A 257,953-nucleotide genomic window follows, 5' to 3' on the forward strand; every position below is an offset into this window, starting at 1 on the left:
ATATAATTACCATTTTATTTACTTAATAAATTATAATTATATATTTTTTAAATACTTTATTTAATTATAATTATTTACTATATTTAATATTAATTACTTTAAAAATTCTAATATAAAATAATATTTATTATATTTAATCCCATTATAACTTTTATACCGCAAATTAAAAAAATACTTTTTTAAAAATACAACAATTTTAAAAACATTATTTTATTTATTTATTTATTTTAATAAAATAAATTCGTAATAAGACAATTATAAATTAAAATATTAAAAAATACATTTATAATAAAATAATAATTAATCAAATATATTAAAAAATAAATTTAATTTAAAAAAGTTAAAATATACCAATCAATTTAATTAATAATGTAAAAGAATCAAAATTTAATTTTATAATTTAAAAGATTATAAAATTAAATTATTAACAACTTAATTATCGTTAACAAAATTTTAAATATAAAAATAATTTTATTAATAAATAAATTAAATTTAAAATCTTTAAAATTTAAAATATTATAAAATAATTAATAAAAGATTTATTATCTTAACTATTTAAAATAAATGAATAAAAGAAAAAACTATAAAATAAATTAATTATAATTTTTAAAATAAAAGATATAATATAATATTATATTAAAAATCCTTAAACCGTTAATAAAATAAAAGTATTAAATATTAAAAATTATTATAAACAAAAAAAATAAAATTATATTATAATTTTTTTTAATTTATAAAAATAAAAGGAATAAATTAAGTTAAATTATTTTATTTACGTTATTATTATTATGATATTATCATCACATAATCTCATCATTATTAATAATCTTTTTAATGAACAAATAATTTCTTATTTATTTTATTATTATTATTAACTATTAAATTAAAATAAAAAAAGATTGATAAAGTTAAAGTAATTTTATAAATTTATTAAGTTTTAATATTATAAATTTCTTTTGTTTTTTTATAATTATTATAATAATATAATATTAATTATTAATTATTTTCTTTACAATTTTATTTTTTATAATATATTTATGTAATAAAAATGAATTAATATATATAATAATTAAAATAAGTAAAATTTTTAATTTATTAAAAATTAACGTTATTATAAATTTAATTATTATTATAATCTTTTTTTAAATTTAATAAATTCTTATTTAATTTTTTTTTAATTTTTTTGTTTTAATTTTCTTATTATAAATAATTATTATTTTCTTAAAGTTTTTAACATTATATATTTAATAAACATCAATCTTTTATATATATAAAGTATATGTTAAACTTTATTATTAATTTTACTTTTTAAAATTTCTTATGTTTAAATTTATTAAATATTTTTAAAATACTTTTAAAATATTATTCGTTTATATTATAATGCATTTAAATAATTTTATTATATTTAACATTATTAAATTATATATAAATGTAATTATAAAATCCTTTTCATTATAATATTTAAAAATTAAAATTTATTATATAATTTATTTATCATTTCCCTTTAATTTTATACACTTCTTTTTAAATTAAATAAATTCATATTATTATATCTTTTTTTATTTTATTATTTAACAAATATACGTTATTTAACATATTTTTTAATGTTTTACTTATTATTTAATGATCTTTTTATAATTCCTTAACTATTTATTCATTAATTTTTAATATAAAATTATTAATTAAATTATTTATAATTTCATTATAATAATATAATTTTATAATAATAATATGAAATTTTATTTACTTTTTTTATTATATTTTAAATTTAAATTTATATATTTATTATAAAATCTTATAATTTTTTTCTTTTTTTAATAAATTAACGTATTTTAATTAATGTGTTTTTTATTATAATAAATAATTTTTTATATTAATTATAAATTAATTTATCATAAAATTTATATTAACATTAAACATTAAATTATTAAACAATTTAAATAATATTATTTTATTAATAATATAAAATAATAATACTTTTTCAATAAATATTATATTAATGTATATAATGTAATTAAACTTAATTTTTATTTTTATTATAAATTTAAGTTATTTTATGAAATTATTTATTTTTATTATTAAGCAATATTAATATGTTCATTTATATAATATAAAGTTTAATAATTTTAAATAAATTTAATATAATAATCATTTATATTTAATAAATTAAATATTAAAAAAGTTTATTATATATTATAAAACGTTAAAAATAATAAGAAATAAATTTATTAAAATTAAAAAAAGCTTTATATATTTACGTAATAATTTAAACGAAAAAAATATAATTAATTTAAAAACGTAATTTAAACTTTAAATTTAATAAAATGAAATAAAATTTTTATTATAAACTTAATTAACTTATTAAGAAATTTTATAACTTTATTTAAAAAAATTATAATTATATTATAATTAATAAAAAATTAATAATAAAAGCTTAATTAAAAATTTAAATAAAATAAATAATATTATTAATATTAACTTTAAAAAAAGTTAAAATATAAATACGTAAATTTAAAAAAAAACTTAAACTTTTAATTATAATATAACTTTAACTTTTCATTTATAATGATTTTTAATAAGTAAAAAAAATTTAATTATAAAAATAAAATTATAATTAAACTTATAAAATTAATTTAACTTTTAAAATATATTAAAATAATTTATTTATATTAAATAATAATAAAATAATATTAATATTAATTAAATAATCATTTATTAATTAAAAAAACTTATTTTTCTTTTATAATATAATTTTAAGTTTTCATTCATTATAACTTTTCATAATATATATTTATTTTTATTATAAACTTAACAATCGTTAGCGTTATAAAAGGTATAAAGGCAAAGATTTGCTGATGTAGTGTTAAGGACAACATCGAAAGTATTATCTGGGCCGTAGAGCCTTTGGAGCTTAGGTAGTTTGTATCCGGGTAGTTCAGCTCTAAATGAAGTTGGGCAAGCTAGATAACGCTCGAAATCCTCGACCTCTCCCTCCATATCCTCGCTGTCAATGATGCTGCTCAAAATCATCTCGTCTGTGGGATGGTCGAACTCGTGTCGAAAGTAGCGAAGAAGCATACTTTTCGGCGATGCCACTACAAGATCGGGTTTTACCAAACACATCTTATCTTTTTCCCCTTTCGTACCCTCGCGTGTGAAGTCTAAAGTCATTTATTGCCCATATCTCATTTGGCAAGATCAATCCGCCTTTGCTCCGAAGACTAATACCAGTGTTATAACGAGTAAGGAGATATGTCGTGTAGCAGAGGCCCAACGTGCTGGTTTTGAGAAAGAGGAGCCTGTCCCTTGCGCGGTTTCCTTGGGGGAAACCAACCATTTTTACAGGCTTCATTTTTGTCCAGCGAGATTTACGATTAGCTAATAGAGTTACGTGCGAAGTGTGTTAATTCATCACCATCGGGTTCTGATCGAAGCTCCTGGCGTCTTCTTCCCCTCATCTGATTAAAGAGCACAATGAGTTAAGTTGTCTAGGCTAGCTTTGTGACAACTTTCGTATGTGAATCTCGTTTAAACCCCTTTTACTCTGCTTTGAAGTAAACGACCTTTAGGTGTCTGTGCTGCACTATCCCGTGCCTCACGAGTTGGAGTATCGCATGTGTGTTCCCGATGTAAAAGTAGAAATATTCTCCTGGTGGCTGAAAAACGTTCAACGAGCTCTTCCAAGTACGACTCGTTGGTGGCGTTAGTAGCCGACCATGTGGTCTCTATTTCGTCTACAGGGACCATACTTATCAAAAACCTTCCGTGGACTATGGGCTCGCTGCTACTCCACTCACTCCTGGCTTCTGCCAGCTATCCCCCCCTGGTCCCTATATCCAGCCCAAAGTCTCGTCAGTTCCTATGCTATAGAATAAATGCCAACTATACAATTACAAAATTTATGCAGACCCGAGGCTTAATTATTATTAAAAACGCCGTCTTAGGAAAGGCCGCAGTGCTATCTATTGGGATGGCTGTCGTTTCAGCGGTCAAGCGGTTAGTTCGCAAAACCAACAACTACAGAAGGGGGACGATATTTCGACCTTTTTATTTGGGGGTTCTGATACTATTTGCGTGTTTCAGAGGAAGACGGGTTTGGCAGTTGAGAGCTTTGTGCCTCCAGCGCCGGGGAAGTACTCGTATTTTAGTAGTGCCTTGGCAATGGCATCGTGACTGGTCGCAAGAATCTCGTAGTTATTGTAGTAATTGGGTATTATATTTAACTCTGTATACTTACCATATTATGACTGTGAAAATGATCGAGAAATTATATCAAAGCCAACCGACTTTTTGGTATATTATTACCGGATTCAAAAAATGCAAAAATGAAGTAGACCATCACTAAGAGGATCTATCAGGTATAGCTGATTAAAAATGCAAAAAGTCGACACCTGTGTGATTCGAACACACGCCCCCGAAGGGAATGCCTAGTCTATCGGTCAATAGCAGGGCATCGCGTTAACCACTCCGCCAAAGTGCCTCTAGCGTCGTTTGAACTGTGCTTGAAAGTGTGCTTATTTTATCTTATATATAGTTAGCTGTATCAGCGTTAGTGCATCACACACCACGTGTAGATTAGATAAAGACCTTGCGCAAAGCATTGAGGCTTGCCTTAATATTCCGAATCCGACTTTTATACTAGTTACGTATCAGGCTACCGAGAGTTTATATTCATCTAATAGGTACACTTGTTTAACGTAGTCTATTTTGCACATCTCCAAACCAACAAAAGCCGACATATCGAATCTACCTAATCTATGATAATATATATATGACTCTAACCTTGTGCATCGCCCCAATCGCCTAGTACCGCCGGATTAGAGGGCTCATTCACTTAACCCTTGTTATCTCCCACTAAAAATAACCAGGAGATCGTAATTGCGGCCTTAATAGCTGCGACAAACCAGAGACTTGATTGTACAGCACCTGTAGCTTTAGAGATCCAGCCTCCACATATCGCGCCTAGTAGCGTGAGTACAAAAGCTATAGCCCTTCTGTTGCGCTTCACGTTCTTCCTGAGCGGCTGTAAAATATTCTCATCGCTCACCAAATCGCATAACAGACTTGTGATCACCACCGTAGGAACTTCGCTGACCCCCAACCCACGGCTGTTCACAATCTGACCTGCGGCCTGGAAACTAAGCAATCCAATGGGGGCAAGCTCAAGGAAGTCCACGTCTGTTGGATCTCTTCGTGAGGGATATGTACCGTCGACTATGCCGGTCTGGATGATAGTTGCAGCTACAACAACGAAGACTGTCTGTAACAGGAACGAGAAGAAGAGAGTTCTTCGACGACGCCCGCCACCGATAAGTTTATGGTATCGGGAAAAGAATAGACATCCTAAAGTGAAACAGCCTATGGAGAAGAGAGAACGAGCCCATCCAAAAGGCTTATTGTTTTGTCCAGAGGTACCGAGTGCAACGAAGACAGTATTCCCTAACGAACGGTTTAGAAGCAAATATACCGACGAGGGTTAGAATATCATAGACATACCAGTTTGCATTGATACGAAAGTACCATAAGCTAGAGACCATATAATATTAGCTTTGGGATCTCAACGTGCTGGTATAACTCGAGATAGGTCTGTTGTGACTCACCATTATACAGAGTACCATCAGTGAGGCCCGTTGCGAAGCAGCATGCCAGTAGGGGTATGGACCCTACGCCCGCATTGATGTCTTCGGACAGCTGCTGCGAGAAACCCCGGACGAAATCTCGTCGTGCTAGTAGCTCAGGGCTCAGGGTTGGGGCAGACTCAAGTTTCTCTTCGTCGGGCATGATGATATTAATGTGGCAGTGCAGTGAGTATAGAGGTCTGGTGATCGTATATGGGAACTATGCCTGGTAGTTGGCGATATAAGGAACCGGGGGAGATTAAGATGAGCGCCTAGGCTAAGTTCGTGATAGTCTGGACCGGGTAGATTAGTAGATCTGGAACGAGTTATCTCCTCGCTAGTCCTTGCGTCAACAGGGCGTCTCCTTCTTTAATACTGCTTGGCTATCCACCAAGGCGCATATAGAATAGCTTCGAGTACTCAAAATCCCTCAACCCCTGTGCTATCCTCCGATAATCTCCTGGTATCATGTAAGACGTGGAGGAATTATTCTAATCAATGTTGATACGACGGTAAACGGGGAGACGGAAAATTGCTGAATTGGTGCTACTCCAGATGGGCCGATGAACTTGGCTGTTAACTAGAACGTATCCACTTGTGTCTTGAAAAATAACTGTATGCAAATTATATTGTAGGGATAGCCCGGAGGGTGTCCGGCCTCAGCTCGACAGAATTCCGCCATCGTCGTATTCCGTCGACGCCATCTGACGTGGTAATCTAGGCACGCCGGTGTGACCAATGGACCAATGTAATGTGTCAGACCAGCGCCGAGAACTCTGAGTCTGCGATCTAACCATGGGGATCCTCCCGGGGGCTCTTTCTGCGGCCTGTGCTTGGCAGCCGTAGCCCAAGCCTGTTAAATTCGTTTCTATACGGCTATTAGCGCCTGTCCAATAGTAATCTCGATTTCAAATCCTATAGACATCTTCTATCAACTTCGCTATCGATTGACAGAACTAGATAGAAAGGAAACTCGGTGCGATATAACTGTATAACCTAGTCATTACTATTAGCCAGAGTAAAAAAGATAATTCGAACTATAGAGCAACAAACTGTCCCACAAGCTCCTTTTCTGCTGCTATATTAGACGCTCAAAGTTAAACCACCAGCCTCTAACCCCTCGATGAGACCTCATCTCATGGCTTAAGGTCTATCCAATATGCTGTAAAGACGGACCGATGGGAAATGCGATACATCGAGTTTACTAAAGGCTCCTCTGCTCGGACTTCAAATCTGGGTAGGTTGTTGAACTTGGCGCCAAGGTAATAGATACGAGGACTACTTCAGCAACGAGCTATTCGAAGATCGCACGGAAGCATCGTGAGACTGACCGGGATGTAGATAGACACGAGTGTCTCTATACGATTTTAAAGCATGTTACATACATATGCCAACGCTGATCGGCTTGGCTTGTCGTGACATCCCGCTATGCCAACCCCAAGACTCCCGATCCAGCAGTATACAGAAACATCTAGCTTGCCAAGGAGGCCAAGTCGGCTGGTAATATTCCTCGCGTCTAAAGGTAATATGCAGGCAGCAACATACGCGCGAAATGAGCTTCCTTTAAAGTATCACGACAACTTATTTCCTATATACCCAGCTATCATGGCTGGCATAGCCACAATGATGGCATTAAGACGTGACCCAAGAAGTGTAATAATCACGAAAACAGTCACTTGGCCCGAGCAAGTTTTCGGGACGTATAGTAGGGTTTTCTGGGCATTTTCACTAAGCTTTCTCTAGACACGGCAACAGGAATAGAAGCGGCAGTTAGAGATCTAGCACAGATAATACAGATCGAGGTGGATGTAAGATCCCAAGCCTTTACGTAGGTCAGCGAAGAAGAAGAAGAAGAAGAAGCGCAAGTGGAAGTCATAGTTAACTACTATTGGTCTGTCCTACCTGAAGACATAACTGGAGTCGATCCCTTGATTGGCAACGGATGGCACTCGCTAAATAACATACAGAGCTTGGCAAGTCTTGGGCTCCAAGAACTAATCACGGGGGAAATAGTAATAAAGTGGTTAGCGGACGGCGGAAATGTGGACGTCGGGGTGGATCATCGTAGGAAGATAGGAGTAGGGGTCGTATGCATACAGGATGTTGGATAAGTCGTTATCTAGTACGACTTGGCGGCTGACGTTACGTTTTCCCGGCTCGGTCCGCTGCGAACCCGGCTCGCCTTAGTACCAAACCTCTATAAGTGCCTAGAATTCAGAAAACATTCCACATGGAAATGACTAAGACTGCTTAATTCTAGCTCTGGTCAGATTTGAGCGAGTATAAAGTCAGCTACTATTGCTTTTTCAGAGACACTCTTCTACAAGAAAAAAACAAAAGAAAAAAGAAAACAGTTGGCCTGAAACTTAGGGGTGCGTATGTTAACGAATCTATTGGAGGAAGACAGTCACATAATCTAGGCTATTAAGGTAGCGTCGTCGTCTTACTGGCTGGCGTTGGCGTAGAGGTCGAGCCACACCTATGATACTCGCTACGCTTCTGTTGATGTAAGCGTGAGACAACAGCTGGAAAATCATCAATTCTTACTAAAAGGTAAATAAAGCCGGTGGCGATTATCTGTTAAGCCAGGCTGAAACATTATGAGGCCTGGCCAATGTCAGTAGCGCCTCAAAGATACTGTAAAGGGGTGCAACCATTCTTATATCCTATCATTGACACTGAATAAATATTTGTAGGTGTAACCAGATTGAATTGCCTATTATAAAATGCTTCATCTAGTATTTTTAAAGCTGAAGAAACCCTATTTAGGGAGGTTTTTTTTTTTAGAGACGACAATAGTTTTCTCGTCTAGGTCCGGATGTGACACTTTCTGAACATTCCAGCTGTCACAAAGAGGGTGTAAGTTGGTGGCCTGTATAGCGGCAACAAGGGGATCGCCATCGTTGAGAGTGCCATGACACCGTGGTATACTGGTTTAGTATGCTCTTACCAGAGCGGGAGGCCTCAGGGGACCCAGGGGCCTTAGGTCCTCGAGATAATACAGCGGTTCGTTGAACCAACTCTAGTGACGTATTATCCAAAAACATCCCGGTGATGGTCTACCGATCGCAGGTGACCTTCTTGGAGAACTGAAGCCACACAATGGCAGTCCTGCAGTATTGATTGGCCTGTTCTAGTAGGTGTGGAATGCCTAGGTTTCCATTTATATCGTTAGCATGGCTATCACTGGGTCTGGATTCGTGATGGTTGATCATCATCCATAAAGTCTATGAATTATCATAATATATTATACTGATATTAAAGATCCTCTACGTGTACAGTCACTGGGTCGATTTGAGAGTAAACGAAACGGTTGTATATTTTCATGTGCGGTTACAAGGATACCTCGAGACCCTGTCACCGGCAGCCCAAAGTAAGACCCGGGAGGTATGATCAGGTAACGTCGAGTGCAGTTGAGGAGCTGAGCACAACTTGAGATTCCGCAAATTAACTCCGAGGAAGCTAACGATACGGTATCGGGGATCTTTCGACAGGGGAAAGGGATGAAAGTCACATATGCGCCAAGTGGTGTATCTCGGCCAGTGCTTACTGCAACAAAGGAGTTCTAGGCCTCGGTACATCGAGGGAGGAAACCTGGCGTAGAGGCGGATGAATATGATGGTATGATATTCTGAAAGTGTGAGACTTCTGGGCCGATATAGGGGAGAGTAGGGTGCGATAAAAGTATAAATATCACGCCTGGGATCGGCTGGCCAACTCATCTAGGTTTCATATTCAGCACCTCTTAATCTATACAACAGATCGACACCTTGCAGTTCAGTGCTACCATTTTATTGTTGAAACTCATATATACCCACCTAAACCATGTCTCCCTCCGCAATCACACCCACAGATTATACGTCTGGGCTCGAAAACGAGTCGACTATAATTCTTCAAGCGGCAACGGAGATCAGTTCTAGCCAGTTCTATGACTCCATCAAGCCACTTCCCTTAGTTAACACAGTCGAAATTTTCGAGGATGATACCATCGCAGTCCCCAATGTTGAAGAGGTTACTGTCGTGGCACCCTCTGAAGATGATACTGTCGACAAGGTCGACGGACCGCTACGGCTTAGTGATATTGTCACTAGTGTTCGTGAACCGGCATCTGGCGCTAAGAAGCTCCGCAAGATGATATTCGAGACTGAGGAGCTTATCGTCTGCCCTGGGGTATACGATGGCCTCTCTGCTCGTACGGCAATGGAACTAGGCTTCAACGCCATGTACATGGTACGTGATGTAGACTTAGTATAACGTCGTCAATATATGCAAAGCTAACAGTCCATCGGAAGACTGGTGCAGGTACTACGGCGTCACGCATCGGTCAGCCGGACCTGGCCATTGCTCAGCTACACGAAATGAGAGAGAACGCCGAGATGATCGCCAACCTTGATCCATTTGGTCCGCCCTTGATCGCTGACATGGACACTGGATATGGAGGTAGGTCTTTGAAAACCCTCACCCCCAACCCCTATCGTCCGTCCCCATATGACATGTAATCTAACTTGGACATCAGGACCAATCATGGTTGCTCGTACCGTGGAGCAGTATATCCGTGCCGGAGTAGCTGGTGCCCATCTCGAAGATCAAGTATGTTCTCTAACTACTTACTCATATCTCCCCAAGCCTGAGCTCAAAGCGTATTGGTCTCTTGCCTCCAACACTGCTTGACTTGTATAGAATTATACAAGCCTCGTGTATCCTATTATTACGAAATTCTAACCCCTATTCGCGAACTAGATCCTCACCAAGCGTTGCGGTCATCTGAGTGGCAAGAAGGTCGTGCCGCAAGAAGAATACATCTCACGCATCAGAGCCGCCCATGCCGCTCGCGTGCGGTTGCAATCAGACTTCGTACTCATTGCGCGGACTGATGCTCTCCAATCACTCGGGTATGACGCGTGTATATCGCGACTACGCGCAGCTCGAGACGAAGGTGCGGATGTTGGTCTGCTCGAGGGCTTCACATCCAAGGAACAAGCAGCCCAGGCTGTCAGAGACCTAGCACCATGGCCACTCCTGCTGAACTCAGTTGAGAACGGAAAGAGTCCCGTTATCACCGTCGAGGAGGCTCACAAGATGGGCTTCCGCATCATGATTTTCAGCTTTGCGACGCTGGCACCCGCGTATGTCGCCATCCGCGAGACCCTTCTCCGTCTAAAGGGTGAGGGCGTGGTCGGCACGCCAAAGCACATCACGCCTGTGAAGCTTTTCGAGGTCTGCGGGTTACAGCATAGTATGGAAGTGGACATGAATGCTGGAGGAGCATCCTTTGTGGGAGGACTATAAGCACTGTATGCTTAGATGGTGTTTAGGTACCTAGGTAGTTATCGGAATGGCTGTCTCGTTATTGGATATATGTGGCGTGCAGATGTATTTGTTTTTCAGAAATTGATTAGGATTTCTTTGATAGTTTCAATGCGATATTGACTGGTTCATGCGCCAATAAACAGACATGATGTGATACCTTTGCTTTTAAGCCCTATACTCTGGGGAGTTGTGTTTAGATAAAGTTGTTCATTTCAAAATGAAGCTATTTTCAGATGTCCCCCTCCCCATTTTCTTCTTGAAGAAGGAGGGTTAAATAGGGGTGTATATGAAGTAGCTTAAGTGTAACGACTCAACCGATTCATTTCTATATTCATGAATCCTATCGCGTAAATGAACACCAGTATCCATTACAGAACCAAGTATTAGAACAAGGCGTTGAAAATAACATACGTCTGCCATGAGTTCCGGCAACAGCTGCGACCGGGAATCAAGCAGAGGGAACTTCAATATCAGGACATGCTAGGAATTCGAACGTGGGTTTCTTCGGTATGCGCATGGACCTCACAGGGTAGTCGCGAGTAAACTGCCCGCTAGATAAGTTAGTTGTAGACAAACGCAAGAAAATATACTACGTCGAGTAGACCGGTGGGGGGGTTTCAATTATATATTGTACAGATAGTGTAACATAATATAATTTCTATAATAGCCGCAGGGGTTGTCTGTAACGTGACTTGATATGTTTGTCGCGAAAATACCAGTGCATGGTAAACCCGGGAAGCGGGTTCGGATCCAAAGTCGAAGCTGTTGTGACGTTTCACGGCAGCGGAAGGGAATCCATACATAGGCACACCTAGGTGTGTGAATCCTTTCCCCTCCGAATATGCAGTATTGCTTAATTCCTCGTGCTATGGTGACTGTGGCTCGGGTTTCAATATTGATATTGTGTCCTGCCCTCTCGGGTTACGAAACCCGGCTGGTCGTGGGCCGCATTGGGTATGCCGTAGGGAATACCGTCAGACTCGGTAAAAGGGGATTCCCTTCTTATTTCCTGCTAAATTAGATAGACGGCAGGTCATTCGGCTCCGCCGCTGATTTATAATTTAGCAGTGATATTTGTAAGTTATGTTTTAATATGTACTCGTGAGGCGTTCGATGTTCGGTAAATAAGTTCGTCGGGAGGCTTAGGTGCTGCGTCGGATTTAAAACATATTCTCTTTCGCTAACCGGAGAAAACATAAAGAGACAAGTCGCAACAGAGAGGCTCCGGAATAATGCCGTGCGTTTAGAGATTCGGCCTGCCGTAGTGGGTAAGCGAACCCTTGGAATACTGCCTACTTTCCGCATATAGTTGGGATTTGCAAGTCGGCCGAGGCAAAGAAAAACATTGTTAAGCCAGTCTGGTCAGTTCAACTTGAGGCCCAGCACCGAGTCTCGGTCACCTTAGGCTGGCTTCCTAGGCTGGAAGCTGATCGACAATCATACAACCCATCCGTCTATGCATAACATATAACATATATATAGATTATATATTAAATAGCAACCTAAGTAGAAGAGCTGGTCGTGGGAGTCGTGGGAGTCGTGGGAGTCGTGGGAGTCGTGGGAGTCGTGGGAGTCGTGGGAGTCGTGGGAGTCGTGAGTAACAGGTTGCGCAGCGGAAATGCCAAGACCTTATATAGTGGGTGTGCTGACCACTGCCGGCACCTGGTATCTGAAATACAGGGGGTTTGTTTGCAGATCATGGCCAGGGGTAATGCTAAGCGTGCCTGTCGTGATGGTTGTATGGCGGTTAGGGGCAGGGGTAGTGGAGGGGTTAAGATGCTGAGGATGTGGGGGGACTACGACAAAACTGAACTTCTCTCGTGAGAAAAGACTTTGAAACAGGACTTTGAAATTTGAACCCAACTACAATACGAGGACATTTCCGTGGCTGCATGGTTATAGACACCTGACAATACGCCGCAAGTAGCACCGATACGAATACATAGCTTGCGGTAGATGCACCTGGGATTTTCTCGGGGAAAGTGATGGAATAGTCACATTCCGCTTTCTGCTCACATCATGTGGGGAAACCGGTGTCGCAATCTGGGGCATATTTCCGTCTGACGGCATTGCTATGTACTCCAAGTTGAACCAAGGACCCAGGTGTGGTGGATATAATAGGGTTGTTAGGCATATTACTTGCATATCATACTGGCATTATGCCAACTCGTAATATTGTTTGTGGTAAAAGTACTTGATGCATGTATTACGTAGTTTTAATGGATGATTTCTTCAACCGAGTAAGGGGACGAAGATAAATTGGTCTTTAAAATGGGACTATATGGCTTCTGTTACGTTTGATATTTTAAAGCTATTTCGAATGAAACAAACTATTAATACCGGGTATTATAGGTAGCTGTCCTGCATTTCGGAGATAATCGACCAGTCACTTACCCCTATCGTCAAAGTTTGGTTGGACAGCAATGCTCATAGCCCCCGTAGGTCTGAAGGTCAACTTGGAGGGAAAGGATTCCTGATAGGGAAGGCCGTTACAACGTCTCCTGAGCAAGCTATCACTCCATGGTGCTTTACGCGCGGCTCAGCGCTTCTTGGCAACAGTCTAGGTACCGTATGTAGTGTATGCGCGCGTAGCTAACTGTTTGGCAAGAAGCTTGGCCTTCTGTACTATCTCATCGCCATTGGCTATTCTAGTATTACAAGTAGTCTATAGCTAATTTCACGGCACATCACCAAGAAAACCCGAATGCCTGGGTTTAAAACACTGTAACTTGACGACATTCAGAGCTTGGAGTAACATTACTGGATCGTAGCACGTCTATATTTTTATTGAAGGGACGAAAACTCTCCGACAAATAACGGGACTTCAGCTCAACCAAGCCCTTTCTAGGAGGTGCTGCTGTGATCGGCACTCGTTATGCATGTCGGATTGGCCGGTTAGGGTAGGGAGTACTTTGAATCCTTACCTTATCCATGATTCTCTTTCTACCTCACATGAGGCGTTCACATGTAAGTAGTCACCAGCAAGTTTGTCCGACTACGAAATGCTGTCCTTGGTAAAGATCTGCTATCATGAAGGCTCTCATAGTATTGCATTCAACATCTAACAACATCACGCTTCTTGCCAAAAGATTGCGATGAGTATTATAAAAGGAAGATGCTTCTCCCTTCAATCGGCTATCTTTACTCTCACCATCCCACACTTAGAGCTTCACCATCAAGCACTACTCGCTTCAGATAACGCCGCAAGATCAACCCTAGACCCATCACATCTATCTATCCTTCAAAATGCGTACTGCCACCGCTCTAGCCTTACTGCCTCTGGCACTTGCTGCGCCTTCGAAGCGAGATACCCCCGCGCTGGTTATCAAGCCCCGAGGCGCCCAGCTTGTCGATGGCAAGTACATTGTCAAGATGAAGGCTGGCACGAAGGCCGAGTCTATCCAGAGCTCTATCCAGTCTGTCGCCAGCGACGCCGACTTCGTTTACAACACCGACAAGTTCAAGGGTTTCGCTTCTAGCCTTTCCGAGGAAGAGCTCGAGGCTCTCAGGAACAACGCCGATGTAAGTACAAAGACAACACAGATAAGACTCTAGGATTTATGAAGACTCTAAAACTTTCTGCCAGGTTGACTACATCGAGCAGGATGCCATTGTCACTATCAAGGCCACCCAGGAGAACGCCGACTGGGGTCTAGCACGTCTCTCAAGCTCCGAGCCTGGCAGCACTACCTACACCTACGACGATAGTGCTGGTGAGGGTACCTGCGCCTATATCATCGACACTGGTATCGAAGTCGACCACGAGGTATGTGATTAGTGGTTATCTTCCTATTAACAATTACTAACTCTATACAGGAATTTGAGGGCCGCGCTAAGTTCCTCAACAACTTCGCTGACGACGATGACACTGACGGCAACGGCCATGGTACTCACGTTGCAGGCACCATCGGCTCAAAAACCTATGGAGTTGCTAAGAAGACATCTCTCTTCGCCGTCAAGGTCCTTGACGCCAGTGGTTCGGGCACCAAGTATGCGATAACCCTTAACTCGTCCAAGTATAAAGTTACGGTTAGCTGACTAGAAACCATAGCTCCGGTGTCATCGCCGGTATGGACTTCGTTACAAAGGACGCCGCTGGCCAGACCTGCCCCAAGGGTGTCGTCGTCAACATGTCCCTCGGAGGTTCCTCCTCCAGCGCCGTGAACGAGGCGGCCGCCAGCATCGTCGATGCCGGTCTGTTCCTTGCCGTTGCCGCTGGTAACGAGGCCACCGACGCTTCTTCTTCTTCCCCTGCCTCGGAGAAAACCGCCTGCACCGTCGGTGCCACCACCAAGGACGACGAGCTTGCCGAGTACTCCAACTTCGGCAGCCTTGTTGACATCCTTGCCCCTGGAACTGACATCGAGTCTACCTGGATTGGTGGAACCACCGTAAGCCAACCCCTAAGTACAAGTTTGGTATTTTTGCTCGTACTAACGATATCCTAGAACGTCATCTCCGGAACCTCGATGGCCTCTCCCCACATTGCTGGCCTCGGTGCCTACTACTTGGGACTCGACGCTTCCCCCGTCGACTCTCTCTGCGACTACATCGCCAAGAGCGCTCTCTCTGACGCTATCTCCGGTGTTCCTAGCGACACTGCCAACCTTCTGGCTCACAACGGCGAGTCTTAAATGATAGAAGTCGAGGATGGGATTGATTGTATCTTAGCTATACCCGGTGGAGATTTTGTATATCATTAACCATCTAGTGAGACTTGTAGGGTGAATGCCTTCTTATATATGTATATAGTTGGGACTGTCAAGGGATCGGGGATCAGGAATCGGGAACTGGGGGATTCTTCAGTTAAGTCGAACCACCCTTACTGGGGCCACCCATTTCCCATACAAAATCAACGATTTTGCATATCTATATTTAATTCAAGAAAGTAGATAAAAATATACAATCTTTGATTTTAAATAGGATATTATATTCTTATTATATATAAAAATTAAAAGAAATGTTAAGGTTAATATTTATAATAAAATAAATATAAGAATATATATTAATAATTGCTGGGAATCATCATCAGTAGTGAAGTTGAAGTTGTATTAATAAAGAAGACAAGGTCTTCTCAATTTATAGAAATAAGAAATAAGCTAAGCTATCTTATCTACGTTATCGTTATCGTGATCTTATCAATAATTATACATATAAACTTATAAACTTATAAATAAAACTATTAAAAGTTATTAATATTTATAACTTTACCAATTAATATATTATAAATATAAAATATATAATTTATTTATTTAAAAAGTTTAATATTTAATTTTATATAAAAATGTTATTAAATTATTATAAAACTTTATAAACGTTTATGATTTTTTAAATAAATAAGTTATATATTTAGTTTTAAATTTAAAAGTTACATTAAAACGTCTTTTATTTAACGATATAAATTTTATATTTATACCATATTAATTGGTAAAGTTATAAGCAATAATATCCCTTAATAACTTTATATATAAATTTATATGTGTAATTGTTAATGTATATTTTTGTATTTATTTTATCACAGATATTAGCCCTGCCATTTTTCAAAACTTTATACCTGGTGAGAATCTAATATCGTATTTAAAATCGAAGACCGTATATTTTTATCTACTTTTTTGAATTAAATATAGATATGTAAAATCGTTGATTTTGTATGGGAAATGGGTGGCCCCCACTAGGGTGGCCCCAGTAAGGGTGGTTTGACTTAATTGATGATAATTACCATATCTATGTCGTACCTGTCTTTCTGAAGTTTTCGGTGTCCGTAAAGTTCGGAATTGCCCACAAAGGAGTTACTAGAATTTCTGCTGCTTTTTTTCTTCAGTTATAACCAAACCTTCCTGGTATTATTAACTAATAGGAAAAACAAATAATTCAGACTACTAATAGGTGAGCCAATACTAACCCTACACTTTAAAACAAAGGAGGCGCACTTCTTAGGGTAGCTAACACATAATAATAAAGTTAATATAGTATTATTCAACTTTTATAACCAAAAATATTCACTCCCATAGTAAGTTATAACACTTTAAGTAATCACACAACAATATAGATGTAGCACGGCTGGTTATTGTCGTAATGAGTGCGCATCGCTTAGAGTTAGAGAATTAAATGTACCTCATGAGCATGACCACGCGAACCAGCGGAACTCACAAATATCAAACTCAAGTTTAGTATCGGGCAAGTTAAGATATATATTGTTCTATATGTGGATATAGCTGTGTTTAAAGCGGGATTCTCGCTGACTTCTACAAGTCCTAGTTATTCGATTAAAAGACAATAAATGTAGTATAAAACCAAAGCGTGAGGCTCATATATACGAAAGGTTACATTTGGTCAACTTTAGGAAACTGTCAATAGATATGGGGGATGCAAGGCATATCATATTAACTAATATAGTAGAATGTATTACAGCTGATAGAGTTGTTAAGTAAAACCCCACCAATGGTATAATACAAGAATGGAATAGCTCGCTTAGCAGACATTATAATGTTATACAGACATTTAATCATCATCACCATGCCCTGAACCTTGTGATATTTATTACTGCGAAGAACTCTTCCCGGTTAAATCCCACTGTAACCATTCTTCACCTTCACCACATCTACGGACGCATCTCTGTAGTTTCTTTCTGGCTAGCGAGAGGGCTAGAATGTGCCAAGGCTATTATAAGCTATTAATGGCAACCTTGGCATGGTACCTTTCCGATATTGACCTACTCATAGGGCGCATTTCTAACGGGTAGATTAGCGGCCCTCATGGCACTGCTCCGCCCCCGCTGATGCGATCGAATGAACGACGTGCTGTTGATTAAGTTACTTCGGCAGCTTGCTGAATATCCTTATGGGTATTATTTGGTCTCTACAAAAGTGTGTTCTCGACGGAACTTAATATAATTAACCTACCTGTTATATAAAATTGCCTCGGCTATATAAAGTTTACGATGATCCCCTGATCATGAGTCCCCGTCGAGCGCATTTCTTATTGTGTTCAAGCAAGACCATTTTTTATAGTACTTGAAGTCTTTATATCGAGACTTCTAAGTACAATGGCTTCTCTCGTCACCCTGGCGGCGCTCGCCGCTAGCATAGGGCAAACCTATGCCCAGTCGGCTTTAACTATCAATACTGCGTCTACGTTGCAACAAATAGACGGCTTTGGTGTTTCCCAGGCATTCGGCCGCGCAGCTGAGTTTAGGGACATGCTATCTGGAGATCCTCAGAAGCAGGGTCTAGACTACTTGTTCAATACGACCACTGGTGCTGGTCTCACAATCATCCGCAATCGCATTGGCTCGGGCACGACCAATAGCGACAGCATTCTCCCAAAGAGCCCAGGCGGGCCAAGCGCGGCTGCGAACTACAGCTTCGACGACGACGACCGAGGACAAGTCTGGTTTAGCCAGCAAGCCATGAAATATGGAGTCAAATCTATTTATGCGGATGCATGGAGTGCGCCGGGGTTCATGAAGGTAATTCTTGTTCTAAGCTCCGAAAAAATCTTTCGGTCGAGGACTATTAAGCTAAATTCCACATTAGACTAACAACAATGAAAACAACGGCGGCTACCTTTGCGGTACGCCAGGTCACTCATGCTCGTCTGGGGACTGGCGTCAACCCTATGCCGACTTCTTGGTCCAGTACGTGAAGTATTATAGCGAGCGCGGTATTCCCATTACGCAGCTAGGCTTTTTGAATGAACCTGACTACGTGTGAGTGTTGGTTGGGTGAAAATCGATGTTGTGCCGTATTGACTTCTATAGAACGAGTTACTCGTCAATGCAATCCGGTGCTAACGAAGCCGCATCATTTATTCCCATATTGCACGATACACTCGAGGCTAATAACCTCAGCAATGTGTCCATAACTTGTTGCGACGCGAGTAAGTGAATGCTCTAACTAGGCTACCTAGTTTCTGATTATTTCAAGAAATGCCTCTCGTTTTTGGCCTCGGCAGATAATTAATAACAGTACAATACAGTGGGCTGGAACTCTCAGCGAAGCATCACGCAAGGTCTCGTCTCGGCAGGCATGGAGAAATACCTTGGGTATATTACCAGCCACATGTACACGGGTGACCCAAACTCGGTTATTTCTACCAAGCTAAAGACATGGCAAACCGAGGCAGCCGACCTCCAATCACGCTGGTGTGCGACATGGTATAGCGGCGGCGGCCAATGCGAAGGCTTTACTTGGGCGCAAAAGATCCATAATGGTCTTGCAGACGCTAACCTATCTGCTTACATCTACTGGCAAGGTGTGGAAGTGAACCAGTTTCAAGCGTCTTCCTACCTCGTTGCAAGCGACGGGAAAACACTCACACCCTCCGGCCGTCTCTGGGCCTTCGCAATGTGGTCGCGGTTTGTACGCCCCGGCGCATACCGCGTTAGCACGTCCGGCAGTGTTTCCAGCACCGGTATCACGGCATTTAAGAACACGGATGGTTCGGTGGTTGTGGTTTTCCTTAACTCCGGCGGCTCGCAGCAGAGTGTTAAGGTTTCATTCAAAGACTTTACCCCAGCAGCTGTTGAAGCTTTCGTGACGGATAACACCCGATCTGTGGCCTCGGTCGAGTCGAAACTTATCGACGGTGCGGTTACGGTTTCTGTCCCTTCACGAGGAATGCTCACGGTTAAACTGACTGCTGCATCGTGATGTATGAGGTTTTGATATTAAGCCTATACGGTTGTTTACTAGGATAGTAAAAAAAAGATAACTATGTGTTATATAAATACCTAGTTAAGTCAATCTATGAAATGATAAAGCTTTCATATCGATGGCGCTTTAAAATGCAGTATATTTACTTACCTGCGTTATTATTTCGTGATCTTCTACGTTAGTAGCAAGATTTTGGGGATGATGTGTACGAGGACGTCGTGTGTTTCGACCTTCCTATATAGGTAGTTAATTCTTCTACGGAATAGTTAACTATAGAGTTTCATGAACCATTGTGTTAGTTGAGCGGGCCTCGCTGCTATCTCTTTAACTACCTTAGGTATCGCTAAATCGTCTACTTAATACTCTAGCTTGACAAACATTACTATTAGAATGAAAGATATCTACGGTCTGATAATCTAAGCCGTTCGTCAACTATCAGATAAGCAATCATGTAAGGGCTTTAACCTTCTCATGATGTGGGCATTGGCCAATAAGAAAAGACTTAGCAGCCCTTGCGTGGATAGGTAGACAATTCGCTTGGTAATTCTCTCTTTTTAAAAGAGTAGTCTATATTATATGGTCTTCACGCGTAATTGGCTTACCTATATTGTTTACTCGACGAGTCTCTCGTTACTACCTCGTATTGGTAGCTAAGGCAGGATTTCACTAAATCAGGGGTACGATCTAGGCCCACGGACCTGGGTACAGATAAGTAGCCGACCTTCCGGATGCGTCAAGGTGAGATATGGCGTGACTCTGAAAAAGAGGTGAATAATGCTTAGTAGGATCATAGTAGGAAATGACCGACAGCATCAGCTATACTACCTCACCTACGTAATATATCACAACGCAATTAATGTAATTTCCGGTTTGTAGATCCAATTGGATATTTGCATGCGGGTTAGACCAGGGCCGTGGTTCATTGGGCTGTCTATCCTTGCTCTCTATCAGCTTGCATTATGTGCGTATGAGATAGCGTGCTGTTATTGTAAACAATATAAAAGTGTTATGAGCGCCGCTCTGGGGGCTTTGTTCTCCTTAGGATCTGGTCTTAGCTGTTCCGGCCCTACTCTCGCTTGCTCCACTCGTCCCTGTCTATTATTAATAGGTTGATAGGTTGATAGGTTGAAGTGTGCACAATGGTTGGCATTGGTCTTGCTTTTTCGGCGATTCTCGCTGCCCAGGTCTCCCTTGCGAGTCCCGTGGGGTCACGAACGCCATATCGTGTTAAGGATACGCACCATGTTCCAAGAGATTGGAAGCGAGTTCGTCGCGCGCCTGCTGACCATGTAATTGACCTTCAAATTGGCGTAAAGCAAAGCAATTTCCCAGAGCTCGAGAGGCATCTATACGAAGGTATGATATGTGATGTTCTTTAAGCTAGATGAAATGAAAAGCCCAAGTCTTACCTTCGTTGTTTAGTTTCTGACCCGGACCACCCACGCTACGGTCAGCATCTTTCCGCCGATGAGGTGAAAGAGCTGGTCAAGCCTACTGATGAGACGCTCGACCTCGTCCACGAGTGGCTAGCGGACAACGGGGTCACTCCGTCAGGATATAGCTCAGCTAAGGATTGGATCACGGTGTCTTTGCCAGTCAAGGCTATCGAGCGTCTCCTTGACACGGAGTACCACGTTTATGAGCACAAGGATGGGGGTGTAGTCGCTCGGGCTCCCAAATGGTCTCTTCCGCTTCATCTGCATGATAAGATCGATACGATTCAGCCTACCAATTCGTTCTTCCGTGCTCGCGCCGAGAAGTTTGACCATGTCGAAGCGCCGGTGTACCTTGACCCCCAATATACACCACCTACGAATGAGAACATAAGCGCAGTTTGCAACGTTAGCTCCGTCACGCCTGAGTGCTTCCAGACTCTTTACTCGACCAAGGGCTACAAAACTCGCGCTTGCGGCAAGAACAAGATTGGGTTCAACAACTTCCTTGGTGAGCATCCTATTCGGTCGGACGGGGAACTCTTCCTCGCCAAGTACCGGCCGGAGGCGGTCTCAAGCGCAAAGGATTTCCCACAAATCACGATTGCAAACGGGCCTGGTGACTACGCTTTGACACCAGAGGAAATCGAGTCGAGCACTTCTAAGGAGGCTAACCTGGACCTCCAGGCCATTGCCGGCATAAGCTGGAAGAGTACGTATTTAGAGAGGCCATTCCGCAAATAACTCTTCGGCTAATATGTGTTGGTTGTAGCTCCAATCATCAGTTACTCGACGGGGGGCAGCCCGCCTTTTATCCCGTCGGTTTCCACTCCCGACAACACGAACGAACCCTACCTTGTATGGGTGAACTACCTGCTTGATCAAAAGTCTTTCCCGCAAGTTATTAGGTATGTGTAAAATTACCTTTGTATACGTGTATACGCCCCTTTGTTGTTAATAGACGCTAATATGTTTATAGTATGTCATCGTGTACTTTACCTAGCTCTTTGGATAGATTACTAACTTGATGTAGCGACCTCGTATGCCGATGATGAGCAGACTGTTCCAGAGTCGTACGCCCGACGTGTCTGCCAGCAGTTCGCTCAGGTGGGTGCTCGTGGTACTTCATTATTGTTTTCTAGCGGCGACAGCGGCGTCGGATCGTACGGCGAGTGTATAAGCAACGACGGCAAGAACACGACCAAGTTTCTCCCCGAGTTCCCACCCAGCTGCCCCTATGTAACGGCAGTTGGTGCTACGAAGAACTTCGAACCCGAAGTCGTGGCGTACCGCCCCGCGTTTGTTGGCCCTGATGGGGTTGCGCATGGTAACTACACCAGTGGCGGTGGATTTAGCAACTACTTCGACGTACCTGCGTACCAAGCGAAGCAGGCTACCAACTACGTAAATAACCTTAAAGGCCTGTACGATGGTCTATATAACAAGAAAGGCCGTGGTTACCCGGATATATCTGCGCAGGGACTTTACTTCGCATATTTCTGGAACGGAACTGAGGGAACTATTAGCGGTACTAGCGCTAGCTGCCCTCTGACGGGTGGAATTATCTCGTTGGTAAATGACGCGCTCATTTCGTCGGGCAAACGGCCGCTGGGCTTCTTGAACCCGTGGCTGTACTCGAAGGGATACAAAGGGTTGACTGATATCGTAAGTGGTAGTGCTGTCGGATGTGGTGTTGACGGTTTCCCAGCGGTTGAAGGATGGGATCCTGTTACTGGCCTTGGGACACCAATCTTCCCAGAGCTTGTCGCATTAGCAGGTGGGAAACTGACCCGTTAATGAGATATTCTCCGATCTGCAACTCGCTCCATTAGTATATCTTGCCCCAGAAAAAACAACCAATATAACACCTTTATCTGTGACTGGCGAATTAACAGCTTTGTCTAAGCCTAATTTGAATGAATTGTTTTCCAAGCTGTATGTGTATATGTATGCGTATGATTAAAAGTATCGAACTAATTGAGTTACGTTTACCAATATACTACAGTTAAGTACTGTATAAATAGGTTACTAACACACGGGCTGCTTATGTGATTTAGCCGTAAATCCCCCGGATTACAATGTACTGCCCCACCACCACATAAGATTTCCACCGTGCTTACCATGAGGTAGGTTAGAATATCCACGCAGCCGCGGCTTGATGTCATTATTTAACTTTTAACTTCAATACTCTAGTTACCAGAGCGTATGGGTTAAATTCCGAAAACAAAAAAACACCAACTATTTATTCATCATCACCAACGTTTCTAGAGTCCAATCATGGGTTCGATTGTTCTACCACATTTGAACACCGGCTGGCATGTCGACCAAGCCATCCTCTCGGAAACCGAGCGCGTTGTTGGTAAGCGAAACAAACGTTCAAGAGATACTATAACTAATTGATAGAGAAAAGTGCTAATGCTAATTATTCATATAGCGATTCGTTTCGGCCGCGATCATGACCCCGAATGCATGCGACAAGATGAAGTCCTATACCGCATCGCAGATAGAGTAAAGAACTTTTGCGTCATCTACGTCTGCGACATCGACCAAGTACCCGACTTCAACCAGATGTATGGTAAGTATATTTCCCCTTCTCTCTCTAAGATGTTTTTGAAGACCAGCTTCTAATGAGTCAAATACGTACAGAATTATACGACCCTTGTACTATCATGTTCTTTTACCGAAACAAGCACATGCTATGCGATTACGGTACGGGAAATAACAATAAGCTCAACTTTGTCCTCGAAGACAAGCAAGAGTTAATTGATATCATCGAGACGGTCTATAAGGGCGCCAAGAAAGGTCGCGGTCTGGTCGTCAGTCCAAAAGATTATTCTACACGCTACCGATACTAGTAGCGATAGGAGACATTACTATGCTCCAGCATGGGTTTTCATTAAGCACCTTACTCGTGAGGAATCTACCAGCCAATCTCGGGCTTGGCAGATATAGGAGTTACTAGGAAACATCATATGGTATGTAATATAGCTGGGGACACTTTAAGCAATGACAGAGCTAATAGCGTTTCCCTCTATATTCAGAGCTAGTTGATTTGCATTCTCTAAATTCTACTGTAAGTTGACATGGAATTCTATGAAGCTAATTTAGGGAACATAAGGACGTTGTAGAATGATTTGAACCGGACCTGGATATACACTACCTAACAACCTGGAGCTTTGCAGTTATTGCCTAAACGTGTATATGAATACGTACCTAGCTGCCTACATTTTGTAGAGGCTCAGAAGTTGAGAATGCCAATACGGTGTGTGGCTTAACAAGAACTGTTAGCCCATACAGTATTATTCAGCCTTATTCGTTCGGCCATTCAGATGAATATATCATCAATGAAGGCGTACGTGCGTAAGCTGCGTGGCATTGGGGGTTCCATAATTAGAATAGTAAAGAAGCACAAGCCCAGTCAAGAATCCTTGAAGAGTCCCTGGAATGTACGTACCACGGGTACCTTAGTCCGCTGAACTTTAGCACAGCCTCTTGTTAGTACATGGGCTGTAGTTCCTACAACACTACCCAGTGACACACAATCTTTGTAGAGGGCTAAGTACTGTACAAATATATTTTGGTAACCCCGCGAAATATACAACCTATTTCCTACTTCACCCTGTATCAGTACATTATATGCAATAGGTACAATTCATCGCGCCTAGTGAGGTACCAATGTTAGGTTTTTTGCTGTGTGTGTCCTGCCTCATTACATAATAATTTAAACAAATACGAAGGCTTTGCCAAACAAATCCCCAAAAAGAAGCAACACCTTTTTCATTCCCCGTTTCGTTTATTCTTGTTTTTCGTTTCTTTATTTTAACAGAGAGGTATCATCATCAAATCAACCAAGGCGGAAATCTATATTAAGCAACGTTCATTACGCTAATTGGTTGTTGTTCTTATTCATTCGAGCGACTAGCAACCGCCGAGCCATCCATCCGATTTTACGTCGGCTCACCTCGAGACATATTATTCTAACTCGTCTATCTGCGCAGCCTGGTTGTTTTCGGGTCTCAACCGGGCCTAGAACTGGGAAATCAAAAATCAAAACAAAAACAATTTGTGCAAAATTAGTGCTGGCCACGTATTTTCTATTTTGCAAAGCAACCCCCATAGAAGAGCGACCATGGCGGCCAACGACTACTACAACGATTCGTCACGACATTATAATCAATACGAGCCATCTTTGGCATCTACAACCCCACCTTCTTACACCTCGCATACGCATAATCAAGAACGTCCGGGTGCTTCTACCGTATCTCCCTTCGAGACCGTCTTTGATGACCATGTCTACCCGACTAACTCACAATCCCACCAGAATTCCGATTCCTTAAACGACAGCCAACAGACCTTCGCTTACGACACAAGATATCATGGCTCCGGACCGGGTGATGTGTCGCCCGTAGGAACCGACGATATCCCCATGCGCAATCAGAGTAACAAGTCACCAGGTTATGCGGCCGATTCGACTGACCATGTCTACGACGCCCCAGATCAAGAGGCGGGTAGTCGTCGAGGCCTACCCAAGCGTGGTCGCATCCGGTTTGGTGAATTAGGCATGCTTGGGTCGGAGAAGAGGAGAATACCCATCATGGTTTATCTATTCTCCATCATTCAAATCGCCGTGTTCATTGCCGAGCTCGTCAAGGCCGCTCAGCTCACAGGTAGCCCGATTCAGATTCAGCCTTCCTTTAACCCCATGATAGGTCCTTCGCAACAGGTTCTTATCAACATGGGTTCGAGGTTCGTCCCCTGTATGAAGAACGTCAATGGAGTACAAAATTATAGTCCACCGGCCGGCGTCACGCAACAGGGGTTTGGGTGGCCTTGCCCCAACACCACCTCGAATGACCCTAACGACGACTCGAATAAGTGTTCTCTTTCGGAACTCTGCGGGTTTGACGGAGTTCCAAATCCTGAGTGGGACCCCGTCAACGGTTTGAATCAGGACCCGGCACCTAACCAGTGGTTCCGCTTCATAATCCCCATCTTTATGCATGCGGGTATAATCCACATTGGCTTTAATTTACTGCTGCAGCTTACCATGGGAAAGGAGATCGAAAGGGCCATCGGATCCACCCGATTTTTCCTCGTTTATATGAGTGCCGGCATCTTTGGCTTTGTTATGGGAGGCAACTATGCCGCTCCGGGAATCTCATCTACCGGGGCATCGGGGTCTTTGTTCGGAATTATCGCTCTGACCTTGCTTGATCTTCTATACTCGTGGAGTGAGAGGCGTAACCCCGGCAGGGAGCTGATATTTATCATCATCGAGATCCTCATATCCTTCGCCCTCGGCCTGCTCCCCGGTCTGGACAACTTCTCTCATATCGGCGGGTTTATTGTCGGGTTATGCCTGGGAATTAGCGTCCTCCATTCGCCAAATGCCCTCCGCCGTAAGATCGGCGAGGATCACTTTGGAGGACCTTCGTATTCCACCGTAGGCGGCGGTGGTATCACTAGCGTCGCCTTCCCTTCGTTCTACAGAAACCCTGTAGGCTTCTTCAAGGGTCGGAAGCCCCTCTGGTGGGTGTGGTGGCTCGTTCGTGCTGGATTTCTCATACTTGTTATCGTTGTTTTCATCGTGTTGCTCAAGAACTTCTATTCCAATCAGAACAACTGCAGTTGGTGCAAGTATCTTAGCTGCCTGGTTAGTTTACCCCTTATTCCCCTTTCATCTAGCGATCCTGCTAACGTCTCCACAGCCCGTTAACCACTGGTGTGATATCGGAAATATCACTATCACGACATCAGAACCGTCTAAATCTTCGCGGCGGGGTGTCGATTTGGCTCTGCTTGAACAGGTTGCTAACTTCTACTCATGAAACACGTTCCTTCTCAATCTAAGTGATAGTCATCGCATAATGGTGGGCGGCCGGTAGGCTCATGATACCCGAAGACAGGCCTAGTAATGCGTGAGGATGTATAAAATCCAACAATGGTGGACAGCCTGGGGATTGGAAGCGGGGCCATGAAGGCCACGTTGGATGGTGGGCATCGGACATTCGGGGCTCTGATATCTGGCGGCATCGCTATAGTTGAATATACTGGCGCGGTATGAACTCGACGAATATTTATTATATACAACAAGACCACGGGTGTTACCTGCTGGGTTGCTAATCAATGGCTGTCGTAGTTTTGTGCACCAAAACTTACGGCTGGTGTGTTGTTGTGATACTTTGCTCAACCCAGTAGACCTTTCGTGGCGTGAGAAATAAATTTACTCTTATTGGGACCAATCTTAGATAATTGCTAGAGGTAGTCTAACTAAAGCACATTTGTAGGCCGAATAAGAAGTGATATATCTTATACTATCCAGACCGCCTGTTCTAAATGTGAGACCATCTATTGAAACGACTTCAAATATATCGGTTTTGGGAACAGGCTAACCTAGCGATTTACAACCCATTTCACATATTGCAGATCCCTTGCCACTACGCGATTTTGCTTTGATTTAGTTTCTATTTTACCCCTACTATCTCTTAAGTTTTCAAACTCGTTGCTGTAAACTCAATTCCGAGACACAAATATACCCCCCTATGCGTTTTCATATTCAATTAGCTAACTGGCGAGTATGGTCGTAGTGAGCTGGTCCGTATAGTAATGTAATGAGGTCCCTGGGCCCATCTAGCAACCCGGTCTATGGGCTATCCATGAGCTCAATCGGCAACGCTAGGGTTGATACAACGTGTAATACGATAGATCGGGTGAGTGTTTCAATTAAAACGGGGTATTCATTCGTTTACACGTTAATATGAGACATAACACCTACGTATCCAAGTCATAACTATCATGTCTCTCCGTCCGTCAAAAGGTCTTCCACCAGAGAATCAGCTTCACTTCGGCCAGCCGTACCAGAAATATCAGCCTCCTCTTCTTCTACATCATCCTTTTCTTCTTCTTCGTCCTCCTCCTTAATTCTCGACACCCGGATGACAGTAGCATCTTCTGCGATGGCCTTCTCATCAGGAGCAAGAGACACGCTCCTACTGGCGCTTCGCCTGGACATCTTGTCTTGCTCGTTAAGTTGGTTCACGATCTTGCCCAAGCTCACGTGGATTTTGTAGATAGCATTCTTACTCGTGGCATCCGATACGAGGTTCTCTTCGACAGCTGTCGAAATGTCTTCATACAAGGCACGAATCTTATCCTCCGAGGAGGCTGGGGAGATATATAGCTTTCCTAGCAAAGATGCGATGGCCTTCTTCTCTTCCTCTGTGTTGTTGTTAGTATAAATAGCGGTATCACAAGGTAACGGAAACTTACTGCTCAGATTACTATTCAACTTGTCGAGAATATCCCTTGCTAAGCTCAGATGGACATCTCCGTTCACATTCTTCTTGTCAGCATCCATAGGAATACCAGGGGCGTAGCACTTTCGAGGGTCTGTCCAGTCAACCAGACAAGCGCCGATAGTATTTAGGCTGGCCATTTCGTCATCGACATCAATGTCATCGTCATCGAGGCCCTCCCTGACATTGTATAGAGCATGCAGCGCATCGAGAGCCACAGCTCCCATAAGCTCCTGGTTCTCGGCCCTCGAATAACAAAATACAGGTAGGAAATAGTTGAGGGCTTGCCTGACACTCTGATTCCCTGCGGTTGAAGGGTCGAAATAAGCTACTATTAGTATCTTGAGAAGCTCTGCTGACGTATCGTGATCTGTGACTACACGGCCAAGTAATAGCTTCGAGACTGCGAGGGTAGCCGCGCCTTGTACCCCTGGATTTTTAGAGCCAGATCGGAGGGCCCGAACGTATACTTTCAATAATGTTGGGTTTGCCGTGAGAAGCTGTGCTCCATGGACATTTAGAATATCGGTCAAGATCTGTAGCGCGGTAATCTGAAGTGCTGAGTGGCCCTTGCTAAAGAAATGCATGAAAAGGGTTAGATTCTCTTCGGCAAGTGGTCGATCAAGGAGTGAGCAGAGTCCCAAGCAGACTAATCCACGTTCTCGAACGGGCGCTTCGTGACTACGAACGGCAGGAACAACTAGATTGTTAAGCATCGATACAAGGTGGTCGTTCTGTTGCAAGGTTCCTTCGACGTTTGAGAGCATGCATTGAACGATGTGCAAGCATTTCAAGTTGATCATGATCTCCTTGATCGCCTTCTTTCCTTCTTCCTCTTCGTTTGGACTAGCATCTGCGCGTTGCTTCCCTTTCTTGGTAGGAGTACTGTCGCCACTAACTTCGGACCTAGCCGAGTGGAAACTCTCCTCGCCATCTCCAACCACGGATTCGTCAACAATGGTATCGTGAACATCTGCAACAGCTTCGAGTACGACACTACAGAACTCCTTCTCACCAGCTGCATCAGGTGCACATATGTCCCGCAGCACCTCGATGGTCAGCTTGGTAATCTCATCGGGCAGTTCCGGTATGGATAGGGTTTGACGTAGTAGGGCGAACATCTCGCGTCGCCCAGCTTCATCCGAGTAGTCGAGGGTGAGGATAATATGTAGCAATTGCTCCACAATGAACTCCCGATCGGCTGTATATTCCTCTTCATCTCCCTCTACGTCATCCCGATTGTTGACTCTCTTTATAGCATCAATGAGGACGTCTCTATACTCTTTAAGAAAGAAGGCTAAATCAGTAACCACAGGTAATTTCTCCTCAACTAGGAATTCATATTTTCCATTCCCTTCTGTTCGGCAAAAGTCGTTAAAAGTTCGTACTATAAAGCTGGTCTCGGCACTGAGCCGCTTCCAGAAACTGTGGTCGAATTCCATAGCCTCTCGATAATCTGGTCTTCCTTCCCAGAAGCCTTTCATGGCCTCGAGTGCGACACCATTCTCGACGCCAGAATTGACGATATCTATACGCTCAAGTAACTCACGAAGTCCTTCTATAGTTGGAGGAGCTGTCGTAGCTGGTTGCTCGCCATCTTCAGGTTGATTGCTACCTGCGCAATCCTCAATCCAGCGTTCGCGGAATAATCTTGCGGCAGCCTTTCGAACATTATCATCTCTATCCCGTAATCCCCAGCGAAGCAGCTTCTCTCGCATCGAGAGGGAGAGATGCCGAAAGTCGCCCAGTGCGGGCAACAACCTAGAGTAGACCGCGCGACGAGTAGCAGGATCCTGGTCTCTTGCCCTTTCTAAGAGGTACGGGAGAGTGTTTGGTAGAATAGGTAGGTTGACGAGAAGAGAGCGTCTCACCTCAGCGCTGGGATCATTCTGCAGAACTTCGAGGAGCTTCTCAAGCAGACCAGTTTCGGCGTCATCATCACTATCATCCGAGTTGACCATACCCTCAACCTGATTTCCAGCCAACCTACCGAGGCCAAGTACGGCTTGCGAGCGGACCATAGCCTCCTTATCGCGAATCCTCTTAAGGAGGCCGTGACGTAACTTCTGGAACAGGTCGTCATCGATGGCATCTAAGGAGTTGATAACGTGAGAGATCATCTGGGTTGATCTATATCTGACGAACTTGTCCTTGGAGGTAAGTAAGGGCAGGATGATCTCCATAACTTGAGTAGTGAGCCGAGTACTCGGGGTTTCGGGCATGGTGCTAGCATCGACATCTTCCTCCCCTAGTAGTTCGTTGTCCTTGTCATTCGCGTGACGTAGGAATAGGCCAATAAAGCGGATGATTTTCTCGCCAACACCCTCACTCTTTTTTACGGGCATAACTCTGAGGACGCATCGTGTAAACTCGGTATTGAAATCGGTCTCGTCAAATTCGGTTGTAGAAGTCTTATCGGGGCGCGTGGGCTCATAACAGCAAGCCTCGTGGATCTTACGGAGATTGATAACCAATTTTCTATGAGCGGCGGTTGTCTTCTGCGCGTCACGGAATATTGCACATATTTGGGTTCGCAACTGGCTGTCGGGCGTTTCTTCGGGAATATCGATACTTGACGATGATACTCGTCGGGACGCCTTGCTGGATACGGCGCCAGTAGTCCGCGTGGACCTGGCGGATGACCGAGCTGGCATGCTGAATATGATAGTTCCGTTACATATATTAGTTTAGCTGTTGCTATTGACCCCTCGGAACATATGCTTTAGGCGGTAAATATATGCGCCCAAGGGTAGGTATATATAGTAGATTTGATTTCGAGTCGGAAAGGGGTGGACAGCGAAGTGTCTATAGGAATTGAGAACATAACAAATCTATTTATTGGCCTTAAGTAAAATAATAAGGGCAAAAGTAGACGCGCAAAAGGTATCGCGATATCGTTGGCATCCCCCGCTATGTATGGACATTTAATGAATGGGGGACATCTACATTAATATTAGGGTAAGGTAATGTTTTTTGTGTTGGCGCGACTTTCCTATATTTGGTAAGTAAATCAATAAACCGAAACGGCTGCTAGGACAACTGCCAAAGCATTTCCGTTTTCTACCCCGCGCCGTATTACACGGTCTTACGGTTCAACGCACTTAATATGCTCCGTAATTATCTTTTAAAAGGTACCGAACTCATTTAGCGTACGTTTAGGTACTTCTCTAGATGTGCACATCCACTTCTACGCTAATACTATCCTTATCGATAATTTTACTTATCGGACTTTTTTCCTCTTCCCAGACTATAATTTTTATTCCCTCCAAGCTACGTTCATATGCGCCATCGTTATCTCACCAGTGTCAATTGTAACAGAAGTCGTATGTGGAAGTGAAAATGGGTAGTAGCAGCGATCTTAAAAGATCCAGAGCGTCTGGAACAGACTCAAACTCAGATGCGCCTTCGAAAGATGTCGATTCCACTGTCGAGCCGCCTACCAAGAAAGCTCGAGTTGAGCAGAGCAGATCTCTCTTTGTGCGATCACTTCCGCCTACAGCTACCGCCGAGACCTTGACCGAATTCTTCTCTCAACATTTTCCCATAAAGCATGCTACTGTCATTCTTGACCCCCAGACCAAAGCTTCGCGCGGTTATGGTTTCGTTACTTTCACTGACGCCGACGATGCTAAAGAGGCTAAAGAAAAACTCCACAAACAGAAGCTAGACGGCCGTCCACTAGTATTAGAAATTGCAGAACCCCGACACCGTCAACCAGGTACCGAGTCGGTAGATGCCGCTACTAAGAAGGCCGAGAGGCAAGCAACCCTGGCTGAGGCTCGTAAAGCACCCAAGTTGATCGTACGAAATTTGCCCTGGAGCATCAAGAAGTCAGATCAACTCGCGGCATTATTCCAGGGGTTTGGAAAAGTAAAATATGCCGACCTTCCAAATGCCAAAGGAAAACTCTCGGGGTTTGGTTTCATCACCATGCGTGGTCGGAAGAATGCGGAAAAGGCTATAGAAGCCATTAATGGGAAGACCATCGACGGCAGGACTCTAGCTGTCGACTGGGCTGTTGATAAGCAGACGTGGGAGCAACAGCAACAACAGCCAGATAAAGATGACAGCATGAGTAAAAATGCTAAGCCTACGAACCAGGACGAAGCATTGGAAGATGATGGCGCTAAGTCAGGCGAAGACCAAAGCGAGAAAGATGACGAATATGACGAAGAAGATGAGGATATAAAAAATTTCATGAAAAACCATATGGAAAATCTGGAGGATGAAGACAGCGATGATAACCCAGACGATGACAAATCTGAAGACGCTGATAATGAAGGTGGTGCTACATTAAGAAGCGAGCCTACCCCTAAGAAACCCTTTATGACAGATAATAAGTCGACTGTTTTCATTCGCAATCTACCCTTTACAGCTACAGACGCAGAACTGAAATCCCACTTCGAGCAATTTGGACGCGTCAGGTACGCTCGTATCGTAGTTGATCGAGCGACTGATCGGCCGGCCGGCACAGGTTTCGTCTGTTTTGTCAGCGAAAATGATTCGAAGGCATGTCTCAAGAGTGCACCACGCGCTCAGCAATCTACGATACCCAATAAAAAGTCGATCCTGCAGAACGAACTAGCGGATGAGCAGGGCAAGTACACTATGGACAGTCGAATTCTTCAAGTGTCACAGGCTGTAAGCAAAGACGAAGCGAGTAATCTCGCAGAGAAGGGTATTGCCGTTCGGCTTGGCAAGGAAAAGGACAGGCGCCGACTATACTTATTATCTGAAGGTGCTCTCATGACAGACTCGCCCCTATATGCGACGCTCGCTCCTACGGAGGTCAAGATTCGCGAAGATAGCGCTGCCCAACGCAAAAAGCTTATTGAAAGCAACCCAAGTCTCCATCTAAGTCTTACTCGTTTAGCGATTCGCAATATCCCCCGCGATTTGGATTCAAAGAAGCTTAAGGCTTTAGCTCGTGAAGCTGTTGTTGGTTTCGCTAAGGATGTCAAGGAAGGTCGAAGAGAGCCGCTTTCTAAGGAGGAGAATGCCCGAGGCGGAGGGGAAGATAAGGAGGCCGAACGCCGGCGGAAAGAGAAGGGTAAGGGTATTGTCAAGCAGGCGAAGATAGTATTCGAGAACAAAGAAGGATCAAAGGTGCCTGAAGTGGATGGTGCCAGTAAAAGTCGAGGCTATGGCTTCATCGAATACTCCTCGCATCGATGGGCACTCATGGGCTTACGGTGGCTGAACGGGCACGCATTGAAGACCCCGACTGGGAAAACGCAGCGGTTGATTGTCGAGTTTGCTATTGAAAACGCCCAGGTAGTAGCAAGGAGGAAGGACAACCAAGAAAGACAACGGACATTCCGAAGCAACCAGCGCCCTGATGGTCAAAGCGAAGATAGAAATGCGAATGCGAATGCGAATGGATCAAGGTATCCACCAAAAGGCAAGGACTTTTCTGTGTCAAATGGGAAATGGAGGGGGCAGAAAAAGGTTGAAGCGGCAGGTGATAATTCTGGCGCCAAGGCAGGCGAGGAAGTCTCGGAGAAGGATGCTCTACAACAGAAGATTATCGCGAGGAAACGGATGACGAGGAAGAAGAAGGCTCAGGCACGTCATTAAGTGTACTATGTAGCTGTTAGCTATGCCTAGAAACTTGAGTTATAATTATATGACTAAACAAAAGCATGATTTTCGAGCCATAATAAGCTTCTAACATGTGTTTTCAATGGTAATTTATTTCTGCTCACTTGCGATTACGTATTATTAGCGTGTTTAAACGAGCTGCGTGGGTATATACATGACATATGCTTGAAAGCAAGAGGTAATGCTCATGGCTTCTCATTATAGATGATATAAAGAGGGAGAGTATGTTCAAAGTTGAAGCTATTTCCAAAACCAACCATTAGATTTATGATCCTTTCTAGTAGGCCTTTCCTCCTTGTCATCGGGCCAATCTGTATTCTCGTCATCTGAAGATGACCCCTCGTAGTCAAAGGTTTTTGAAGATGGGCCCGGAGACTGATAAGACCATGACCAGCTGCTTGTTTGGCTTTTAGAGACAAGCTCGCCGGCAGCGTTAAATTGTTTTGTGGTAGTATTGACTCTCTTCCCGAATTGTGAGCCGTGCTGTTCGATGGTCTTTACAATCTTACCGCCATCTGGTGTTTCAGTTGTCTGGGTCACAGTCCCGTCATTAGAATCCTGGGAATTAGTAGCCTGGCTCGATCTCGGTTGACTACTTAGTCCTTGAGGGGCATTTGTTTCTACTACTTTATTATCCGTAGTAGGCTCGGAGCGCATAGCCTGGTATAAGTCATATTCTGTGTCTGCTTCTTGGGGGTACGTCGTTTCAACTTCACGCTCAGCTTGCTTTTCTTCGGATCCGATAGGATCGCCATATCGCCACGACCGGTGATGTTCCCAAGGCGGGAAGATCATGCTGGGCCACGTTGATACCGGTGATTGATGGAACGTCGTTTCTCCTATCTGTAGACTCCTCCAAGGCGAGATTATGCCGCAGGACAAATCATGCTTAGCCGATCGGGAGAGGGGGAAATAAGTGCCCCAAAGGCCGCGATATCCAACGCCGGCAACCCAGTTTTCAACGGACATTCCCCAGGGAAAGTACCGCACATGCTCAAAGTGTTTGAAGAATACAAGTCTGCGTAGGTCAGATAGAGGTTTTCCAGAATTCACCGCTAAGAGATCCTCGAATGCGTCCCGGAAGGTGAAGCAATCGGGGTAATCCCGAGGCGCATCGGCCGGACGAGGCTGCCGTAAGGATTGGAGATTTAGAGGGGAATATGGAGATGAAATGGCCCAATGGTAGACGTCTTTTACTTCGGCGTCTCTCATATCATCATCTGGACTTGGTGTACTTGAATTTGACGGAGGAACCACCGACTTTCTTTGCTGGGTAACAGTATCGTGTCTGTTAGTTGGACTGTTGTCCATTTCTTGCTCACGGTTTTCCGTATGTACTGGCAATGTGAGAATGGTCTGAAAACCTCGGTAGATATTGTTGTCGATGTGATTCTTGAAGCGGATAAAAATATTATCAGGCGGGTCGTTGATAGTCATAATGACACTTAGCTCTTGAATTGCTTAAACATTAGGACATAAATGGAGCATTTCACGGGCTGTGATCAATACATACATGATTATATTGAAGAAAATATCTTGTTTGAGCTTGTGGCGACGTCGAACTTGTCTTAGAAAGCTCCAGAAGTGGGATGATATCAACGAGAGAGTGGGTCTTGACATGTGCATAAACAATCTGATCGGGATGTGGGGTGTGTGGATCCCTGCAGTACTTGGGCAGCTATGTATATCGGTACATGACCTATGTGTAGCAGGCCTAGCTGCATTGAAAGAACACTTCAGTAGATGCATACAGCGCCCCACAGTACCTACCTGACCTTATTATTAGGTACAGGGCAAGAAGATACACCTGTCCCTTCGTGCTTGCACATGGATGTACATTACCTGGTGCAACGTTAAGAGTGGATCTATCAGCTCTAATTTCAGCTTTCAACATCTCGAAATCAATGAGTCTCGAAATCAATCTGTTCTAACTTAGTTACTATTCCAATCGAAGCCTCACTTCATGATAGACAATGGAGCATAGGCGAAATTGACCTCTAGCTTGCATTTATAAATACAGCTGTAATCGGTCGGAAAAGCTGATCTATGCGTTACAATTGGTCATGTACCGCCATAATGTCTTCTCGGTCTCGACTGTACTTCTCGTCGCAGCCAATCTTCTAATACCTGTGGCAATCCTCCTCTTTGCCGTTGGTTTTTTCCCCTACAAACCATTCTTACCTGGACTAGCCGAGTACCAATCCCTCGATTATGGCTCGCCACCCGAAGCGCCGTTTGATCGTCTAATATTCATGGTTGTCGATGCTTTGCGCAGGTTCGTTCACTTGGCGCAACTATCACTCGTCACCGTGCGCTTGTCTAACTGACCGGCGCAGCGACTTCGTATATCTAAATGGCTCCGGTTTCGAGTTTACCCAAGGGTTAGAGGGATCGAGGCATAATTCGCCGGCCTGTATTGCTGACACGAACTTCCAGGCTTATTCAAAATGGACATGCTATTCCCTACACCGCTCGTGCTACGTCGCCGACTATCACGATGCCTCGCATAAAAGCGATTACTACTGGTTCCACGCCTTCCTTCCTCGATGCGATCTTGAGTTTCGACGAAGCCGACACGTCTTCGACGCTCGCTGCCCAGGACACCTGGCTCGCTCAGATGAAGGCAAAGAAATCAGGGAAGCTAGTTATGTATGGCGATGATACGTGGTTGAAATTATTCCCCGGTGTGTTCGATCGAGCGGATGGCACCTCGAGCTTCTTCGTCTCCGATTTTACCGAAGTCGACAACAACGTGACGAGGCACGTCCCCGACGAGTTGCGCAACGATGACTGGAATACAATGGTTCTCCATTACCTCGGCCTCGACCATATTGGCCATAAAACTGGCCCTCGGGGCCCAAATATGATTCCAAAGCAGCAGGAGATGGACGGAATTATTCGCCTAATATACGAGGCAATAGAGACACAGCCGCATCTTCATTCGACTCTTCTTGTTTTCTGTGGTGACCATGGCATGAATGATGCTGGTAACCATGGAGCTTCTTCTCCTGGAGAAACTTCAGCTGCCCTCGTGTTTGTATCACCTAAACTGAAGTCCATCGCAAAACCCGTCAAAGTGCCAGCAGATTTTGTCGAGGATTTCCAGTATTACAATGTCGTAGAGCAGTCCGATCTAGCCCCTACTCTTGCCGCTTTGCTCGGCTTTCCGATACCCAAAAATAATCTAGGCTCATTTATGGTAGACTTTCTACCTTTTTGGCTAGAGAGCAAGTAGCCCTCTTCGTAATCGACAGATGCCGTGCTAACTAGTTTAAGAACGAGATAGGCTTCAGATTCTTGTGCGTAACGCAAGGCAGATTCTCGATATTGTCACCGCAAGCTTTAGTGGTTCGTCACCGGTTGGTAGAAACCCCAACCTGGATTGTGTTCGCCCTGGCTCTGGGGCCGAAGAATTGGCCTGTGAATGGCAGCAAATTAGCAAAATAACCGAAACTGCCTCAAGCAGGGGAAACCCAGGCGAGGACCAGATAATGGATGTGTCAAAGGTGCGAGATTTAACCCATTACTATTTTCGCAACTGAGCATGATGTATTAACAACCCCCAGTGGTTATCAAGGGCGCAGACTTTAATGAGCGGCATGGCGAGCAACTATGATATGTCAATGCTCATATACGGTGAAGTGGTAGCGGTAGTGGCCTCCGTCACGGCGGTATACACCGTAGTAACTTCATCTTCTGTAGCAGCTTATAACTTAGCACCATTTGTACTCATCACGGTGCTATATGGTATAATGATGTTTGCTAGTAGTTATGTTGAGGAAGAGCAACACTTTTGGTACTGGGCTACTTCTGCGTGGTTATTCTATCTCGCGATTAGGTCGTAAGTAGCATCTATCTGACTTCAATATTACCGAACTGACATATAAGTAGGAGTCCAAGAGCGACGTATAAGTCTTTCATCATGGGCTTCATTGCACTTGGCGCTATTCGGTTGACTCGAGGGTGGAATCAGACTGGGCAAAAGTTTGCCGGCGAGCCCGACATCGTGACCAGTTTTATGGCGTCAAATCCGCCACTGCTCTGGTCTCTTACTCTCACGACGTATGCGATGGTCTCTTTAGATTTATTTAACGGGCTTCGGAGGATCCCAACTGCCATATCAGGTTCCATAGTTGTGGGACTAGCGACATCAGCAATATCTTTCAAGCTTGCTTTTACTAACGAAGACGCCCCTGAGCTAATTGTTGGATTCGCGAAGACGCTTGTGGACTTATTTGACGGTCCGACCCTTGTGAACCGAGCACGGGCGGTATTCCTCGGTCTTGGACTTACTTCGATATGTCCTTTGTACAGCACTTTTGTGCAGGGGACTAAGCAATCTAAAGGGGATGGTGAGTTTTCTTTATAAATAAGTGAGAAATAATGCCGGCTGACTTCCACGCAGCAATGCGAACCCTGCATCATTTGTATATGCTTTTTGCGTTAACACAATCTCGAGTAACCAACATACCCCTCTTCTTACTATTTCGAGCCATTTACCTGTACCTGGACGGGCTCCATCTGGGGGTTGTAGACGTTACGATATCATCACTGCTACTACAATTTGCTTCCTTCTTCACGATGGGAGGTTCCAACGCGATCTCCGGCGTGGATTTGTCTAACGCGTACAATGGCGTCAGCGGATTTAATATCTTTGCCGTAGGAGTCTTAACATTCCTCAGCAATTGGGCTGCCCCGATATGGTGGACCTCGGCATCGAACTTGCTACTCCTTCAAAGCAGGGAATCAGCGAAACCTGGCCATGATCGCGTATATCAGCAGCACATTGCAATTTTGACGTTGTTTGTGACAGTCGCTCTTGTGTTTGTGATGGTAGCTTGCACGACCTTGAGGACGCATTTATTCATATGGACTGTATTCTCACCAAAGTATTTATACAGCATGGCGTGGAGTCTGGGACAGCATCTCGTTATTAACGTAGCATTTGGAGGTCTTTTATATTGGCTCGGTTGCAGATGACATACAACGTCTATACGTTAGAGTATAGATCGTCGAAATTTAGAGTTAGATCTTTTATGGTTCGGCATTAAGCTGAACGAGACTACCTATGTACATAGGTACCTATTCTAAATGAACATTTCGAATATCACACCACATATTCCGTATTAATCAATATATCGTGCGTAGTAAATTAGGTGGTTTGCATACATTACATATGTAGGTAGGTAATGCATTGTTCTTTTAGGGGAGGTACGTACATGGCAAAGTACATATGTACCTATGTATGTACATAGGTAGGTACGGATCCGTAGGAATTGACCCAGTTAATAACCTTTAGATTTGACAGTTCCTTTTTCGCAATCGATCCATGCACGGCATTCTAGACTATTTCCAAACGGTATATGCCTAGCCGTTTACGGTAAGAATCCTGTGGGAGGTTTGTAAGATTATGCAGATATGTACTTAACGATCGAACGGGGATGCATACGGATTACCCAAAATTGACCCAAAATGCCGGGGAATGGTAACATGTCAGCTTGTGTTCCGTGATCTTATTTCGTGACCCGTGTCATTTTACCTCTCATCCTTACTATTCTTACCATAGTGTGTACATACATCTATCTCGAAAGCTTGCAATTTATTGTTGTTACTATATTGGGCCTTTGCCCTATTTCGTTTTAGATTTTTTTTCTTCTTTCCTCTCCTTTGATATTTTTTATTGATAAGAACAGATAAATTTAGCCCACACTCCTTTACCCTTTGTCGCTTCCTTCGATACATAGGCATTGTCTCCTACCTATATAATACCTTGTTCGCTTCCTGCCGCGATGCTAAATCCTAGGTGATCCTATACTTCATAAAAAAAAAAATCAATCGCGCCCACGTACCCGATAACTGCGATAACTGCGATAACTGCGATAACGCGACAGCGACAGCGACAGTAATTGTATATACGACCGTTCGACGTGACGCGACAGCTACCGCAATATTACAACGACTTACAGTTTTCCCGTTCAGCTATACCCCACACACAACCCTCGTAGATGCGCACCTCCGGGTAGAATCATGTGGAGGCGTACCTATATGTTACTGGTTCTGGTACGACTATGGCTCGCTTTTTCGCCGAGCTATCTGCATCCAGATGAAAATTTCCAAGGTCCTGAAGTTATAGCAGGTAAGCGCAAAGACACATTTTGCTGGGGGTTTAAAATTAGCTCTATTCGCAACCGTTTGCAACGATTATAAACTAACAAATCGGCGTGCAATGTAGGTCAAATCTTCAGCTACCCCGTCCGACTTACTTGGGAATTTACAAGCGATCATCCCATACGTAGCGTTTTCCCGCTGTGGCCGGTTTACGGATTACCCATGCTTCTACTGAAGTGGTTATGGGAGGGTATCGGGAACGAAGGCGAAATACCACCGATCACGGTATTCTGGACGTTGCGAGTGTTGATGTTTGTTATTAGCTTCGTCCTGGAGGATTGGGCTATTCATGAGTTAGTTCAGTCACCACGACATCGCAACACCGCCTTATTGGTGGTAGGATCGTCCTACGTGACCTGGACTTTTCAAACACATACTTTCTCTAACTCGATCGAGACCCTTGTCGTTATGTGGTGTCTAGTGCTCGTTGAGCGCATTCTTGAGGCTTCGGTAAGTTGTGCTTGTAAGCTTCTAGTCGTGTCCGGGTTTATAAACTAACTCTTAAACAGGCGCAAACCTCCGCCCTGGCGGCGTCGACGGTGCTTGGCGTTGTAGCCGTCTTTGGTGTTTTTAATAGGATAACTTTTCCTGCATTCTTGATTATTCCTGGACTTCGATTGATACCCCATTTTATACATAGGTAGGTCTCATTATTCTTAGACCGTCCCTCATGCCCTCTGGGCGTTGATTTGCTAGGCCGCGTAGCTAACCTACTTTGAAGACCTTTATCCCTTGTCATCACGGCAGCATCAGGGCTCTTTACAGTTTTAATTGCTATCTCTCTTGATACAGCTTTCTACACTCCGCACTCTATTACGTGGTTAGATCTCTACCGTAATCCTGTTATTACGCCCTTAAATAACCTGCAATACAACCTCTCGCCCTCGAATTTAGCGGAACACGGATTGCACCCTTGGTACCAACATCTCTTAATTAACATCCCAGTGCTTATAGGGCCTGCTGTGGCTCTTTTATTCGTAAAACCACATCTTTCGCTCAGGCTATATTCGGCGATATCAGGGGTGTTAGTTCTATCCATCTTTCAACACCAGGAAGCACGATTCTTGCTGCCAACGGTACCCCTTTTGCTCTCGTCCTTACAGCTCCCAAAGAAGTCCACGCATCGAAATATGTGGATTGCTGCCTGGGTTGGCTTCAATGTGGTCCTTGGCCTTCTTATGGGGGTATACCATCAGGGTGGTATCGTACCAGCTCAAGTGTTCTTGAGCGAACAACCAGACGCAACACAAGCGATATGGTGGAAAACCTATATGCCGCCGATATGGCTTCTAAACGGTAAGAACGAGGTTCTGCAGACTAGGGACGTAGCAGGGATGGGGGGACCCCTATTATTTGAGGAGTTGACGCAGATAGCGACCTGTGACACGCCAGCCGATCGGAGGAACCTTGAGTATCTCAAAGAGCCAAACGGCACATACTTGATTGCGCCGCTCTCATCGACGTGGCTCGATCCATATTTAGACAACAAGGGTTTAGACGGGCTACGGTTTCGGGAGGTTTGGCGGCATAGCAAGCATTTAAACTTGGATGATTTAGACTGGGCGGAAGACGGGTTCTTGCCTACACTGCAAAGGGTAGTTGGTAGACGAGGTTTGGCAGCTTGGAGGGTTACTAAAAGCTGCGGTCCTCCACTGCGGTAACGAGAAATTTAAAAATACAATATAACATTTCTATCGTGATATCTTTCGCGTATCTACACCTGAAATCCAATGCTTGTATGTGACTAATTCATGTTATGGACCTGAGAAATCTAGGGCGCCTCGTTCGATATCTAACCTCCTCATTCCAGTTACTCCTATCTTATACTTATAGCTCTGACATACTGGCTTCGCATTACTAATGGGATTTGTTATAGGATTTATGGTATCTTATTCTATATATATAATGTAGCATAACATCCATTTGCTAGACAGCGTTGTTTTCAGGTGTAAGAGGTACCTTCAGTACGTACCATATGTACCCTCTAGGCGGCTGCAGGTAGCACAAGGAAAATGGATATCCCGATGCAGCTACCCGGCTCTAATGCGGGTATGAATTAAGCCAATCAAAGCCAAGGCGCCTTAGTATATCGAAATTCGAAAGCTTTAATTGGAAGCTTCCCAAGTGCGACTACGACATAGTAACCCAGACCTCTTACACAACATAGGCTCTATTCCACATGTGATCACCTCGATTTTATGTCTATACCTCATTGACAAGAGCCGAAGCTCCTTCAATTCAACTGAAGCTATTCGCAATGGGCGGCCTAAACCTAGAAGTTTTCAAGGTGAGCTCCCAACCCAACTAACTACCCCTCCTCGCCATGTTTTTTGTCAAGTCGCACGCATACTTACCACCATCATATATAGTTCGGCATGTACGTCATGTTCCCAATCGGCATCATGTACTATTTCGGCACGAACCTCGACGAGCGTTTTGCCGTCCCCGACTTTTGGCCCAAGGCCGAGCAGGCGAACAAGGTGCCCATGGACCGAGACGAGATCCACGCTGAGCTGCAGCGATTACGCGCACGACGGCTGTATCTTAGGGACAAGAGGCTCGAGAACGAGGCGCGGCAGGCGCGGCAGCCTGAGAGTGAGGAGCAGGAGTAGCCGTGTTAGACAAGACCCCGGGGCTTTGACATGGGCAATGAAAGGAAATAGGTGCATTGGCTTCGGCGGCGTTTAGGGGAACGGAAGGAAACTGGGACTGGAACATGATTACGCGACCATTACATATTTTGGACTTTGGACTTGACTCGAGCACTAGGCGACAAGGCTAGTCTCTCCACTCCTCGTAAAGACGGCAATTAAATGAAGACTGCTGCACGATACAACACGTACAATAGTCTACATTAGGCATACATATCTACACATTGTATGAATATTACAGATTATGTGTCGAGGTTCTCTTCTATCGTCCCCCAAAGAGCTTTGGATATTTCCCCTTGTTCGGCATTCGCACTGTAGATTTCTAGGGTTAATACCAATTATCTTGTTGAGGGGTGTCTGGTAGTGAGGTGTTGACGGGGTAGGCTTACTAGACTCCTTGCACGTCTGGATATTCTTGTAGCGCCGTTAGGAAGGCGCTTATGTTCGTTGCCGCCTCCTTGTCGTCAAGCTTCACTTTGTCCCCTATTGGGAACCATATGATTTCACAGCTTAAGATCTCGGTAGACAGTATATCGCTTAGCTTCTGCGCTATTTGGTGTGTAGCATTCGGCTGCGTAAGGATGACCGCGTTGCCGTTCTTATCCTGGTCGACTTCCTCAGCGCCGGCCTCGACCGCCTCCATTAGCACCTCGTCGAAGTCCTCTTCGTCGTCGTCTTTGTCGCGCTTTAAAACGACGCGACCAAACCTAGCAAATAGGAATGCGGTCGGCGTTACGGTACCATTGTATTTTTTAACTATGCTCCTAAGGTCCTGCAATGCGCGCTGCTTGTTGTCTGTCGCGATGTCGATAACCATAGCTACGGCTGGCGGTATCATGACTTCGAGCGTCATGATTTCAAGTCCTGCCCCGGACGACGATTTGCCTTGACCTCGTGCTATAGCTATGTCTATGCTGGCTTTCGGCATGCCGGCTATGGTTGTGATGCTTATTAGAATCTGTTTTCGCATTGCTCTCGTAGACCAAATACCTTTCTTTGCGGCTGTGATCACAGTAGCTAGTCGCCCATTGAGACTCGGATCTGGCCCATACACTATCCTGCACTCCATCAGCTCTTAGACCGGAACTGACGACCATCATGTGGGATACGAACGTTGTGACCAGAGGGTCAAATTCTTCGCAAAGCCGCTTCGCAGGGCATTTTTCTTCGCATCGGCGGCGCCTTTTTCGTGCTTGATTTTGGACCAGCGATTGTGACCGCTGTTAAGCACCGCGCTCGAGGCGAAGGATCGGCAACGTTGGGCGCATATAGCGGAGGTAATCGACCTCAGCGCAAGACTTCGACCGGGGAATAAGAATAGGTGGGTGGACATTTTGAAAGAGAGCTAACCTAGGTATGTCTACCTCATATAAATGCACTCGGGATGTCGAAGTAGATATTGAAGTATTGAAGTAGTTTTACTCTTGAAGGGGCTAAACCTAATCGAGAAAAGTTTAAAGGTTATTTTCTTAAGCGATTGAAGCTATGTAATTGGCAGATAATCCATACAAACCCAATATTGCTATCACCCATGATTGGCTATTGGACTCGTTCCTGCCGAATACAAACCATTCAGGTACGCTCTAATACACAGTACATACCTACCTACATACATGGAATACTGCCTTCCACTCCCACGTGCCTTCACATTTCGATAGCACATGTTTTAATCGCGACTCTTCCGGTTTAGTCTTTATTTATTCACCGCAGTCGAAACTATCCTCTTTTTATGCGCTTCAACAGAACATTCATGATTTTCCATGTCAGCGCCAAGTTCCCCCCCTCGAGAGTCTAACGGCGCCTCTCAAGCCGCAGCGCCTGCGCGCGCCTCCTTCACTACCACTTCCAATCCGGAACTCGACCTTCAGAAACTCCAATCGCTTCCCGCCGAGCAGCAGGATCTCTTCCTACTGAACTTCGTCTCCTCGTTAAGCAAACATGTCCATAGCTTGTCGAACGATGATTGTACTGCCCAGCAGTTCTACCTCAAGAAAGAGGTCTTCCAGATAATCAACCTGTCCACGCCCTCCCCTAGCCGAGTAATAAGGGTCAATCTTGGCAAGATACTTGCCTACTTCCTCGGGAATGGGGATAGGAAATTACTTTTCGATACTATAAACGAGCTAGTCTCTATAATATCCACCGGGAAATCCAAGACCGAAAATGAAGTTCGAACCAGACATGCTGCTATCAGTTGCTTGGGCGATGTGTACGCATCTGCCGGTGACAGCGCCATCGGCCTGCACCCATTAGCCTGTAGCGCCCTCGTCAAGCTGCTCAAATCGTCACAGAGTCATGCTGGGTTGCGCGCTGCCGTGCTTGTATCCTTGAACAAGATTGTAGGCATGGTGCGATCGAGCTTAGATGAGAGCATAACCAGGGATATTTGGAAGCAAGCACGGAATGCCGCCTCTGGCGACAAGGGTTCTCTAACTGTCGTGTCCGCTTGCCGTTGTCTGAAGTCGTTGGCCAGATATACTTCTTACTTTGAAAACTCGAGCGATTTCGAGAATCTGAAGTCGACCCTCTTTAAGACCATTGATTCCAATTCCTCGCATGTAAGGCACGCCGCTGCGGACTGTTTGGCCGAAGCTATGGTGAAAAGCCATTCCGAGTCCGCACTAGCGGGGATACAGAAAATCAAGAAGTCCAAGTCCAAAGCTAGTAAAAGGGCCTCTACCCAGCCGGGCATTGGGCTGGAGGAAGATGATGATATTCCGTCACGACCAGGTAGCCCAGCGCCCGGCAAAAAAAGCCAGGTTCTTGTTTTGTCGCTAAGCGACATTTCTAAGACTCTTACGACTCAGTACGTTAGATTATCTACCACCAACAGAGCCAGGGCAGCCATTGGCATTTGTTATGGGAGGGTTTTTAAACGATTAGGAGAGAATTTTGTCGAAAAGAATTATTTGAGAATATTGGAGAGCTTAACTATCGACTTATTAGGCCATCAGAACATAGTCAACAATCGATATAGACTCCTCATCTCGCGTCGAATTGTCGATACAATCCTTCAGGTTGTAATAGGCCGCAAGATACTTGGAGAATCAGGCCAGACGGCTGTGGCTAAAGTGCTCATCAACGATGTTTTTAAGAACTATCCCCAAACGCTCAAGGAGCGACCTGAGCCGACAAAGCATACCCTGATTGCAGCTCTTGGTGCAGTGGCGTCACTTATCAAGTCGCTTGGGTCGGCAGCGAATAATTTCGCAGATCCCTGCCGAGATGGACTATTGCAAATACTTCAGCATCCCAGTTATAGTGTTCAGGTGTCTGCTTCATTCTGCATGAAAACGTTCGTTCTTGCGTGTCCACAGCAACTCCTACCTTGCTTGTCTGTTTGTATGAACAGTCTTACCAGGGAGTTGTCCCTACTCGGAGGTGCGCGAAACTCACCGAGAAGATGTGTTGGATTCGCTCATGGATTGGCTGCAACCCTGAGTGCCAGTCCATCTCGCCCATTACACGGCTCCCTTGATATCAACAACCGAGTCTACTCCATGGCTACCAACCTGCTTAAGTCCAGTGGTCAGTCCGAGCTTCGTGTCTCGAGCACGCAGGTCCAGGTTGCCTGGATCCTCCTCGGGGGACTTATGTCGCTGGGACCTAATTTCGTCAAGATTCATCTCTCACAGTTACTTGTTCTCTGGAAAAATGCACTGCCAAAGCCGTTGGCAAAGGATAATTTTGCTCATCGTAACATCTTAGAAGTTTCGTACTTAACTCATGTCAAAGAATGCGCATTGGGTTCTATTCTCTCGTTCCTTCAGTTCAACAGCCGCTTGTTAACTGTTGATGTATCGAAACGCATCGCTACGATGCTTCAAAATACCAGCGTGTTTCTTAAGATGCTACCCTCGAAGAAAACCACTGATGATATTTCTCAAAGGTTGACTCCTGCTTTGCAGCTGCATGACCTTGACATGATGGTCCAGCGACGAGTTTTACAGTGCTATACTATGCTGGTGAACCAAAGCCCAGCTGGAGGAAGCGAGTCGCTTTTACAATCCAACCTCCTTACCCTAGCAATATCCCTATTTGCCGACCCCGAGAATTACGCAGCTAATACCCTAAGTGCATCCATTGCCAACGCTGCGGGGACTTTTGAGACTATCTGGGATGTTGGTGACAATTCCGGCTACGGCGTCAACGACCTAGTTCGCGGTTTCAAAGTCAAGAGGCTCCCTGGAGAGAAGGATGATTCAGATGATAAGCCAGAGACAGACGAGCCTAATCCAGATGGAATTATTGACGACCTGCTTCTGTCTCCAATCTGCTCATCGCTGGAGCATGATGCCGCTGTGCTCTACGTCGGCGAGCAAGACTCATCCACGGATCTCCCAGCACCCCCTGCTACCGAGGTAGTTAACATGGCAATTCAGCTATTTGCGTTCGTCTTTCCCCTTACACCAGCCAAGGTACAGGAGAGCGTTCTCGAACAGATTGCCACCTTCACTTCGGCTGGTTCTTTACAGCGCGACCTCGGCCGTAAAGCAGCCATTACTGTGAACGTTGCCAGTGCTCTGTTCCTCACTCTAAAGGTTGCCGTGAAGGAGACTCAGTCGCCAGCCGGCAATCTTACCAACATAGCAGTAGAAAAGCTTGTACAAGAAATGACTAGGAGTTTCGTAGTTGATCCGGACCAGTACATACGCAACCTAGGTTATGGTGCTATTGCCCGTCTCTGTAACGCGTGTGGCAATGCGTTTACAAACCACGAGATTAAGCATTTAGTCGACACTATTGTGGGCAATCGAGAACCTAGCGCTCGAGCAGGGTGCGCTATGGCTTTGGGTGCTATCCAGTCGAAGGTAGGTGGCATGGGCGCTGGGTACCATCTCAAGACAATCACTGGTATCTTGATGTCTCTGTGTAATGATCCGCATCCAACAGTGCACTACTGGGCCCTCGAGGCTCTAGCTGATGCCGCCGACGCTACGGGTCTTGGCTTTTCGCCGTACATCTCTGGATCACTCGGGATGGTCTCTCAACTTTACCTTTCGGAAACTCACCATTCCGAAGTATCTTCTCCTATCTCTATGAGCTTGGAGATGGAGCTATCGACTACGGCAGCCATCACGCGTTGCGTGGACTCTCTGATCAACGTCGTGGGACCGGATTTGCAAGATTCTACCAAATCACGCGAGTTAATTCTCATCCTTGTCGACCAACTGCAAAGCGAGGAGGATGTTCTCGTACAGCGCGAAAGCTTGGCGTGCTTGGAGCATCTGTCCCTATACGCTCCTGGGCACATGGTATTCAGCGATTACGTCAAAACATTACAAAAGTATCTCAACTCCGAGTTTTCCATCCTCCGCGACGTTGCGGTAGACGGTCTATACAACCTGATGAAGAGGAATTCCCTCGATGTTCTGGAAGCAGCCAATCCAGGCTTTGAGGACCAACTATGGCTCGTGCTAGATGTATCACCTAGCCACGACGGAATTCGGAATGTTATCCGAAACTGGCTACGCCAAACTTCGTTAACAGAAACCGGTGCTTGGCTCCTCCGTTGCCAGAATGTTCTCAAGATGACCCGACCAAAAGCTACCGAGGAGACACACGACGCCAACCGAAAACCGACTGCCACTATCGATCTACAGGACGAAGAAGTTGCTGGCTTCGCTGCAGCCGGCGGCGTCGCTAAGGATGATAAAGACTCACCTTCAAATTCCGAAATGGAACCTTTGCGCTGGCAAGTTAGGACGTTCGCAATGAGTTGTCTCAACGAAATATTCACGATGATTGGGAAAGACGTTGCTACAAATGGCGAGTCACCTGCACAGTCTGCCCTCCAGGCTAGAATCGCCGACGTTATCCGTATGGCCTTCTCGGCTTCGACGTCTAGTGTGTTAGAGCTAAGGATATGGGGGCTGAAGATAATCGGTGCCGTCTTGAGAATGTTTGGCAAAACACCGGACCCTGACTTCGAGGAAGCAATGCTGCTCGAACAATACCAGGCACAAATCAGCTCGGCGTTGACGCCTGCTTTCGCTGCAGATTCGTCTCCTGAATTGGCTGCGGAGGCTGTTAATGTGTGCGCCGCGTTCATCTCCACGGGTATCGTGACGGATGTCGATCGCATGGGTCGTATCTTGAAGACACTTGTTACCGCTCTTGAGAACTTCTCTACGGAAACAGAGAACGCCGGGATCGGTGACCTCAAGGGTCTCAGCTCTAACGCCCAGGTAATGGTTAAGATGTCGGTTTATTCGGCATGGGCGGAGCTTCAGGTAGCCAGCTCGGAACAGAAGTATTTACTCAATGTATTAAAACCTCACATCGGCACGCTGACGCCGCTGTGGCTGGCCTCGTTGCGGGAGTTTGCTCGGTTGAGGTTTGAACCAGACATTTCGATGACGTTGGGTCCCCCGTCTATGTCGGGTAGTCTCGATACCATTTATGCGGCCCTCAACCGCGAGACGCTTCTCAAATTTTACCAGGAATCGTGGTTAAAACTCGTCGACGCTATTGCGAGCCTCATTGAGCAAGACAGTGAATTCGTTTTCGATGCTCTAGATGGGAAGGAAGCTGACGCGTCAGGTACTAATGGGCAATCTAAGAGTGCTGATATCAATTATCGTGACGAACCGGTCGCTTTCTTCTTCGTCCTATTTGGCATCGCCTTTGAAGCGCTTGCAACCAAGTCGAACCAAGTCGATTCCTTGGCTACACAGGAACAGACCCTCGAGATACTGCAGGCTCTTAAGAAGATCCTACATCCGAGTGTTTCGGGCCATGCTATCTATCGAGAGGCAATCTTTTCCGAGACGATGGATTTATTGGATCGCCTCGTACTGATGGAGGGCCTTGATGTTCAGGGAGTTATAGTCGAAATCGCGCGCGCCCTTTGTGTTGCTCATCCTTCAGCAAGGAAACAAGAGCAGCAAGATGACGGCGACTTAAGCGAAGACATTGAGCAGCTATTCGAGCTCACTAGGATCATCGTTCTAGTGCTATCCGGGCTATTGCCTAATTTGACCGAGACGAATCAGCCAGTGCGCCATCATCTGACAGAGGAGGCCGTCCTTCTTGTACGGACCGGGTTAAATGCCATGGTAGATGCAGCAGAAGTGTTCCCAGCAATCATCAAGACGGACTTGCATGCTTGTATAATCCACATCTTCGCCACTATACTAGCGACACCCTCCTGTCAAGAGATAATCGTCCCACAAGCTCTTCCTATATTTAAAAGGTTCATGGCGACCATGTCTAATTCTCACGGTTCAGCGGAGGCGAAGTCTGCTACCGACGTGCAAGTAGAAGGTTGTCTACGCCGGTACTTATCTATTTATTTGCATGCGCAGAAGCGCGAGACGCCTACTTCTCTACAGTGTGTCAAGAACTGCCTACTCGCTATTACAATACTCTTTACAGGAGGGAGCAATCGTCTTGCGGCCAACGACCGTCTCGTGGCGAAATATCTCAACGAAATGGTGGATTGTCTAACAGACCGCATGGTAAGACCCCCTAGAATTCCACGTAGTCTCCTCATGGATATCACTAACTATCTTGTAGACGGCTAAGATCGCAGCAAATTGCATCCGATCTCTCCTGCTACAGCCATCCCCTTCACCTGCCGACCAGTCCATTGCCCGCTATATCCTCCCCCGATTAGTCGCCTTCGTAGTCGACACAGAACCAGAGGACCCAGAAGACGCGCGCAAGCTCGTAGCGCAGTCTCTAACGCAATACGTAGCTACCCTGGGCAGCGGACACGCGCAGATCGCCATGTCCATCGTCGTGCCGACTCTGCTTTCCCGTGCGGCTAGCGAGGGCACAGACGTGTACCACGAGACGAGCGCAAGACTGTTAGAATTAGCGTCGGCGGACCAGGCGGGGTTCAGGGGCGTGGTGGCGGCGATGAACGAGGGGCAGAAGGCATTTATGGAAGAAGTGATTCGGTCGGGTCGGCAGAGCGGTGGGCCGGCGAAGAGCTCGAGTACTCAGGGCCAGCCGACCATTGCATTGAAGATGAACTTTGGAGGTTAAAGGATTGGGAGAAGCAGAGATGAGTTGCACGTTTAGAAGGAAAACACGATAAAAAGGCACATCTGCTGTAGTGCTTCACGAGGCATGTAGTAAGTTAGGTATTATAGAGCTAACGAATTATATGCTACATAGTCCACCTCAATAAAACGAGTATATAGCCCCTATAGCAAGCAAGGGCTCACTCATACCCGTCAGATAAGAGCAACAATTAACAAACCAGCCATGCTTCTTTTCTCTCACACCCCTTTCCCCCTTTTCTTCTCATATAACTTCTCCCTATTCCTTTAAACCCACATTCTCCATACAAACAACCCCGGGTTAGAGCTCAAAAGCCACCCAGCAGCTCGGGCAGATCCAGGTCTATCAACTGCATGCGCAGGTCCAAGTCCAGGTCTAGAATCGAGATGAGCGGGCATTTAGACGGTAGATTGGGATCGCGCTCTTTGAGAACAGACATGTCGAGAGGTGACGAGGCGCGTGTTGATGGGGCTGACGATATGGATGTGGTCCTGGATGTCGATGTCGACGCCGCCATTGATGTGTCTGTATCTAATTCCGTGTCCGTATCTGCGTCTGCGTCCGTCGACAGAGAGAAAGAAGAAACATCGCTATCCCCTAAAGAAGCAGTTCGTCCCCCCGTCTTCTCCCGCTTCTGCGCGCAGTCGTAGCAGTCTTCGTCCAGCGGCGTGATCGTAGGTGTGCTCTTGGGGCCGCAGCACCGACGACGTCGACGGGGACGGTTCCGACGGGAGTGGGAATGGGAGCTAGTGGCTAGGCTAGAGAAAGATGATGCGGTGTCTGGGCACTCGAAGGTGGTGGTGTGGGTGCAGCCACAGCGGTAGGTGAAGTGGACTGTTGAGCACATGGTGAGCTGCTTAGGTCTGGGCTTGATAGGGGGTTTGTGAGAGCTAGGTTTTGGTCCAAGTCTAGGCTTGAGGCGTAGGGGTAATTGCATTTGCATGGTTTGGGACGGTGGTGGCATGGCGGAACGGCTACTAGTAAGTAAGTAAGTAAGTAAGTAGTAGTTTAGCAGCTTGGTGAAGGAGTGAAGGAGTGAAGCAGTAAGTGAGAGTCAAAAGTCAAGAGTGGAGTTGCAAGGTAAAGAGAAAGTAGAAGGGAAAGGGAAAGAAGAAGGCGAGTGTGAAACGGGATGAGAGTAATTATTGGAAGGAGGTAGGCGGTAGGCGGTAGGCGGTAGGCGGTATGAACGACACTAGTATTTCCTATCTTGACGTCGTTGGTCCCTTCCTCGAGTAGAGAACGATGTAGATGCCTCAGGAAGTAAGAAATGCATGCAACTAACTCTAATATCAGGAAGGTGCTCATGAGAGCCTCACGAGATACCGAGATACACTGCCGGTTGCTGCCAGTTGAATCAACATTAGCCTTGCTCTTATTATTTTTTTGCATTTCCCCCTGTGCAAAGTCGCTAATATATTTCCATCCACCTTTTCATACCCAAGCATATGCGATATGCGGTCGCTAATAAAAGATTAGTTATCCGCTATAAAGAGAGAGCCCATATATTGTAAGCCTAAGACTCTGCCCTGTTTGGCTTAAATATGACATTTAAGCCCACCGACGCTTTTCGATTAGCTAACGTCTAGACTAGATTGAAAAGTAGAGAGCCTTTAAAAGTATTTCATCATGATACCTCCTAAACGCAGACGCGTAAAATACCCCTTAACTCGCCTGACTCCCGTCTCAGGAATTGTCGTTGCCAGCACAATCCCCTTAAACCCTCTAAACCCTCTAAACCCCATAACCCCCCCCTCTCTCTACTCAACCCCTATCGCGATGCTCTTCGCGAACCCGGCCACGGTATCGGCAATCCAGGTAATTGTCCCCTCTCCGTTCCTAGACAGCCCTTGTCAAAACTACTCCCCCGACTAAGAGGCCGCGCGGTCGGCAACGCCTTTCGCCCCGAAGATGGTACTTCATCCCCACCGTCTTCACCGTCTTTGTCATGTTCCTCTCCCGTGTGCGTAGTTCGTGACAGCGGGGATAAAGAGGGCTTCTCGGGCCGTCGAGATTTCAATAACGACTTGGCTTCGAGCTGCTCTAGCGACACGTCTGTCTGTCCGGTGCGAACCTTGTAACTAGCCAGGCCGAGTCTTAGTCGCAACATCTCTGCTTTCTGTATATATATATATATATATATATAGTGTTAGTTAACTGCTCTCTCTTCTTCTTTCCCGTAACGTTCTCGATTTCCAATTCGGAACTTACCTGTCGAGCTTCCTCCCGCGTCATAGTTGATCGTCTTCGAGTCGGCGCCGGCGGGGTTGGTGGGGCTGGAGCAACAACTTCTATATCTGGCTCTGTTACTGTGGTTTCCCCGGTTATGTCCATGGTAGAGTTGTCTAAAAGCGACTCTTCTTGTTCTAGCGATTTAGATTGCTGTCGTTCAGTTTCTTCTCGAGGAGAGTCCTAACCCACCACCAGATTAGCTGCGTTGTTCAATGTAAGACGATATACGATATGCATACCCTTTCAGGACAGTGTTCCTCATCTATAGGCATACGTTCAATCTCCTCTTCTCCAACAGAGAGGCGTTGCTTCTTGGTTGGTGGTGTAGGTGGATGCTGCTGGTGCTGGCTCACGGCTTCTTGGTGGTCGAGAGGCCTCTTAATGGCATTGTTCATTATGCTCGGGGTGGGTGAGAGTGCTTTTAATTTGTATTCTTGGAGCTTCGAAGCAGAAACTGGGCTTCTAGCATTAGCATCGATAGAACCTAAGACGCGTCTCTTGCTCGGCGAGGAATCCATCTTGTGTATAAGTTTGACAGGTATTTGAAGCTGCGATGGTGGGAAGCTGGTATTCTGTAATTCGTAATAGTAAAAGTGTGATAGTAAATACCGTTAAATATTAACTAACAAAAAAAAAGTTGAATCTTTGCTAGATTGAAGATTGAAAAGGATAATAAAAATCAACTATAGACGCGAAGTTGTCACGAAGTTGTCACGAAGTTGGCACGAATTGTTAAATCTCGTAATTTTGGCCGTTGGGATCAGGTAGTTGATATGATATAAATGTAATGAGGGTCTCGTATCTCATACATTCGCGCGCGCGCTTCGACCCGCGTCGCAGTCCCCTCAATGCGAAATGACTTAAATTATGCTCTCTTATGTATGTGTTTTATTGACTTATTACCCTTTTCGGCCTGGACGATCGCTGTGCATAATTTAAGGTTGATGCAACTCTAAGCCATCAAGGGATCCTTGCTACCCGTCAGGTACCATCATTGATACCTATCATGTACCGTATCTGCATCTCTCTAGGTACATTTTACCCCACCATTCCTACATCCCGCACATCCCCTACAATCTATATCGTATCACCACGTGTAAGGCCCTTCGTACTGCCACTAGCAAACATTGACGCTTTCAAACTCATCAAGACTAGGTACTTTAAGATAAAAAACATCATAGTTATTCACCGGTCTTTTCATTTGGGTATCGTGACGCTGTCCAGCTCTATATAGTAGCCGTTCTTCTTAAGAACAATAAAGTGCTCGAACTAATCCCACTCGCCAACCTGTCAAAGAGACTTTTCCCCTGTCCTATCCCGCTGGGCCTCCTTGGACCCCGACCCCGCAAATATACCAGAAATAAACCGGGAACATACAATAAACCCTCCCCGAACGCCCCGGCCAAGCCCTTCCTTACCTGGCCGAACTCGTATAGACTTGCCAGTCTTTACCAATGCCTCATTATTCATTGTGGGGGTAAAAAAAAAAAAAAAAAAAAAAAAAAAAACTATTAAAGAACTCTAGTCCACCGCTCCTTCATGTCGTCTCGAGGGAGTAGAAACTCTCGTCTAGTGTAAACTCCTTCACAAAGTCGGGGTTCACGTCATCCCACGAAAACAGCGGCATCGTATTTTCATCCGTAATACCCAGGTCCATACCGCTCATGTTCATGTCGGCAGAGTCCAAGTCATTCTGCCCGATTCCGAATGGCTGCCATTTGTCGAACCCCATGTTCGGGTCGGGCCCCATGTTCAACTGCAGATTAAGCGACACACCTTCCGAAACGTCGCTGTTCGGTTCTGAACCTGCGCTGTCTTTGCTCGACTCTGGTGTGTCGTTTGGTGTTATTGCCCGGTACACGTTCATGTCGAAAATAGCACCTCCGCCGCCACTTTCGATACCCCCAAGGTTCTGGAGCAGATCTTGTGGGTCTATAGTTGTCATCGGCCAGGCTCCATCTGCGCCAGACGTCTTCGCAGGCGCTATAGTACCATCTCCACTCTGAGTTCCGACGTCGGCCTTTGGTGTGCTAGTCTTTCCAGCCATCGCTTTAACTAGGTCCGTGGGTTTGGCGCCCGCGGCACTACCTTGCCTCTTCATCGAGGGTTCGCGAGACATTGGCGTCGCATCGGCTCGGCTCGCCGGCGTTTGACCCTGTTTCGAGGGATCGAGTGCCATCGGAGGGGCCGTTGTCGAGGCGTTCGGTGGCGCCTTCGGGTGGCCGTCCGGATCTAATCCGAGCCTGGTAGCAAGGCTCTCGGTCACGAACTTGAACGGGTTCTGCGAGGGCTTCACGTGCTCCTCCTCGATATGGTTTCGTCGAGCCTCTTCGGTAGCAAAGCCGGTACTGTGTGCCTCGCAGCTTAGCTCGGGACACTGGTATGCTAATTTTGGCGTTGTGTGTTCTGCCGGCGTCTGTCGCTTGAGTAATTCTGGGGACGATGCCTTTTGAACTTGGGGAGATGGACTCGCGCTCACGCCGCCCGAACTAAGACCTGGCTGGCCATTGGTTTTGGGTCTCTTGCGAGCGGGTAGTTGGAGATCAGCTTGGGTAACAGCAGGTTTCCCAATATATGTAGGCTGACCGTTGGGTGACTGGGCGCCAAAGGGGAACGGAGGTTGAGAGGTAGTTGGCGCAGCCGGTGGTTGTCCATTCTTGCTGGTGGTTCTTTGGTGTATTTTGTTCAATGCATTTTGCTTCTCGAGGTTAGCAGCGTTTAACGGCGTCGGCGCTCCCATCGGTGGTGTTGCGGTGTTTTCGCTACCCCCCTGCTGAGGTCCTGGTTCTGGGGCATGTTGCTGTTGGGTAGCATTTCTCTTCATAACTTGCGGATACTGGTTGGTCACGTCCCTACCCATGCCCTCCATCATCGCTCGTACGCTATCCAGCTCATTCGGTTTCAAGGAGAATGCCTTCTTGAGAGTTGTCATCTCGCCATCTGCGAATTGTTTACCCAGGCGAAATCGCTAAAATCACATTAGTTATCCAACTTTATAAGACGTTTCATTGCTCAAACTCACCATTCTGAAGAACATTCTAGCGCGGTTATCGTCTCGTGTTAGAGTGTACCACATTGCTAATGCTTTGCTGAACTTGCCCATTTCGCTGACCATATACTGGATCTTCTGAGCCATATCTTGATATTGTTCCGGGTTCATTGGGATTTCCTGGTACGGCTCTCTGGCCGCATTCATTTGCTCCTCTTTATTAATAGATCTCAGATGCTGCATTGCCTCAGATATTTGCGGCTGCTGTACACCAACACCTCCAGCCGCCGCCGCCTGTCGAGATTTCATCATGGCTTCGTACTTATTCCTCTGCTCAGGCGGAAGAGCGGCAAGTTGAGCCGGTGGAAGATGGAATTGTGGTAGAGGCCCGGTGGCCTGAGCCTGTTGGGACGCTGGACGCTGGACTGGAGTGCCCGACGGGTTCGGCACTTCGACTACATCATCCGTGCTCGCACGCTTTAGACTATTCTTCTGAGGGGCGGTCGAGGTCGAAGGCGGCGGACGATTGTTTTGAAGTTGCCTATTCCTTACAGGCGCCGCAGGGCCTGTAGAATTAGCATCAGGTCCCGCATTTTGCGGTCTTTGCTGGAGGGTGCTTGAAGGATTTGGCGGCGGGGCTGATATGGCAAGGTTGTTGTTAGGTGGTTGAGAGGTCTGGGGTGTCTGCATTTGTGCATTGGGTGCCTGTCCGTTTGCTTTAGCTCTCATTTGAGTTAGCTTCATTTGCATGAGAGCCGTCTTGATCTTCTCATCTGGCCAGCCCTTGAACCTCTCGTGATTTTTAGCCTGTTGAAAGTCGGCGGGACTAATCGTAATACCCGCAAATGGGCCCATGTTAACACCTGGCTGCATAGGCATTTGCGCATTTGGGATTTGCGGTCCCTGCTGCGGCATATTAGGTTGGGCCATCTGATTATTTGCCGCCCTTTGCTTCATCATGCTCTGGAACTGTGCAGTCTGGAAACCCAATAGCTGCTGCATGACATGGGGACTGGCATTCTTCTGGGCAAGCCACTGCTTGAGGTGAGTCCACTTCTTGATCTCCTGTGGTACTGGCTGGTTTGTTTTCAGCTGGTCCAGTATTCTTCCTGGTACATCCATTCCATCCATATAATTATTGACGTCCTGGGGCATTTGAGGTCGACCTTGGGGCTGCATGTTCCTCATCCTGTTCATCTGCTGTTGAAGCAGCATTTGGTTCTGAGGATTCATCGGCATGCCAGGATTGGGTGTTTGGCCCATATTATTTCCTGGGTTAAATTGAGCCATAGGGTTGCCCTGTCCGAACTGGCCTGGCTGAGGCTGACTGCGTCCAGGTGCCTGGCCCATGCCCGCCCTCGCAGCTGGATTAGCAGACCATTTCATTAACATCTCATTTCTCTTCTCCGGTGGCAAGCTCATAAATGTATTACGCTGGTCGGGTGCCATCTGGGCAAGGACGCTGTTGAGAATGTGCTGATTGTTCATTGGGTTTCCACCCATCTGCGGCCGCTGATTTCCTTGATTGAAACGCGGGTCTAGTCCTTGCCCGAAAGGCCCGTTGGGTTGACCCATTTGCTGCTGCCCTTCCGGCTGGCCCATGACTGGAGTCCGGCGAACTGGTGTGTTCAGAGTGTTCATGCCAGGGCTTTGAGAGATGGCGCCACCGTTTAATCCACCGGGCTGGCCCTGCATTTGTTTAGCCTGCGCCTGCGCTCTAATCTGCGCCTGCGACTGGGCTGCCCTTTGGTCCATCTTTAACTGTTGAGCTTGTGGCAGGTTGAACTGTTGTGGCATTTGATTAGGGATACCGGACTGGTTAGGTCCAGGATGGTTACCAGGATTAGGGCCTTGCATTCCGCCCATAGGTTGAGGTGTGGCATTCCGGCCGGGTCCATTACTTGCAGGCACCACCATCTGTCCTGCTTCCTGAGCGAGTAGTCCTGCCTTCTGCTGGTTCATGATGCTCTCGACGTTCGAAAATGGACCAAACTCGCTATTGGGAACCCCGACCAACTGTTGCCCAGACTGGTTCATCTGTCGCTGCTGGGCTTGCATCTGTAATGCGGCTTGATTGCCACCATTACCACCTCCCTGTCCCTTAAACGCCTGTAACATCTGAGTCTGTAAATGGAATAGAAGTGGGTCCTGATTATCTGCCTGCAACTGCGCCATCTGCTGGGGGGTGAGTCGCTGTTGTAACATACTACGCAGCGCATTCCGCTGTTGTTCCGAAGTTTGGTTCAATTTCGCCAGAGCCAATTGCATAATTTTCGTCCTATCTTGAGGCGGTAGACTTGCCAAGGTGGCATTCATCGGTAGCTGAGAACGCATCTGTGCTACACCCATCTGCATCTGCGGCTGATTTGGATTCATGGGGAGGCCACCCTGGCCCCCCATACCCATTCCCGGTTGATGAGGCTGCTGGGGAATCGGCGATGGTTGCATCTGTTGCTGGAGATGCTGGAAGCCCTGCTGTGGTGGTTGTCCCATACCCCTGGGCATCATGTTCTGGTTTATTAGCATCTGCTGCGTCTGGGCTTGAGCATGGGCTTGAGCATGGGCTTGAGCATGGGCTTGAGCAGCGGCCTGGGCATTCAGGGTGCTTTGGAGGCTCTGCTCATGTGCTTGCCGCCGTTTGAAGAGCTCTTGAACACGACCACCAATCTTCTGATCGTAAGTCCCCTAGACAAAACATTAGTTCTACTTCACAACCAGATTGAGGCGCAAAGAAACCCACCTTATCTGGCGAGTTCAGAAAGGCATCTCGTTCAAAGGCCAAGCCATGGCTTACGAGCTGCTGCGAATCAAGAGTAGGCATGGCAAGAAACGAGTTAGAGATCCTAGATTATGTACTGATTAGCACATCGACAGACCGATATTTTCATAATTATAATGACGAATAGATAGGAATTACGGTTGGCAGTAGCAATACTTACAAATTCATCGCGTTACTAACCCGTAGGTTGACCTGTACTTGATCTTGCCAGCCACCAGTCTGAATGCCTTGTCCCATAATCTGCGTATAAACGAGATGCGACAACTGCTGGTGGGGCGGTCGCTGCCGTACACCGCCGCCACCCATTTGTGGCATATTGGCGGCCATGGCCGCGGGATACAGTTTGGGCTCGGTCAAAGTCGTACACGGCCGGTAGGGTCAAGATAGATTCCTCTTAGAGAATTGAAGTCAATCTAGACAAGATATCTAGCAAGAACTTTGCTTGCAAAAAATACCTTCCTAGGTCCTATCCAGTACACGTTGGCACAAGTACGCGCAATTAGACTGGGCGATCAGAACCGTCAGGATATCTGAAAAGAAAGTTGTATGAGGCAGGTTCTCATGTCACGAAAACCAGACACACTCGCAAATCTCAGTCGAGGCGTATTTGTTGTTGAGATCAAGGTTCCCGATTACAAGCACTTCATTTCCGTACAATAATCCTGGTATCGAAGCGAGTCTACACGTTCGTGGCCGTGTCGGTCGATCCGGTCCAAGGTTCACCTTTAAGAGAATGCTGAAACTGTGACTCAGAAGCTCTTGGACGCAAACGCGGTTCGTTGGGCGAACATTAACGGTATAGCTTCGGTACTAAATCGTGTATAGTTTCGCGAATGTCCTTGCGAAGAGGGTGCGCGGTAACCAGGTACAGATTTCGCGCCTGCGAAGGTATAAGATGAAAGTAATTGAAGGTAATGATTTTAGTACTAGATAGAGTTGGATGGTCAAACATAGGTAGACTATCCGAGCGGCGATGGATCGGGAACGTGGACCGAAACGAGGTATGGGAGACGACTTCGAGGAAGAATGTTAGTACGAATAAACCATGTATCAAAGTCGATACCAATAGCGCAAATACGGGACCAAATATAGCTATCGAAAGGAATGGGCGGGTCAGGAGACAAAGATAGCAGGAAATGGGAGGGAAATACCAAACGTGAGATCCGTCCGAAGAGTAGGGAAACGGTAGAGAAGTAATAAAAGGGTCGGAATGAGGTTATGGATGTGGTGATGGTAGTAGGAAAGAAGAAAGGCGGCAGTGGGAGGGAATAGGAACGTTGTTAGAGTACAAGCAGAACAGTAGTAGGCAGTAGGTGCTGGGGCACTTCATCCAGGCCAAGGTTGCCGCGTGCGAGTGGTGAATGATCGATCACCAATAGTGTGAATTGAAATATTGGTAAAAGTGGGGGTGCTTGGGGATCTCCCACTGACTAACTGCGACTGAGATGCATTCAAGTACAGTACACTTGCAGATACTTGAACCGTACTGTGGGGTACGGTGCGATAAAACAAGATATGATTGGACAGTTTCTGCTGGGCGGTGGACGCCCCAGCCCTCCTTCAGCAGCGGATTCATCAGTACATATGTATACTTCAAACCTGCAGGACGTGGATGTACCTTCTGATGGTAGCGACAGCAAGCTCATCCATCCTGAGGGATACCTGCATTGTATGTACACTTTGTACATGACACTTATCGCACTGCGACATTGGTGCTGATACTGAAAGTAAGGTACCAAGGGGCCTAACCAGGCTTTTTCTTTTTTTTTTTCTTCCATCGCCCTCTCGCCCTCGCCCAAGCTTAGGTTAGGTACGATGATGCAGATAGGCATAGAACTTGTTCTTGTTGTTGCTGTGTGCGTATGTATGTGAGGTGTATGTATATATGTGTAGGTATGTGTGTGTAAGTATATATGTGTACGCTACGCCCACAGTCGATTCATACATGTAAGGCAATATGGAAAGATATTGCCGGTATGGCCTAATAGGCCAACTACCGAGAAGGTACCATGTAGGTAAAGGGCATGCAGGGCCATATAGGTTCGCAGGTTTAGTAGGTTGATGAAAAAGAAGATAGACTTACCAGATAGGATTATTGCCTGTCTCGCGTAGAATTCTTTAACGGGCAAAGAAGACGGGATCTACGGGAGTTGAGAGTGAACGGGAGGTTTTCTAACGGGGCCAAGCTTTCGGAACGGCGATTGCTGGTTGATTCGCAACGTCGCGAAAAACTTGGCAGTCGAAATGGTAGAATGAATCTAAACAGACCCAAACAAATCCTAAGCAGCAAAGGAGAAAAAGAGCAAGTATCGGGTCTTTGCTGAGCTGGCTTGAATAATGCCACTTATCACTTAGGTATGTTAGGTATGTAAGGATAACTAGGTAAGTTATGTAGTGAGGCGGTCACCGAAATAGAAGAGAGGAAGAAGAATACTTATTTGGGGTTGGCTGTGTTTCGCTTCTGGCTGCTCTCCAAAGTCGTTCAATTGGGTCCAAATATCTGCAAGTCGCGCACGTACCTACATTAAAGTAGGTACATGTATCATAAAAACCGTTTTATAGCCCAAGTACCTAGGTACGTTATCTATAGGTACGGTAGCTCTAGGCACAGTAGCGCTCAGGTGTACCTGGGTACTGCATTATGTATGCGTACATGTAAGGTTAAACTAGTACGGGTACACGGATGCACGAAGAGTCAAGGGCCCTGCCTACATCAACATATGTAAATTGACAAAAAAGCTACATGTACTTACATTTATGTACCTACAAGTATTATAACCATCAATATGTGTGTGTAGGTAGGTTAGTACCTATGTATGTGAGGGTAGACATCCAAAACCAACTAATACCTAGTGGGATGTTGCAAACTTCTCATGAACCAAGCACCGAGTACGCACCTATTCCCTTTACCTGCATGCAAGACGAATGCTTATCATCGCGATCGCCAATATTCGTAATATTCGTAATATTCGTATGTATGTGCGAGTTGTTCGCAGTCGAGGGAGCTTAGGTATACCCTTCATCAATCTGACGAAATTGGGCGGGCTTTTTTCGAACAGGGGTGTAAATCATAGCTACTTACCTAGGTTACCTAGGTACATAAGACGGAGCTCTTCACGTTCAACAAGAAAGAAAAAATCAACTAAAGAAAAAAAAAAAAACTTAGGCATCTTTGCTGGGTTGGGGCTGTTTTACATAGCTGTCATTAAACCCTACTGAAATAGTAGGCCACTTATACTGGGCGGCTGGGATAGCCGCCTCAATCTAAACCGCTTTCTTATGTCGTTTAACCTTTTTAGTCATAGCATACAAATCGCATACCGGTATGAGACCTTGCAAATAGTACCTATTATGTAACCTAGTTAATTGCACTGGACTTGGGTGTTTTCTTTCTTGATTTCTTATTAGTGAAGGGTTCTCACGAGGTCCAAATCTTCATATTAAGATGGTTAAAATGGGTAAGATGGGACCTTGGTGAGTTAAGGTTGGCCAACAATTCTAGTTTTCTTTTCCCTAAAAAATTATTCAGGCAGCTCTCGTTTCCTCTCACCCGCTTTGCGTAGACCGTCTTATCTTACCAACATGGATAAAGCCACACGTCAGCTAGCATGAGGGCGTATGCACACGACGGTCTGTATGCAACATAAGTAAGTACCTAGGTTAGTCTACAGCGCGAGATAACTCATCTGGATGTTGAAGAAGCATATTATGGCTGCTGATTCTGCAACCGATAGCACTTCAAGGATCCTCAGAATCCACTAACCTAGGTGAGATTCATCTCGACCAGGGACCTCGAGTCCAATATCGCCCCCTCATACCAGGATATCTTAGTGCAATGCTATGTATACAAATTCTTGATCTGTATTGCTTACTTTGCCATGCTCCCATTGATATCTTTTATGAAGGGGACTACCATAGCCCCTCGAAACACTCTTGTCGCTACTTATTCGGATAATTCCAAGAATTCTGAGTGCCCATAAACCTGGCCGGATGACTCTTTAATTGCTATCCGCATCCTCCAAGTCTTGATTGGGGATCGTTCATCCTGCCTGCCTGACCATTGATATATCACAATTTGTATGCCTCGAGAAAACGCCTCGAGAAAACGCCCCCGAGAAACGGACGGTATGCCATAAGTTGGCAGCGTCCTCGCCGTCAGTCGAAACGGACAGTCGACATTTATTAGAGATCGATAACTGCCTGGCTGCGTCTAGCGTAGCAAACAGTCGGCGACTCTACTAAGCTACTAGCCATGCGAAGGTGGGTATGACGAATACATGTAAACCTCGTGATAATGAAATTATTTAGCGGTAGCATGACCCCGTATTGTGACACGCCAACATCTCGGCCAATGTCATAAAACGAACTTGTAATAAAACGCGGCGCTCTTTGGGTTCTGTTTTATCTTCCAGGTATACATAATCACCAGCGCGAATACTGACACCAGCGTAGATAGGACTTGAATAGTCGGGGCTTATATTTAATCTAAACATTGAGGCAGCCCTGCGAAGACACGATACGTGCTTATGCCAGACAAGACGTGCTTCTTACGCCGACCCAGCTCCTGTACGTGTCGGTAAACCCCCACACTAAACTCTGTCGATCAATCAGAATGCAGGCAAGTAATCATTCGGTAACCTACTTGGATATTTCCAGGAGATGATCGAGTCGCTTTACGGTGAAGGCTTATAAGTTACGGGGAAGTCTGATGCCACAAGGCATCGGTGAGTAGGTAGACATATGACACGAGCAACGCGAGCCATGTAGTGCGAAGCACCTTATGACATATATGTACCTAGACTCTCACAAGTTTTGTATCATAAGCACGGCGTAACTATAGTAGGCACGTACGTAATGAGTCGAGTCAGCCTCACATTTCCCTCTACTCGTGGTCAATCACCAACATCTAGGTATCTCATAAGGCTGGCTAACCTGCCTGTCCCCGCTCGGGCGATCTTACTCGACGCCCCTCCAGCGCTGAAGATTGACCACGGCTAGCTTTAGTAGAAGCAGGCGAGATGATCGACAAGATTCACAATCTATAAACCAAATCTGTAAATTAGGACAGGCGGGAACAGCTGGTTAGGTATACCCACATATGGAATGAAGAAGTTATGCATCATCTATCGACAAACCGGCTTATTCGTGCGTATTTGGACCTCGTCTTCCCCTCCACGATTACTACAAGAGGAAGCACCCCCATGCAGTTAAGTATATACTTCCACATGCGATAGGGTACCACGCTCAGTACCACGCGCCCCCAGCCTTCGGTACCGGGAAGGAATAGTTCATACCACTATTACCTATCGAGAGGGACAATTGCCTGATATCCTCCATCATGTTCTGATTATACAAAAGTAGAATCGTATAGTTAAGGTAAAAGAAGATAGTTAACCGAGTTAACCATGGCAAAACTGAAGAAGAAAAGATGACCCGCCGTAGCCATCTTCCCAATTCCCTCCCAGGAACTATTTCTATTTCAGGTTGAAATATAATAATATTGCTAAACCTCCTGGTTCATGAGGCACTTGGGTTGAAAATAGACTCAGCTCAGCTAGCTTGGTGTCCCTGTTTGTTTCAGTCAGTGTCAGATTGCCCTCCTTCACCAAACCGGAATCAGATCAAAAATGCGCCACATAGTGGTTTCCACTCTCTACGAAGTGCCGAGAACCTATAGCATCCAACACATATCCACATCCGTGCCAGTATTTCCAATTTTGATGCTAGAGTCCGCCCTTATTAGGTCTACGATGCGCGTGTAGACAAACCTTTGGCGTTATCTAACTGCTCGGAATAAAATAAAATAAAATAAACATACGTTTTAAGATCTCGAGACCTAATGAAACGAATAGAAAATTCGTCGTCATCGTTAGATGAACGAATGATATTTCATTTCTAACTTGAAAAGATTCGATTGGCGGCAATGTAACGGTCGTTCCTATTAAACCCCGCCACTTGTATCTGCTGGCTAACAGCTACCCTCGGAGCAGTTAAATATGTCCTATGATAGGCACTTATATGCGTACAACACGCAGACTACAAGGTATGGCTGTTACTAGGCCTGTTCGTTACCTCTCAATCCCAAGCTAAGGCTTATTACTTGATACAAACTAAATAGAAATTCGCTTCTCTATCGAAGTATAAGTGATTCGTTCATTCATAGAATAACTCGAGATGATTACGTTGCCTGAACCAACTTGAATCCCCATATCCACCCTATCTCCTCGACATACTAATGGATGCTCAAAGGATCCTTAGCTCTTTCGCGATACTGCCCTACGATGTTGGTAGGTTGTGCGTGGGTATCTGGATCCAAACGAGCCAAGTACTGCCTAAGTACCTGGTTCTTCTTGATTCCCTGGCTAGAAGTCTTGGGGGTTACTTATCATGGTACAAACCGGGGGACCCGCAATGTTCGTGTCAACGAGGCACACGATGTACATGCATGTATGTATGTAGTAGATCAACGGGAGCTACGTGTATGCAGATATCCTCACTAGTTATTATATGGCATCTTAGTCTAGTTTCCTATAGATAAGCCAGCTTGCGCAAATTAGCAGTTCATCTATATTAAGACAAGCGGCATGAATCTAAGAAGCAGATGAATCTATAAATGAGTATATAGGTTCGAGCGCCAGTCAATGCTTAAGGCGGATTATTTCTCGGACGACGGGGCGTTTTGTGTGATGGACGGCCTCCCCCACGGGCTAGATGTAGATGGCTATTCTATCAACGAAACGCCATCGACGTCTGGACTCTGGATTAGGTAGCAAAAGTCTCAAAAGGTATTGTACATACGCTATGAATCTGGCCGATGGCGAGTTAATCATCATAGCGCGGCAGAACCAATTAGGATTCACGCCACCTGCCCACCATCATGTGTAAGTTGAAGAGTCTGTCCATGATTTAAACACCCAAAAACGTTAAATCCCACCGAAGTCAATGTAATCTTGTCCCAGCTGGGCGAAGAGCAATTGAATCATTTTCGAAGTTTGATGAGGCCTCACTACCAACTAGCTTAGTAGATGGCTACCTAGGTAGGTATGTATGGAGAGGTAAGGAGTTAGCCATTAGAGCAGCCATAGGAATACCCCTTCGTGATATGTACAAACCTCCCGTGTTCCTTGTACCTAGCTATCCCTTGTAACGATCTAATGTATAAGGTTCCTTTTCAGCCATCATGACAACTGGGCAAGGCGATTGCTCTAATCAACCCCCTTGCCTCAAAAAGACCCCTGATTTTCCAGAGTGGGCTAGATAGTCTAGTTAGATACTTTGATTGGCTGCCTTTCGGAAGAATCGAATGGGCATATTGACAAGTACCGAAATTCCATATGAAGTACCAAACTGCATACGATACATGACTGAAATCTTGGTGATAATTCATACTGTATGCGTCTTTACCTAGCCAAGCCTACGTACGTAGGTACGAATCAAGAACCAAGACCACGTCCATCTTAGAGCATACGTATCCTATACAAACTAGAAAATCTCTCCAAAGAGAGCCTAACATGAAGCATCATGGTAATCTGTATTATACCCTATATATATACATTTCACTAATAAAAGGAAGGGAGTGTTTGCAATTGTACATACCACGACTTATGCGTCCACTCTGCCACTGCATCTCAAAAGGGTGGGCGGAGTATCATAGCATGGTATTATGTTATGTACATAGTAGTAAGATGCATCGACGCCTGGTCAAAACTCAGAAAAGGAACCAAAAACTGGGAAGACTTCTTCCGGATCCCGCCGTAAAGAAGGGGTCGGACGACAACCCCGCGACCAACAGGGCTCACTCAGTACGTGTGACAGATATGTATGTATTTACACACATCTACAGCTGGGTGGCATCACTGTACCAGGTTCTCCGCCGGAAAGCTTCAAAGAAAAATATGGCGGTGAATTTGCGGTAGGCAAGAACAAGGAAAATAAAAGAGAGGACTCGGACGGGTAGGGTAGACTAGATGACTCGAGAGATTCCCGAAGGCGTGGACATAGGTTTTAGAGCCCTCGAGATCTTCCATCTTTAATAAATGAGAACTAGGTTTAAGTGTGGTAGAAGCTGGGAATCCCTTGCCCTGACAGCGGATCATCTTATTTTAGTCTTTAGAATTCTTACTCCACAGGTGCGTTCGCTTACCGGGTCCAATGGAAATGCTGCTAACAACTAAGAGCCCTGTCCGCTTGGCCTTGTCTAGTTGTAATGGTGGTCTGGCTCCTCCGGTGCCTGGCATCGTTGTGGGTTGCGCAAAAGTATGTATCTGGGTAAATTTGTTGGACTCCTTCTATTGTTTTTCTCCCTTCGCTTCACTCTCTCCAAATATACGAGAGAGGGAAAGGAAGTAACCTAGTAGAATGACAGACATGCTTAATAGCGATCCAAGCGCCTAAGCGCCACTTCATTCTGCAGAATGTGCAGCAGACTATGCGCAGAATGCGGGTGGTAGGCGTGGCGAGCGCCTGATGTTCCAAATGTGTCGGTTTGCATCTGTCCAGTTCTGTTTGCCGGCCAGGTTGGCCATCTTATTTGCTCGTGTGTAGCACGAAACGCATCAGAAAAAAGGTCATGGCGTCCGAGAAAGGAAAGAAAAGAGCGGCTTCGATTTACTACCCTCGGTCTCTCCCCCTTCTAGAATCACCAGAAGCCACTTTCTCTAAGGTATGCGGCACAACACATAGACATGCAAGCGATCAGTGTTACTACATGAGCAACCACTTACTCGCGAGACTGAGTGCCAGACACCGGGATAAGAAAAAAGAGCGCCTAGACGTAAACGATGCAAGTCTGATTGCTGATGTAGATGATCTCAATTGTATATGCATCTGCCATTATCGTCGAATATAGAATGTGAGGTAGGAGTTAAGCATTTATAGCATATTACCTAGGTTAGGTTTACTTAAGTTAGGTACCTAAGTTATTAAGCCTTGGATCAAATAAGAACATTGAGTACCTAACATAAGGTAATCAACAAGTTTAAACTTTTGCAAGGGGATTTTCAAGATCGACCCGACTTGATCGAATTCACCGGTAACACGACGGCAGACGGATAACAGGAAGCTAAAACCGGTAGGTGGGCTGCGGAGAGAGAGACCCCCGGTCGATCGCATATCTACTATGTATTATGTAGTATCAAAGCTAGACTAGCGTGGTGATTAGTCACCTATCTTTTATCTTTATCCATCTTTATCGGGTACCTATACATTGTAATATGTAGCACCTACCTTAGATACCCTACATCTTAAACTACATGTAACCACCACATACGTGAGGTCAGTCAAAGTGAAGAAGCTACCTACATATACACTTAACTACCCGATACACACAAACTTCATGGCTCACAGAATGGCGCCGCCTAGATCAGCTTTGGACTTTCTAGACTTCGTCAACGCCTCTCCAACACGTATGGCTCTCATAATTCCCACCTCCCCCCATCTCCGTCCCTCACCGCTAACAACCCCCCTCTATAGCATACCATGCCGTTCACAACTCTATCGAGAGGCTGGCAAAGGCTGGTTTCGCTCCTGTAAGGGAACGCGATAACTGGTCTTCTACCCTCCGACCCGGTGGAAAGTACTATATGACCCGGAATGGCTCGACTATCGTAGCATTCGCTATAGGCGCCAAGTGGAAGCCTGGAAACCCAATCGCCATGCTCGGTGCTCACACGGATTCTCCATGTCTGCGTATAAAACCCGTCAGCAAGAAGAGCAGCGTTGGGTTTCTACAGGTTGGCGTTGAGACCTACGGCGGTGGCATCTGGCATAGTTGGTTCGACAGAGACCTGTCCATTGCCGGTCGTGCCCTGGTTAAGGATGGAAAGGGGAATTTTGTTCAGAAGCTCGTCAACGTTGACCGTCCCATTATTCGTATTCCTACTCTCGCCATTCACCTTGATCGGTCATCCGAGTTTAATCCTAATAAGGAGACTGAACTATTTCCCATTGCCGGTATGGTAGCTGCTGAGCTGAATAGGACCGGCCAAAACGAAGCCCCTAAGCCGTCAGGTTCGAAGCAAGATTCCGAAGACGAAGAGACATTCCAGCCACTAAAGGAGATAACCGACCGTCACCACCCGTACATTATCGAGCTGATTGCTGAACACGCAGGGGTGCAGGTGACTGATGTAGTCGATTTTGAAATGGTTCTCTACGACGTCCAAAAATCTTGCCTTGGCGGGTTGAACGAGGAATTTATCTATTCAGCCAGGCTAGATAACCTAAACATGACATACTGCAGCGTAATGGGATTGATAAACTCGGTCTCCTCTCGAACCTTGGATGACGAGACCAGTATTCGCTTAATCACTTGCTTTGACCACGAAGAAATTGGCTCGACATCAGCCCAGGGCGCAAACTCAGATTTATTACCTGCTGTTGTCCGCCGACTGTCCATTCTTGCTGGTAAAGGGCACGGGGATTCGGCATCTGACAAGTCATGGGAGCATATTAGTTCGGATCCTGAGATAGACTTGTCAACTGCTTTTGAGCAGACGATGGCGGCATCGTTCCTAGTCTCGGCCGATATGGCTCACTCAGTTCACCCTAATTATGTTGGTAAATACGAGTCAAACCATCAGCCAGAAATAAACAAAGGTATGATCCTAAATCTTTGGAAAACTAAATGTTAATCCTAACTTTGAATCTTCAAGGTGTTGTGATCAAGATCAACGCAAACCAACGCTACGCCACGAACTCTCCTGGTATCGTTTTATTGCAGGAGGCAGCGAAGCATGCAGGCGTGCCCTTACAGCTATTCGTCGTTAGGAATGACTCGCCTTGCGGTAGCACTATCGGACCTATGCTATCTGCTAAACTTGGCGTTCGCACTTTGGACTTGGGTAATCCTCAGTTAAGCATGCATAGCATCCGCGAGACGGGAGGAACTTATGATATTGAGCATGCGATCAAGTTATTTGATGGGTATCTGTCACACTACTCAGATCTTGAGGCTAAATTATTTATTGATTAGGTCGACATACCCCATAGAGCTGTGACAGGACATAGTCATAAAGTCTATACTTTTACAAACCCCCCCCCCCCCCCCCAAAAAAAAAAAAAACACACGAAATCTTTTTCATCTAGAACGATTGAAGTACGAAAAATGTCAAGATGTCAAGTACAAATCTCATTAGTGCCAAATCAGAGTCCGTGAGCAACGTGCGTTGGGTAGTTTGTATTGCGATATACAATATACAGGTATATACTATACAACCAAGAATCAACCATTATAGAAGCCCTTAGTTACCATCTCTCGTCATTTCAGGGGGGGATAGCAGGGCAAGCAGCTTAGCTTCACCTCCATGTAGTGGCAAAAAGTGAATATACGATAGTTAAACGCTACGACCTTAATCACTCCTCGTAGAAGCTTGCTTGAGGGCATCGAGTCTTACCGCCGTTCACAAAAGCTATTTTGAATGTGCCGCCAGTATTTATGTTCCTCTGTTCTCCCTCTCCCCCCTACAAACTTGTTCTATCCGGTCGAGGTCGCTCTCAATAAACTAACTACCCATCTATCACCTTCGACACTATTATCATCACCACATTCCATCCATCAGTCGAAAACACAAGTGCGAATCCGTATTATTATGCGCGATTGCTAGTAGCATTCAATCATAATTGCTTTCAATTTTGAGGTTTGATCGTCTGCTCGCCTACTCGCCTGCTCGTTTGATGCCGGTCATTCAAGCCCCTATCTCTCACATTCACTCGGGTCATCCCCAAACGAAAGGCATACCCATCTCGAGGTTGTGCATGTCAACAACCGTCGACATACAACGGAAACCAACAAAAAATTGCCTTAAACCCATTGATTTAGGTAATCATTCAAATCTGAGTATAGATACAAGATATCACACGAGTCTTGGTATCAAGTAAGCGTTGCCCCCTTTTCCTAATCTCAACCTCGTCGCCCCTATCTCGACGCTTCTAACGCACACCAAAGAGACGCAGCTCTAGCCAAACATCGCTGCCGAAAAAGCTTCCTGGCGCTAATAACCCAGCCGATCAGCTATAGAATAGCGATCTACCCCTAGAGTCAAGCAACGACAAGTCTTCTGCTGGACAGCAGATCAGCACACATAGAAAGATAGAATAGACACATAACCAGAGCATCACCGTCGACATAAACAACAGCAACCATGGCTCCCACGTGTAACAACGCCTTGGTCCGGCCTTACGCTACCGTCGATCAGCTGCGCTACTACAACTGGCAGCCCGCGTCCCCCAACCCACGTAGCTCCAACGACGCTGCTGCACACAGGGCCTTCTACTCGGTGCCGCCAGGAATCTATCCTAACAACACCGCCCTTCTCTGCCGCCACCCGCCACGCGCTGCTCGCGCCTCTTCCGTCCAAATCTACCAGAGCCTAGGCCTAACCCAGCGGGACGCCGACTGGCTCCTCACGCGCGCCGCCGAGCCAGTCTACACCGAGCTATCCGAACTGCCGCCCGCCGCCGAGCACGTCCACGACGCATGCGCTCTGTGCACGGGGGACGACGGCCTGCACGACGCGACCTTCCTCTGCGGCTTCCACTTCTGCCTGGCGGTCGGCGCGCACACGCCCTCCGACTTCGAGGTCCTGGCCTGCCTGCGCATGGGCGACCGGTCTGACGGCGGCATCCGGTGCAGCGGAGACCCGTTCCGTATGGTGTCGACTCTGACTAGAATCAAGAACTTGCTTGTTAACAGCACACCTGACTACGAGCACACCTCGCGGCAGGTCATGTCTAATCGGGGCTTGTTCGGGGCGGTAGGAGATGACCGCCCAGCGCACTAGGCTGGGTCTGTCTGCACTGCGATGCTGCCGGGCAAAGAGTGCGAGACGGAGACGGAGGCTGTTTTGTTTTGTTTTGTTTTTGTTTTTTTGGGGTTTAGAGTATTAATGCTTTCTTGCTTTGAGATATTGCTTCGGGATTGCCCGCTTGCTTTTCTTTCCTGCTTGGATTTTTGGGGGGGTTATGGTAGGATACATAGGAGAAAGGAAACTGGAAAGGGGGAATGAGTACTAAAAAAGAAAGAAAAAAAAAGGGGGAGAGGTTGGAGGTTAGAGGCTGGAGATCTAGGTTTCTGAAAACCTCAGTGGATGACAGACCTGGAACACTGGATTATATGGCATCGGGACGAACCGAAACGATCTCGGCCATAGGCGTTGGTTCGACTAAGATCCAACGAACGGATTAGTTACTCACAGTTGGAAACCATGGGCAAAACTTGGCCTAGCTGGTTTCCCCCTGACGTGAACTGATCCCTAAACTAGTACATGTATCTATCTACTCTGAGGTTTCTCTTTTTAGTAGGACTCTACTAGGTTACTTATTATCAACGGATAATAATACGGTTTTTTTTGGCGAGACCATGGCTACTGGCCAGCTAGCCTCTTCTAGCAGCAGGTAAGGAACACAGTCACCACAATGACCGTTGCTCCCACCATGCGAGAATAGGGGCTGCATTAGGTCCTTGTCATTTTTCATAACTACCTACCTACCTAGGTTAGGTAGTTATTTATTTCAAGCAGTTTTTAGTTTTTATAACAAGTTAGTTAATCAACACCAGTGTTTCTCTACTTCAATGCACGTTATTTCAAGTCACTAGGAGAGTGATATAGTGACTTTATTTCTTTGTTCATTTACTTGCTAACGGCATCTCGCCATTGCTTGCTACCTAGCTTCAATTCCGACGTTCATCTATAGTCAACGAAATTGCGGTTGGTATAGTGAGCCAAACTCCTGTTTATGCAATTAGACATCATTTCTGTCCATATCATCTGTTCCCAGCCCCCAGCCATAACCTTCCATCCCTTAGAGGTCACCTCGACTCTTTCATTAGACCCTGTAGGTACTTGGAAAAGGCCTTCTTGTCTGTCGACGTAGTCATGGCTCGCAGGAAATCATTCCCATCAATGGCGAGGCCGGGGAAAAGGGTCGACTGCAGGTGTTCCAAAAATGTCCCTCCCGTCTTGAGGTATACGGCCTGCTCTAGCCCAGCGATCTCGTGGAGGACTAGCTTAGCCTGAGCATCCCCGGCCGGGTTGAACTGTGGGTCACGAAGAACTTCCCAACATACGGAATGAAACCTATCAATGAGAAATTGATCGAAGCCGGGGATTGCGGGTGATGGAGATCCCGTGGGCGCTGACGGATTTGCCGAGATATTTGCTACGTCCGGTCCGCCCCAGGCACCCGCCATCTTCGTGAGCAACCCGAGGGATAATCGACTCGCCGGGAGGCTTCCCGAGCCTGGGCCGATATCTCGAGCTAAGGTTAGGATGGAGGTGATTAGTGATTCGAAAAAGCCCTGGTTTGCCTCCGATACGAGTACCCCGGCGAGCTCGTTGTTCAAGATAACCCCAATGAATGTTAGATACTCGCGACGGAGCTCGGCAAGTTGGATCTCATCGTCAGTGCCGTTAATTGGCTCGGACAGACCGCCAAAGACTCTTTGTAGCAAGGGCGTTAGTAATTGGTTGAGTACCTCGTAGATTTCCGACTTGAATCCATAGACGACTTGGTCCAAAAGGCGGAGGAACATGGCCATCTCGTCCTTCGACGAGCTTCTAGACAAGAGGCCGTCGATCCATTGAGGAAGCTGTGGAAGCACGGCGGACCCTAGCACGCCAAGCAGGCGCGAAAATGCCGATCTACAAGCGGTGCGGATTTCGGAAGAAGTATTGAGTTCGCTGAGCGCGATTAGTATACCCTCGGCGGCGCGTGCGAATTCGTCGGATAAGGCTTTTGCCGGAGGTGGCCGTTGGTTCGAAGAATTCGCCCCGGGCGTCCAGTCCGAAAACCCATGTGCCAGTGTACCTAGAGCTAGGATGATATGGTGTATCTGAAGTATGGCTTGAGCATCACTGTTCCTAGCTCTAGGGAGGTGCTGCTCCATATCGGAAAACAAGGGATCCATGACCGAGCGGGCGTAAAGCGCTTGCTTTTCTACCGGAGTCGCACTGGTAGACGAAATACACCCAATAGCCTCGAACAAGTAGAGCTGGCTGTTAAAGACGGCACTCGCAGAGTTATCGGTTTGGTCCGAGGACATATCATCATCGGCATCCTCTCCTGGTACTTCTGCCTGGATAGGAAGGAGATCGCTGATAGACTGGATGACTGTCTCGGCTACGTTTCCCACTTGGGCTCTCAGGTGCTTCACGAAACGATGGAAGAGATACCACGAGCGCGTACGAATCCTAACGTGGTCCTGATGCACAAGGCGGACGAAATTCTCGAGAACCTGACCGATGAGTGCGGGTTGAGTCTCAAAAAATGCACAGTAGCGGACACAGATTTCCATGTAATTTAAAAGAATTGCTGGGTGCGGGAAATTTGCGATTCCTGGTTGGATAACGGTTAGCAGGTCCACCAACCCAGATCCTGAATTTCACATACCAGATTGTACCATTTTGGTCATCATTGCCATAAGTCGTTCTGATGCAACTGGAGAGGGCTGGCTCTTGGGGCCTAGTCCTTGATTGGGCATCGCAAGCTCGCCGAATAGAGACATCTCGTGAAGAGCCAAGTCGACATCTCTCCAGTCCATTTGTGACCCTCGCTCATCGAGGGTCTGGAAGGTATTCGCGACCAGATTAGATAGAACCTCGACATAAAGGTTCTGGTCAACAGCTGCTACTGTTTTTTGCAGTACTTGAAGCCTCTTCCGCAGCTCTAGGAACTCTGCTTCGTCTGTTTGCTCATCTTCATTTCCCCAAGATGACGTCTCGTCGTACCGCATCTTCATGATGATGGCGTTCAAGATCGGAGGCAGCGTTTCAGAGAAGGAAGGGGGTAGTTCGGAGAGTTTGCGGAAATAGGCTAGAACATCCGTGAGCGATGGTATAACGGTAGAACATACCTCGTCGTATTCGTCCGAGAAGAATCGTAGTAAGAAGGGGATAAATTCGTGAAGGAGCTGGTTCGATTTAGCTCTAGTAGAATCATCAGTAGACCGGTCTTCTAGGACTCTAACGATGTCGGCTACGACGGTGTTAACCAATTTGGCGACGGCTTCGCCCAGGTCAGTATCATATCTAGGGGTGCCTTTAAATTCGTTTAGCGGAGGGCTGGCTATGATCTGGGATATGATATCTCGTAGATTGAGGAATGATATCATTTCGGCCTTGTCAGCCGGACGCATCTTCTTGCCTACAATCTCGGTGAATGCCTCGACTGCAGCATCCCTGACCTTGTCCTCGCCCCCGGAGTTGTTGGAGCGACCGACCAACGGAAGGATCAAGCTCAGCATACCGTCGTTGATGATAAGAGATATATCAATCCAACTAGCCCATTTGCCGATAATTTTAAGAGTCATCTCGATGATGGCATCATCCTGATTCCCATACTGAGCAAGAAGATCCTGCCAAGACTGGGCCACCTTTCCAACATCGCGCGCCCGCATCAGATCCTTGAGCTCGGTATGGCTACGGGCCTGGACATCCTGACGCACAAGCAAGACGTCGGCAATCTCGTCGTGGATGGAGCTGAGAATGCGTAGATAGAGTATGACACCTGGGACATTGTCGCGTTGGTTGCTTCCAGGTAGGGTCGTGAGAGCTAGTACATCGTCGAGGAAGCTTTCCCAACCTTGCTTGTACAACGAGACGAAAAGTAAGGTGAGAGTTTGAGTGAGTTTGTTCTGTAAGGTAGGAGAATCTATCTGGGATTGGTTGGTGCCGTAGGTGGATTGCACGTAGGCCAGGAGAGCATCTCTAAGGCTAAGCAAGGCCTGGGTGTCGAGGGATTGTACGTGTATAGCATTATTAACTATCTCGAGGCTAACGAGTCGGACGACATCGGAGGATCTCGGGGTTCTAGCAAACAGACCGATACAGACTTGCCATGCATGAGGATCGGCACGTAGTTGATGTAGATAATCGAAAGCTTGTGTTTTTAGGGCTTGGTCGGAGTTAGGATTCCATGCGATCTCAATGGCATTCTCGATCTATATAGTATAGAAGTCGGGTCAGTCGATAAACTAAGCTCTGCGATGACGACGACGACGACGACGACGGTGGATATGAAAGATCATCTACCTGAGATTCCATCTTGCTAAGACGCCGGATCCGAGCCCTTCAGCTATGTCCAGGCTATATCACGTATCAACAATATCTGAGGATGCTATGGCGATTACGATAGATTCATGCAGCATGCTGCTTCACCATGACCCAGAGACAAAGAGCGTTGTTAGGTAAAAGCGGTTGCTCCAATAGTATTTAATAGGGTTCAATGTTCAATTCCAGGGAGGTTTGTTATGAGGTAGTAAGTCAAGAAAAGGAGTAGCGGTCGCGGGGAATGGCAAGGGTTGATAGTTATTAGATTATGGATGGCGTTCTTTTATTTTATTTTTTTTTATGTTGTATGTCAATTCAAGTCATAAAAAGCGATGACATTCTTGTGTCTTTTTTTTTTTTTTTTTTGGCTGCCCGCCATCCCACTTGCCTTACCTGTTTCTAACCCGCCCTGGGCCTGCCTGCCTCTGCCTGCCTGCCTGCTTGCCTGTAAAGTATTGTTTCCCCCACTTACTCGATTTAGCGTTAAATCTCTTTCTACATGTCAACTTTGGGCGTAATTGGGCAGGCGGTGAGCCTGATTGGGTCTTTCTCCCCGCAGTGGACATCAGACCTAGGCCTAAATCATAGATGCTTTAAATACATACATGCAACTATCATATGTATTATTATTACTAGGTAGTTAATAAGCGGGAGGGACATGTTAAAGAATGTTTTGTACTGAAGGTTAACCTAATACAAATGAAAGACACCAGCAATATTAATAAGGGATAATTAATATTCCAAGTTAGTTTACCTCAACTATTATTATCGTATTTTTTTTCTTACTATCGCTTCCTGTTGAAACTCTACGTCGTATCATCCCAGACTATCTCCCAGGCCGACGGAGTAAACCGTACGAGGCCTTCTTTATGGCATGATGTCTTTAGCGCTGCCCTAAAGTGTCACATTCTCCCCTCAGCCTTGTGAAATCATATCTTCCATCTTATGTAGACCTGTCTCATGAAAGGACTGGAACCTACCAGAGTCGAGACATGATGAGTAGCGATTTTTGTTTGGGTTGTCGTCATCGGATCAAGAGATTTATCCTAGACGTATGATCACAACACCACGAGCTCTGCTCACATGTTATAGTCAGACTACATCCCCTTGGCTTCCTGATATCCAAAGGACTTGGGCTCTTCTCTATGAGCATACCTAGTTATACTCATGAACCATAGCCGTTCTCCAAGCTCGATTCGAAAACTTATTGGTCGAGATCGCATTCAAACTAACGTGCCATTCATATTGGAATCTTTAGCGTCAAGATATTGTCCAATATTAACTAGAGCGAAAATGCTCCCCAAAGCTTGAAGCTCGTCTTTGATTCATTAGATTAGGTGAGCACTTAAGTATGGAAGTGCACATTGGTATAGCCTGTGGGACCTATCATACCAAGTATTGAGGCTCGAAAGAATGAATAGGCATCGATCGACTCGAAATCGGACTTGGAAACTAAATATACATAGCATCAGTAGTAAAGCAGGTCAACCGTTATACTCTTTTTATCACGATCGACGAAAACCAGTAAGTTGACAATGGTGGCTTAGCCACCGAGACCATCGCTGTTCGTCGGACTTATAAGTTGACTGATGGCGACCAAGTAGCAACTAAGTTTTCTGGACCATTACGTAGGACCATGGTTGCGACATCAATACTTGAGGACAGTGTCTCGGGTTTGGTGATCGTTTTCTGCAATGTTGATCTCCTAGCAATATACAATGCTCGACTAGTATTCGGTGAACTTGAGATTGGATTGGTCTTTGCTGTCGATGTCTTCAGACAAATCTTCGAGATAGCTGTCAGTTCAGTTTGTCTCACGATTAAGTATGGCCAATAAATTGAGAATGACCAAAGCTCGTTTCGAGAAGGTAGATCTCATGTCGCCATTATACACAAGGGTTAGCTAGCGTAGGTTAAGAGATGGGAACTACATGGGATGAATGAGAGAAGAAAGATGAGCATTGGCAATGCCCCTCCTAATATCTAACAAAATAGAACCGAGATCATGTAATCAAATTTATCCAATACTCCTTTTCCTAGTCGTGCCCTAAGAAAAGTAAGCTCTTCCAAGAAACCGGGGGTGATGGGGCGGCCATCTACATACCATCTACGTAGTCCGAGCGCCTTGGAATAAATCATTGCAACGTTCACGCACGGTTTCGTGAAGCACATGTCAAGATACGCGGAACGATCTAATTAATATTAGACATGTGCCGTCTGACGAAAAGCTTGTTGGAGCCCAACCGTAGGATTACGTATAATGGATCGCAGATGAAGGAACGTGACGACACCCTACATACGTGCACAGTATAGTAATTTGCGTTCTACGAAGTAGGTAAGACAATTTTTAATACGTCTATTATGTAGTGTCTCTCTCGTCGGTCGGATATACATAGAAACTTCATATGTAGGTGGCTGTTCGGAGTGTTTCCAAAATACACGTTGTATTCCAGCGTTCTGATACATCCTTGAACGATATTTCTTTTTTTTGTTAGTTACCATTAAACACAATCCTACATCGGATAGGGTACTTTAATTAACTCGCCTTTACTGTCCGTAAAGGACCATTTCAAAACGTGGCAATGAGACATAAGACCCAATAAACGGATGGGGTTTGCATCCCTCGTAGTCCATCGTAGTCCAGCCTTGGCATAACACTTGACCCGTTTTCTATTTCGGATGATTTTTTTTTCGGTAGGTAAAAACCATAACACGTAAGACCATCTACATAAGCTCTAGCGATCCTGCCCATGTGGATGGATCGTCAGGGAGAAATTGTCGAGGAGCCGCTCTTCGTGCGCCATTTTAGTAGTGCTACGGGTCCGTACATACCTAACTCATTACATACTTGCCTAATCGAGCTGTTCGGTGTTATTTACTTTTAGGTAGCAAACCCTTGACTCGACATCCAATGATAGGTAGAATCCAACGAACGAAGGACATCTCGGGCGGAAATGTCAGGTCAGGTGGTAGTAAGACGGGCGTTTAAGCTGGACCAAGCGCCTGCTTCTTCGTTGGATGTCTTATTACACTACACCACATAGACGGACTGGAGCAGCTGGGACTGGCTGACTGGATGGGACAAAAGGATCTAATCAAGCCTCCCGTTTAATTTGGATATTAGGTCCGTAGATCTCATCATCTAGTGAAAACCAACATGTGTGTTCCTGCATTAGCGTCCTCTTTTGCAACGCTGGGGCTGCATAGGTTGGCGCAGATTTGCCGCCACTGGTTTCTTGTGGGAATTGGGTAGCTTAAAAAGGAGACACCCCTGAAGAGCAAAAGAGCAAACATTGGACGAACGGGCGAGTCAGCGAGTCAGCGACGCGCCGCGGGGAAACCCACCTCTTAATGGAAAGCGAATACTTCTGTAATCACGTTTGTAATGTAATGTGATACACATACCTCTCTCTTCGTCCTCCCGTTGCCCACAGATCGCCGGGCGACAGGTGATAGATGTAGTGTATCTATGTATCTACGCCTTCAAAGGCCTCCTACGTAAGTAAGTGTATTAAGAAAATCAACAGCGATATACCCGGATATATTATCGTGTACACAAAAGCTTTAAGCCCTATTCTTTTTACCCCCTCCAGACCGCCAAGTGTATGTATTAAACATTAGCCTCTTTTAGGTCTCTTCTACGAAATATGGAGGTCATTTCACACAATCAATGCTTGTTTGCCAGTGGCCGCTTAGAAGGACCAATCTGATCTTCTAAAATGCTTCCTCGGTGGTACTCAGCTCCGCTGTTGTTCCTGATCCTAGTCGATTTTGTAGTGTAAGTGGTAAGGATATGCCAATTCTTGCGGAGTTAGTCCCCCCCTGTCAGCGTCCGCCACCTAACGGACCAACCGACCGGCTCTATCTACCTATGTCGGTATTCGTCACCTTCATCTTTTGCTTGAAACGATGGCACCTGTTCGACGCCGTTGCGCCACATAGAATATGACAATATGACCTAACAATGAGCAGAGTAGATGAAAGTAAACAAGACGATAGAATGGCAAGGTATTCTAGGAAGCCTTTGAAACTTGTTGCTATAATTAACCTTTCTTCTTCTCCTTCTACATATTCCGTAGTAGAGTAGAGGCTCACAAAAGACTAGAAGCTCTCAAAGCGAACAAGGAAAAGAGCACGCCTTGTCGTTCAAATTAGAGGTAAAAGTCGAGTGGAGCGAATCCCATAGTATTTCGACATAACCCCAGCTGGTCTAACTTTCTTCCTTGCTTCCTCGCTTCCTTGCCGGTTCCTTGCCCACAACTTCCACCGCTGATGCATGGCTGATGTGCTCTTCTGTATGTATGTGTATGTATGTATGTACATACAAACCCCCTGGACACGCTAGCTCAAAGGACCATGGAGGTGTCTATTCAGTTTAATTTCCCAAACCTGCGAGGATCGTCCCCTATTCGGAATCCTTTGTGCTGCTCAAGCTATTAATACTCGACCGCCTCCATTGACACCGTCTTTCCTTCTTCTTTTCCTCAGCTCAATCAGCCATCACCGCTACTTTAGTGATTTATCTCATCTTTGACTTCGGTCGTCCACTCTTTCACAACGCTATTATAAGCTTCAAGCTTCTACATTCTTTTCGCCTTTTTAAGCCGCTTAAACTACTTGTTCGTCTTACGTTCAATATCAAATACATTCAAAATGCGTTTCGCCGGAGCCGTTTTCTTCGCTGGTGCCGCTATGGCCGGCAGCACTCTCTACGAGACTGACTATGTCACTATCACTTCTTGTGGCCCTACTGTCACCAACTGCCCGGCCCGGTCTACCGTCACCAGCAGCACCGTCTACCCGGTGTCTAGCTCCGCGACCGTCCCTGGATACCCCGTTGAGACTCCTTCTCAGCCCGCTGCGATCCCTTCTTCGTCCCAGCCCGGCTACCCCGTCTCTAGCCCTGTTGCCAGCGTTAGCAGCAGCAGCAGCGCCGTCGTCAGCAGCAGCAGCGTCGTGAGCAGCACCAGCGTCGTGTTCCCTACCACCTCCAGCTTCGGCAACAGCACTGTTCCCTCTTACCCTGTTGCTACTCCTTCTACTCCCGGTGTCCCCTCGGGCCCGGCCAGCAGCCCCTCTGAGTCTACTCCCGCCTACCCTACTGGCCCCGCTGGCTCTCCCTCTGTACCCGCCCCTAGCGTGGCTACGGAGACTGCTCCCTACCCTACCTCGGTGATCCCCATCACCTACACCACCTGTGTCCCTACCACCAGTGTCAGCTACTCGACTATCACCGTCAGCGTCTCTACTCCCACCGGCACTGCCCCCGGTGTTCCTGGTGTTCCCGTCTACCCCACCGGCTCGTACACTGCTTCGTGAGTAATCCTATAAATCTACAATTATCTTCGAGTATCAAAGCTAACTATAAAATCAGCAACCCTCCTTCTTACCCCACCAGCAGCCCCCCGATTCCTACTGCCGGTGCTTCCACCATGGCTGGCTCTGGTCTCCTCGCCGCTGCTGCCGGTGTCGCCGCTCTTCTCTTCGCTTAAGCGATCAACTTTGGTTTTCTCTGTTAATGATTCGAAAGCCGTGAAAGCAATGTCAATATGAGGCGTGAACTAGAACGGTTCGGTTGCATATGTACTTAATCCTTAATAGCGTTGATAGGCCTCGAATGCCTACGAAAAATTACTTCATTCGATGTTTATTTCCCAATCATTAGTCTTGATTCGCTGTGAATTCTAACTGTTTAGAATCGTAGTCCTAGTATGAGCTAAGTACCTGACAAGGTGATGTTATTTCCTGTTTGGTAGTAGTGGGTGTTGATCTCCATCTGATCCTTTGTTGTGTAATTTCCGATCCCTGTTAGAAGATCGTCGGGAGTCGCCCAATTGAGGTCTGTTGCCGGTTATTTTTGCCAGCTGTCGGGAGATTATGCGAGGAGGGGTTCTCATTCGAGGCTAACTTTTGCATTTATATTGCGCCTTATGTTAAAGTAACGCATTCGCGGCTGTGTTCTGTTTCCCTGTAAGTAACGTCACACGATTCAGGCAGATTTCAGTTGTTTCGGGCGTTTAGATGTGTCCCTCAAGACTCAGGCAAGCATCGTGCTTGTGTGTCCATGTTTAATAACCAAGCCACCGTACCCTATCATCCGGATTCTTGGGTAACTTGAATTCATCCTATCTCTACTGTGTGTTTCCGTTCTATTACTCTAGGTTAGGTAGTTATATTTACTATTTTCTTTTCGTTCATTCTTTAAAACCTATGGTTGTCTATAAGCCATATAGCCAGTTTCGTTTGATTCTTACATGTTAGTGATATTAAAAATAAAGTATTAAATAAAACAATCTCCAGAATTCTTTTCATAAAACTCCACAGCTTCCATACCATTGCTTTTACCCCTTTCGTACCTCTTACCTAAGATTCGTGAACCTGATGTCTTATAAGATGCCATAGCCTTTTAACACGAAACCCCTATACGGTACCTAACGCTAAGATATGGCCGGCTTAACAGTGTTAAACGGACCGTCAGCTGAATCGACTAAGAGTCCCTTATCCAATATAACTCCATACATTAAGAACTAGTCGAGACTAAACTACTACCTCAACACCTGTAGCTAATGACTTTAGGAGAGCTCCAATATGATACATCTTGTTTCATTTCCTATTCACAATTCTTTCATGTGAGTATTGATGTTCGAAATTGTCGCCTAGTGACCCTTTAAATCTGGCGAGCAACTAGCAATCATGTCGCGACTCGCGACCATTCTGCTGTGTGTTTATACACTATTCTTCAGCATCGCACATACATGGGAACATCTCTCAGAGTCTGATCTTGAATCTATGCTCAATAATAACGAAGCAGCAACTGTAGTCGCTTGTAAGTGAAGAGTAGTCTGGCCTGGCTCGATTATCTTACGGCATAAAACTAACATTTAAATAGTTATAAATGTGGGTCTTTCTACCGAGGAAAAACATATTCTGAGTTAAGCGGAATCTGACATTTATCTATGATATAGCCTTTGGAGTTAGTACTCTCTCAATCCTTCTAGTTCACGTCGAGTGCTAATACAATATGAGTAAAGTAAGAGGACTGAACATTTAGAGACGGAATGGTCGCTGACGCTTCCCGAGGCGAAAGTGTCGTTTGTCAGTATCGACTGTACGGCGAATGCCGCCATATGCGCTTCACATGGTATCTCTTCATCTACAACTGTGAAATTGTTTAGCAAAGGAAAACTCGTATCGGTATACGCAGGCCCTCGAAGAGCGTCAGCGTTCGTGAATTCCTTGGGATTTGAGTCTGCGTATAATAAGCAGAAGTCAACTAACGACTCGCAGTCTTCTCGCTTGGGCTGACCGCGTACAGCGCCCCGTTATTTCAGATGTTAATGCTGCGTCGTTAGAGGATTTCAGAAAGGCAGACGAGACAGTATTCATCGTCTACCTCAGTACGGATGATGAGGCATCCAAGGCCGCTTTCGCCAATGTGGCGGGTCGGTACCACGAAGAATTCACGTTCGGAGTGGCTACCGATGACGATGCTCTAGAGGCAGAGAAAGTAACCGCGCCGGCCGTTAAATGCTATAAGCCAGTCGACGGTGATACACATGACTTTAACAGCCTTTCAGATACTACCGCACTCGAGGCTTTCGTAAAAGAAGCCTCGCGACCAGTCATAGGAGAGCTTCTACCACATAACCACCAGCGGTTCCTCGATGTGAGTTTATTTCAGAACCATCCCTTCGTGTATCTGCCAATGATATGATTATATCTATAATTCAACTCGAAATAGTCAAAGCCTACTAAAAACGATGTAGCGTGGATGGTCAATGGTCTACGTCTTTGCTGCTACGGAGGTAGAGCGTGCTGGGATACGAAAAGACTTAAACAAGATGGCTCGCGGTAACTATAAGAGCCTAACTATGGTCACCGTCGATCCCTACGAGTTTCCCGATCTACCTGCAAAGCTCGGTCTTGATCCAAATGTGCTCCCGGCCGGTGCGGTCCACCAGCTTTCGAAGGATAGGATCTACCCTTACCCCAAGGGCAAGGGGTGGACCTCGAGTGAGGTCCAAGGCTGGGGTCTAGATGTCTGGCAAGGGCGTATCAAGCCCTGGACGCCACCCGGCGTGACAACTACGTATGATGACCTAGGCGGGCGGATCAAAGCTACGCAAAAGATATCCATGAGAAAGATACCAGGTGTCAAAATCAAGATTGCGGGTCGCGATGAGCTCTAAGATGATTCATACTACTGGTCAAAGTAGAGGTTTGTAATTAACTATATGGCCAAATCTCTTAGCTACCAGGGCTCTATTCGACATGTCGTCGTGGCCTAGTTAAATTATCCTTATTCCTCGAGAACGCCCTATTCTATCCAAACGCTGCGCGACGATAGACGATAAACTACTGCCATGTGTATAGCATGCCTAAAATGACTTTACTTTTTTTTTTTTTTTTTTTTTTTTTCCAAAATCATATGATATGCATTAGCAGTCTAACCCATCTCGTTCGCCCCATGATACTATTGCTTAGATGTGTATGAAATGCATTAACTCAAATCACCTCTTTTCTCTCAATTCGACTCCTCAGCCGACTTCTCCAACTTCTCGGGCTTCACCGGCGAACCTGGCGGACCCGGTGGGACGCTGTGGTCGTTTCTCGTGCGCATCTTCTCGAGGACCTTGGCGGCCTCGGCGGCGAACTTGCACTTCATGCGAATACTCTTGCCATACTTGTAGAAGAGGAACGGGAAGGGTAGACACGCGAGGGCGAGGAACGCGGGGATGGAGCTCGCCCAGTGGATCCCCAGGTTGTTGTACATGGCCGTCGTGAATAGCGGGAACGCGGCGCCGAAGATGGATCGGAGGACGGAGTTCGCGGCTAGGACAGAGGCGGCGTAGATGACATCTGCTTCTGTGTTAGATATGTCCTTGAAATATGTTTTGTTTTGGTGTTTTGGTGTTTTGTAATGACCAGGGGTTTTAGGACTTACATGAGTCGATCATATAGTTCATCAAGCTGAGGAAGACAAGGACTAGCCCGGTAGCAAAGAAACCAGATGCGATGATGGATACGATCCAGTGGACGTTAGGACCGCAAGTCCACGCGAACCAGAATAACCCGACGGGTAACAGGATAGAGCCGAGTAGAGCGGGCGGCAACCTCGCTTCGGCCGGGGCATTCCCTCCATGAGCTGCCATGGTCTTCGCGTATCGTGTATTGTCCCAGATGCTGTACGAGACCGCGACTAGCATACCGACAGCGATACCCAGGAAAGCTAAACCGCCGACACCTGCGGACCACCCACGATTCTGCTGGTAGACGATTGGGAAGGCGGCGAACATCATGTATAGAGTTCCGCTGAAAATAGGGGTTAGCATTATCTTATATTATTTCGTAATTACGCATTGGACAGGAATATTTCGGCCGGGGGGGGGGGGGGTACATACTACACGATAGCCATATAAAGCGAAGTAAGAAGAACGATTGGTTCGCGGAAGAGTAGGATCCAGGGACGAGACAGGGCAATCTTGAACTCCTGACCAACGGTCTTCTTGGGCTTGCCGGCATCGAGCTTGGACACGTAAACCTTTCCAGTCATCTCTGATAACTTCTCTGCTCGTCTGCGGAGGAGGATGGGCGCGTATGTCTCAGGGACGAGGAAGGTGCAGATAAACCACAGGAGGCCGGTGAAGCATGCCATTAGACCTTCAACCTATTACATGAATGAGGAATTAGTAGATGTTTACTTAGGGGGAATAGGTGGTTGAATGGTTGGTTACGTACCCATCGCCATCCTCCTGCTGTGCCGAGGAAACCACCAGCGATTGGGCCAATGGATGGACCGAGGAAAGGAGCCTAGAGAATAATGAGGATTAGTTTTCGTACAGTTATGGTATAGCTGTGGTTCTAGATTGGGTGAATAACATACGGTAGCAAATATAGCAGTAGCCAAACCTCTGTCCTTAGCGGTGAACATGTCGGCGATGACTCCGCCAGAGTTAGTCAGGGGCGAACTTCCGATGGTACCAGCGAAGAAGCGGAGAATAATAAGGGCCTGAATATTTGGGGCTCCCGCCGCGCCGGCGTTGAACGCGGTTAAGCATCCATACTATAAAAATTTAGTGTGAGTAATTGTTCATAGCTATCCGGTAAAGGGGATCTGGAACAAGTATTAAACTCACCGTAATGAAGAATAGCAATTGTCTACCGTACATCTCAGACAACGGAGCCCATAACAGCGGCCTATAAATAACAAGTCAGTATGATAATAACCCCGAGGCAATGAGGATGAGGGCAATATAACCTGATACATACCCTACAGCAAATCCGAGGACAAAAAGCGAGATACCCAGAATAGCGATTTCCTCGTCGACCCTAAATTCGCGAACAACCTCACCGATACCCCCCGAATAAGCCGTCGAGACAAACGTGACTGCAAGCACGGCGATGGCCTGTAAAGCCGTGATACCCCATTTCTTCGCCGTAGAAAATTTCACCGGATTCTTGGGGTCGTCGGGGAGGAAGTCGACTATGAAAGGGTCGTCCGTCGTCCCGCTTCCCCTGTATTTCCACTCCATCACCGCGGGAGTAACGCCGGGCAGATCGAACTGGCGATGCCAGTATGATAGCTTCTCGTTTGGTGTCTGTGCTTCCACATCATGCCGAGGAGGTTGTTCTTCCGTTATGGTGGCGGACGACTCGTCCGAAGACGATTCGGGCGACGACGACATGATGGACAAGTCGTGGTGGTTTCGTATGAGAGCGAGACTGGATATGGGAAGCTGTACTCAACCTACAAAATATCTTTATTTTTATTTTTATGTCCTGAGGGGGTACCTAGGAGTAGAAGAGGCTTATTATCTATAAGGTAGAGGTGTGTAAGTAGGTAGGTACCTATGTAAATATGTATGCAAGTACCTAATGGATGTAAGTATGGATGTATGTATATTGTATATGATAAATTGTATATGATAAATTGTATATGATAAATTCCAGACCAAAGGGATCAGGCAAGGAAGTCCCTGCGGAAGAGCTATTAAAGTAATATATAGGTCCCGCTGGGGAAATATTTACACACTACCTTACGTAGATGCAGTTCAAATTCTTTGTTTAGACACGGATTTAGGTACTTATGGATACCGTCTGGTGTAACACATCCGGTATGGATCTCGCTGCTCGGTCCCTACAGATCGAGTCTGCTGAATAAAGGTATTGATAAAGGTATTGATTTAATGTGAAAGGTAGTGATTTATGTGAGGTTCGTTTGGAATGCTACATCCAATGTGATTCAGCTGAGGAACTAAACCTTTGGTCTATTTTCGAGCTTGCCTACCTACCTAAGCTTTCTCCGTCCCTGTTGAGCCCGAGTGATAACACACCATGTCATCGATTCTGCATCGTAGTTGATGTTGGTGTTGGTGTTGGTGTTGGAGGTATGTTTGATTCTCATATCCAGATTCTCATATCCAGATTCTCATATCCAGATTCTCATATCCATGACATAAGCTCCGGAGTCCCATTGTTACATCCTTCAAGGTTCTAGATGTAGTACTGTTACCAAATGACACCTACCAAACGGGACCTGCCGGGGTAAGCAACGTCAATATTTGCAAACCGCATGGATTCTTAACCTTGATCAACGTCTAATCAGTCCCGTCAGGCCGGGACTGTGGGACCTTTACAGGTTTGGATGTTTAGACAGTTGTGATGATACGGGGCTTATTCCAGACCCGATCCGACTATATATTTATTTACATACTGATATCCGTCAATATGTCCGTTGGTAGTGTGTAAGGGCCTGTTTTAAGCATTAGATTTCACGATTTGATCAATCACCTCTAAAATAACTCTAGCGAAGCTAGGCATATCCAATTTCTCCCCTTTTTAGGTGTTTATGACTCGTGAAATTATAGTGTTTGCTTGTTATACCGCACTGATAGGACGCACAGGACGTACAGGACGGGATTCGATTAGGACGCATATGTAGCCGTACGATTGTGTTGGTCGCGAAACCCGTCTCCTTTCCGAGAGTGTGTGACTTATACCACACCAATCAATAGGATGGCGCAAATCCATATCATATGCAGCCCTCGGGGCTGTATTTCTGTAATATTGAGAGAAAGTAAACCTACCGAAGCCAAGGTTAGAGGGGATCTAAACAGGAATCGCAGCTGCGTGGCGCTCCTTCGATCGCGTGGCCCTATCAGGCTTACGAAGGATCCCTGGGACCTTTGGAGTCTTATGAAGACGGTATCATCAAAGCCCCGACCATCCGACTTGCCTCTCAATAAAGAAGATGCCTGCGTAACGAACTGTTGGGCACGATGGTGATCTTGTTAGTAGATGCGGACTTGGCTGACCGACCCTCCGCCATCTCCGCCCATCTCATCTGCACATATGCAAACTTGAGCCTTATTTGTATATTGATTGGTTGAAGTACACGTCACTGACTTATTTAGTTGCATGTCAGAAGGTTGATAAGATCGAGATGATTATAACAAATAGCAATTCACACCACCGAGCTGAGAAATTCGTTTACAAGTTTCGAGTTGTTATTTCGGGTCCGTGATGAATATCGGAGTGACATGATGTCCGAGCATGTTTAGATACTCATAGGATACGACCTCGTTTGATTCGCAACGTTGTAAAAGCCCGTTCCGATTTCTTCACTGGATCTGGTTTTCGGGAGGGCACATGGCTGCGTCTGATTGACAATGCGGTCGACCATTCCGCTTACGGCGCCCAACCTGCAAGGCTCATCACACAAAAGTACACACTATTGTGTAGCTGCGTGGGATAACTACCTATACGTACCTAATCTCACAATTTAGTCCGGATAACGATCGAAACTGTTGAACTAACTTGCCGCCAAGACTCCGGATGAGGGATTTGGAGAAGGTCAAAGGCCATCTCGAACTCATATATGGACGCAGGATCTCGATCCTGGAGCATATAAAACATACGACGCCCCTTCCGAGCGTTTAGAAAAATGAATTATCGAAGTTGCCTAGGTGAAATGCTCTCGATAAAATGAAGAGTGGCGGTAATAGTTAGATACCTATGTCTCGTATTCATCCATGACCTAAACAATAGTTCGGAGATCTTACTCTTACATTTTAATGTTGGTGGAAATGTGCAGTGTATGAGGTAACTTGCACAATCAACCTGGAAAGCAATTGAACATTTAAAGATGGCAAATCAGCCGCAGGGCCGCAGGGTACCTAGGTACCAGTTATCAGATGTGGCTAGTAATACAAGCTACCTACCTGGTACCTAGCTTTAGAAAGTTAAATTTGTAGGTACATGTACATAGGTAGTTACAACATTACCTAACCTAACCTTATATCTGGGTGCTCAGGTATCTTTAGCGCGTACGTAGTAGATTGCCGAGTCGTTGCACGATACTATGTACATACCTACATATAAATTTCCTTATCGATTAAAGATCCTGACCCCAATATTTTGCATGTTGAGTTGCACGTCGCGAACCTTCGCTCCTACAACTCCTTATGCAAGACATACGGTACGACCAACGTCCTGAACCCCCGAGCATGCGGCTGAACATGCCCCGGGAACAATGTCTCTGTATCATGAGACAGCCGATATACTATCGGCAACGCCATCTACTGGCGGCAACTTGAAAACTCGCATCTTTGGGAAGAAGGACCTAAAGTCTCCCCAGCAGCAAGTCTACGCCCTGGCGTTGGAGACTTGCAAATGGAGTCCCGTACTGAAAGAAGTTATTGATAATTCGGACCTTTTACGTCACGAGCGCAAGGTGAGCACCCTTACCTCAGAAGCTATTCAATAGGAAAACTCCTAGCCTCTCGCCCCCAGCCTTGCTAACTTCCCAGGGATACGTAGCTTAGCCCCTTTCTGGCTCTACTGCTCGTCCATGATTTCGTACTATCTAAGAAAGGTATTGCGCTTCCTGCCAGTCACGGTCTCAGGGCCTCAATTGAGCGTCATAAGGCGCGTTTGAATGCCGAGTTCACTAGGGCACGCCTACGGAGGAAAGCTGGGTCTGTTGAAGCCCTTAAGGAGCAAGTAACCTCCGAATTCTTGGGCGGGGCAGCCGCTTATCCACGATGGGTGCGTGTGAATGTCTTGAAGACTACCATTGAGGAACAGTTAGTAACCACTTTTGTGGCTTTCACTAGGGTTCTCAGCGTTGGTGAAGTCACGGCTGCCCCTGGGAAATTCCTATATGTCGACGAGCATATCCCAAACCTGGTAGCTATACCCCTTAGCTTTGAGATCACCAAGACGGTAGCATATACTTCTGGGGCCATAATATTGCAGGACAAAGCTTCTTGCTTTCCCGCATATCTACTGGACCCTCGCGCTGAAGATGGCGACGTCATTGACTCTTGTTCGGCCCCCGGGAATAAAACAACCCATCTTGCAGCTATCGTACATTCTCGGGTCCCAGAGAAGGAGGAGTGTACTCAGACCGTATATGCATTTGAGAAAGACCCAAAGCGTTCGCGGACCCTAGAAAAGATGGTAAGGCTAGCTGGTGCCAAGGAAATCACGAGAATGAGCTTCGGCCAGGACTTCCTCAGGGTCGATCCGAATTCCGAACTGTTCGCAAACGTTGGTTGCTTGCTTCTGGATCCTAGTTGTTCTGGTAGTGGTATAGTTGGCAGAGATGAAATGCCCGCGATATACCTCCCTGACGTCCCAGGCGCGTTCAAAAAGCCGCTTCCTAGCACAAATCGTAAGCGGAAGCGCGATGACTCTGAGGCTAGTAAGACCACAGCACAGCCGATCATGGTCGATGACGATGGGAAGGAAACGGTAGTTATCTCCGAAAAGGAGTTAGAGGCACGCTTAGAAGCGCTATCATCATTCCAACTTATTCTGCTGCTCCACGCCTTCAAATTCCCTGCTGCAAAGAAGATCACTTATTCAACTTGCTCGATCCACGCCCAAGAGAACGAGCAAGTTGTCCTGAAAGCTCTGCAATCCGATGTTGCCAAGGAAAGGGGCTGGCGCATACTACGACGAGACCAGCAGGTCCGAGGTCTACGCGAGTGGCCGGTTCGGGGATCGGTTGAAGCGAGCGACGGAAATTCCGAGGTTGCCGAGGCGTGTATCAGATCTTATAAAGACGATGGGCGGGGTGTTATGGGATTCTTCGTCGCTGGCTTTGTCCGCGATGTGAAATCTGCTTTCGAGGATGGCGATGGTCCTTATATTCGCGATGATAGTGGCCGCATTATTAGAGACAGCATGGGTATGCCGACGTTTAAGCCGGGGTATGGCCCTGTTTCTACGGGGAGTGCTAAGAGGACCGATCAATCTGTACGAGCTGATGGCATTCAGCATGACACGGGCGACAGAGAGAAAGAAGAGGATGATGATGGGGATGGGGATGAGGGAGAAGAAGACTATGATATGGATTCTGAAACTGCAAGCGACTTGAGCAGCGACGATAGCAGCCAAAGCGATTCTGATGAGGGGGAGTGGAATGGTTTTGATGATTGATATATACATGATACCATTTCGAAGGACAATACCCAATTTGTTCTATAACTTGAAAATAAACAGAATAAACCGCTACAAGACCTCGGCTAGGATATGTTGCTATCACGAAATACATTTAATTATATATCTCATACATGTCAATGCCTTGATGAATATGCTCAATAGTCCAATGTCACGAGTATATCTACGATATTTAACTTCTGTATAACTGTAGTTGATATACTTACCTAGGCTATAGGAATCTTGGTATACATATTTATGGATTCTCTAGCTTACATTCAGATATCAGTTCTCCTTGGCGTCTCAATTGAACTACGACGAGCATAGCTCGGGACAAAAGGGAATATCAATCACACAAACTACCGACCATATATGAATTGCTGGAAGTACTGAGTTAGATCTATTCTATGCAAATGTATAGTCAAAATCGAACAATCATGTTCACAAGTTGTATAGAATATGCTACATCAAGAAGTGAAGGTGAGCGCAAGCTACGTATCCTCTAAATGTGACCCGTACATCGCCTAATTTTAAGTGCGCTCCCGACCAAGGTATCGACAGCGAGGTGTCGCTAGAATTTTCTATGTCTCGCGGGCTTTTCCCACCATACAATATCCAAGAATGATAGCAAATCAAAAACGTCCCGATGTCACATGCCCTCCCATGGATCCTCTATGATGCGACCGACCCTCGACAGCGCCACGCAATCCCTAGAAAATCGTGTATGGATATAGAATCAAATAGTTGACTAGTTTGGTTGGTCACTCGCGCAGCTGCTCATCGGCGGCCGTGCACGTTGTGCTGGTGACGCTTGATGTGGCCGTGGCTGTGTAGGGGAGCACGGCGTCTGCGGACAACAGGAGTGGCTTCGGGCTGCACAGTGGTAGTCTCGGTGACGTATACGACATCCCAGACGGTGTCAACATTGGAATTGCTTTCCCCGGACGATTCTGCTGTGGGGGTGACGACAGGTGCTGCGGGCACGGTGGGTGAGCTAGGTCGCTCGACGAAGGCATTTCCGGCAGGGACAGATTGCGCAGAAGATTTCTGGTCGGCGCTGCTTGCCTCGTACTATGGCATCCAGTTAGTAACAATATTCATATTAATTGGTCCGTATTCGGAGTCCTAGGTCATGTTCAAGAAGCAGAAGAAGGCACCGAGACAAATTGGAAAAGAGAGTAAATAGGACCGGGAGTTACTCACGCTCGAAGTGGCAGACTGCTCAGACGAAGAGTCAGAGTGGCTAGAAGAACCCTTGCCCCAGCCAGTAACCGGGCAGTCGAGCGGGAGGGACTTAAGAGACTGCGAGGCCTTCACCATGGTACCGACAGCAGGCTTGATTGTGCAATCCTGCCTGTCGTTGACACCGCCGGGAATACTAGGGCAGTGCTCCATACCGAGAGTACCAACATTGCAAGTGTCGATAATAGTCTTGAGGGTGTCCTGGTCCCAACCGGAGATAAAGTCACCGTGCGAGCTGTAACCGGTAGCATCACCGTTGGACAGAACGAAAGGCTGGGTCTTTCCATCAGGGGTCCACCTATCCTTGAACGAGGGAGTATCCCAGTAGACCTCATAGAAGAGGTGAGGGACGTGAATCCATCCGGCGGGGCAGTTCAGTAGTCCGTTCTCGGGAGTGGGCCATGCCATGTTGTTCTTGTAGTCATCAAGACCAGCTTCCGGGTTGTAGCACGAAGGGAAGTGGATGTCCTGACGGAGGGGAGAGTAGGTGCCGTCGCAGTCGTAAAGGGGGAAACCCGCACCTGCGCCCTGGTTTTGGGGGTCCTGAAGACCGGCCATGGTTCCATCAGAATCCACGGGGTAGGACGGAGGATTGTAGCTCTGTCTAGGGCAAGTCCATTGAACTGGCTGGATTGGGCCCCTGGTAGGGTCAACATTGCTTCCACCTCCGAATTTGGGAGGATCTCTGGCTTTAGTATCACCACTCAACATCTTCAACCCAACCGGGAACGGCTCAATACTGCTGTTGGTGGGCTCGAAGCTAAACATTTGTTAGATAAATACAATCCCGCTTATAAAAGCTATAATGAGAACATACAAGTAGTACACATTCATGTAAAACAGGGGGACCTTTTCGAAGGTGCCATCCTTGGGATCTTGGAAGAAGAGAGATGGAACCCAGTAGTTGCTCTTGTCATTCTTGATAGTAGTCGTAGTACACTCCGAACTTAAGAGATCGTCACCCCTGGTAGAAATGCCAAAGTTGCTACCTCCCATGATACTATGATAATGGGTTGCTTGCGTTCCAGGGTTGACGACGGGATCTATAGGACCCTCGGTCAAGAAGTTGTGCTGGCCGGTAAAATGGAGGACGGCAAAGGTCGAGTCCGTCTTCTGTGCCGCAGCCGTGGCGGCCACGGAGGCTAAAGCACCAACAGTTGCGTACTTCATGTTTGCTTCCCTTTTCGTATGCCTCAAAGTATTTGTTCTATTGCGATGGGCAACTGATTGTAGTGCCTAGAACTTTTTGTTTCAGGGAATGATATTCTTTAAATGCTAACACCGGACCAAGCCCTTAATAAGGATTGTCTGACGGAGTAGTCTGTGGGCAGTGATTTGAAGCCTCGACTTGAGCGCTGATAGGGGCGGACCAGTCCAAGAAAGAAGGAACAAACAAAAGATTTGTTTGGTAAATGAACGGTAGACTCAGCCGGCGGAGCTCTGAAAGAGTGAATCGCGACAAGCAAATGAGCGAATGGCTAATACCCAAGACAACGGATAGAAGGTGAAGAGGCGGAGAGAGGGAGAGAAGAAAAATTAGAAGACTACTGAGGAGGCTCGTATGTATATTAATTAGTGGACCACGATCTTTCAGCCTATGGGGCGGTAGGGTATGGTGGTGTGGTAGCAGGGTAGCCAGGCCGGCTCGGCAAGAAAATAAAAACCATCTGATAGTAGCTCTGATAGTAGCTTCGGCACCTTATGCAGGTGTAATTCAGACATGCCATGGTAGGCAAGGTAGGTTAACGTGAAGGTGGAGATTTAGAAAGGGGTTGGTGGGCTTTGGTGGATTTTGGTAGGTCAAGCTGGGCTGGCTGGGCTTGGTCTGGGTTGGAAGACATTACATGATAGGTCAGTCATCCCCATGCCACACGCCTGCAAAGCTAAGCAGAGAACGGTTGGCGCGAAGTTATTCGTCGATTCGTCATGCAGGGGAATGGCAGGACTAGCGGCAAATCCGCCCCAAAACGACCGAGAGAGAAACCAGAAATTCGAGGATTTGAGATTTGAGCCGGGAGAAGAGGTATCTCTCTCTCTCTCTCTCTCTAAATCCAAGCAAAGATATGTACTTCCGGTAAGGGTCTTCCCCTCTTTTGCAATATAAAAACCTACATACATATGTAAGTAAGTAGGTACGTTTGTACGGAATATGTAGGTAGGTAATTGGCGGTGGTGAGAAACAACATAAGACCTACATATTCCCCTATTGCAATGCGTGATTAAAGAGTTGTACGTATTTCGAAACAGAGGGTCCCCATCTTGTTCATCTTGTTCATCTCGCTCATCTCGTTTATCTCAGCCCAGCTCCTTTTTTTTTCTTCTTGATGAATGAATACATACCTATGTATGTATGTATGTATTATGGAGGAATCGATAGGGCCTGGGATCGATTAACTAGACTAGCCGGGATCAAGTTTCGTTTGGTTTCTATATTAGTTTCCATATTCCCTGGCAATTGTCTTGTTCTTCCGCCTTGTCGAGAATTGAAGCGGGCTAGAATTGCAGGGCTACTTTTAGTGGGATGACGACAAGATGTCGCTGATCATTTCCCCCTTAATATGTACTATGTAAGAAGGAAAACCAGTTCTGCCAGGTATGTATGAAGTGAGTTGGTACCTAGGTACTTATGTATATTTTATCATTAATATATTTTTTACATATATCATTAAGATCGAGTGGGATCTGAAACGCACTAATGTGGGTCATAGTAAAGTATAAACTTGTTCATGGTTATTCCATTGGTCCTAGAGACCGGATGCTACCGCTATTGGTAGGTAAATATTACATAGGGTATTAACCTAGGGTATTAAGGAAGGTACCTGGCAGCATTTACATAGATAGTACATAACAACCCCTTTACCAAAGGTTATTCGAAATACCTAGGGAATTTGATGCCACAATTTGGAACTTGCCAACCTCCTTATCCACCCACGTATTATTTACATAATGCTTTGCTTACTATATGCATCAGCCTCGGCAAGGAGTATGTATGTACATAGATGCCTAATATCCCCCTTACTGTAAAGGGGCAAATGTTTGTTATTGTTATTGCTGCTCTTTCTTAACTACCTAACCTAGGTATGTACGAGTTACGTGCCAACCTTCAAGACGAGCGAGCATACCTACACACATATCCGTGGACGTTGAAAAACTTGATATATTCAAGTAGCATCGAACACATCCACTTAGTTACGTAGTACGACGTAGGGCCCGCCAAGATGACGGGACACGATGTTACGCCGGCTATTGTTTACCATCCCGACGGGAACTCATCGTATTAAACCCAGCCCGGCCCGCCAAGCTAGACATGGTAGGCGAGCTGAAAAGTACATACATAATAAAAAGAGGAAATCAAGTCGCCGCCTTGTCGTTGCGCGCGGCTGGAAAACTTGGTCTGCGTGCCAATCGATTCTGTAGACGCTGATCTTTCCCTGGCGCCAAAGCGCATTATTCGTACATAGGGGCCATAACTACCTAACCTAATAACTATAACTCCTATTATATCTAGGTCCCATTCAGCGCTTCACCGACAGCATTGTACAATAATAGCCTACAATATAGTTCACACCGCATCAGCATCAGGTGAATTCAGGTAACGCGAGGTCTCTCTGTAGGCCAAAGCAATAAATGCAATAAATATATCTAAATATATTAATAGCTGCCGCTGCGCGACGTCGTACCGAGCTATACCAAGTCGCGTATCCAAATGATTGGTTCTATGAAAAGAAACCGGGACAATACCGGACGACGTAGATTAAATAGACTATAATATCATGTAGGTCCCCGAGCACGATCTGTTTCTACTGCCTGGTACGATTCGGGGAATATCTGTTGTATTCTGTCTGTGTTGGCGATGAGAACCAGATAGGATCAACTTGATCAGCAACTTGATCAGCAGTGCATGCAGTAAGGAGATACGAGCTTCGACCAAGTCAAAACTGGTTTGTGCTATTTCAGGCCTTCCAAAAACAAGATATCAGGATGGAGTATGTGACTCCCCCAGTAAGTGAAATAGCGAGTCGCCCTTACATCCACCAGTATGGATTAGATAGAGATCGGCTTCAGACATAATCACATAGGCTATCTCGGCATGATTAATAATTTATATCAAATGGTATCCCATATCCTATCCTTTCCTTCCCTTGACCTTAACGACCGTAGACCAATGCCGGTCCATAAACTCGATCCTGTAACCCTTTAACCCGAACGCCGTTGATCGACATATCTATTTCCGACAGCTTACACGGCATTACGTTAACGCCTTTTGGGCTATCTTCTTAGATATGCTTCTGCAAAAGTTTCCTCATCTATCTCCCTTCCCAAGTCATTAGTCGTTAGAACCGATAATATCGATTTCTCGACTTCATCCCGCATACCCATCAACTGGTCCTCCTCTATCCATCCCGACTCTAGCGCGAACCTCACAATATCGCTAGCACTTCCGAAGCCCGGTACATCATCGGCGGCATCAGGGTCGAGGTATGTCCAGAATTCCTTGGTGGCGCGCTTGAAAACATTGACCTCTTTCTTGGGTCCCTTGAAATGCTTCACCATCCATTGGTAGATGTACGCAAGCCATAAGACATTCGTGTAAGGCTCGTGTTGAGCCCAGCAAATTGGGCCATCGATTCCCTCTTCGTAAGGTGTTTTGTGACTTTTGGGGGGTAGGCACACTCGGTCTCCTCGCAACATAAAGGACCTCATACGTCTATACACCTCGCACTGGGGTGCGTGTTCGCTGGTGAAAATGCTTAAATCTCTTTCTAGATCATAGGCAATAGGTAAAGAATCTTCGTCCTCGTAGTCGGCGTGAGCTCGAGAGAGCCCGTAGTCGAGGATGGTCACATCGAGACCGGAAAATCCAAAGCAGCTAGAACGTCCTCGGTCTGCCGTGGGAATCGGTTCTGTTATCCTACGGATACATAAATTACCCTCGTGAAGATCCCGATGCTAGGTACTGTTAGTTTAGAGCATCTAGTAAAAAGAGCCATTTACTAACCTCAAATCCTATATGAGCCTCGGCACGAGCGAGCGCGATGGCAACGTGAAAGAATATATCCCATAGCTGGTCGGCAGATTCTAGCTCAAAATCCTCAAGTGCCGTCCCTGCATCACCTAGCTCAACCACCAAGAACTTGGTGCCAGGTAAGTATCGGCTTGGCGATGGGTAGAATTGAAGTCTACCTGGATCCTGCCGTTTTAACTTCTTGTGAAATGCCTGGTGTGTCTCGAGTAACTCCTTGCAAGCTTTCCCCTGAACTATATATCTTTCTTTGTAGACGACGAAGCCTGGTATATCGGCAAGCCACTCCGAGATCTTTAATTCGCCCATCAAGTCTGACTCGGAGTGTGGTTCTTCGTCAACGAGTCCCGATTTTTGTTGAGGTTTTGTTTGTGCTTTTATCGGTGATTCCATCCGGATAACTTTGATGATGCTGGTCCCGCGTTCGTTCGTTACGCGATAGACTTCCGCATAAGAAGCCTCCGCTATCTTAACGATCTTATCTCCTAGTGGGCATATGTCGGCCCAGGAAAGCACTTGTAATTCCTTCACTTCTCCATCCTTAAGTTGATCTTGGATTTCTTGCTTAGGTGGGCTTATTACCGGGAGTCCTCGGAGTTGAGCCGGGGTAAGGGGTGGTGGTGATGGTTTTAGGAGAGCCTGTTGCTCTTTTCGTCTAGGAGAGCGTCGGAGAGAATGTAGTGGTGCAATGTTTTGGTCTTGTATCGCCATAGCAGAGATCCCTCCAACCAGTTCCTCCAGCACTTTTTTATCGGAACTATCATCGTCCTGCTCTTGTATTACTTTCTGGGGCTGATTTCGCATTGGTGTCTGTGGTAGATCGACGAACAAACGATCGGCTTTGGGTTTCTTGGATTGTTTTCCATATTTACGTAGAGAAGTTTGTTTCGACATTTTCTCTTCGCTTGCTCCTCCGGTTGAATTCTAATCGCATTCATTATTTATTAAATGTTGACCATGCGTTTTTGGTTTCTTACTTTTTTACTTTGGTAGCGATAATTTAATTATTGACTTTGAGTTTCTTTGACTGCAGGTTGCCGGGGGTAACGGGTCTAAACCTAATGCAACATGGAAGTTCCATCTGCACAGTGGAAGTTCAAGCCACAATTTGTTTAGGGCCAAATGTGGAGAACCCTCCAAAACCCCAACTTATGGGTGTGCACGTTCCAATTCTGTGGTTTACGTTGTACATAACTAGTAGTTTTTAAGTTTGGCGGGTTAGGTAATTAAGCGATTTTATTGGAGATTGCTACGAAGTACCCAGAAGTACATAGAGAAAGCTCCAAATAATTGTTCCACGTCTCTCGATCCTCGACCCTCGACCCTCGATCTTAGACTCCACCTTCTCAACCTCGCCGCGCACATCAAAATCCCGCGACGAGTTCCGCAGCCATGGCGGACTTTTTAAAGAACATTGTTGGAGGTAGCAAATCTTCTGCTACTCCAGTTCCCTCCGCCGATTCAGGTAAGTTTATATCCCAAGTCGCATTCACAAGTGACGCGACAAGAATTGCTTCTTGAACACCTGGCCTGAAGCCAATGCCCGACAAATATACAACTCTTTACAACTCTTACACCTCAATTCTTTACCAGCATATCTAGGTAGCCATATAACTAATACCTACCTAACCTCCTAGACTTTGCCGACTTCGCCGATGCGCCTTCACCAGCGCCTATACCATTCGAGACCGTCCCTAGTGGTGCTGGCCTCGGTGGTCCTGTGCCCACTGCTCGCCCGTATACGAAATGGTACAATATTCACGAGCGCCATAGTCTAAGCGAATTCCGAGCTGAGGGTATCATCTTGGTCATCATCGCTGTTATCTTCACCCTGCACTTCATTGGTACGAAACTCAATCGCGCTAAGGCGAGAGCATGGATCAAAGCCCACGCTCCGATCCTCACCGGCGAATTTGCCCTTGTCGGCTTTCGTGGAGTACCGCAGCAATCTAGCCAGGACCCTGAGAAGTTGCTAAAGGCAAAGAGCCTGTTTGAGTACGCAAGTTATGCGACTGGCCGACAAAACGTCGCCTTCATGGACATCAAGTTGACTCTGAAGAAGCGCTTCAACCCCGTAATGACTGGTTTAGAGACTGCTTTGAGTTTCTTCTTCGACAGCTTTGCTGCCCCCGAGGATGCGGTTGAGGCTGTCATCTACCCATTCGACGGCAAGGAGGCTCAGATTGTGCCCGGTATACCAGGCGCCGCTGAGCTACGAAGCAAGGATTCCAAGAGCTCGTTCGATGGATTCGTCTGGGCCATTGTCAACAAGAACAATATGAAGAAGCTCCGAGAAGATCGTTATGACTTATCTATTACCTTCACTAAGGACAACGCCAAGCTGCCCATCTGGACAACAGTCATGAGCGAGAGTGCTGAGGTTACCCAGACGCTTCTGACAGACGAGCTTGCCTCGGCTATCAAACAAGCTGGTGATTTGTTTGAGTACCTCATCATCAGCGATCAGCCTGTTGACAAGCCTACTAAGTAAGCGCCCCCTTTAGTAATAGACTTAATTCCTACAGAAAGAAAACTTGCTAATCATATCATAGGATGGATGAAACGATACCTCGCAAGCGCCTTTACCTGCGGTACAGTCTTCCCTCGTCAAACAACTATGATGATCTTGCCCCTCTCCTAGCCTACTTCGTCCGGATCCCCGATCACCTAGCGTCGTCGGCACACTTCCGACCAGAGATCCTACGCAAGATCAAGGTTGTCCGAGACGAGACCATCAAGCAGATACAAAAGGCAGCCGAAGAGGAGAAGGCCGAGGAACGACAAGCCGAGCGCGACAAGGCAAGGAAGGCTAAGCGCGACGCCGAGCTCAACGCCTTAGACGCCAAGGCGCAGAAGAAGTACCTCGAGAAGGAGAGGGAGAAGGAACTACGCAAGTCATCAAAGAAGCAGACCGTCCGCGCATAGTACGCGCAACCAGGCAACGGGCGATTAGATCGCTACAACGTCGTCCGGACCAAGTTCCCCAAGAACAGGAAAGGACAGCTGCCGCATGGAGACGAACAGACGTATGTAGTAGGGTCAGATGCTGTTCTCATCGCCGGCCCCGAAATCTGATGTGTATATGTAGTAGGAAAATGCCCGGTGTGGAACATCAAGTGTACGCTAGCAATGTCCGTTTGAATATATGCATGAAACTTGTTTAAGTTGTTGCTTATCGCTCCGTGTTGCTTGCCAGTACGTAAGGGTTATGAAGACTATATTCATCACGTCTGCCATAGTGGAATTCACTTCCCAGCTTCAGGACATAGGTCCTCCTACCTTAAACCGAACAATGCTTAAGAGCTGGCAGCTTGCTTTGCCAAAAGATCCTCAACACGTTTAACTTTGTCTGCCGCCGTCTGCTTCTTGTCCGTCCTGGAGAGAGCGAGAGAGTATAATATTAGCCGATATTGGATCTATAGGTCGAGGGAAGGTGTGGTAGTTAAGCGTGAACGTTACAGATGGATATCCGAGTAGAGCGATAACTTCGGGCTAGATAACAAGCCCAGGCAAAAGAGACGTAAGACATACCTAGTCCCAACCCTCATCGACGACTGCACACGAACGACGCCTTTGGAATGAACTACACTATGCGCCTGTCCAATGACTTTCATGACTTCGTCCCACGATCCCTCTGTACGGGATCGATTGGTATTAGACATATAACATAACGGGAAAATAGAACAAAAACAACGTATGAGGGTGATAAAGTATAGTAGTTGGAGAGCTGAGATGAGCTAGCTTACCAACCGTAGTGCCAGCAGAATGCATCGTGTAAGTGAGTCCACTAGCCTTAAGCAGCTTCTGCACCTCGGCTACTTCCTCCGCGACTGAGACGCTGCCTGTGCCGACCTATACGCGCGTATTACGTATATGTCAGTTTATTTGATTTATACGAGGTTATACATGAGTGCTTGGGAAATAACCACTGGGAACTAGATACCAAGTGGTAAAGAACCTTAGGCATCAAAGTAATATGCACGCGCATAACCAGAGTAGATAATGATGTGTAGTCGTAGTCATGGGAAGACTATAAGAAGGATAGATCCACGAGCAGTCCAACTCACGGGAATAAGACAAAAGTCGGCATAGCACCGTTCCGGCGTCGCGACGTGCGTATACTCCATAGCCGATAAGCAATACCCCAATCCAATCCAGGTCTTGCTCTTGAAGTAGGTAGTTGGACGGATAGAAGATAGAGCAGCGAGTCGAGTTAGGCGCGACGACTTATTCCGTAGTAGACTCGGAAGTGAGTTGTCGAGGTTGAGGTTGAGGTTAATATTGTAGTCAAGTTTAACGGATGATGCAGAAGATAAAGCTCGACTAATAGCAAAATCCCCGCAAATTACATAGAGCTATTGTACATTAGGTAGGTACTTACATAAGACATCTATAGCGTTATGTAGGTAGTTAGGTACATGTAGTTATACTGTTAGCTTTAGTATTGGCACGGAGAAGACTAATAAGGTCTAAGCCAACACGTCCATGAAAGTCTTCTACAGTAGTAATACAAATCTTGATTATTTGAAAAAGGGGGCCTTCATTCATCTCTCAATGCGGGAGCTATATACAATATCATCCATCCCCTTTTCTCAGCAATCCTCGACGACGACGACGACAATACATGCGTGATATAATGCGTAGCGCGATAAATAACAATAGACAACTCGCCAGCTCTAGATACTTACACGGCAATGCTAGCGCTATGATGGTATCACTAATATGATGAGCATGAATGAATACTGCTTCAAAGCCAATTCTTCCAACGACAACTCTTGCATCTTTCTATGTTCAAGACCGGGTGCTTATTCTTGGCACATCTTGAATAAGTCGCAAGTCAACGTCGTAACGATATCATGTAAATGTAAAAAGCCTGTCACAAGACGAGGCAATCGGAAATGGTCCTGGAAGCATCCATCAATGCGTCAGTAATCAGGGCCTAATCTGTAGCGAGCTTAGCTTTATGAGAACTAGTTGTCTCATCCTCTCACTGAGGTATCGGGTATAACCTACCACCCCTTGGCTTTGTCCATGCGTGAGAGAAGAAAATGTGTTACTAACCATCTGTTCGCCTCCCATTCTATAATCCACCGACAGCACATCTTACACCGCTCCCGCACGCTCGAAGTGCCTAGGAGCTTATACTTTTCCTCGTCCTTAACCGGCAGAATGCTAGCGAGCCACCAGGGGAAGAGAGTCGCGTCTGTAGGACATTCGCCGTATATGGCTAGAACTCGTGAATTTAACCACGCTACGCTCTGCGCCCTCACTCTTCTGGCAAAATCCACACCCACCTCGACCAACTCTCTAGTCGACATCGTTTCTATGTCATCTAGCGACACAGATACCGGCAGAGAGCGAATGGGTACGGCTTCTGGATGCGTTTGTCCCGGACTAGGTGGCGCAGTTGCCAACCCCCTTGCGCCATGAGAGCGCATCGTTTCCTCCGCCTCTATAGCTTCTTCCTCCGCTACGCTAATGTCATCGATCTTCTCAATATTACCGACCATGTACCCGTCTAACCACCCGTGCCGGGTCACCCGAAAGCGAGAAACGCCAACTGTCTCCAAGAGGCTCCGCCCATCTGCGAAAGATTCTATATTAACTATGCGAAGTAGCGTTCCAATTTCCAGAAACTCGGGCTCGCCAGGCATATGAGACGAGTTATGAAGCACCATACCGAATGTTCGGTCGCCTTCCATCGCCCGCCGGATCATCAAGCGGTAGCGCGGTTCGAAAACATGAAGAAACGTAGGCATACGCGGGAACGAAAGCGTACAGACGAAGAGCGGGATATCGAACCCACCCTGATTTGCCTGCTGTTCGAGTGTATACGCTTGCGCACGAAGCGCTACGAGATCGGCCCAGAACCCGTTGATTATATTGCAGAGTCGATCGTTAGAAGGGTAGGACTGCCGGTTGACCTGAGCCTGTATCGACAAGGGACGCCTGCATATGGCACAAAGATTCGAGTGGTCCAAAATGCGGTGGAGGCAACTCCGACAGAAAGTGTGACCGCAAGTGGTCGTTAAGGGGTCCAAGAACAAGGCGTAACAAACTTGACAGTCCATTTCCGTCCTTGCAGACTCCTTTAACCGAGCCAACATGGCCACATCAACCTGCTCCATCTCATCGCCCCCGGTACCTACAGAGGAATAAGATACTTCGCTCCCATAATCCAACTTGCCTAGTTCTGCTAGTGTATATGTCGCAACAAAGCGAGCTCCTTTTAACACGAAAGGTTCATTCGTTTTGTGCGCAAGCGAGGGAATCCCCGCAATATCCCACTGATCTTGCACCGTGATACTTGTAGAAGCATGGGAAACATCCATCGTATCTCGATCTGACTCGACAACCTCTTTGATGGTGGCTAAGGCTTTATTCAAGGTGACGTCAACAGCACAGTCTCCGAGCGCGTGTTCCTTTCCGCAGTCGTCAAAAGGACATTCAAACCCACGAAGCCGGTTAGCCGTCGCCGGCCACGAGATGTTAGTTCGGACATGTGTCCGAGGTACACAGTGCTTGCAGAGGCTGTGTCCACAGGGCAAAGTTGTCGGCTCCTGCAATATTTTAGAGCATATTTGACATTGAATAAGCCTTACGATCTGCCTAACGTCCTTGACGGCGTCAATTAGCAGCTCGGAAGCGGCTGAAGGCTGCTCGGTCTTAGTAGGGTTTGGAGTTAGAGAGCCATCTTTCTCGAGATGAGACTCAGAGGTCGGACTCTCGGAATAATTCGACGAAGGCAAGCTCGACGTACTCGAGTCAGACTGTATCGAGGACATGAAAGTGTTGTTATTCAACCTGGACACCGGGAGTGAATAAATAAGTTGTCGCTAGGAGGATCATCTAAGATAGTGTCCCGTCGTAATATTCTACACAAATGTGGTTTTCCAGCTCTCGAGCCTTGTTGCTTGGATAGGCTGCTTATAACTGATAACGAAAGGTATAAAAAGAAGTGGAAATATGTAGAACCACGACAAGATATATGTGGCACTCGAGCTCAGAAGAATTACGAGCGGCCAAGTGGGATTAATCAAGGACAAAGACCTAACGTGTGCTGGTCCGTAGGAGTTGAACAGAGAGTCGCGTGGTAGTAGAATATTTACGGGGTTCCATGGGTAGTTGAATCATGAGCGATTATTTTATGTCGATTCATATAGAAGGAAGTAATTATCCAGATACTCAACATGGGTAAAGATAATAATAATAATATTAAACCCTCAGATAAATCTCATAGGGGCGGGGAGTTGTATTAGTTAAAGGGGGGGTAGTGACATAGAAACCGGGAAGGGGAACGCCTAAAAGCGTTGCGACTCGAAAGACGACGTCAAGGGAGAAGTGGTATATAGCAGATCTGTAGCATGTTGTACGTTAAAAAGATATAGAAGTCATCATACATTTTTTCTAGGATCCAGAAGCAGAATAGAAGAGTGAAGTCGGGAAGAGCGCTGGGGAGGAAATGGGAAGGAAAAAAAAAAAGTCCTGACGTCGTTAGCGGTACTTCCAGCTGTCGTCAAAGACAGAATTGGAATATGTGATTGGTTCGTGGGATGGTTAACGTGGACTGATGATCTCGATGAGACAACTAAAAACCAGTAGAGCCAATAGTAAAGTGACACTAGAGGGGAAGAAGGGGGAAGGGGCCAACAACTTTGCAGCATTCCATCGACGTTCCACTAACGATTAGTCGTAGTGCTAAAGACGGTATCTAAGCCATAATAGGCAAAGTTTAATGCTCGTTGTGGATCTACCTGTATGTAGGACCCTTGAGTCGCTAGGGTCTAAACAAGTTCTCTGATATTTTAATATTCGATATAGCGATAGATGAATGATATCACAGTTCAGTTCCAATAATAGAGCTGTTTTTGTGTAAATAAATAATTTCTATATGGATTTTTACATAGGCAAATAGCATATTAAAGCTACGTTATAAAAATATTAGGTTTGCCATTTACATATATATTACAATGACCTCGTGTCGAGCGAAGGGACGAAATAATATTGTCGGGCTGAGAGAAGACTAAAGCATCCGGGGGATATCCATTACATACCGTAACCTAGTACGCAGTAGTAGTATAAATGTGCCGATAGTTCGGTATTTTATTAAGCGGCAAGTAGCATGCATTGTATTGGGGATATTCTTTAAATTCCCCTATTCCGTGACTTATACAATACGGTCGTGTTAATGGTTGACCCAAACTTGTTATCGATTTAGTTTATATACATACGGATGTATTGATATAAATAGTTATATAGGTACCTCTTACGTATGTACCTATATATGTTAAAGATGATTTGTTAATATCTAATAACGTGATTCGTCGGTTCGTACGACCTCAGTCCATGCTTCCCGCCAACATATGATAAATCATCTTAAAAACAAACCTGGTGTACATACATATGTAGCACAGAATAATCCCGGTGTTAATACTACGATACTACTACATACGATACTACTACGATACTAAATTTATACCCACATCCCCCGATAGCAATCCTGAAGCCGCTTCCTCAAGGCAACTAAACAGAAAGTGCTGATCGATCTCGAAAGGATGTAATTTCGTCCGGGCATCGACGCTAACTGGAGTCCCGTATGTAGTTCCTCAGCCTGTCTCAAACATATAATACCACCAATGCGGTATATTAATAATCTTCACGATCCAGCGTGTTGGGAGATCGTCCTCGCTACATAACGTATGACTTGTGCGTAATCTAGTGCATCTCGACTTTCTAACTGATGTACGCACGTATATTTAGAAATGTATATCCAACCACATTTCTGTCTTGGCTAATAGAAGAACTTGATTTACCCATCCAAACCACCACTATGTATCTTTCTTTCTATCCTCCTCCCCCCCCCCCCCCCCCAACCCAGCCCAATCCCAGCAGTCCAGCGGCTCTATGTATTCAGCCTCGACCTAGTTATACTAACCAATCAAGCTATCCTCTCTTTAGTATGTAACTAAGCGAACAAGCAGCCGCCTCATACATACATACCTAGAATGGTACCTACGATGCTTGGAAGCCAAATGTATGACGCTAACATACGAGGATCTTCCACGATTCGAACCAAATCCATAGATGCTCGTCCTCCAGTCCCCTCAGTGGGACCTGAGCAACCCCTCCTCTCTCTTTGCCAGCTATGTAGGTATCATGGGAGTAAGTGATTCGCTTAGGTACAGTACATATTCCGCCGTACGTGCAAACGAACTTCAAACTCCAAACAAGTCCCGGATGCATGCATTGGATTCGTGTGAGTTGCCACTCATTTAATTCAGAACACTCTTCGTAGTCGGAAAGAAGCATACATACATGTACATTCAGCAAATTAAGGTACCCGCGATATTTACCTCTATCTAACCGTATAATCACAAAAGCTATCTACCTAGGTACCTACCTAACTTAGGTACCTAATGTACCTAAAATATAGGTAATTAATAATTATTTGCTCCAAGTATTAAATTTGCTGCTGTGTAACAACATAATAGTCTATGTAAGTTAACCTTTGTTCTCTTAACTCAAGGTAAATATTATTAACAAGAGGCAGTTAACATCACTTTTATTTATCATTCTCGCATCTTCTCACCTTCACACTCCAGCACATATGCATTCAAATATTCAAATTCCCAGTACGAGTATATTCTTCTCAAATCCAACTAGTTAAATTTTCTATCCGAACATACAAAGCTATATACCAGAACAATAGTTGAATAGTCCAATAGCCCAAACAACGATATGCATATTTTGCTTGTTCATTTGGTTCCATTTGTCCCTAATTCCCCAATCCCGATGCAAGCCCGTAAAAGCTTCCGAGTTGCGCCTTAATACTCCATACCAAGCTGTAGTAGAGATAATGCTCCGACCAACCATCCAACAAAAAATGCAACGTCAACTAATTCGCTTTTATGGGGCGTGATAACAAATAGCCACCTTCACTGCCGGGATTTTTCTATTTGTTGGAAGGAATTTCCTCTTCTCTGTTCTTTCTTTTTGTAGCTGTACCTTATTACCGCTTGCCAGTTGCTAGATAAGGTAATATGAGTAATATCTCTCAACTATATCTACCATCTTTTCGTCAGCCATTATTGCCGCTGAGCCCATCGTCCTTTCGTTGTGGCACCACGTCTGATCGCGAGCCAACGTCCAATGTTGCCAAAACATATGCTGCAGCAGAATAGGACGCTCCACAACCAAATGCCCATAGCAATAGTCTCCTGACTCACCCCGCCGACTGTCGCCAGCTGTTGCTGCTGATCAAAATCGGTAGCATTGCCGTTCGTCGCATTACCGTACTCGGGGCCGTACGCCTCGTAAGCAGGTGTCGACGGAGCTGCCGGCGACGGTACTACCTCCGGCCTCAGTCCCAGTAACATCGCAGACCCGGCTAGTCCTACGGAGATCGACAGCACTAGACCGGACATGGATCGGTCCAGTATATACCAGAGTACCGGGTTCACGAGAGCAAACGCGAGCGAAACTTGAAGAGTTGAGCTCCATGGAAGTTTTCTCTATACAGGTCGTTAGCGAGAATTGCCCGTACAACGAAAGATGCCCACTTTCGAAGTTACGGAGGGACAACGTACGATAGCAAAGGCGATGCCGACAAAAGCACCAATGCCTCTAATCGCAAGCGCCCAGTCCGTGAAAGAGGCAGGCTCTTTAATTGCTTCATCTTCTACACTTTGCTCTACTGGGGATTCAACCACGACATCGTCACTTCCGAAGATTCGTTCCCAGACGCCGTCAAACCAGGGTAGTAAACTACCCATTACGATTCCACATACGCCCGAGAATGCCATATACCTCCAATCGTAACTTCCATCACTACTCCGGAGCAGGTTATGCGCTTCAAGCGCGCCTGCAGCTATTTGCCTATCTCGCAACTGAACAGCCAGTATCCCATAGAGAACACCTAGACCGGTCAGGAGCAGGCTGCGCGAGCCGTGATAGAATACGCGTTGTAAGGTAGATAGCGGCTGCGGGCGTACTACTGGGCGTAAAGAGGACTGCCTCCGCGCCGGTTGGGCTCTCTCCTTCTGTATTTCGTAGTTCGGCTCGTCCATGCTTAGGTTTTTCGCGGGCGTCTCAGCGCCTGTTCCCCAGGGCGTACCCGGCTCGTCGGGTCCCATATAGAATTTATCCTTCCCCCATATGGAAGGCGAGTAGATGCCCGCTAACGTCGAGCCCGTTAGGTTAAGTGCGGAATCCGTGCGGCTAATTGTGGTAGATTCGGAGGTGAAGCCTGTGTTCCTCATGCTGAGTAGTCGAGAGTTAAGCGACTCAAGGTTTAATAATGGGACGTGTCCCGAACCGGCGGAGGGTATAGGGGCGGGCAAGTCGTCGTTCGGGGGTGTCGGCTCTCTGGGAATTAGGTTGAAAGGTCGGCGAGGAATGGGCCGTAATAACGGTGGACCGTCGTCTCCTTGAGGGTTAGACATGGTAGCAGCTAGGTAGTAACGAAACCAGGCACTTTATTATCTAGTATCCAAAGTCGACTAAATATTTGGAAACGAGAGAGTGTAGATACGCGAGTAAAGTGAGAATTGGGCGTTATATCAAGTCGGCAGCGCCAATGGAGGAAGCAAGTCAAAATGCCACCTGACTCTGCCGCGTGGCCAATATTTAAGGTTCCTATAATACGAATCGACTGGCTACACAATCGAGGAGTATTGGAACCCTGCAGAAGGAGAGGGGCGGGAAAGAAAAAGGATTGGGAGTTCCACGAAACTCTTGAACGGTTCAGATCTGGTGGTGAACCGATGGTTGGCTATGTTCTGCAGCTTGGTGTGGGTGCTACGTCGGAAAATACTCCAATACTCCAAGACCGCAACAAATAATCTGGTGATAGATTAAATGTAGAAGTAGCCAGATTATATGGGATTATATATAGGTAGGACGAGTAGCAATGGTGACGATATTATGCGTTATGGTTGGTGGAGAGAGGAAGCTTTTTGATATTGAGAGGACGAGAAGAGATTGGAGTATGTGGTATTGTTTAGGAATTGTTCCATTCATGGATGTACCTTATTACCCACGCGCACAAAAACAAACCGTAGGTACATGTATGTATGTATAACTCATGCCGGTCCAGCCGTACCTTCCTTGCCAGTTTTTGTATATGCCAACGGCCCTATAAAAACAGCAAGATGCAGGTGCTATTGAGGCAAGTATATTAGGTTAGGTATGAGGTAAGTAAGATGGAGAAGCGACACATGCAAATGGGATCCGGCGCTTATAAAACTGCCTATGTTCCAATGATGCTTAGGTACTATGTACTTGCATATGTATGTATGCACCAGATGTTTTACATGTCTTAGTTTTCATGCTACATGTAACTACCTGGTAGAAAACTTGAACGTCTTTACACGAAATGTAATTTTGCACACTTAGGGGTAAAATATTGAAACATTTAATTGTACTATTGGTCCAAGTTTCTAGTCTGAAATTAAGACTGGTGCCTAGAAGTTTGTTTGCATGTAACTATACTAACTATGGAAGTAAGCAGGTAAGTGTCGGATGCGATGGTAGGTAATCCGGTTCATCTTATTAGCCATTTGAAGAATCCGCTAGCTGTCCCCTCATGATGTGCAAGAACCTAACCTAGAGGCTGGTTTGTCTAATAATATAACCCCTGCCTTAACACGGGTTTGGTGCTGACCTCCGATCAGCACTTAAAAGCTTCCGACCTATTGAAGTAGGTAGTTGAAGCTTCGTTAAGGAGCCCCCTAGTGATGCAGGTTCTAACTTTTAGTTACATTCCGTACCTATGTAGGTATTATATATACTAGTCTTCTTGAGGGAAAGGTGGCTTTGCTACTAGTTTCTCCGGGTCTTCTTTTGCTCCTCGATGGAAGTAGCTGTTTGACTTTGTCGGCTAGTGATTTCCATATTTTTATATTATAAGGTAGGTAGTACATATTAGCTAAGGGACATCTATTATCAGTTGAGTGGAAACATGCCCGTACATACCTAACCTAGGTAGGTACCTAGGTACGGAAGAAGATGTATCTAGGTACAATATTTAAATATGTATTAAACCCCCCCCCTGGTTAGACCTGGAATCACATGCTCCATCCATCGTGACTCGCCTCTCGTCTATTTTGTTACAATGCGAAATCCGCAAAGATGAGCTAGATTTCGCTGGTTGGCTCGTAGATCCGTCGCTACCCCGCAACATGCATGCATCCAGCATTTTGTGACACCATCGTGCATCTTTCATCTGCAACAAATCCCTTAAGATGCCAGAGTTAGCATCGAGGTAACACGGCAGCACGGCAGCACGGCAGCGCGGTCGAAATAATCGTATTGTACCACAGCATCGAAGCAAGTTCTTTGCCCTGGATGAATGATGAATGAATCCTGACCGCTGCAATGGTCACCTCGACTAGCCGTTTTATGCAATACAACCTACCTCGCATCGTCGCTGCAAATGATCGAGGGTTTGGCCAGCATCAACCCGGAAACGTCCTGTCCCGTGCTGTATGTAGAGCTTACACGGTACTAATTTTCTGGTAGCACAGCACGTGCTGATGATGGGCTCATGAAAACAAATGAAAGAAAACGTATGTTCATGTGAAAACAAAGGTTTACCCCTATAATCGAACCATGCATTTATTGTGGATGGCTTGCGCATATCGTCTGACTTGACCATAGATTTAGAGATGGGAACCAGATGATTTTTGATATGGATATGGATATGCTGATCTTCAGGTAGGTGTTGTTCTGCTCGGTAGCAATAATAAATAACTCATGATGGGAATGGACATTGTAATATCACTATTACTTGTCTTGATGATAGCTCGAGCTTTTCTACCGGGGCAGGCTATTATACTTGACGCGATACGAGGCGGCAGCCATTATTCACAAACTTCAATTCATTACTTGTATCTTAATCCTCATCATCATCTTCATCATCTTCATCGTCTTTCTCGTCTTCACTCTCATCATCCTTCGACGTATCCTCCATCTCATCCTCGCTATCCTCCACGCCCTCCGGCCGGGGTATCATCGCAAATGCCTCCACACATGTTATCCTGTTCTGGGTCTCGTAGGTGCCGAGCAGTTTGCCCACTGTCTTTGTTGCCTTCGCCTCCTTAAGCTCCGCGATAGCGAGCTTGAAGACGCGAAGCTTCCCGTCGCTACTACCCGCAGCTATGAACAAACAGCCTGCCTCGTCTTTCCCTGGAGCTTTTACTATGCTGAAGTCTTTAATACGTCCCGAAACCCCGGCTTCCTTCCCACCAAGCTCCGCAATCAACTTGGCTACTGGCAGCGCCGTCTTTTCCTTCCCTTCCGTAGACGATTTGCCCGGTGTGAGATCCTGGCTCTTCGTAGAGAAGAACATGATTTTCCCGTCCTCGGTCGACACAGCAAGCAGCGACGAATCGCTCGCGCCGTCTATTGTGACGTAACAGAGCTCGTGTATCTTCTTCCTCGGGTCCGGCATAACCCTGCATTTTGGCGTGCTGTCCATGCCTAGCACTAGTGCGTCCCTGTCGAACCCTACACAGAATTCATCACCGTCCTCGGTGCTACCCCAGACTACTTTCCTCCCCTCTCCTAACGAATGCTTCCCTTCCCCTACTTCTTGCAGCATATCTCGGTTAAAATTAAGTACGCCGGCCTTCTTGGCTGTCATTAAATTCCATAATCGCATAGATCTCTCGCCCCTGCTCACGCTGATCATGAGTTTCATGCTCGGGTGTACGGCGAAATCGTTAACACCGGCTGGCGTCGCACCTAGCGCCGCCGTATCGCCGCTTGGCCGACCCAGAGGCTTTGGTACGGGGACTTTGATAGTTGATAGTAGAGACCAATCCCTCGTCCTTGTGACAGCTATGGTAGAGTCTTCGGAGGCGGAGATGAGCTTGGACTTCGTAGGAAAAGATAACTTGGTGATCGTAGATGAATGGTGTAATAGTGTTCCTAGCTCCCGATTTTTGGGGTTCTCCAAAGTCTTTCGAGGCATGGCGGAGGATAAGGCATCCTGGTTCTTGAAACTAGGCGGATGCGCCGAGATGTTATAGACGTTGATACGCTCGTCGCTGCTACCCGAGGCCAGCATGACCTTCTGCAGCTTACCCGGTTCGGGTGCCGAGGGGGGCGAGAGTGCTATACATCGTATCGCGGAGCTGTGCGCATTGAAGAGAAAGGTATCAGCAAACTCGACCTGGTCGTCGCCCGAAATAGTAGCAGTCAATCCGTGAAGAATTCGATCATAAGATCCCGTAACGACCTGTATCGTTAATGGGGAAGAGCTCTTTATCTTTGCTGGTAACGACTCGGTAGTTTTGGGTTTCTTTAGAATAGTCAGTCCATGGGTTTTGGCCCCGTTGATAGGGGCGTCTGTCCGTTTTCGCTTGCCCATTCTGTTATGTTTTTCGATTTGAGCTGGCTTCGGCGGTTGAGTTTCGCAAGAAAAATTTGGACTCTGAAGCAAATCGATGCAGGATAAGGGAAAAAATAAAGTGGAGAACGATAGATAAAAATGGGACGTATCTAGATAGCTGAATCGATAGATGCTGCTCATGTAATCCGTACATACATGTACATGTATATATCTCCTTATGTACCTAGGTATTTTCACATCAACATAAAATAAAGGGATTTATAACAAATTATCACGAAATTTATATCACTTAGACGACATGTATGCACATGCCATTATATTACTGTATAGTTTATCTTTAATTGAGGTTCTTTTTTTCATACGTGAATACTATCTGCTTAAGATGCCTCTACTGGCCAAGACAGCAGGTGTTTACAGGACCTAGGCACAGAAAATAATCGAGAGCGGCCAAGTTCCAAAATTTGGCTACCTGTTTTACCGCATGGCTATTTGGCGCTGTACCCTCCGGACGACAATACGTGCACAACGGGGCTATAAGCTTGGAACCTCTTGGAAGTATACCCCCGGGCCCTAATCTTAGGGACCCTAATCTTAGGATTCGGGATAAGACGTGGACATATGTAAATATCGGCACGACGACCTCTCAAGAAACGGGCATAAGTAAGGTTCTGATATCTCGTAGTGAGGCGACAGTAGGATACGATTCCATTGAAATTTGCCATCAGTCGTAAATTGGCAGGCCTAGAGCTTCTTCTGGGGAGGATTCGATCAGTAGGTACCTAGGTAATCTCGAAATCTTTCAAGATGAATATCTGTCGAGACAGGTATGACGAGTCTAAAACTGCAAAAGCCGAAGATCTCGGGACAGTATCGCCATCTTGTATCTCAGAGAAAATGAGGCGAACGTTGTTTAGCAACATCATGCCTCTGTACTCTCGAACAGATCAATAGGCACTACATTGGACAAATGACACGGTGTACCGTTGACCTACTTCGGTATTGATGGTGTTGGTGTCGCACTTCCGCTCGAGTTCCGCTGATGCTGTTGCTGTGCTCCATGTTGAGCTTGAGCTTGAGCCTGAGCCTGAGCCTGAGCCTGCGCTTGTGCTTGTTGGGCCTGCGCTGCAGCGGCAGCTTGTTGCTGTTGCTGAGCTCTAAGCAGCTGAGCATATTGGTGTGGCCCATTAGCAGCAGCAGCATGTCCTGTACCTCCCGCAGCGGCGTTCATCGCAGACTGCGCAAGGTTGTGGTTATTATGGCGGGTATTTAGCAGCTGCCTTGCCATCTCACGGACCATGTCTTGTGGCGTGTTGGGATGTTGCTGTCTAATCTGACTCTCAATATGCTGAAGCTGCGAGACGTATGTCTGGTGCGTTGGCTGAGGTATTGTCGTATTTGGTCGCGGCGACCCTGCTTGGGACGTCATGGGAAGGCCTGGTGCGGGAGGAGTCGACATTCCTGAACCATTTCCGCCGTTGAACTGGGCCATCATTGCTTGGGCCTGGGCATTAGTAAGGTAACTTTTCTGGTTCAATCCACTCATCGCGGCAGCTCGCATGGCGGGGGGTGAACTTTGCAAAGGCATGCTTCCTTGTGGAGTCTGAGATTGTTGCTGATGTTGTTGTTGCTGCTGTTGTTGCTGCCGCATCTGCACCGAACGGCGCTGTTGCTCGGAGATCTGCTGCGCTTGCATCAAGAGCTGAATGTCCGGCTGTGCAGTGGGCATCGCCATCCGCGACTGGCCGTTTACTGTAGGCATCTGTACTTGAGAGGTACCATTCATCTGCATAGGAGGAACGAGGCCACCGCTCATGTGATTAGAGGTTGCTGTACCGTTCGGAGTGGCGTGCATGGGCATTCGCGGACGACCTTGACTGTTCATCGGAATTTGACTGGGAGCACCGACACGAGCCATAGCCGCTGCATGGGGATGAGAGGTTGCCATCTGAGGATTATTCTGCGGGAGCTGATTCACGTTCTGGGCGGCTGCCATCTGTGCAACCTGTCCTTGCTGTGCTCTTTGAAGGGCAGCCTACGTGCGTATATTAGTGTCATTCGGTCAATATTCTTAGGATGAGAAAAGGGAGGTTCATACTCTACGCTGGGCCTCATGACGCTGCTGCTGTGCCATCCTCTCTGCTAACCTCTCGGCCATTGCTTGATCTCTTTCGAATCGCATGATACTGTATTCTCTTGGGGTCTTGGTCGGGGCCCTTTGCTGGGGTGTTTCGTTTGGCTTTCTCGTAGCAGCAAGAGAAGCGGCATGCTGCTGCTTTTGTATAGCCGTCTCACGTTTCTTTGCAAGCTTTCTCATCGCGTCTATCATCGTCAGGTGTTTCTGGTTACGCCGCCTTTCCACCTTTAATGGAACGTTGTACCGCCGCTTAGGGATCGGTGTAACAGGACCATTAGAGTTGGCTTGCTGTTGTTGCTGCGCTTGTTGTTGCATCGCGTTTTGGTGCTGTCGAATAACCTGCTGTGACGATTCAATTCTGCCCTGCCATAGCTTGAAATACTGTGTTTTCTGCATATCATGGGGAAGTCCCTCAAGCATAACCCAGCGTTCAAAACATTCCCATGGGGTCCGCCTCTCAGCCCCAGAGCTGAATAATGACTTGGAAGAGAGTATGCTAGATATTAGAGACCAGTTATAAGAGTACTCGCGGACGAGGCTTTTCAGTTCATCATCCTCGGACTGTATCCATTGGGAAGGGCTACGGCACTCATAAAATGACTGGAAAGGCATAGAATGCTCATTAGGCGGGCGGAATTGATGTCCGGCGTGCAGTCTATCCCTGAAGCTTTTATTCTCGGGTCGAAACAGCGCCACGCCGGGGCTTTCTGGTTCTAGTCGAGGTTGATTGTTGTTCAGCTGGCCGAAAACGACCCCATCGTCCTCGTCGTCCTCCTGCGCATAATTGTATCGGCTTCGCTTCTTTGGCGGCTCGATTGGCGCGAGTTCCATTCGGCCCTCCACGAACTTGTTTAACGGTAATGCAGGGCGTCTCCACGAAGCATCAGGGTCGTATTCTGGCGAGGTGAGGTCGGACTTGGGGACTTTCAGCGGCGATCCGTAAATAGGCAGTTCTTCAAGTAGCCGATCCGCGGTAGGAGACTGATGTAATGCAAATACTATATCGTCATTCTCTAGGGCAAATATAGCTGATGGAGCTACTGTGTCAAGAATACCCTCGTGAGGCTCGTCGTCTGGCTCCATTGGGGAGTCCATGTCCGCAGATGGAATAAGGTCTGGCGTCGGTTGACTCTCCGAACTCTGAGGGTTGTGCACATCACCCATAACGATCTCTCCAGTATTGACTGGCGTCTTAGGAGGTATAATAGCATCTACCTGCAGGGTCTTGCGATCTTCTATAGAAGCTGACACCCATTCGGCACAGGCATAAGCAAGATTCCGGGCGGCTGCCATCTTCCATTTTCGCTCTTCACGGAAATCAGTTCTCATCCATTTCATCTCTTTAAGTAAAACATCCCAGTGGCATGGTTGGCGCGTGGGCTCAGGGCAACGCTTTGGTTGGCGTAGAGACCACTTATTATGATGTTGCAAGTGATAGACCCTCTTAAGGACCTTGCAAGCTTGGTTGTCGAGTATTTGGGTGTACGAATCGGGTGTTGACAATGTCTTATGGGCCTGGTGTAAAATCTGGTCCAGAGGTCTCATCCATTTGGAGTTTGAGGCAAACGCCTGGACAAAAAGGGGAGTAAAGTAGTCATCACTAGCTATCTGCCCAACCTTCTGCTGACTCTGAACCAGTGATTTATCCGAATCCCCGGTAGGTTTAATTTGTTTACCGAACACTACCGTCGACCGTTTACTTTTCTCTATAAGCTTAGACCTTCCAAGAAGGCTTTGCGGATGCTGTCTAGACGACTGAGATGTTGGTGTCACCAATGCTGTATGATCCGATAGGGATTCTCTCGACCTCCTCGGCGGCTCGCTAAGGATCTCAGAAACCGGCTTCTGTCGAGCAACCCCCGTAGGGCTGCTACTTCGCTCTCGAATCGGCTGGTGAGATTGCGCTGGTTGGGGGGAACGTCGAGTTCCTTCGGAGTCAAGTTGCGGTGTGATCGGAGTTGGGCCAACAGGGGCCACCGAAATTTCTTTCTCCATGACTTCGTTCTTGCTTCCGCCTTGAACAATACCGTTAGTAAACCCGGCAGCGGCTGTGCTTGTGTCAGTCGGCGGTTTCTCGTTCCTCGTATCCATAATCGGAAAAGCACGGGAATCATTGTTAGGAGGCTGCTGTATGGGCAATTGCGAAATTGTATGGAAACTACTCGTAGTCTGCTCGAAGCTCGTGGTCGCAGGTTTTTCAGGTTGTGCAGTGGATAATGGGTTGTTCAGCGACTGTACCGAATTAATTGTCGGGGTAGCATTAATTGGTATATTCGTTGTTGTAATAGTGGATGCTGGCAGCGGCTGGTCTTTGACTCGGTTCGGAATGCTTTCGGATGTTCCAGCCACGATTGGATCTGAGGGCGTTGAGCTCAATGAATTTTGTCTCATCGACGCCACATCTTTCATTCCCGCCAGCTTAGCCTCTGTACCGTCCGCAAGTGGCACACTTTCACGAGCTGCATTGACATTGTTGGTTGTACTAGAAATGGAAAGGACTGGTGTTGTTGAACTTGAAGATGCGCCATCAACCTCGCCGGTGCTATCGGCCTGAGAAATTGAGTCGACTACAGCCACCTTCTCTTCAAGCTTCGTAGCTGAAGCAGGGTCAATATCCATCGGCTCGCCATTATGGGTACCTCCTAAATGTGTGCCTGCATGTTGCGCTGTTTGCTGTGGCTTCTGCTGGAGTTGTTGCTGCTGCTGCTGTTGCTGCTGGTGGTATTGCTGCTGTAGGTGTTGTAGCGGTTGTTGTTGGTGCTGGTGCTGGTGCTGGTGCTGCTGTTGCTGTTGCTGTCGCTGTCGCTGGTCATTCATAAGAGCTTGAACTACTTGCGGTTGAGGAAGATTGGCGGAAGCCACGGCGTGACCTGTTGGAATCTTGGGGATTCCATCAGGCCTATCGTTCGTAGGTTGATGCTCTACATGTTCACTAGCCGGAAACCTAGGTTTAGATAGATCATTTGATAGCGGAGCGGGAGGATCTGATCTCGCAGGTCGTCCGGAAGATTGGATGGGCCAAACTGGCTGATGCTGTTTCAGTCCGGGACTGGATGTTGGTAAACTAGAGGGAACATTCGTTTGGCCATCGCTAATTCCTGGTCGCGATTGTACCGGAGGCGGTACCATAACGGGTCGCACGATAGCGCCGACGTCTTTCTTCCTACTCTGATGAGCATTTTCGCCTGTGATGAAATTCTCGCCGGGCCGGGCCAGTGGAGGGTATTCGGATCGAACTCGTAGTCGCGTAGGAATATTCAGCTCGTTTAATTTTCTCCCTCTAGTTTATAATATTAGCAATTAGCAATTAGCAACAGGAACAACAACCATGAACGACTAATGTTTTCAAGACCAGCCAATCCGCCAGTTTTTTATTTCGTATTTTTTTATCCTCAACACCCCAGACGCGGTCGGAGAGATATAAAATATAAGAGGACGCGAAGTTTAGACATACTGTAAGATATCGCAACCTTCAAGAAAATGTAACTCGGCAGCGTTGGTTGGTGGCGCGTCTGGATCGGCGAAGCTTCGCTGTGGGAGGCCATCCGTAGTTGTGGCGACTGCATACAGAACACAGAGCTTCCTCTTCCTCGAACGAGCGATAGCACTATTAAAATATATATCATGAGTATCGGATCAATTAGCTCTATTCATCCGAATATATAACTGACCTGCATTCTGCCCGCTTAGATTGCAGAAGCTTCGTGCGGTCGGCGGGCACGACCTCAGTCATAGCATCGACCACCGCGACATCCGTTTTACATGAAAACGGATGACTCTCCAGGCTTAATGGTACCACTGGAGATGAATCCGATGTTAGTAAGTGATGGAAATGATGGCGTTGTGTTGTACTAATTGAATTCTATCTTCGCGATCATTGACAAGAAGTCTCTTAGATTAATTTTTTTGCTTTCCTTTTCGCAGACGATGCCTATGGCAGCCTATGGCAGCCTATAGTACCGGCCACTTCAGTGCACAGGGGCATCCTGATAGGCCTGACTGGATTGATACACAGTGGTGACCCATTCTACCGAGTGCTATTGCTGCTACCTAAATTCCCTAAGGTACCTGCTATAAGTTCTATATGTGTACAAGCTTAGAGGTAAATAAGGCGCAACTGCGTTGTACCGTTGTACCGATAACGATTTCTAAATTTGATTGCCCCTCCTGCTCTCCCCATCCACATAACTTAGAAGAGGTACCTTATACGTTAGGTACACGTATGTGTAAAGCGTTCAATGTGTTCTTAATACATAGGTACATTATGGGGCTAGGGGTCTATTGACATGGTGTCAGCAATGATGATAAGGGGTGGACATAATGTCGGTTATACGCATGCCAAATGACTGTTACTACGGTGATTGGCTGTTCTTTTTAATATAATCACCTTTAAAAGTGGTTATATTTAAAATATAACTATTTTACATATACGATAATATAAATAAAAAAATTTTAAAAATTAAGAAATTAAAAAATTAAAAAGTTTTATAATTTAATAAAAATATAAAAATATATAATTATTATAACTTTTTATTCATTAAATAATATTTTATTATTATTCTTTGGTCAAAAGTGAGCCACACTTCATTAGATAATCAATTAAAACTGGAAATTTAAGGCTTTAACCACATTTCAAGTGCCGCCTGATGGAATGCGACCAGGATTAAAGTCTAACTTCGCCTTAGATTTATCGCCAGCTACATACTAAACAATAACTCCTTGCTCCCTAAGTTTTTGCGTGTCGGCACTAAGCAGCTATATTTCTCGTCTCGACTCATCCAGCTGCTTGTGTCAACAAAAATGCCTGAACCAGTTCCGCGGATAGCGATTAAATTTGGTACATCGTCATCCTCGAAGTCTGCCAACGGAGCTAAGAAACAAACACATTCCCAGCCGCCATCGACGCTAGGCAAACGTCAGCGACCACACGTTCTCAGTCATGATTCCGATTCCGGGAGCGACGACGAAGCTCGCCATGAAGTAATCACAACTATCGGTGATGAAGTATCTGAGTCTGAAGCTAAGAGGCGAAATCTGAAGACAGACAAACTAGGACGCGCCAGCGCACCTTACGTGATAACCGGCCACGAAAACCGTGACTGGAAGGCAGAGTTAAAAGACCAGAAGAGCACCAAGGACGGGTTATCATCAAGACGGGCGGGATTTGGCGACTCTGCAGAGAGGGATCCGGCCGACCAGGACAAGCAAATCAAATGGGGTCTTACCGTAACGAGGAAATTAGTACAAGGCGATACTGACAATTCAGATGGGAACCCGTCAAGAGACGAAGAGTATATAACAACCGGCCCTAGAGTAGCTCACCCCAGTGATGAACCTGAAGTTCCTACGAACGAAGATACCGATGCCATAGATGCTCTGTTGGGCAAGAAACGAAAATTTACAAAAGACCTTGTTATCGAAGGCAAATCGAGACAAAGTACGCCTACCACGCTTTCGGAACAAGATGCTTACCGCCGTAGGATGGAAGAAGCTGCAGAGGTGTCGACTATAGACGAGTATGATCAGATACCTGAGGGCGAATTTGGAGCGGCCATGCTACGTGGAATGGGTTGGAACGGCGAGGAGCGCGGTGCAAAGCCGAAAGAAGTTAAAAAGCGGCCAAATCTGATGGGACTTGGTTCTAAGGAGGACGAAGAGATTAGGAAGGGAGAGTTGGCCCGAAAACACGGGCATCGTGAACGCAGACCCCGTCTTAATGAGTATAGGAGGGACAAAGAAAAGGAGAAACGAGACCGTGATGATCGCCGTGGTGATAGCTACAAGTCCGAACGCGAACGCGAACGCGAGCGACGAGATTACAGCCATAGCCATCATCGTGATCGAGACCGGGATAACCATAGACACTCCGAGCGCAGTTATAGGCGCTGAAAGAGCTAGCTAATGCCCGGCCAGTTCGACCGAAGGGAATACCAACGGCTTCTTAGCGCACTACGTTATAGACTGCATAAAGTCGCCTCATTCCTATATCTACAATACGACTTCCCATTATTGGTGAATGTTGGATTTCTTAGGCTGTGTCTATTAATGCACAGAACACAACATCACACACGGGACTTGTCACTCGAGATGAGATATTTGCCGAATGAGTTCCGTCGACTAAGGCCGTTGGTGACCCGATCATCATTTGAGTAGGTGTCTTGCCAGATCAAATTAGAGGTAGTAATACACCCTTTACACCCTTTGTTAAACTATTTAATACGCCTTAATGCATATCATTCGATGTGATACTGACTTAGGGGGACTAGACATCGTTGAGACTAGGAGTGTTGAGCTGTTCATAATACCAGCTTCCGCCAAATTGGTGCTCAACACATCAACGGGGCTCTTCCGGGACCTACAACCAATTTCTGGTATAGTCAAAGCGGAATCACACCTAAATATCATAGCTGCGATCTAGGGCCTTGAGGACACGATTGCTTCTACGTCTCTGCACTTGACCTAGAACACTACATCGTTATTGTCGGTGTAGTCCTACGTGGTAAATTGTCTTGTGGACATTGCCTCTCCTTACTTTTTATATTATTCCCCTGATCGATCCCTGGCTATTACCTTGTACAGTATCGAGCCCTGGTGGCATGGTGTGTTCTAGCTACTACACCTAGTGTATGTGTGAGCTATAAGCTCTTTTGATATCTATATGAGATATATGAGATAATGGCGGATGTTGTAGCCCACCCCTAAGTAGACCATTCACGATATCTGGAAAAGTCGCAGTCTGGATACTATAGCATTCCCTTGAAGCACCACCTACCACGACTCGATGTCATTTAATCCTAGAGTGGCAGCTATGCTTCGTTACGATGTCTTTGCAAGAGGTCATATCTTACTAAGGACAACCTCTGCAGATATCAGTGCATTATCTATATCACAGTGCCGTAGAACAACGTGGCTTTTACGCCAAGGTACTAGAAATTCGAGAGGTGGGTTCTAATGTTATTTTCTGCCAGGTCTTGTATAGAAATTAGAGTCCGAGAGCATTTGTTTAAGGGTATACCTTGCCTATCAAATTTAGCTACATAGTAGCTGAGTTGAGATGGTGTTACTTCCAAGTAGAAATCCACGTGGCTGTATTTGCTCTCCTTGTCAAATACCTGTGTGTATCCTGGTATCCTGGTATCCTAGATGTATCCTAGATGTTGACCCCTATTCAATTTTTGGAGGCTTAACGTTAGCTCGGTAGTGGGGATGGCCTAGTACCTAGACAGCTTAGGACAGCTTAGAACAGCTTAGAACAGCTGGATTCTACAGGTAGGTGGGGGGGTTTTCACACCGTTGGAGCTCTAAGTCGTGGCCAACCCCACTACGATTACGACGGAGCGGCATCTACTGTGGTTCTAGCTTAGGGTCCCCAGCCAGTCAGAGACGCCAATTCGTGAAAAGGGTTATCGGGTTAGTTATCGGGTTTAGAGCAGCGCAGGAAGGAGGGCGGTCTGTGAAAGTGGGAAAGGGCAAGAAATACTCTGAACTACCTCACGCTTTTCCCACAAAATTTTCTTCAACTCTTCAAGACACAAAGAAGGTTATCGCAAAGTCTTTCCCGGCCCTCATTGGCTTTGCAATCTTCACTATGTCGAAACCTCATAGTGTCAATGGGAGCGAATCCGAGTTCGAATTTATCGAAACTCCTAAAGCTCCCACTCCCACCTTCGAGAAGTTTGAGGACTGCGGTGTGCGAACCACATCGGTAGGTTTTTTCTTTTTCGTATTGGAATCCACCGATCCCGTAAACTCGTCTTATTGAAGCATTCTAGAGGCTAACATTATCTTTCTAGTATCCTTCTATCAAAAATGCACCTCTCCCCGCCGATTCGGCTGGTGCTGACACCTTCTCTAATATCCTGCTATTCTCCTTGATGGGCGGTGTCCCTCTTTATATGTCATGGAAAGTCGGAGGTGGTCTAAAGACTGCTATATTCTTCGCCTTGTTCACCAGCATTCCTATTCTTGCTGGTTTCTGGCTCACTATCTCTTCCATAAGTCCTCGAAAGAACGAGAAAGCCAGATACCCCGGGCGGCCGATCGAGCATTATCTCACTTTTAAGAAGCAATCTGATAAGCTCAAGTACCATGGCAAGAACAAGATCCCCCTAGAGACATTCTACGAGATGTACTTCGACGGTGATGTCGACTTCAATGGTGATTGCCTCGAAGTCTTGGAATACAGGCATGATTGGGCAAGCTTCCGATTTACATGGGGTCTCTGCAAGTACTTCTTGTTTGGCATGATCCCCGAGGTTATCATGCACTCGAGAAGTCAAGGTAAGATATTGCAAGAATTAGCTGCTTAGAATAACCGCCGGCTAACCCCATCAAGATGAGGAACAGGTCCGTGACCACTACGACCGTGGTGATGACTTCTACGGCTGGTTCTTGGGCCCTCGTATGATCTACACTTCTGGCATTATCTCGGACATCAACACCGAGGAGACCCTAGAACAACTTCAGGACAACAAGTTGGCTATCGTTTGCGAGAAGATCGACTTACAGGAAGGCGAGTCACTGCTAGATATCGGTTGCGGTTGGGGTACCCTCGCACGGTTTGCAAGTGTCAACTACGGTGCCCATGCTACTGGTGTTACTCTCGGCCGCAACCAAACTGCTTGGGGTAACAAGGCTCTGCGCAACGTTGGCATTCCTGAGGAACAGAGCAAGATTCTCTGCATGGATTACCGAGACATCCCGGTACCCCAGGGTGGATACAAGAAGATCACATGTCTGGAGATGGCCGAGCACGTTGGCGTTCGCAAGTTCGGTACTTTCTTGAAGCAGGTATATGATATGCTCGACGATGATGGAGTTTTCTTCCTACAGATTGCTGGTCTTCGAAAGCCTTGGCAATACGAGGATCTTATCTGGGGATTATTCATGAACAAATACGTCTTCCCCGGTGCTGACGCGTCAACTCCTCTCGACTTTTTCATCAGCGGACTAGAAGGTGCCGGGTGGGAAATCAAGGGAGTCGACACGATCGGTGTGCATTATTCCGCAACTCTGTGGCGCTGGTATAGGAACTGGTTGGCCAACCGCGAGAAGGTTGAGGCTAAGTACGGAAAGAGATGGTTCCGCGTAAGCTTGCCATGAAGTAACACTTGGGATGTATATCGTGTGGCTAACAAGTCGAAATAGGTCTGGGAATACTTCCTTGCGTCTTCAACCATCGCTTCCCGACAGGGCTCTGCTACTTGCTACCAGATTGTTTTGGTCAAGAACATTAACTCGACTCACCGTGTTGAGGGTATCCCAACCCAGTTCGCTCTAACTGGCGCTCTAAAGAAGGCCGCTTCGAAGATCGACTTCGGGGCTTGGGCCAAGAAGAACGCCGACCAATTCCCTACTTCGGCTGCGCAGTAAGAGACAATAATTGAAAGAGCCGATGGTCTAGGAACACTACCTAGCTTTCGAGTCTCAGCAAAGCCTGCATTGTGACATGTGGCACTAGGGGAAGTTGATAATGGAGGCAGTACAGCTTTAGGTGAAAAAAGGAGATGTGTCAAGATGACTTAGCTATTCAAGCAATAGGAGTCGTAGTACCTATAATAGAGATGATAAAGTAGTAAATACGGGGTGAAGTTAATAGCTAAAGCAGATGAACATAATCTACCTAATGATCATCAATTAATCGCCAATGTTGATATGAATGAATCGTGAGTGAAATTATATGTTTACACCTACACCTAGGTACATATGCCAGCTGTGGAGATGCGTATGCCGTACTTCCAATATTGTACCTTAGGTGTTGATTTGCGTAGCCAGGTTAGGTACCTGAATAGGTACATATACGCACGTGAGGTCCGCATATAAAAACCCACTTGATAGGTACGTATACCCAGCCATTGAGTTTTGAACCAAGCCTGTTACTGGTTCGTGTTTAGCGGTCGTGCGCCTAAATTATGCCAAGCCACTCCTTGTCCCATTTGATTACTAGCAGCTGCTTCGGCTGCTTCGTCATCTACAACAATTGAACATACTTTCTACAGTTTTTCTACAGGCTTTCTTGCTTCTTTAACATCATCATCGAGCAGCACTACTAGGTCCTTTGGACCCTAAGGACCTCTCTAGTCTGTGCCTCCAACACCTCCTCTAGCAACACCATTTTCAGTCTAGAGATAATCGGATTTCATTATGTATTCCAATTCTAATTCATTCATGGGCGGTAACAGCCTGCGACCCGGCCAGCCGTATGGCAACTCGTACGGTGTTCCAGGCCAACAGCCTCAACAGCAACAGCCGGGACAGCAGCAGCCGAGTCCATTTGCACCACAGCCGACGGGATATGGGCAGGCTCCCTTAACCCAGCAGTATACAGGCTTTCCTGGTGCGCAAGGCATGCAACCGCAGCAGACGGGAATGCCTCAAGGAATGCCGCAACAACCCCCTATGCCCGTAAATCTTCAGCCTCAGTTCACTGGGTTTCCTGGCCAAGCTCCTCAGCAGCAGAACTTCCAAACAGGTGCTCCGCCAGTACCGCAGATACCCTCGCAATTTCAGGCCCAATTCAACCAGCAACAGCCCCAAAGCTCATTCGCACCAACAGCTACTTCGCAAGCCCCGTCCCAATTACCTGCCCCGGCCCCGGTAATCAATTCTCAGCCGACGGGTTTCAGCGCGATGGCTGCTTCGTTCAAGACTGGCGGTGCGTCCGAGTCGCTGACGGCGGGTCGAGGGGCTCAGAAACCTACAAACAAGATACCGAACATCAGGTTATCCTTTATCACAGCCCAAGATCAGGCCAAGTTCGAGACGCTGTTTAAATCGGCCGTGGGTGACGGGAGGACAATGTCTGGAGAGAAGGCTCGGGACCTATTATTGCGATCGAGACTCGATGGGGATTCTCTATCACATATATGGTATAGTATACTACCATTGCTTTCCAATTAGGAATTATCTAACCTCCAGATAGGACTCTTTCGGATACCACTCGATCTGGAGAACTACACTTCCCGGAATTTGCGCTAGCTATGTACCTCTGCAATCTGAAGCTTGTGGGTAAAACGCTCCCTGGGAGCCTACCGGATAATATCAAGAATGAGGTATCAAGTATGGTCGATATAATCAACTTTAGTATCGCGGAAGAGGCTGCTAGCTCCGGCGCGACTAATACTGCGGATTTCACCAGGCAGAATACTGCCACGCCGCCGACGATTCAGCATCCTCAACCCATGTCGTCTAATTCCCAGCTACTCCAGACACAGATGACGGGATTCCCTGGTCAAGCAATGCAGCCACAGCAGACTGGATTTCCAGGAGGCCTGAATAACCCACAACCAACCGGATACAACGGGCCCATGCCGCCAATGCCACCAATGCCTACGGGCTTTGCTGGAGGGTTGTCTCCCGCCAGTGCACTTCCTCTCAATGCTCAGCCGACTGGGATGCCCGGTCAATGGGGCCTAGTCAACGCCCCAGCAACCGGACTACCTAATATTGACGCGCTACAGGCCCGAATGATGCCACAGGCAGGTCGCGAACAGCAGAATTACACCACTGCCGGCTTATCTGGCAACGCAGTGATTCCGTGGGCCATTACCAAGGACGAGAAGACCCGCTATGATCAATTATTCCGGGCGTGGGATGGTCTAGGCAAGGGTTTTATCGGAGGAGATCAGGCAATAGAAATCTTTGGCCAAAGCGGCCTCGAGAAGCCTGATCTTGAGCGAATATGGACCCTTGCAGACAACGGAAACAAGGGCAAACTCAACCTTGACGAGTTTGCCGTAGCTATGCACTTGATCTATAGAAAACTAAACGGTTATCCCGTTCCTAATGTTTTACCACCCGAGCTTGTACCGCCGTCTACCCGCAACTTTACCGAATCACTTGGTACTATCAAGTCCATGTTAAGCCAAGAGTCTGATTTCCGTAAGACGTCGGGCGCTGCCTTACTTCCCCAGAAGACGGGAGTTAGTTACTTGAAGAGTCATTCCTTCAAAGGAACTGCTGGTGGGTTGAATTCTGGACGGAAAGATGCGACAGTATTTAAGAATAACGACGATCAAGTTGGGTACCGGTCGAGCGCGCGACGTAGGATCGGAAATTCCTCCCCCCGGCCAGAGTCGCCTTCGTCTGTTACATCTAACGACGAACTTTCCATTGACCAGTTAAAGAAGAAAATTCGAGAAAAGCAAGTTCTCCTAGATGCCATGGATTTCAAGGACGAGACCGCCGCTGAGGAGGATGATATCCTTGACAGGCGTGATCGGCGCGAGGCCGAGGAGCTATACCGTCGCATTAGGCGAATCCAAGATGACATTGACGCCCATCCTGATGCCGCTCTTGCAAGTGGCGATTCTGAAGCCGAAAGGAGGTCTCTGAAGCGCCAGCTACAGAACCTTACCGATAAGATCCCTGAGCTAGCTTCCCAGGTTAGGAAGACTGAAAAGGCTATTGCTGAGGCCAGACTTGAACTCTTCCGGCTCAGAGACGCGAAAGCGCATCCTGGAGGTGCCTCTAACATCATTGGCACTGGACCGGGTGGCTCGATCACCGAGTCGGACCGTCTTAAGGCCAGAGCTAAGGCCATGATGCAGCAGAGGACTGCCGCGCTGACGGGCAAGAAGTTAGATATCGGTGATCACGAAGGGGATGCGGCAAAGAGATTAGAAGAAGAGAGCCTCAAAGTTCGAAATGAAAAGGATACCAACGAGGGCATGGTCCGAGACGTAGAGGAAAGCGTTCGCGAATTTTCGCGAGGTATTGAAGAGAACCTCAAAGAAGGCGGTCAGAGTGCTGCCAATGAGCACGAAAAAAGAAGATGGGAAGATGCTCTCGGTGTGGAGGATGAGGTGCGAGACTTCATATTTGACTTGCAACGTTCGAGCCGAGCCGCTCGAGTCAGGGCCCAGGACCGTAAGGGTGGACGAGCACCCACGGCCGAGCCCGTTAAAGCAGAGGCACCGCCAGCTCGTTTGGGCAGTCCTTCGTCAACAACCCGCACTGATACGCCACCAGCCAGCCGGTCACCAGCGCCCGCCGGTGGATCCTACTCATCATATAAAACTCCAGAGGAGAGGGCCGCGTTCATCAAACAGCAGGCAGAACAGCGTATGGCCGAGCGCCTTGCAGCTCTCGGAATCAAGACGGCTTCTAAGCCCGGAGAGACTGCCGCCCAGAAATTGGAACGTGAGAAGGCAGAACGTGCGGCCAAACGCCGACAAGCGGAAGAAGAGGATGCCCGACGCGAGCAAGAGCGGCAAGCTAGAATTGCCGAGGAGCAAGGCGTGGCTCCTCCTGCTCCTGCACTCAAGGCGGAAACCAAGAAACCACCTCCGCCTCCTTCAAGGAAAGGTGGGAAGCATGATGACACATCTGCTGCAAAGAGAGCCGAAGAGGAAGAGGGCTCTAGGAAAACCGAGGAGCAGCGTCTCACGAAAGAGCACGAAGAGCAACAGCGAGCTACTCAACAAATGGAGTACGTAATAACATCATGCCACCCCAATTTTCCATTCGTTATTTAGACTAACTCTTGACAGGGATGAGGCCAGACAACAGGAGCGAGAACTCGCCAATGAACGCGATGCTGCCTCTGCCCGCCTCAAGGCTTTAGAGGAACAAGTCCGCCAAGGCAAGCTAAAGAAAGAGGAAGAGAAGAAAAAGAAGAAAGCCGCTATGGCTGATGCGAAAGAGAAGGAAGCGAAACTGGCAGCCCAACGTGCCGAGATCGAAGCTGCACGCCAAAGAGAACTTGAGCTTCAGAGGCAACTCGCAGCGATGGAAGACGACTCTTCCTCCTCGGACGATGACGAGGGTCCGCAGCAGATCACCCCTCAAGCATCTACTCCTACTCTTAGTAACAGTCAGCTCGGTAGCCAGGAACTGGAGCGTAAAGCTACGCCACCTCCTGCCCCCGCACCGCCTGTAATGTCCCCCCCTTCGGTTGTCGCTAGCCCTCCCTCGGAATCGGAGAGTCGCAACCCCTACCGCCGGATGTTATCTCAGTCCTCGGAGTCATCCGCGGCTCCCCCTGCGGCTGCACCAGCTGCCCCTGCTCCCGCTCCCCCGCCACCGCCGCCTCCCCAACCGGAAGTGTCCACTAATCCGTTTTTCCGAATAACCCAGGAGGCCAAAACAGTACCACCTCCTTCTCGAAAACGGCCAGACACGGACGATGAATGGGGCTCTGGAAACGAAGAGGATGATGAAGATTCAGATGATGAACGGCCAGCCGCCGGTGCTGCTCAGCTAGCTTCTCTTCTCTTCGGCTCCATGGGCCCTCCTCGACCACTATCGGCCACGGGTGACAAGTCTGTCGGAGCTTCGCCAGTTGTAGCTTCAACACCTTTCAGCCCTCCCCCTATCGGAGAGACTGCGGGGTCACCTGCCGCACCTCCACCACCGCCACCCATGCCAGAAGCAGGTGTAGGAGCTCCCCCGCCACCACCTCCCCCGATGCCTGGTTTCGGGGCTCCCGGGGCGCCTCCTCCTCCTCCTCCACCAGCTCCAGGTGCTTTGCCAGCTCCTTCCGGCGGCGGCAGGCCTAGTGCCTTCTTGAACGAGGTTCGCCTGGGCAAAGCGTTAAAGAAGACGCAGACGAAGGACAGAAGCGGTTCAGGCCTAGCCGGTAGAGTCTTGGATTAGAGTGACAGTAAATCTAATCACTATCGAGAGAGCTAGCTATATGAGATAGCCCAAGATTCACATATGCTCTAGGAGTGAAAGTCAAGCTTGGATGGGTCAGATTGTATGAGTGAGTGTTGCGATTACGTAGGGGGTATGTTTTCCGATAGCCTTGGCTTATGGCAAATAGATTTGCTAGCGGATAAACAGGAGACTCTGTTTTCTTCGTTTGATGAGTAGTAATATATACTTGTGTATCTATCTAATTACCTCGTAGAGGGGAGTTTTACTTCTCTAACATAAAGATATATACCATATTTGACCGTCTTGTCTGGTTCGTGTTAGCTGCTTGTTTATATCGTGAAAAGGTCAAATCCAATACGACCTAACAATACCCAGTAGGTTAGAGACGTCGGCTAGGCTTAACCGTACAGAGTTAAACAGTTCCACTCAACCTGGGATTCAATTACGCCTGCCAAGCCAGACCCCCCTCGGGGTTAATCAAGTTTATACATCATCATACAAGGCGAGTCGCGGGTCGAGTAGTCTAATACCCGTTATCTCCTGAGAATCTTCACGAGTAGAGCGTAAGTCTGCCATTACTAATTACAAACCAAGGATCGTCCTATTTACCAGAATATGATTGGTTCTTGGCCATGTAGCTCGACCTCAAGTCATGCTGAAACTTTCAACCGCAAGCAGGGTTTATTTGTCATCGTGTGTGGTTTAGCTGTTTCCTTTGGGGGGGAGGGTATAAAAGGGGTCGTGATACTTGATTGACATATATATATATATATATATACTTTTCAGGAACATCTACTCTATCAGTGAAGCTACGAGGACATTTTACATACCTATCTTACCTAGAGAGATTTAAATCCAAAATCTAACATGAGCGCCTCCCCACCCATCCTACTCATCGGCGCCGGCGAGCTCGGCACAGCTGTCCTGGAGTCCCTCGTCGCGCATCCTAAGCGCAACAGCGGCTCCATCGCCATCTTGCTTCGGCAATCCAGCATCTCCTCGCAGGACCCAGCCAAGAAAGCGCAGAACGACCGTCTCAAGTCCCTAGGCGCTACCTTCGAGGCGGGCGACCTGGCGAACGACTCCGCCGAGCAGCTCGCCGGGGTGTTTGAGAAGTACCACACTATAATCTCGTGCTCGGGCTTCGGCCTGCCGCCCGGAACCCAGGTCAAACTCACGCAGGCGGTCCTGCAAGCTAAGGCGCGGCGGTACATCCCCTGGCAATGGGGCATCGACTACGACGCCGTGGGGGGCGGCAGCGCGCAGGATTTATTCGACGAGCAGCTGCGCGTGCGCTCGCTGCTGCGCTCGCAGCGGGACACGGACTGGATCATCGTGTCGACGGGGCTGTTCACGAGTTTCCTGTTCCTGCCGGCCTTCGGCGTCGTCGACCTGCCAGCGCGCAAACTGCGCGCCCTGGGGTCCTGGGATGCTCGGCTGTCGCTTACCACGGCGGCGGATATCGGGCGCATGGCGGCGGAGGTGGCGTACGATCCGCGGGACGTCTCGCACCAGGTGGTCTACATTGCGGGGGACACGGTGACGTACGCCCGGGTTGCGGAGCTGGTGGAGGGGAGGTTCGGGGGGGAGTGGACGCGGGAAGTGTGGGATGTGGAGGGCTTGAAGGAGAAGCTGCGGGAGAGGCCGGATGATGGGATGCTTAAGTATACGAACGTGTGGGCGGTGGGGAAGGGCGTGGCGTGGGATATGGAGAAGACGCTTAATGCGCAGAGGGGGGTTGAGCTTCAGGGTTTGGAGGATTATTTGAGGGCGATGCCGGATTTATAGGTATGTAGAAGTAGGTTAGGGATAGGGGGTTGCGAGGCCTACGTGCGAGATGAAATGTTAATGCCAATGTGAGCCAACCTTGATACATCGCATCCCGTCTCTGGTGTGATTTGAAGCTTCAGGTAATAAGATGGACTCTGAAGATACTACTGGCTAGACCCTGGGCTTATTATCCCCCTTTTAGCTTAAAGGGGAGGTATAAGTGTGATGGATATAATACTCAACCCCTTATTATCCCAGAGATACAAGTCATTATATTCCTAACTACTATAGATATCATGATAGATATCACGGCGTAAAGGACTGGATGGAAACCCCGCAGTTAACAAGACAGGTAGTTACATAGTAAATCTCTTTTATTAACGGCCATCCAAGGGGATAGGTAAAGTAACGCTTAGCTGCCAAGCGTGCTATATTACTTTTCAGCTGTGTGATATTCAACCAAGGACGTCTTCGTGACACAGCTTGGCAATATTATATACCGTCTAGCCTAGCTCTAACCTAGCTGACTCTCCCCGTGATAGCACAAAAACAAGCTTGTCTGGTTCACGGCTTCGATTAGGTCGAAACATAAATCCGCGGTAGCAGCACGGCAGCCATCGTAGTCCACTATTGAATTACCAGTGCGCCAGCTAGGGTCTTGTTCCCCTCGCCATTTCTGTACACTTAATTGGTGTATAATTGGTGTATGCAACTTATTCCGGCTAGTTGTTTTCATTCCCAGACATCATGTGTGTGACTACTCGTGGGGTTGCGACAGATACGGCGGCGATCCCACGGCTTGGCCCGATCTGAGGCCCTTGGCAGTGCGTCTTGGCAGACTCAACACCGAGGGTTGAGCCACACGATACCTTGAGGCGAAGGCTGGAATACCTATTTTTGGCCATGTCGTTTCGAGGTAGAGATGGCGGAAAACTAGTTGGCATGAGATCTGGGAAACATGATAAGAATCCGGACTCCTCCCCCCATTTTTATGGTTTCTCCTCCTTTCTCTCGATAGCTAGTTCTCGTCCCAACTTATTTCAGTCTTTTCTACGAAGTGCACAGGTGCGCTATATTATTATAATATACATCATAATATTTACGTTCTTGAGCCAGTCGTCTACCTCCCTGATATCCATCTCCCCCGTCTACCTCCTCCCGATTCGCATATTTACTTCTATTTTTACTTCTGTTATAACCGGATCACACCACTCTAACAGACAAAGACAAAGACAAAAACGCAACATGAAGTCCACATTTACCATCATCTTCGCCGCGCTCGTCGGCCTCGCTGTTAGCGCCCCCTTAAATATCAACCTAGGAGCCTATTCGCCTGCGCTGGTGGTCGGTGATGGTGCTATCGGGTTCACCGGGGCAGAAGGCGAAGCGGCTGAATAGGCACATCAGATACTGGACTGAATGGCAGCTATCTCTATGGTACGTGTTTCTATATATACTCTTAGCGTTTCTACTACTAGGCTATGGTATTAATGAACTTGAATAGTGTTTAATACCCCTTTCTGTAGAGAGGCATCGACATGGGATACTAGGTCACCTACATATAATACTATATAAGCTAGGAGAGACCATATATCATGGAAATCCTCCCCCGAGAGAGTATACCTGTCAGGAGTTTTCGTTTTGGAGTAAAATACCCGTTCAAGTGTCGTTGGAAGGCAGACCAGTTCATTAGTAGTGGGTAGGAATACCAATCCCTGTTTTACGAGCGTGTAAACATTCAAAAGGCAGGGGAAGATAACCTCGGGGGCTGAAAGCGGGAAAGATGAGGAGTTTATTACGTAGGTAGTTACAAGATATAACTCCAAAGGAAGCTGAGCAGAGATCACCGAGTAAGGGCGTTTCGATACTTGAACATCGTCCCAGTCTGTTCCTCACTACACAGTACTTATATGGTAAAAATATAATATAATTGATTCAGGCTATACGTTAAAGTCCAGGGGGGTATCGATGCTCTTCCATCACTTCTAGTCTTAGACAGCTCAAGTCTACGTATTTCTAGATAACTTTCCTCGCCATATTTAAGCACACATCTTATTTATATCGATCCTCTAAAGAATACCAGAAGGTGGTAGAATTATAATTAGCCGTGCCGAAAGGTGATATGCCTCGCCGTAGTTGAACATAATAGCCCGTCTACGAGGATGCATTTTCCTCGCTTTCCGCATGGATTGCCGTCTCGTTCTTCGGGGTTGCCGGGTGTGCTAGAATACCAGCCTCGGGGTCAACGACATGCTCGCCTCTCTTAGCAGCCTGAATAAGGTCTGGCCGCTCTTCCTTGAGTCGCGCAAACGTCTTCTCGGCGTCCCAAACCCATGGCGTGGGTGCTGCGAATAGGAGGTCCATCTCCTCTAGCGTCCGCTGGTTACTCTCCGGGTAAAAAGCCCAGACTATTGGAATTGCTAATATGTTGCACGCGCCGAAGATGTACAGCGTCGTAGAGCCGATGTCTAAGGCAGTTTGGTTAGATGTAGCTATGCTGAAATCGAAAGAGGGCCGGACTTACTCGAGAACATGACAGGACACAAAAGCGTTAGCCATCCGTTTCCGATCGACCAGCCGACAACACCCCAGGCGTTCCCCTTTGCTCGGACCTGGAGAGGGAAGATCTCGGCAGGATATAGCCAGGGTACCGTCAACCAGGTTGCACCGAAGACGGATGTGAAGATAAATACGAAAGACGCTGCGGCTGCTCCGTACGAGCTGGCCTTATCTAGTTCGCCGTTCGCAGTCGCATCTTGGCCCAGCTTAGAAAATGCGCCGGCAAGAAACATGGCAATGCCTTGACCGACAGCTCCCCAGTATAAAGTCCACCTGCGGCCGATACGATCCAAGGTAAAAACGCAGATGAGCGTGGCGAACATGTAGAAGATATTGTTCAGACCGCTAATCCACTGGCTCTTAAACGTGTCGAAGCCGGCTATGCGGAAGATGGTAGGCGCATACACGGTGACACCGGCGATGCCGACCCATTCCTGGATAATCTGCAGCCAGATGACAAGTTGGACACGTCGTCCAGTGTGCAACTCGCCCGAGCCGATGCCGAAGAGCATATGCAGATACGAGTTCTTTTGAGACTCTTTGGATTCGAGGGCGACGATGTTAGTGATGTCGTGCAACTCCGACTCGGCCCTCTGGAGGTCTTCTCCCGTCGATCCTCGGAGTCGATGCAGGATGAAACGGGCCTCTTCAACGCGCCCAACCTTGGCAAGCCATCGAGGCGATTCCGGGAAGAACCAGACCGCTCCTAGAAGTACGAGCAGCGGGATGATTTGGAATGCAATGGGGAATCGCCATCGGAATGCTGAATTACCATTGTCGATGAACGATAAGCCGAATTCGAGCCAGTAGGCGACGACAACACCGAAGATGTTCAGAGTGAACTCGATGGCAATGAATTGACCTCTCGAGGTGTGTTCCGCCGTTTCGGTCGCCCTTGAGTAGGAGTTAGGTTAGATACCTATACTTAGACAAGGAATGTTATAAACAGGTAGTTAAGAATGTCTCACCAGACGGGGACAATGGCATTTAGGATACCAGTTCCGATGCCGTTCACAGCACGAGCGCAGATCATCCAGCTGTGGTTCATAGCCGAGCATTGCAGGCTGGCTCCTATAACGGCCCATACGGATCCCAAGGCGATAGTCTTTATTCTACCGATCTTATCGCCAACCCATCCTCCGCCTAAACACCCAAATAACGTCCCTAGGTAGTAGACTGAGACGATGCCGCCTTGTAGCAGACTGTCCGTGATGATAGGCTCATCCGTGTCCGGATCGACATATCCGAGGCCCATGAGGTCGATATAGTCCTTGGAATTCTAGTATAGCGAAATGTCATGTTAGCTTTTGAAAGCCTTTGAGCTCTTTCTCGAGCAAGCTGAAAAAGTAGGGTTATCCTACTTACTACTGAGTGTTAGCTACCGTATTCCATACATGAAGGAATACACGAAGGAATACACTAAGGAGAAGTTTGGGATAATAAGATCTCATGTTGTTATACATACCGTTCACTCCAGACATCATACCCTGATCGTATCCAAAAAAGAAGATAGACTATGATGAGTTAGATACAAGCGGACTACCACAAAAATGCGCAGAACATTGTATAATACGCACCAGCGCGGCGATGCAGTTGATCGCAACAAGCAGCTGTCGCTTCTCTAGGAAGTTGGCTACATTGGTGCCGGGAAGCCTCTCTATCTTGGCCATTTTTGCTTGAAGCAATACAAGATCGATTCTGTCACTGCTCACTTGGACATTTATATGCGTGTCCTCTTGTGAGATGACAATCGCCAATGCTGTGAGAGGGGTTTTAAAAGCCTACATGGGAGGGGGGCAATCTACATGATATATACCCAATGAATAACACTTGAATTCTGTACCTTAAGGCTTATGTAGTAGCCAGGAGACAAAGGCGTCGCCAACCCTCATACCAGATATAGTTAGTCCAACGTCACAGCATAACCGCCGCGTGAGAACCAATACATACATAGATAGGTAGCTTCGGCAACGCAGGTCACGAGTTCCACGGTCCTCGCCGCGTCTTGTACCCGACATCAAGCCGGATTACCTCGTTAGGGATAGGCACGACAAGGAACAGGGCATAGCTACGAGGAAGCAATGCCATGTTTTATTCGGACTTTAACCCCGCAGCCCCAAATCTCCAACTTCTGCGGCCGCGGGTTGGACGAAGATGACATGGTCCCACAGATCACAGATCCCAACAGAAAGGAGACGAGGGGAAACGAGGGGAGACGAGGGGAAGATGACGTCCTCATTGGTTAACCCCATAGAGCCTCCACAGGGAAAAAAAAAGGCTCTCCACTGGGGGGGGACAGGGGGGAGGTCAAGGGGGAGGTCAATGAGAAAAGGGAAAGCTACCACAAGCAGGGATTAGTTTCTTAACATGTTAAGCTCCGAGAGGCTCTCTTATAAGTTGCACTACTAAAGGCTTGTGAAGCCAGGCTCATCCGTGTGTACCTACTACTCTATATGCGCTCCAATCAGCGCTCGGAGGAGATACACAGGACTTGGGTAAGTGGTTTTAGCTTCCATGTTGCCGCACGGATACTCTGTTCTCCATTAGTTCGTTTAGTAGAGGCGTCGACGAGTTTGCGGCTGAGACGTGCGCGCCATCAGACGTCGCTAGAGCAGAGGTGAAAGCGAAAGACGAAGAGCTATGAACACTTACGATATTTAACCCGGCGTAAGGGCAGCTCGAGGATACGCTAGGACTATATGATTATGACTCAGGAACCAAGCCGAAAATGCTGGGAGGGTTAGTCCGCTCGAAGTACGTCAGAAGAAAACACCTGATATTGTCTTGGTCGACTTGAATAATCAGGAGATCGTGAAGGTTTGAGCGTATAGTATTTATTACTAAGTACCTAAGGTATATTGAATAGCTAGCATAGTTAGTAACAAAGCTATATTCTATAACCAAGAATTAAACAAGTGAATCCCAAGCCGTCTAAAGATATGCCACCTTTATTAAGATACTCAAGTCTAACCAACCATCGGGACCCCGGGTATACACGAATTTAATTTATACCATGTAACCCATTTTCATTTTCATCTACTATCTACTATAGTAGGCACAACACAACACACATCAACCTTATTAGGGGTTCCCCAAGAAGAAGAAAATACTAAGAAAATACATGTACCAGCCAAAACGCCAAAATGCCGTCCCCTCCCTTCCTCCCATCATCCAAATCTGTAATAATATAATACAGTAACTACCTACCTATAAGTTATAACCCCCCTCCCCCCCCACCCCCGATCAGCTTCCCTCCTCTTTATCAGGATCCCTATACCAATTAAACTCGGAATCGTTCAGACACTCCCCCACCGTCACGGCGCGGTATCCCCTCTGGTACATGGTCTGGATCATAGCCGGGAGCAGCTTCAGCGCCGTCCACTCGCGCACGTCGTGCGCCAGCACAATGTACGAGCCGTTGCCGTCCTCCCTCAGCGCGTCCTTGAACAGCCCGATGGAAACCTCCATGTCCTTCTCCGTGTTGTGCTTGTAGTCCTTGGTGTCGATGTTGTACATGATGACGTGGTACCCCAGCGCCCCGAGATCCCGCATCTCGTCCGCGTCGCGCCACTCCCCGTACGGCGGCCGCATGTACGTCGGCGGCGTGTACATGACGTTGCGCAGCGCCATCTCGTTGTACACCATCTCCTTGAAGCGGCCCTCGCGCCCGATGTCTTCTAGGTGCTTGTGCGTCCAGGTGTGCGACGCGATCTGGTGGCCGCTCGACTGCATGCGGTTGAGCATGTCTGCGTACTGCGAGTCCTTGTCGATGCGCCGGCCCAGGAACGGGTTGTTGCCCGTGACGAAGAACGTCGCCTTGATGTCGAGGCCGTCCAGCTGGTCCAGGATGTGGTTGGTCCAGTAGGTAGGGCCGTCGTCGAACGTCAGCGCGATTTGCCCCGGGTTGGCGCAGGCGAAGATGGCCTGGCCGTAGGGGACGTCGCCGACGTGCGGACGCGACATGTTGAAGAGGGGCTTTCCGTCGGGCATGTCGCTTTTTGGCATGGTTATGGTTAGTCGAGATATTATTGCTGGTGAAAGCGAAGTATGCAGAGAGAATACTTGGGGAATACTTAGGGAATACTTACGGGTCTCCTCGTGGGAGAACGGAAGGCGGAACATCATCGTGACTGTTTGGCACGGCGCGATTAACATTGCTGTGGAGATCTTGTGATGCGCCCATGGCGACGGTGATAGTGAAACATGTGATTATTATGATAACAAGGGCACAGGCTAATGCCCTTTCTGCCGCGGTGCTGTTCTTGTCGTGGCCCATATTGCTTTTCTAATGTTTGGATTTAATAGGAATAATTAATAGGAATAAACACTGTAAGCTGGTTGCTTGGTCTTAGTCTCGGTATCGGTCTCGGTCTGGCATGGAATGGGTGGGAGGGCCAATATATATACGTCTCTCCTGGCCAACATCTGAGAGTGTATGAGAGTGTGAGAGTATATGAGAGTATAATATGTTGGGAACTGGGGACTGTGTTGCAAGCCTCAGACTCGTCCGTGAAAACTACACCAGTAGAAGGTAAGCCGTAGCGGCGACTATGAGTTAACTCTTGTCAAAGCCACCTAACCTAGGTTTATAGAGTTAAATATAGTAAAGAAACGAGCCGGGTGTCCTCTCCACCTTCGCCTAGGTTAATATACTACCAAAGACCTTTAGGTTAACTAGCCAATGGACCGAGAACATAGATTACGTTGCCTTGGTCCTCACACGTTTTGAGGTATATACTAGATTAATCCACACGTCCCGCACAGATGTTATTAGACGTGATATACTGTATATTATAATTATAATTTTACTAGGTTAGAGCTATGAAGTCTCTAAGACATCGCAGTTAAACCACCATATATTTCTAAATCTATATGCTTTTAATATGCCATTGTATCCGTATCTTGTAACTACCTATTTGTTTTCACCTCGTCGTGAACTGGTAGACGGATATGCGCATTAACACATTCGTTTTATTAGTAGACACTGCGTGCCTCGCAATATCAACACTTACACCAAGTGCTACCTCAACTTTTGAGTTTCCACAACGTCAGGTTGTAGGCCGTATATGCTCAGAGAAAGTACAATGCAAGGGAATGATAGGGATAGGCTCCGGCATGAGTAGAAGCCGTACGTCTGTCAACTGACTTTTATGGGCTAGACTCCTCTCATTTCTTATAATTCGTAACGCCGACTAGTTAAATTGGTGGGTGTCAGAGACGTGAGGATTGCCCGTAGAGGGATTTTCAGTAGGAAGGATTATCGTAGGAATATTGTGTGTAGGGGGGTTGTGTGAAGGATGATTGTGAGTAGGATAATGTGTGGGTGGTGGTAGTTGTAATATATCACCATCGATTCCACGCGCAGATGGGTCCGTAGGTAGTCCCTCGGGTATTTGCTGTATCGCCTCGCTGTCGACCCTGCAGGGAGTCGTGCGGCTTGGTGTAGGTACCGTAAACGGCGTCCTGTAGACCTCTGGATGTAGCTGGTTCTCTTCGTCAGGAATCATAGTGCCGAAAATCATGTCGCTGTTATTGAGCGCATCCTGGTAACGCTCCTGTTGTGTCTGCCAGTCTGGTTCCTCGGCTTCACCCGTCTCCGTCTCGTCGACTACCTTACGCGTTTTACCCCAACCGAAATTATCCATGTAGACACATGCGTATATAGTGACGCAGACGTTGATAAAAGGACCGCAGGTTGAAAATATGGCCAGGCCTAAGAGGTATTGACCGCGCTCCCTCCAACTTTGGCACAGCCATACGGCTAAGCTGAGGTAGTAGCAGAGGGGTATGATCATAATGGAAGCAAAAATAATGATGATATAGAAAGGTTGGTCTATATAGTTGAACATTAGTATATGTTACCATGACTGGGTTGAAATGACAGTCGAGTACTTACGCAAAAATGCGAATATCATACTGGCCAGACTCGCAATAACAAAAAAGTTAAGAGTCCATGTCAAGACGTTCGAAAGTGCGACAAGGCGCTCCCATAGGTTGAACTTATAATCGGCCGAGGTAACCAACATGAGATCGTTGCTTGTCGCGCCGAGTGTCCAGCGGCGCCGCTGGCTGAGGAAGACCGAGAGTGAATGCGGCACGTCAGTAAAAGCGTACGCTCTCAGGGCCTGTCGTGTACGAGCCTTATGAAACTTCATAAGCATTAAGCAGACATGGTTCCGGTCCTCAGACGCCGTGGCGCGGATACGTGTGATAATGCCATCTGTTGGCTTGGGATGGTAGCCGAATTCCTCGATGAGAATGTAGTCGCCGCATGTCTCCTCGCAAACCCGGAGTAGCTGACAGCATCCCGGAAGACAAGAGACTTTCTTGGTGCATAGGCTCTGGTGAAGCCGCCGTAAGCCTTGAGCGATAGTATATTCGGCTGACTGGTATATAGACCACAAGTTCCACTTATAGGTTGAAAAGTCTACCGAGACGTAGCCGCAGACGCCGACGGTATTGGGATAATGACATTCTTCAACTAGATGGCTGAGACAATCGTGCGCAAATACTGTGTCGGCATCCATGCCGATTAATAGTTCGACATGTTTGATTCCCGCATCTTTAACTAGAAAGTCTGTCATTGCCCTAAAGAACTCGGGAGAGAAAATGACCTTCGGTCGCTTATCGCGTAGGTTGAAGTTGTGCACGAAAGAGCGAGCAACGATCAAGCTGTCTCGTTTGCCCTGGTTCTGCTGCTTCACGATGCAGAAAAATGGCAAACCTTTGTACATCCCTCTTGATATTTCGACATCCATGGACTGGCCGTCCCAGGCGACATATGCCGCGCGGATCATCCTCCGCTCGACTCTGTCGACAAAAATGTCCTCGTTAAGATAATCGCCCGTGGGTTTGTCCATGCCAGGCCCTCGAGCCTTGCCATCGCAAACAACCATGATCGCTTGCTTGTGATGACTGACATTGACTTGATTGATAAGTGAGTCGAGCGACCTACTGCATTCTTCATAAGTCTCGTTATAGCAGGGCATAAGTAGAACCATTTCCTCCGGAGTCTCGGGTATAACCCTTTTCGGTTTGAAGGCCAGGTTCTTCAACGACCAGACGATGATATCGAAAATCATGACGCTGTTTAAGACGAGAGGCAATGAGATGAATGGCAGGTATATGTAATAGAATCTAGACCAATACCAACTGGAAAAGATAAGCATGAAACTGACGTGTGTTAGTTCCTCATATGTAGTAAAAGATAGGCGAGTAACTTACTTCACTACGAATATGAAAGATATCGCGATATATTTGTGTCTGGCAACCTTCTTTTGACCCTTCTTTATTAGTTCGGGATCTATAGCCTCGGCAGCTATAGATGCAGCTGTCTCGTTAACCGACAGAGGAGGTAGACTCTCGAGTATTGCCGCCCGCTCTTCTTTAGGTGAGCCGGAATTGGACGTAGTTGGCGATATGGTCCGTGGCAGATGGTCCTGACCTATGCCATGTTGGTTAGGTTGTAGGCGTGTTCCAGTCGCAATATGGGTGCCGGCAGTTTGCCCAGGTACAGGAGGAGCTTCCTGTTGGAAGCCAGCTCCCCCCGGCTTTTCATTCTGAGTAGACTCTCGGGATCTAAGACTAAACGACCGTGAAGGCCGGTTATGTCTATCTGAGAAGGGATTCTCTGACGACGACGAATTTTTTCCTCCATCTGTACTTGGATTGCTCTCCACCTATTTACCGTTAGCGACATTCGATAAAAGAAGCGGCTAACTAACTCTTGTAGTGCGGTTAAAGAAGACCATGATGCTTTTTCCCTGGCGTGACCGCCGTGGTGAACTGACAGGTCACGAGTACCGACGATTGGCAATATAATGAACGGGAAGACACTGCGTCCGCGTTTTGAATAGACCTGTCGAGAAGCCCGTAGCTTGGCACCAACAAAACAAGTGGTTTAAGTTGAAGAAACGGAAAAGGGTTTCCAGATCGAGTGACATCAAATGTCCTGGCTGTCTTTTAATGAATGACTAGTAAAGTTTCCTGAAGCTTCCTCAAGGCAAGAGAGTCAAGGAGAGCCAAAAAAAAAAATTCATCTAGGAACAAGGAACAATTAGCTCTATGTATTCTTCTGCGACCCCTACCCCTCTGACGTCTTATGATAGTCAGAGACCGAAAAGCTGAATATCAGAATATGAAGAAACTTTGGGATGATGTTGATGAAGTTTCTATTTCGCAAGCCAAGAATACAGTGATTCAGTTGACCTTCAGGCTAGATCCCGACATAGTATTTAGAGTGGTTACCGTGCTTATTTGAATTTGTAAGCCTCGAAGATCCAGAAAACTAACGGGATCCGCCATCTTCTTTACGAGTAAACGTATCCACACAGACCTATGCATGTACTTGCGTAGACAAACTTCGTGGCGAGAGACTTAAGTTTCTAACTGTAGTTAGACTCGCGGGTCCAGAGAATCGCCTTGACCTATGTAACACGCTCTATAGAGGGCTCCCATAATACCGGAGACGAAAATTCAGACGGCGGCACCGTAAGAGACATCATATCGTGTCTACTCGAGTCAGGTAGTTAGGCCAGAATCTATAATAGCTCTTGACCTCAGATCCATAACAGATGACTAGCAGATATAAAGCGTATATATAGCTCCAAAGATGTGAATAATGCTAGCGTTACCCTAAACGACCAATCGCATCATTTCAAGGTAAGAGAGGAGACCCCAGACCCACGTTCAGTTTTAGTGGTAGAAATAAGTATATATGGTCCTGCTGGAATAATTTTAAGTCGAGTCCTTGGTGAGAACATATAATTTCCATCCGAGCCAATGTTCGTGCTGTAGCTCTCTGAACGCTTAGGTAGGCTTTGGAACTTAGAAAACTGCTGTGACTGGGACCTGGCTAAACTATAACCACTTGTCAGGAACCGTAATAGTTGTCGTGAACTTAAATCCTTGTCGGAATATTTGATTTGCGGGGAGCCAATGGCTGGTTCGGGCGGTCGAGCAGCCGTGTGCGGCTCTATGCAGATCATCTGCATAGGGACGGGACTCGATAGAATAGCCTTGATTCCATAGCTAGCTTGCTGCCCCTTGCCCTATGCCCTTACTAGTGTAAATAGTGTAGACCCTAGATCTAGGACGACGCTAACGATCGAGATGGAATAACTGAGCGATTGATCGCCATGTAATGACTCGCGAAAACAACCACCTCGCCTATTAGACTTAGAACATATTATTCTCAGCATTGGTACGTCACTCTCCGAGCTGGATGGGGCGAAACTTTGCATGTAGTCTGATTGGACTCGGTCGAATCCGTGCCCACCAGGCTGGTTAATTTTCGTTATGTCGGGTCTGAGCTAAAGAAAGCAACTGCTGTAGATCGATCGCAGGTTGCACGTACGCTTGTATGTAATAGAATAGACAATTGTTGAGAAAAGAGGGTTACATTTGTCATATGCGAGCTCGAGTCAAGCGTAGTGGTTGAACCTAAAGATCCGATACTTTATATTCTGCGTCGAATCTCCTGTTTCAATCAGAATATGTTTGTTCGTTATCGACCTGCTTTCACTTAGGTTCTCTCATTGTGACAACTTCCACTTCTCGGTGTTTTCTAATTCTTCGAGAAAGCTCCTGTTGCTTCTCTTATAGTTGACCAATCCACTCGTTTCATCATCTGCATTATGCAAATTTCCAATATGTATCCCCTTCTCACCGGCGATGTCATGCAGGAGATTCGAGCGGCTTTCCCTGCTCGGGACCCTCCCCTGGCCGTAGACCTTTTCGGACAGAGCAACAAGCCGAGCCAAGAAACTTCGCCGCCCAGAACTCCTCAAGTTGATACTTTTAGCGAAGTTGATAGACAGCAAAACTCGAATCTAGTCCGCTCTGACAACATCGATGATAATGAAGAGCCTCTTGTGGCTGTCATCGGGTGCGGATATGTTGGAACACAGCTCATCGGCTCTTTTTCGAGTCATTACGACGTGCTGGGCTTCGATGTATCAAAAGAGCAACTCCGAAGATTAGAAGAGGAGCTTGGGGGCGAGGAAAGTCGTGTATCTTTCACCCTCGATCCTCGAAATCTCTCCAGGGCTACCCACTTCCTTATTTCAGTGCCAACGCTTCTCAAAGCTGATAAGACAATCGACACATCATATGTCAGAAGCGCGTTAACAAACGTGCGGAAATATGCTCGGCCAGGCTCAACAGTGGTGATAGAAAGCTCGGTTGCCATCGGAATGACAAGGCAGCTACTCGGCCCCTTGGCTAAAGAGAAAGGGTTTTTCGCGGGCATGTCTCCAGAGGTACGTTACTAATACCACGATATTCAGTAAGCCTACTAACAGTTTTTGAAGAGAGTCGACCCTGGACGAACTGATCCACCCATGCACACCATCCCAAAGGTCATATCCGGGTTAGACGATGTTGTCCCCGGATCTCTTGCCGCAATTACCCGTTTATATTCGCGCGTGTTTGACTCCATCGTTCCCGTATCAACACCGGAAACGGCAGAAATGACCAAACTGTATGAGAACTGCCAAAGGATGATCGCCATCACGTATGCCAACGAGATGGCGGATGCTTGCGTTGGCCACGGCATCGACCCTTACGAGGTATGCAGAGCGGCATCAACCAAGCCGTTCGGTTATACTCCGTTCACTCCCGGTCTTGGTGTTGGAGGCCACTGCATCCCGGTCAACCCATACTATCTCATGGCCAACAGCTCATTCCCTCTTTTGAAGATGGCAACCGAAACTATGTGGCAACGACCGGAGAAGATCGGGCAAAGAGCTTTAGATGCCCTTTTCCGGGAGGCACCGCATAATGCCTCGACTCAAACTCCCGTCAACGGCGAGAATGTTTATCTTAGTAACAATCCCGACTCTGAACACGTCGAGAGTACCGAGACCTCATCACGGATATCACTTTCAGAGAAATCATCCAGCTTATTCCGACCTCGAGTACTAGTTGTCGGGGTGGGATTCAAGGTTGGCCAGTCTCATCTAAGCAACTCACCGGGGCTGAAGCTTATTCAAACTCTCTCTGACTCGGGACGAGTCGATGTTATGTTTGCCGATGCATTGGTAGAGCAAACTGCCATCCCTCACATCCCCCGTCTAGATATGAGTGACTGGAACAAGTCGAGCCTCGAAGGGTTCGACATGATTATCGTGGCATTCAAGCAAAAAGACATGGATTTCAAGGTTCTCGACGAGGTTCAAAATGTCAAGATCGAAATGTGGTGCCCATAGATGTATGCCGACTCAAGACAATGAGCTATTAAACGGGTACTAGAAATCATGATTGATGATGAGTTGTGGATCATTTTGACAAAAGATCAAAGGTTGAAATTGGCATGTTATTCATGCATAAGTGGAGTTACACCTGGTATAATTGCATATCTATCGAGGGTATCTACATATCTGAGCGAGCGAAAAGTTACGGGATTTTGGGATGGTTTGAATTAAATGACTCGGTTAATTGGATATACATAGGAATTGTATATAATTGCATTTAAGAATTGAACCCCTCTTTTACAAATTCTACAAAATTATTTCTAGCACTTAACCGTCACTTATCATCAGCTTTACGTGTTTTCGCATAACCACGCGAACAATAACCCCCTTTTTTTAATATCATGAACAACACCGCGATTTACAGAGCGAATTAGTTTGACGCATTGTTAGCAATACGTCAATTGATCGCATATTTACACAGATACTTACACAGACTGGAATTGCTGTCCTATTTTTGCTATGACAGAAAAGGCAGCAAGCCGCAACCAGTAATATTGAAAATGAATATGCCTTCTGCTGTAGGTTAAGGCTTTCCAGTACCAACCGCAATAAGAAACCACAAGGCTTTCACTCCCTGTTGGGATGAACCTGACAGGTATCTAACATCAAACTCAAACTTCGGGCAGTGTCCAGAAAAGATGGTCCTAGCCACTGACTAGAATTGAGACATTTGTCATGAACCGGGAACATTCGTCTTGAACTTTAAAATTCGATAGGATGTTCAAATTGTAGGTATGTACGTATATACATATATGTCTTAATGTAGGTACTTTTCAGGGTTCTTCCATTGAACATACGACTGGAGTCCTCGTGTTGCTCAAGGTAAGAGGTACCGCCACACATCAAGGATACAAGCAGGCCGCCGGCCGCAGGTCCAGACAACCTTTTACACAGCATCATCAACTTGGCTACCTCATCCTCATCCTCATCCTCATTCAGCTCGAACATATCAAGAATTAAATAGCTTCATCCCTATACGTCTAACCTATACATACTTGAGGGCATTCCCAATAATATTAATTAAATCTTATTTTCTTCCTACTACCCTGTCCCTAACCAGATACCTAGGTTACGTGCCTACCTATGTTTCCGCTATTTACTTCCAAAGCTTCCGTTATGTCATCTAACCAACCCCCCATCAATGCCGTATACTATCCCAGCTGGCGAGTCTATAAGGGCTTTCCCCCTTCGTCCCTCCAGCTCGACTGCGTTAACCAAATATACTATGCCTTCGTCCGGCTAAACGAAGATGGAACCCTCAAACTATTAGACGAGTTTGCAGACTTAACCAAAGACGTCGACGGGGAGAAGGGCTGTCTCCGTGCGCTGGCCAAACTAAAGCAGCAAAAGCCTGATCTCAAAACTCTAGTATCAATTGGTGGTGGCAGCGGCAGCGCCGAGTTTCCCGCCATGGCCGCGCACTCTGCCCATCGGAGTACGTTCGCGAGGTCCTGCAAGGAATTCGTAGAGCAGTACCAATTCGACGGCGTAGATATCGACTGGGAGCACCCGACAACACCAGAAGCAGGTAAAAATTACATTGCCGTACTCCGCGCCCTAAGAGAGGTGCTGCCCTCGCCCCGATATCTCCTTACTACCGCCCTGCCCACTGGTGAGTACTGCTTGAAGAACATCGATATGCACACAGCGGGAAAACTCCTCGATAGTCTAAACCTAATGGGCTACGACTTCAATGGCCCATGGACCGATGTATCAGGCCACCACGCCCAGCTCTTACCCCAGCCAGGCTTACAAGAGCATGTATACCCGGCTCTGAGAAATTCTTGCCACCGCGGTGTTGAGTACCTGGCATCACGGGGCTTCCCAGTTCACAAAATTGTGCTAGGTGTGCCCGTATACGCAAGGTCTTTTGCTGGGGCCCGTGGGGTTGGTCAGCCCTTCAAGTCAGCTGCAGAGGTCGACTACAATGATCTACCGCGGGAGTGGATCAGGCATGCAACTGTTGATCATCATGTAGTGGCTGCGAGCTACGTTGACCATGCAGGTAAGGGATTCGTCAGCTTTGACGTCCCAGAGACGGTAAGACGGAAAGCTGAGTATGTAAGGAGAAAGGGGCTGGCTGGGTTATTCTACTGGACTGGTGTTGGCGATGTTAAGGGCCCTGAGAGCCTAGTTCGGGCTGGACATGAAGAGCTTAGCAGGGGGTAAACATTGAGGCCTATGTGGCCATGATGAAGGTATGTCCGTGTCCAAATAGCTCTTCCTAGTATATCCACGTCAAGGTGTAGTTTATTTTTAGCAAGTAGAGACAATCGGAAATCACAAACATTCAACATAGACCCGAAGTATCGCCAAATAAGTTTGAGTCCTATAAAATGTATGCTGTCTTACTAGTTGCCGCCCTTGTCAAGACATGTCAGTATCAATGTCACGTCACGTCCAGGTTAGAAATTCCAAATCAAAACAGATCATTATTCACGCCCAAGACCCAGCACGAAGTTGAGAGGCAAATGATTTGTGCAAATTGTGGTATCTACCTAGTGGTATCTACCCTGAGTACTTGCTAACTAGCTGCCAATAGTTGAATGCGTCCGCAACGAAACAAGATGCAAATGTGAATGCCGCGCCAATGCCTTTTTTTTTTTTTTTTTTTTCAATGATTTCTCCACCCCTTTTCTCACACTCCTTATTATTATGCGTGCGTGTGATCTTTTCCTGATCCATAACGCCTGCCTATCCGCATGTGCTAAGTCGAAAATGCAAACAAAAAAAGCCAGTCCAAAAGTCATGTCTTGTGATTGTGCTCATGATCGTCAGTGGCATCAATACCGAGATAGGAAGTCACCGTCGCAATGCAAATCCGCATGAAAATGCCAGTATCAAAATGTCTCTTTACAGGGATCAGCTGCAACGCACATAGAACCTTGCTTTGGTGTTAAGGAGAATCCATATTGTAACCTATTTAGATCACGATACGTGTTAGTAGGCTTCTTTCAATAAGGTACAGCGTTGTAGATAAAGGCATAGCATAAAGGAAATACGGCACATACCTATTCGATCGGCTGACGGTCCTCAGGCTTCACGCGGCTTGCAATACAGCCACCCTTGAACATGTGGGTCTCGTAAGCAGCTTTCTTGTCCTTCTTGTCCATGCTACCGGCTGGCTGCTTTCCCTTCTTGTTGACGGCCTGGTCCTTCTTCTTTAGGTCATCAGTGATGTAAAGAGGCGGCGCAGCGTGGGAAGGCACGGCAAAGCCATCTGCCTGTGGGGAACTCTGAGAGGCCCAGTTGGTACCGCTGGCCGAACGCTTGATGCCAGTGCCCGTGTAGGGGATGGTGTACGGCTTCCAACCTGACATGCTGGCAGTGCCAGGGACGGCAGGTCCCTTCTCAGAGGGGTTCTTGTATTTGTCGGGCTTTGACATGGCGTCGTTGGTCTCGTCGGCCTTGTTGGTCTCAGCAGTGTCGGCAACGTTGGAAGCCTGTTCCTTCAAAGAAGTGTTAGTATAATCTTGACCATACCGTTTCATGAAGACAAGAGGAAGAGAAAAAAAACTCAGAAAACGGCGTTTTTAACATAGTATAGGATGAAAGGAGATAGTAGTTTGATGACAGACATACTGCAGCTATACAACAGTTCTAGGATAAAGAGGTGGAGTTGTTTTCAACTTTGACTATCACGCCGTTGCCGACATAAGGGGGAAGGTTGTGTTAAAGGGGGTGGTAAGTAGAAGGAACGGCAAGTGTGAAGGTATAACCGCAAAGGTAGGAGGTGAAAGAGAAAATTCAGGCAGCTAAAATAAAGAAAGTCGCGACACGTTGCAGTGTAGGCGCGTCAAGATGAATACTGCTGGATGTGACAAGTAAACTTAACGTTAACGTACCTGAGCAGCAGCCCTCTTTGCCAGAAGAAAGGACAACTTAGGAAAGCAGCCGGACATCTTGATGAGAATGAAGATGTCGGACGGCTAGACTGGACAGAATTCTAAGAGGTGCTGGGTGTTCGATAATGTAGTTAGGAATTTGCAGTTGTTGTGGTTGCCGGCGACGAAATATTTATGAAGTGTTCAGGTTGAAATAATTATTAGCACATCACCTGCCCCGAGGCGACAGTGACTACGGTGATACTAATCGATACAATTCGAACCGAAAATTTTACGATTAAATCTAATCAGCTAATACACACCTGGATGGTGCATCGGTACCTGGGTACTGAGCCCCCCCTTAGGTCTTAGGCGAGATGATAGAGTCGTTTACTGATTAGAGGCCTAACTTTGCATGCACCAATGCCAACGGCAAGGTACGTGACAACCTGTAAATACGATACATGATACTACAAATATGTCAGCTACCTGCCTAACTAAGGTGTGGGCTACGATTACTTTTATTACCACACATATTGTTTAAATAAGTCAGCTCACTTGTTCGATGATTTCCAAATTTAGATATATAAGTGACTAGTAGATAATCAAGGCAATAAACTCACGAATTTACTAGAGAGTTATACTACTAGATCTCCGAGACACCCAGAGCGAAGAACTCGTAGCTGTATCTGCGGTTTAGTTTCAGCTAGGTCCATAGTATTTTCTTTCACTGCAATTCTTCTTCCCTATTAAATAGGGTATATTGAAATCTAAAGTACCAGTACGACAAGATCTATCATATCTAAATAATATGCTCTGTAACTATCATAAAGTGCCAACTTCCTGTCCAGGGGCTAGTTCAAGTTGAAGGTTAGGGATATCACGTGAAAAGGTGACATTCTATAACCCCCAAGTTTAAGACCCCTAAGGTTAAGACCCCTGTAGATCTGCCGGGTACGAAGGTTGGACCAAAAGTCTTGAATATCTGAGCTTGACAAAGCCACGTGCGACTAAAAAAAAAAAAAAAAAAAAAAAAAAAAAAAAAGAGACTGCACGGTTTTATTTGAGCCTTGCTTAAGATATTAATACGGTTGCTTTATTGTATACCCGCCCTGGTAGAAGAACCCGCCGATACAAGCTAAAGAGAGGACAGCATACGGCAGGTCAAGTTCAATGACGGACCAGACCCAGAGACAGCCCAAAGGCGGTGATTGTTTCATAACAGCGAGATAGCTATACTTATTCGAAACATGAACTAGATAGCAACCGGAGGCAACACTCGCAACGAGGAAGAGTATTTGCCGTAGGGGAGATTGAAATCTCACCGGCAGTCCAGGCACAAAAGATGGAGCCGAGACGTGTGGATGAAGTACATAGACGAGGAAGAAGAACACTACACGCATTAATTCGGCTCAGTATAGCGGATTAGTTTATTATTACGAAGGGAAACCTACCAATAGATGCTTGCACTGATCGAATTATGATCTGAGGCCATATGATGGAGATTGCATATTGATGCTGAACAAGCACATCGAGAGTGAAGTGCAGCATAGACAAGCTGATGCTCCAGAGCATAGCCTCTAATACCCTATCGGCCGTAGACGACAAGAGCTCGTCCCCATCATCCGAATCGCCATCCGAATCACGATCTTTCGCAATCTTCCTCTTCTTCCTCTCGGCTTCCTCAAAGAGGTTACGGTCCTGAGCAAGCTTCAGTAAGGTGTCCTCGCTAGGAGCGGCGGTTCGATCGGGATGAGATAGTTTGATCCCTTCCGGCGTCTTTTTTTCTTTTCGAGATCGAACCATGGCGAAGAGTCGATGACGGAATTAGAGAGGTGCTATGTAAGTTGGGATTAATAAAGATTGAAGAAGTAAGGCTAATATAAGTACATGTATGGTCGCGTGTCAGTGGATAGGTACGACGTAAAAATTATGTACATGTACGATTGTAGTAGGGGTTACCTTACCTAAGCTCCCGCCATAAGCTTGAGGTGTTCAGTAGGTGTTCAGTACATAGGTACACTACCTAGTAAACTCAGCAGGGGTTCAACCAGCCAATAAAAAGCCGTGGAACCCATATTTTATATGCACTAACTGGATATACGAATAAGCCTATGCAACAATTGATAATCAACCTTCAAAGAGGTGCAACAGAGGGGCTTCTCTCCCTCTTAATTTCATCCAATAATTATCCAATATGAATTTCGGTGCAAGTCCATCGTCAGGGCTAAGAACGGGTAACACTTCGGATCCAAGCCCGAACTTGTCTGGTTTCAATTTCCCCGGATTTCCCTAGACGATCTATAACTTAGCTTCCTAGAATATTTGTGACCGCTTTACCATAGTACTCCTCTAACTATATATTATACTATCCATTCTTATCTATCGCTCTTATATACGAGAGGCAGAGACCTGAACATTTTCTACCTCTTCAGATATCAGATATACTACTATTTGAAGCTAGGCTGCCTATTTGCTTATAATACCGTGCTGCGTGTGCTTCATAGGTCGAAATCGCAGCCCAAAAAGGGGGAGGGGAGAACTAACAAGCTTCAAGCCTTGGAAGCTATCCTACCTACGAGTCTCCCTACCCACCAACGACGACAACCGACCTACCAAGCAGCCACAACATGCCGCTCCCATCCCTATCGACCCTCGGCATCCTTGCCGTCATCCTTCCGCTACTATACATATACACGGCATCAGTATCGCAGACACGCCTACCGATGCTGCGCGGCAAGCGCATCTGCCTGCTGATCGCTCACCCGGACGACGAAGCCATGTTTTTCGCCCCCACCGTCCTAGCCCTCACCCGCCCCGAACACGGCAACCACCTCAAGATCCTATGCCTAAGCTCCGGCAACGCCGACGGCCTCGGCGAGACACGCAAGAAGGAACTCGTCAAGAGCGGCATGTTGCTAGGTCTCGCCCGCGAGGACGATGTCCTAGTCTACGATAGCCCGTGAGGCTACCCGTCCTACACATACTGAATATAGTTACCAAAGCTAACACGCTGCCCCCCAGTGACTTCCCCGACTCCATGACCACAACCTGGGAATCCTCCAAAATCTCCGCCCTCCTAAGCAGCGCCTTCGCGCCCCGCCTAGCCACGCAAAAGTCCTCCCCCGAGAACCTAACCGCCCCAAGCGCTACCATCGACGCCATCGTAACATTCGATTCCCGCGGCGTATCCTCGCACCCGAACCACATATCCCTATACCACGGCGCGCGCGCCTTCATCTCCTCGCTAACCCGGAGCAAGCCCGGCTGGGCATCGCCCGTAGACCTATACACGTTAACTAGCGTGGGCTTTCTGCGCAAGTACACCGGGTTCCTAGATATTTTCGCGACTGTCATGTCGCTCGCGTTTGCCGGGCCTGGCGGTGTTAATAAGAAGAGCGACAAGGGTAACCCGGGTGCTCTGGTTAGCGTGAGCGCGCTGGCCGGTGGTCGGGAGAGCTACGGGACGGCGCGCCGGGCTATGACGGAGGCGCATAAGAGCCAGATGGTCTGGTTCCGGTGGGGTTGGATCGCGCTGAGCCGGTACATGTACATAAATGACCTGAGATTAGAGAAGGTCAAATCGTAACCATCCTCGATATTGTCTCTATATTGTTACGAATAATTATCATATGTGAAAATAACAAGCATCGATCTCACACTACGAGCCATGTTTCACAACGAAGCGAAGAATATGTCTTTGTAGATCACGCATGTTCAAAACCGTGCCAGAAGGGCCCAAGGGGTTGTATATATATATGCTACCGCCGCTACTAGGGTATAGCAAAAACAGCGGTGGTTTATATACGAAATAAACATGTTGTGGGTATAATAATACAGATACAAACAAACGGCTGCTTTTAAAAAAAGTCCTCATCATCATCATAAGTATCCACCTCTATCGGCTCCGGAAACTCGCCACGCGACTCGCCGGGCTCGCCGGTCTCGTCGGTCTCATCGATCTCATCGATCTCATCGGTCTCGTTGGACTCGCTGGACTCGCTGGACTCGATTTCAGCCATCGATTCCTCCGATTCCTCCACTGCTTCTTTGATAGCCGTCTTGTCCCAGGATTTCGGCGGCCCCGCCCGGGACGTGGTCGTGAGGAGAGTCTCGAGGGTAAAGCGAGATATCGGCTTTCGGCCCGCCAAAGTCTGTCGAGATCTGGTGGCGTATTTCGTCGTCTTCGTGGTTAGGTGCAAGACCTCGCCTATCTTACTCTTCACATGTATGGTGATGGGAATACTTTCGACAGGGACTAAACGCTGCGGTTCCCGGATAGGGTCGAAGAGAGAGACGTATCCGTCAGACGTGCGATAAAAGGCCGGGTTTGGGATAAAAGTCTTGAACTCGTCAATGAAATTCGGGACGGCCACAGTCACAAGCGGGTTCGTAGGGTTGAAGGCTTGTACGTTGGTAAGGAACTGCCGACACCATGTTTGGATGCTATACCGCATAGTCGCCTTCTTAAACCGAGCCCGTTGGTACCGATGCACTGTCTCGCTAAGACGCACCCCATTATCGTTAATCATTTGGGAGTACTCAATTACCGCGTCTTCGTACTCTCGACATTGAATGTGGTATAAATCAATTGCCTCCCTCATGTATGGCATGAATCTGCTGAACTGATTTCGCGCTATAAGATTCCGAATGAGTATATTGTAGTGCTCGAAGCTGGGTTGTACGTAATACGGCTCAGACACCATCATATCCCAGATGAATTCTACTATTTGTGTGTTCGGTACTTTGGAAAACATTTTGGCTATCTTCCATCCCCCAGACAGCGGTACGGAGCCCATAATGTAGGCCCACTCCATGAGGTCTTTCCATATATACGCAGGGATATGAATTCGAAAGGTCTTCGATAGGTGTAGGACCAGCTGTAAGGCAAGGGGGATCTCTGCGTTTGAACCATATGTCTCCACGATAGCTTCCATGAGAAGCGCAGTAGGTCTCACACGGTTGGGGCCTTGGTTTATGTCAGTCGCCATGTTGTGGACTATCTTACCTATCCTAATGCCGAAATGACGATCTAATATATTAGCACTAATAAACCGCAAAGACCCAGCCCGTCCAAAGGCAATCATCAAAGCACATGCTAAAGATTCAGTCATGTAGGTGCCACGACTATGAATCCAGATGTAAAGTCTCATAGCCGCGTTGTCTTTCCTCATCATCCGTATCAAGTCTTCGGCATGCTTGGCGTCCTTGTTGAGCCCAAAAAACAGCTTCTTGCGTCGGGTACGGTATCTAAGGTAATCCATCTTTCGAATCTGTGCCCAGTGGAGGAGAAATTTAGAGTTATGTAAACTTCGGCTAGTGACCATCCTTCTGGTTTTATCGTAGCCTGTATATAAAGGGTTTGTGAGGAAGCGTGCGGAAACAAACTCGGCGTATATCGCACTCTGCCTCCAACTCGTAGTCTGGGTGCGGACCATCTCATTCCATACCCATTTTACTCCCGTAGGGTCTGAAGCAGCACCTGCACACCTAACTAGGTAGATGTACTCCTCCAACTGTAGAACACCACCTGAGGCTTTCAATGCAGACAGGAGAACTAGCATATGGCGTAGTAGCTGCGAATATAAATTCCGTACTCCCCAAATGTCAATAGTGGCTGATAAATTTAGCATCTGGTACGCTCCAGCAGATATGTGTGTCTGATTAGTTGGATCGGCATCCCTAGCAACAACAAATGGGTCCAGGGCCCGGAGGAGCTCCGTGAATGTGGTTCGAGGAAGCGAAGAAACGGCCGCGTGAAGCTCAGCTTCTTCCATGGATGTTATTTGTTGAAGATAGATGAGTAGTCTCCGGGTATCCTTCTGTCGCAGTGCCTCGAGAGCTCTTTTGAACGGGCCAGGTAAGGTTACAAGAGGAGTTTGATCACTGGAAACGGAACCACCATGGACAGCTTTAGTTTGTGTTTTTGGTTCAGTGTAGTTGAGAAGGTCACTGAAGAATTTGAAGTCCTCGCTTGAAACGGCACTGGAGGAATGGACTGCCGTTGCAAGACCACGTGTAGGGTTGTGTATACTCTTATGCATATTCTTACATGGCAAAGTACTGTCGGTATCTATACGGGAGAATAATCCAGAGGATCGACTTTGATGGGGGTTAATAAACTTCGAGTAAGCTCCTTTAAAGGGTGTATAAGAGAAGACTCGATGCCGGCCGAACGACACCGTCAAAGTGGTGGGGGGCATTATGAGAGCTATTAAGTACTATCATGACCGGTGCGAACAGGCTACTGACTCAGGAGAGCCAGACAGATAGATGGTATACTAGACGTGATTTGCGGGGAACTTTGATAGTTGAAGCTGTGTTGGTTTGGACTCTGGCCCAGTTATGGAATTATAAACTAAGTGGAGTTGTGGATACAGTGGAGTACTTCCCCGTAAACTCTAATTTAGTGTGACAGTAGTGAATATGGAGAACTACACTAACAGCAAAAATATTTGTTAGTGATTTTACAGTGGTCATAGCTTCTACAGATATAAGTACCCAGGTATTTGTGGCTGTTGGAAAATTAGGTAAGCCTTTTTTTTATGGGTTTGCCAAGCCCATACCTCTCTTTCACTAGCAATTATTGAATTGTTGCACCAAGTTTCTACAAAGCTGCGAACTTCGAATCGAATCATCTAATCTTCGTATACCGCATCCTTCACCTCCACGCCAGTCCAATCCCGACTTCAACGCTATATCTTCAACAATTCAACACCCGTACAGGACATATTGACCTATATTTGACGTAATCTTATAATAATAATGGCTGGTGGTGAAGAGGGCCCCGCTGGCGGTTCAGTATCTGAGCCTCTCGATCTTGTGCGCCTCCTTCTCGATGAGGTTGTATTTGTGAAGTTGCGCGGCGATCGTGAATTGAAAGGACGCCTTCATGTACGTGAAGCATATCGGCCCATGCCAACTCTTCCCTGTTTAGCTAACCAGGTATATCTAAGGCCTATGACAGTCATATGAATTTAGTCTTAGGTGACGTCGTGGAAACCATCTATACGGTAGACGAAGATGACGACGATGAGGAAATTAGAGTAAGCACTCTCTAATATGTTTTAGGATATCCTACTAACCCACCATTCAGACGACAACTAAGAAGTCCGAGATGCTGTTTGTGCGAGGTCCGTCTTTACCTTTTTTTTCTTAACTTATCCCTATCTAATACCTAGGTCTAGGGGATAGTGTCGTCCTTGTCTCCCCTCAGAACTCCTCATGAGTGCTCACCGCTAGGGTGTGCCAAATCATGTTAAGAGCTTCCGTCACATCAAGGTCCATATTCATGACCAGCCAAGGACTTAAGCCTGAGTCCAAAACACGGAATTCGGTCTAGGAGCAGGTGGAGTTACTTGTTGAAGTAAATAGGAGCCGGTTCAAGGGAGACTTCAGAGGAGTTCAGACTATCTCAAGATGAAGAGATACTTAAACCAGCACAGGTATCACCAATATCCACATACGCGGCCTATCAAGATATGATAGCCCCAGGTTTCCGATCATTGCAGTTCCAACATCGTCCGTACTGCCGTTAGTTACATCCGTCCAATACAAGATCTTGTTTTGCGAAGCCAGCTGTGTATAGCTATTATGCACCTTTATTTCCATTTAAGCCTGGTTATGCTATATTCTCAGGTCTTCCCTACAACCATCTCCTAAAAGCCATCTAACAGGCGATTAATATTAGTCCCTAATAAAATAAATAGATAGGGTTGATAACTTGTTATATCAAATCCTATAGCTTCTCTATATAAGCGTAGGTGTTAGCACAGACACCCTCCTTTATATTAATTAGGTGGCCGTAGATAAAATACGTGTTCAACTACAGGAAAAATAGATAATAATGGCGGCTGTATAATAATATTACTGTAGGTACCTGATATATTTGAAGGGTTGCTAGGCAGCCGCACTGGCAATGTGGAAGGCAGGTTGCTTATAATATACATTAGGAGCTCTCACCATCACCTCCTGATCCGAGGCCCACTGGTCGAATGGTCACGACGCAGCAGTCAAGGAAATGACGGCGTAGAAAAATCTCTTGGGGTTTTTCGTAGTTCTCGGATTCGAACCTATGTCATGGCGGCAAAAAGATCAATTTGTTCTGGACAATTGAATAGGTTCCCTCCTTAGAACAAGCTTTTTTTTCTTTTCAAAATCTTAGAGGGTCAAAAATAACCTTGGAACCCTCTCCTTTCATTGCAATTCATGTTGCGATAATAATAACAATTCATATAATTTGGGTAAAGGACTGTTCAGCTTCAACAAGTACCCAAGAAACCCAATCCTAACCAATTTGTAAGTTAACAAGACCGGATATGTAAGCTTGTATGTCTCCATAAATAAATAAAAATCAAACATCATCAACTAGTAGTTAGTGTATATGTAAATGCTTAACTGGTTGGAATCAAAAGTAATGATAGTTGGTAAAATAGTCTTCTAGGCCGGCATGGCTTTATAGAGCGTATCTAAAGCCCTTATTATCCAACTCGGTAACATCCTTCATTCCTTGTTCAATAGCTTGTTTCTCTTGTTCCTCTGAAAATCCGGGGCCCTCTAAGGCAGCTTCGCGATCCCGTTTCCTATTTACCGACCACATATATATATACAGTATGATGACCATTACTGTTTTCACAGAATAGCCGATGAGAATCCTAGCACAAGGTTTAGTCTTTAATACAGAGCCCTGATCATAGACGACTCACGCAATGTACGCTGAGGTATAGAACGGTGCCTCCGTGTCGATAAAAGTTTGCGGCCCTATTATGTTCCCAACACAATAGCCCACGAACAGGAAAGCTCCCGTGAGCTGTTTCTTAGTATATCCGGCCACGTTGCTACTTACCATCGTCAAGCTCAAACTAAAACCTACAGATTGGAATGAGCATAGCCAGAGCGCAACCAGTCGACCCCATCTGTTCTGTGTGCCGTCAGGACCAACCGGTAATCCGACAAGAGCTGCACCACAGCCAACGCAGATCAAGTTTCCCACTAGCATTACCACGCAGCGCATATTTGGAAATCGAGAGCTAATCCAACCAGATAGGAGAAGGGAAAAGACTTGCACTAAATTCCCCGGGATTTGCAAGTACTGCGTCTGGAGCACATCAAAGCCAAATGTCCCCAGAATTATGGACGTGAACTGGATTATATGTTAGCATTGCTTACTATATACCGGCGAGAAAAGACGGGTACGATACGCTTGACTGAGCAGCATTTGGAATCTGCGCTGCGATGGCCATAACAAATAAAATCCATGTCTTTGGATCCAGGAGACACTGCCACATTTGATAGGGGTTGAAATGATGGTTCTTCACACCTTGTCTGTTCTTAGCTACTCGCTCAACTGCGATAACTCTTTGCCTTTCGTTCAGGAACCGCGCTGTTGACGGAATATCAGGCATGATGATCAGGAAGATAATACCCCAAGCCAAGCTTATAGAACCGAACACAAGGAAGATGTACATCCACGGAGGCAGGCCAGATGTGATATGGCCAATCTAACATGCGTTAGTGCTAGTATGAGTACCCGAAATCATACTCTTCGGAGTAAGAAAGGAGGAGAAACAACAGATATGTGCAATTATATAAGAACGGATGAAGTTATAACATACTACATGCGTGTTAGAAGATATTCAATTCAACCTCAGTTCGATAGGATGTCGAGCTTACCAGCATAGCCAAGTAGACCGCCACAAATCCCAGCTATCCCATTCATACTGTAGTAAGTTGTCAATCGCATAGGCTGCTCATCCTGTCTCCACCACATTGAAAGGACGAGCACAAAGCCCGGATTCACTACTGCCTCGAAGCATCCGAGCAAGAAGCGGTTCACTGCTATCCCGGCGAAATTATTGCATGCCGGGGTAACAATGGTGAGCATACCCCAAACTAAGACTCCGTCAGTCCAGCTATAGAGACATGATGGCAAGGGATTCAATAACCTAGAATGCTGCTACCGATGAACTTCCCGGCTGGAAGCCTTTGCAAGAGATAGCCAGCTGGCCATTGTGCTACCAAGTATCCTAAAAGTAGACAATTGATTAGTCGTCGCAATGACTGTTTACCTCGAAAGCTCATACCGAAGTAAAATATAGACAAGGACCACGAATAATCCTGCCCATGGAGATTCGTCCCTTGTCTAAACCCAAAGACACTTGCAAAGTTGACGCTTGACTTATCAAGGTATTGAAGCAAGTAAGTTCCCATCAGAAGTGGTAAAATATGCCAGTCGATTTTTCGTAGCACCTGACGTTCTTCGTGAGGATCGAGGTCGACGGCATCTTGTCTTTGATAGAGATCGTATGCATCGTCGAGATCTCTAGAGGACGCCGCTGATTTTCCTTCTAGCTGAATAGGAGTCGGGTTAGAAACGCTCACAGGATTATTCGAGGTAGCCTCGACTGTCAATTTCTTCTCATCCATGTTCCTCTAGTACTGGCTAACATGCTAAGGTAGTAAGCAGGTCATGGATGCATTTTATTTAGAGATGATATTCCCCGCCCCTCATTACCACCTAGAAGCCCCTTCCAAAGCAGCGGTTTGATAAGACTTAACTACACATAGATCTACAATGCTACCTTATGATTATTACGCATAATATACTAAGCCTTAATTAGGTAGAATCGATTTTGGGTAGTTAAACCTAGCACACAAGTAAGAGTATATATCAATGCGGGGAAGGTTAGGATTTAGATAACTAGGATCGTGAAGGCCGGGATCTGATAGAATAGAAGTAGGGTTGTTGCGTTGATGGTATTCTGCGTAGATATCAGGAGTAAAGGGGACAATATATGTTATGTAGATCAGCGTAATCCGCATTTAGGGTTTATATCCTCGAGCGGGAGGAGTTATACTACTTATACTACTTATAACTACCACTTAGCCTATAAGTTCTGGAATAACTGATCTATATCCATCATATTCTGAGTGACCAATACTAACACCGCTCACAATTCGACTGGACTCGATTGTTTAGGGTAAGGAGCTTTAACGAATATAAAGTTGAGAATGTCTTGTAGAACCTTAACTTATTAGATTCAATGAATTGAAGTCATAGATTGGTGTACCTGGGTACCTGGGTACCCACGCAACCACGAAAGCTAGGTATGTACCTATGTACATAGACCCCCACTATGTACGTACCGGGAGCTAAAAGCTAGTACCACTTTTCACCAAAAGGCAACCCCAGAAAAAGATATCAAAGGGAAATTCTCGTATCAAGACAAGCCCACTACAAACTCCAAGTGTAGGCACGAGTCGCAAGATGCCTCCACGAATACCCCTCGGGCTAACAGCTCAGTGCTGCAAGATATCGACTGAGCGGACGAGTAATCCATCGCTCGTAGGATTGTTCAATGCGCTCTCCATTCAGTCTCGTAGCGCCTCCATTCTTGCAAATCTATCCGACAACCCAGGTGCCTATCAGAAACGTATTCGTGTTGGTCGCGGTCCCTCTTCGGGAAAGGGCAAAACGTCTGGAAGGGGTCATAAGGGTCAAAAGCAGCATGGAAAGGTCAAGCCGTGGTTCCAGGGTGGTCAAACACCTTTGGTCGTTCAGAGGGGAAAGCTTGGATTCGTGAACCTGTATGGCTGGATAGCCTTGCTTCCCTCTTTTAATTGGATCCGGAAACTAACTACTGGATAGACAAGCGCCTGTCATGTCTGAAGTCAACCTCAACAAGCTGCAAGATTGGATCGACGCCGGTCGTATCGATGCCACGAAGCAGATCACGCCGAAAGAGTTAATAGAATCTAACCTTGTTGGAACGATCAAGGACGGAATCAAGTTATTAGCAAGGGGGGCAGATATGCTGAAGCAGCCGATCGATATCGTCGTTTCTCGTGCGTCAGCAGCGGCCATTGATGCAGTAGAGAAAGCAGGAGGAAAGATCATGACACGATACTATACCAAGCATGCTATAACACGGCTGGTGCAGGGCAAGAGTTTTCACACTGACAAGCCCTTACCTACCGGCCCAGAGCATGTACAGCCGGTCCTGGAGGAGGTCCGCAAGAAGGGGTTTTCCTACAGACTGCCGGACCCGACGGCTCGTTGGGATATCGAATATTACCGTGACCCTGCGCACCGGGGATATCTGAGCCACACATTGAAGCCTGGCGAGTCGCCAAGTTTGTACTTCAGGGTGCCGCCGGCGAAGATTCTCAAGCGGCAGAAGAAGGAGAAGGGAACTACACAGGAAGACACGAAACTGTGGGACAAGCTATAAGAGTATCCTCGTCAAATCTACCATATTGTGTATCACGCCTGCAGGTATATACCTATTACCGAAAACATCTACGGATCTACCTATTTGTTATGCCAAACCATCTGAATGGAGATATAATGTGTCTTCAGTTTGGTGGTTGCCACAAGGGGTCGCTTTGAGTCTTTGAAGTGTTGAATCTTAGTACTGGCATTATCAATACTTGCATAAGTACATAAACGATAAAGTAAAAGTTTCAATTGCTTTAAGGTGCTTGGATAGGTACATATGTACCCTATTCATTACCTACATAATGCAGGTGAATCGTAAATCACTGTATATACATAGGCGACTAGACACAAAATGTACATGTATTAAATGCATTAATATCTGCAATTGGCGCTCTTGCAGATGTACCTACATATAAGTATGCATGGCTGAACCAAGTCCGGTGCAATTGATGTATGTACATATGCATATTCAGCTCCGCACTTGCCAACGCCGATCCATTGTGTCCCACCTTGTCCCACCTTGTCCCACCTGTACCTTCCCTGGCGTTTCAGCACAGGCATACCCATATAGCTGTGGTCAAGCTCTCGCAAGTCATGGAAGGCAGCACGGGCGTGTATACAGTATGATACAGTTGATACTTCTTGTTCAGCTTTTTGTGACACTCAATCTCCAAACCTTTCCCTCTTCCCTATACTTTTGAGTACGTGCATAGTCCCTGCGTCTTCATCCGTATTTTCTAGCTTTGTCCCTTGCATTACATTCTTAATCAACTGCATGGTTTGTTCAGCCTAGCCTTAGTTATTACACCTCTATTACGACATTCCGGTCCTTCCACACGAGCTCACCACCGTTGTCGACTCTGCCGATCACCTTACCTTTGATTCTAGACAGGAACAAAAATCGCTTGTCAAACCGGGACCATGTCTCTCTTTGGCACCACCCCTCCAAACGAAACCTTGTCCTCCGGTAATCCAAGCATGGCGCGATCTCGAACGTCCTTATTCGACGATGATGGTCCTATGACTCGGTCGACTTCGGATACCCTCTTCAATGATGATGAATTTGGCAGCGGTAGAGCTTCGCCGTGGGATATGCCGACCCCTAGGAAACAACAATCGCGTGCCGACCTTCTTCGGAGACTCCTTGACGGCGTCGATGTACCAGATAGCTATATGGATGCATTCGATAAGGCTGTACAAGAGGATGGAAGCGCCGGCAAGGTCACGTCGCCAGGCGTCACTAAGACGCTTGCCGCAGCTAAGTTAGGTGCCGACGACCAAGCGCAAATAATGAGGATACTCGCGCCGGGTGGTAGCCTTGATACGATGGGTCGCAATGAGTTTAACGTGCTAATGGCTCTTATCGGCCTTGCGCAAGAAGGTGAATCTATAAGTTTGGATGGTGTTGATGAGCGAAGACGTAGTAAGTATTTCACATAACGTTTTTATTTATTTTTCTTTTACTTTCTGTTTCCCCTTAGAAATCAACTTGATATATTTGTCGCCGTGTTTCCGTTCATTTGGCGAATCGCATTTGGCGTCCAATGGGCTAGCCGGTTTTATCGTATCATCGCTGCTGCGCTGCGCTGCCCTGTGCATCATCTTGCGGGGATATTTACGTTATTCGCCGAGAAATTACATCCTACTAAATCACAATACCAACCTATTGCAGACTTGCCGCAAGCCCGATTATCATCAACGTTGGCCAAGAAATCCATCATTCTAGATACTGCAGAACTTGCAGCAAAACCACCGCAGCAGCCCGAAAATCTACCTATCCCCTTCGGTTCGCAATCCCGAGGAAGAAAATCATCTATGGACGGTCCCGACGACGACCCGTGGAGTTCAGCCGATGTCCACAAACACCATAATCACGGAGAGTCGCCCAAGACTAACGGTGCTAACCATGCTAATCTGCTGAACGGTAATGGTTACGGAAATTCTGATGCCCCTGATATGCACTCTCGCACGACCTCCAACTTTACCACTTCTACAATGGCTTCAGCCGGTGGCGCTGGCTCTCAATCTGCTGGCGGCTCCGTATCTTCGCATCCTGCTGGCTGGGGATATTTTGACGGAAACAACGCAGGAAGCCTCGGCGAAGCATCTTCACATAGCCCGACAAGTCCTTTTGGAGTTCCGGGTGACAGAGAAGGTCGCGATCCGGGTCCTAACGCAACCATTGGCCATTCTAGGACCATTAGTGGTGGTCGGTCTGGCATTGCGGTTGAGGAGAACATCACGGTTTCGCTGATGCCGGAAAAAGAAGGCGTATTCTTATTCCAACACCACAATTACGAAGTTACGAGTTCGCGACGTAGCAGCAAGGTTATTCGCAGATATAGCGATTTCGTATGGCTACTCGATTGCTTGCACAAAAGATATCCATTTCGAGCATTGCCTCTACTTCCACCAAAGAGAGTTGCAGTCAATGGCAATCACCTTTCCAACGACGGCGCATTTATCGAGAAGCGAAGACGCGGCCTAGCTAGGTTCCTGAACACACTAGTCCGACATCCTATCTTAGGCCAGGAACAACTTGTTATAATGTTCTTGACTGTCCCAACGGTATGAGCCGAACGAAACAAGCGTTATTACATTCAAAGCTAACGAGCCGTAGGAACTTACGGTATGGCGCAAACAAGCGGCAATCTCGGTGGTTGATGAATTCATTGGCCGGCCGCTACCGCCTGGCCTTGAAGAATCCCTGCCGCCCTCGCTGGAGGAGCTTTTCGAGCGCACTAGACAGGGTGTTAAACGGTCTGCCGAATTGTACATCTCGACTTGTAACATCATGGACCGTCTTGTGAAGCGGAGCGAGGGTGTAGCAGCTGATCACGCTCGCTTGGCTATGTCTCTTACATCCCTCACCGAAGCGAGCTCGGACACATACGCTACTGATACTAACGACGTACCTCTTCTGAATGACGGTCTAGTCGCTATGAGCCGACACTTGCAAACGACCCAAAGCTTAATGGAGGATGAAAGCAAGGCATGGGATGCAGGTGTGTTAGAGGACCTGAAGAGGCAGCGCGACGCACTCGTCAGTATTAGGGACCTATTCGACCGAAGGGAAAGGCTAGACAAAGACAACATCCCGTATTTAGAACGGAGGATCCATAATAATGAGACGAAGCTCGCGGGCTTACGAACTAGGCTAGATGTCAAGCCAGGAGATATTGAGAAAGTGGTTGAAGCTATTATAAAGGTTTGTACCTGCTTAGCATTCGTCGCCGGCACGCCAAGTTGCTAACACTTAATACAGGTCAAAGAATCTATCGTCAACCAGCACAACCGTTCTATATTTGTGAAAGAGTGCCTGCGTGACGAACTTGTCTATTTTCAGCAGACACAGTTCCACGTCAGCCGATGGAACCAAGACTGGGCACAGGAGCGTGTCAAGTATTCAGAGATGCTGGCTGACAATTGGCGTCGTCTGCTCGACGAGCTCGAGGGTATGCCCCTTGGCGACTAGAGGAAGGGCAAGGCTACTATTAAAGTAGAGATCGGAGTGGAGGAACCAGTGGAGCAGCAACAAGATATCGACGAGTAGTAGTTGCATCTTGAGGCTGAGATATTAATGGTTGCATAATGCTAGACTGCATACCTTTGGGCTTGTGCTGGTGGAGTGTATTGCCCCTTATTGGAGTTGGTGAGATAGCATGCTGTACTCGTTTTTCTTTCTAGTTTTTGCAAGGGGACGGAGCATATCGAGGAGGGAGTCGCAGTTATCACACGATACCCTTCTTTAGTTTCCATTACATATTAGTTATTAGTAATTCGTCTGTATGGAAACCGCCTGCATTGTCCATCTAACTCGGTTGGTGTGGTTGGCACGAGTTGAAGATCTGGTGAGGTGAGAATGGAAATAATACCCGGTGGAGACTGAGGCTGGTGGTGACTTGGTACAATACGTGATGAGTGAATTATTAATTACATGTACCCGTAGATCCACTCTTTGTCCGGCCACTACCTAAAGATACATGGTATTTACGCATACATGCACGTCAAGTTGATTTAGGTAGGTGATGACCTAGTGATGCCCAAAGTGCCTACCTACCACCTAAGGTTAGGTGTCTTCGTTGCTTCCATCTTTATATGGTAGTACGTACCCAGCCTAAGACGTGCAGGTAACCCCACCATGAATAACCCAAATACCTACGCCAACAACTCAGAGACCTTTCAGTTTCAACTGCGCATCTATTGTTTCCGTACTCTCCCATCCGCTCTCTAGACCGACCAACACCGACCAACACAATCAGACAGGACTCGAGTCTAAGATAAAAACAGTCCTTTTAATATATGTCCTTGTCAAAATATCATTTTGGTACTTACGCATCCGATTACTCTTATTTACACTCCCCGCCGCGTGTTATATCACCCCTCCTCCGCATTCCAACCGCCGAAGCTTCCCCCCACTACTCAGCTATTTGGTACCAACAAAGCGGTCGCGACGTGCGCTTTTATATGCGGAACAAACGACCGACGTACTGTAGCCAGATATATCCCTCTCTCTAGTATCGAGGGACAAAGCTCCGAGGGACTAAGCTCCGAGTTCGAGTCCGAGTCGACTAGATCATCTACCAATATACCCGTCGTCTCCCCAGGAATCACCTATTGATAGGTGATACAAGTCGTCGCGATGCCACCGCTATCCTCCGCACAGAAAGCGGCGGTAGCTAGTTTCGTGTCGATAACCGGGGCTCCGGACAAGATCGCCAGTAGAGTATGTTTTATCTCTATTTCTTTGCCTGTGCCTCTTCGATAGCTCTATATACGTGGTGATCATGGCGGCAGAATCACTCCGTCTCACTCCTTCGTTGTCGCCCAAACTCCCACTAATATATTCGTTCTCGGGGTGGTGTCGTGCTAACTGATCTTCCTCCATAGTACCTCAAAAACACGGGATACAAGTTGAACGAGGCCATTGATGCGTAAGTAGCTTTCATATTCGTACCGTTCCTTTTTCTTATATGTCCTATACGAGTTACTTAATATTCTCTGGCACCCTGGGTGTACCGTCGGCGTTTTGCGTATATTCTTCATGGGACGGCAGCAAGTTCGTGATGCTGTAGCACCGACTGTGGAAAGCAACCGAAATCCGGTCTCACAACTTCTTGTGCGTCCGATCGGAATTTGCGTCGCGATTTGCGACGTTGCGGATAGCTCGTTGCTGGTTATCCCTCGATGACGTTGAAGTAATCTTGGTTGATCGGATCGCCATGCTGTCATATGCCATGTATAGTGTAGATCATGTCGAAACTATTTTTGTTTTGCCTTACATTTTTTATCTGCCAAGCCTGTATTTGTCCATCTGCTAGTCGCACATCTCGTAAACCTCTCTTGGGCATATATGATACTTATTCCGAATTCATTCTTACTAATTATTTTATCTCCAGGTTCTTCCAGGGGAATGCCAGCACATCAACTACGACCAAGGAATCACAACTTACGAAGCTGTTTGACAGCCTCAGGAGTGCGCCTAGCTATGCACGTTTAGGAGATGAGCCTGCTAACGAGAGACAGATACTGAGGAGGACCCGAAAGATGCACTCGGTGCAGATTCATCCATGGCCTATCTGACTTCTATCGGCGTCGATCTTGAAGGGGCGTCACTCTTTCTTGCTATGGAACTCATCCAAGCTCCTACCATAGGCGAAATCACACGAATAGGCTTCGTAAATGGCTGGAAAGCCAACGCGGCGTAAGTCTTCACATATAATTCCTTAAGCAGATCCATATCTACGAACCGTCTCATAGATTGCATACCACCGATGAGCGACGTATTTATGCAGTTTGTTATGGACTTGTCTGTAATTCAATCAAATGGATTCAATGATATATATATATATATATACTGGTTAGCAATGGGAAACTAACTGATAAAAGGGCTGAGGCCAAGATCGAAGGCCAGAAGCAATACTTCAAGCGCCTCGCCGACTCACTAAGCAAGGATCGAGACTTATTTCGTAAGGTCTACCGGTACGCTTTCGTCGTCGGTCGAGAAGGAGACCAACGGGCGCTCTCGCTAGACAACGCGATCTTGTACTGGGAGCTGCTCTTCAAGAAGCCGGGCATGCTGTGGATTGGGGAGACTACGGGCACCGATTGGTTAGCTGAGTGGATTGCGTTTCTGCGAGAGAATTGGACACGGTCGGTTAGCCGTGATATGTGGAATCAGACTTTCGAATTCGCACTGAAGAGCATGGCGGACGAAGCACTGAGCTTCTGGAGCGAGGATGGAGCTTGGCCGGGTGTTGTTGACGACTTTGTGGCCTGGTACAAACGCAAGTCGTCGGAGATGGACGTTGATGCTTGATCAATTGTTCCTGAACTAGTCGAGGAGGTAGCCAACTCGGTATTCATGCTATAGAACGAATATTGACGCGGGATAGTAGGGAAGGGTATCGGGGTGCGAATATTTGTGAAGACGCATCGAGAAGCGAGACGATATAGGAGAGATCATCACAGCGCTATGGCACAAGGGAATTAGCTTTGCTTTGCTTTGCTTGGTTGCATTAAATCGGCATCACCCTCGGTCACCTAGCGAGACACGCTAGGGAAAGGGAGGGTTCAATAAATAATTAAGATACCTATTATGGACATTCTCAAGGGATGTTAAAGCGTAGTACTGTCTTGTAGAGCTTTCTCTTCAGTGGCATACTATTTTTCCGACAGTATGACCGCCAGCTGACGGTTGCAAATATCTAGATATGCACGTGTGAAAAGCTATTGCGTTGCCTTTTACATGTCTGTATTTATGCTCCTAGTATGTATAGGTATATATAGGTATATATAGGTATATGTATATATATATATATACCTTGTATGTTCCTTATATCATGTCATATTCACACAGCAAGCAAGCGAATCCGCAGCCAGATCAACGGTTCATATCATCCAAGCCCCCTAACTTGCTATTTCCGGCTACCTGATTCATATAGGAGCCGCCTTTTACCACCGTTCTGATACTAGCCATTGCTCTCGCGCACATGGTTACGGGAAATGACTATATATCCTCCTCTAATACAGGAAGACAGAAGGCCGAGCAAAGCGAGTAGATGGATGTATTATACATATACAGCACCACTCACTCCCGTGCTCCGCAGTCAAACCCAAACCAGACTCCGAGACCTTAGCTTCTTCTCGTCTCGTCTCGTCTCATCTCTTCCTCTTCCTCTTCCTCTTCTTATCCCTCTCAGCTCACCCACGAGAGATAGCCTAGGTCGTCGACCACTCGGGCCCGCCGAAGCGGCTCATGGTGGTCAGTTTCCCGTCGCCCAGCTTTACGGAGGCGTGGCGGATCATGCGCGGGTCGAGGGCCAGCATGTTGCGCACGGCCTGCTGGGTGCCGACGCTGGCGTCGAAGCGCATGGCGAAGTAGTGGCCCGAGTGGTGGCGCATCTGGTGCACGCTGGTGGCCTTGGGCAGCAGGAAGACGCCCCAGTTGGCGATTCCGCGGATGACGCCTTTTTGTTGGAGGATCAGTTGGCCGGCTGTTAGGACGATTCTGTTGTTTGGGGGGGGTTTGCGGTTAGTGGTGGTTCGCTCGCTCGTGGATTTGTTGGAGGAGGGGGGTTGATGTGATGGTCTCAGGTCGAGGTTCGAGGTTGAAGGTTGGATATTTGAAGCTGATATGGCCGAATGCTAAGGAAAGGATGGGGGGAACTGGGACATACTCTTTTACCTCGGCGAGGTTGCCGGGTCGGACCTATTGCTTTGCGTCAGAATGTTATTTCCCTATATTAAATAGCAGCAGCGGATAGAAAGAGAGAACCCACGATTCCAATCAGCTCGTACAGCATCTTGTCGTCGGCTGCTTGCTCACGTGGAGCGCACAAGAATGTTATATTATTCGAATTTGACGGCAGAGTTGCGAGTTGCGAGTTGCGAGTTGCGAATCGCGATACACAACACAATCGATAGCGAATTTTAGTGGGGTGCGGATTAGCTGCGATAAGATGTTCCGGGATGACTAAGAATAAACTACACTAATATTACATAACTAACTGTGTAACTACAACCTTAGGTACATGTATGAATACCTACATGTAGACTTCAGTTTGTGGTATTAAGCTTTAAGCTATTAATTGCGTAAGCATAAGTTTAATATGCTGGGTAGGTGCAAGTGCTTCTAACATCCCATAGTTATATCAATCAAGTAGGTGCTACTTACCCATCACACCTTCATAACTTATAAGACTACACCCAAGTCGCACCAAATATCACCACTAACTCTCTTATCGAACCTGTAGTAGTATCCAACATCTACTACATTAGGTTAATTGTTCATTTCCCAAGTTTTTGTAAACACCGACAAAAACCCATAGCTATAATATTCATAGCAATGGATTTCCTAGACGAGCTTGAGTCGATGGCTCAGGTCGCTGTCCAACAGCAACAACTAGACGAGATAGATAGCGACGATATCAAGACATGACAGTCACTATTTGGTTACACACATGCCCAAGCTATCCAGAAAATCCAAGAGCACAGGGCCGGTTTGTCTCGTGTCCTCGTTACGGACTCTCATTGGGAGATTGTGCGCGCAGAGAAAGAGGCAGAAGGCTACAACAAGGAGGCCTACGAGCACTCCCATAGCCTCATGGCGTCCCTTACGTCCAACTCGAGTCCCTTAAAAGGCATCCGGAAAGTTAACCATCCGGATTTCTATGAGCAGCTAGTAACGCCGGCTCGAGAGATCGGAGAACATTGGAACTTAGACCCGAGGTTGAAACAGGAAGACAACCTTGAAAACTTGCATATCGATCATGGACAATGCCAGTTTTCAATGATTAAGCAGGAAGAGACTGTCAGGATTCTAGATGAGACATCTAGAACAAAGGACACGTTCAGTATATATAGACACAGACTCTCGTGACAGAGACGAGGTTACCATTGGAGCAAGAATCATCAAGTTATCATTAAGTTGACTATAATAATCGATACAATAAACTTGCCAGCATTGGTGATGATAAAACCGGTTTAATAAACATATGCATACATACATAACTCAAGTGTGTAGGTAGATATGCCTGTATGTATGTATGTATGTATGTATGTATGTATGTATGTATGTATGTATATACCTACATATGCAAGTGCATAGGTGCATAGGTAGGTGCATAGGTACATTAGGTACCTACATAGCAGAGCCCACTTCCTCCCGGCTTGGCCTGCGGTCGATGGAGCAGCGCAGGGATGAGCAAAGCGCAACACAATGCAGCACAGAAAATATGTTAATCAGGGTCGCCGGCCAGGCCGCGCCCATCGTTCATCCTTCATATGTATGTACATACTAATTTTTGGGGGCCGCGCCCGTCGCACCCCTTTTTCTCGCAAATGTTGCCACGAGGACGAGGACGAGGGTACATGGACGGATCTGCCGCTATTGTATGTATGTATGGCCTACATACATACATATATACATACATACATAGGTAGGTACCGCATCACATATTTCACAGGGATACAGGGATTGCCCACATTATACATGCCTATTGCCAGAACGTCGGGAACGTGTGGGGCTTTCTTTTTTGTTTTCTTACCGAATCCTCCTGCGTATTGCATCGTATTGCATCGTATTGCATCGCATCCTAATGCCACTCACTCACTATCCCTTACTTATATATCATGCACTTACAGATCCTTCACGGCTCGTCTCTTCGAATCAGCTTCGTTTATCAAGCAAACCAAACCACAAACCAAACCAAACCAAAAAAAAGCTATTTTTATATTAATGCTTTTTTTTTTTTGTACGTTCTCATTTTCACAAGTCGAGAAATATGTAGCAAGTAATTTTGGTACAAGTAGAGAAGCCAATTGGAGGGGGCCGAATAAAAAAAATAATAATAAAAAACACAACGCGGAGTCCATTTGCCTATGCCCCTTTTCGCCGTGTCTCCTGGTCGTGGCCAACCTATCTATGCAGTACATACGTGAGAGTAGTGTACAATCTCGTCATTAGAGGATGGAAAACAAAAAAAGGGGAAAAGACAAAAACAAAAAAGATAATGCAGATACGCATCGGAGTGGGCGAGATCAGACCCAAATGCCCGTGCAAAAATACAGGGCGAGTAAGTGTAAATAGCAGAAGGGAGTGTCGCCACTAAACCCCCTTCTCTATGTCCCTCTCTCTTTTTCTCTCTTTCTTTCTCTCTCTCTCTCTTAATACTTTGGGATCTCGTTATTAGCCAGCATCGCCTTAATTTGACGCGCGCGCGTTCCACACCTTATCCACCCTTTTGTCCATCCGTTCGTCCGGCCAATTTTCCCGCCCTGCCAAGTTCATCCATGCTGATGCCGAGAGGAGATTAAAAAAATAAAAATAAAAATAAAAGAGAAACACAAAAATACAAACAATTGATGCTGCTACCGAAACGAGAAAAATGACGACGATGACGATGACGATGTCGATGTCGATGAAAAGCCTCCGGTTTCCTTGCGGTGGTCCTGTATTAAATCCCTTCGCGCCGTCAACAGATGATGCTGACGTTCGTAGAATGCCGCAAGGCCAAATCTATACATGTAACAATAAAAAAAAAGAGAGAGATATCAACGAAGGGTGGGAATAGAGACAATATGAGAGCAATTGAATGCCGTCTATGTATCTGAATCCTCGGTCGGCATCGTCCTAGACTCCATCGTATTCCACGAGTTCTCGAGTTGCGCACTACAAAATGGTCTGTTAGCGATAGCCCCTTATAGAACGATTTACATTATCCCCGCGTGCGTCGAGTTGCTTACCCGGTGCCCTTTACGAGCTTAATGCCCTTTCTCTTAGCAAAGGCCAAGAATCGCTTCTTGGTTCGCTCCCTCTTGAAGTAGGCTAGGACGCAGCCGCGCTTCTCGTCCGAGACGGACACTAGCACCTTTTGGCTGTCTGGTGCGTACTGTATCTCTTTGATCTCTTCTACCGCCAGATCAAAATTGATAGGCTTTTGGTAGAATCCCCACGTCACCTTGGGATGGACGTCTCGCAGCACTTGGTGTTCGAACAAGCCCTTCTCCGGCTTCCAAGTCCAGTATTGGGTTACTTCGGTGCTCGTGGTCAAGTCGTGAGTCTTGATCTGGTATACGCGCCAGTCCATATGCATGATTCGCCCGGCAGAGAAAGAATCCGTCGACGTCCAGCCGCTATATTCGAGGTCGTCTTCTTCAGGCTCTGGCACAGGAGGTGGAGGTGGAGGTGGAAGCGGAGCCAGAGCCAGAGGCGCCGGTTCCAGGCGCTGACGCTTTTGCAAGCGCGGCGTCACAGGCTCCAAGACTTCTTGCGGCTGCTCGGATCCCTTCTGCATGTCTTCAACGCTAGGCTTGTCATCCGGGTCAACCTGTCCAATCGATCGGCGAGCCTTGCGTCTCACCGAACCGGTCAACTCCTGCTTAATCTTCTTGGCTGCCGCCTTTTCCGGATCTTTCTCTCTGAGCTTGTAACCTGAAGGCCGTCCGATGTTGCCGAAGCCGTGCTTTTCTCTCAAAAGCTTTAGGCTGGCATCGTGATACAAGCCGTGGGTCGTCTTAGACAAGTTGAATTTGTCTCCCTGCGCCTCTGCGATGTCATACATCCGTTGCCGTAACCATTCGAGAGGGGTCATATCGAGGTCGAATTTTTTCAGCTCTTCGTGCACGTTTACCAGGCGGAACATCGTGTCGTAGTGGATGAATGTCTTGTAGAACTTGTTCATCATATCCTTGCCCACAAACTGGTACGGGTGCCACTCCCCATCTCTGAGGAAATTAACGACGGACTGGCCTCTGTTAACTTGGCGGTTGGCAAGAAAAACCGTGTGGCGTATAGACTGAGTATCTCTTCTGAGCTGATCCAGCCTCTCTTTCCATTTGTCCAGTTGTGGTTGCATAATGGCTTCCAGCGGCTCCCACTCCGGGTCCCAGTACGGATGGTCCTTATCAATCCGCTCTAGAGGGATGCCGGCATACATCGGAGGCTCGATCATAACTTTTCCATCATCCTGAAGCACCAGCCTCTCACGGGTAATTTCTTGAGCTTTGATAGGCGCTGGCGTTGATCTTTCCGTCGGGGGTACTGAACCCTTAGCGCTTGGCAACGATCTTCGACCAGACGAGGGTTTTGTTTGAACCTCGTTGGAAAGCTCAGGGATAGCTAGAAGAACATCATCAGCAAGACTAACGAAAACAACAACCGAAGGGAAACTTACGCGGTCTACCACTGGGCGAGCGGGCTGTTGCTGGAAGGCTAGGTAGGCTGTGTCGCTGCTTAGGCTTAAGAGGCCTATCCTTTACCCGATTAACTAGATAACTTTCGGGGGTATCTGCATTAGTCTCTGTAGTCACGCCATTTGAGGTCAGGCTGGGTCGGCCGCGGTTGTTGCTACGTAGAGGCATAGACCTGCCATTGAGGGAGTCGGATTCTTCCACGGGATTATGGTAGACGCTGCTTAGAAGGTTACCAGGGTCCGCAGGAGGTTCATCCTCTTCGCGACGACCGCGGCGCCGTGAACCGTTAATGCTAGTCCAACCAGCCGCGCCATTAGCCAGCGGTTGCATATCACGACTGGGCTGACGACGAGTCCCGTTACTGCTCTTAGGTCGCACATTCTCCTTAGATGCCGCATCTTCACGATTGCGAGCAAAGAATAATTCTCGCGCTTGGTCTTCTGCTTTACGCCGAGACGCAAGACGAGCTTCGTTGTCGTCGAATTCGTTGGCCAGTCGCTCCTGCTGCTTTTCATGGTGCTCAATATCGCCTTCGATAGCTTGCAATTCGTCTTGAAGTTGAGACTTTCTGTCGTACAGCTGGATAAGCTGAGCTCTTAGTTGGTCCGCATGGACACGATATTCCTGCTGAATTCTCACATCCTCTTTCTCTCGCGCGCTCTTGGTGATTTCCCGATGATTCTTTTCTGCTTCATCCCAGTCCTCCGAATGTGTTCCGAAAGATTCCTTCTTAGCAGACATGGTGCCGACTTGACGCGCATCCATCCACCCGATCACCAGCAGAACGTTCACTTGCTATGTAACATGTGTTAGCAGATCTAAGAATATTAAGTCGTCAGCGACCTTATGCAATCCGCATGCACCAATAAAATTCTTCGTGTCGTCAGGTGCGAGATAAGACAGAGTATAGAGCGGTAGGAAAGTGCTGTTGGCGATATTGTTGGCGATAATGTGATGATGAATTATAAGTGCAAGGGTGATACAGTGTGATGAAGCATTTAGGGTTCCTTCATCATATTAATTTCCAGTATAAACTGAAACGTAGGTCAATGATGACGAGAGAAGAGAGAAGAGAGAAAAGAGAAGGAAATAACCAAAAAACGATGCGAAGGTAAGGTGCGTATAATATGGTATGGTAATGGGTATAGTAGTTGTGGAGACGCGGATTGCATTGTGATATATAGATGGATAGAATATAATAGACAGGGGTACGATGGGGCAAAGAGTTAAAAGGGAGATGGATAGGTACTTGCCGGTAAAGACGGTACTCTCCTATGACTAGAGCGTATGTCCAATGCTTACAAGGTCGTTGACTAAGTTAATTGACTCATGGAAGAATAAGTATTGTCGCGTTGTGTTGCTTGGCCTCTTCTTGTCTGCGCGTGCTCATGCTCTAAACAACGAGAGAATCGTGTCTGAGAACTGAGAAAATATGGAAACAAATGTAGCGATACCTCAGGTAGGTATTATGCGCAGCTGTGGAAATAGATGGGATAGATGGGTAAAGAGGCCTAGAGGAGAAATGTTTGTCAGACCTAACGTGTAATGTTATTGATGAGTATGAGAGGTAGCGTATGATTATTATTAATTATTATTATTATTATTATTAGCGTGACGTGTAGAGGAAGACGGGTTGTACGAGAGACGAGAGAGGTAACTTAATGTTGGTTACTCAAGGAGTTTTGGTTGCCATCCATGAGGATTTCTATGCAGTTGCTCGGGAAAAATCAACCTACGACAGCTGTCATCGAAATCGTCGAATAGGAGGGGTGGTGGACTAGGTAACCCGGACGAATAGCAGAAGAATATGGAACAATATGTACGTGTATGAGTGTATGAGTGTATGTATACCTGCTATGTATATGTATATGTATATATGTATGTATGTATATATGTAGGGGGGTGTGTAAGATAGGTCAGGTAGGCACACTATCCTATTAATGATGATGTACCTGATGTATGTAATAGGTAAGGATGATAGACGATAGACGATAGACGATGGACGATGGTGGGCTTGAGACGCCAAATAAAGAAAAGGGGGAAAATAATATGCAGGAAGTGAACGTGACTGATATACATACGTGTTTGATGAGATATAATAAAATACTTACCTATAGAAGCACCCGTAAGATGGAGCATTAGATTAGGAAATTATTGATGACCGGCCTCAAAAGTGACTAATCGAATCAATCATCAAAGGCACTTCCGTCTCTGACCTCTGACTCTGTCTCTCTCTTCTTGTATCGTGGATACTTCCCGTTAATACGCTAGGTTAGGAACACTCGCCCTCTTTGCGCTCGCAGTTGGGAAATTATTATTTCTTCTTGAAAAAGGGTCAGCAAGTAACACCAACTCTAGTAGTCTATCCTATTTAGGGATGCAATGTAGATAGACAAGAACAAGAACAAGAACAAGGCTGGTGCAAAAAACACGATAGCACTAGTGCAAGCATACTACTATGTTTAGACACCACGGAAGCAAGGTACCTCGGGTATCTCTAAGGTATCTTGGACGGGGCAGTAGGGGAACAATTAGAGAAATAGTATAAGATAAAAGATAAAGGATAGACAAAAAATAAAAAATAAAAATAAAAATAAAATAAAAAATAAAAAATAAAAAAAGGTTATAGTGGTAGAGTAAAAGAGGAAAGAGGGAATGTAAAAGCGAGTAACTATTCCATTTTACCTACTTTGGGAGTTATACCGACTTGACCGATCAATAATAATAGTGGGCGGTGGATATGGATCGATCGTTAGTACCGAAGAAAAAAAAAAAGGGTGACTGTGTTTAATTAGGAATTCGTGTAGCAGACGAATCGAATAGTCTTATTAGTTACCCGATCCAATCCAATAGTTGCAATAGTTGGAGTTGGGTGCAGTCGATCTCTCCAAGTATGGATCCCGTTTCGACAAGGCCTGTCGATGCGGCTCCCATTTAACAGGGACCCGGCAGTGTAGAAAACTTCTCTGGGTGGAATGACGGAGTTTCTCGGCGGTGGGTGATGTTTTGTTAGTTCGCGATGTTTTCCTCTCCCCTGTCTAAGTCGTCGAGGCGTATCTCTTTCTCTTAGTAGCCGTTTTGCGCTTGCTGCGCCGTGTTGGAACTCGGGGTTTAAATAATGGCGATGACGACGATGTTAGCTTAATGCTGGTCTATGTATGTATGCATGTATGCCGGCCTGCTGATGCGCGTTGGGGAACGCGCCGGGGCGATGGGTCTGGCGATGGGTCTGTAGATGGGGCTTGGCAGGGTTGTGGCCGAGTGTAGCTGGAAGAAGGCAACGAGGAAGAAAATCAACAAGTAGGATGCGCAATCATATAGGAATCATATAGGGAGGCATGGGGGTTATTGGCATATGCTACCCGCTATCCACTATCCACTATCCACTAACACCGATGGCCATATGTAGATGTAAACGCCAAGGTCTCTAATATTTGTTTAGACCGGCTATCTAGGACTCGGGTGTAAGAGAGAGAGAGAGAGTGGTGGGCGTGTGTGTGCAGGCGACTGACTCGAGGGAGGACAAAAAATCCTGAAAGGAGCGCGGAAAGGTTTGATTGGGAATAACTAGAATTAGAAAAAGTGAAAGAGAAAAATAAATAAATGTAGCAGTAAGTTTGCACTCCCTACATTAGAAGGTTTCTTGTCAGGTTGGATGTTGGTAATAGGTTGTGACTCTCGAATACCTACCTACCTAGGTAGGTATAATGTATATCTACCTTGCTATAAGTAGCTAGGTACGTATACATACGGGATATACCTCTTACCTTACTACTACCTGCCCTTACTACCGGTATGTATACGTATACATTGAGGTCATTTATCCCTTATGTAGGTATGGACCGACGTTTTAAACATGAAAGATTCTCGTGATTTTAATCTTCTAATCCTATTCTAGATTACCGTGTTGCAAAACATCGCTAATAAGATAATCCCTTTTAACCGTAGCAAACTTTTTTTTTTAGTAACAGAGAGAACAGGGATGTCATCTGTTGCTTTCTTCTCTGTCTACAATTCTTTCAACATGTTAAGAAAAAAAAAGCTTTCTTTTTTTCGCCTTCTTAGGGAAGTACATTACGTTTATAGGTAAGGGGAAATGCGATAGGCGGCAACGCGCCGACTTATTATTGGTACGGTATTACACTATCTTTTTTTCTCTGACGTTTTAGGTAGAAGCTCACCCATGCATTATTAGCATTATTGGCATTATTAGACTCGGGGCCATGGGTGTGCATAGGGAACCAAGGAACCTTGGAACATTAAACAAACAACCTCCCCACGCGTATGCTATGTATGTATGTACTCGGTCGAGTATATTATCATATGTATATGTATACGCACATCGCAAATCGCATCGCATCGTATCGTATCGCACATCGATGATAGGTAATCCACATCACACATTATACATTATACATTATACATTATACATTATACATTATACATTATACATTATACATTATACATCACACATTACACATTGCACATGTATGGATGCATTGGTACGTATGTACCTATATGCAGGTACCTACATATATAGCTACATGCCTCCATACTACCCTCATATTTATACATACTACATACCATACTACCTTGCCTACCAGCCGAGGTTAAGTTAGGTAGGTTAGGGTATTATACTATACGAGCTATGAGCCACAAGCTACGGAGCTACGTATACGATTCGTATACTGGCTACGATCTGGCGAATAGATTGATGCGTACTATTACGTTGGCAAATTGGTGCCTACCTCCGTGCACTATTATAAGTGACTTTTGACTAAAGAAGCCTTGCTAGCCTACATATAAGACAGGGACTATCGTATCGTCATATCATGTCATCCATCCAAGGCCTCACGTTGGCTTGGTCAAATTGGAGATAGTCAGACCTAGGTTGACTATATATGCATGATTCTTGAAGGGAGGATTAGGAAGGGTTGGAAGGGTTAGAAGGGTTAGAAGGGTTGGGTGAGCACTAGGTATTATGTATTATCGAATTTTGACATGCTTATTGGCGCCTCTTACACAAAGTACGTGCAATCCCGTTGGCACGGAGTACATGCGTCTCGTGGGACAGCACGATATGTTGCAATTGGTAGTTGAGGTAGGACGAAGAAGGAATTTATTAATGCTTCTTCTCTTTTCTCTCTCCTTTTTTTTCCATCTCGTTTTTTGACCTACATAGTATGGGACATAGTATGGGACGTATGGGCTACGGAGATTTTGGGCAAGGGGTGGGTTACTTTTCCATCTTATCATGTTTAATAGACGGTCCAATATTAATACGCCGTCGCGTTATGCACCCGATTGGGGGTGTAGTATACTAAGCCGATTCGTAGCCGGTACATCTAACATCCTCCTCCTATAGTTCGCCAATACAAGTTGGTCGAATGTTAAATTACGCTGGCCATCGCTGTCTAGCCGGTGGCCTCATAACGTTTTGATTACCCGATCATTATAGATACATACATGATATATTTTCTTTTCTATCCCTTTCCCCCCCCTCGGGCTTAGACTTACAAAGCCACAATATCGCATGAAGGAGTAGGTAGGCATCATCCATCCATTCATGCCACACATATATACAATACATATTACACGTATACAATACACGATATGCACCTTTTCATGAGTAGGATTTGGAGCGAGGGAGGATGTGCTCGCTGAGAGTTGCATACATAGAATGATATAAATAGAGGTGTACTATGTAGGTATGTAGGTAGGTAGTCTTACGAGTACCATAGCCATAGCCATAGCCAAAGCCAAAGCCAAAGCCAAAGCTGGCATCATCATCTATTCATTCGGCCATTGCATACTCCGTACTCCCGTATCCGATCTAGGTAATCTATGAGGCTTGGCGTTCTTATTTGTTCTTATTACTACTATATACATGTAGTATGTATAATTTATAATTAGAGGCATTCACCTTCATTTTCAATCTCCAGTAGCCTAACTTATTAGCCCGTTACATACGTGTACAATTTACACACTGATTACTCGATTGGACAGGATTATACTACTACCCCTGCTAGGCCGTGTCAAGGGGATTCCGCTATCCGAGGTTTCACGAACAAGATACGTACAGGTACCTTACATACGGACTCCCGCATATACATGTACTTTGAATAGATTTCTATGATTTCTGTGATTTCCATTCGTAGTATTCAATCCGAGCGATCCAATCTTGAGCATTCTATCAATATGTAATAAAATAAAATATAAAATATAAAATAAAATAAAAAGCATATGATTTTCTCCACTTTCCCATGTCTCATTTTCATCAATATCACCAAGGAAATATAAGATATAAATGATGAAATAAGCAGGCATAACCCAAGTACGGATAGATAGAGATAGGTTTATACCCGACGTCATACGTTCGAAACGTCACAAGTAACAAGTCACAATTCTATCACGAACCATATTATGCAAGCTCTAATCGGCAAGGGAACGAAACCAAGAACCACAACATATGCATGACATGTAGTTGCTGCAAAGTTAATCGATTTCTATACAGCCTTCAGCAATATACAATTCTACAGCCGCCACCTTCTCCTATGCTTCCTATGCAGCTATAACCCCGTTCCGACTTTTACGTCATAAAATACGATCACCAGTAGTTAGGCTTGACGAAGTTAGCGAAGGTCTTAGGCTCCTCGTAGCCGTGGTGATCGTGGCCGTGTCCGTGGCCGTCATCCTGAGGCCCGACATATTCCATCTTGTAGACACTGCCACACTCGGGGCATCGCTCGACGGGTCGCTCGCGGGACATCTATATGCGCATTAGTTAAGCTATTATTAGGATCATATTTACCCATCAAGGAGAACTGTAGTTTTAAATCCGGGCTTCAAATCTAGGAAGACGTACGCCAAGCCAGGTGACAATGTGAGAATCGGCGGGGTAGCCAGTGCAGCCAGCGTACTGCTCGTCACCAGCAGACTTGACTAGGATAGGGTTATCGAGAGTTCCTAAGGTGCACTGTCAGCCCAAAATTATGTCTCTTTTCGTAGTTATCTAGTTAATAGATTTAGTGCAGTCCCATACCTTTTCGCGATGCATCAAGAGGTCGCATATCGAAGATATCCACGCCCTCCATCTTTCCAAGAATTTCCAATCGCTCCAGACCTGTGGACTGGTCGAGATCGGTAGGGACGGTACCGGGGGCGGCACCAGGTCCGAATAGGTCTTCCTCGGACTTGATTTCTATAATTGCATGATGCCCAAGTCAATAAAGCTTCCCCTCCATGCCGAATAGCTCAATTGAGGCTAGATAAGCCGTACCGTTGAAGGTCTTTATCTTCTGACCAACGCTAGCATGAGGCTCGACGTTCTTTGCATCTCCTGAAAGTATATAGTCAGTTATGTTGACGGCGATGGTCGCATCGTACGATGCATGTTCGGGCGCAATTCGGCGAAGGTATTCTTACGGCGGATGGCCGAGACTGCAAAACTTCGTCTGGCAACGGGAGACACAACGGCGCGGCGTGCCACGGCTACGGCAGAGCGTTGCAAAAACATGGCGGCGGCAATTGGAGGTCAAGGGGTAGGTAGTGGGTGGTGGTGGGTGGTGGCGGGTTGAGGTCGGGATCGGTGACGTTTTGTTAATTGTAAAAGGTTGTTTAGAAAAGAGGGATTTGCGAATGGTCTGATTTGAGGACTGCTTCCGAAGCTTGGAATTGTTTGCCCCGGGCGCCCGAAAATGCCAAGGATCCATTCCCATTCTGGAGCTGCTTAGGCGAGGCTAAACCCCACTCTACCTCTTTTGTTGTTTAGTCATCTATGTGATCACATGATTTGATTACTTATATCCATCGTACAGCAGTAGCAGATAAAGTTTCTAGCATACATGTAGGTTAGGTATGTGTAGTACCTGCTACATGAGGAGGTAGTTGGACCTTACTAAGATTTCAGGTCTTATGCTGTCTAAGTCTTTTCCCTCTTTTTCACCTTACAATCTAATTTTCAACATGCCGAAGCCTTGCCGAAGCCTTGTCACATTATATGCCTTAAGTTGGGTACCTAGGTAGGTAAACAATCTGAGCTGTCTCTACATATGCGTATGAGCACATATTCATGCGTAACAAGCCTGAGTTGGTGTGTGCTCATACTTAACCATTGCAGCCTTTCATATGCCATTCATATCCCGACTCAAGTCATATGCCTCTACCAGACCAAGTCTAGACCATCGGGTATCACCGCAGTCTGGAGTCTGGAATCTGGAATTGCATCCTCGGTATCACGTCTATAACAACCCTAATGTTATAAGGCATGTCCATACGAAGACGAGAGACATGCATTTAGTATACTACATACTATACATACTATACATACTATACATACCATACAGGTACATATTAAGGGTCTTCTGACTTTTTATTACTGCCTGATCTCGTCTGCTCGGAACATGGGTATTCAACGTGGCGCACGATACAGATTCTTCATGCGCGTCAGTCCGTAACGGTAATATGCCAAGAGGCATCGTTCTTTAGACTACCTACCTATGTCGGCAAGCTCTAGAAAGCAGCAAAGATATTAACAGCACCATGTTCAGCAAGTGGAATGATTCGTCTACCGCATCGCAAACGGGTATTAAGAATTCACATGCCATCTAAGCCTCCAGCCTATCCCTTATAATCACGGCTTAGACTAACACTCCAGATAATGATCAAAGCAATAACATCCACGTATGTCGCCTTACGATAATTGGCTTATATATGCTTATGTACGATGCAGGCAGCTACAAGTAGCTGCGCCAGCAGATCTAGTCTCTTGCCCGTCTAGGAATCTAACCACGCGAGAGCCCAGGACTCCAGGCTCTAATTCGCTTGAGCCTGTCTATCGTTCCTCAACCTGAAAGCCTCGCAAACTGTAAGTTGTTGCTCCTTAGTCGTGTACTTAAATTCAACATGACCACACTTGCCAGCCCTAGCCTCCTCCTCGGTGACCCATAAGAATGCCTGATGCTCATTAGGATCCAACTTGACATCATGATGTTCCACCTCGGTCAAAAAGGAGTATTTACACATGCATCGGTTACCCCGGTAGGGGATAGGAAGACCTTCGCCGACGAGGGTGATAATGGACTTGGCGCGTAGTCCACTCTCCTCCCATAGCTCGCGCGCCACAGCATGCAACAGAGACTCGTCTTCGTAGTCGCAAGCCCCTCCCGGTATCTCCCACAGCGTCGGGAACGAGTCATGTGCTGCTCTCTGCACAATGAGTAATTTTCCGTCGTCGTTGAAGACGACGGCACCGACAGCTATCGAGTTAAACTCTGGGTGTTCTTGTAGATATGCCTTCAACGGGAACTTGAAGGTGGCCAGCGAGTCTGATGAGGTAAAGGGAGTAGGCGTAGGTGGCGCAACCCCCGAGAATGCTTTCATGTCGCCCATTTGTATTAATATATGGTATGGTATGGTATGGTATGGTATGTATGGTGTGTATAGTTGGATAGAGTAAGCACAATACTGTTATTTTCAAGTTGCCCAGCAGTTAGAGAGGATTCCGCTAGCCCAGAGTCGATGCTAGTTAGAGGTGGGACTACTTGATTATATGGTCTCCGGGAATCGGCCCCAGTCTGGATTAATACCTCTCTATACGTCTCTTCTCCGATCAAGAATAATGATGTTCTTATAGGAGTTTAGGTTGGCCCACTGATAGGAGAGGGAAAGAATGACTTGTCGAAATCGAACTTCAGGCCATTCCTTTATACCTCCCTTCCTTATAAGACGGCTGAGGCTGAATAGGCCAAGGACAAAAACCTGAAGCCCGAATCCATAATAACTAGCACTAGCAAACACGATAAAGCTATTATAATATTCACCCAACCTTTTTAGGCAACTGTTATTCAAAATTGATCTTAATCGTCGATTTGTCGGAAAGGACTCGCTGCTGTCAGCAGGTTCAGGGGGTATTGTGAGTGACAATTGAGAACCTTGCATGCTTCCATTCCTAGATAGACTAGCGTAGTTGCGGTATGCGTATGCGTATGCGTCTGAGTCTGAGTCTGCGTCTGCGTCTGCGTCTGCGTAGCCTTTTTCAATATTAAAAATTCTCGGGGATGTGACAGACGTACCTAAAATGCGGGAGATACTAGGTTAGCAGCCTGACAAGGCAGAGCGGCAGAGTGGCATAGTGGCAGAATAAGTGAATGTGTTAGGTGTTAGCGGATATCAGGGATATCAGGGTGCATTCCCCAACGCCGGAGCTTTACTCGATTCAGCAGATGCTGGATAATAGATATGAAGCTGAGCAGCATGTGTAATAATTAGCCTATCTGCTCCCAGTCTTCTATAAGAACTGTCGTCTTTAGCACTGATGGCAATATGAGCTAAGTTATTGTACCATATAATATTAAAAAGATTTATGGAATGCAGTGCTGCTGAAGAACGCCCATTTTCGCATATTCTATATATACGGCTATAAGCATTATAGGCCGGATACCCCTGAACTTTTCTCATAGACTTCTTGAAGCTTACTGATGTAGTACCACGCCACCATAAACGAGTAATACCTATCTAGGTAAGTTGTGCATAAGGCCGTAATAAAATATCTAATGCCATAAGCCTAGAAGGCAACAGCATATACGCGCTCAGCTAAGAGTAGTCCCAACCAACCAAGTTGACGAGAAGCTGGGATACTGCTCAGGATACAACACTGCTGCACTACTATACAGATAAATATGTGCTTCTAACATACCGAAGCAGGCAATTATAATTAGAAGGGAGTGGCAAGTTTATTCTAGTAGTATTCCTCACTAAGACGTAGAGAAGATGAGAAAGAGGGATTGATAAGATATATAAAGAAGTCCTGGGGGGCTAACCAGAATGGAATGCTATTGGGAATAAATAACACCGCCAAAGGTAAAGACGATGAGAGGCTATCCGTTGGTTGCGTGAGCATTTCGTAGTAATTTGCAAGGTTAGCCTGTCAGTTTTGGAATAAATATTGGCTTACCCTATATCTACCAAAGTTTATCCACGATATAAGCGGTGGCGTATACAGGAGTAGAGAAGGCGATACAAGGATATATAATAGAGTGATCCGACGGCGATAGGAGGGCATGCAAAACGTTGCGCAACGGCTAGTTATGACCTTCGGCCCGGTCTACATTATTATCGTCTGCAGTCCGCGCACGGAAAAAGAGAAAGACCAATGAAGAATGAACCGGGAGACCTGCAAGGCCGCGTTCGGGGAGGAGATATAGTGTATTAACCTAGTAGGGGATCGTATCGGTGGTTTTACAGCGATCGCAGCGCAGCGTAGGAAGCGGGCTGGCTCTGCCTGTCGCCTGTCTGAGACAAGGTGAATATTGCTGAGACAAACGGGACAAACGGGCCAAGCCACGGCGTCGAACACGTGTGACAGGTCAAGCATTGGCATTACGGTAAGCCTGGATAAGTCGGCGAACGATGTTTATATGTATGATATATATGAAAATACAGAAAATACAAAAAAAAAAAAAAAAGAGTTTATTATAAGGAGAAACGATCGACTTAAACACTTTTCTATCTTCACATTGAAATCATTGACTTATCTATTTATCCCGAAGAGCATTTTGAGAACATGATACAGGAGAAGGGTTACAGAAAAAGAGCAATCGGACTAACGTAAAATGGATAAAAATTACCGTATTCATAATTCAAGTCCTTGGCAACTCCTCATGGCTTATGCTACCCCCTTGGCTTTTACCTACCCAGGTACACTAGGTAGCTTACAGTATAATAGGTACCTAGGTAGGTAGGTAGGCTACTGAGACGGCGTAGAGTTTCTATTTGATTTCATGCATAGACGAAACCCGGGGCTTTGGTCTAATAGCAGCCTTTGACTATACATAGGTAGGTATACACACCCTACATCGTCGATCGTCGACGAACTCGTTAGACTTTGAGCACACGCCACCAGACGCGTCTCTTCATGCATGGGTACATACATACATACATACGAATCAAGGCTTGATTCGCAATGTTCTATGAATAAACAAATAACACCTTCTCTTCAGCCCTACACCGAGGGAAGATCCCTTCAGGATTACCTACATAAGGTAGGTAGGCAGGTAACCTATGTAGGTAGGTAGGTAGTCGAATAGAACGCTGAAACGCCCCCTGCTAATAAAACAGACACAGCTCCAACATGGCCAAGGTGGTTCGACCTCACTTATTGGCCCATATCCATACCCATATCCATATCCATACCCATACTCATACCCATACTCAGAGCCGCGAGCCGCAAGCCGCAAAACACCCACGCCGTAGCCCCTGCGCTATGCTATTTGAGGATCTCGGCACTAAGAACAGCTTACCTTCCTACCTTCCAAGCAAGCCGGGGTCTTCGGTGCTGGCGATATTCTCCAATTGAACTTCACCGTCGATTCTTGTGACCTTCATCTCATTCTCTTAGTCTGCCTTGTTGTTTTTTTCCCCCTTCATTACGGCATTGCATTTCCCGTCCCTTTCTTGGTGTCCGACCGGTCGGCTCTTGGTAGCATTCTCTTGCATTTTCCTGTATTTTTTTTTCCTTTCTTTCTTTACATATTAATACCGATTTCCCGGGTCCGCCGACTGGTTTCGCGCTCGTTTGTTACCATTTTTTTTTCTCCCGTGTGCCGTTCTTTGCCTTATTCGGATACCCTCGAAGGATTCGCTCATTTGCTCATTCGCCTGTTCTACTCGTATAAGCAGAACAGAACATATACAGGCGCAGGTTGACAAGTAGCTGCTGAGCCGACGACCACCAGTCGGATTTTGACAAGTTCAAAAAGGCGAAGTTTAGAAAAAACCTCGCCAGGTCTCTTTCGTGTTTTTTTTTTTTTTAAAAAAAAAAAAAAGCTGTGGTCGTTTCATGCTGAGAACTCGCGTGTAATATCTGATTGTGCTAGAGATGGCAGCTCGGCTCTTCCTCCTCCTTGACTTAATTGTAGGAGCTTATTGCCAAGCATCTACTATTGAACGCCGCAGTAGCCGTTATGTCAAGCTACCTGTCATACATTCTACGAATAAAGATGTATTCGCTGACTTTGGGGATAAGCGGGCTATAACTACTGTACCCCTAGCCAACAGATCAGATGTAGCATACTACGCCTCACGTTTGTAACCCCTCGTTCGCCTTTACGTGCTGTTTCTCTTGCTAAGTTGTTATTCAAGTGGACATCGGCACGCCGCCGCAGCAAGTCTATGTCCAACTAGATACCGGCTCGTTCGAGCTCTGGGTAAATCCCGATTGTTCCGATCTTGCAGGCTCTGCGGATGTTAGATTTTGCCAGGCAGTAGGCCATTATAACTCGTCGTCTTCGTCTACCGCAACTCAGCTAGCCGGCACGAAGACGCTGCGGTATGGCATCGGCGCCGCTAATATCCAATATTTCTCGGATGACATTGGCCTCACAGGCACGGGTGAGTTGCTCGTTCGGGTATATCGTATCATAATGAGGCCCGTAAAACTGATTTTGGACCAGATGCGAAACTGAAGGGGATCCAGTTCGGAGTTGCCACGGAGACTGATGACGAGTTTGCCGGCATTCTGGGAATAGGTCACGGAATAAACGTCACCACGCGTTACAAGAACTTCGTAGACGAGTTAGCGGACCAAGGGGTAACAGATACCAAGGCGTTCAGCCTAGCTCTCGGCGGCAAGGAGGAGCAAGAAGGAGTCATCATCTTCGGCGGGATAGACACGGGCAAGTTTGCGGGTACTCTGCAGACCTTGCCTATCGTTCCCGCGGCAGAATCTCCGGACAAAGTGCCAAGGTACTGGGTCAACATGACCTCCCTAAGCCTAACGCCCCCGAGCGGCGCGAAGAAGGAATACGTGAACAACACCATGGCTGTTTTCCTAGACAGCGGTGCCACTCTCACCCTCCTACCAACGACGCTGGCAAACAGCATCGCGGCAGACTTCGGCGCCGAGGCTACGAATGCCAACGGTCTCTACCCCGTCGACTGCGCCCTCAACGACCTGCCGGGCACTCTGAACTTTGCCTTTGGCGGTGTTACGATAAAGGTGCCCTATAACGAGGTCGTCAGGGAGATCCAGAACGCCTTCACCACGCAATGTTACCTGGGTATCATGCCGAGCGACGACTTCATCCTCCTCGGCGACACCATGCTCCGCTCTGCTTACGGTGAGTCTCATAACAAATACGAAGAGCGGTCGTCTTATATTAGTAGGTTAAAAAATGTATATATATATATACTAACTGTTCATCCAGCCGTTTTCGACCAGACAAACAACGCCATTCACCTAGCTCAATACGTGAACTGTGGCACGAACGAGATAGAGATCACGAAGGAGACGGACATGTCCACTGTTAAAGGCGACTGCGACTTACCAACTTCCAAAACTTCTTCCTCCTCGTCATCGCCATCGCCATCCGCTTCTTCCTCGGCCCCGTCGAAAACGACCGGCAGCACGACAAAACCGTCTGGACTTAGTTCTCCTGGCGCAAGCACGACCGCGCAGGTGGGCGACTCGGCAACAACAACAACGACGACGACGACAACAACAACAGATTCGTCAAGTTCCCGCAGTCGAGTCGAGTGGTGTCTGGGGTTGGTTGCGGTTGGATTCTGGGCAGCCGTGGCCCTGTGAGATTCGGTTGTCGAGTAACGATGGCCTTTGCTTTTGAGATTTTAGCATTTGAGCGTATCTTAGCGGGATATAAAGCATCTAACCTAGAACATACTTGAGTCCGGGTATATACTAGCAATCAGACTACTTGCGTTGTTTTACTATTACTATTGATTTGTTCTTCGTGTTGTTGCTGCTTGATTCTCCTCACCGTCTATATAATGTCTGTATATAATGTCTAGTTATAGGGTATCGTGAACCCCCCAGATACATCTATCTATATTTGTAGTAGTTAACGTATATCTAATGCGTCCAGCAACGTTGGACTATTCATCTATCTCCATAGCCCCTTTCCTTGGCTTGGACCATACAGCCCGGAGGGGATGCATCTATGGGGAACATTATTCGGCAAAACATGCTTCATCCGCCAAGTGTCTCTCATCTGCTCTGGCAACAGACGGATAGTTGATATGGAATAAGCAAAAATAATGCCTAAGGTAGGTAGTCTCCATCTATCACGGATGCTTGTTAATAGCTTCTACAGAATAATTTCGCTTCAACTTAACTTCGGCTTTGAAATTTCCGCCGACGTTGCTTCGGCCCTCTCACCGCGGTGACGAATCTCGGTTCCACGCCGTCGCACGTCGTTACGTTACCCGACATCGTGTCGTGCGTATGTACGTCGTGCCGTGTTACTCTACGCGTCGCCCCTGACAAGGGCGCGGAGATCTTCTCGAATACCTACGTTGCACTTATACTTGCTGATTCTTATACTTTGGCCCTGAGTACCGTCCGAGTGTCACGAAATCTCTCGTCTCTTTCTGCGTGGATAATTCGAAGGAGGTGGACTTGACGGTTAATGCAGTTGAAGATGGGCAACGGTCGTTAAATTGGCCGTGTTAAATGGCCTAGATTTGTTCATGGAGGTATATTACCATACGTACATTAATGCAGAAATATGTGGTATCTTTTCAATAATAAAATACAGGAATAGCCAGAAATAGCCAGAAACAGCCAGAAACAGCCAGATATCACGCCCGCGTATGTTAGTATCATCATATATGTAAGAAACTATGAGCTCTCCAGCCCCTCAGTCCCTCGGTCCCTCAGTCCCTCAGTTTCCCCTTTCCCACCGTCCCTTGAGTGGCCACAAGTCCTCGAAGACCTCTGCTATGACGTCTCGCACCCGGCCGACCTGCTCCTCGCTCTCGGTCATAACGTCGTCGTTGAGACACCATTGGCCGTACTCCTTGCCTCTGCGGATGTTGCGGTCTAGCAATTCCGCTTCTGCCTGCTCCGCATCTTTCACCATGACGAACTTCATCGCGTCCGTGTCGACGATGGTATGCTGGTACTTCTTGAGCGCCTTGATAACCATGTTGCGCTCGTGCGGCTTTGTAGCCTTGGGGGGCAGTAAGGGTTCTAGTCCTCGCGGCTGCGACGCCAGTAGAAACTTGATCAGGCAGTCGCCACATTCTGGTCGCTGATACGAGAGGCGTGAGAAGATGTTGGACGCCGTAAAGTCGGGGTTTGGCGAGGTCGAATCTGAGAGCGATGACGCGAACGAGTCCCCCAAACACTTGTCGAGACTGAAATCGCTGCATTTAACATTACGAATCGTCTCAGGTCCGTCAAGAGACGTCCACAATACGTTTACGTTTGCCTGAGGCGGCTGAAGCCCTGCCTTCTGGAGGATCTGCGGAAGCTTGTAGTACATCCTCTCCCTTATTGGACTTTGCGCCGCAGGCTTGGATGCGTCGTTAGTCGAGAGCTGACGCCATCCCGGCTCGACAACCTCCATTATATGCTGGCGTTCCGTCCAATCGAGGTATCCGTCCGAGTTCTTGTCCGAGCGAGAAACAATGAAGGACCAAAGCAAAGCTTCCCTGAACCTCTCGATGGTATAGTGGAAGCTGGCGTACCAAGGGTATATTTGGAATCGTGACTCGCCGCGAAATCGCTCGCATGCGCCCCTTGCTGATGGCTGAGGAAAAGAGGCCATCGCCTCCTTCATCACCCTTCTCGAGACCGAGTGTCCGAAATGGGCCTGGACGTGACGGTTACGTTCACCAAATCGATGGTTGAGGAGGTACGACGTATAATAGACGAATGGCTTTTCGCCGAATGATGGTATCTGGCCTTTACCTCCGAGGTGCTTGACGTTATATTGATCGCTCTTGAAGCCCATAGTCGGGCCGAACAGAGGTGAGTAGAAGTCGGAGGCGGCATGAGGCATCCCTAGGAACATGTCGTCGGATAACGCAAAAAGCTGGTCTGTCGAGGATGGAGTCATGTAAATTTGGGATTCGATCGAGAGGGAGTTGAAGGTGGGAAGACACTCCTTCTCTGTCTCGCGAAAAAAGGACTCGTGACTAAGAACCTGTACGTGCTGGTTGGTCTCGTCGTCGTCTTTAAGCCAGGTCGGTCTCTGAGGGCGCATCTCTGTGCCGTCCTTTTGATATGACCCGCCGACCGAGTTGACGAGAAGCTGGATCTTGTTCACGAACCCCTTGGCATAGACATCGAGGCTACGGAGCGAGTATCTCAACTCGTCCCAGTCGCGGTATCGGTTGATGCTGTGTTGCGATATCCACTTTCCGTCTCGGTCGTTAAGGGGCGACTCTAGCTCGTAGCTATGCCGAATATTCTTGAAGGCCTCGTCGGACCCGTTAACCCAGTTATAGACGAAGTCGATCTTCGGCTCGTCCAGTGGGCCATGCTTCTCAGCGTCGAAGTGCCCAGCCGAAAGCCACTCATCTTCCCAACCATCCAGGGTAACATCCCGGACAGCTTCTTCGAACGATATACGGATGACATCGGGTAGCACTTGATGAAGCGTGTGCTCCTCTTTCACCGGCCGAGACGTGGATGCTGTGCTCTCTGTACTATCTTGAGATGTCATGACAGCACCGCCGCCAACCCATTGCGACGCCTTGCTATCCAGGGTAGCATGTCGCATCAACCGGAAGGCAGTATAGCTCTGCCCTTCTGAGTGAACGGTCTTCCATTTATCCACCACCGCCCATATGAATCCCAGGAAGCAAGCCAGAGATATTATCCTCCGCATGCGCCGTGATGTGAATGTACCCTGTTCTATAGGAGAATTCGGGATATTTATGAAAAGTCGCGGTAGTATTCTTGGCGACAACATTGTTTTGGAGTGGTCGATAGGACTTTGGCTCCGGCTGGGGATAGACAAGACCGCTCCAGCCCGTACCATCCTGAGATGTTGCTGCTTTCCTTTCTGCTTTGTAGTCTTAACCTCCGCTAATATTCACTGCTGGGTTTGCCCGAATCCCGACAGATAGTAGAACTTGCCCCTTCGAGTATCTAGGACGTCCCTCGGAGAAACTCCCTGACTGGTATGTAGTTGCAGAAACAAAAGAGTGGAATCACATGAGTTTGTCGTAACGTAACGATCGTGAATTGCGTGCTGTTTCTCACATGCTCGATCTCGGCAACTACAGGGGACGTCACCTTGCGAAAGCCTATCTCGACGTTAAAGAGTCATGCCCGTTGTCAGCTCGGAGGATATGGTCTCACGATGGTCGCGTCTCTCGGTGAGATAGATGAGGGAAGAGCTCTCATAAGCAGGTAAAGAAGCGCAAGGAGCGAAACTGTATAGGAAACGGATCGACAGCACACGACATATTTCCTACTCCAAGCAACTAGCAGCAACTAACCATTGCCATATCCACACCATCAAAATCTCAGAGACGGCAAATCATATTAGAAAGGACCTAGTTGTTGGGACCTGAGCGTTGTAACTTGCAAGGTCCACGGTAGCAGAGAGGGGCCGAGATGCATTACGAAGATCTCAACTTCTGGGATATAGAAAACGGCCTTCCAGTCCAGGTTTCCAGAACTGCCAAGCTAATAGGCCGAGGAGCGATTTCCCCCACGTCATGAGAGTAACGATAAGGGGGGGCCACATGGGATCCACGGTAGTGACTAGGTCGGGTTCTTGAGCGTCTAATAGTAAAGATGAGCTCGTCAGTCACAAGCCTGAGCGTATAATTGCCGTAATCAGTCTATACATAATCCGTACACAGGTCTATACATACCATACACAGTAGTCACGGCATCTAGGAGACACGCGAGATGCGAGATGCTACGTAGTAGTACCATGCAGTGACGCCTATACCGATTTCTGCGTCACTTAGCACGACCTACAGCGAGCTGCTCTCGAGTCTAGCCCTGGACTTCACCTGCTATGTAAGCTCGGCCAGTCTGATGCGATATCAAGGGCCTCATCCATTATCTCCTTCTCTTCTAAGGAAGTGCACACGTGCCACACGAGACCTCGTTTGTTTGAAGTCGCGTGCGGCGATACCCCCTTCGAAAGACCTTCCAAATGGGGCTATTATGTATTTCGATGGAGACTATCTGTTGGTCGAATGCAAGTCTACGACCAGAGGCTAGGTTTATTATAGAAGTGATCAGCTCGGAATAGCTGAGAGACGAGGGTTCGAATATCAAAGAAGATAGTCCGGATAGACTCACTAAAAACTCGCCAAACTCACCAACTTGAATGTTGCAACAGCAGGGCAATATCTTGGCGTGCATTGCAGGAACTCTTGGCGAAATGCGATGCTAAGCCTTTTCAGAGGCTCGACTTGTAGATCCGGCACTTGTGCTGCTCTCTATTGGAGGCTTTCTGTCTTGGCAGAATCTTAATCCTTAAAGATCGACTTGGCTTCCTACCAGTTAAGCGGCTCGTCATTTTGATGGCGTCGAGAAAGGGTCTCCTATCTTGATGGTCTCCTATCTTTGTAGCCCTCTGGCTCGAACCCCGTGCGACGTTTCCTTCGACATGGTCGAATGACGGAAGGATGCGGGATCTGGCATTCGATTCCTTCGGATGGGTAGATGGACCGTATCTCCTCTCCTAAATCCTAAATCTTATTCCGTAGTTTTCCAATGATTTTACTGAATGCCTTGTGTTGTCTGATTTTATGTGCTATGAGTTGTTCTTGACAGCTGCTCTTAACAGTTGCTCCTAACAGTTGTTCTTAATATCCCAACTACATATCAGACGCATGCCGAAGAATCCACTGCGGAAATGCGTCAGTATAGGTAGTGATTGATATTGCAATCTTACTTACCTTGTTGTTCCTCTCAACTCTCATCAAACAGCCCTGGACGTGGTGGACCAGGTCATCTCGTGGCAGATTCTTGGCTTATACAACTAGTTTGTATACCCTACCTACGCAGGCAGCCTATCAAGAGCCAGACCGTCTTAAAGTAGGAAGAGAAGTTCAACGTTTCCCGATAGGCGATAGGAAGTGAATTCGCTAAAAGGAGGGACAGTGACACTCTCGGCGTGGTTGCGATATCAAAATTCATAGGTCGGCAGCAAGTGAATTGTCGGTTGAGTAACGCCAACCATGCATCTCCCCGGGCACTCGACTAGAGAGGATGAAGAGGCCCTTCTCCCTCAAATGCCGTCAGATGAAGCGGATCGCACGAGGTGGTCATCTAGATGGAGAAAGAGTCTTCGTCCGATTTCGTTCAGGGCAGCCCTTTGGCAATGCCTCGCCTTTATGAGGCCAAGCTTTCTAGCCAAGCGATCGTCAGTCGAAGAATCAGAGAAGTCAAATGCCGCGTCAAAAAAGCCGCACTCGACGGAATATCTTGATGGTGTTCGCGGCGTCGCTTCTCTGATCGTTTTTATTCTTCACTGGACTCACGTTCCATACCCGTCTATTAACTCTGGATGGGGATACAAAAATAACACGTCGTTATGGTTGTTGCCGTTCGTTCGGATCATCTACTCTGGCGCCGCTATGGTATCGGTATTTTTCGTCGTCTCCGGTTTTGTGCTTTCCCACCGATTCATCCAACGGATGCACCGCCAGGAGTATCCCGAGTTGTTCTCCGGACTGACCTCGCTTACCTTTCGCCGGGCTATTCGCCTATTCCTCCCAGCCTTCGCGTCTAGCACGATGGCTTTCATATGTGCCTACCTCGGTATGATAGACATCCCTAAGAAAGTAGATGGGAAACCGTTCGAGCATGGCCTAACGTCGTATCTCGAATACCTCGACATGGAGTCCAATCCGTGGGAGTGGACGCCAGACTTCTCTGGGTTCTATAATCCTCAACTATGGTCTATTGCTGTCGAGTTCAGGGGCTCGATGGTCGTCTTTCTACTCATCGTCGGGCTTGCAAAGACCCGGACTGCCGTTCGACTTATTGTCGAAAGCCTGCTTATGATCCATTGCTTCGGCCATAAGCGCTGGGATCTCGCTCTGTTCATCTCAGGGATGTCTCTAGCAGAAATGGAAGTGCTGCTGAGGAAGCCTAAGAATCCATCAGCGAGGAAGTTAGTAAATGGACTCCTTGTACTGACTATGATACTTGGTCTTTTCCTTTGCGGCTATCCTCGAGACCACAACACCCAAACTCCCGGCTACGTCTGGTCGAAATATGTTTGGCCCTTCGGTGCATACCGCCGTCGCTTTTGGTTAGCAATCGGTGCCATGCTACTCGTCGGCCCAATGGCGTTCTTACCGTCTGTCCAATCCGTGTTCCTTACTCGACCAGCTCGATATCTTGGACGGATAAGCTATGCGCTCTATCTTGTTCACGGGCTTGGCAACCGAACAATTGGTAAATGGCTGCTTGACATCTGCTGGGCATATATTGGAAAGGAAGGGCTCTGGCCTTACGCCATAAGCTTTATTATCTCTACCTTGCTGTACTTCCCCGTCGTGATATGGGGCTCTGATGTGTTCTGGAGAGGAGTTGATGTGCCTTCAACAAATTTTGCAAGATGGTTCGAAAAGAAATGTGCTGCGCCAGTGGGTGCGAGGTAAGGGAATTTGCAAATGGATGTATATAAGCAACCGAGTATAAATAGAACAGAACTTGACGTTTCCAACCGTCTCCTTACCCATGCAAGGAGACTGTGACTGCCAAATATCTTGATAATTGATTATATATCAGGTTATATTATTCATATTTCACACATCCCATCAATGTAAACAAGCCAACGTGCTAAAGCCGTCAGTCCATCTCAGACCACCCATAATAGCTATCATACAAGCCAGCGCAACCACAACACTAACACCTCCATATACATACGCATGCCGTCTCCGCAAGGCCGTCAGCTCGGCTACCCACGTAGACACGGTAGTCAAGCAGCCGCAAAACCCATCTTCAATACCTTGCAATACTTGGCAGCCGATGACACCGCCAAGGGGAACGTGCGCGAGGTCCCACGCCATGCCAAGGACCGCTGTGCCGAATATGTTGACGGAGAAAGTCCCGAGCGGGAACGAAGGGAAATACCCGTTGAGGTAGAGAGAAGCGTAGAACCGCCCCAGACACCCCAGCGGCGCGAACACCAGGGAAAAGGTTACTCGACCGCGCCATGTTTCTGCTGCTCCGGGACTGCTGAATCGGTCTGGCGGGAGCGCAGAGAGGAGGATGGCCCCGATCCAGCAACCCCATGCGAGGAAGACGGCGAATCGGTCGAGGAATTTGCGGGTGAAGTTGAAGGGAAGTGAAGGTGTGATCGGCTCTAAGGCTAACGCGAGCTGAGCGCCGATGAAGAAGCCTGATATTGATAAAGAAATAGTAGTAATGACGACGGCGAGGAGGGCCATAAATGAGTAACCACCACTCCGAGGAGTAGTTATCGACCCTGCGTCTGGTGCGAGAAGGTCATTAGATAGAGCGAGGAAGATATCTCGGATAAACGAGGAGAAGGATGTGAAGGAGCCGCAAAACCCAGTAGCAAGACCGATATAAAGCGGTATAGTTTTCTTGGTAGCCATATGGGCCTTCTTTGCAGCAGCGAGGTCTACAGCTACCCTATCCGAGCTAGATCCGCCCGTCTCCTCGTCGACGCCGTTTTGTTTCGCCCGCAGGAGCTGTAGCTCGTAGGTCGGAGTGCCCCATTCGAAGCGGAAGAGCATGCGGTCTTCAGCCAGAAAGCCTAGGATGAGACTACCTGCAAAGTTGGGCCATACGGAGCTGAAAGCTACGGGATCCCCGGCGTAAAATGTCAGGGCTTGGAGTCCTACTCGAGCGAGAGTGCCGAGTAGCGCGAAGAGGATGAGATACGAGATGGTGTAGATCTCGGTTGCTAATCTCGACACCTCTTCTAACTTTGGTTTCTCGGTTTCTGCCTCTTCACCTCTCCTCCGCCGAGCTTCTTGGTGGCTTGAATATTCACGCTCAAGAGCCCTCCCCTCTTCAAGAGAAGGGGTAGAACGCAAGCGATGCTCATCTCGATTCGGAATGGGTGCTATCTCCTCTAACTCGGGTACATTTGCATACGAATCCGGGATATCGTAGTTGGATTGCGATGTAGATGAACGACGCCGTTGTACCCGAGCTTGCAGCCGCTCCTGCTCCCTGACGTCCATCTCACCGTCCCGTCTCGTGACAATATTTCATAGGTTTCGAGAAATGAATATGGATTAAGAATTAAATATATCCTTCAGGTTCACAGTGGAAATACGACATTGCTGAAATCTGAGGTTTTGAGTTATGATATTTTGAGAATATTCTCCTCTTGGCACGAATTTCCGGTCATTAATGTTCTTGTAATTTTAATGTTCTTGCAATTTTAATGTTCTTGCAATTAGACCACCATATGAGAACCGTGTTGGACGGCAAGGCTTGGGTTAATGTACGTTATTGAAATCATTCCGTAATCTGAACGCGTTCCAACGTTGCTTGGGTACGGAACATGGCGACTACCTACAGGTTAGCCTTATCTTACGTATCAAGCATGGCGGGGCAGCTAACATGTATTGATAGGCATCTTTAGCATCTCTTCCCCGCGTTAGGAGCTATTTGATAGGTACATGCACCTACGTTAAGCAACTACTACCTAAACAGCTACGTGAGGGAGGCACTACCTAATCATTACTAGCCATCATTACAGTAGAAGGGCCAAGCGGTCTATCCATCGTAGATCCCTAACTTTGAACCTGAACCTGAACCTAACGTAATCAATCCATTTCCCGTCTTGCCCAAAACTTATCTTCTACGTACCTATTTACCTACCTACATACATTTATTCACTTCATTCTCTACTGCTTACTTGCTAGACAACTAGGTTACTTGCTTAGACCTGATACGTCTTTACTCTCTCCTACATTACCATCTATCTATAGCTACGCGGCAATCCTAGGGAATTTGTCATGTCGCTCCCTTCAAACGTCCATGTCTCTAAGCACCCGTGCTTGGTGGCCAAGCTGAGTCGTCTGCGGTCCAAGAGCACAGAATCTCGAGAAGTCAAGTCTTTAATAAATGACATCTCCTTGATCCTCGGATGCGAAGCTTTAGCCGCATCATTAACGCCTGTTGATGGGCCAAAGGTATCCCCATATTTAACTGCCTCGTTCATCTTCTTCATATCATCTTATTCTCATCACATTGCCATGTTGTACCTATACAAGTAGTAGGCTACCGTACTTGATATATGGTTAACACGGCATTTCTCTACGTAGGGCGAGACTCCCATCGGGTACGAGTACACTACCACGACACTACGGCCGGAAACCTTATCAATAGTCCCTATCCTTAGATCAGGACTCGGTATGGTAGAAGGTGTGTTTCTTGCTCCTTTGTTCCTGTCTTTGCATGCAACTCTCGAGCCTAATGCATAACTCCAAGCGATACAAACCCTACTTCCCGAACCCGTCCCCGTACACCACTTGGGCTTGTACCGGGAACCCAGCACGCTCGAACCCGTCGAATATTATAATAATCTTCCGCATCATGTCTCTACTTCGGCAAGCGAGCCTGGCACGAATGCGTCGAGCCTAGCTATCATCGTAGACCCCGTCATTGCAACTGGAGGAACTTGTGTGGCTGCTATACAGACGCTCAAGGAGTGGGGTGCTAAGCGCATTATTGTCCTATCCGTCATCGCAGCCGCCGATGGTGTGTCTCGCGCTGCTGAGGAATGGCCTGAGGCTGTGGATATATGGGTTGCGGGCGTCGACGCTGAGCTTACACCGAATGGTATGCTAAAGCCGGGTGTAGGAGATGTGGGTGATCGCTTGTTCCTGACAATAGGAAAGTAAAGATACCAACGATAGATCGTCCGTATGAATGAAATGAATATTAGCTAGACTAGTCACTTATGTTGGCTATCTTGATCATTATAATGGTGCATATCTCTCCTCGTCTAATGTAGTCCGATTCTTCCAGCAATCCTCGGCCCATTGCCGCGAGACTACCCTGGGAACGGGGGTTCGAGTGCTAATGAACGAGCGTACTTCTGCTGCTCGCTCCATCTCACCAGTCTCGCTGTCGCTTATTATTACCACATGCGTTGTACTTCTGTCGCTCAGATCGTCAATTATCGACCCTCCTCCATATCTGACCCAATTCTTCAGCTTGAGACACGATATAGAAGACACCTCGTCTGTTGCTGCGAAGTGTATCCTTGCGCCCCTAAATATATAGCTTCTCAAACCACCAATGTCATGACCGTGATCGGCTAGCTGGTTGAGGAATTCTTCCTTGTTAAACGGCTCTTCGACGATGACTTCCTTCTTTGGCATCGATTCGAGCAGTTGTCTCAGATCCTTCAAATTTAGATCTCTGGCGTAACTATCGCCAAATTCATCCACATTCTCCTCTGCGTGGCGCATCGTGGCCTCGGTGGCGTGGAAGATGTGTCCCGTCTCAAAGGGGAGGAGGAAGTCCCTGTCGCGTTGTGCAAGGCAATCTAGTACCCATTTCGGTTTGATAATGTCTACGTCTCCAGCTTTCATCAGGCTGGCGACCTTCACTACTTTCTTTTCGCCAATAAGGAGCATATTGGTTCCCGGATTGGCCCTCTGCTGTATCTTGCCGCCGTTCTCCTTTATTAAAATCTCAAGTTGTGCCTTCGACTTCTTGACCGGGGATGTGCAATCCGTTAAGACGCAGAACTCTAGGCCTTCGAATACTTTAGTTTTTGGGCCCTCAAACATAGCCGGAGCAGTAATATCCTGGCCCGCGATGACAATTTCCCTCTTAGTTCGCTTGACCGCTCGTTTCCTGTGTGATTCCATCTTCATGGTCTTCTCCTCGTTCTCCTTTTCGGCTCGTGCCTTCATATCTAAGAAGCCCTGGAAATCTAAGCACGAATCCCAGCTTCTGTCAAGCCGCATGCCCCTGAACCGTGGGAATCGTAACGTAATTCCCTTGGCAAACTGATCCGATTCTCCGGCGCTGGCTGCTTTGACAGAAATGACGAGTGATTCGCTCGGGCGAATCCAAACGTCGGGCCGAAGAATCTGGTATTTATCTCCACCGGCAAGTTGGATGTATTCGCTCGGTGGCTTCTTTGGGTCCCAGGGCTTCCATTTCCCTTCTGTGAGATGTCGAATTTCGGCGAGATCTTCTGCACTGAAACCACCACCAACTTTCACGAAGCTGTAGCATGTTTCCGACTTCGCCCCAGCTTTGATGTCGTTTTCTGAAGCACGAAGGCCGCAGAGAAACGAGCCTAATACGCCACCGCGATGGCCAGATCCGTAGTACCCCCCAATGATGATAGCTTCTACCGACTCACCGAAACCGCTCATATACTCCGGCTTGACTTTGATCCAATTATCGCTACGGTCAGCGAGGGTGTACATTGACCTTGGGTTCTTGATAACTATCCCCTCAGAGGCATCCGAGACGATTTTTCGTAGCATCGGCTCTATCGCATCCGCCGAGTTGGCCTTGTCATATTTGTGGACTTCTAGCCGATATGGTACTCCCGGGACAGCTTTTTCAAGCGCGTTCCGCCGGTCTCGTAGGGTGTATTGTGTTAACGGTTGGTCATTTAAATAAAGAATATCAAAGACGCGAAGTACTGGTCGAGGTGCGTTGTCTTTATGGGGATTTCGCTGTTCTGCGATGGCTGCTGTCTTCAAAGTGCCGAATTTCAGCACCTTGTCAAGCTCGGGGTCCCATACTATCATTTCGCCGTCCAAGATGATATTACGTACGCCGGGAGCAAAAGCATCCTCAAGGTGGCGGGTCAGTGATGAATTACCGTCTTTAAAGCTCTCGCCGTAGAGGTAGGTGTAGTCTTTGGCCTTCCTCGACCAGAACTTGAATCTCTTGCCGCCAGGGACATCGTCGTCTTCTTCCATATGTAGCTGCATCCGCTCACCATCCAACTTCTCCTCAATCCAGAACTCATCATCGCCTTCCACCCGATTTATTGAGTTGAGTTTGTCAACCATCTTCTGGAAAGAGGTGGACATTTGATAGTGACAGAGCATAGGCTGGAAGCACTGCATCAATGTGACACTTGTTTGGCCATCCGTAAGCCGGAATTTAGGGTCATAGAGATCCCAGCAAACTTGGCGGAGGCTTGACGACACACTGAATAGATCCTGAGCATCAGGATGCCACAGATCCATGAAGGACCTTTCTGTAGCTCCCACCCTCATCTGCTTTAAGATAATACGAATGAGCCATTTCAATTCTTCCGGATTCATGCGTTGATAGAATATTTCGAATATCGGTAACTGCTCGCTCTCGCCGGACGCGGCCGCCAGCTTGTCTAACATCTCATTAACTTCAGCAATACGCATATCTCCGGGCTCTATACGCATGGGCCTTTTCGATAGCACGTCGAAACATCTCCCGGTGAAGTCACCTGCAGCCCGGCCGGCTGTTGACTTGCTTGGCATCCTCCAGTGTAGAAGATCATAGCCATCTTCAGAATTCCTATCAATTCTCATTAACTTGACGAGTAGCCTGCCGATGTTACCTTCCTTGAGCCCGTACATCCCTCTATCCCGGTCCGAATTGGATAGGATCAAGCGCATAGCAGGGTAGATGTCATTTCCCACCTCTGTGCGCCATCTTAATATGAAGCGTTCAATGATATTGCGTTTTTGCTCGTGCGGAGAGAGCTTGTTGTGCTTCTGAGATGCCGCTCTGGTGCGTGCAAGTTTTGGGCCGACTTGGGGTTTGTTGTCACTCAGAGGGTTGAAGAGATCTTTGTACAAGTCTGAAAAGAATAATGTTCTCGAGTGATTCTTTGGTCGGTTTGGGTATCTCGAAAGCGAGTTAGTTTATTATATAGTTAGTTGCCTTATATATCTAAGATACCCAAGGTAGATATATATATATATATATATATATATATATATATACCTACCTATATATTAGAAGCTGATTCCCGATGACTTACTTTGCGTCTAGCTCTTGAAGTGTTTGCCCTCCCGTCTCATATTGACGGCGCTCCTCGTCCTCGGCGCCTGCATCCCGTATCTTTCGACTTCGCTGGCTCATCTTCCCCGACTTCTCGGATCTGAGCGTACGAATTGATCAACGGTTTCAAGTTAAGTGACAGCCGTCAAACCGCGAATTTGTTATATTTGGGAATGAATTGAATAAGTTACATGTAAGAGTTAAAATGCTTTTCAAAGACTTCCCTTTAGAAGGTGCAATGTTGCCTGGCAGCAACCCCCGGTGTTCTGCCTGTTGGCTTAGGTACATGTAGGTAGTACATACCTAGGTTAGGCAGGTACCTATGTATGTACATACATTTATGTCCATATGTCCAGCTGTCTGGAATGACGTACCTTTGTACATTTTACATATTTAGTACGGATTACCTTAGGTAGTTGCACTGCTTATCTAGATTTCTGGTGCTTAAACCTTACTGGTTGCAATTGCCAGCGCGGCTCATGCACATTAAATTTTTGTGTGTGGGGTAACGCGTGCAAACGCGACATGATCTTTCCTTTTCATAGAAGGTAATACCCCTACAACACAAGTCTCATGTATTTCTCAGCCCTCAGTCGGGGCAGGAACACGCTGCAGACCCTTGGACAAACACTCCCTCATAAAATCAACGCAGTCCAATTGACTTAATTGACCCAACAAAGTCTACAAACTCAGCAACCTCGAGGTTCCTGTATGACTGCTAGTCTTTTTCGATCGCTGCCTTCAAGACCCTTACGTCCTCGACACTCGTTTCCACGTATACACTCGTATGCAATCGCCTATCTGTCGGCCTCTCCTCTTATTGCCATGTTGAGTAGAGCTGTGGAAAAAAACCAGGCGACCGCATCCGCACAGCCCGGCAAGAATAAACTCGCAAAGAGTTTATTTCCGTCAAGTAGCCCTTCCGCTCAAGATGGAGATATTGCTCATTATTTGTCGTCGGGGGCTACGTCAGGGTCTATGAAGGCAGCAAACAACAACAGTGAACCATTGCGATCCAAATCTTATAATGTACAGCGACCTTGCCGTCAGTACAAACCAAATTCTCCTGTTACCTCAACCCGAAGCATCACCGAACGCTCTAATAGCCTCGTCTCGCTATGTGGTAATGCCGGGTCATTCCGAGAAGCATCTACGTCTGCTCGTATTTCCCAGGGCAAGCCAGCCGCATCTACCTACTACACAGATGATGATTTCGCCTACTACGTAGAAGATGATTTTAGCGACGATGATACTTTGGAGTTAGACCTGGATTACCAGCTTCCCGCATCTCTCCCTCCCCAGCCAGCCGCACCGAAGCCCCGTGCGGGCCCGGTACTTCAACCACCTACCAGCCAATTATCATGGTCTTCGTCGCCGCAAGAGCATCGCCACCCCCCGCCAAACCCCCAGAGACCGTCTAAACGAGATTCGCCGGATGATAACTCGCAACCTGATCCACCTCAGATTAAGAGAAGGGTATTACCCTCGACATGGAATAATTCTGCGCCATCAGCCGAAGATGACACCGAAAAGAGGAAACACCAAGTTACTCCAGCCCCTAAAAAGATGCAAGATTCATTTTGGGATACGACACAGAGCGAGATGAATGAGCGTCGGAAGCAGCTCAAGAATCAGAATAAAAAGTCTGGACCTGATTCAGAGGAGATCCGTGGCGCTATCGAAGACCCCACTAGACGCAAGACCAAGGCTTCTGCCTTCTCACTGAGTTCTGAGCAACAGCACGTAATCGATCTAGTCGTCCAGAAGAATCAAAGCGTATTCTTTACCGGCCCGGCTGGTACTGGTAAGTCTGTATTGATCCGAGCCATCATCTCGGAGCTGAAGAAAAAGTGGGCACAACATCCGGAGCGTCTCAGTATAACAGCTTCTACTGGCCTTGCTGCTTGCAATATTGGTGGTCAGACGCTGCATAGTTTCGCTGGTATCGGCCTCGGGAAGGAAGACGTGCCAACCCTTGTCAAGAAGATTCGTCGAAATCCTAAGGCGAAGAATAAATGGCTCCACACGAAAACTCTTATTATTGATGAAGTTTCCATGGTTGATGGTGAACTGTTTGATAAGCTGGCACAAATAGCACGCACTGTTCGAAATAACGGTCGGCCCTGGGGCGGAATCCAGTTGGTCATTACAGGCGACTTTTTCCAGTTGCCTCCTGTTCCCGATGGAGGTAAAAAGGAAGCCAAGTTCGCATTTGAGGCCGCGACCTGGAATACATCTATCGACCATACTATTGGATTAACGCAAGTTTTCCGCCAAAAGGACGCTGGTAAGTTATAAGATATATTTTTATTGAACCGCCCCATAGTTTATCACTACTAATACTGGTTAGAATTTGCCAACATGCTGAATGAGATGCGTCTCGGTCGGATCAGCGAAGATACGATCCAAACGTTCAAGAGTCTGTCGCGGCCGTTAACCTTTGATGATGGTCTTGAAGTGACTGAATTGTATTGGCTTCCTCCCTAGAAAAGTATTAGAATAATGTGTGCTAACTTCGCCCTTAGATTCCCAACCCGCCAAGAGGTTGAGAGGTCCAATGAGTCTCGATTACGCAACCTCCCTGGATCCACATATCATTATGACGCCACTGATTCAGGCGAGCCTAATTTACGAGAAAGGTTGCTTTCGAATATGATGGCTCCCAAGGCTGTAGATTTGAAGAAAGGTGCCCAGGTCATGCTGATCAAGAATATGGACGAGACGTTAGTGAACGGTACACTGGGCAAAGTGATTGGGTTTATGAACGAAGCGACATTTGATATTTGGGGTGCCCGCGATGAGGAGATTGAATCGGCTGACGAAGGCGAGGCGGACGCCCGGTCAAAAAAGAAAATTAAAGCGTACAGTCGTGAGATTGAAAACATAAAGGACAACAAAGAGTATCCAGTTGTCCGCTTCAACGCGACGGATAGAACCCATAGAATTCTTCTTTGCATCCCGGAGGATTGGAAGGTTGAACTACCTACTGGCGAGGTCCAAGCAGCGCGCAGACAGTTACCCCTTATTCTTGCCTGGGCTCTCTCTATCCACAAGGCCCAAGGCCAGACCCTGGAGAGAGTCAAGGTTGATCTTGGTAAGGTGTTCGAGAAGGGACAGGCATACGTTGCGCTTAGTCGAGCTACGAGCAGGGAGGGGCTCCAGGTACTGCGTTTCGACAGTAAGAAAGTTATGGCTCACCCCCGAGTCATACAGTTTTACAACAGGCTTTACAGCGCGGAATCTGCAACCAAGATAAAGAAACCAGTGACGATTTCGGACTTTGCTAACAAGGGAACTTCGGCATCTTCCAAGGGGAAGCAGACGGATATCATTGATCTATACGATGATGAAGAGGCTATGGCAGCGTATGGTTAAGGGTGCATAATTACGAAGTGTAACAACGTATTCAATAGCATCGTCCATCATCGTCCATCGAGGCCGGCTTTTTGTGGCAAGCAACATGATTACTTGACACCAGCTTACTGAAGTCATGAAACAAGATGAAATATGAAATAAATAGGAAATAGTAGAGCGCAGCATTGTTGCTAGTATACATGCATTGAGTGTTGCGGAGTATTTTGAATGAACTTCAATGTTGTTAGCCAGTATAAATGGCGATTAACTACCTCCTGTTAATACATCCCTTATAATACATAATACATACCTCATACTCAGCTAGGAAATCACTTTACATGTGATTGGTGTTGTCACTGTGGGTCTATAGTGTGTTATCGATAAGCGAAGCTTAGACTAATGCAGTTTAACAAATGGAAAGACCAAAATATACAATGACTTATTTCTACCTGAGACGGCATTCCATTCAATGTTCTACCTTCAACGTACAAAGTATTCACGTCAAATCTGATCACCCGCTGTGCTCCCACCAATTAGGTGGTTCTCTGTTATTGTTCTAGGTAACCACGGCTAAATAAACCTGTCAATTATACGGTCTGCGACAACTTTGAATGTTGATGGGACCTGATGCGGCAAACCTCCCAGCGCTGTAACCGTACTGATTCCTAGACTAATTCGGTTTCCTGTGTATCGACTTCGATTTCGATTGGCGCGGCAACGGTGATAGTTATAAAAAGATATTTCCCGAGTCGCAGCAATATAGCGTTCGTCTCCGAGGTTACGGATACCTATTTGTTCCTATCTACAAGTTTCAAGGAATCCAGGCTCGTGTACTTTCCTGAACTCCTGACCATGGTTTGAGAAATATCGACTGAATAAACCTACTCCCGAGAAACGAGAAGACTACTGGTACTGTGAGATACGGATTAAGGGGCAGGATTGGTCGTGCGAGGAGTTCCACATGTGATTTCACAAATACTAGACGCGTCTAGCAGCGGTTACCTTTCTTTAAGGGAATCCAAGAGTTTACTGGTCGGTCTTGTAGGTGACAATGGCTGAGGATGCTAAATTATCGAAGTGGCTGGGTAGCTATTATACCGTAACCCTTAAAGAACCATTCGGCCAACGTCTCCAGGGAATCCTAACTGGTCTTGTTCCTCAGCAACATCTTACACTAGACCAAGGTAAGTTCCAAGGCTTTATAATGAATACCATCAAGAGGTGGCCTGAATAGGAAGATTGACTAACGTAAAGTAGCCGTGGGAGTAGGCACAAATCAATTCTTCGGACATGTGGTCATCAGCGCGAGCAATGTTAACGATATTTCCCTAACCTCAAATCCTAACCTCACTACTACTGAAACTACGCCTACTTCAAGAACGGCGCCCCCTTCGGCCTTCCAAGATCCTGCAATCTTGAGCTTGACTCCCAAAACAGGCACAGCTCCTCCCCGCGACACACGTTATCATGCTCAGCCAAATATCGCAGAGAAGCGAGATCCTCCAGTCATCCCCAATCCTGCCGATCGCTTGACATACTCTTCCCCGGATGAGGTGACCGATGCAGCCACCACTACTACACTCAACTCCTCTACAGCGAGACTGCGCATTTCCCCAACTCCTCATTCTAGGCGAAACACCATAACAGAACACAGGGCCCAAGTAGCTCCCACTATACCTGACGAACCATCCGACTCCCGGAAAGACAATCGTAAAAGCACACGAGGTCGGGGTCGACGCAGGAATAGGGTGGCTGATAGCAATGGTTCCCCAGCACAGCAAACTAATCGAGGCCCGGGTTGGAGAGAGACGCCTATCCTTGAATCTACTAGGTCATTTCAGCCATTCGCAGCGCTAAAGAAGAGCCAGAAAAGTAGAGTAGAGGGGAATATCGAAAATGGCTGGGCTTCGGAGGACGTTACGGACGTGCAAGAAGCGGGAGACTTTGACTTTGAAGGAGGCCTTGCTAAATTTGACAAGAGAAAAATATTCGACGAGATGAAAGAGCAGGATCAAATCGATGAGGCTGAACGTCTGGTATCCCACAACCGTCTCCCTCGGCCGAAGCCTGGAACGGCGGGCGGGAAGAATCTTCATTATAGCGAGAATGTATTGGATCTTCCCTCGTCAGCATCCAAACCAAAAGACGCCCCTGGCGACTACTGGAAGAGTGAAGCTGATGACGACCTTGCCAACGGAGGCGATCGTGGTAGCGTAATAGAGGGTAGCGGACGTAATTCTCGGCTACGGGGAGATTCTCGATTGTCCATGACCCGGCGTTCACAGTCTCGCAAGGCCAGCACCACAGCAAGTGTTGCTGGCTCGAGTCGAGTCAACTCAGGGGTAAATCCATCCTCTCATCCTCTTTTGCTCCTCTTCTTTTATGAGTTTAACTAATATTTTCTAAACAGGGTACCTCAACGCCTAGCGGATTCTATACTGTTAGTTCTAATCGCCGGATCGAAGCCATCGCCCACCTCCCAATGCAGACACTTGAGAATGTGGCGCGTCACGAATTTGGGTTTAGTGAAGACCTTTTGGCCGAAAATGCAGGCCGTGGCATCACAGAAGTCGTAATGCGTGTCCTTGACGATCCTGCTATTAGACTTCGTGCTGCCGCAGCGTCGCCGCCAAGTACAACCACTATAGTTGTCCTCGCTGGTAACAATAAGTCGGGAATCCGTGCCTTAGCAGCTGCCCGCCACCTTCGAAACCATGGGATTAACGTCCTGGTGTGTGTGGTCGGCATCGAGCGGGAGCGGGAGCTGTTGGAAGATATTAGGAAACAAGCTCGTCTCCTTCGCAACTTTGGAGGCATCATCTTCACCAAATCGGAGCTTTTCGAGCATGTCAGCCAAGCTAGTAACACCTTAGAGACAGCTTCGCAAGGCTTCGTTACTCTAATCATCGATGCGCTCCTAGGACTTACAACACCATTTGAAGAGCTACGAAAGTCTGACCAGGCCACTACGTACGAACTTATGGAATGGTCAAACAGAAACGAAGCTTTTGTTATGGCAATCGATCTGCCAAGTGGCATCGAACCTCAAACCGGCCGTGTCAACGTCATCGACGGAGCTAAGCTCTACGTCCACCCCCGCTATATAGTTGCCCTCGGCGCACCGAAAGTTGGTCTGTTGAAGGCGCTGGAGTCGGGCGATGACCGAGACATCGGCATGGTAGGGGAGTGGAAGCTATACCTGGCTGATATCGGACTCGGTCCGGTCATATGGCGTAAGGTGGCGACTAAGATCCGTCGCGGTATCGATTTTGACGATAAATGGGTGTTAGAGCTACGATACCAACCTGAAGGAGGGGACAACTAGATTACTTGTTTCTATATCCAACTCGGCACGGAGGCCGGGTTGCATACGATGTGCTTGGTTATTGCGGAATGAACATATATTTGCCTTTACTCTTAACGGGGTTCTTTCTAGCCTTTAAGGCTACAGCGTAAGGCAATGGTAAATTTACAGTCTACGACGATCATGATGGGAAATGAGGTTGAGGTCGAGGTTAGAGGGCGGCATAGGAACAGCATGCTAGTACGTCCGAGTACACTCAATGCCTGTGCATTTTCGACGGCGTTAGTCCGATCTACATGCCTCTACGTATAGGAACACCCTACGAGGTGATGACGAGGTATACAGGAAAGGTCGTCCATTACTACGCGTCTCATTATCAGCCTAGCCCTGGGATAGGGCCAGCGAAGTTACAGCGCCGATGTTGGTCGGGTGAGATGGCAACGAATAAATAATTTATTTGTAATCGCAGTATTAGGTATGCCTCCGTGTCTGATGCCTACTATGCAATAGTGATGATATGATGTAGCCCTGGATTTGTTGACTTGTTGACTTGTTTAGATGGAGAGGTGTATACATGTCTATACATGTCTTACCGGTCTTACCGGTCTTACTCGGGGGTGGTTCGAATCCTCCAAAGCGCAAGGGGGGTAGAATACATACATAGAGACTGAATAGAGACTTCGGGTAGAATATTGGAACCGAGCCTGGGCTTACATACACTTTACATCCCTGCTAGCTTTAACCCTGGTGTTCTGGTATCCAATAATATACGGAGATTTACTCAGCAAATCTGCATCGACAGGGGCCAGCTTGCATACATAGGTAGCTATTGCTTTACATACATAGTAACCTAGTAGCTATCACTTACGTCCAATGGTGTCCCGCATAGCATATGGCATGGCATGTTCTGTTCTCCCCTCGTACGAGGAAGCTTCCGTGTGTGTGTGTGTGTCTCTCTCTCTCTACAACACCTAACTAGATAAAAACAGGTCACCTACCACGACATCCTCGAGCTTAGCTTGTGCTCCTTTTCAAGATGGAACCTCCGGTGAAATATCAACGCCGAAGCATCCTTGATAGACCTATACTTATTGCTATTCCCATCCTGATCGGACTGTTCCTTACACGATCACCCTTCTTCATGACTGCTCCGGCTCTAGATCCCGCCACGGTGGGCAGTGTGGTTTGGGCTGATGCTCCTATCAAGCTGGTGACGACTCCTCAGTTTGAGACCAAGAAGGTATTTCTCCCTGATCCGGTTTTGCTTCTTACTTCCGGGCAACATATCACAAAAGCAGACAAGATCAAGTAGAAAAGACCAATATGACCCAACTAACACCATACCACCTCCTCCATAGACCGATATATTCACCACCGGCGCCACGCACATGGCCCTCCTGCACAACGCTATCCTCCGCGGCTACAACTCGGTGTACCAGCAAGCCCCGCACGTCAAGCCCGTCGACAAGGCCGACTTCATCGGGTACGCTTTAACATGGCACAAATTCGTAGCCTCGCACCACGACGACGAGGAAGCCACTTTGTTCCCCAAGGTCGAGGCCGTCCTCAACGACAATACCATCTGGGCCGGCACTCACAAGGAACACGAGGCGTTCTTGGGCGGGCTGGCCCAGTTCGAAAAATACCTCCGGGCCGTAGAGCCGAAGCCCGGGACGTTCGACGGCGCGGAACTAGTCAAGATCATGGAGTCCTTCCAGGAGCCCTTCGAAGCCCATTTCCACAGCGAAATCGCCACCATTGCCGCTTTATCAGGCCACGCGAACGCCCCCGCGCCGGGATCCGCCGCGGCAGAAGAAGCGTCGGCTACGTTCAAGAGCTGGGGCAAGACGACGGTGACAAAAGCAGGGACCCTCGACGTAGTGCCGTTTTTCCTGCTCAACCTAGACGGCACGGCCGAGGACGGTGCGTGGGCGAACTGGCCGCCTATCCCGGCTCCTATCAAGTGGGGGCTCGTGAATATTGCTGGCGCGTGGCATGGCCGCTGGTGGAAGTTTAGCTCTTGCGCGGGAGGGCAGCCGAGGAAGCTGTACGCGCTGCAGTAGGTTGGAATCAGAGGTTATCGTGGGTTAAATTGAAGTTAAGTCCAACAAGGGAAGGAGTAGCGTTATGATACCCAGGTTGCTTGGAGTCAAATGTTATGTTAATGGCTTTTCAAATGCTGATGTATTGTCCCTTTCGTATGATAGTTATAGGTTAGGTGCTTATGCAATGGACAATGGTATATATACTAGCATTCCGATTAGACTGAGTCGATGACTGGAACAATAATACTAGAACGATCATAGTCTATTGATTCCGTCTATTCACTCGCCTCGAAATATTCCCCGTGCTTCGTGACTTCGTAAACTGTCTTGATTAAGAGAGAGAATTTATAGTAGTATATGAGGCCCTATTTACTTCTGCTAGTTACCTACTTTATAAATTGTAGTTAAGGGTATAGGCAACTATCCGTTCCAGTCATTTACTGTATAGAATAATGGCAGCAGAAAGCATATATAACCTCAAAGTAAAGTGTGCATTCGCATCACACACTCCGTAAGATGACATTCTCTCACGCAAAAGCGGCAACAGCAGACAAAGACCAAAACATCCAAGGTATCGTTGAACCCTTTTACTCGGCGTCTGGTGACCTACTTAAATTTACGTACACGCGAAGAAGATAGAAAGTCTAACGAGAACCCGCCAACTTCCAACGTACCCTTATCTCCTCCAGCGTAACCCCCTTGCCATATACTACATGGCTGGCTACCTATTTTGCTTAGGCCTTCTTCCTCAGGACGAAGATCTCTCCCTGGGCCTGGTTGTCGGAGCTGATGAAGAGTCGCTCGCCAGCCTGGTCCCAGCTCAGCCCGGCAAGACGCCAGCAGGAGCTCATGGTCAGAGAGGGCGATTGGCAGCCGCCCGGGTTCTGGGCGCCGATGATGTTCTTGTAGCCGGTCTTGCTGTCGGCCGCGGCCACAGGCTCGTACCTGCCGTCCGCGTTCTTCTTGAAGGGGATCTCGGCGACGAAGTATCCCTGAGCGGGCTGTCGGTCCCAGCTGCCGTGGAACGTGATGTACAGGTTCTGACCGGCGGGGTCGAAGGCGTTGGTGATGGGCGCCATGTGTGCCGGGAATGATAGGCGCGGCGGGATAGCCTTGCCCGCGCACGAGGCGTCGTTGAAGGTCGAGTTGGGAGACACGACGAATTGCGAGCCCGTCTTCAGAGCAGTGTTGTCGGGGAAGTTGGACGGCTCCCACACGGTGAAGCAGGTTGGGTAACCGAACCAGTTGTTCGCAAGGGGCGCGGCGGGGTCTCCGACTAAAAAGGCAGTGGGCAACATTAGTATTTTGAATTCTCTCTATCAGAAATTTCGAGGCTTACGGTAGTTCAGTTCCTCGGCAGGGTTGTCGATGTGAATGTCCGTTGACTGGCCGTTGACGGTTCTCCTGAAGTCGTCTCCGCTGTTCTCGGCACCCCATACGTGGCCGTTGGGGTCGAAAGCGAGAGCAACTTCGTTACGTAGACCGTAGCCTAGCACGGTACCTTGGCTGTTGAATTGGTAGCCGTTAGCAGGTGCCTTGCTTATGTCAAAGACCTTAACGATGGCACGGCCGACGCTCGGGTCGATAGTTGGGTTATCCCAGTTCGAGGCGGCGCCGACGGAGACGAGGATTAGGTTCGGGTTCTTGGGAGAGACGATGGTGGTTCGGGTCGAGTGAATACCCTGGCCAATTCCGCTGACCACTGTCTTCTGGTTCGTAAGCGTCAAGGCGGCGGCATCGTACGTCCACGACCAGGCTGTCGTCTGGGAGCTGGCGTAGAGGGTCTTGCCATCAGGTGTCAAGCTGAGACCGTGGTTGAGACCCGAGTTTTGGAAGAGGGTCTTGGTGCTGTTGATGCAACCATCCGGGCCGAAAGTGTGGACTGAAATACCAGAGGTGGCTTGCAACACTAGCATGTGGCCGAGGGGGTCAAAGATGATAGTTCGGGGTTGACGAAGACCGCTGGCGATCTTGGTCACCTCCCAGCCAGAATCAAGCGTGTAGGCATATCGAGGAGCAGCAACGCCGGAGCAGCTGCTTGGGAAGGGGAATTTTGGGGGGTCCTGCGATAGAACTGACGTATCTAGTATTAGTGTTGCCCCTATTATTTCTATACCACAAGTAGCAAAAAAGACTACTCACCCTGGCCTACTAGGGCGACCACCGCCGAAGCCGTCGTCAACAAACGCATATTGATATACGATCTATGACGAAGTACTAAAATTAACCTTAGTCACTTGACGTAACTCGAAGTCTTTTGAAAGAGCTAGGACAGAGTAGGCTATAGAGGAAGCATCGTGTTATATAGCGGCGGATCTACAGCTTCTCCCCAGAACCCACTCCTGATGATGCAACGCCATTCTCCGTAGGAAGCCATCTTGAATGCGGAGAGTCCACGAACCGGGATTCTTGGCGCTTTGAAGTAATTAATAGGCAGGTATCTTGAGATGACAGCCCAATGGGAGATGAGAGCTAATTGGACAGGCTGTTGACAGGTCTATCCCTTTTATCTCTTTTAGGCAATGGGGGTCAAAATTTCTTTATATAGCAGCCTTTACACCATGTCGACTTGAGCTATAGGATATGTGATAATGGATATGACAAAATAAGGTCTTGTTGTTTTCGGCCTGCGGAGGCAGATCTTTTATTGATGTAATTAGGCGGGAAGACAAAATGCAACTCTACAAGATCGAGTCTCGCCTGAGGTCCCCGCAGGCACTCGCCTCTCACCGGCAGATGTAGAGAGGGATGCCCAGCAGCGTAACAAATAACCGGGACAATAGAATAGGCACGCCCAAGCATCACTGTCAAATAGGTAACCAGTCAGGAATGAACGGCATGAACGGCATGAACTACTAAGACGGCATCGTAAGCTTGGGTGGTATATTTTTGAAGACAAGATATCTTTAATATGCAGTGACCTCACCATGCCTCATCAAGGCCGCACTCTATTAGATGCTCGTAGCAAATTGGCTGCGTATGGTGTGGCAGTTAATACGGGGAATCAGATTGCGAATATTTAACATCTCATGTCATGATAGGCGTTGTCATCGCAAAGCACGTTCTGATACCGCACAGTTCTTGGGATCTCCTAGGCGTGGGCATCTTCAAGAGTTGACTTTCGTACGATACCGCTAGTCTCGGAGACGTCTTCGACCCGTCAGAACATTGTGAAATACGTTGTTCTATATGGGGCCAAGTTGCATACACACACGAAATCGTAGCTTCAAGCTCGTTGTTAGAGGAAACCAACTTCCTTGCAGGTAGATATCGCTATTTAAGTATAGCAGAATAGCGAGTAGTTAACCGAAGCCAGGAAGTCAATAAATGCGATGGCCAGGATCTCAATCGAGTAGGGTCATAACCAGTGTCGTCAACAAGCTGCCTCTCCGTACGAGATTCGAGCGGCGGCAATCATCGAGAAACATGGCGGCACGTATAATATCGCCAGTGTTCTGGAACATTGAAATTCTAGAGAACTTCTGGGGAATCTCCAAAATTCGGGTTGGCCCTAAATCTATTTTTTACTTTGAGCCACTTGTGCTAAGCCCCAGCTGCCCGGAAAAAGATCTTCGCCGGTATCTAATGTGGGTCTAGATAACATTCAGGTACCTATGTATTGTACCTAATCTAGCCAGTTAAATCACAAGCTCCTCTCAGCCTCCAAGGGATGATAAGTACATAGATAAGTACCTAACCAATTGCACAGTGCATGTTCTTTGTCATGTAAAACCCTGATTGGTTGCTTGTCCTTATTCTAAGCATAATTTCACCACTGGCCTGTCAAATGTAGCTTAATTGTTAGTGTCAGAAGAGTCCTAATTGGTTTTTTTCTCTTTTTTTTTTTTTTTTTTCACTGTACCTAATGTATCTCATTCCAAATTTTTGACCTTGTATCCATTTTATTCCGTATCTGGTCTTTCACTCCAACTTCTGACCAGAACCCCCTTTTTTTTTTTTTTTTCATTGTCGCCCCTTGGCAATTGGCAACTTCTCGCGCCTGGTTTATGAATTATCGCCGTCGAACTTTGTCGACGGCACCAATGCAGTCGTTTTCGATCTGCTAGATTGATACGATAAAGTTCAACCCCGTTGACTGGTTGAACAACATCAAAAGGGGGTAACGTGTCTGACGCGTATGCGTATTGACCGTCTATTTGCCTACCTATCTATAACCTATTCATCCAATACCTTTGCCATCATCCAACTTTTCGAGAGGGGATCTTTCCCTTGCCGCTCGCTACTCTGCGCATTTCGCATTTCACTAAACGAATATACGGATAGACGGCGGTAACGGGTCCTTTTTGTATGATTGAATAAGCCATCCTCGATTACGACAACCACGATAGAATCAACGACTTGCCGATTGTACGAGAAGAAAGACGACTATAGTGCTGATATAGCTGCGTATCAACCTCAACCTCAACCTCTCCGACTGCTGTCTGCCGTCTGCGAGGGCGTCGTTAAGCTCCATTATGGATCTGCTTCGGCGCGCTTACAGGCGTGTGCCTGCAGCTATGAGCACGCCTCAGCTTCCTACCTCGGGCGAGAAGAGACCTCAGCTCAACAGGTTAACATCGCGACTTGCTTTCTTCAGAAGACCTCTCAGATTAAAAGGCAACTCCAGCATATCTGTCCCGTTAGGCGTGGTCGTTCTATTTCCATGCATCGTCGTTGTCCTCATCCTCGTATTATTTGTTAGGCATCCTAGCTCTCCGGGGAGGATATTGATGCCTGCTGGCGCACCACCAGCTATCCGGTATGTTGCATGATATCGAGTTATATGTTTGTTTTTTGCTAATGGCCGCGTGTCTCGGAACAGAAAAATTAGCGAAGAACACGACAAAGTATTCGTCTCAGGCTGTCTCGCACCCGATACTACGCAAGAACGAGTCAATGGCGCATTTGTCGTTCTCGCCCGAAACAAGGAGCTTGATGGTGTCATTCAGTCCATTAAGTCTATCGAGCGTCATTTCAACAGATGGTATCATTATCCCTATGTCTTCCTGAACGATGGAGACTTCAACCAGACTTTCAAGGACATCGTTCGCAACTACACTTCTGCTCCGGTTGAGTTTGGCAAGGTTGGCCCAGAGATGTGGGGATACCCAGACTGGATAGACCCGAAAGTTGCAAAGGAGGGTATCGCTAAACAGGGAGACGCCGCTGTGATGTACGGTGGTCTAGAGAGCTACCACGCCATGTGCCGATTCTACTCTGGGTAAGTACCTAGGCAACAAGCACGCTGATTTCTAAACTTAACTAATACGGTACAGATTTTTCTATGACCACCCTCTTCTCGCCAAATATGAATGGTACTGGCGTTTGGAGCCCGAGATCAAGTACTTCTGTGATATTACTTAGTATGTTCCATGTTCAGCCTGGTCCTTGATACTCGCTCTTACCTACTAATGCCAATACGTAGTGACCCATTCCGTAAGATGATCGAGTATAACAAGACGTACGGCTTCACTATCGCTGTTAAGGAGCTTCGCGAGACCGTCCCCAACATTTTCCGATATGCTTCTGCCTACAAGCGCCTGAACAACATCACGTCTCAAGGTCTATGGGAGATGTTCGTCGAGCCCAAGCCAGAGAAGCCGGCTCCTCCTGAGAACGACCCTAACTTCAAACCGCCACTACCTGAAGAGATCTTGCGGAGCGACCCCGGCCGAATGAACTTGCCCGAGATTGATCCCGAAGCCATGGAGGGCGAGAGTTATAATATGTGCCATTTCTGGTCTAACTTCGAAATCGCGAAGCTCAGCTGGTTCCGAAGCAAGGAGTATAAGGCCTTCTTCGAGATGATGGATCGTAGTGGTGGTTTCTGGGTGGAACGGGTAGGTCATCCTGATCATTCGAGCACAATTCAGTCTTGCTAATTATATGCCAGTGGGGTGATGCCCCTATCCATTCCCTTGCTGCTGGTATTCTTCTGGCGCCTCGCGACATCCATTATTTCCGAGACTTCGGTTACCGACATACTACTATCCAACATTGCCCGGCTAATGCCCCTGCTCGCCAGCTTCCTCGTGAGCCTTACCTTGAGAAGACAACTCAAGACGAGAGGAAACGAGTCGAAGAAGACGAGTATTGGGACCAGTGGGACCCAGAGAAAGAGAACGGCGTTGGTTGCCGTTGCCGTTGCGATACTGATATTGTAGATGTTGAGGGTAAGGAAGGTTCGTGCTTGGCTGAATGGGTTGACGTTGCTGGCGGATGGGCTAGCCCGTAGTGAGAGTTCGTCAACTCCAGAGACATTTTGGCAATTCCCATCAACAACTACGGTTGGATACCAAGTATCTTCTAGCGGTCATTTCACAAGGCATGGCCCGGCACAAAATATTAACGATGGAACGACAATTATATTTGGTATAAATGTGCTCTTCGTCGCTTTTTGCCAGCAGAGGAGGGGTGCTTAGAAATGACGGGTTTCGGATAACGGCGCAGTGAAGGCTGATAGGAGTGTAGCATATTACGTATTAGGGGGATATATATCGGTCCTCGACTTGTACGGCTTGGTAGTTTTGCCATAGAAAGAGGGCGTCACGAACCTAGAGGCGGTTTGATAGGTTACTTGTCGGTTACCGCCTAGGTCCAAGGGTGGCGAACATCATAGTTCTGCATGTAAAAGAGCTGCACCCTCGTGGTTCAGTCGGGTTGGCATACTATATTGGGATTGACATCAATCGTACATAATATTCTCGTGTTAACAAAGCGATTTGCCATTTCTTCGAACCTGTCCATTTGATATAAGTGTAATCGTAGATGTTGATCCGCGTCAACTTCTGTAGTGGTTCCCGTATGAACCTTACGTGCACCTACTAGACAGGTAGATATTGGTCAAACCTCAGGTTGAATTCTAGGATGATATCTATACATCTTTTCAATACTATAAGCTCTAATATTACTCGGCTAAGATGCTACTTACGGCATTCGAGTAGATTATGTATCTAGAACGGTTTATGATGAATGCCAATGTGGTGGTTATAGGGACAAAGCCAAGCATACCAATTCAAAACCCCTGAAGGAGATAAAATGCCACGAATTACGCCGCTCGTATTTGAGCAAGTCTACGCAAGCCAGTTAAAAGTATCGTAGAGTCATTCAGCAGACTGGGCTATGGCCTTTGGGTAGGCATAAGCACATAAAGTATCAGGAGCAATGGATCTTACTGCTTTTCTTTGTAGTTCATAGACATAGGCGTAGGTGGTATAGTTGACCGACATATGCCTCTCAGATAGCCACTACGAGCCTTGCTTGAATCTTATTCTATGCCCGGGAGCATTGGACATCGACGAATTAGAGATATTTAAAGGAGCTGATTATGAATTGGCACAGAATTATGGAATCAAATATAATGCGAACTTTCCCATCTTCTAAATAATTGTGCTAATTAACGTCCCGAAAAGTGATATAGTTAAAAATATGTTTGAAGACCTAACTAACTAACACAAGTATATCCTCGATCGATATTGTTAATAACCTTCATTATGAACACTTCCTGTCTAATAACCTATCACTATGGATACTGCTATAAGTGACAGATTGAACATTTACTCTTTGGTATTTGAGACCACGCTGAATATATAGAGATTGCTATGGTTGTCTTTACGTCTACGATCGTCAAGTATCGGCATAGACGTGACTATCCCTCAAAGAAGAGTCTATTTGATCATTAGGTAGACAACACACATCTCAAGGTAGAATAGCGCCCACACATGCCATAACTCGGATACAGGGCTATACTTATGATTTCAATATATCAACGAGAAGAATAGAATATTTGTGCACCAGGCAAAAACCACCAGGCAACTACTGACCCATTGTTCTAGGACACTGTATGGGAACCGGCATGTGCCGTCCAATGAAGACTGACATGATAGGTTAAGAGTAACAACAGAAATTACAAATATAATGTTTCGTCGTATCGATTAAAGGTATAGGCCTATGGTATTAGGAGTGCTAGTAGAATATGAATGCCAGTCACCCGAGGAGATGCAGCATCTCATCCTGGTTGTTCAACACCTGCAGTGATGTCCTAAATCTACAGGCAGCAAATCATATCATCCAACTCTACGGACAATAATTCCCATTTATTATTTAGATTCGCTAGAGATCTAATACGTAAGAGACTGTCCAAGAAATGCGGTCTGCATTTGCGATTATGATTATGTATTAGGTTAGCTGGATATATTTCAATATCTTCCCAACGGTCACGGATGGCACCAAAGGATTCACTGTCCGAGTGGTGGACGATATGTATCTATAACCTGTCGAATGTAAAATCCAGTTTAGACTCGCTATCTACCAATAGCATGGTTGCCATCAGAGTAGGATTCATCTTGCGGCAAGATCTCAACACGTCTGTGCCTAATTGTAAGTATATCTATTGGATTCCTAATGGACTGGTAGGTTGACACCTCTGACCAACACAGCATAATTTTTTCGAATTCTTCCACGTGTATTATCTGTATCTTACGCAGGAGTAAAGATCCCAGAGGCTTTGATACAGGATAGCCAGGGAGTAATGCAGGGCATATATGTATCTACGGGACTGGGTACTAAGCTTGACAGAAAGGACAACATGATTGGGTACTCGAAGTGGCCGCCTGCCAATGATGAATGAGGCGTGTATAATCTGCCCCTCAATGGCTATGTAGGACTAAAGTAATTGTAGGCGATAGGAGGAACTGTGGCGAGACGAAGATAAGCAGAGCGGCAGAAACAAATAAAGTGGTAAAGGCTACTTAGGTCGACAAGCTATAGCATCGTGATAATTCTCGCAAGGCTCGCAACAATTAACATCCCACTCGCGGGCGGTCTTCCTGCTGCATCCGATGCATAAATATACCCACCAACCATATATCGTACCGCGATGGTAGGTTAAGAGTGAAGGCAGAGGAACCAGTTACGCCGCGTAGGCTAACGAAACTAGATGTCGGTGAAAGGAAACCTGTCTCGACCGCCTCGTAGGCGCCTCGCATGCTGAACAAGCGGCATGCTATGTACACTTGGGCGACGTAAGATAGTGAACTGATATCTGTCGCCTCCATCGCCAATGGAATGGTAAGGTAGTATTGTGGGAATTTGCGATGCAAGCCGGGGTCAAGGAAGCTGACACATGTGTAAGTCGACGAGTCGGCAACGTCATTGAAAAAAAGGGGGACATGATGGCGCCAACATGATGGTAAAAGGAGACGAAGTGCTGACTGATCGCTGGACTAATGAGAAGCTGGCGAAGTACACATCGGCTCGGTAAGATACACCATCCTGCTATGCAGGCTACTTCGAACGCGATGCAGGGAAACGACAAGCATCTCTGACCACCTAAGTAGGACTTTAGTGATCGATGCTACGACGAGTGAAGACAAATAGGGGAAAGGGGTAAAGACGTTGCCGAATCTAACTCCCTAACCGTGCGAGGATTTCAATTTAGGGGAAGGAAGAGTAATAACTACTATTACTATTACTTGTCGTGTAGACAGGGAGAGGGAGGGTAAGGAGACATTAGGGAGACATGAATTTCGGTGTATTAAGGCTACCTACCTACTAATCAAATCGATTAATGTAGATTAGAGAGGGGAATTCTATTTGTTCAAAAAGGGGCTGTGATGACTTCTGCTGCTACTTGAATGGCATGGGATTTAATCATCACAGGGAACCATCACAGGGAACGGTTGAAGAATTTCGGGGGACACTTTGGATCGTGTTCGGGTAGTACTTAATTCACGTCGCGGAACAATCCAGATCCTACACGGTAGTGTCGACGGCGCCCATCACTCGCGTTGGTCTTCCCATCAACCTGATCTGTCGTATCCGAGCGGCAAGATGGCACGGGATAATTTGGCCCGTAAACGGTGGCTATCACGATAAGTAGCACATATGTGCTGAGCTGAGAATGATGACGAAGCACTTGCAATGCTGGAAAAACTGGACCATGATCCCAAGACTAATAAAGGGCTAAGTGCTAAGTGCTAAGGGCTTGAAAGGAATGGGTGGAGGGGAAAAGAAAAACGTTTCGTGATCCGTTCATCAGACATTTTACGATTAGTTCGGGCTGGGCGGTTCGGGAACACCAAATGGGAAAGATGATCAGTGACGATGTGAGCCCGCTCGGAAGCGCCACTGCTGAGGTAGTGTAGCACCTATGTATATGTATGGATGGACAGGCATAGATTCCTCCTGCTAGGAAGGAAAAGGCTATTGTTTCGTTACCGCTTCTAATAAGGCGTGTCTGAGAAAAAGAAAGGGGGTCAAAGAGATGAATGGCGACGCCAACTATCGCGTATTGGACTATTGGACTATTGGACTATCGGACCACAGGATGATGCCTAATTGCAAAGGAGGCGGTTTCCTACGCCGTGTTGATACATAGCAAATTACAAGAGGTATCATCATACGTACAATACATAGGGCGATGATTAGTGGCCTCGGTTTCCTCTCAGGGTTTAAGCAACGCCGCCGGGCGGGGCTTCAAAGCACCCAGCCTGTGTATGTGTCTTAAGTTCTAGATGATGTTCTTTTCGTGCGTATATATCAAATGCGGCAGGTCAATTCAAGTCTCCATACCCCTAGCCTAGGTACATTACAGATAGGTCGGTCAATATGTCTGGGACCGGGGATCCAGGCTAGGCTGAAGAGACTTATGACTCTTAAGATACGTCGCCGTCGGAGCTAAAGTATGAAGATCGAAAGGGGTGAGCGCGAGTGTGTATGTAGGTATGTATGTATGTGTGTGTGTGTGCGCGTGTGTGTGCGCCCGTCTTGCCTGTTGGAAATGAGCCAACGAATGATGTGCGATTCGGAAACGAGGTTGTGCAGGGAAGACATCCAAGGCCGTCGTTCGATTGCACACTAATATAAATTATTTAACGCGGAGCCTTGGATACGAAACTCTACGAGTAGAGGATGGACTAATCTGCTAAAAAATAAAAATAAAAATCTGCACCTGTGGAGAGAGACCCTATTCTAAAGAGAGATTCTCCTAGGTTAGGTATGTATTCGTTGAAGTACTGGCTGCTAAACGGGTTTGATAGCAGGTAGGGGTCTAATATGTAATTACGAACCTGGCAAGCCAAAAAGACACGATGGCGTATTAGATGTACACCCATGACAACATACGGCGCTGAGAAGATAGGCTCTATAAAAATGATGATATTGTACATAAGCCTACGGGTTTGTTGTCGCGCATAGCATACAACTCATGTGCAGAGCTTGTTCAGTTTTGGCCTACGATTCACAAGCCACAGAACCAGACCTGCTAATAATACCACTATCATCTACTACATATGTAAACCGGCTCGGTGGTTGATACAATGCGTGCTAGTGACCACGGCAGAAAAGTACCTAGCATGGTTAAAATGATTGTGATCACAGGAGTCGTGTATCACCCGGTTACTGCGGAGCAGCCAACCATAATCGTCGTCCGGTATGGGTCAGGTCGAGTCAAGAAACAGTGCTATGTGCTATGTGCTATGTGTTATGTGCTATGTTGCCGAGATTGTCATTGTCAGGTATGATGAGAGAAATATGTCCGTGGCTTTTTGGAATTTGGAATTTGGAATTTGGCACGAAGCGCTTGGTAAGACCAATCTGGCTTCAACTTAACACCAAGCAAAACTTATTGTGATATGGCGGGTTGAGTTCTCGCTCAGCGGTTAAGATCTACACTAGCCGGCTCTTCTGGGTGTGGCGGCTGACTCGAATGTGGTTTCAAATACTTCATTACAAAGTATATAGTATATATATACAGTCCGGAATGAGCGATGAGGTCCGCTGCAGGCATGTTTTGCTCTCTGCCAGACAATACCAAGTCGGTCTAGCGAGATAAAATTTACGTGGTCTCGTGCCAAAGTTGGCTATATACGTAGACGCCGGCTGGATGGCGGTGGGAGAATGATGATAATAACCTCATAGTGACCGCCGAGCGCCGACATACTACACGCTCGCTCATTACATAGTAGGTACATTATAACAGGTAACTACCTACCTATGTAAGATTAGTATGTGTATATGTGTGTAGGTATGTAGGTATGTAGGTATGTAGGTATGTAGGTATGTAGGTATGTAGGTATGTAGGTATGTATGCACATAGATGCAGTCCAGATCTACGAACATCTCCACGAGTCGAATCAGAAACCAATGGGATCCTGGCGGCTTACATAGACTGGTGCTATTGGCGACAGGGTTTCCTGGTTGCAATGTGTGCATTGTTAAAATCGCTGGAGTGGCATGTGGTGCACCCCAAAATACCTCCTTGCGCTTATAGCAATTCCTTAACCTAGATAGAATGGCCATTGCGACCACAAATTGGTTGCGTTTCATTTGACCAAAGACGTGATGGGCACTTCTAATAACTGAGCAAATGAGCGAATCCTTTGAGGATCGGGTCTCCGGGAATAGGTCACTTGGCTATGGCTATGGCTACGGTTACGGCTATGGCTACGGCCATGGCTATTAGTGCAGCTAGAACTAAATTAACAAGACGCAAACTAACGCTGTGACCTGTTATGTTAGGTTAGGGGTTGTTGATGCTTGTTGTATTCCGGTATTCCTTTAATACTAGATAGGTACCTATCTTTGAGCCTGGGCTAGCTGAGGTTGATGGAGCTATGTAGAATGACCTAGGTATTCTCGTCAATAAGCCTTGCTTAATATCGAACTTGTACATATTGCTTGGCATATGACTGGTGATGAATCTACTTGGCCCTGTCGGCGTGATAAGCACGGCTAAATATCCGAGGACAAGTCTTAAATCAGATGCCCTTGCTCCTCATATTAGATATTACATACATAGAGAACATATCCTCTAGGCTGACAATAGTTTTGCCCAATCAGATTGCCCTGGCATTACTGGCACAGTATTAATGATACTAATATGGGATGATACTACTATGGGACCTGCATGTTAAAGGTGGCGGTGACGCGGGCATACATACATACGTACATTGATAGAGGGTATGATAGAGGGTATATCAAGCCACACCGTCCAGGACATATTGCAATCTATTAGAGACGAACGGTGCTATAATACTAACAAGCATGTACCCGCCTCGCTTGCGATTACGTATGGTTGGGATAAACCTGACTTAAGTTTTGAGGAGCTGCCGGCTTAGACGGGCCAGACCTTCGGGTATTGAAGTCTTAGCGACGCTTGTGCCATGATAGCGTTGTGCGGTGGCGTATCAAGGGAATAAACGCGCCCCTTAAATTGTTCCTGTACGATCCACCTAGAAGAACTGATCTTGCCTCTTTTGTATTGTACCGATATGGATTCCTGGGTGTAGGTCTTAGAGCCGTGTCGGCGTGAAGGCACCGGCGAGGGTCGCCGATGGAGACCGACCGCTAAAACCGGCAGCTCGCCGTAGTGGGCAGAGTGGTCAGGACTTGCATACATAGGTAGGCTGGTCCAATGAAGGAAATGCGGTCAGAAAAGGAAGAAGGCTATTGGGAGACGTAGTAGCTGGCAAATCAAACTGCTAGCAAATGGATACATCTGTAATGAGGGGACCACTACCTAGAACCATTATTATCCAGGTTACCTGGCAGCATACAGACAGACAAGGCACGATAGTGTGAGGAAGACTGAGCAGGTACCTAAGACTCTCGGCGCGGGATATTCCATCCCTGTGCCTACGGCCATTTTGCTATGTATGGCCATGATAGGCACACTCCCTGCGTAAAGGAAATATACATAGCGCGGGACGAAACCAGCGGAAACAAGGGTTGTCCCGGTGGTTATACCTACTTGTCTACAATGAGAATAAGATGTCGTACTCGCTTCGTGCACATGTGAAAGACGAATTCTAGACAAGTAATTCTCGGGAGGCTAGGTCGCAGCGACATCTATCCGTGAACCCTCATCACGGATAGAAGAGAGAAATGAGACTCCGGCTGGTGCATACCAAAACACCGATGATCATCGACTAGTTAGAGCTACATAGTAGAGACATACCTATGTATCAACCTCACCGCAGGAAGTTGATATGCATGCTATCTAACTATCATGCTGGGATCGGGGTCCATGTCAATACACGTGAGAGTTGTGGATGCCCCCGGAGAAATCCCCTTGTCGAATCAAGATGGAGGGGGGGAGGGGAGGGGAGACGGGGGTGTTGGAACACAAATGAAGTCTGGATTCGACAAAAATAACATTCTCTTTAGAAAGAAGCGCCGACTACATAACTAGTGCGACCTTTGGTAGGAGTAATATGTCTGGTACCTGTATGCCTAGACATGGTACTATGTAATCCAGCTTACAAAAAGCCGGTGGTGGTGATGTTGGTAAGAATGGTGAGGAGAAGGAACTGATGGCATGTCGATCTGACGACTTGTTCCGAGGCTGATGCTACAGTTAAGTGGTTAAAGTGCTAGCATACTGGGCACTTGTTAGCGGTCTACGTAATGAGCCTCCACTCCGGCATGATTGATGATATTTGTATAGACGGATGCTGGGAGTCGGGGGGTCATCTGGCTGTCTGGAACGGGTATTGGAATACCTTAAGGCAGCAGCAGCAGTAGTAGCAGCAGCAGCAGCAATACTATCACCGTATCATAGAAAGCTTTTCGGCGATGATGGATGATTGGTCTCCCACGTACATAGTCGTCTAGCTACATGCGTATACGCACGCACTGCACCTTAGCGTCGTCGTCCCTTGCCGTGTTCTTTCCCATGCTGCGATGAGCTGATGATATGTATTCATCGATCATGATGCACGCAACTCGCGATGCACTGCTATTAGGGCGGACCACCCACGAAGATAAGTCAGGGCGGCCGGCCGGCCGGGGATGCAAGTATGTGGGTAGCGTATACATACCACTTATCCTGCTCGGACTGGGGATCAATTGCCTGCAATGCTCCCCTGATGAAATCCTGACGCCGAGACATCTCATGCAGGCTCTTCTCGAGTCATTAACTACCTCCTTACTATGTAGGGTTTCTAAACGGGTTTGCTCAAGATGGCTGCTTGGGCTTCATACATACCTATGAACTCGTGTGTCGGGCAAAAAAGGCTGGCTCCTTGGCAGGAAGAAAAAAAGAATGATATATAATATCACCCGTCTTGCTAACAGGGGGTAATGCCGCCAACTATCGAGTATTTTGATTTTCTAGTTATTCACAATTACAAGTATTACTTTACATAGTTAGTTAACTAACCTAGACCATGATAAACTGAGTATATTTACATTATTGCGATGTTATTAACTAATATAATCTAGCGTTTACCTAGCAAGATTCATCGTGACGAAAAGAAAAGTATCACCTACCTACCACATACGTAGGTAGGTACCTACTTACATGCGTATTGCCAATACGCAGCATTTCAACATATGGACATAACCTACCATAATTTACACATGTAGGCAACCTTTATAAAAGGATGGTGAAGCTAATCTAAAGTTAACTAGTATAAGGTAGGCTGCAGATTGATACCTTAGGACCTCGTCGAATGATCGTGTTGCGAAGGCCCGTGATAGGATTACATGTTCTGATGATACTATATATGTACACGGTTTGCGGTCTTTACGAACTGGCTATCCTTTATCTAGTACATACTTTATCCTTTATCCTTTAATGCATCTAGTCAGGTGTTGGGTCAAGCTTCTATTAATCTGTCCGATACGATGGCGATCAAATGTCGAATCTATCATTCCGGTGTTTCTAATGGTGGCATTGCTACCTGTACGTATATCTTTTAATGCTAGCTACATATGTAACCTAAAGCTTTGCACTTCGTACTTCTTCACATGGGTTAGACTAGGTAGGTACATAGTCCGGTCCAGTCAGTCCGGTCAATCCAGTGCTAAACTATTATGTACCAACCTCCGCCCTCCTCCGCCCTCCGCCTCGTCTATGCCACTACCAGATCCGTTACGAAGGACCGCCATTCCAGGCACGGTTATGAGGGGCTACATGCTATACACACTACCTATGTACACTACCTACACTACTTAACGTACCACCTTACATACCTAACCTACATAATAGACGATCTATCGCGCCAGGGCGGTCCGGGTCTCAAAACCTAACAACGCTAAAGGAGGCCCGTAAGCATTACGTGGTACCCCATCGTTATTCCTGCGCGGTGCGTTTCTTCTCATTCGTTATTACCGTTTCCGTTTTCAAGTCCCAAAGTCATTAGCTGAAGCTGACTTGGTGCAAGTGACTCCGTGCGGCTAGGCGCAGTTAGTTATCCAGTTTTCATACCTTGTAAAAAGCTATTCCTTTATTACATAGCCGTGCCGACGCTATGTATTGTACTATGTGAGTTGATGCTTTACATAGTACCTCGCTATGTATAGGTAGTAGATTCCACTGGAATTCCGCATGATGCTAGGACGATGCAGCATCCACAGTATCGGATGCGCTCATTTCCAAAAATGCGGGATACCAACACCCTTAGAGCTCAAGGGTTTGAAAGGGATTGAAGTCAGATGCAGGCTTGCGTCCGTGGGCGTGTCCGTAGCGAAACAAAGATTGTCTAGTTAAATTAGTAGGCATATTTCGCTACATAGTGGTATGTGTGCTTCCATCAGACTTCCTTTTACTTGGCATTCCCAAGATGCCGGTACCACGCAAAATGCCTCTCTTCCCTTTCTCCTACCCCGGACGCATTAAAAGATGTCTGTTTCCAGCCCAACAAGATCTGTTTGAAGAAAGTTGCATATTACACTCAACCCGAGTTACATCTGGAGCGCTGCTTTAGCCATGGGTGCCAACTTTGGAAACGGAGTCCTCCGTTGTTGGTAGATGATATGTAGTGTAGAGAGAAAACTGCTACCAACTTGTTTGCGAGCTGGTCCATCGTGCCATCTACATATGGATCCCCATGTATCGGGTCGTGATGCACATTACACGGTACACAAAGAAACGAGTTTAATACAGCGCAGCTTCTATGCTTGTTTTAAGTGTCTTGATGAATGTGAGATTATTGATTTGTTTCGTTCTAGCATACCTAATGCTTCCTCGCGGGGAGGTAGATTAGCATTATCCTTTTCCTCCCTCTCCTGTTTAGGAACGGCGGGCTTTGATTTGAAAATGACTGGCTGGCTGTAATGTACAATACACGTAAACTCATCCACGGTAATCTCGAACGTAGATCTGTTGGATAATTTCAGTCTTACTATTGTCAGATCACGAGAAGTAATATCTTAGCATTCCTAATTGAAAAATGGCAAATTTAACAGCTAACCTAGTTGCTAAGGTAGATACCAATTTGAAGGACATTTTGGATTGTATACCTAATGTACATATAGACAATACATATATTACTACCTAGGTTAGATGTTGTAACAAGGCTGTGATTGTAGCTGATATCAAAATCCGGAACTATCGTTGCCGCTGTATGTGCATTATGTATTAGCGTTCATACATGGTTTAATAAGTTGGCAACTCGACTCGGAGGAACCGACTCTTTTACGACCCTTGCTCGGCGACTTTTGAATCTTGATTGATGATCGATCTCGAACAGTCTAGTGCTTTTTAATAGAAAGGGTCCGTACCGTATATAACAGTAGATATGTATAGACCACCTTACATGACTTACATAGTACACTTACATACATAGTACTTGGGTAACGAACGAGGCGGCACCTGTAACCGTATCCTACTATGTGTTACGTGTCTACCATGTAGCTCTGTAACATGAGCTGGACATTCGGGCGTAGGAGTGATTCGGAACGATCAGCTTAGCTGTAATGAAGTCTCTCATCTCTCATGCACATGCTCAGATAGGTAAACTCTCCAACCACATCGTATAAATGCTACGGTATGAAATGAGTACTATATGAACGAGTCACCTATATCCCTTGTAAATGGCAGGTAAAGACGGTAAGGACATGGGGATGGGATATTGGACTAGTTGTAGTAATGTGTTTAACGATTCCGCCGACGTCTCAATGAAGGTATGATGTATCATCATCATACCAAGATCCTGAATAGGGTTAAGCGAGAAACTGATTGGATACGAGAGCGTAAGAGAGCAAAAGAGGGTGAGAAGGATGTCGCAAGCAAAGCAAAGAGCCACTTTTAGTCCGTTCTGTTCCCTCCCCCCCATGTGACATTTTGTGCCATTTTGCGCCTTTGCTGCTCGTGTCCATCTTCATCTTTTTTATCCACACCCCGGCCTCCGATTGTCTTAAGCCCCCTTTATTACGTTTTCCGAATTTATCCTTGATGAGGAGGGTGTTTTTCATCATCTTGGATTTAGTGAATTCAAGCGCCGTCTCGGCCATCCTTCTACTTTTTGTCTTCCGTCTTCCGCTTTGTTTCCAACCCAAGCATACCGAGTATTAATTAAGAAATTAAGAAGGAAGCTAAGTAGCGAGATGAGCTAGAAATGTAGAAATGAGGTAGATCCTCCACGAGCCATAATTATGACCGAATTCTGCCGTGTCCATTTCATTACAGAGTACGGGATACGTTTAAATGTCTTAGGCATATATACATACAGATACCTATATACATAAATACACTATATGGATACATGGTTATCTATGTACCTAGTTAATGCTTCAATTATGTACATACATGTAACGGACATGGACCCTGGCTTGCTTCTATTGGCGGATAAAGCAATCATATTAATGCTAGCCCCAGTAATCAAATATTATCATGTACATACATACAAGAGAGAATACTAAATAAGATGAGAGGAAGAGTTACCCACCATCAGATATGTACATATCTAACCTACAGTAGTAGTAACTGGATATGTGCGTACATATGAGTCCATTCCAAACATTTCAATGAGAAGAACCCACTCTCAGCGTTGCATTTTCAGAAATATTCATCCTATGACACACTTGAAGCTTACAGTGCACACACATATCTACGTTGGTAGGTACCTACATAATACATGATCGCTGCATTTAATATACTGTTGTATTAAATGTACTTTGTTGTAAAGGATTGATGCGACAACCATCCACCGGAAAATGGACAGTACCTACAATACAAACGGACGATATGCGCTGTCCGAGAGCAACTGCGCAACTAAAAAGCCCTGCGGTAAGGAGGGGCTTGCTGACAAACTTTTCTTCCTTTCCTTCTGGGAGCCCCTGCCTGGCCAATTACATATTTGTGCCTACAACAGGTACCTAACCTAATCTGCCAATGTACCTAGGTATATGTAGTAATAGGTGTACATCCATATGCCGTTCTCTTTTTAATCTTTTGTTTTTAGATACACACCCCATTCCTATCCCCACTATATCACCCTAGCAGCCTAGCGGCCTAGCCTTCCCAGAGTGGTATAATACATTTGCATCATATGGCAAAGCCAGCCAGATCGGATGTACCTTCCTAGCTCCTAAGAGTAAATTGCTCTTTCAAAACACTCCCTAGCGAACCTTGACGAACCCAGTCGTGACCACTAGAATAATGCTAAAATCATGCTAGCTACGCGTTTAACGCCACTCCCCGTCGTCACTTTCTTCTCAGTCGGTTCCATTCAAAGCCTTGTTCCAACTTCCAAAACTTTCAACACGCCAGCCCGCTTAAACCCACGGCCCACATTTACCTACACCTTTAAACAATAATACAATGCGTACGCATCCACGCCTCTTCCCTCTCACACTATCCAGACTACCTAGACTTCCTAGACTACCACCTCGTAAGCCCTTGGTCCTTGGACGCCTCCGAACCGTATCCACGGCCCCACGGTCCAATGGTCTGCGGTCCACGGTCCAGCCAATCCATTATCCGCGGTCAGCTTAGCCACTCACACGCTCCACGCTTCACGCTTCCATGCTCACAGGGTGTCAAGCAGGTCAAGGTACCTGAGGGAAGGGGGCAACCTAGAAGGAAAGAAAGAAAAAAAAAAGGCTTGGTCCAATGGAACGCGCCAATCAACGATCGATGAGCAACCACACAATCCAGCCAATCCGGCCCAGTCTCAATCCGGCTACCTGCTACTACTGCTACAGTACCTAAAGTAATCACTGCATACTCCAGTATTGTCGTGTAAGTCCATTGTACATACAAACAAGCCCTTCGTTCATTCAAAACAGTCATTCATTCATTCATTCATTCATTATTCATAATATCTAATTCCGTACCCTGTCTTCCCTTGGAACATTCGTGACCATACTATTTGTCTGTATATTATTTATTACTTTCATAATACCCCAAGTTTCAATTGATGAATCCTGTTGTTCGTGGACCCCAGCTATCTCCGCCAGGACAACCCTGCCGAATGTGAATATAGAAAAAGAAGTAAAAAAAAGCAGTCGACACGAGACAAAGCCGGGAAAGGAGGTATAGAAGGGACTCAGTTTGGTAACCTAATAAGTTGCCCGTTTCCCTGTGCAACCGCAGCACTGCAGCACCGCAGCACCTTGTCCTGTCTGCTATTGAATTATATCGAGTCTATTTCCTTATCCACATCGTCTCAACGGCAACCTACCAGCTGGATATTCTGGAATCAGGAACGATCAAACTCTCCGAACGTTTGCCTCCTTCCTCCCCAGAACCTACCTTCTCGTTCGACATGGCTCATCAGAGATGACCCGTCACTAAAAAAAAAAAAAATACATAATCGTCTGTACCAAAGTCTTCTTGTAGGACTTCACAGCTCAGGCCGTCGTGGGAGCAACTCAGCATCAAAGTGAATGGAACACAACAGTCAGGAACTTACTTGTTACTTCACAACGTCACCCCCTAGATACGGCTCCATACCTCACCGCGACCTCAACCAAACCCTTCATGACTAGGAACTCTATTTAATTCATTTCTTTGTCACTCCGATCTTCTCTGTCCTTTACTCAAAACGCCAAACCAGATTGATCCCACATGTCTTCAGTCGCCGTGCCCTCGAGCTTCCGCCCGTACCTCCCATCTCCAACCCATATTACGGCACATCCGCTACGCCATACCCAAGACTATAGCAGCAACAGTAGCGAAAAGCTACGAGACCATCTGCAGCTCCGTGGAACTGCCTTCTTCAAGGGTGGTCTTCGAACGCCCCCGGCCGAGAATAACATGAGCGCCACATATCACAACCCCGTGTTATCGAACACGTACAACAGCCATGTAGCTCTAGCAAGACAGCCGGCCGGCTTAGTGCAGGCGGATCGAACTGGAGGAGTATTCTGTGATGTCGTAACTGGGTTCTCTGCAGCTCATCCGACTCACCAATCGCAATATCAGCAGCATTATCCCTCCCAGACGATTATTCCTCAGCAATCGCACCCGTCTTCGAGGCCATCGACTAGATCGACCACCCCCGCCTCTACTGGCAATCTCAGCGCACATTCGGAAGGCACAGTCTCCAAGAAGGACTCGACTATGGTAACCCACAGTCTGCAACTCCCCACATGTATTAGTCCAAACGGGGGGAATCTAGATGATTTTGCCGCCCTAGTAGGTTTCGATTTATTCTATTTAATTGTACATCGGCTGACATATTCTTAGATGACCTGCTTCTTCTGGTTCGAAACCATGGATACGATAAATGCTGCGGAGCATATCAAGGAACGTTCACCCTCCGAGCCGATCCCCTCATTATCCGCATATACCGAACCTTGTCCCGCGTATAAGCAGTGGGTTAACAAAACCCTTTCCACGACTCAAGTAACGCAGAACGTGATCCTATTGGCGTTGTTGTTTGTATATCGGCTGAAAAAGGCGAATCCGAAGGTGAATGGTAGCCCGGGTAGCGAATACCGGCTCTTAACAGTGGCTCTAATGTTAGGCAACAAATGTAAGTGTCTTGGTAGCTTTGTATCACAAATTTTCTAACAAGTATCCTAGTTTTGGATGACAATACCTATACGAACCACACGTGGGCAGAAGTTTCGTCTATTTCGGTACAAGAAATTCACGTCATGGAAGTAGAATTTTTGAGCAACATGCGATATGGCTTATTGACATCTAAGGAAGAGTGGGAGGAATGGTTAAAGAAGCTGGCTTGCTTCCACGAATACCACGAAAGAGCGGTTATGGAAGAGAAGCGCCGAAAAGCCCCGCCTCCTATGCTGATGAATATACCCTCGCCGACTCACGTCAAATTCTCTCCGCAACTTTCACCGACCGGCATCCTATCGTCAACAGGGCAGGGAACATCATTAGCTCTTGCGGCGGCATATTCTCCTAGCTCTGTAGTTCATGCTCAAAGCTGGAATGCTTACCATCCTACCCCATCGGTTTCCCCGCTTGCAGCCAAGCCGAGTTTAGGTCACCCAATGGTGCGAAAGAGAGGGTTAGAGGAAGGAGACATAGTTGAGCCCGCTCCGAAGCGAATCACTCGCCAACCGCTTGTTACAACGATGCCGCCGAATCAGCAAGTTCATGGGAGCGCCGGACCGCTTCGACTGCCTGTGCCACACCTGACGCTTGACACAAGCCAGGCAATCATCCCACCCGTATACCAAACCCAGTCCACCTACTCGCAGCCGAGTGTGTCGTTACCACCTCTCGGGGCTGGAATGAAGGCTATGTCGACAGTATACCCCACAACGACTGGGTGGGCGCCCCAGGGATCGGTGCTCACTACTTGCGGACCGCAGACGCCATCCTATGCGATTCCGTCAAACTATGGCACTCCGATAAAGCGAGAGAGCCCAACGGGTTTAACTCCGTTTGGTTCGTCTCCGTTAGCCGAATCGTATGGAACCCATACTCCGATCTCAAATTCGCCCCTGGTATACCTACAACAGCGAGCGAGTCCTTACAAACCTGTTCGTCGCGTCAATACCCTTCTCAACCCTCCCCCGTCTATTCCGCTTTCCCAGTATCACCTGGGCTCGAGCCAGATGCACTACCAGCCACTGGGTCGACGATATGATTTGCGCTCTGGTATCGTTCCTGAGTTTCTCCCTGCATATGCCAATCAACGGCCCCCGAGTCATTCCCACCAATAAGCAACTGCATTCCTGTTTCGGCATTTTAACAGTATGCAACACTTCGACAAGTGTATTTTTATTTTATTTCTATTTTCATCGCATCACATTCCCTGCATTGGCATTGGCGTTGGCCGGCGGTATACAGTCGATATGAATTCGACACCTCACGGATAAGGGCATGTCTTTTGGGGTTTGTTTTTTGCGGTACAGCTGGCATCACACTACACAGGCGTTTGGTAATTTAAGGCGGACAAATCTTCATGGCATTCGAGCACGACTTAGAGGACGAGTGGCGTGGCGTGTTTTGCGAGGCCAGTATGTATCTAAGCTGAGTTTAAGGCAAACCAGCTAAGGTAGTCAACGAAGGAAGGATTACTGAGAACCAAGGGTGATGTAGTCATGAGACTAGGAACCATTTTAAGCAATCGGTTTTTAGTAGGTTGCATTCATCCAGATAGATGATAGATGGATGATTACCAGCAATGGTAACAAGCCAGAAAAGAAGTACAGAAGAATTCTTTGGGCCAGCAATTTGTGTTTTGTCGCAAAGTTTGACTGGTGTGCTGTTTCATTAAAACGTATTAATGAAAATAATACTCTCTTTCTGATTGCGGTGTTATGATGTCATGTCAACCAACAGGTACAGTACTTAAGAGATGTCCAAATATATATATCAGCTTGATGCGGGGAATCAAGGTGGGGGGTTCCCCTCATTGGGGAAAATTAGATGCCGTATGCCTCTTCTAATTGGTTCCGAGATGCAGGTCTTATGGAAGGATGAGATTAGGTAATTAATCTTAGTATCCTAGTATCCTGGTATCTTGGTATCTTGGTATCTTGGTATTTTCAATAGTAGCAGCTTACATACAATTCACATATATTTCGTGCTTTGATGACCTTGGCTTATTATCTCAAACCTTGGTTGAGAGAGAACATTCCGAGGAGATATTTATATATCAAGTAACAACTTTGGTCTATGCGACGCATGAATCATGATGTTTGCTCTTTTTTTTTTTTTTTGGTGGTCATCCCTTACTCATGATTCGGGATTCAGGGACTTTCCAGTCAAAGCAGAGTTGATGCATCGTAGGGAAACTCGGACGTGAGGGTCAACTGAAATTTAGAAATAATTCCATGGCAAAAAGGAAAGGAAGGTTCTGGTTTTTGTTTCTAACCTCGGCATTTCCGCGGAGATGATAACTTTTAGATATATCACAAACACCACCGAGACAAATCACCACCACTTCTCTCTAAGTTACCTACCTAAGGTACCTAGTTTATAACATTCAGTTCCAACATTCAAATGAGCACAGCGTACAAAAGATTAGCGACCATGGCAGCCTCACGTATGAAGTCGTGGTTCCCGACCACCGCGTCCCCTCTAATCATCAGTGCACCAATGGGCGGAGTTGCCAATATAAGGCTGGCAGCCGAGGTAACAAAAGCTGGAGGGTTAGGTTAGTTGCTCTGCAGATGACTCTACAGATGACTCTACAGATGATATAAACGATATCAAGTCTTCCCTGGTGTGCTGATAGGTATATCAATTTCCTAGGTTTTATCCAGGCTGGTCGGGACTTCAACCCGGACTCACCTGCACTAAAGAAGCTCGATGACCAACTCACCCAAGCGTGGCAACTCCTCGACCTAGAGGCATCTAAGAATGATAGTAGCTACCTACCCATCGGCGTGGGGGTTCTCACATTCATGCCATCCGCACGGTATTTTGGTGAGACGGTCGTGCCAATTTTGAAGCGGCACAGACCAGCTGCGATATGGCTATTTGCGCCCTCGCCTAAAGCACCAGGAACTCACTCGGCTATCGTAAAGGAGTTAAGGTCTCGGGGAAGTCCGTGGAACCCCAAGATTGTGGTCCAGGTCGGGACTGTGGCGGCCGCTCGAGAGGCGGTCGCCTACGGAGCCGACATAATCGTCGCGCAGGGTATCGACGCCGGCGGTCACCAGTGGGTGAGCGGTGCTGGTATTGTGAGCATAGTTCCCGAGGTCATAGATATGTTGCGCAACGAGTTTCCCGACAAGGAGATTCCGGTTTGGGCTGCCGGCGGTATCGCTGATGGTAGAGGGGTTGCGGCAGCGCTGGCATTAGGTGCCGAGGGCGCTGTACTCGGTACAAGGGTGAGTCCCTCAATACCGGTCTATGCAACCGATGAAAGTCATATGTGCGACAGTTGACTTGCTGACATGGAGTGCCTACATAGTACATGGTAGCACCCGAGTCTGACGCGCAAGACTACAAGAGAAAGGCCATCATAGCTACGTCAGATGGAGGCTCCAATACGGTAAAGTAAGTTCTATCTATATTCTATCTATATATCTACTACCCCTTTCCTTACCTTACCTATGTACTACTCGCTAGAATCGAGTGTGCTAACATACTGCGCTTATCCGCGCCACCAAGGTCGCAAGTCCACGACCACATCACAGGCGAGATACACTGGCCCGAGATCTATGACGGCCGCGCCATCGTTACCCCAACGTACCGCGACCACGTCGCCGGGATACCTCTAGACGAGAACGCGAAGCGGCTCAACGCTGCCAAAGACAGTGGCGACGTGTCCAGGCTGGTCACTTGGTCGTAAGCAGCCCTGGTCCTCTTTGCTCGTATTGTATATATATATATATATATAACACTCTAGCTAACCTCTATTAGCGGAACGGGAGTCGGTTTGATTAAGAAAGAGCAGCCGGCCGCGGAGATCACGAAGGAGGTGAGGGAGGAGGCACTGAAGGCGATTGGTAGCCTAAAGTCATTACTTTAAATACGCTTTGCTACTCCTTATTAAGGCTGTATTAGGGTTGATATCTATATAATTCAGTTCTTATATGAAATTGTATGCCGCGCACATTAGCGCAGCAAGTAGAGTTGTGCTGATAACCCTACTCCTGGCTGAACTATTGTCTTTGTCAACGGTGGTCTGATTGTTAACAGTGGTCTGGTTGACAACGGTGGTCTGGTTGACGACGTTATCATAACTAGGCAGCGGCTCCTCTTGATCATGGGCAGGCCTACTTGTCTGAACGAAAGACTCGTGGCCAGAGTACTGTTGGTGGCCAGGGCTTAATCGGGACTGGTCTTCATTAATCCATGACAGACCGCAGGCACGGATCAGCTTGCCCGCATTGGTGTCCCCGGGATCGTCGTCGTCGTCATCATCACAGTCGGAAAGCACGCCGTCAAAACAGCGTATATCGGGCGTGAAAGTATAGTACCCATCGAAGCCGGTGGGCAAGATATTGTTGACTACCGTGTAGTCCATGACTACCGTAGCGTTGAAGTCTGTGAGGCTGGACGCGGTAGGGTTTGCGTTTTCCCTTACGAGTGAGAATATATGCTCCGATGTCTCCCCGTCGAAATCGACGAGGCGGATCTCAGGGTGTACTACTAAGCCCGCTGGAGTATGGTGTTAGAGACATGCCAGCTGAGTGAAGCTGGCAAGTGGGTTAGACGTACTGTTGTAGTGGAATATGCAGGTGCCATTATGGTAACCAGTCTGCTCCGCAAGCTCCTCTGTACAGTTCGTCCATGAAGAGGTTAGTATGCTTTGGTTATATATCGTGGTGAAGCCGTTTCTACCGCATTCACCCCTGAATTCGAACTTATCACAATCGGCCGCCGCGAGGGGCAGCAGAAGCGCCGCAATAGAGAAAACCGGTGTCCAGGTCTTCATTTTCTAATATCTAGTAGATATAATACGATTTAATAGGCGAGGGGCTCGCCAGTTTGAGTTTCCTGAATAACTACCTAACCTACCTAACCTACCAGGTAGTTATGTATAACTGTTACTTTATAACTGGCGAGAGGCGACGTCAAAGCTGGAGTATAAGTACTCGAGGCTATTAAGACTGCCTTGCGCCGCCTTGGTGACGGTGCTGACCATCGATTTAGGCAGTTGTTGGTTGAGAAAAAAAAATACCATGTAGGATCTTTGTCTATGCCTCTGTTGAATTTCTTGGCGGCTGAATCCCTTTAACACCACCCTTGATAGATTGCTGTTAAAGCCGGGGGTTTGAACTACGACAAGGGGCTGGTATATTATATCCGAGTGGCCGAGTTTACGAGGGGTTATTGTGTCGAAATTTTATGGCTTAATAGGAAAGTAATTTAATAGCCGTGTTTACTTCTCTACGCGATTTGATTGGATGTATAGCCAGTATATGATATCTTCGAGTATGTAAAGTATTGGGTAAACGTGCCCAGCTTAGGAAGAGCCTTCAAGCTTGAGATGTCTTTGTGAACTGTTAGTTATATTGGAAATAAGTCGAGTAAAAATTAGCCTCTTTAGGGCAACTTCTATTCTTCTATTTCCGATTTTACCAGTACATAATAATATAGCAAAACCGAGTTCAGTTATAGTTAACAGGAGAGTAGGAGTAGGTGGAAGGATGTATTCACCTGCACGAGTTGCATCTATTCTCTGGTTACTACGCAAATACCCTCTCCCATATCTCTTCTACGTGGCTCGTGGTTGATTCTTTAATCGAACGCTGAATCCATGATTCAGGTTATCCCTTATAATTCATGGCATTTTCGTATACGCGACGAGCACTCTAAAAGGGCCAAACTCGAGCGTCATCCTTATCTAACTGCTATGCCGAGATTTGTTTATTTCCTTAACAGATTAAAAAAAAAAAAAAAAGGACTGTCAATTGAATTACGATATTTTCTATAACTCTCGTATTTCAATACCAATTTGGGTTTCGGAAGTGTACCTACGTTGGAGCTCTTGATATTTAGGAGAACCCCAACCTAGTGGGATATAATAAGGGTCCATTAGATTGCTAGAACGTATTATAGGTATGTGTCTGGCGTAAACATATCCAGGTATACTCTCCATGTCTTGATAATGGGGGCTCGTTTAGCAGTAATGATTTCAGCTATCACCTACAAGATGACAGGTCCCCCTTATTCGAAGTCTAATTTGATATAATATGGGTATTGAAAACCCTCCTTGTTGCCGATAAATCTTACTGGAAAATTAGAAGAATAGTAGTAAGGGGAATAACGCACTTCTAACACCTGGTTTCTTTCCATCTCTAGGAACGACTCTTGCCCATCCCGTCCTGGGTTTACTGTTCTAGTTCGTATTGACAGTAATAGTAATCAGACATACCCAACTTAAGGCGGGACACATCAGAAGTGTACTCTTCTACTCCGGATAGGACATACTTCTTCCTTGACGATCTTACGATATTCTTCCTAATGTTACCAACGTGCTTCGGTTACAACAAGCATAGCGTTACAAGACAGGTGTTCTACCTGCCAGCTAGCAAAGGCTCTAATGCCCGAGCATCACAAGCTCGTGTCTCGGCTCGATGCTGGCCAGTTTGTTCACGGCTAGTCGACGGCGTGGGAGCTATTGGACCGAGCGAATTGCGGCCGGCGTAATAACATCTTAAATATTCTGACACCAAGTAGTAGCGCAAGGAAAGAGTCGGTATAGGATGAGGCACCATAGGTACGTTACGGACGTGTTGCTTATTTGAAGCTGACTTATGAGATAAGAAAGAGTTGGCAACTTGGCCGTGGAGTCGTGTCAGGGGTCCACCTGTACCTTATGCATAGAAGGCGAACATATGTTGTACGACAGAACAGGTCGTGGCAGAAAGGTACTGAAGTTGAAGAAGAGCTTTGGTGGTTGGCTAAGAACTAATATGATTGGTTTAACGCAGCGATATTGCGCGACAAGGGGGCTGAGTTGGCATAGAATGGAATGTGGCCGAGAGCCCGATATAACTGATGGTGGGTGCACAGGTAAAGCACTCCGTTGGGCATCAACGCTAGATTGACGATCAACGAGCGTGGGGGCAATGAGGCGACCTAGGTCCGTTGGTCGAGTGGTTAAACTCACCTGGGACCTTCAGCGTTCGGGGTGGGTTCCTTACTACGGCAAAACACCATCGTGAGAATGGGAAAATAGGAATAGGTAGAAAATTCATCAAAAATAATATGGTAGGCGACCATCGCTCGCTATGCCAATTCAACCCCAAACTCCTATGCCTCGTACAAATCTTGTTCTCGTATCATACACACATGATAAACCCGATATAAATAACCGTTACTCGTGATTCATAACAAGAGCCCGTTCATTCTGCTGTTGGCCGCCGTGTAAGCCGGTCTGTAACTACCTAGGTAGGTATCCGATAAAATTCCTGTAACTAGAGCCATATGCCCATCGTGTTGCCTCTACCATCCTCGTAGGGCGCTGCCGCTCGCAGTCGTAACTTTTTTCAAGCCGCATAACTTCGTAAAGACGATCCAATATCGGAATAGATGAAGCCTGCTATGCAGGCGCTGGAGGATCGCCGCCGGCGCCGCCGGTACCGCCTTCCGAGTTGCCTTTCGAACCGGAAGATTTGCGACGATGACGCCTCTTGCGAGTAAAGCGAATTGACCTCCCGTAAAAGTATAGGAAGGCAAAAAAGCCGACCAGGAAAACCGCTAGGAGAATACCAACTACCACGCCGATAGTGGTGTTTACGCTCGCCCCTGATCGCTTTTGTAGGTTCGATGCATGATCATGGGCGGTTGGGAATATGCCAAGACCATGGGCAAGGAGCCGGCGCGCCTGGGATGAGACCGACTTGAGAAGGGGGAGAGTGCCATGTATGATGAGCTCTAATGCGGATGTTAGGCCCGGACCAAGTCTTATGGCCGGAGCCAGAGAGGAATCGGGATTGTGAGGATTCGTCTGGGGTATATACATTTCAGGCAATCTGCGCACCGACGGAGTGGAAGATTAAGAATGATAATTTCGAAGCATGGCGCGCCATAGGCGCAGTGAACGTCGAGAAACGAAGTAAAAGGGCCCGGCGACGAAGGGAATCCGGCCAGAGAAGAGAAGGTTGGGCGAAGGGAGCGATTTTATTATCTGCAGCCTACTCCAACCAGCTCTGTAAGGTCGCAGCGTGTAACTAGCGATCACTATCTCGCGTGGGCCGACGGCCACTCACTCTAGACGCCTACATCAGGTGTACAGCCGAATAACTGACGACGATAGCGGGGTCGTTGATGAAGGTTGGCCGGAATCTTATTCGTCTCGCTGTTCGGCAACGACTAACGACGATCGATTTGGGGACGTAGTACATGGAGGACCTACGGCGCAGACGGGGAATTTGTGATAGGGTCAATGTGTGCGGACTCAAAGCAGTAAGACGATATAATTCGTCTATAGTATCTTCTTGAGCTGACACGCTGTAGGATCCCGTCTGTGGGAGCTGCTCCGGCGCCTACAGGGACCACCACAGAGGTAGGACATGACGATATGCAGACCCCGAAGCTAGGTAGATCTCAGCGGAAAGGCAGTCATACCCTGGTACACGGAAGAATCGTTAGGCTAACTCGAGCGAAGGTGGCCGAGTGCCGGAGGGCGGATTCTATATGTAGCGGTTGGACAAGCACTACCCGGATAAAAGAGTTGATGCTCAGTGGCTGCCGTGGAGCCGTGGAGCCGTGGAGCCGTGTGTGGTTTGGCGGTACGTATTCCACGATGAGACAGCGTTTAAGTGCATTGCCCAAACAGAGAAAAAAAAGGGGGGGGAGGAGATGGATAAGATAATGATGCGACGGGATGCAATGGTATGCCATAGTACAGCTCGTGCATATGTAAACCGGCGCCGGACAGATCCTTGCAGTTCAGATCGCCAGGTTGGTCGACGAGGGTTGCAAGACCCAGGAATGGGGAGTAGAGTAAGACGTAAATCCTGTGCTCCTGCGGTGATTCGTTGCATGTCGAATGGGGATTGGATTAGAATTGGCGATGCTGCAGGCTCTCGTGCCCCTCAATCAGATTGGAGGAGTATACCACATGTATACCGCATTTATACCACATGCAGGAGTAAGTAGCATGGGCTAGCTGCCAGCTCATCGTTCAACCCATTGACCATTGTCCGTTGAAGGAAATGGCGAAAGTGGGAAGAAAGAGTAGGCGAATGAGGCGAGCATCCTGTCGTGGAATAGAAGTCCAGAGGGTCATAGGAATAATTCTCTAAATGTTACATCAGTGCGAATTCGAGGAGGATTTCTTTTAGGGGTCCATACAGGTAGCATGCATATGTCGGCTACCCATGTAAAATATGTGAAGCCTGTTATGTTGTTGTTGTTGGCTTTTCATACGGAATATAAGAGACTAGAAATAGTGTGGGTGCGTTGTGTTGGTTCTCATTCAACATTCAGCATTCAGGGGTAAAATGGGATAGACATTTAAAAGGAAAAGCCTAGGTTAAGAGAATAGGTTAAGAGAATGTAAGGGCGTATGTACGATAAGGTCCATCCTATGTATAATACGATAGGCGTGGCGGTGTTTGTGGCGCAAAATCGGTCCTTTTTTCTTCTTTTTCTTTTCTTACCTAAGGTTCCTTTTTAAATTTCATCTCACCGAGCTCACCTCGACCGATAAGCTTCGGTAACATTCATACTGTTCCTATGTAATCTATTTCAATAAAATATCATGTGGATTTAATTTCAACCGTCATCTGTTTTTTTTTTCTTTCTAAAAACCTTCTTCATGCATTATTCATAACTAATATTATCATCGTTCCCCTTCTTCAGCTCTCGGCGCGATTGTTAAGTTATGGGAAACTAAGCCGCCTTGGTCAATTCCACGGTAGCGGCGCCGCTATCATGCGGCCTTTTCACCTTGGGGTTGCAACGAGCCATGGCTTCCTTGACCCATCAATGCATGGCCTCAACTCTATTGGGGAGATAATTGGTCACTGGATAACCGGGCTAGACATCACACGCTTAGGATCCCTCGCCGCGTGCGTCGGCGCTGCCCCCGCAGCGTGGCGGCTTGTAAAGACAGCTTGGCGCGAAGTGTATGGATGGGTCAGTCGCTTCTTCATTTCCTACGTGACGATACCCGGACGGGACCCGCTGAATAGGCATGTGACGAATTGGGTCTTAACCAATGTCGTGCAATTTCGAGGCATACGGTCTTTTACGGCCCGCACTCAAATCCAACATGGTGCTATCGCGGACCGAGCCGCCTTGCTAAAGAAGACTCGTCGCGACATCCAGTATCTGCCTCACTTTGAAACAGTATGGTTCTTGTATGAGAGTAATCTGTTCGTAGTTAGACGGTCGCTCGATAGCTTCAACGCATCTATGGTCGACTCTACCTACGATGGCATCGGAGGAGAAGAGCTGACCATAGGCTGTCTTGGACGGTCAACCGAGCCTATCAGGAGGCTCATTCAGAATTGCCAGGAATATGCAGATAGACAGGCTCAATACTATGTCATTATCTATGCGCGAGATCGTTACGGCATGTCCTGGCAGCCAAAGTCTCGCAAGCCCATCCGTCGTCTTGAGACCGTTCATTTTGACGACGCCTTGAAACAGGAACTTCTTACAGATATAAGAAAATACCTCGACCCCAACACCAAGAAATTGTACCAGAGTCGTAGCATGCCTTATCGTAGAGGTTATTTGTTCTATGGGCCACCAGGTACGGGAAAGTCGTCGCTGTCGACTGCTCTAGCGGGCGAATTTGGCCTCGACTTATACGAAGTTAAGATTCCAAGCGTAGCGACCGACCAAGATCTTGAGCAAATGTTCAACGAGGTTCCGCCGCAGTGTATTGTACTCCTAGAGGATGTTGATGCCATCTGGGTGAAGCGCGAGTTGGCGAATCGCGAGCCGCATAACGAGGCTGTATCGAACTGTACTCTTTCCGGTTTGCTCAATGTTTTAGATGGTGTCGGGTCCCCAGAAGGGCGTATCGTAATCATGACGACAAATAAACCGAATCGGTTAGACAGCGCTCTGGTGCGGCCTGGTCGTGTCGATATGAAAGTCATGCTTGGCAACATCAGTAAAGGTTCAGCTGAGCAGATGTTTCTCCGCATGTTCATGTCAGACGCTAATACGTTACCGTTATTGCCCTCAAAAAAAGATAACGATGAATTGGGTTATGATCACGTTCCTCAAGTAGATCATGGGCTGTTACGAAGGCTCGCTTCGGAATTCGCGACGCATATCCCAGAAGACACATTTACCCCTTCTCAATTACAAGGGTTTTTCCAACTGCACTTAGACAACCCTATGGAGGCTGCTTCAAATATCTCGGCGTGGGTTGAGAGGGAGCTGTCTGCAGGGTCATCGGACGATGATATTGAAATTGTAGGCAATGGAAAGGCCTAGCTTTCCAACGTATATTGTATGATATAGTTCAGCGAGGTACTGCACCATAGCAAGGTTTTTATTTTAGAATGGTTTGGGATCGCGGAGTTTGGACAATAGTTGGATAACGGGTAAAAATCAGGATGCGTGACCGCACGTTGACGCTTGCTGATAGACCTTAGAGAATGCATATCTTGATTTAGTAATGATGGGAAGTATAGATAGAATGGGGGGGGGGGGGGGGGTTGGCTTGGGTAGTAGGCCGCCCTTGGTATGATATATCGCTCATAGTGACAGGTAGCCATCCTGTTATGGTTTGTACGGGGTTGATGAGCCTCTACGAGCCTCAGGGGTAACGGCGCAATGCACCGTATCAAGTGTCACTGAAGAGTGAGGGTATGGTATAAGTATGGTCAGAGTATATTGTATGACTAGGAGAGTAAGTTCTAACTGGGTAGCTAGGTATCTAATGAGTGTATAAAGAAGGTAGCATACTAAGTTGGCCCTACACTCATCCCTAACAAGAAATTCGTTGACGCCTACTTCTACCCAAAACTACGGTGCCCTACATGTAGGCCCCTATCCACAAACTCACTGACAGTAATATTTCTCCTAACATGCCATCCTCGTTGCCTGACCAGTCCTAGCCCTTACCCTTCTGAAATCTACTTCTGTCGAGACCGCTAAAGGGTAACATGGATGCCGCCTTGCATCGATTGACAACCAATCTGATATCTCTCAGAGGTGATGCTATATGTAGTTGATATTTCAGCATTATCCAGTTCTAGCTCAGCTGAACCGAGAGCCAAGATAGTGTCATGAAGCACTTACCTCCATTTTAAGTTTCCCGTACAGGCACATTTGCATCCTTCAAGAAACTTACGCAAGTCCTCATGGGCGTGGGGCATGGAGGAATACTGTGCTAAAATTTCTTCCTCTACAGACTCAAATCTCTTGATTGAAGCACTTATGATATTGGCGGCGTGGTCAATTGCGTCTTGGATGGACCGAGACTCGAGCATAAGGAGAGGGATAAGTGTATCAAGTTGCGATTGCGCCTTCAGATCATTAACGTTGATATAGATAGAAACAATATATATTTATTTCACCAACTCACCACTTCTTTCTTGATAGATAGGATGTCGTTAGTACTATAAGGGCGACCATTAGCCAGGCCAATAAGGCCATTCAGAGTATATGCTCACGTCGAGATAATAATAGTTGCTTCGTGCCAGAGTTGTTCCATCTTTTGACTATTCATTATTTCTTCGGGCAAGTTGATTCCATGGGCATATCTAGTGGTTTTTAGTATATTGCTCCTTGGTATATGCGAGAAACTTGAAGAGGAAATATATAAGTATAATTTCAACAATTAGAGCCCTTACTCCATAGCAGCCAAGCAGACTCTTACAGCGCTCGAGCCCGCTCGTATGCGGTTATATTCTTCAATCGTTGGTAGATAGGGGGTTGTTTGATATCGCTGCTCCTCCCCACACATTTTCACGTAGAACAATAACTCGTCGAGCAAGGTATTGGTTTGGCCTTTGGAATATTAGCTAAATATATTACGGATGAGGTGAACTCACGCGCGTTGCAAGATTTTGATATCGCTTCACCTATAGGTCTAAAGCTAGTGACGATCGGATTGGTGGATATGTGAATGAGGTCAATCTCTGATTTCCCAGACAGACTTTCTTGAATATAGGTAGCAGTCTCATGTCGAAAATTTGCGGCAGCATCCGCATCGTTCGAGATACCAGAGAATTCAAGCGAATCGGTTTCTAAGTCAAGTAGAATGTTAACCAGCCACCCTTTACTTAGACATATGATGATGCTGTACCGTCATCCCAGGCAAACAACTCCCAAAATATACCTATTAGTAGCCCAGATATATGGACGATGTTATTCTCTAGGTCTTACCCAGATACATAGATATGTACCGATCCGTAAAGCCTCGAATGGCGCAAATGACCACCACAAAGCCCCAAAAAGTGCAAAATTGGAAGCCTTCATCTTTCGAAGCCGCCCCTCGTCACTTGGGGAAGGGAATAAGCTGCAGCGTATTAGAAGTCGTAAGTTGCTAGGTTAGTACTTGGGCATCATACCCTGCAAGTACCCTTTGTATGTCTTCATCTAGCCGTTCGATTTCTCCATGAACTCTCTGAGGCCAGTGGCTTATGAAATGCCATAGATCTGGAATATTAACGCTGGATCCCCTAAGGCGCTGCAATAACTGTATTCTAATGTTATCATGAGTCAACACATCCGGATTGCCCACAGTAGCCATAATATAGACGGAAGAACCAAGCTAATGAAGACCTTACGAGAAATTTGCCACAAAAGGAAAAGAAGGAAACATGCCCCTTTTCAAATAAAGCAGCGAATAAAGCAGCGGAGTTGTTTTAACCCTATACCTGGAATTTCACAGAATGAATTGTAATTTAAAGTAGTTTAAGTAGCTTTAAATAAAGTAATAGAATTAATTTAAACTTATGCCCGGAGTTATATGGAATAAGTTGTAGTGTATGCTTACATAGGTACCTATGTTAGGTACCTAAGCTATATATTTCTTTGTGTGATCACGCATCACGCATCATGTTACTTTCTACACAAGGGAGCAAGTGACATCCGTAGTAATTCAACCTAGAACGGTCTAAGTGATTGTATATACTTTTTGCTTTTAAATGTATAACCTAGAAGAAGAAACCACAACGTAAAATACACACATACACACACATATATAGAGCCAAAATATAATCGTATAAGGCAGGGAAATTCGCATAAGGTAGTAAGGTACACCAAGGGGTCGCGTATCACATCAACTATTAAGGTTACGATAACGATGGATTCCTCTATCATGTGCATGTGTCTCTATGTGGATAGTTGGAATCAGGCAGCTGTAATAACACATATTCTAAACTTGTTGCCGACAAGCTGCGAAGCGAGTATTATGGCTTATTACCTCAGACAAGTCACGGACAATTTAGCCAATGCGCTCGAAACTCTAGGTTAAACTACATGGTAACGAAAGAAAAAAGCGTACGAATCTCCGTATTGATTACGTGCAGGTAAAGGAGAGATCGTAGAGATCGAACAGGAATATACTAATGACCAGTATGTAATGACCCCTGTCCTTATGGAAAGATGGTGGGGATATAAGGCTTAGGGTACCTACCTAATTTAGGGTGCGGAGTGGGAAGAGTGGGAAGAATGGGAAGAGCGGGAAGAGTGGGGACTTCAACGTCAAATTACCAATTACCGCATAAGGCTTGCGGTGCGGCCTCTGATTCGACCGCTAACAATTATCAGTCAGGGAATACCTTAATTCCCGTATCACCTCATGATGTAAGAGATTCGAAATCAGGATTCAGTACGAACTTTTAAGTATATGACTGGCTCATCCCCTTCTGAATGAGCCACATTATAGGTGGGAGGTGCATCAAACGGTGACGTTGAATTTCAGCCCCTATCGTCGATTGACTCGAGTAACGTACATGTTGGAAATCCTGCCATTTGCAAGCTTTCAGACACGAGCTTCCTCTACAAATAAGCACCTAGCCGCGCTCCAACGGACTGGTCGATAAAGCTAACCTTTAATTAATTTTGACGTTATATTCGCTATATTAAAAAACAACTTCACCCATCTATCTTGTTACTATTATATTACATAAGATACAATGTCTTCCAGCGGTGATGAGCAGCAGCAACAGCAGCAACAGCAGCCTCAGAGGCGGCAGGCGGCGACTCAGGAGACAGACCACTCGGATATTTCAGACCATGCATCTGAAACATCGCGACCGCCTCGCACTCGTCGCCGCAACCGACGTCGCCCCGGGTCGGTGCAACCACTCCAACAGCAAGATGACCAGCAGATGCTTCAACAGAGGCAGCAGCAACAGATGATGCAGCAACAGCAACAACAGCAGATGATGCAGCAGCCGCAAGGTGGCAGTGAGAGCAAGTCGGACACCCTCAAGCTGCGTCTCGACCTTAACCTCGAGGTGGAGGTAACGCTCAAGGCTCGCATCCACGGCGATCTGACCTTGGCATTGCTGTACGTGATCCATCCTCATTCCATGTTATATATCACGTCGGTGTTATCTAACCAGGCCATTTTTCTCCAGGGACACTTAGAATATCCGAAAACAACACGGCACGAATATCATGACGTTTAATGAGGATACTCTATGTAATAAACGGGAGAAAGATGTGTTTCCATAAAAATGAAACCAGAAAGAGTTGATGGCGGTGTTGTCGAATTGGTAATAATGTTAGAGGCACCTGGAACATGGATTGCGTTATTTCTGTCCTTGTTGTCGTAAAAAGGTATATGTATTACGGCTGGAATTAGGTTGTTGGCGTGATGATTTGGAATAGGGACCTTTTATTAAATATAAGCATGTAATTGAGTATGATTCAAAATATAAATCCTGCCTACTTTAATACTATATACTATATGATGAAGTTGTCTTAAACCAACTTTTCCTTTTTTACTTGTAGTTCCGAGGCTTCTTCGTCCGCTTTTCTCTCACGCTGGATGGTAATGTGATACCAGGCGTAGACTGTGATGGCGGTGAGTCCAATTGCGAGCGTGGCAAACAGCCAGATGTACTTGGACACAACAGAGCCTCCATCTTGGGCACTCCAGTCAAACATATCCATTAACAATATAGTCGAATACATCTTAGCACGGGGTTTAAAATTATTTTCGTATCACCAACTCCAACGCTGGGAAAAGGCGAGTATATTGTTGTGGAATATAAAGAAAAACTGTTATCAAAACCTTAACGCCAACCCGTGCCATCTTTAACCAGCACTGGCCCTATATCTCTTGATCCTACTTGAAGTTGGTGGTATTTGATGCTGAATATTACCTTGTACAGTATTGATAAACCTAAGATTCACTTTTGGTCTTCAAATAGAAGCTGACATTCCTTTCACATGTTTGACGAAGTACATCCATATCCTTAATAAGTTCCATAATATGGATTCGCTTCTCACGGTCTGGTGCGAGCATCTTATCCCTTATGATATCAAGGGGTTGGTGTAAGTACCAACTGCAATCTTCGTGCTTCTGGAGCTGTTCGATCCAAAATTTGACACTTTCTTTTAGAAAGGGTCGCTGTTTGCCGCTTTGCGCATCCAAACGAATGTTGAAGAAAGTATCTGACTCAAATGTGTAGATATCTGACTCGAGTCTATGGGTAGGGAACTTTTCTGTCACGATTTCGTTTCCTAATAAAAACCAGGTAACATATTCGAGAAATACGCACCCAAGGCTAAAAATATCGGATGCGCGAGAGATTTTACCATCGTTTAGGTCAAACTCTGGCGCCCTATATGTCTCTATCCTGGCGATGTTCCTTGGATCTCGATTCGATCGAGAGACTTGAGTATGTAGTCTGCCAAGCCCAAAATCAGATAGAACTAGTCTATCAAGATTTCCTGGTAACGAAGGTCCTTGTTTCGATGATGAATGCCTTTGTTGAGGTGGTGGTCGCTGGGGGGGATCGAACCAAAGGACGTTATCCGGCTTAATATCTCCGTGGCGCCCATATAAGTTGTTGGCATCGTGAGGTCTTCCTGATAGGGTTTTTTCAAGCGCGGTTTTGTCGATGAACTTCAATGTCTCTTTGCGTTCATTATGAACACACTCGAGCGCCAAACAGAGTGAATAGAATTCACGAGACATCCATCTACAATGATCCCTGACCCCGACAAGATGATCGTTCTTCTTCCAGAAATCATTAAGATTACCCTCAGCCCAGTCGAAGAGAATATAATAAGTCGAACCATCAACTGCGGGCTCTTCAACTTCAAAGGTCGCAAGAGGCTGGATGACGTGCTTATCGGCTTTCTTCTTAATGGATTCATCCATACAGAATAACAGGGATGAGAGTTCCAAGTTGAAGTTGTTCCGATCATGAGAGATGAGCTTCTTCAAAGCAAACATTTTCTCGGGATGGCGTATCTAGTAAGAAATTAGGCTCGTCATCCATAATGTCGTCAAGGAATCTCTTGAACCTACCCCTATATCTTCAAAATATTGATGACTCTTACCAATCTTGACTTGATACACTTCACTAAACCCGCCATATGCAAACGCCACCTCCGTCATTTGCGGTTTGTTGTCTTGCTTCGTCATATGTTGCTTCATCGTGTCTTGCTTCTGTAGTTTTTTCCCAGAGGGCATGGGGAAAATGTCACTGGCGTGTAGATAGCAGTGAGAATGTTCCTGTTTCGTAGACGTGATACACGGTGCGATTACCCTGTATGACCACTGCGTAAATTGTAATCTGTGGTTAGGTCGACGAAATTTATTGATAGTCGCATGGTGCGTCTTGTGTGCTTCGCAGTAGAGAGACATTTTACCATCGCTAAGGTTGTCTGCTGTCATTGGAAGACAACCATCATCTATTCCCTCTTCGATACATTTCGGGAAGTCTTCTAGTTTCCCGATCCCGACGAAGACGGCCAATAACTTTGAAAGAGGGTTTGAATCCGTTGATCCATAATATATGCGTCTAGTTAAGTCGTCCTTGTTCGGGAAGTCTTGGAAGAAGGGTAGGGTTACAATGGCTCGAATCCTCTTGACAGTAAGAATGCCCTGAAGCTTGTCCCTCGGGATGTATCTTTTACCGTGATCCATAGCACTGGAGACTTGAGAGAGGTCAAGCTCCTCCTCAATGGTTTCGTGGATTTTGGTAATGTTATGGGTTATTGGCTGGTATATCTGGGGTAGGATATGCTGACCGGGAGTATTACGAAGAGCGTTAAAATATATTCGCCTCGGTCACTGATATGTTGAACGCTATTCGGGTTATCTAATAGAAACCTTATTGGCTGGTAGTTTATTGCAACCTCTTTGCTTTGATCATGGATATGCTGAGCCTTTTCTTGATCGTCTCTCGAAAATGTTTCTAATTGATAGTTTGCTGTAGTCTCTCCGGGAGCTGTGCGTTTTGTAGGGTCTTCTGCGGATAGTGTCCCTTCACTGGGAGTATCATCCAGAAGTTTCTTGAGCCCACTGAACCATGATTCTAGACTGTTGTTATTTTCCGTAGAAGATACATGGTTCGAGCTGTTTTCTATCACATCTTGTTTGCGGTTCTGCTCATTAACTTGGGGGGTGATTGTGGCAGTCGTAAACGGTTCTTCTTCATCCTCGAAGTCCTTAGCGATAGAATCTCGGCGTCCGTGGTGCTGGACCTTTTGGCTATCCGACAAGTAATCCGATCCCTCTAATTTGTCTTCGTCCAGAGGTAGCGTGCGTCGTGCATGCTATTCAAGATGGGAAGCAATATGAATGTCCATACCCGTAATCTCGGGAAAATCTTTGAGACAGAAGGGACAGTCACGACTTGATCTAAGAGAGGGCTCGATAGCGATGGATATAAGTTCTAAGAGGGAACCCTTCATATCAACTTCAGGATGCAGTGCCCTCAGGTGGTCTATATATCCGGATTCTGTTTCAAACTTTTCGTTATGATCTCGGCAATGCCATACTTGAGAATGTTGGCTTTCATGGTTGACCCAGTCTTGACGTGTCCCGTAGAGTCTGTGGGGATCATGGCAATCCTTGTAGGTACAGTGGTACGGTTGCAAGTCATGGAAAATATGTAGCCTATAGGAGATAGTTAACATCATGTTTTGCCCTATATATACAGTAATATCTTACTACTTGACCTGCCTGCTCGTACTGGAGAGGATTCAGAAGCCTGATACCACGACTCTTTTCGTTGGACTTTTCGTGAATCTGTATGGGCGGTCCATTCTGGGTACGCGCTTGGCTCAGCTTTGTGGCATGGATATTCCAGTAAACAATTTGCTGCCTACGGCGAGCATTAGCGATACCCGTCCTGCGAATGAGCCAGAGGTGCTCTGTAATATAACGATCGATTTCTTCCTCTGTCATTTGCTCGGATTTGCCCTCACTTGTCTTCAGTTCCAGCCTCAGTTTTTCGCGCAGTTCATATTCTACCACTTTAATCTCTGCCTCTTCTCGCTCTTCTATGTACTTAGATCGGCTTTCAGCTGGTACATTTTTATAAAGCTGGGTGTTCGGACGTTGGGGTCGGTTGCGTGGGTTTCTAATCCTTGTTGCTAAACTATACAGTGCGTCTAGACCTTCCTTTAAGCTGTCAAGGCGGAAGTCGATCTCATGAAAAGACCTGTCATCGCTCAAGGTACTTTGTTAGCTGATATTGGATGTGGTATCATTATTGGTCAAGTCTTCATCGGTAGAGCCTCGATCGGAATCTATGTCAATATCGGCATTCTGCTCGAATGGGACTCTCTCGCCTTTGAAAATAGACAACAGGCTCTCGAGATGTTCTTGTAAATTCGCCAGAATATCGGCCAGGCGGTCTTTGATAATGGTGACATCTCGCACACGATAATCTAGTGATGCATGTCCGATTTGATATAGACCTAGGCCATATGCCCACATCCTGAACCGCTGTTTCTCGCCAAGGAATAAATTACGCTGGCAACTCTGCCAAGGACACTCACTGGTCAAGAGTAGGGAGAGTATCTAGTTCATCGAAAGCCCTAGATATAATTTCTCCAGTACGTTTAAGCTCGATTGACTCCATTTAGAAATATTTGGATGAGGAGGTCTTTTGTTTATTGCTGCCTCTACTGAATTGCTCTATACATACCTACCTAAGTATCTAACCTATAGTGAAGCTCGATGTCAGGATTTGAGATCGCTGGCGTGATTCTGGGGGTCATTCCCCTGGTTATTTCTGCCGTGGAAGATTACAAGGCGTCCAAGGGTGCACTGGCATCGATGCTTCAATGGAAAGTTCTACTTTCCCATCTAACTCAAGCACTACTCGACCAGAAACTAGCCTTTCACCTTGATATCGTCGAGCTATTGCGCCTGGTCGGAGTGGAGGAAGTCGTAAACAGGTCCGGCATCCCATCAGAAGAAGAATGTGTTCAAATATTGCGAAAGATGACGGATAGTGATGAGATGAAAGAATTTTTTGACTCTTTCCATAATAAATTTTTGGAAATCTTAAGAAGATATGAGAGTCGCCTCAAGACTATTGTGACGAAGTTAACACACATTGTTCGCCCTCATAACGTATTTCTTCCCAAGCACCAGAAGAGTCCCGGCTGGCATTGCTAATATTCCAATAGGCGAAAGAGGATGACTATGACTTGAGTAAGATTCTAGCCATTAACGACAATGGCAGAGGAGGATTCGGATTCACTAAGAGCATTAATTTCACAATTAGAAGAAGCGAATTAAGGGACTTGATTGCTCAATTGCGTGATGATCGGCAATGTCTCAAAATCCTGATCGATGCCATGCAAAAACATCAAGAATATAATCCGAAACCCACACGCAAGGCAGCTCAACTTGCCCAGACATTCCGACGGGTCAAGGCCAGTATAGCACCACTATTCGCAGCTATGCGTGAAGTCTGTACGTGCGATTGTTCAAATGGGCATAAAGTTCTGCTGCAGCTGGAGAGCCGTATGCCCTTGCAAGATAAAAAACGGCGTCATGTTCAAACCATATTCAGCCTTGTCCTTGAACTGAATGGCGATTTACAAGAGGCTCTAGTCAATGCTTCTCGAACTTCCTACGAGCCAGAAGTCGAAGTGTCAGCGAAATGTTCAACGTTCGATAGCCGACGAATCAAATTCTTACTACCGAAAGTATCTAATGCGGAAACAGCTACAGTCAGGCCGTTCGTAGAACAAGTGGTGAAGAAGAGTCAAGCAAAGAGACCGAACACTGCCAGGGGTCCGGATCCGAAACCAGTTTTGATAGAACTGGCAATACTACTACTGGAAATCTGGAACCATAAGCCACTCGAGATGTGGATGGGAAGGGACACATTAGATTCCGAGGGCGACAGAATGCTAGCGGCAGTCAAATGGCTCCAAACCTCGAATAATTTATCAGAATATCATTGTGCTGCGATTGAAGGGTGTTTACGCATTTGTTCGAGTCGGTTGCAGGATTGGAAGAGGGATGAATTTTTGGTCGAGTACTGCGAAAATGTTATTAAACCACTTAGGGAAAGCTGTAAAGCATGGTAGACTTTCTTATACGAGGTGTACCTACCTTATGTACCTATGTATGTAACGTATGGAATTAAGTAATACAAAGTACCTAGGTACCTAAGGCATTAAGTAATAGGTACCTAGGTGGTACTCTGTTAGGTACCTACCTACATAAAAGATCTTTGGAGCTAAAGACCCATTGTTACTAGCGCAGGGAACCAGTCCCTCTACTACATACTACCTAGGTACATATACATAATTCCTCCCTCTTGACCACAAATAATAATTCCCTACAAGGTGTAGGTCTAGGATATTAGTAACAAAACTGGCCTGAGAGACGGAGAAGCACCAAACCATGTCTTCTCAACAACACGAGCCAAAAATCACCTCCAAGAATCTTGCCTACTCGAGCGATCTACCTCCCTTCCTAGCCAAGCTCCGCGGCCAACACCAACAGCAGCGCGATTCCGACTCCCCGGACCCTATCTTAGCTGCGCGACGACGAGCAGCACGGCCGCGGTCCGCCAGCGAGGAGGCCGAGGACGCGCCTCTCGTCGTCGACGAGGCGGGGAACACCATCGCTCTCCCGTCCGGCGCGGACGCAGACGCGGACGTTTCTGCAGATGACGACGTAGACGGTAGGAATAATGCCGGAATAGACAGCGAGGAAGAGAAAGAGAAAGAGAAAGAGAAAGAGAGGGAAAAGGAGAAAATAGCTGGCATCGGGGCAGGCAAAAAGCGCAAGGTGGGACGGGTGGTTGGCGGTGCCGACGAGGACGGGGTTGAGGACGATGGGCAAAAACCATCAAGAAGCATTAAAGGCCGAGAGAAGGAAGAAAGCTCTTCGGCAAAGAACAGCAATAAACCCGCCGCTGACGCTAAATCGGGAACGAAGCAGACCAAGAAGAAGGCGAAGAAGATCAAGCTCAGCTTTAACGACGACGGAGACTGAAAGGCGCTGATGATTCTGAAGCTACGAAATGGCCTATATATTTATCATACCATGCCAGGCTCGGATATATGCTACCAGGATTTGACGAGACCGTATATCGGCGTCCGTGATATCCAGTATGGCCTGCCTGGTTTTTAGGCTCTGGAGCCATCACTCTTGACGATGAGCAACTGAACAACCGACATATATAACGAACCCGGTCCCATCGCCAACAGGTGGTAGAGTGGCGTTATATACTCCGAGACGATGGTTGGGTCCAAAAGAAGAGACGACAATTTTACATCCTCTAGGGAAGGTGGATAAGTCGATACGGGATCTAGTTCTAGACAAAGCCAGAGTCTCACGAGAACACCTCAAGATTATGCCAAGGCGTTCTAAGGTATTATGTATGGTTCTTTGGGTCTGGTCAGGAGTCTCAATACCAACCCTTCGGCCAAAGCAGACCTTGATAAATAGTCAACGAAGGCTTCACTACATAAAACACGACAGCGCCTGACGCCTACATGCCCAAACCGAAGTGTTTACAGACAATCAATAGGTACCTGTGCAAACGCCGCAAGGGCATCTGTTCATTCAAATTCCATCAAAATAGATTCGTATATTCGTGTTAGTTGAATACTCGGTATGTACAATATATAGGTATATTACTCGACTTCGGTCGTCGCTGCAGTTTCCACATCAGACCCATTTTAAGCATGCAATCCTAATCCTGCAATCGCTGCAAGTGCCAACACCCTGATATTGAATATGTTCATCTACTGCTCCAATGGAACCCACATAAGCTCACCAGCCAAACCAAGACGCCTCGCAAATGCAACGTACTTCTGAACGTTTCAAGTCACCTCGACGCAGATAATCTCTCCTTTCTTGCAATCTTCTCTCTCGGATTCTTCCTTCTCGCCGTGCGAAGATTCCGCAATACCGGGCAACTAATAGCGGGACATTCGGTTTCTTGAAGGAGAGGAGGAATGGTCGTAAGGGCTAGAGTGACCGTAAGGCTCGTCCATATAGACAGTAGCACGGCGTTCTTCCTCGGGAAGAAGCTCTTTCACTTCCCAGTTATTCATCCGTGTACCTACGGAGAACTCGAGGTCTTCTTTCGTGATCGAATCCCAATACTACAAATTCAACGTTAGAAAACTTGAGTGCTAAGGCTAATGTGAGCAGGGCCTACCTTATAAACCATCATGACGGCAAGCAGATTACAGGTTGTTGCGAAGAACAAGCCATCAACATAATGACTAGTCGCTTGGCAAATCGTGGAACTGAGCGCATATAATATGACTTGCCCCACAATGAAGAAGAAGAGGCCGAAGGCGATATCTCCTAGCGGCCAACGGTCTTCTAAGGTCCGGGACACGAGCAAGATCTGCAGAGCTACGTAAATGACGAGTTGTACGCCGTTCAGGAGATATAGAACCGTGAATAGGCCTACTGTATTTGCCGGCCCCATGCCGGCCCATGACTTAAACGTGGCTAGCGATACGAGGAACGAGACAGCAAAGGCTGCAAAGGAGGAGAGCCGGAGCATCCATACGGACAAGGGGGTGCCGTCTTCGTAGAGCTGAAAGCCGACGAATCCATTGATTAATAGGCAGGTGATCAGCGCGGACGTGAGACCGGATTGTATGGCAACGAAGTATGGATAAGGTTCGGAGCCTGGAGGAACAACACCGGCATCGACGCAGAGGGATATGAACGACAGTAGCATGTAAAAGTAGAAGAAGGCTAAGATTTCCTTGCGACCTGCAAACGGACTTCGGTTAGGATTATACGAATCGCTCTGTAGGTTACTTAATACGAATGGTGCTTACCAACGGCAGTGAATTTCCCTCGGACATGTAAGATCATCATTATAGTCATGACCAGAGCGATAATGTGTATGAAACTAGATGCGCCCTGGAAGATGATGGTATTGGCCAGCTCGATATTTCGCGCGAAGCAGTCGGTTTCGACGCCGACACCGCTCGAGATGGAAGTGACGGGACCGACAGACGGACACAACGGCAAGGGTGCCGTGTGGCATATATCCGTGAAGTCCCCGAAACCACCCATCTTGTCGGCGGCGACGACGAGCGATTTACTTAATACCTATTCGGCGTGATTATACGCGAGAGGGTAAAACGTAGAGGATAACGAATGATGCGGGTGAGATATGTGGTAGTCGTTACTATTGGACGGGATTGCGCTATGCCGATGATCTCATGGAGCCCAGGCGATGAGGGCTCGATGAGGGCTCGAAGAGGAAACGAAAGTAAAGCGAGGAGAGGGGCGCAGTATAATTAGTATTATTAACAGCAGTATGTAAATTAGAACGAATGACTATTAAGGCCCTGCTAACACGGTATTGTACTATGACATGGCCAGGGCTGAACGACTTGTCCTTGCGTCTGGCTTCGTTGCTCGGCCAAACGTCTGGGCTGGGCTGGAAGGTGGGAATGATGGGGTGGTGGTGGTGGTGGTTGGAAGTTGGCTAAAGAATGGAGTTTCTAGCGCTTCGTTGCCATGGAAAAAAAAGGGTGAGACATGGCTGCATGGCTGGGAAAGTTCCACTAGCCAAAGTTTGGCAAGAACAAGTTTAGAACGATCGAAAGGTGGACCGTGCTCGTGTTCGATGGTGGTAGGGATTTGGGGGGCTGGGCAGGATCTACCAATCAGGTTACGAAAATAAATTGAAAGTTTGGCCCATCTTAGTGGTAATTACGTTTTAGCGCTACCTTATGTTGGGTAGGTACTTCCTAAGGTACAAACCCTTCGTACTCCAGTTACGATCTCCTTATGTACATACCTAATGTACCTATGTACTTGAAAGCCTCAAACCTGGGGAATAATTCATATGGTCCCTTTTTTCGTCTTGTCTTGCATTTGACGTCAATTTCAGCTACATGGTCTTAGACAAGTCACAGCCATTTTCAGCAACGTTGTGGTTAGCTAACATAAATATAACTTGGCAGGGCTGCTGTATGAAATATCATCTCGAGCTCCTTGATCTCTCCTCTCGACTTGACAACTTGCTACCAGACGAATCTATTTAAATGCCTGGTGATGCTCGATGTCCTATCAATCTTGAGATGTCTCACCCCGCTCCCCTTAAGATATTCTTTACCTGCATAGGACTATAGGTACCGGTACGGAGACTTCACTACGTCGGAGTCATGAACTGCCTCCGTCATTCTCTGCTCATTGATACTCAACAGCCAATTGCCTTTTAGGATGAAGTCGAACAATGTAGATCACCCCAATAGAAGCTTTCAACCTCCAACCTGCTGATATCACAGTGAGGGGTCAACCCCCAGCTAACATGGCCGATACATTTCTCTCTATATATATAGGTGGAGGTCTAATCGATCTATAAGGTGAACGTGAACTCAAACCTTCAACCTACACACCTTAGGTTTAACTTCAAAGCCATCTGAGCATCATACCACCACTTAGATTGAAACAATATTTCAAAATAATCCCAACATGTCAAAGGCTTTTCTCGCGGCCAAGGAGAAGTACCAGGCAGTGATCGACGACGCTGGAAGAGGTGACTTCGTGTGTGAGCATTACTAAATATCCTATATAATGTAAGAACCACATGATACAATATACTGACCCTGCTGGTGAGGCCGGACAAACCGCATCGGTACCACTCGGCACCCCTCCAGCGGCGACTGCCACGCCACCAACACGGTTGATCATCCTCAGCAGCGTCGGCGAAGTAGCACAAGCATGAAGGACAAGATCAAGGATCTGCTGAATCGGCCTGCTTATTGAATCAGGTGTATTTAGAGTCGCGGCGTAGTTATCCCACCTACCCCTTTAACTGGTAGCAGCCACGGGGCTCTATGCACAATGAAGAAAATACCCCATATCGACTGATATATCGATGAAGGTTTTTCATATTACTTTACTATTAGCTTCAAGTTATGACATGAATATATCAGGCTATCCAACCCAAGACCTGCTTTTGATTAACTATTATCCGCCGACTTTAGATCCTTCGGCATCCCAGGTGATTTTGATGGGCTCGTGGTTCCCCGAGAACTTCTGCCCGGCAAACCACAGCTCGAATCTCAGCTCCGCGGGGGCTACGAGAACCCGGACCTCGTAACTGCACAGGTAGAATTTCTTGCCGTGGAACAAGAACCTTCTTGATTTACGCTTCATAACCATATC

General features: G+C 46.8%; 79 protein-coding genes and 1 non-coding gene across 80 annotated transcripts in view; 43 read left to right on the forward strand and 37 right to left on the reverse strand.

The window, feature by feature from the left end:
• Positions 1-4,385: 4,385 nt before the first annotated feature.
• On the reverse strand, positions 4,386-4,480 carry F4813DRAFT_t120. The gene has a single exon. It is a non-coding gene; the product is annotated as a tRNA-Ser (tRNA).
• Positions 4,481-4,699: 219 nt separating this feature from the next.
• Positions 4,700-5,781, reverse strand: F4813DRAFT_398870 (uncharacterized protein; the record flags this gene model as incomplete). Its single annotated transcript, XM_049248103.1, has 3 exons — positions 4,700-5,439; positions 5,497-5,526; positions 5,601-5,781. 3 exons carry the CDS (start codon positions 5,779-5,781, stop codon positions 4,835-4,837), a joined length of 816 nt encoding a protein of 271 aa, XP_049096465.1. The 3' UTR covers positions 4,700-4,834.
• A 3,662-nt stretch (positions 5,782-9,443) lies between these two features.
• Positions 9,444-10,907, forward strand: F4813DRAFT_392495 (oxaloacetate Acetylhydrolase; the record flags this gene model as incomplete). Its single annotated transcript, XM_049247294.1, has 4 exons — positions 9,444-9,848; positions 9,911-10,058; positions 10,135-10,208; positions 10,359-10,907. 4 exons carry the CDS (start codon positions 9,444-9,446, stop codon positions 10,905-10,907), a joined length of 1,176 nt encoding a protein of 391 aa, XP_049096466.1.
• A 2,662-nt stretch (positions 10,908-13,569) lies between these two features.
• F4813DRAFT_370120 (subtilisin-like protein) lies at positions 13,570-15,797 on the forward strand. Its single transcript, XM_049244488.1, has 5 exons — positions 13,570-14,450; positions 14,515-14,694; positions 14,745-14,917; positions 14,980-15,319; positions 15,377-15,797. Exons 1-5 carry the CDS (start codon positions 14,175-14,177, stop codon positions 15,560-15,562), a joined length of 1,155 nt encoding a protein of 384 aa, XP_049096467.1. The 5' UTR covers positions 13,570-14,174; the 3' UTR covers positions 15,563-15,797.
• Positions 15,798-17,973: 2,176 nt separating this feature from the next.
• F4813DRAFT_382549 (glycoside hydrolase family 30 protein) lies at positions 17,974-19,579 on the forward strand (the record flags this gene model as incomplete). Its single annotated transcript, XM_049245819.1, has 4 exons — positions 17,974-18,396; positions 18,464-18,636; positions 18,688-18,806; positions 18,906-19,579. 4 exons carry the CDS (start codon positions 17,974-17,976, stop codon positions 19,577-19,579), a joined length of 1,389 nt encoding a protein of 462 aa, XP_049096468.1.
• Positions 19,580-20,595: 1,016 nt separating this feature from the next.
• Positions 20,596-22,981, forward strand: F4813DRAFT_370131 (tripeptidyl-peptidase 1 precursor). Its single transcript, XM_049244489.1, has 4 exons — positions 20,596-20,938; positions 21,005-21,727; positions 21,788-21,922; positions 22,049-22,981. The coding sequence occupies exons 1-4, from the start codon at positions 20,722-20,724 to the stop codon at positions 22,810-22,812; spliced, it is 1,839 nt and encodes a 612-aa protein (XP_049096469.1). The 5' UTR covers positions 20,596-20,721; the 3' UTR covers positions 22,813-22,981.
• A 311-nt stretch (positions 22,982-23,292) lies between these two features.
• On the forward strand, positions 23,293-23,870 carry F4813DRAFT_382551 (mitosis protein dim1; the record flags this gene model as incomplete). Its single annotated transcript, XM_049245820.1, has 3 exons — positions 23,293-23,374; positions 23,450-23,590; positions 23,662-23,870. The coding sequence occupies 3 exons, from the start codon at positions 23,293-23,295 to the stop codon at positions 23,868-23,870; spliced, it is 432 nt and encodes a 143-aa protein (XP_049096470.1).
• An 840-nt stretch (positions 23,871-24,710) lies between these two features.
• On the forward strand, positions 24,711-27,336 carry F4813DRAFT_370136 (rhomboid-domain-containing protein). Its single transcript, XM_049244490.1, has 2 exons — positions 24,711-26,668; positions 26,724-27,336. The coding sequence occupies exons 1-2, from the start codon at positions 25,145-25,147 to the stop codon at positions 26,841-26,843; spliced, it is 1,644 nt and encodes a 547-aa protein (XP_049096471.1). The 5' UTR covers positions 24,711-25,144; the 3' UTR covers positions 26,844-27,336.
• A 92-nt stretch (positions 27,337-27,428) lies between these two features.
• On the reverse strand, positions 27,429-31,257 carry F4813DRAFT_202688 (condensin subunit Cnd3). Its single transcript, XM_049239568.1, has 2 exons — positions 28,285-31,257; positions 27,429-28,233 (listed from the first exon to the last, which is right to left on the reverse strand). The coding sequence occupies exons 1-2, from the start codon at positions 30,962-30,964 to the stop codon at positions 27,809-27,811; spliced, it is 3,105 nt and encodes a 1,034-aa protein (XP_049096472.1). The 5' UTR covers positions 30,965-31,257; the 3' UTR covers positions 27,429-27,808.
• Positions 31,258-31,502: 245 nt separating this feature from the next.
• On the forward strand, positions 31,503-33,987 carry F4813DRAFT_370139 (RNA-binding domain-containing protein). The gene has a single exon (XM_049244491.1). The coding sequence runs from the start codon at positions 31,650-31,652 to the stop codon at positions 33,885-33,887; it is 2,238 nt and encodes a 745-aa protein (XP_049096473.1). The 5' UTR covers positions 31,503-31,649; the 3' UTR covers positions 33,888-33,987.
• Positions 33,986-35,503, reverse strand: F4813DRAFT_370142 (uncharacterized protein). The gene has a single exon (XM_049244492.1). It carries the CDS (start codon positions 35,346-35,348, stop codon positions 34,152-34,154), a length of 1,197 nt encoding a protein of 398 aa, XP_049096474.1. The 5' UTR covers positions 35,349-35,503; the 3' UTR covers positions 33,986-34,151.
• A 244-nt stretch (positions 35,504-35,747) lies between these two features.
• On the forward strand, positions 35,748-39,026 carry F4813DRAFT_370145 (alkaline phosphatase-like protein). Its single transcript, XM_049244493.1, has 7 exons — positions 35,748-36,186; positions 36,248-36,292; positions 36,348-37,138; positions 37,188-37,417; positions 37,478-37,752; positions 37,803-38,263; positions 38,317-39,026. The coding sequence occupies exons 1-7, from the start codon at positions 35,975-35,977 to the stop codon at positions 38,889-38,891; spliced, it is 2,589 nt and encodes an 862-aa protein (XP_049096475.1). The 5' UTR covers positions 35,748-35,974; the 3' UTR covers positions 38,892-39,026.
• Positions 39,027-39,390: 364 nt separating this feature from the next.
• Positions 39,391-41,779, forward strand: F4813DRAFT_370153 (glycosyltransferase family 22 protein). The gene is made up of 4 exons (XM_049244494.1): positions 39,391-40,047; positions 40,144-40,529; positions 40,589-40,719; positions 40,801-41,779. Exons 1-4 carry the CDS (start codon positions 39,939-39,941, stop codon positions 41,738-41,740), a joined length of 1,566 nt encoding a protein of 521 aa, XP_049096476.1. The 5' UTR covers positions 39,391-39,938; the 3' UTR covers positions 41,741-41,779.
• Positions 41,780-42,102: 323 nt separating this feature from the next.
• On the forward strand, positions 42,103-42,905 carry F4813DRAFT_202793 (uncharacterized protein). The gene is made up of 2 exons (XM_049239571.1): positions 42,103-42,366; positions 42,449-42,905. Exons 1-2 carry the CDS (start codon positions 42,337-42,339, stop codon positions 42,689-42,691), a joined length of 273 nt encoding a protein of 90 aa, XP_049096477.1. The 5' UTR covers positions 42,103-42,336; the 3' UTR covers positions 42,692-42,905.
• On the reverse strand, positions 42,832-44,135 carry F4813DRAFT_202790 (YebC-like protein). Its single transcript, XM_049239570.1, has 4 exons — positions 43,844-44,135; positions 43,721-43,783; positions 43,120-43,663; positions 42,832-43,042 (listed from the first exon to the last, which is right to left on the reverse strand). Exons 1-4 carry the CDS (start codon positions 44,061-44,063, stop codon positions 42,973-42,975), a joined length of 897 nt encoding a protein of 298 aa, XP_049096478.1. The 5' UTR covers positions 44,064-44,135; the 3' UTR covers positions 42,832-42,972.
• Positions 44,136-44,311: 176 nt separating this feature from the next.
• F4813DRAFT_202807 (ARM repeat-containing protein) lies at positions 44,312-50,885 on the forward strand. The gene is made up of 2 exons (XM_049239572.1): positions 44,312-50,190; positions 50,249-50,885. The coding sequence occupies exons 1-2, from the start codon at positions 44,491-44,493 to the stop codon at positions 50,720-50,722; spliced, it is 6,174 nt and encodes a 2,057-aa protein (XP_049096479.1). The 5' UTR covers positions 44,312-44,490; the 3' UTR covers positions 50,723-50,885.
• F4813DRAFT_202816 (uncharacterized protein) lies at positions 50,885-52,242 on the reverse strand. The gene is made up of 2 exons (XM_049239573.1): positions 52,026-52,242; positions 50,885-51,717 (listed from the first exon to the last, which is right to left on the reverse strand). Exons 1-2 carry the CDS (start codon positions 52,130-52,132, stop codon positions 51,048-51,050), a joined length of 777 nt encoding a protein of 258 aa, XP_049096480.1. The 5' UTR covers positions 52,133-52,242; the 3' UTR covers positions 50,885-51,047.
• A 249-nt stretch (positions 52,243-52,491) lies between these two features.
• F4813DRAFT_202835 (uncharacterized protein) lies at positions 52,492-53,799 on the reverse strand. Its single transcript, XM_049239574.1, has 4 exons — positions 53,582-53,799; positions 53,212-53,520; positions 52,952-53,152; positions 52,492-52,859 (listed from the first exon to the last, which is right to left on the reverse strand). Exons 2-4 carry the CDS (start codon positions 53,488-53,490, stop codon positions 52,512-52,514), a joined length of 828 nt encoding a protein of 275 aa, XP_049096481.1. The 5' UTR covers positions 53,491-53,520; positions 53,582-53,799; the 3' UTR covers positions 52,492-52,511.
• Positions 53,800-54,357: 558 nt separating this feature from the next.
• On the reverse strand, positions 54,358-59,383 carry F4813DRAFT_202846 (uncharacterized protein). Its single transcript, XM_049239575.1, has 4 exons — positions 58,901-59,383; positions 58,702-58,804; positions 55,995-58,646; positions 54,358-55,940 (listed from the first exon to the last, which is right to left on the reverse strand). The coding sequence occupies exons 1-4, from the start codon at positions 59,065-59,067 to the stop codon at positions 54,510-54,512; spliced, it is 4,353 nt and encodes a 1,450-aa protein (XP_049096482.1). The 5' UTR covers positions 59,068-59,383; the 3' UTR covers positions 54,358-54,509.
• Positions 59,384-67,972: 8,589 nt separating this feature from the next.
• On the forward strand, positions 67,973-69,775 carry F4813DRAFT_370200 (peptidase). Its single transcript, XM_049244495.1, has 3 exons — positions 67,973-68,144; positions 68,212-69,336; positions 69,393-69,775. The coding sequence occupies exons 1-3, from the start codon at positions 68,075-68,077 to the stop codon at positions 69,710-69,712; spliced, it is 1,515 nt and encodes a 504-aa protein (XP_049096483.1). The 5' UTR covers positions 67,973-68,074; the 3' UTR covers positions 69,713-69,775.
• A 701-nt stretch (positions 69,776-70,476) lies between these two features.
• On the forward strand, positions 70,477-72,042 carry F4813DRAFT_370201 (uncharacterized protein). Its single transcript, XM_049244496.1, has one exon. The coding sequence runs from the start codon at positions 70,881-70,883 to the stop codon at positions 71,517-71,519; it is 639 nt and encodes a 212-aa protein (XP_049096484.1). The 5' UTR covers positions 70,477-70,880; the 3' UTR covers positions 71,520-72,042.
• A 289-nt stretch (positions 72,043-72,331) lies between these two features.
• Positions 72,332-76,105, reverse strand: F4813DRAFT_370202 (Xpo1-domain-containing protein). The gene is made up of 3 exons (XM_049244497.1): positions 75,768-76,105; positions 74,128-75,676; positions 72,332-74,073 (listed from the first exon to the last, which is right to left on the reverse strand). The coding sequence occupies exons 1-3, from the start codon at positions 75,777-75,779 to the stop codon at positions 72,548-72,550; spliced, it is 3,087 nt and encodes a 1,028-aa protein (XP_049096485.1). The 5' UTR covers positions 75,780-76,105; the 3' UTR covers positions 72,332-72,547.
• A 3,705-nt stretch (positions 76,106-79,810) lies between these two features.
• On the forward strand, positions 79,811-81,443 carry F4813DRAFT_370212 (uncharacterized protein). Its single transcript, XM_049244498.1, has 2 exons — positions 79,811-81,100; positions 81,160-81,443. Exons 1-2 carry the CDS (start codon positions 80,439-80,441, stop codon positions 81,275-81,277), a joined length of 780 nt encoding a protein of 259 aa, XP_049096486.1. The 5' UTR covers positions 79,811-80,438; the 3' UTR covers positions 81,278-81,443.
• Positions 81,444-82,307: 864 nt separating this feature from the next.
• Positions 82,308-83,979, forward strand: F4813DRAFT_370217 (thioredoxin-like domain-containing protein). Its single transcript, XM_049244499.1, has 5 exons — positions 82,308-82,601; positions 82,751-82,758; positions 82,817-83,008; positions 83,073-83,451; positions 83,552-83,979. Exons 1-5 carry the CDS (start codon positions 82,479-82,481, stop codon positions 83,972-83,974), a joined length of 1,125 nt encoding a protein of 374 aa, XP_049096487.1. The 5' UTR covers positions 82,308-82,478; the 3' UTR covers positions 83,975-83,979.
• Positions 83,980-86,709, reverse strand: F4813DRAFT_370221 (MFS general substrate transporter). Its single transcript, XM_049244500.1, has 7 exons — positions 86,055-86,709; positions 85,922-85,982; positions 85,669-85,848; positions 85,524-85,595; positions 85,187-85,452; positions 84,730-85,097; positions 83,980-84,644 (listed from the first exon to the last, which is right to left on the reverse strand). Exons 1-7 carry the CDS (start codon positions 86,468-86,470, stop codon positions 84,310-84,312), a joined length of 1,698 nt encoding a protein of 565 aa, XP_049096488.1. The 5' UTR covers positions 86,471-86,709; the 3' UTR covers positions 83,980-84,309.
• A 1,984-nt stretch (positions 86,710-88,693) lies between these two features.
• F4813DRAFT_203112 (S-adenosyl-L-methionine-dependent methyltransferase) lies at positions 88,694-91,379 on the forward strand. Its single transcript, XM_049239576.1, has 2 exons — positions 88,694-89,517; positions 89,604-91,379. Exons 1-2 carry the CDS (start codon positions 89,317-89,319, stop codon positions 91,227-91,229), a joined length of 1,827 nt encoding a protein of 608 aa, XP_049096489.1. The 5' UTR covers positions 88,694-89,316; the 3' UTR covers positions 91,230-91,379.
• Positions 91,380-92,354: 975 nt separating this feature from the next.
• Positions 92,355-93,641, reverse strand: F4813DRAFT_382563 (uncharacterized protein; the record flags this gene model as incomplete). Its single annotated transcript, XM_049245821.1, has 2 exons — positions 92,355-93,231; positions 93,289-93,641. The coding sequence occupies 2 exons, from the start codon at positions 93,639-93,641 to the stop codon at positions 92,355-92,357; spliced, it is 1,230 nt and encodes a 409-aa protein (XP_049096490.1).
• A 2,767-nt stretch (positions 93,642-96,408) lies between these two features.
• On the reverse strand, positions 96,409-98,494 carry F4813DRAFT_203255 (uncharacterized protein). The gene is made up of 2 exons (XM_049239577.1): positions 97,471-98,494; positions 96,409-97,421 (listed from the first exon to the last, which is right to left on the reverse strand). Exons 1-2 carry the CDS (start codon positions 98,386-98,388, stop codon positions 96,741-96,743), a joined length of 1,599 nt encoding a protein of 532 aa, XP_049096491.1. The 5' UTR covers positions 98,389-98,494; the 3' UTR covers positions 96,409-96,740.
• A 244-nt stretch (positions 98,495-98,738) lies between these two features.
• On the forward strand, positions 98,739-100,659 carry F4813DRAFT_370238 (DUF1682-domain-containing protein). The gene is made up of 3 exons (XM_049244501.1): positions 98,739-98,959; positions 99,132-99,981; positions 100,047-100,659. The coding sequence occupies exons 1-3, from the start codon at positions 98,887-98,889 to the stop codon at positions 100,417-100,419; spliced, it is 1,296 nt and encodes a 431-aa protein (XP_049096492.1). The 5' UTR covers positions 98,739-98,886; the 3' UTR covers positions 100,420-100,659.
• A 131-nt stretch (positions 100,660-100,790) lies between these two features.
• F4813DRAFT_382565 (uncharacterized protein) lies at positions 100,791-104,279 on the reverse strand (the record flags this gene model as incomplete). The annotated part of the gene is made up of 4 exons (XM_049245822.1): positions 100,791-100,869; positions 101,026-101,128; positions 101,241-101,346; positions 102,615-104,279. 4 exons carry the CDS (start codon positions 104,277-104,279, stop codon positions 100,791-100,793), a joined length of 1,953 nt encoding a protein of 650 aa, XP_049096493.1.
• Positions 104,280-107,473: 3,194 nt separating this feature from the next.
• F4813DRAFT_203383 (insulin-induced protein-domain-containing protein) lies at positions 107,474-109,168 on the reverse strand. Its single transcript, XM_049239578.1, has 2 exons — positions 108,081-109,168; positions 107,474-108,005 (listed from the first exon to the last, which is right to left on the reverse strand). Exons 1-2 carry the CDS (start codon positions 108,933-108,935, stop codon positions 107,580-107,582), a joined length of 1,281 nt encoding a protein of 426 aa, XP_049096494.1. The 5' UTR covers positions 108,936-109,168; the 3' UTR covers positions 107,474-107,579.
• A 2,217-nt stretch (positions 109,169-111,385) lies between these two features.
• F4813DRAFT_392524 (WD40 repeat-like protein) lies at positions 111,386-112,864 on the reverse strand (the record flags this gene model as incomplete). Its single annotated transcript, XM_049247295.1, has 1 exon — positions 111,386-112,864. One exon carries the CDS (start codon positions 112,862-112,864, stop codon positions 111,386-111,388), a length of 1,479 nt encoding a protein of 492 aa, XP_049096495.1.
• A 267-nt stretch (positions 112,865-113,131) lies between these two features.
• F4813DRAFT_370252 (uncharacterized protein) lies at positions 113,132-118,961 on the reverse strand. The gene is made up of 4 exons (XM_049244502.1): positions 118,652-118,961; positions 118,435-118,587; positions 114,942-118,260; positions 113,132-114,878 (listed from the first exon to the last, which is right to left on the reverse strand). The coding sequence occupies exons 1-4, from the start codon at positions 118,711-118,713 to the stop codon at positions 113,835-113,837; spliced, it is 4,578 nt and encodes a 1,525-aa protein (XP_049096496.1). The 5' UTR covers positions 118,714-118,961; the 3' UTR covers positions 113,132-113,834.
• A 644-nt stretch (positions 118,962-119,605) lies between these two features.
• F4813DRAFT_203445 (DExH-box splicing factor binding site-domain-containing protein) lies at positions 119,606-121,374 on the forward strand. Its single transcript, XM_049239579.1, has 2 exons — positions 119,606-121,129; positions 121,247-121,374. Exon 1 carries the CDS (start codon positions 119,781-119,783, stop codon positions 120,867-120,869), a length of 1,089 nt encoding a protein of 362 aa, XP_049096497.1. The 5' UTR covers positions 119,606-119,780; the 3' UTR covers positions 120,870-121,129; positions 121,247-121,374.
• A 1,064-nt stretch (positions 121,375-122,438) lies between these two features.
• On the forward strand, positions 122,439-124,685 carry F4813DRAFT_370256 (S-adenosyl-L-methionine-dependent methyltransferase). Its single transcript, XM_049244503.1, has 4 exons — positions 122,439-122,685; positions 122,774-123,260; positions 123,316-124,067; positions 124,128-124,685. Exons 1-4 carry the CDS (start codon positions 122,569-122,571, stop codon positions 124,350-124,352), a joined length of 1,581 nt encoding a protein of 526 aa, XP_049096498.1. The 5' UTR covers positions 122,439-122,568; the 3' UTR covers positions 124,353-124,685.
• Positions 124,686-124,902: 217 nt separating this feature from the next.
• Positions 124,903-129,882, forward strand: F4813DRAFT_370257 (uncharacterized protein). Its single transcript, XM_049244504.1, has 3 exons — positions 124,903-125,848; positions 125,902-128,409; positions 128,471-129,882. Exons 1-3 carry the CDS (start codon positions 125,124-125,126, stop codon positions 129,573-129,575), a joined length of 4,338 nt encoding a protein of 1,445 aa, XP_049096499.1. The 5' UTR covers positions 124,903-125,123; the 3' UTR covers positions 129,576-129,882.
• F4813DRAFT_370259 (isoflavone reductase family protein) lies at positions 129,868-131,456 on the forward strand. Its single transcript, XM_049244505.1, has 2 exons — positions 129,868-130,141; positions 130,257-131,456. The coding sequence occupies exon 2, from the start codon at positions 130,446-130,448 to the stop codon at positions 131,364-131,366; it is 921 nt and encodes a 306-aa protein (XP_049096500.1). The 5' UTR covers positions 129,868-130,141; positions 130,257-130,445; the 3' UTR covers positions 131,367-131,456.
• A 398-nt stretch (positions 131,457-131,854) lies between these two features.
• F4813DRAFT_370261 (uncharacterized protein) lies at positions 131,855-133,293 on the forward strand. The gene is made up of 2 exons (XM_049244506.1): positions 131,855-132,785; positions 132,853-133,293. The coding sequence occupies exon 1, from the start codon at positions 132,252-132,254 to the stop codon at positions 132,744-132,746; it is 495 nt and encodes a 164-aa protein (XP_049096501.1). The 5' UTR covers positions 131,855-132,251; the 3' UTR covers positions 132,747-132,785; positions 132,853-133,293.
• Positions 133,294-136,044, reverse strand: F4813DRAFT_370262 (general substrate transporter). Its single transcript, XM_049244507.1, has 5 exons — positions 135,485-136,044; positions 135,374-135,421; positions 134,876-135,186; positions 133,873-134,801; positions 133,294-133,816 (listed from the first exon to the last, which is right to left on the reverse strand). The coding sequence occupies exons 1-5, from the start codon at positions 135,575-135,577 to the stop codon at positions 133,503-133,505; spliced, it is 1,695 nt and encodes a 564-aa protein (XP_049096502.1). The 5' UTR covers positions 135,578-136,044; the 3' UTR covers positions 133,294-133,502.
• An 867-nt stretch (positions 136,045-136,911) lies between these two features.
• F4813DRAFT_370265 (carbohydrate esterase family 4 protein) lies at positions 136,912-138,245 on the reverse strand. The gene has a single exon (XM_049244508.1). The coding sequence runs from the start codon at positions 137,895-137,897 to the stop codon at positions 137,151-137,153; it is 747 nt and encodes a 248-aa protein (XP_049096503.1). The 5' UTR covers positions 137,898-138,245; the 3' UTR covers positions 136,912-137,150.
• An 830-nt stretch (positions 138,246-139,075) lies between these two features.
• On the reverse strand, positions 139,076-141,833 carry F4813DRAFT_203545 (glycosyltransferase family 2 protein). Its single transcript, XM_049239580.1, has 4 exons — positions 141,632-141,833; positions 141,132-141,586; positions 139,804-141,080; positions 139,076-139,740 (listed from the first exon to the last, which is right to left on the reverse strand). Exons 1-4 carry the CDS (start codon positions 141,656-141,658, stop codon positions 139,100-139,102), a joined length of 2,400 nt encoding a protein of 799 aa, XP_049096504.1. The 5' UTR covers positions 141,659-141,833; the 3' UTR covers positions 139,076-139,099.
• A 1,751-nt stretch (positions 141,834-143,584) lies between these two features.
• Positions 143,585-145,114, forward strand: F4813DRAFT_382572 (nucleotide sugar dehydrogenase; the record flags this gene model as incomplete). Its single annotated transcript, XM_049245823.1, has 3 exons — positions 143,585-144,166; positions 144,218-144,621; positions 144,733-145,114. The coding sequence occupies 3 exons, from the start codon at positions 143,585-143,587 to the stop codon at positions 145,112-145,114; spliced, it is 1,368 nt and encodes a 455-aa protein (XP_049096505.1).
• An 860-nt stretch (positions 145,115-145,974) lies between these two features.
• On the forward strand, positions 145,975-147,458 carry F4813DRAFT_370267 (glycoside hydrolase family 18 protein). Its single transcript, XM_049244509.1, has one exon. It carries the CDS (start codon positions 146,243-146,245, stop codon positions 147,326-147,328), a length of 1,086 nt encoding a protein of 361 aa, XP_049096506.1. The 5' UTR covers positions 145,975-146,242; the 3' UTR covers positions 147,329-147,458.
• Positions 147,459-147,891: 433 nt separating this feature from the next.
• Positions 147,892-149,061, reverse strand: F4813DRAFT_398892 (uncharacterized protein; the record flags this gene model as incomplete). Its single annotated transcript, XM_049248104.1, has 3 exons — positions 147,892-148,078; positions 148,171-148,608; positions 149,005-149,061. The coding sequence occupies 2 exons, from the start codon at positions 149,059-149,061 to the stop codon at positions 148,171-148,173; spliced, it is 495 nt and encodes a 164-aa protein (XP_049096507.1). The 3' UTR covers positions 147,892-148,078.
• A 944-nt stretch (positions 149,062-150,005) lies between these two features.
• On the reverse strand, positions 150,006-150,931 carry F4813DRAFT_370269 (uncharacterized protein). Its single transcript, XM_049244510.1, has 2 exons — positions 150,438-150,931; positions 150,006-150,376 (listed from the first exon to the last, which is right to left on the reverse strand). Exons 1-2 carry the CDS (start codon positions 150,787-150,789, stop codon positions 150,066-150,068), a joined length of 663 nt encoding a protein of 220 aa, XP_049096508.1. The 5' UTR covers positions 150,790-150,931; the 3' UTR covers positions 150,006-150,065.
• A 247-nt stretch (positions 150,932-151,178) lies between these two features.
• On the forward strand, positions 151,179-152,643 carry F4813DRAFT_203568 (LmbE-like protein). The gene is made up of 2 exons (XM_049239581.1): positions 151,179-151,945; positions 152,008-152,643. The coding sequence occupies exons 1-2, from the start codon at positions 151,614-151,616 to the stop codon at positions 152,570-152,572; spliced, it is 897 nt and encodes a 298-aa protein (XP_049096509.1). The 5' UTR covers positions 151,179-151,613; the 3' UTR covers positions 152,573-152,643.
• A 63-nt stretch (positions 152,644-152,706) lies between these two features.
• On the reverse strand, positions 152,707-155,336 carry F4813DRAFT_370271 (uncharacterized protein). The gene has a single exon (XM_049244511.1). It carries the CDS (start codon positions 155,184-155,186, stop codon positions 152,844-152,846), a length of 2,343 nt encoding a protein of 780 aa, XP_049096510.1. The 5' UTR covers positions 155,187-155,336; the 3' UTR covers positions 152,707-152,843.
• Positions 155,337-155,563: 227 nt separating this feature from the next.
• Positions 155,564-156,757, forward strand: F4813DRAFT_370274 (like-Sm domain-containing protein). Its single transcript, XM_049244512.1, has 4 exons — positions 155,564-155,877; positions 155,940-156,029; positions 156,080-156,116; positions 156,171-156,757. The coding sequence occupies exons 1-4, from the start codon at positions 155,749-155,751 to the stop codon at positions 156,209-156,211; spliced, it is 297 nt and encodes a 98-aa protein (XP_049096511.1). The 5' UTR covers positions 155,564-155,748; the 3' UTR covers positions 156,212-156,757.
• On the reverse strand, positions 156,758-160,037 carry F4813DRAFT_370277 (MFS general substrate transporter). The gene is made up of 7 exons (XM_049244513.1): positions 159,066-160,037; positions 158,928-159,008; positions 158,657-158,874; positions 158,184-158,483; positions 157,689-158,125; positions 156,937-157,637; positions 156,758-156,855 (listed from the first exon to the last, which is right to left on the reverse strand). Exons 1-6 carry the CDS (start codon positions 159,406-159,408, stop codon positions 157,439-157,441), a joined length of 1,578 nt encoding a protein of 525 aa, XP_049096512.1. The 5' UTR covers positions 159,409-160,037; the 3' UTR covers positions 156,758-156,855; positions 156,937-157,438.
• A 212-nt stretch (positions 160,038-160,249) lies between these two features.
• Positions 160,250-164,675, forward strand: F4813DRAFT_382577 (uncharacterized protein; the record flags this gene model as incomplete). The annotated part of the gene is made up of 7 exons (XM_049245824.1): positions 160,250-160,569; positions 160,631-161,197; positions 161,342-161,345; positions 162,089-162,623; positions 162,873-163,768; positions 163,821-164,408; positions 164,466-164,675. 7 exons carry the CDS (start codon positions 160,250-160,252, stop codon positions 164,673-164,675), a joined length of 3,120 nt encoding a protein of 1,039 aa, XP_049096513.1.
• Positions 164,676-165,401: 726 nt separating this feature from the next.
• F4813DRAFT_203609 (DUF298-domain-containing protein) lies at positions 165,402-167,917 on the forward strand. Its single transcript, XM_049239582.1, has 5 exons — positions 165,402-165,926; positions 166,091-166,134; positions 166,600-166,676; positions 166,727-166,904; positions 167,090-167,917. Exons 1-5 carry the CDS (start codon positions 165,843-165,845, stop codon positions 167,517-167,519), a joined length of 813 nt encoding a protein of 270 aa, XP_049096514.1. The 5' UTR covers positions 165,402-165,842; the 3' UTR covers positions 167,520-167,917.
• Positions 167,918-167,937: 20 nt separating this feature from the next.
• On the reverse strand, positions 167,938-169,106 carry F4813DRAFT_370288 (ribosomal protein S6). The gene is made up of 3 exons (XM_049244514.1): positions 168,982-169,106; positions 168,880-168,911; positions 167,938-168,710 (listed from the first exon to the last, which is right to left on the reverse strand). Exons 1-3 carry the CDS (start codon positions 169,003-169,005, stop codon positions 168,422-168,424), a joined length of 345 nt encoding a protein of 114 aa, XP_049096515.1. The 5' UTR covers positions 169,006-169,106; the 3' UTR covers positions 167,938-168,421.
• Positions 169,107-169,371: 265 nt separating this feature from the next.
• On the forward strand, positions 169,372-170,116 carry F4813DRAFT_370289 (uncharacterized protein). The gene has a single exon (XM_049244515.1). It carries the CDS (start codon positions 169,806-169,808, stop codon positions 170,079-170,081), a length of 276 nt encoding a protein of 91 aa, XP_049096516.1. The 5' UTR covers positions 169,372-169,805; the 3' UTR covers positions 170,082-170,116.
• A 1,686-nt stretch (positions 170,117-171,802) lies between these two features.
• Positions 171,803-174,136, reverse strand: F4813DRAFT_392547 (uncharacterized protein; the record flags this gene model as incomplete). Its single annotated transcript, XM_049247296.1, has 3 exons — positions 171,803-171,872; positions 171,947-173,321; positions 173,377-174,136. 3 exons carry the CDS (start codon positions 174,134-174,136, stop codon positions 171,803-171,805), a joined length of 2,205 nt encoding a protein of 734 aa, XP_049096517.1.
• Positions 174,137-177,722: 3,586 nt separating this feature from the next.
• On the forward strand, positions 177,723-178,197 carry F4813DRAFT_203995 (uncharacterized protein). The gene has a single exon (XM_049239583.1). The coding sequence runs from the start codon at positions 177,775-177,777 to the stop codon at positions 178,012-178,014; it is 240 nt and encodes a 79-aa protein (XP_049096518.1). The 5' UTR covers positions 177,723-177,774; the 3' UTR covers positions 178,015-178,197.
• Positions 178,198-179,665: 1,468 nt separating this feature from the next.
• F4813DRAFT_370318 (COX5B-domain-containing protein) lies at positions 179,666-181,058 on the reverse strand. Its single transcript, XM_049244516.1, has 5 exons — positions 180,821-181,058; positions 180,675-180,734; positions 180,438-180,596; positions 180,261-180,361; positions 179,666-180,164 (listed from the first exon to the last, which is right to left on the reverse strand). Exons 1-5 carry the CDS (start codon positions 180,909-180,911, stop codon positions 180,003-180,005), a joined length of 573 nt encoding a protein of 190 aa, XP_049096519.1. The 5' UTR covers positions 180,912-181,058; the 3' UTR covers positions 179,666-180,002.
• Positions 181,059-181,651: 593 nt separating this feature from the next.
• Positions 181,652-183,372, reverse strand: F4813DRAFT_370321 (NUDIX hydrolase domain-like protein). Its single transcript, XM_049244517.1, has one exon. It carries the CDS (start codon positions 182,783-182,785, stop codon positions 182,210-182,212), a length of 576 nt encoding a protein of 191 aa, XP_049096520.1. The 5' UTR covers positions 182,786-183,372; the 3' UTR covers positions 181,652-182,209.
• A 2,821-nt stretch (positions 183,373-186,193) lies between these two features.
• F4813DRAFT_370326 (acid protease) lies at positions 186,194-188,237 on the forward strand. Its single transcript, XM_049244518.1, has 4 exons — positions 186,194-186,477; positions 186,536-186,784; positions 186,847-187,512; positions 187,600-188,237. Exons 1-4 carry the CDS (start codon positions 186,273-186,275, stop codon positions 187,977-187,979), a joined length of 1,500 nt encoding a protein of 499 aa, XP_049096521.1. The 5' UTR covers positions 186,194-186,272; the 3' UTR covers positions 187,980-188,237.
• An 835-nt stretch (positions 188,238-189,072) lies between these two features.
• On the reverse strand, positions 189,073-190,860 carry F4813DRAFT_382581 (uncharacterized protein; the record flags this gene model as incomplete). The annotated part of the gene is made up of 1 exon (XM_049245825.1): positions 189,073-190,860. The coding sequence occupies one exon, from the start codon at positions 190,858-190,860 to the stop codon at positions 189,073-189,075; it is 1,788 nt and encodes a 595-aa protein (XP_049096522.1).
• A 1,882-nt stretch (positions 190,861-192,742) lies between these two features.
• On the forward strand, positions 192,743-194,853 carry F4813DRAFT_370332 (acyltransferase family-domain-containing protein). Its single transcript, XM_049244519.1, has 2 exons — positions 192,743-193,202; positions 193,269-194,853. The coding sequence occupies exon 2, from the start codon at positions 193,346-193,348 to the stop codon at positions 194,774-194,776; it is 1,431 nt and encodes a 476-aa protein (XP_049096523.1). The 5' UTR covers positions 192,743-193,202; positions 193,269-193,345; the 3' UTR covers positions 194,777-194,853.
• Positions 194,854-196,555, reverse strand: F4813DRAFT_370335 (CrcB-like protein-domain-containing protein). The gene has a single exon (XM_049244520.1). The coding sequence runs from the start codon at positions 196,331-196,333 to the stop codon at positions 194,936-194,938; it is 1,398 nt and encodes a 465-aa protein (XP_049096524.1). The 5' UTR covers positions 196,334-196,555; the 3' UTR covers positions 194,854-194,935.
• A 304-nt stretch (positions 196,556-196,859) lies between these two features.
• On the forward strand, positions 196,860-198,043 carry F4813DRAFT_204099 (PRTase-like protein). The gene is made up of 3 exons (XM_049239584.1): positions 196,860-197,293; positions 197,426-197,525; positions 197,592-198,043. The coding sequence occupies exons 1-3, from the start codon at positions 197,117-197,119 to the stop codon at positions 198,002-198,004; spliced, it is 690 nt and encodes a 229-aa protein (XP_049096525.1). The 5' UTR covers positions 196,860-197,116; the 3' UTR covers positions 198,005-198,043.
• F4813DRAFT_204120 (ATP-dependent DNA ligase) lies at positions 197,914-201,498 on the reverse strand. The gene is made up of 2 exons (XM_049239585.1): positions 201,109-201,498; positions 197,914-200,972 (listed from the first exon to the last, which is right to left on the reverse strand). The coding sequence occupies exons 1-2, from the start codon at positions 201,207-201,209 to the stop codon at positions 198,083-198,085; spliced, it is 2,991 nt and encodes a 996-aa protein (XP_049096526.1). The 5' UTR covers positions 201,210-201,498; the 3' UTR covers positions 197,914-198,082.
• Positions 201,499-204,937: 3,439 nt separating this feature from the next.
• F4813DRAFT_370343 (YjeF N-terminal domain-like protein) lies at positions 204,938-208,272 on the forward strand. The gene is made up of 3 exons (XM_049244521.1): positions 204,938-205,666; positions 205,740-206,824; positions 206,893-208,272. The coding sequence occupies exons 1-3, from the start codon at positions 205,534-205,536 to the stop codon at positions 207,805-207,807; spliced, it is 2,133 nt and encodes a 710-aa protein (XP_049096527.1). The 5' UTR covers positions 204,938-205,533; the 3' UTR covers positions 207,808-208,272.
• A 459-nt stretch (positions 208,273-208,731) lies between these two features.
• F4813DRAFT_204177 (uncharacterized protein) lies at positions 208,732-210,151 on the forward strand. The gene is made up of 2 exons (XM_049239586.1): positions 208,732-209,026; positions 209,145-210,151. The coding sequence occupies exons 1-2, from the start codon at positions 208,823-208,825 to the stop codon at positions 209,847-209,849; spliced, it is 909 nt and encodes a 302-aa protein (XP_049096528.1). The 5' UTR covers positions 208,732-208,822; the 3' UTR covers positions 209,850-210,151.
• Position 210,152: 1 nt separating this feature from the next.
• On the reverse strand, positions 210,153-212,213 carry F4813DRAFT_204191 (soluble quino protein glucose dehydrogenase). The gene is made up of 3 exons (XM_049239587.1): positions 211,974-212,213; positions 211,171-211,905; positions 210,153-211,107 (listed from the first exon to the last, which is right to left on the reverse strand). Exons 1-3 carry the CDS (start codon positions 212,020-212,022, stop codon positions 210,566-210,568), a joined length of 1,326 nt encoding a protein of 441 aa, XP_049096529.1. The 5' UTR covers positions 212,023-212,213; the 3' UTR covers positions 210,153-210,565.
• A 1,484-nt stretch (positions 212,214-213,697) lies between these two features.
• F4813DRAFT_370357 (glycosyltransferase family 15 protein) lies at positions 213,698-216,569 on the forward strand. Its single transcript, XM_049244522.1, has 5 exons — positions 213,698-214,590; positions 214,654-215,052; positions 215,108-215,194; positions 215,257-215,671; positions 215,725-216,569. The coding sequence occupies exons 1-5, from the start codon at positions 214,307-214,309 to the stop codon at positions 216,064-216,066; spliced, it is 1,527 nt and encodes a 508-aa protein (XP_049096530.1). The 5' UTR covers positions 213,698-214,306; the 3' UTR covers positions 216,067-216,569.
• Positions 216,570-231,120: 14,551 nt separating this feature from the next.
• Positions 231,121-232,694, forward strand: F4813DRAFT_382590 (uncharacterized protein; the record flags this gene model as incomplete). The annotated part of the gene is made up of 3 exons (XM_049245826.1): positions 231,121-231,195; positions 231,247-231,535; positions 231,586-232,694. 3 exons carry the CDS (start codon positions 231,121-231,123, stop codon positions 232,692-232,694), a joined length of 1,473 nt encoding a protein of 490 aa, XP_049096531.1.
• Positions 232,695-234,009: 1,315 nt separating this feature from the next.
• F4813DRAFT_392563 (inosine monophosphate dehydrogenase) lies at positions 234,010-235,456 on the forward strand (the record flags this gene model as incomplete). The annotated part of the gene is made up of 5 exons (XM_049247297.1): positions 234,010-234,133; positions 234,232-234,812; positions 234,896-234,981; positions 235,096-235,272; positions 235,348-235,456. The coding sequence occupies 5 exons, from the start codon at positions 234,010-234,012 to the stop codon at positions 235,454-235,456; spliced, it is 1,077 nt and encodes a 358-aa protein (XP_049096532.1).
• A 60-nt stretch (positions 235,457-235,516) lies between these two features.
• Positions 235,517-236,365, reverse strand: F4813DRAFT_392564 (uncharacterized protein; the record flags this gene model as incomplete). Its single annotated transcript, XM_049247298.1, has 2 exons — positions 235,517-236,088; positions 236,149-236,365. The coding sequence occupies 2 exons, from the start codon at positions 236,363-236,365 to the stop codon at positions 235,517-235,519; spliced, it is 789 nt and encodes a 262-aa protein (XP_049096533.1).
• Positions 236,366-238,731: 2,366 nt separating this feature from the next.
• F4813DRAFT_204564 (uncharacterized protein) lies at positions 238,732-239,760 on the reverse strand. Its single transcript, XM_049239588.1, has one exon. It carries the CDS (start codon positions 239,399-239,401, stop codon positions 238,979-238,981), a length of 423 nt encoding a protein of 140 aa, XP_049096534.1. The 5' UTR covers positions 239,402-239,760; the 3' UTR covers positions 238,732-238,978.
• Positions 239,761-240,998: 1,238 nt separating this feature from the next.
• On the forward strand, positions 240,999-243,040 carry F4813DRAFT_370385 (P-loop containing nucleoside triphosphate hydrolase protein). Its single transcript, XM_049244523.1, has one exon. It carries the CDS (start codon positions 241,318-241,320, stop codon positions 242,836-242,838), a length of 1,521 nt encoding a protein of 506 aa, XP_049096535.1. The 5' UTR covers positions 240,999-241,317; the 3' UTR covers positions 242,839-243,040.
• A 420-nt stretch (positions 243,041-243,460) lies between these two features.
• Positions 243,461-245,104, reverse strand: F4813DRAFT_392567 (terpenoid synthase; the record flags this gene model as incomplete). The annotated part of the gene is made up of 8 exons (XM_049247299.1): positions 243,461-243,567; positions 243,701-243,875; positions 243,935-243,968; positions 244,023-244,112; positions 244,203-244,359; positions 244,404-244,598; positions 244,758-244,870; positions 244,923-245,104. The coding sequence occupies 8 exons, from the start codon at positions 245,102-245,104 to the stop codon at positions 243,461-243,463; spliced, it is 1,053 nt and encodes a 350-aa protein (XP_049096536.1).
• Positions 245,105-246,348: 1,244 nt separating this feature from the next.
• F4813DRAFT_204607 (uncharacterized protein) lies at positions 246,349-247,271 on the forward strand. Its single transcript, XM_049239589.1, has 2 exons — positions 246,349-246,871; positions 246,942-247,271. The coding sequence occupies exons 1-2, from the start codon at positions 246,495-246,497 to the stop codon at positions 246,949-246,951; spliced, it is 387 nt and encodes a 128-aa protein (XP_049096537.1). The 5' UTR covers positions 246,349-246,494; the 3' UTR covers positions 246,952-247,271.
• A 396-nt stretch (positions 247,272-247,667) lies between these two features.
• Positions 247,668-250,732, reverse strand: F4813DRAFT_398912 (kinase-like domain-containing protein; the record flags this gene model as incomplete). Its single annotated transcript, XM_049248105.1, has 5 exons — positions 247,668-248,788; positions 248,846-249,565; positions 249,679-250,067; positions 250,134-250,441; positions 250,518-250,732. The coding sequence occupies 5 exons, from the start codon at positions 250,730-250,732 to the stop codon at positions 247,712-247,714; spliced, it is 2,709 nt and encodes a 902-aa protein (XP_049096538.1). The 3' UTR covers positions 247,668-247,711.
• Positions 250,733-251,303: 571 nt separating this feature from the next.
• On the forward strand, positions 251,304-252,876 carry F4813DRAFT_398914 (uncharacterized protein; the record flags this gene model as incomplete). The annotated part of the gene is made up of 2 exons (XM_049248106.1): positions 251,304-251,908; positions 251,965-252,876. Exons 1-2 carry the CDS (start codon positions 251,510-251,512, stop codon positions 252,874-252,876), a joined length of 1,311 nt encoding a protein of 436 aa, XP_049096539.1. The 5' UTR covers positions 251,304-251,509.
• A 194-nt stretch (positions 252,877-253,070) lies between these two features.
• On the forward strand, positions 253,071-254,376 carry F4813DRAFT_370396 (uncharacterized protein). The gene has a single exon (XM_049244524.1). It carries the CDS (start codon positions 253,196-253,198, stop codon positions 253,790-253,792), a length of 597 nt encoding a protein of 198 aa, XP_049096540.1. The 5' UTR covers positions 253,071-253,195; the 3' UTR covers positions 253,793-254,376.
• Positions 254,377-256,345, reverse strand: F4813DRAFT_370397 (chitin synthase export chaperone). Its single transcript, XM_049244525.1, has 3 exons — positions 255,607-256,345; positions 254,967-255,538; positions 254,377-254,910 (listed from the first exon to the last, which is right to left on the reverse strand). Exons 1-3 carry the CDS (start codon positions 255,845-255,847, stop codon positions 254,722-254,724), a joined length of 1,002 nt encoding a protein of 333 aa, XP_049096541.1. The 5' UTR covers positions 255,848-256,345; the 3' UTR covers positions 254,377-254,721.
• A 272-nt stretch (positions 256,346-256,617) lies between these two features.
• F4813DRAFT_370399 (uncharacterized protein) overlaps positions 256,618-257,953 on the forward strand; it is a 1,368-nt gene continuing 32 nt past the window's right edge. The window contains exons 1-2 of the mRNA XM_049244526.1: positions 256,618-257,333; positions 257,403-257,953. The exon at positions 257,403-257,953 is cut by the window's right edge and continues 32 nt beyond it. Of these exons, the coding sequence (XP_049096542.1) occupies positions 257,258-257,333; positions 257,403-257,551 (225 nt within the window). The 5' untranslated portion in view covers positions 256,618-257,257 and the 3' untranslated portion in view covers positions 257,552-257,953. The remainder of the gene's footprint in view (positions 257,334-257,402) is intronic.
• The window catches only part of F4813DRAFT_204676 (uncharacterized protein), a 2,528-nt gene continuing 2,190 nt past the window's right edge, over positions 257,616-257,953 (reverse strand). The window contains exon 6 of the mRNA XM_049239590.1: positions 257,616-257,953. This exon is cut by the window's right edge and continues 56 nt beyond it. Within this exon, the coding sequence (XP_049096543.1) occupies positions 257,756-257,953 (198 nt within the window). The 3' untranslated portion in view covers positions 257,616-257,755.

This window comes from Daldinia decipiens (genome assembly GCF_022478715.1).
Source record: "Daldinia decipiens strain CBS 113046 unplaced genomic scaffold F4813scaffold_36, whole genome shotgun sequence".
Classification (NCBI taxonomy): Eukaryota; Fungi; Ascomycota; class Sordariomycetes; order Xylariales; family Hypoxylaceae; genus Daldinia; species Daldinia decipiens.

What these genes read in the sequence shown, in the direction of transcription:
- F4813DRAFT_370142 (XM_049244492.1), bottom strand. Translation starts at nt 35,348, where the DNA reads ATGACTATCAACGACCCGCCTGATAATATTTTTATCCGCTTCAAGAAT.
- F4813DRAFT_370357 (XM_049244522.1), top strand. Translation starts at nt 214,307, where the DNA reads ATGGATCTGCTTCGGCGCGCTTACAGGCGTGTGCCTGCAGCTATGAGC. An exon ending in GGCGCACCACCAGCTATCCG is followed by an intron (nt 214,591 to 214,653) that starts GTATGTTGCATG and finishes GTCTCGGAACAG; the next exon opens with AAAAATTAGCGAAGAACACG. An exon ending in GTGGTTTCTGGGTGGAACGG is followed by an intron (nt 215,672 to 215,724) that starts GTAGGTCATCCT and finishes ATTATATGCCAG; the next exon opens with TGGGGTGATGCCCCTATCCA.
- F4813DRAFT_203609 (XM_049239582.1), top strand. Translation starts at nt 165,843, where the DNA reads ATGCCACCGCTATCCTCCGCACAGAAAGCGGCGGTAGCTAGTTTCGTG. An exon ending in TTGAACGAGGCCATTGATGC is followed by an intron (nt 166,135 to 166,599) that starts GTAAGTAGCTTT and finishes TTTTATCTCCAG; the next exon opens with GTTCTTCCAGGGGAATGCCA. An exon ending in GGCTGGAAAGCCAACGCGGC is followed by an intron (nt 166,905 to 167,089) that starts GTAAGTCTTCAC and finishes AACTGATAAAAG; the next exon opens with GGCTGAGGCCAAGATCGAAG.
- F4813DRAFT_203995 (XM_049239583.1), top strand. Translation starts at nt 177,775, where the DNA reads ATGATAGGTAATCCACATCACACATTATACATTATACATTATACATTA.
- F4813DRAFT_370217 (XM_049244499.1), top strand. Translation starts at nt 82,479, where the DNA reads ATGTCGCGACTCGCGACCATTCTGCTGTGTGTTTATACACTATTCTTC. An exon ending in GGCCCTCGAAGAGCGTCAGC is followed by an intron (nt 83,009 to 83,072) that starts GTTCGTGAATTC and finishes AACGACTCGCAG; the next exon opens with TCTTCTCGCTTGGGCTGACC. An exon ending in ACCACCAGCGGTTCCTCGAT is followed by an intron (nt 83,452 to 83,551) that starts GTGAGTTTATTT and finishes AAAACGATGTAG; the next exon opens with CGTGGATGGTCAATGGTCTA.
- F4813DRAFT_370271 (XM_049244511.1), bottom strand. Translation starts at nt 155,186, where the DNA reads ATGCCCCCCACCACTTTGACGGTGTCGTTCGGCCGGCATCGAGTCTTC.
- F4813DRAFT_204191 (XM_049239587.1), bottom strand. Translation starts at nt 212,022, where the DNA reads ATGCGTTTGTTGACGACGGCTTCGGCGGTGGTCGCCCTAGTAGGCCAG. An exon ending in GGTCGCCCTAGTAGGCCAGG is followed by an intron (nt 211,906 to 211,973) that starts GTGAGTAGTCTT and finishes TAGATACGTCAG; the next exon opens with TTCTATCGCAGGACCCCCCA. An exon ending in TGCCGAGGAACTGAACTACC is followed by an intron (nt 211,108 to 211,170) that starts GTAAGCCTCGAA and finishes CTGCCTTTTTAG; the next exon opens with TCGGAGACCCCGCCGCGCCC.
- F4813DRAFT_370212 (XM_049244498.1), top strand. Translation starts at nt 80,439, where the DNA reads ATGCGTTTCGCCGGAGCCGTTTTCTTCGCTGGTGCCGCTATGGCCGGC. An exon ending in ACCGGCTCGTACACTGCTTC is followed by an intron (nt 81,101 to 81,159) that starts GTGAGTAATCCT and finishes CTATAAAATCAG; the next exon opens with CAACCCTCCTTCTTACCCCA.
- F4813DRAFT_370277 (XM_049244513.1), bottom strand. Translation starts at nt 159,408, where the DNA reads ATGGATGAGAAGAAATTGACAGTCGAGGCTACCTCGAATAATCCTGTG. An exon ending in CATCGGTAGCAGCATTCTAG is followed by an intron (nt 158,875 to 158,927) that starts GTTATTGAATCC and finishes ACGGAGTCTTAG; the next exon opens with TTTGGGGTATGCTCACCATT. An exon ending in TATACCTCAGCGTACATTGC is followed by an intron (nt 157,638 to 157,688) that starts GTGAGTCGTCTA and finishes ACCTTGTGCTAG; the next exon opens with GATTCTCATCGGCTATTCTG.
- F4813DRAFT_204564 (XM_049239588.1), bottom strand. Translation starts at nt 239,401, where the DNA reads ATGTATATACCCCAGACGAATCCTCACAATCCCGATTCCTCTCTGGCT.
- F4813DRAFT_370139 (XM_049244491.1), top strand. Translation starts at nt 31,650, where the DNA reads ATGGGTAGTAGCAGCGATCTTAAAAGATCCAGAGCGTCTGGAACAGAC.
- F4813DRAFT_370332 (XM_049244519.1), top strand. Translation starts at nt 193,346, where the DNA reads ATGCATCTCCCCGGGCACTCGACTAGAGAGGATGAAGAGGCCCTTCTC.
- F4813DRAFT_370259 (XM_049244505.1), top strand. Translation starts at nt 130,446, where the DNA reads ATGAGCGCCTCCCCACCCATCCTACTCATCGGCGCCGGCGAGCTCGGC.
- F4813DRAFT_370288 (XM_049244514.1), bottom strand. Translation starts at nt 169,005, where the DNA reads ATGCTGTACGAGCTGATTGGAATC. An exon ending in TGTACGAGCTGATTGGAATC is followed by an intron (nt 168,912 to 168,981) that starts GTGGGTTCTCTC and finishes GCAAAGCAATAG; the next exon opens with GTCCGACCCGGCAACCTCGC. An exon ending in AACCTCGCCGAGGTAAAAGA is followed by an intron (nt 168,711 to 168,879) that starts GTATGTCCCAGT and finishes CCCAAACAACAG; the next exon opens with AATCGTCCTAACAGCCGGCC.
- F4813DRAFT_370269 (XM_049244510.1), bottom strand. Translation starts at nt 150,789, where the DNA reads ATGGTTCGATCTCGAAAAGAAAAAAAGACGCCGGAAGGGATCAAACTA. An exon ending in ATCAGTGCAAGCATCTATTG is followed by an intron (nt 150,377 to 150,437) that starts GTAGGTTTCCCT and finishes TAATGCGTGTAG; the next exon opens with TGTTCTTCTTCCTCGTCTAT.
- F4813DRAFT_370261 (XM_049244506.1), top strand. Translation starts at nt 132,252, where the DNA reads ATGTCGTTTCGAGGTAGAGATGGCGGAAAACTAGTTGGCATGAGATCT.
- F4813DRAFT_370136 (XM_049244490.1), top strand. Translation starts at nt 25,145, where the DNA reads ATGGCGGCCAACGACTACTACAACGATTCGTCACGACATTATAATCAA. An exon ending in GCAAGTATCTTAGCTGCCTG is followed by an intron (nt 26,669 to 26,723) that starts GTTAGTTTACCC and finishes ACGTCTCCACAG; the next exon opens with CCCGTTAACCACTGGTGTGA.
- F4813DRAFT_202816 (XM_049239573.1), bottom strand. Translation starts at nt 52,132, where the DNA reads ATGCAAAAAAATAATAAGAGCAAGGCTAATGTTGATTCAACTGGCAGC. An exon ending in AGCACCTTCCTGATATTAGA is followed by an intron (nt 51,718 to 52,025) that starts GTTAGTTGCATG and finishes CTTACTTACTAG; the next exon opens with TAGCCGTTCCGCCATGCCAC.
- F4813DRAFT_370397 (XM_049244525.1), bottom strand. Translation starts at nt 255,847, where the DNA reads ATGGGTGGTTTCGGGGACTTCACGGATATATGCCACACGGCACCCTTG. An exon ending in AGGGAAATTCACTGCCGTTG is followed by an intron (nt 255,539 to 255,606) that starts GTAAGCACCATT and finishes GTCCGTTTGCAG; the next exon opens with GTCGCAAGGAAATCTTAGCC. An exon ending in CCGTCATGATGGTTTATAAG is followed by an intron (nt 254,911 to 254,966) that starts GTAGGCCCTGCT and finishes TTGAATTTGTAG; the next exon opens with TATTGGGATTCGATCACGAA.
- F4813DRAFT_370145 (XM_049244493.1), top strand. Translation starts at nt 35,975, where the DNA reads ATGTACCGCCATAATGTCTTCTCGGTCTCGACTGTACTTCTCGTCGCA. An exon ending in GGTTTCGAGTTTACCCAAGG is followed by an intron (nt 36,293 to 36,347) that starts GTTAGAGGGATC and finishes ACGAACTTCCAG; the next exon opens with GCTTATTCAAAATGGACATG. An exon ending in TAAGCAATCTAAAGGGGATG is followed by an intron (nt 38,264 to 38,316) that starts GTGAGTTTTCTT and finishes ACTTCCACGCAG; the next exon opens with CAATGCGAACCCTGCATCAT.
- F4813DRAFT_370343 (XM_049244521.1), top strand. Translation starts at nt 205,534, where the DNA reads ATGGCTGAGGATGCTAAATTATCGAAGTGGCTGGGTAGCTATTATACC. An exon ending in ACATCTTACACTAGACCAAG is followed by an intron (nt 205,667 to 205,739) that starts GTAAGTTCCAAG and finishes AACGTAAAGTAG; the next exon opens with CCGTGGGAGTAGGCACAAAT. An exon ending in CGAGTCGAGTCAACTCAGGG is followed by an intron (nt 206,825 to 206,892) that starts GTAAATCCATCC and finishes TTTTCTAAACAG; the next exon opens with GGTACCTCAACGCCTAGCGG.
- F4813DRAFT_203383 (XM_049239578.1), bottom strand. Translation starts at nt 108,935, where the DNA reads ATGTCTAACCCTCAAGGAGACGACGGTCCACCGTTATTACGGCCCATT. An exon ending in TCGGCATCGCCTTTGCTATC is followed by an intron (nt 108,006 to 108,080) that starts GTACGTTGTCCC and finishes CGACCTGTATAG; the next exon opens with AGAAAACTTCCATGGAGCTC.
- F4813DRAFT_370257 (XM_049244504.1), top strand. Translation starts at nt 125,124, where the DNA reads ATGTATTCCAATTCTAATTCATTCATGGGCGGTAACAGCCTGCGACCC. An exon ending in GATTCTCTATCACATATATG is followed by an intron (nt 125,849 to 125,901) that starts GTATAGTATACT and finishes ACCTCCAGATAG; the next exon opens with GACTCTTTCGGATACCACTC. An exon ending in CGAGCTACTCAACAAATGGA is followed by an intron (nt 128,410 to 128,470) that starts GTACGTAATAAC and finishes AACTCTTGACAG; the next exon opens with GGATGAGGCCAGACAACAGG.
- F4813DRAFT_202790 (XM_049239570.1), bottom strand. Translation starts at nt 44,063, where the DNA reads ATGTCCACCCACCTATTCTTATTCCCCGGTCGAAGTCTTGCGCTGAGG. An exon ending in TTTGACCCTCTGGTCACAAC is followed by an intron (nt 43,784 to 43,843) that starts GTTCGTATCCCA and finishes AGTGCAGGATAG; the next exon opens with TGTATGGGCCAGATCCGAGT. An exon ending in GATCACAGCCGCAAAGAAAG is followed by an intron (nt 43,664 to 43,720) that starts GTATTTGGTCTA and finishes TCACAACCATAG; the next exon opens with CCGGCATGCCGAAAGCCAGC.
- F4813DRAFT_370238 (XM_049244501.1), top strand. Translation starts at nt 98,887, where the DNA reads ATGGCGGACTTTTTAAAGAACATTGTTGGAGGTAGCAAATCTTCTGCT. An exon ending in AGTTCCCTCCGCCGATTCAG is followed by an intron (nt 98,960 to 99,131) that starts GTAAGTTTATAT and finishes CTAACCTCCTAG; the next exon opens with ACTTTGCCGACTTCGCCGAT. An exon ending in CCTGTTGACAAGCCTACTAA is followed by an intron (nt 99,982 to 100,046) that starts GTAAGCGCCCCC and finishes ATCATATCATAG; the next exon opens with GATGGATGAAACGATACCTC.
- F4813DRAFT_370396 (XM_049244524.1), top strand. Translation starts at nt 253,196, where the DNA reads ATGTCTTCTCAACAACACGAGCCAAAAATCACCTCCAAGAATCTTGCC.
- F4813DRAFT_370262 (XM_049244507.1), bottom strand. Translation starts at nt 135,577, where the DNA reads ATGGCCAAGATAGAGAGGCTTCCCGGCACCAATGTAGCCAACTTCCTA. An exon ending in GTATGATGTCTGGAGTGAAC is followed by an intron (nt 135,187 to 135,373) that starts GGTATGTATAAC and finishes TCGCTATACTAG; the next exon opens with AATTCCAAGGACTATATCGA. An exon ending in GTGTCCTGTCATGTTCTCGA is followed by an intron (nt 133,817 to 133,872) that starts GTAAGTCCGGCC and finishes AAACTGCCTTAG; the next exon opens with ACATCGGCTCTACGACGCTG.
- F4813DRAFT_370385 (XM_049244523.1), top strand. Translation starts at nt 241,318, where the DNA reads ATGCGGCCTTTTCACCTTGGGGTTGCAACGAGCCATGGCTTCCTTGAC.
- F4813DRAFT_370318 (XM_049244516.1), bottom strand. Translation starts at nt 180,911, where the DNA reads ATGTTTTTGCAACGCTCTGCCGTAGCCGTGGCACGCCGCGCCGTTGTG. An exon ending in TGCAGTCTCGGCCATCCGCC is followed by an intron (nt 180,735 to 180,820) that starts GTAAGAATACCT and finishes ATATACTTTCAG; the next exon opens with GAGATGCAAAGAACGTCGAG. An exon ending in TCTTGATGCATCGCGAAAAG is followed by an intron (nt 180,362 to 180,437) that starts GTATGGGACTGC and finishes AGTGCACCTTAG; the next exon opens with GAACTCTCGATAACCCTATC.
- F4813DRAFT_203255 (XM_049239577.1), bottom strand. Translation starts at nt 98,388, where the DNA reads ATGTCGAAACAAACTTCTCTACGTAAATATGGAAAACAATCCAAGAAA. An exon ending in AGGCTCATATAGGATTTGAG is followed by an intron (nt 97,422 to 97,470) that starts GTTAGTAAATGG and finishes AACAGTACCTAG; the next exon opens with CATCGGGATCTTCACGAGGG.
- F4813DRAFT_370265 (XM_049244508.1), bottom strand. Translation starts at nt 137,897, where the DNA reads ATGCCCGACGGAAAGCCCCTCTTCAACATGTCGCGTCCGCACGTCGGC.
- F4813DRAFT_204120 (XM_049239585.1), bottom strand. Translation starts at nt 201,209, where the DNA reads ATGAGCCAGCGAAGTCGAAAGATACGGGATGCAGGCGCCGAGGACGAG. An exon ending in CTTCAAGAGCTAGACGCAAA is followed by an intron (nt 200,973 to 201,108) that starts GTAAGTCATCGG and finishes CTCGCTTTCGAG; the next exon opens with ATACCCAAACCGACCAAAGA.
- F4813DRAFT_203545 (XM_049239580.1), bottom strand. Translation starts at nt 141,658, where the DNA reads ATGGTCTTCTTTAACCGCACTACAAGA. An exon ending in TCTTTAACCGCACTACAAGA is followed by an intron (nt 141,587 to 141,631) that starts GTTAGTTAGCCG and finishes AACGGTAAATAG; the next exon opens with GTGGAGAGCAATCCAAGTAC. An exon ending in TCTTTCATATTCGTAGTGAA is followed by an intron (nt 141,081 to 141,131) that starts GTAAGTTACTCG and finishes AACACACGTCAG; the next exon opens with TTTCATGCTTATCTTTTCCA.
- F4813DRAFT_370120 (XM_049244488.1), top strand. Translation starts at nt 14,175, where the DNA reads ATGCGTACTGCCACCGCTCTAGCCTTACTGCCTCTGGCACTTGCTGCG. An exon ending in CTCTCAGGAACAACGCCGAT is followed by an intron (nt 14,451 to 14,514) that starts GTAAGTACAAAG and finishes ACTTTCTGCCAG; the next exon opens with GTTGACTACATCGAGCAGGA. An exon ending in GTATCGAAGTCGACCACGAG is followed by an intron (nt 14,695 to 14,744) that starts GTATGTGATTAG and finishes AACTCTATACAG; the next exon opens with GAATTTGAGGGCCGCGCTAA.
- F4813DRAFT_370256 (XM_049244503.1), top strand. Translation starts at nt 122,569, where the DNA reads ATGTCGAAACCTCATAGTGTCAATGGGAGCGAATCCGAGTTCGAATTT. An exon ending in GCGGTGTGCGAACCACATCG is followed by an intron (nt 122,686 to 122,773) that starts GTAGGTTTTTTC and finishes TTATCTTTCTAG; the next exon opens with TATCCTTCTATCAAAAATGC. An exon ending in CATGCACTCGAGAAGTCAAG is followed by an intron (nt 123,261 to 123,315) that starts GTAAGATATTGC and finishes AACCCCATCAAG; the next exon opens with ATGAGGAACAGGTCCGTGAC.
- F4813DRAFT_370131 (XM_049244489.1), top strand. Translation starts at nt 20,722, where the DNA reads ATGGTTGGCATTGGTCTTGCTTTTTCGGCGATTCTCGCTGCCCAGGTC. An exon ending in CGAGAGGCATCTATACGAAG is followed by an intron (nt 20,939 to 21,004) that starts GTATGATATGTG and finishes TTCGTTGTTTAG; the next exon opens with TTTCTGACCCGGACCACCCA. An exon ending in TGCCGGCATAAGCTGGAAGA is followed by an intron (nt 21,728 to 21,787) that starts GTACGTATTTAG and finishes TGTTGGTTGTAG; the next exon opens with CTCCAATCATCAGTTACTCG.
- F4813DRAFT_370202 (XM_049244497.1), bottom strand. An exon ending in GACCAAAATGGTACAATCTG is followed by an intron (nt 74,074 to 74,127) that starts GTATGTGAAATT and finishes TTATCCAACCAG; the next exon opens with GAATCGCAAATTTCCCGCAC.
- F4813DRAFT_204177 (XM_049239586.1), top strand. Translation starts at nt 208,823, where the DNA reads ATGGAACCTCCGGTGAAATATCAACGCCGAAGCATCCTTGATAGACCT. An exon ending in CTCAGTTTGAGACCAAGAAG is followed by an intron (nt 209,027 to 209,144) that starts GTATTTCTCCCT and finishes CCTCCTCCATAG; the next exon opens with ACCGATATATTCACCACCGG.
- F4813DRAFT_370201 (XM_049244496.1), top strand. Translation starts at nt 70,881, where the DNA reads ATGGCTCCCACGTGTAACAACGCCTTGGTCCGGCCTTACGCTACCGTC.
- F4813DRAFT_204099 (XM_049239584.1), top strand. Translation starts at nt 197,117, where the DNA reads ATGTCGCTCCCTTCAAACGTCCATGTCTCTAAGCACCCGTGCTTGGTG. An exon ending in CGCCTGTTGATGGGCCAAAG is followed by an intron (nt 197,294 to 197,425) that starts GTATCCCCATAT and finishes TTCTCTACGTAG; the next exon opens with GGCGAGACTCCCATCGGGTA. An exon ending in AGGACTCGGTATGGTAGAAG is followed by an intron (nt 197,526 to 197,591) that starts GTGTGTTTCTTG and finishes CATAACTCCAAG; the next exon opens with CGATACAAACCCTACTTCCC.
- F4813DRAFT_202807 (XM_049239572.1), top strand. Translation starts at nt 44,491, where the DNA reads ATGTCAGCGCCAAGTTCCCCCCCTCGAGAGTCTAACGGCGCCTCTCAA. An exon ending in ATTGTCTAACAGACCGCATG is followed by an intron (nt 50,191 to 50,248) that starts GTAAGACCCCCT and finishes ACTATCTTGTAG; the next exon opens with ACGGCTAAGATCGCAGCAAA.
- F4813DRAFT_203112 (XM_049239576.1), top strand. Translation starts at nt 89,317, where the DNA reads ATGTCTCTGTATCATGAGACAGCCGATATACTATCGGCAACGCCATCT. An exon ending in TTTTACGTCACGAGCGCAAG is followed by an intron (nt 89,518 to 89,603) that starts GTGAGCACCCTT and finishes AGGGATACGTAG; the next exon opens with CTTAGCCCCTTTCTGGCTCT.
- F4813DRAFT_202793 (XM_049239571.1), top strand. Translation starts at nt 42,337, where the DNA reads ATGGGCGGCCTAAACCTAGAAGTTTTCAAG. An exon ending in TAAACCTAGAAGTTTTCAAG is followed by an intron (nt 42,367 to 42,448) that starts GTGAGCTCCCAA and finishes CATCATATATAG; the next exon opens with TTCGGCATGTACGTCATGTT.
- F4813DRAFT_370252 (XM_049244502.1), bottom strand. Translation starts at nt 118,713, where the DNA reads ATGACTGAGGTCGTGCCCGCCGACCGCACGAAGCTTCTGCAATCTAAG. An exon ending in TCTAAGCGGGCAGAATGCAG is followed by an intron (nt 118,588 to 118,651) that starts GTCAGTTATATA and finishes ATATTTTAATAG; the next exon opens with TGCTATCGCTCGTTCGAGGA. An exon ending in GAAGGTTGCGATATCTTACA is followed by an intron (nt 118,261 to 118,434) that starts GTATGTCTAAAC and finishes ATTATAAACTAG; the next exon opens with AGGGAGAAAATTAAACGAGC.
- F4813DRAFT_370267 (XM_049244509.1), top strand. Translation starts at nt 146,243, where the DNA reads ATGTTTCCGCTATTTACTTCCAAAGCTTCCGTTATGTCATCTAACCAA.
- F4813DRAFT_370200 (XM_049244495.1), top strand. Translation starts at nt 68,075, where the DNA reads ATGGCTCACAGAATGGCGCCGCCTAGATCAGCTTTGGACTTTCTAGAC. An exon ending in CGTCAACGCCTCTCCAACAC is followed by an intron (nt 68,145 to 68,211) that starts GTATGGCTCTCA and finishes CCCCCTCTATAG; the next exon opens with CATACCATGCCGTTCACAAC. An exon ending in TCAGCCAGAAATAAACAAAG is followed by an intron (nt 69,337 to 69,392) that starts GTATGATCCTAA and finishes TGAATCTTCAAG; the next exon opens with GTGTTGTGATCAAGATCAAC.
- F4813DRAFT_370335 (XM_049244520.1), bottom strand. Translation starts at nt 196,333, where the DNA reads ATGGACGTCAGGGAGCAGGAGCGGCTGCAAGCTCGGGTACAACGGCGT.
- F4813DRAFT_203445 (XM_049239579.1), top strand. Translation starts at nt 119,781, where the DNA reads ATGCCTGAACCAGTTCCGCGGATAGCGATTAAATTTGGTACATCGTCA.
- F4813DRAFT_370289 (XM_049244515.1), top strand. Translation starts at nt 169,806, where the DNA reads ATGGCGTCCCTTACGTCCAACTCGAGTCCCTTAAAAGGCATCCGGAAA.
- F4813DRAFT_370153 (XM_049244494.1), top strand. Translation starts at nt 39,939, where the DNA reads ATGTGGAGGCGTACCTATATGTTACTGGTTCTGGTACGACTATGGCTC. An exon ending in AGGTCCTGAAGTTATAGCAG is followed by an intron (nt 40,048 to 40,143) that starts GTAAGCGCAAAG and finishes CGTGCAATGTAG; the next exon opens with GTCAAATCTTCAGCTACCCC. An exon ending in AGCGCATTCTTGAGGCTTCG is followed by an intron (nt 40,530 to 40,588) that starts GTAAGTTGTGCT and finishes ACTCTTAAACAG; the next exon opens with GCGCAAACCTCCGCCCTGGC.
- F4813DRAFT_202688 (XM_049239568.1), bottom strand. Translation starts at nt 30,964, where the DNA reads ATGCCAGCTCGGTCATCCGCCAGGTCCACGCGGACTACTGGCGCCGTA. An exon ending in GTTGAATAGTAATCTGAGCA is followed by an intron (nt 28,234 to 28,284) that starts GTAAGTTTCCGT and finishes ACAACAACACAG; the next exon opens with AGGAAGAGAAGAAGGCCATC.
- F4813DRAFT_203568 (XM_049239581.1), top strand. Translation starts at nt 151,614, where the DNA reads ATGCCGCTCCCATCCCTATCGACCCTCGGCATCCTTGCCGTCATCCTT. An exon ending in GTCCTAGTCTACGATAGCCC is followed by an intron (nt 151,946 to 152,007) that starts GTGAGGCTACCC and finishes GCTGCCCCCCAG; the next exon opens with TGACTTCCCCGACTCCATGA.
- F4813DRAFT_370321 (XM_049244517.1), bottom strand. Translation starts at nt 182,785, where the DNA reads ATGGGCGACATGAAAGCATTCTCGGGGGTTGCGCCACCTACGCCTACT.
- F4813DRAFT_370326 (XM_049244518.1), top strand. Translation starts at nt 186,273, where the DNA reads ATGGCAGCTCGGCTCTTCCTCCTCCTTGACTTAATTGTAGGAGCTTAT. An exon ending in TGTAGCATACTACGCCTCAC is followed by an intron (nt 186,478 to 186,535) that starts GTTTGTAACCCC and finishes TTGTTATTCAAG; the next exon opens with TGGACATCGGCACGCCGCCG. An exon ending in CATGCTCCGCTCTGCTTACG is followed by an intron (nt 187,513 to 187,599) that starts GTGAGTCTCATA and finishes CTGTTCATCCAG; the next exon opens with CCGTTTTCGACCAGACAAAC.
- F4813DRAFT_204607 (XM_049239589.1), top strand. Translation starts at nt 246,495, where the DNA reads ATGTCTTCCAGCGGTGATGAGCAGCAGCAACAGCAGCAACAGCAGCCT.
- F4813DRAFT_202835 (XM_049239574.1), bottom strand. Translation starts at nt 53,490, where the DNA reads ATGGATTCCTCGCCGAGCAAGAGACGCGTCTTAGGTTCTATCGATGCT. An exon ending in AGGAACACTGTCCTGAAAGG is followed by an intron (nt 53,153 to 53,211) that starts GTATGCATATCG and finishes GTGGTGGGTTAG; the next exon opens with GACTCTCCTCGAGAAGAAAC. An exon ending in CGCGGGAGGAAGCTCGACAG is followed by an intron (nt 52,860 to 52,951) that starts GTAAGTTCCGAA and finishes ATATATATACAG; the next exon opens with AAAGCAGAGATGTTGCGACT.
- F4813DRAFT_202846 (XM_049239575.1), bottom strand. Translation starts at nt 59,067, where the DNA reads ATGGCCGCCAATATGCCACAAATGGGTGGCGGCGGTGTACGGCAGCGA. An exon ending in TTCTGAACTCGCCAGATAAG is followed by an intron (nt 58,647 to 58,701) that starts GTGGGTTTCTTT and finishes TGTTTTGTCTAG; the next exon opens with GGGACTTACGATCAGAAGAT. An exon ending in CTAGAATGTTCTTCAGAATG is followed by an intron (nt 55,941 to 55,994) that starts GTGAGTTTGAGC and finishes ATGTGATTTTAG; the next exon opens with CGATTTCGCCTGGGTAAACA.
- F4813DRAFT_370221 (XM_049244500.1), bottom strand. Translation starts at nt 86,470, where the DNA reads ATGTCGTCGTCGCCCGAATCGTCTTCGGACGAGTCGTCCGCCACCATA. An exon ending in CAGCAGGAGGATGGCGATGG is followed by an intron (nt 85,453 to 85,523) that starts GTACGTAACCAA and finishes TTCATGTAATAG; the next exon opens with GTTGAAGGTCTAATGGCATG. An exon ending in CTTTATATGGCTATCGTGTA is followed by an intron (nt 85,098 to 85,186) that starts GTATGTACCCCC and finishes CCCTATTTTCAG; the next exon opens with CGGAACTCTATACATGATGT.
- F4813DRAFT_370274 (XM_049244512.1), top strand. Translation starts at nt 155,749, where the DNA reads ATGGCTGGTGGTGAAGAGGGCCCCGCTGGCGGTTCAGTATCTGAGCCT. An exon ending in AATTGAAAGGACGCCTTCAT is followed by an intron (nt 155,878 to 155,939) that starts GTACGTGAAGCA and finishes GGTATATCTAAG; the next exon opens with GCCTATGACAGTCATATGAA. An exon ending in CGAGATGCTGTTTGTGCGAG is followed by an intron (nt 156,117 to 156,170) that starts GTCCGTCTTTAC and finishes ACCTAGGTCTAG; the next exon opens with GGGATAGTGTCGTCCTTGTC.